At 39.3% G+C, this 272,463-nt stretch overlaps 10 protein-coding genes across 22 annotated transcripts; 4 read left to right on the top strand and 6 right to left on the bottom strand.

Annotated features, from left to right (window-relative positions):
• Nucleotides 1-5,317: 5,317 nt before the first annotated feature.
• Nucleotides 5,318-8,338, bottom strand: asb4 (ankyrin repeat and SOCS box containing 4). Its single transcript, XM_032581259.1, has 6 exons — nt 7,667-8,338; nt 7,191-7,490; nt 6,865-7,107; nt 6,517-6,764; nt 6,211-6,324; nt 5,318-6,102 (listed from the first exon to the last, which is right to left on the bottom strand). Exons 1-6 carry the CDS (start codon nt 7,974-7,976, stop codon nt 5,914-5,916), a joined length of 1,404 nt encoding a protein of 467 aa, XP_032437150.1. The 5' UTR covers nt 7,977-8,338; the 3' UTR covers nt 5,318-5,913.
• Nucleotides 8,339-9,175: 837 nt separating this feature from the next.
• ppp1r9a (protein phosphatase 1, regulatory subunit 9A) lies at nt 9,176-61,852 on the bottom strand. 6 transcript variants are annotated; one of them, XM_032581247.1, is made up of 20 exons: nt 61,355-61,852; nt 51,084-52,577; nt 35,614-35,746; nt 34,880-35,000; nt 30,850-30,954; nt 26,490-26,625; nt 23,659-23,808; nt 22,528-22,581; nt 21,661-21,890; nt 20,482-20,578; nt 19,321-19,456; nt 17,716-17,795; nt 17,022-17,112; nt 16,873-16,930; nt 16,402-16,450; nt 16,115-16,159; nt 14,319-14,441; nt 14,137-14,160; nt 13,625-13,807; nt 9,176-12,433 (listed from the first exon to the last, which is right to left on the bottom strand). In XM_032581247.1, exons 2-20 carry the CDS (start codon nt 52,473-52,475, stop codon nt 12,251-12,253), a joined length of 3,390 nt encoding a protein of 1,129 aa, XP_032437138.1. In that variant the 5' UTR covers nt 52,476-52,577; nt 61,355-61,852; the 3' UTR covers nt 9,176-12,250. The 6 variants fall into 6 exon arrangements, with proteins under 6 accessions (XP_032437138.1, XP_032437137.1, XP_032437141.1 ...); XM_032581246.1 differs by lacking the exon at nt 61,355-61,852 and adding an exon at nt 54,334-54,714; XM_032581250.1 differs by lacking the exon at nt 61,355-61,852 and adding an exon at nt 54,334-54,714 and having other exon boundaries at nt 23,659-23,805.
• sgce (sarcoglycan, epsilon) lies at nt 58,781-77,372 on the top strand. Of its 4 annotated transcripts, XM_032581254.1 has the most exons (13): nt 58,781-59,088; nt 60,974-61,084; nt 68,800-68,922; nt 70,890-71,047; nt 71,305-71,377; nt 72,503-72,701; nt 73,140-73,302; nt 74,057-74,271; nt 74,726-74,752; nt 75,145-75,333; nt 75,652-75,695; nt 76,386-76,423; nt 76,763-77,372. In XM_032581254.1, exons 1-13 carry the CDS (start codon nt 59,052-59,054, stop codon nt 76,811-76,813), a joined length of 1,428 nt encoding a protein of 475 aa, XP_032437145.1. In that variant the 5' UTR covers nt 58,781-59,051; the 3' UTR covers nt 76,814-77,372. The 4 variants fall into 4 exon arrangements, with proteins under 4 accessions (XP_032437145.1, XP_032437146.1, XP_032437147.1 ...); XM_032581255.1 differs by lacking the exon at nt 74,726-74,752; XM_032581256.1 differs by lacking the exon at nt 76,386-76,423.
• Nucleotides 77,373-77,425: 53 nt separating this feature from the next.
• casd1 (CAS1 domain sialic acid O acetyltransferase 1) lies at nt 77,426-92,457 on the bottom strand. The gene is made up of 18 exons (XM_032581253.1): nt 91,854-92,457; nt 90,642-90,738; nt 89,714-89,834; nt 89,219-89,263; nt 89,062-89,124; nt 88,006-88,050; nt 87,766-87,889; nt 86,092-86,306; nt 85,574-85,993; nt 84,587-84,676; nt 84,367-84,486; nt 84,104-84,260; nt 83,667-83,746; nt 83,426-83,527; nt 83,200-83,340; nt 83,044-83,121; nt 81,532-81,624; nt 77,426-79,617 (listed from the first exon to the last, which is right to left on the bottom strand). Exons 1-18 carry the CDS (start codon nt 92,089-92,091, stop codon nt 79,357-79,359), a joined length of 2,490 nt encoding a protein of 829 aa, XP_032437144.1. The 5' UTR covers nt 92,092-92,457; the 3' UTR covers nt 77,426-79,356.
• A 3,219-nt stretch (nt 92,458-95,676) lies between these two features.
• On the bottom strand, nt 95,677-114,719 carry col1a2 (collagen, type I, alpha 2). 2 transcript variants are annotated; one of them, XM_032580325.1, is made up of 50 exons: nt 114,514-114,719; nt 112,913-112,914; nt 111,711-111,746; nt 111,232-111,315; nt 110,713-110,769; nt 110,490-110,534; nt 110,267-110,320; nt 110,132-110,185; nt 109,961-110,014; nt 109,815-109,868; nt 109,346-109,399; nt 109,156-109,200; nt 108,957-109,055; nt 108,802-108,855; nt 108,458-108,556; nt 107,787-107,831; nt 107,261-107,359; nt 106,771-106,824; nt 106,585-106,692; nt 106,448-106,501; nt 106,264-106,362; nt 106,000-106,053; nt 105,806-105,904; nt 105,651-105,704; nt 105,495-105,548; nt 105,346-105,399; nt 104,861-104,914; nt 104,724-104,768; nt 104,549-104,647; nt 104,346-104,453; nt 104,195-104,248; nt 104,046-104,099; nt 103,012-103,065; nt 102,855-102,908; nt 102,625-102,732; nt 102,441-102,494; nt 102,036-102,089; nt 101,779-101,940; nt 101,538-101,645; nt 101,191-101,298; nt 99,499-99,552; nt 99,298-99,405; nt 99,155-99,208; nt 98,937-99,044; nt 98,793-98,846; nt 98,096-98,203; nt 97,719-97,962; nt 97,427-97,611; nt 97,093-97,335; nt 95,677-96,994 (listed from the first exon to the last, which is right to left on the bottom strand). In XM_032580325.1, exons 1-50 carry the CDS (start codon nt 114,581-114,583, stop codon nt 96,848-96,850), a joined length of 4,056 nt encoding a protein of 1,351 aa, XP_032436216.1. In that variant the 5' UTR covers nt 114,584-114,719; the 3' UTR covers nt 95,677-96,847. The 2 variants fall into 2 exon arrangements, with proteins under 2 accessions (XP_032436216.1, XP_032436217.1); XM_032580326.1 differs by lacking the exon at nt 104,549-104,647.
• A 38,534-nt stretch (nt 114,720-153,253) lies between these two features.
• Nucleotides 153,254-156,070, top strand: bet1 (Bet1 golgi vesicular membrane trafficking protein). Its single transcript, XM_032581111.1, has 4 exons — nt 153,254-153,436; nt 153,628-153,734; nt 153,827-153,883; nt 155,407-156,070. The coding sequence occupies exons 1-4, from the start codon at nt 153,418-153,420 to the stop codon at nt 155,560-155,562; spliced, it is 339 nt and encodes a 112-aa protein (XP_032437002.1). The 5' UTR covers nt 153,254-153,417; the 3' UTR covers nt 155,563-156,070.
• Nucleotides 155,961-173,659, bottom strand: LOC116731398 (probable acyl-CoA dehydrogenase 6). 2 transcript variants are annotated; one of them, XM_032581109.1, is made up of 9 exons: nt 173,421-173,659; nt 168,863-168,983; nt 162,367-162,496; nt 160,955-161,061; nt 159,964-160,131; nt 159,561-159,734; nt 158,235-158,396; nt 156,823-156,973; nt 155,961-156,469 (listed from the first exon to the last, which is right to left on the bottom strand). In XM_032581109.1, the coding sequence occupies exons 1-9, from the start codon at nt 173,619-173,621 to the stop codon at nt 156,379-156,381; spliced, it is 1,305 nt and encodes a 434-aa protein (XP_032437000.1). In that variant the 5' UTR covers nt 173,622-173,659; the 3' UTR covers nt 155,961-156,378. The 2 variants fall into 2 exon arrangements, with proteins under 2 accessions (XP_032437000.1, XP_032437001.1); XM_032581110.1 differs by lacking the exons at nt 155,961-156,469; nt 156,823-156,973 and adding an exon at nt 157,105-158,131.
• A 491-nt stretch (nt 173,660-174,150) lies between these two features.
• Nucleotides 174,151-175,096, bottom strand: gngt1 (guanine nucleotide binding protein (G protein), gamma transducing activity polypeptide 1). 2 transcript variants are annotated; one of them, XM_032581859.1, is made up of 3 exons: nt 175,001-175,096; nt 174,764-174,862; nt 174,151-174,622 (listed from the first exon to the last, which is right to left on the bottom strand). In XM_032581859.1, exons 2-3 carry the CDS (start codon nt 174,857-174,859, stop codon nt 174,497-174,499), a joined length of 222 nt encoding a protein of 73 aa, XP_032437750.1. In that variant the 5' UTR covers nt 174,860-174,862; nt 175,001-175,096; the 3' UTR covers nt 174,151-174,496. The 2 variants fall into 2 exon arrangements, with proteins under 2 accessions (XP_032437750.1, XP_032437751.1); XM_032581860.1 differs by having other exon boundaries at nt 174,978-175,038.
• Nucleotides 175,097-177,304: 2,208 nt separating this feature from the next.
• On the top strand, nt 177,305-179,697 carry tfpi2 (tissue factor pathway inhibitor 2). Of its 2 annotated transcripts, none has more exons than XM_032581857.1 (5): nt 177,305-177,457; nt 177,594-177,764; nt 178,171-178,350; nt 178,469-178,642; nt 179,024-179,697. In XM_032581857.1, the coding sequence occupies exons 1-5, from the start codon at nt 177,382-177,384 to the stop codon at nt 179,113-179,115; spliced, it is 693 nt and encodes a 230-aa protein (XP_032437748.1). In that variant the 5' UTR covers nt 177,305-177,381; the 3' UTR covers nt 179,116-179,697. The 2 variants fall into 2 exon arrangements, with proteins under 2 accessions (XP_032437748.1, XP_032437749.1); XM_032581858.1 differs by having other exon boundaries at nt 178,171-178,354.
• A 12,750-nt stretch (nt 179,698-192,447) lies between these two features.
• calcr (calcitonin receptor) lies at nt 192,448-262,500 on the top strand. The gene is made up of 22 exons (XM_032581575.1): nt 192,448-193,010; nt 225,880-225,947; nt 229,519-229,669; nt 230,901-231,008; nt 233,652-233,737; nt 233,846-233,981; nt 234,071-234,181; nt 234,268-234,380; nt 235,207-235,279; nt 235,382-235,492; nt 235,607-235,719; nt 239,278-239,443; nt 239,531-239,641; nt 239,712-239,824; nt 240,864-240,955; nt 242,459-242,585; nt 246,928-247,081; nt 247,999-248,059; nt 248,237-248,303; nt 248,398-248,616; nt 249,680-249,721; nt 258,688-262,500. Exons 2-22 carry the CDS (start codon nt 225,903-225,905, stop codon nt 258,907-258,909), a joined length of 2,421 nt encoding a protein of 806 aa, XP_032437466.1. The 5' UTR covers nt 192,448-193,010; nt 225,880-225,902; the 3' UTR covers nt 258,910-262,500.
• Nucleotides 262,501-272,463: the final 9,963 nt, after the last annotated feature.

Genomic DNA, 272,463 nt, shown 5'->3' with positions numbered 1-272,463 from the left:
CTTCAGAATGGTGATCCACTCTCTCAAATCTTAAGCACTTAACAGTTTTCTTTCAAGGTTTTCTGTGTGCTTGTTCAGTCCCACTTCTCTGTCTTTGCTGAAATCCCTTCCCACACCACGATGCTGCCACTACCACATTTCTACAGCATATAGATGGTTTGTTCACGGTTATGTGCAGTGTTAGTCTTCCTCAACACTTTTTTCTTATTGTTGCAGAAAGACCCAAAAAAATTCACACGTAATCATCTAAGATGCACTACACAATTTCCACATTATTAATTGCGAAAGAAATTATGAAAGTCATGTGTCATTTTTTCTCCCACCCTTAATTATGTACTACTTCGTGTTGTTCTAGTAGGCTATATGAAAACCGAATGAAATATATGCAAGTTTTGAATGAAAAAACTGTGGAACAAATTTAATGGGCATAAATAGTTTGGCATTGTCTGCAGTAATTTGTAGATTCATATATTTTATTTTAGTTCAATGACTTTTCAACTCCTAACTTTTTTTGGAAGCAAGTTGTTTATTAAAATAACACTTCTTAAAAGCTCAAAGGCCTTTGTTGAAATGTTTAATGATTTATAACAGGGAACTACCCTTGTGCCCTGTTAAGTAACACACTGTGAACCATTACTTTGTTATTTTTAACTGACGGGATCTCTCACTCACACACACACACACACACACACACTTCGTTGGTTCGACAACTACACCGTGTTCCAAATTATTATGCAAATTGGATTTAAGTGTCATAAAGATGAAATTTTTTGTTGTGCCATTAAATTTATAGAAGGTATAATGTGTCAGAGCTCTTTGAATCACAATAGTTAATTTCAGAGAGTTGGGTTGATTAGTTTGTCTGGTGAGCTCAATTAAAGGAAATCTACTTAAGAAGGATGTTCCACATTATTAAGCAGGCCACAGGTTTCAAGCAATATGGGAAAGAGAAAGTATCTCTGCTGACTAAAATCATCAGATAGTGTAGTGCCGTATGACAAGATATGAAAACATTAGATATTTAACGAAAACTGAAGTGTCATCGTACTGTGAAGAGATTTGTGGCTGATTCAGAACAAAGATGGGTTTGTACAGATAAAGACATAATGAAGGTTTCTGTTAGACAAATTCATCGGATTAAGAGAGCAGCAGTTAAAATGCCCTTACAAAGCAGCAAACAGTTATTTGAAGCTGCTGGTGCTTCTGGAACCTCAAGGTGGAGGATCCTCCAGAGGCTTGCGGTGCATGAACCTACTATTCGGCCACCGCTAACCAGAGATCACAAGCAGAAACGGTCGCAGTGGGCCCAGCCGTACATGAAGATTAATTTTCAAACAGACTTGTTCACTGGTGACTGTTGTGCAACCTTGGATGATCCAGATGGACGTAGTAGTGGATTGGTGGTGGGCCACCACGTCCTAACATGGCTTTGACGTCAACAAGGAGGTGGTGGAGTCATTTATTGAGCCGAAATCATGAGGAGAGAATCATTGGTCGGCCCCTTCAGAGTCCCTGAAGGTGTGAAAATGACCTCAGCAAAGTATATAGACTTTCTGACTGATCACTTTCTTTCATGGTTCAAAAAGAAGAGCCGTACCTTCCGTAGCAAAATCATCTTCATGCATGATAATGCACCATCTCATGCTGCAAGGAATACCACTGTGTCATTGGCTGCTGTGGGCATAGAAGGGGAGAAACTCATGGTGTGGTCACCATCCTCCTCTGACCTCAACCCTATTGAGAGCCTTTGGAGTTTCCTCAGGCAGAAGATCTGAGGGTGGAATGCAGTTCATATCAAAACAGCAGCTCTGGGAAGATATTCTGACATCCTGCAAAGAAATTCAAGCAGAAACTATCCAGAAACTCACAAGTTCAATGGATGCAAGAATTGTGCTGTGATATCAAAGAAGGATCCTATGTTAACATGTAACTGGGTCTGTTAAGATGTTTTTGATTGAAATAGCTTTTGAGTTTAGTACATGTGACCACTTAATGCTGCACATTCATAGAATGACCGTTTGCAGTTCTTTATAATCCATAAAATGTTTAGAAAGTCTGCTGTGCTTTTTAATTTAGAACAGTGCATTTTGAGTTTTTTAGTTTTGAAAAAAATCATGTTCTCATGGGGAGCTTTATTCAGTAAAATTTGATTTATACTGTAATAGTTCATGACTTGAAAATTATACTGACCATCATTTGCATTGACTATTTAAGAAAATCAGAGAAAATATCACTTGCAGAATAATTTGGAACACGGTGTAAGAGGAACGCTGTATTGATCTAAGTGATATGGCCTTACCCACTGAGATATCATGTTACTGGTCCCAATCATCTACCAGTCTGACTACATTTTGTTTAAAGCTTCAAGTATTACTATATTGGTTGTTTTATATTCAGTTTTTACAAGAATGACTTAAAGGCCAAGTGTTGCCACAAAGCTCAGTGTGTGATTCGACACAAAACGGACCAGTGACTGGAGTAAAAAAATACAACTCATTTTACCTCCCATTATGCCATTTTGTTAAATTGTTATTTTTGCAGCTTTCAAAATAGTTTTAATTTTTTCAACTTTGCCGCCACCGGACATCACACTGCCGTGTAACCTCCGTAGGGTTTGCATGAAACTACAACTCTGTTGTCACTTGAAAATAAAAATACAAAATTCAGCAATAAAAATGTTTCTGGTGTGTAAACAGCTCTGTCTGCCTCTGTAATGATTCTGCTAAACTGTTGTCTCCCTCCTCCTCCTTCTCTTCTCTCTTGTTTTTGGAAACTTTGGTCGGGTTGTCCGTCGCCATAGCAGACACAGTCCAGTGGCTTTTGATGGCCGGCTGCCAGTAGGCGCTGGGAACACACTGTTCAGCTCTGTCAGACAGTTTCATTAGCGTGCATGGTGATACTGTGTTGTGGTTTTGTCACCTTTTTTGTTTGTTCGTCTCCGTTTTTAGCATTCTCAATGCATATCACTGCACTACTAAAACTGGATCATTGCAAGATGTGCAAATAAAGGAGCTTTCAGCTGGAAGGTGACCATAAATCTCTTTGTTACGCATCTTCAACAGATAGATTCAGATGTTTGAATACACACTGGTGTGAAAAGATGATACAATTTAAAGAACAAAAGAATTGGTTTAAAACATTTCTTTGTTGTTTTGTATATTCACACACAAGGTTGAATGAAATACGCAAAAGATTTTAATCTATACAAACACTCCCTCTTAAGTCTGGTTAAAGGAAAGTTTCACTTTGACAATTTCAGGGAGCGTCTCGCTCAGTTCCAATGGAATATTTGACCAAATCAGTAATTTGTAATTTGATTTACACGAATTACCAAATCAGTAATTCGTGTAAATCAGTTGAGAGGGGGAGTTTGTTTTGTTTATGGAACGGACCCAGAAAAATGAAGTAGACGCCCCAATCGCGTCGAGCAACAGCTGGATAATTTTTTTCAGACTTGAGGTAAGGACGATTCCAGATTCTAAATGTGCATTTTGGATTACAATACTGCTGAAGAATTTAACAGGAAGTCCTCTTCTTCATAATTCTGCTTTGTACAATGCATCAGTTGTTCTGGCAGCAAAAACAAACAAACAAAAAATCCCAAACCCTCACCATGATGCTCCCACCACCATGCTTGACAGTTGCTACACTATTACACCTCAAAACACACTTCTCCACAAATAACTGTGTGTGAGTGTCTGTGTGTGGCTTCTCCACGTATAACTTGTTCTTTATCCCATCTGACCATGAAACCTTTCTCTGCTTATCCATGAGGGTAGCCGCAATTTGCAGCATTTTTTGAAGGTGTCAATTTTCTCCAAGCCAATGACCCTCAATGTACGTGACAGTTTTCCAGTACCGTTTACACGACGATTGTTTTAGCCTTGATTGTTTCTCTGAGAATGGGTCAGATTTGACATTAAAATCTTCAATAAATTCAAACCTAATTCTTTTATTTGTTTTTTTTTTCTTCTTTTGATCGTTAATTAAAACTGTTGTATAATCTTTCTATCCTAAGCTTCTGACTGCAACCGAATGACTCAATTTTTCCCTTATCATGTTTTAGAAGGAGTGTCTGTATGTGGCTTGGCAGTCATTGGTTTATTTTAAGTCTGACACTTTAGTCATGCAGACAATGTTCTCTGATCTGACACACACAGAGAACTACAAGAGACTTTTCTTTTGGATCTCTGCTTTGTTATGATCTTGGAGACCAAGTTCTTTTCCGCAAATTTAATGTTACATAATTTTATACCGTTAACATTTGTGCTACACTGTTACAAGCTGCAGCTGATTCACATACAGGAAGAGAGCATGTGAGTTCATGACATTTTCGTATTGACTCTGTAATGTATTTGCTTAATAGGCTGAGACATGTTTGCTCCCAGGCTGTCCTGATAGCAAAACCAAAAGAGCTGCGCTTCCAAGCTTGCAAAGTTGTCAAAGTTTCCGCCTGTGTTGGTTCTTTGATGCACAAACACATCAGCGCCGGATTAAGGTTTAAAATAGAAGTCAGAGACTCGCCTATCAGGCGTGACCTATGATCGGGTAGAAGGTCCTCAACAGTATAAACCTTGTTGGTGATAAATGACTTATGTAAAGCAGCGTTTGGTTCATCCATGCAACAAGAAATACTTATGTATTTCTGATAAATACTCCGATTAGCTTTGGAAAAGCAAGATAAAATATTAGGTGGTTAGAATAGTGAGTTTTTTTTGTGTGACTTATCTAAATATACCAGATTTTTAGCAGGATAAAACTGGTTCAAACCTGTTTTATCTGTGCTGCATGCACAGAGGTGAGTCGACTAGAGTGGGTGAAGGCCAATGATGTTTTTTTTTTTTAAGTAGGCTATAGAGGAATGTAATATGGAGTTAAACTGTTTTTGTTTTTTGTTTGAAACAAACACACACAGCTCACAAACTTCTCCCCATCCCTCTCTGATGTGCTTCTGCTCTGTTTCCCCAGGCCATGTAAGAACAAACCTACAGAAACTAAACTGTAAAAACAAAATCAGCTTTATATCTGTTTGATAGTTGTAAACCAAACTTTTAAGACATAAAAAATTGTCTTTTACCTGTTTACGCTAAATATGATCCATGGTTGCTGTGGGCTCTCCGCCATATAGAATTGTTGAGATTGTTTAGCTTTCTGCATGTTGTCTGACGGGATCTATGGAAGTGGTTTGTCGATGTTACTGGTAAAGCAGTAACCGGACCTGGGTGTTAATTAAACTAAACAAAGTTCAGTCAATCAAAGTTAGTAATTTAACCAAGGCCAGAAATTCTATTTTTACATAGGATCCAGCTGATTTGAATAGTTTTTTTTTCTTTAATCAACAAAATCATCATTGTGTTTACTTGCCTTATCTTTATCTGATATTAAAATATGTCTAACATGGAACAATTTTAGGTGTAGGTAACTGGAACATGTCTTGAAGAGGGAGGTTGAACAGACAAACTTTTTGTTGGTGAGAAAGCTGGGAACAAAAACAGGCCTGGGTCCCTGGCTGCATGCAGCCCGGTGGAAAAACAAACACTTATTGTGAAGTGATCAGTCAAGAGTGTTGTTCTGAAATAAGAATATCATGAGTTTGAGAGTGAGCATTGGGCCTAGCCAGTTGCTAGGTAGCGCTGGATCCTCTTCAGCGTGTTGCAGCACTTTCAGCCTGAAGCCACATTGGTCAACATTGCTGAGAAATAAGTGTGGAAACGAAATAACTGAAAATGAGTACAGACAAAACTAAAACAGGCCCTTTAAAGCAGGGAGGTGAAAGAATGGAAGAACGGGGATTGATTTCCTCATTGGTCATTACATCTATAAATACAGACAGAAACATTATCTGATTTAAACCTTCTTTCACTAAAATCATTGTCCCAGCAACATAGCTAAATATTATAAAAAGTCACTTCATCAGTAAAGTATGCCCTCAGGTTCTAACAATAAATATTTTTTCATAGTCGATGGCAGAGGTAATTGATCAACTCCTTGCTGACAAAACCCTCTCAGACTGGCTCTGACGGCACATCTGGTGAGATGAAGCAGGCTGCGTGGCGTGTTGGTGCAAACAGCAAACATCGAGTCATAGAAGCCTTTATGTCGCTGCCAAAACAAAGAAACCCAAAGTCAAAGAATCGCTTGTGACATTTAAGAAGGAAGCTGCACATGTGGCTTCTCCAGTCTCAGTGAACCAAAGAAAGACTGGTCTACCTCATAGCAGTCGTCGGGAATAGCTCCTCTCCACTTTCTTGTAGGTTTTAAATGTTCATAGGAGTTCACCAGAATTTCCACAACTTGGGGGTAGTCATAGCAGGACTGCAGTACCTGTCAAAAACATTACCCATCATCCATTGCCTTAAAATGTATTTTCACACTTTGTCATTCGAACTTCAACCCGTCTCTTTTTTGTGAACGGTGTGAAAAACATGTATTCCCTCCTTTCCACTTCACAACTTGTTGACATAAAATCATAAAACATAAAAATGAAAGGGACATGAATACTGCACACTTTGGTACCTTGTGGAACTGCGGAGGATAGATCCGAGCTGCGTTATAGTTCAGCAGAAGCTGAAAGCAGACCTCAGGAATGGCCATAGGCCTGACTCCTGTCACTTTGAGGACGTATTGAATGGGAGCACATCCATTGATGTCCATGGCTCGAACATCCGCTCCGGCCTCCAGCAGCATCTGCATCAGGACGTGATCGCAGTTCCAGGCTGCCATGTGGAGAGCTGTTTTATTATCCCCTTCCTTCAGGTTGGGATCTGCAACAGAAAGATAATGTTTTTAATAAGAAGAAAAGGGAAGAAAAAAAAAAAAGCTTTTCACACATTACAGCCTTGAAGTGGATCCAGAACCCTTCACCCGCTTGGTGGTCCAGCAGAAGGCGACAAACGAAATGATGATCTTGGCTGTAGACTTGCTCCTTGGAGTCCAAAGCCCAAAAGGCTGCAGTCATTAAGGGGGTCTCCTGGAGAGCGTTGAGGGTGTTCACGGAGGCCCTGTGGGTCAGAAGCAACGCCACCAGCTCTGGAACCCCAAATCTGGCGGCTGTGTGCAAAGGTGTGTCCTCCTCGTTGTTGTGGCTGGCTGTGTTGACCTTTGCACCTTCATAAGCAACGCTTATCAGTGAATGAACATTTTCATTTTCTCCTAGGCCAGTTCACACGCATGCATCCTCGCAGTTCTACCTTTGAGGATGAGCTGCCTGGCACACTCCACAGACTCCCTGGTGATGCAGTAGTGCAAAGGAGTGTGACCGCTCAGAGACAGGCTGTTGACCTTTGCCCCGTAAGCCAAGAGCAGGGCCACACAGTCGCTGTTGGAGACCTCGCAGGCCACATGCAGGGGCGTCTTCCCATTGGGCATACTGTTGATGGCCGCACCTTTCTGGAGGAGCACCAGCGCTGTTTCCACGACGTTGTACATCACACACACGTGGATACCCATCGCCCAGGATTTCTCCAGCTTGTAGCCTGGCAACCAGTATCCTGGAAAAAAAATCAGTAGAGCTTTTTTGAGTTATTAAAAAAGCTCATTTAAAATTTTAGTTACTATATTTACTTCAGTGATTTAATGTTTGTGGGCGTTTACCACCACCTAGTGGTTAAACTAATACATTACTATCATTATGGAGGGAAATAAGGAAAATGTCATTTTTACTTACCCTGTTTATAAGAGGCCAATAACATACTGGGATCTTCCACCTCCAGCACTGTGTCAATATCAAGCTTGCCAGTGTTCAGAATCTGCAGGACTTCCTCAGCATTGTTTTCCTGCAGGGCCTTCAGGAACTTCTCCTTTAGCTGTTTGACTGCCAGTTGTCTGGGGCTCAATTCCTCCATGCAATCCTGCAGAAAGTCACTCTGTCCTCCCAAGACTTCCTCGGAGTCTATTATTATCCACAAAGCATGTATGAGGTTGGATATGATCATACAGACAGTAGCGATAAGGGAATCAAGAAGCATGTCAACCATTAGAACCTAGCCATGGGAGTTGTTTGGGGAAGGAGGAGGGAAGCGAGCGGCAGCAGCCTGTCGTCACGAGGGAGAAAATAGTGACTCCTGAAGTGAGACATAAATAGAAAGCATAGAGATCGGTGCCTGCTCACCGTAGAACAGCTGTTCGGCTGAGATGTCTTGTCATTCAGTGGAAGGTCACATGGTATAAATAACCACCTTTCTGAGTGTTAAAGGCTCTGGGGAACTTTGATGATTTTTTTTTTTATTTTAACCAGATTATTTTCTGGGGAGATCTTATCTGCTAAAAGTATTTTACTGATATTTCAAGAATCAAAAGGCACCAAACTTGCACATCAATAATTTAGCAAAGAAAACTCGGCATTTTGTTTCTATCTGAGACCCAAACAGCACCCTCTAGCTATAGATCTGGAAATATCTTGAAAACAAAATGTTTTGAAATGTTCTCACACTTTATATAGCAATGTGTTTTTAGTACATTTATTCAATCAAAAGAAAAAGTTCTGAAAAAACAAAAACAGCAGAAAAATCAAATAAAAAACACAGCAGAAGGCAACAGCTATTTGCACCCCCAACAATTCCTGCCAAACAAAAGTAGCTTCTGTTGTTGTTTTGTTTGTTATACTTTATTTATTTTTTAAATTGATCAGTGTCCAGAAGCCTTTACCAAGTTATCTATGATTTCCTGTTTCATTAGGATATTAATGTAACGTGACACAGAAGGCAAATGTTCAAATTGTGAAAGATGACAGGACACACGGATAAAAGGTCACAAAAAAAAAAGGCCTCAAGAAAATGACTAAAATTTCCCATGTCTGCAGTTAGAAAAATTAGTAAAGGTAGAAAAAAGGTAGTACCGTGAAATACAAATCTCCCATCTCTGTTTATCTGAGCAGGGAGCTCTGGTAAACAAAACATATCCAGAGCTCCCTGTTAGAGCACTGCTGTAATTAATCGCATCTTGTGGTCACACCAAGTCTTTGCGTCATCCATTAATATTTTATACATCTCTGTTTGTGACATGTATTTTCTGCCCTATCATCAAATTTAAATGTGCAGAGGTTGTTTTTTTTAAAAACTGCAACACGTAAAAAAAACTGATGTTTAACAAATAGGTTATTTATGATTAATAAACCTGTTTATGTCCAAAGAAAATCAAAATAATTAAAGAGGAACAAAGAAATAACCAAGGCAAACTGTGGACAATGACCGCACATTTTATTTAGCGTGACAGGTTGCTACCCTTTCAAACTCTGCTGAATGCAAAAAAAAAAAACAACAACCAAAAGAGCAAGGCAAAGACAAAAGAGGAGTGGGGCAGCTTTGTAAGGGTAAAAAGCATGACTTACTGTCGATGGCAACGTTCTTTCACTCTCAATGCACATAAAAAGGACAAACACTTCCAGATCAATACTTGAACCATCTGCATTTCTTTGGCCTGCCAGGAACACCAGGGTCTCACCCATACATGGGATGAGTCCGCCCGGGCGAGCTCAATCAAACACATCAGAGAAGATGCACCGCGGAGTCCCGGTGGTGGCTCGGGGTCTCCTCAAGCTTCTGACGAACTGCGCAAACACACTGACACAATATAAAACGAGGCTTCTGCAGGATCCTTACACCATATTGCTTTTAGTGTTTAACTGTACATACAAAAGAAATGAGTCAAAGGAGTCCAGTTTGCTGCGTATTCACAGAGGGTTACAAAATATTTTGTAGGAATTATTTGTTAGCGGTAGCACTGGAGCAGCATTCTGGTTGCAAGAGAGGAAAACCACAAGCACAACAGGAAATTACTACTGTGTATCCTTCTCTCTTTGGATGAACTTCTCATTTTCCGTTTGAGTTTTAATGGGAGGATTCATACATGATTTGGAAAAAGGGTATATTCGTACAATTCTGGATAAATCATTATTAGCTGTTAATAAAACTCTTTATATTTATAAGTTAAGAAAACAACAGATATATACTTAGTAAAATATATGAATAGATAAATAATAGTGACTGGTGATGCTGCGACAATGCCTGTTCCTAATCTGTTAGCAGCAAGTCAATAAGGCTTCTTGAACAGAACGGGCTTACTCCAATCATGTGGCGCAAATCCTACAAAATGCTCCTTTGCAAACAAGAAACATACTTTTCATAATCTTAAATAACATTTTAAATAACTCCAAAGCAACCTAACAAGTATTGGTTATGGTTTCAGCTGAATCAAATACAGAATTGGATAAGACATTGTTGATAGAGATGCACCGAGAGATCGGCTTGCGACCGGAATCAGAACTTAATTGGTCACAAGGGATTTCCAACCAACTCAAAAATCCAATCTTTTTCCAATCGGGAAATTCACAGTATCTTGTGTTACCTTGTTACCAGGTTGTGATAACAACAATACACTTGTAGAATCGTTTTAAGACCATTATACATTGACTTGTACAAAGAAAATGTTACGTAAGTCAGCTTAACATACTTACCTAAAAGCTTATATTTAATTTATTGAAAAAAAAAAAGCTAAATTAAATAGAACTTTAGCAACTAAAGTTGATGTTTTTAGCTCTGACATGTAGCTACAGTCCTTAGACATCAATAATTTACTTACTGTTAGTTTCAAACTTAGTGGTGAGTTTTAGTCAACCACTGAAATATGTAGATTCAAGTCAAATCTAGCTAAATGTGGATTATTTTTAGATCCTGCAGAAATCCGTTTTTTTTCTACAGCAGGTCCTGGCATATCTAGAATTTGCTCATGCTGCAAGAGAATGAGAGAGAGCAAAACTTTCAGCATGTAACAGGAAGGGTAAATGTACCGCAAAGCTGCTTTATGTTATCCAATTGAGCTTTCACTCTATGTTATTAAATATTCTGAATTTGGAGATGTTTTGTTAATGAGTGTTTGTGTGTGGGGGTGTGTGTGCGTGTGTAAATCTCACAGTTAAGGTTAAAGTCTGCTATTTTTGTAATATGACACATGCTAGCTGTGTTAATCCTGATGCTTACTAATGGCATAAAACGTGAACTTTGTAACCATTTTATTTCTGTTTTAAAATAATAGAACAGCTCTTATGGTGGCTAACATTATCGAAGCTTTATCAAACATTTTAAAATGCGGTTACATTTTCAGATTTGAATACAGCTAAATTTGGCATTGATTGATCAAGCTTTAGAAAAACTGGACATCTGAAATTGGCCAACAAGTCTAATCGGTACATCTCTAATCAATGTGGATTTCCAGTGTCAGGCATGATGTTTGCATGTGAATTATCAAAAAGAACAACAAGAAAGAATATAAGAGAATTAGCTTAGCATTTGTTTCGACACGCACACAGAAGCAGGTAGAGCTCAGGAAGTATTCAACTACTCTAGCATGTCTAAAGGCAGCAGCGGGGTTTAACTTTATTACCGACTTACAAAAGGAGGTCAAAAGCAGGTTATTAGTGGAGTCGGAGCAACATTATGCATATGAGTAGGACGTTTCAGTAAATGAGCTTCTTGAGGATTAGATTAGGTTACAAATTCACTGCTTGCACAGTACCTGAAAATCACTTACAAACCCAGCCCGGTGAATACAGTACGTCTTTTATCAGTCAAGCTGCTTTTCGATATATAAAGTCAACATTTTCAGTGTTTGCACTTCCAGTGTTCTCCAACAGATCTTCTTCCCTCTCTGTTCTGGTTCCTTGGGTGGAAGAAATAAGCGTCATGGAGACACCCAGTGGGGGGAGATGAGGGATGTCCTTTTAAAATCTACCTCGCAGACCTGACCTGCTTCACAAAAACAGTAGATTCTGCTCATTTAGGTTTTCACAAGTCTATTAAAATGGCACGTTTAGACGTATCTGTATTTGTGTTTATCACTGTACATGAACATGTGTTTTGTCTATGATGATATGGGAGGAAGATAAGATGAACTTCATCACAGACTGACTCTGGATATGAATAAATAAAACCCAATTTACAGCTATAAACAGCAAAATAAATAGAACTTAATAACTCGTCAAAAAGGGTAAAATTACAGGATGGACAGAAGGTAAGGGAGAGAAAACTGGGAAAATGACGGACAGGATTCCACCAACCAAAAGCTAGTTTTAGTTTTGGTATGCCAGGGGAATAGGTCACTCAGCCCCTTCTGACGGTCAGCTGTGGAGCTCCAACTTTGAGAACTACAGAGCAGGCGTCCCGCTGGGTTTCTACGAGGGACCTGCTGACCTTCTGCTCCGCGAGATGCTACTCCGTGTGGCGCTACAGTTCAACAACAGGAGGTCGGGTTCTTTTCACTCCGTGGAGGTTTCTTTGCATGCATCTTTCTGCTGCTGCTCCAGCTCTTTCTTTCGTTTCTTCTCGCGTTGTTTCTCCGCTTTCTCCTGGTTGCGCCGGGCCTTCTCCATCAGAACTTTGAGGTCTTTGATCTTTTTCTTGATCAGGGAGCGGTCCTGGGAAGAAGTCACACCAAGAGTCTAAAAAAAAAAACAAACAAAAAAACACATTGGTTTAGCCTGCAATTGTCAGTTCTTTTAATACAGCTTAATCAAAACGTTATTTTTTTAAATTCTGTTTGTGGAGAAGTCCTGTTTATAAGTACCGAGAAGCTTCCAGGCACCCAACATGGGTATAAATATATCGTCTACCATAAACTATTTATTAGAGCACAGCGATCGAAAGAAATGTGGCATCAATAAAGTTTGGGCATAACTTTGTTACTGCTCTGGAGAGAATTAGTAGAGCTTATTTAAACTGGTTGGTTTCCAGGCATGGACCCAACATTTATGCATGGTTTATAAATTTTTATTAGTGTTAATTTTGGGGCTTTGGAGAGACTTTTCCAGAAACCTTTTAGCATTGTTCATCAATTTAAAAAAAAGAAAAAAGAAGAAAGTTATGTCGAAAAATTCAAATGTGTCTTCAAATGGGGGAGAGGAGCTTAAATATAGAGAGGTGGAAATGATAAAAGGGAACAAAAGAGCTAATTACAGGTGAGTGGATGCAGCTGGGGAAGGGGGAACATTAGGGGAAAACCTGAAACTAATATGAACAGTAAACAAAAAGAGGTGCCATTCTACGGAAATAAATCCAAAGCATAAACAATAAGAATAAATTAACGCGCACAAGGAATAAACTACTAAATGACAAAAAAAAAATGGAAATAACGAAATGATCAAAACAGAAACAGAAATGAAACTAAAATTCCAGATACAAATATGACACAGATTCCCCAACTTCTTCCATTTGAATTCAAATCAGAGGCTATATTTGAACACACTCCAACATTTTTCTCCAACAGAAAAATTATGCCAAACATACATTACAGATAGTTTAGGGACGAATATCAATTCCTCCAGAAATATGCCAAAAGTTTATTGATGGATACAATTATCTGCCTTGTAATGTGTTACATATTGACCAAAATATTTGTCAGGCTTCATGTGTGTCATGTTGACCCTTGTCCCTATTAGACAAATTTACAATAAATGCACCAAACCTGAATAATAATCCTACCCATAATGAGTGCATGTAAACTTCTTTCTGGAATCAAACTGCTTTGGGACTGAAATGGACATGAACTCATTTGATATTTTATTATTCTCATACTACTGATGCATTTACATTTCCTGTCAAAATTTTCTTTTAGGCCAGAAACACAAAGTCACCTTGAGTTCAGCACTATCCAGCTGCAGCAGCTGCTCCCCGTCTACGTTTTTGGCAGTGAATTCTGGGATATGGTGTTCTAAATTGAGGCCTGTGAGCCAGCGCGCCACTTGCTGCGAGGTCCAGTCCGTAATACTGCGGCTCTGCCACTGGTGCTGCTTCAAAGGCTGCGCTTCATCTAAAATCTTAACATTTCACACGATATAGAAGCACATTAGATGCAAAAAGATACATTTACCAAAATGGGTTTAAAAATGAGTCCAGATGACATAAGCAGCAGTTAAATTAACAGTGAACTGACTGACTAATTGTTGTCATGCTCTGTGAAACAATGGATTTTCCAAGTACAAGATTTCTTTAAAGTGGAAATCTGTCCGAAACATGCATAAACGGTCCTCGTTTTCCGACGACAGCAAAACACAAAACACAACACGCACGCACAAAAGAAGCAGTTCAAGCACAATATGGACACAATACACACATGAGCTCTACAGGCCGGCAGCTTTAGTCTCACCTCATCATCTATCATATCCAGACTCTGAACATTGCAGCAGCAGAAAAAAAAAAAAAAAAAGATGACTCGTATTGTTAACAGAGCAGAAATGAGTTAGCTTAAACTGCAAAAACAGTAGAATACAGTAGAAAATCTTCCTCCTAAGAGGAATAGAGTATTTTCCTAGTGTATTTTTCTTTTACCTCTTCCGAGGACAACACTGGGGTGTGTGAGCGCCCCGACACCCTGGTGGCGCTGAGCAGACCACTGATCTCCACCGAGCTGCTGCTGCTGCTGGCGCTCAGGTCGTCGCCAACGGTTGGCGCCTGTATAGTCAGAATTGCACTTAGTGAGTTTTGCAATGGGAGCCAACTGGCTTTGAGACAGAATTTAGCTGATTAACTGGAGTACTTTAGCTTTGCTGATGGTTCGGTGCAGTGCTATTGGTGTAAAGTAACTCGATGTATCGTTAGTGAGTGGATAGTCAAATCAAGGGTGAGCAGCTGGGTGTATTTCTTAAGTAAAGAGAGGAAATGAGGAGTGAGTAAATCAGTGCAATAACTGCATATCAGGTGATATACGATTGTCTTCTGATGAAAGGTTCTTAAATGAACTGAAAGAACAAATACATTCAGATTGTTGCATGTGTCGCCACAGTGCTCTGCTAAAATATTCACATCCCATTGAACTTTTGAACAGTTGGTCACATCACAACTGCAAATAAACCACAAAGTATATTTTATTTTGCTTTATAGACCATCACAAAATAGGGCATCATTTGCAAAGGAGAAGAAAAATAACTTCTTTGTTTGTTTATGCTTCTAAATATTCTATTTCATTGTCGTTGAATAGTTTATTTATGTAGGGATTTTTAACCATATGCATTACAAATACAAGCTGATGGCTGTGAGAGGCTGGAAAGGAGACAAGGTTTGCCTTCCTGCAGAAAAATGATCCCGATTGAATGGCCCAGTCAACGTCTAGACCTAAATCCAACTGAAAATGTATGGCAAGACTGTTTACAGACTTTCTTTATCCCACCTGACGCAGGTTGAACTTTTCTTCTTTTTTTTAAAGAACTGACAGAACATTCAGTCTCCAGAGCTGCAAAGCTGACAGAGACACGCCTCAAAAAGTGTATGTATAACACCCACACACAAAAAATGTGAACCAGTTCTTCTTTTCATTCCAATTCCTAGTTTAGCATTACTTTGTGTACATCTATAACACACAATTTATTTAAACAATATCGAGTTTGCCACCTGACTATTACAAAATGTGGAAAAGCTCAAGAACTATGGGTATTCGCAAGGCCCTGAAAATAAATATGAATATATGTTGGGTTTTTTTAGGAGAGAAAGCAAACTATTATAAAGAAAAATGACACATCATCATATCATCAGACAAAGCCTGAGAATTTTAATGGTTTTGTTCAATCCTGGGATTGATATTACTCCTGAACTGAGAGCAGATTTCAAAGTCTGTCATGATCAAATGTAATAAAATGATTTTGTCTTCAGCAGCTTAGAAGGATTATTTGAGCCCTGGCGGTGTTTGAGCTAAAAGTCAGACTAATCTCCCGGGCTAAGACTCTCAGCTCTGAAAGTTAAATCTTCACCTAAAAGCTTCTCATGTGCACATAAGTTCTGCTTTGATTTATCTTCTGATTTACACTCATCTTCAGATGAGCTCGTCCTCAGAGAGACAGAAAGAGAGAGAAAAGGACAGTGGTTGTTCAGGATCAAAAACGTAATCTCCTTCATTAATATTGTATTATTCAGATCCGATAGAAATCGTTTTGTTGCAAAGTCCCACATGCAAAAAAATAAAATAAAAATACAATGAGCAAAATCAGAGTTAATAACTGATTCCGTTTGTAGATAATGATTTGTTTAAGGTTATGCAATGATTCGTCTCTGATTTACCCCACAGAGAAACATCTTATTCCCCTTTTAAGTGGATAGGGATATAAATAACAAATCATGATCCTATACAATACCACATAATATGAGTAGGAGAAGAACTGGGGCCATGTAAGTGAGCTCTGTTTAACAGACATAAAACAGTGTATTAGTGCAAAAATAAAAAGATTTTTCACCAAACGTGTGCAGAGCTGCTGTAATTTTGGCTTACAAATATAGATTATGGTAGTTTTAGAAAAACTAAAGAGGCCTCTTTTTGTTAAATTAATAATATCACAAATAAAAATAGTTTTGTAATGTCCTTTTTGCACGGCTGCTTGAAAGCGATTCATCGTTTCCGTAGCACAGAGGAAAGCTCATTTACCTTATCCTTTGGTTTCGGCACACTGCCATCTGCTGACGGTTCTGTGGAACTGGAAGAGAAACAACAATACTAGATGGATTTACAGAAATATTAAACAGCTGCCACAAAGCAAATCGCCTCAGGGTTTGCATAAATTTCTTCATAAAAAGCTGTAGTTTTTACTCTGCTCAATCTGCTTTCTGTTTAATTTCCTGTTGTCTCTCAGCAGTTGTTTTTTATTTGCTAATTTCTTAGTTGCCATATACTGTATGTTCAACACGAGTCCTCATGAAGTTTCAGGTCTCTGCTGCTGATCAACACATCTCCTTGGTCGATGTTTTTCTCCCCAACTCTCTCCTGAACCAGATTTTCCATCTGCACTTTTTGCTTGCTTTGACTTTCCTAAAAACACTAACCTGATTTATTCTTTTGTTTTCTGCGATAATAAAGGATAATAGGAAAATTATGAAGCAGTCTTATTGTTTGTTTTACCCAGGGTCTGGAGCTTGTCTGTGTTCGTCCAGGCTTGACTCTCCAACTGACTGAGAACCTGCAAAAAATGTATATTGAAATGAGAAAAAAATCAAATATTGGGACACCCAAGAGAAGCATGCCAGTAGATGTACAGCAGATGTACCCACCATGTTGTGTTTTTCTGGGGGAACCGTCTTTCGAATCGCAGCGAACCGATCCAAAGCAACTACGTGCTGGACTACCAAGAGCCTCAGAAATCTGAAGACACACCAATAAAGACAGAAGTAGGTCACTTAAGAATAATGAAATAAGGCTAAATGGAGAAAATAGTGATGGTCGGTACAAAAAACACATGGAAAGAAAAGTGTAAATATGCACCATCTGATCCAAACAACTAGGGCTGCACACTAATCTGACAGAAGTCTCTTGACATACTTTCCCCCTCCCATGTCCAATTTCTTGTCCTCTCTTTTTTTTTCTCTATGTAGGCGCCTTTGCTTTTCTGTTTCTGCCAGTTTTCATCTCCACTTGTTCCCTTAATCTGGACTCCTTCCTGGTCTAGCTGAGTTAAGTGACAGCTTTAGCCACATGACTGGCCAGCATCCAGAAAAAATAAATAAATAAAAACCCTCACTGCTGATGTTATTATCCCGCTGGGCAGGACAGTAAGCTGCGACAGCATCAGACACTTCATTAAAGCAGCAAATTCATACACAGAAATTATTCTAATAAGAGACAACAGACACAGACGTGCAGCAATTCAGCAGAGAGAATTGCTGTGGATCATTTGGTGGATCAATTCTCTAGGCGCCGCTGGATAAAACTCTTGCGACGATGGTGAGGACAAATGCTTATACAAACCTGTCCCTCTTGGAAACTGATGCTGTCTCCGGGGCAGCCTGTCTTTATGCTGGGTGAGTGGGAGGATCCTTCGTCAACTTCTAGAGTAGCAACAAAAACAGAGTGAAAACAGTGATTTTCTTATGAAAGGCTTCTGCCCACCAGGTTGATGCATTATTGAAGCGGGAAACTTTCACGTCAGCTTAGTTAAGCTACAAAACCTTCATTGGAATTATTAACAAAGTTTCAAATAATTCTTTAGTCTACTGATCCCCTAAGTGCTAGCACACGTGCCAACAGAGACCGTCTTTTTCTTTTTGTCACATTTCGGCTCTATCCTCCTTTGTTTTAACACTGCAGAATGCTGCATGGTCCGTATCGGCTCAGATCCAATCGCTCTAACACCATCAGACGTGGCACTTCTTAGAGCCGACTCTGTTATGACAGATGTAACCACTGAAACAAAGCCAGCGGAGCTTAAAGAGACTCGAGGAGAACAAAGTCGGACAGATGTGCTTAAACGTGGATTACACCATAGTTTTGGTTGGCGGGAAGTTTTAAAGTGAGATTTAGGTCAGGGGTTGGACGTGTGTCCGCGTTTGGTATAAGGCCGGCACCAAATGCCCGCCGTGCGCCGTCTGAGTACCGAAGGCGGATATCTGGTCTGCTAAAACGTGCAACGTCGAGTTGATACACTGGAGTTACAGGGGATGTGTTACAGGATAACAGAAAAAAATTCACTTTCCATTTCACTGAGAAACAACTAACTAAGTGACATCACAGATATTCTGTCTTGCCTATTTTAAATTTACAGTCACAAATTGTGGCCAATAGTTTAAATGTGTCGTTGTCACATCAAAATATGCTTCTACTAGATTTAAGAGGATTTTAGTTCAGTAAAATATATTTTTCTTTTATCAACTGTTTTTTTTCCCCAACTGAACATAATATAAATTTTTTGGAGTGGCCTTATCTGTGGAGAAATGTGTCTCATTCTGCTAAAGACAAACTTCTTGGTTTAACGTAAAGAATTTAAAGTCTTCATTTGCCAGGAGCAGGAATTAGTTTGTGCTAAAGGTGGAAAAAGTTAGACAATAGTAATTGTCTAATTTTAGACAATTACTATTGTAATTGTCTAAAATTACAATAGAATTACATCAAAATAGAGAATAAACACGTTAGCCAAATGCTTTAGCTAACATGAAAACATAATAAGTTGGGGTAAAAAAAAAAGCAGGTTTACTGAACCCTGTAGCTGAATCTGTCAAATCAAACACAGACACATCCTAACAAACAATTGATAAAACTATGCATGTTCCAGATGACTCGTCAGAAATTTGATATCTTTTTTAAGCCAGCTAAACTCACGCTGAAGCTGCATTTTAAGGATGCAGGAACTTAAAAGTTATTTTAGATATCCCTGTCTAAAATGCATTCTAAAATCCTCCATTACTACGTACTGACAAAAACAGGAAGAAAGTCTCGCTCCTTCACAGCAGAACACTGTTCTGAGAACACTGGAGTAGCTTGAAATGCTTATGTTGTGCACTCAAAGACAGAAGTGGTGCACAGAGAGGGAAAAAAAGCAGTAAAATGTAGTGGAAACCAGTGCCCTCCCATAAAGACCTCTAGGTTGAGCTGCAGCCCCACTCGGGCTGTGCTGCTGAGCGCTGAGCCTCTCAGAACTGTTGCTGTTGTTGTTGTTGACCTGGATGCCGTTCTGCTTCATCAGCTGCATTAACTCAGACTCCAATGCTGCAATCTGTAGGAGAGAGGCACCGATCAATGTTAGTGATCTGCGGGCATTTACCAGTCAAAACAGCGTCCTTAGAGCTCCGAAATAAACGTTACTCGGGTTTTTATTGGTTTGAAATTGGTTGCAGAGGATAAGCTGAGCTCGCGCTTTATCTTAAACTCCTTTTTCTTCCAGAATTCCACATTACAAGACCTACATTTCACCCGTTCTTCTATTTTTAGTCAGATTTCCAAGAATTCACTAAGAAGTTCACTCTGGATATATTTTTGACATGTCTGTAAAGTGGTGAACGTGCAAAAAACACAAGAGGGAAGGATAAACAGACAGATAAAATAGATGAAAAAATAGTTGGGTGGCTGTGAGGACAGATAGACGGACAAACCAACAGAAAAAAAAAATGGTTTTATGGACGGACCTACAGACATGAATGGATGGACTGAACTTTTAGAAAGCGGGAGAGTAAAAATAGCCTGGAAACGCAAAGACTTTTCCACACTCAAGAGTTGAAAATAATTTAAATAAATTCCAGACTTTGTTTTCCCCCCCAGACTGCTTAGAAACACTGAACAGATTAACAGCTTTTGTTCTCGGCCTAATCCTCAATATTCATCATTTACAATGCGCCGCAGCAGGACAGTAGGGACATGGATTCAGTGTGCAGAGTAATGACAGGGGGCATTCAGGGTGACTGTCCATTCAGCCGTGGAGAAAATAAAAAAGACAGAAAACAAGGGCAGGAAAAGGGGAAACAACACACACATAATAGGAATAGCTGGAGTAGTTATGTATTTATTACTGTGATAAAATCGCATGGTGGGCAACCTGATCAGATATATTGATACAGAACCTTCCATCAGTTTTACACAAAACATTTTTAATACCCGCACAGTAACGATGAAAACGAACCGAGACTCATCGCTTGTTAATTATTTATGCACACAAACTTTCATACCGCACCGCTTTGTTCTATCGAAATTAAGACGTTTTCTGCGACAGAGATGAGAGAAGACGGATGAAGATAGTCCTGTTACCCTAACTTGCAGTCCCTGGATCTCAGCCAGGTGAGCTTTCTCAGCCTCCTCCAGCCGCCTCCTCTCTGCATCCTCCTTCTGGATGAACTCCACCTCTCTGAAAGTACAAGAAGCAAATGGCATAGCGCCCGGGAGCTGTGTATTAACAAGTGAAAACAGGAACTGTTTTTTTTTCTTTTTACACAAATTATGCTTTCAGAGCAACTAGCAATACAGCAAGGCATTATACAATCACACACAACAAACGAGGTGCGCCTCTCGAAGGGAAGAATGGCGTCTTTCTCCCCCTCTGCTTGCTTTGCCGTTGTTCTGACAAATCTGCGCCTCTGCTGTGCAGTGCTTTCTTCCACCACAGACGAGCACGGAGGGTTTTGTTTCATCAATTTGCTTCCATTTGGCCTGCAGGGGCCGAGCCAATTAGAGTCCATCAGGGTGGCTCTGAGCAGTAGAGGTTCTGATGGTACTGACTGAAAGAATTATGGAACAGAAGCACAGGAAGGTCTGAGTGCACTAGACTGCGAGCCCGAGTAGTCTAGGGCTCGCGGTTCTCACAGCAGAAATGGGATGCAACTAGAAATTCGCCGTGCACCTTTAAAGTCCGGAGGTACTCATTTTAAACTTACTATGTACTTAGATTTAGACACGTCTTTCCATTTTCTGGATTCTTCACATTTCCCATTTCAAAAACCGGCATGATTTCAGACTCCAATTTCAATTTGTTTGAGACAGTTTCGGATAACCGAGCACAAAAGAAACGTCCTTGAAAATGCTCGAACATTAAGTCAGGATTTCATTCCCCTTTGCTCCACAAAACATCAATTAATGCAACGCTTTTAGTACTTTAGTACATCTGAGCTCACTAAGACCAGTTGCATTTCAAAATTCATCAAAGGTTAAGCTTCTCAAAGACGATGGATGAATAAGGCGAAGCTGGAAATCTGTGCCTTTCGACTGCTTTAAAGGGATGAAACAACGTCCCATTAAGCTAATTTTTGTTTCTTTCCATAATGTAAACACTTTGAAAGATTTCAATACTTTAAGTACATTTAGACATGTCTGATTTACTCAAAATAAATAATTGTAAATAAAAAAAACTATATAAAATTCTCACTCGATGCAAAAAGATGCCGCAAACGGCTTGTTTTAAATCTAGAAACAGTTTCCTCAGTGTTCACTCACTTCTGCTGGAAGTCCTTAATGAGTTTCTTGGCCTTGTTGTATTTCTTCTCCAGAGCCTGGTACTGGGCCTGGGCCTCCTTCAGATGCTCGTTGACGGTGTGGCAGAGCGTCTGCGCCTCGATCCAGTAGCTCTCCAGCTTCAGCATCCTCTCCTTGTTCTCCTCAATGCTGGCCTTCAGCTGGCTCTTCTCCTTCTCCCAGCGCTGCTTCTCCTTCTCAACGGACGCCAACTGTTGGCGGGCAAAAACAGCATTATTTACATTATTTACTCAAAACAGTCTCTCTGTTGAAATGATTTTGCGAGGATAATGAAACAGTTGGTGACTTGAATAGGGGATATCAAAGTTCCTGCCACAGTAAAGACAGGTATGTTTATGAAAATGGTGGAAAATGCCATTTAAAATCTGCAGAATGTTACGAGAGGCGATACCAATGAGACAAAGTTGGAAGAAAATCTGACCTGAAAGCTCAAATAGCACCACTTTACTTTTAATGGTAAAATGGAGCATCGTTACACTTTAATAGGCTTTTCAGGCACCACTTTATTCGATCACTTCAGCTGCCAACTCATTAATTCAAGAATTACTGAAATCAATTTGCGTACATGCATGGGCTAAAGCCTTCAGTGGAGTAGCAAAAGCAGAAATAACGGCACACTTCAGCATTTAGGGAGAGAAGAGAATCCCAAATAACTACGTTGTGTTTCCGCAGTTTTACCAAAGGGATGTTTGGTAGCAATAAATAAAGAGATAATGTACGAAAAACAAAGTGTAGAATGAGAAAGACCTGCACAATAAACTGCATTTGTGTGTTTCTCACACCTCAGCGTCTTACTCCACGGAGCCCACAAACGTTTCGGTCTCCTACCTTGTTTTTGAGCTTCTGGATCTCGGCCTCTGTCACTGTGTGCTTGATCTGGAGCTGCAGAGAGTCCAAGCAGGGCAAAAGTGAGAAACGTCAGAGAGGAGAGAGATGGCGGTCAGATAATCAAATGCATGGCTGCGCAGGCTCTCTGCTGTCGATCCGGTTTGAGTGGCAGAGGCGGCCGACCCTGTCCTCCCAGCTCCCACTTTGACGTTTCATCCCAGAGGAAAGAACGGGGGGAGGAAAAAAAGCTGGTGAAACATTAAAAGCAGGGAGATCTTAAAATATAAATCTTTAACACATTGGATGGGCACAGAGTTGCATATTTGGGTGAAAGCAGAATTGGGAGTAATAATGGAGCATTTGTAAATCGTGGTGTAAAGTATGGCGCTGCAATAAAAATGTTGCAACTTAAGCTCAGCAGAAAAAGATTAAAGTAATTACCAATGCACTGCAGGAGTTGGGCAAAGATACAGTAAAGGGGTTCAAAAGAACAAGCGAAAAACCCTGAGAGCAGGTTTTTATTTTATTTCCTCTCGGTCCCCTCAGCAGCGCCTGCTGTGCAGTTGAAGCCATTTGTTAAACGTGTTATATAACCACTGTGGAACTTCACAAAGGGGAAAATGTGCCACAGCAGTGCAGTGATCAATCAATATTACCAGCCACTCAGCAGCCTAAAGAGTGCGAACGCGCTACCTGACAATAAATTAATGTTCCGTTTTATCGCCGTAGTTTTTTCAGATGAGCTTACATTTCGGAGGTAGCGCTAGTGTCTTTGGATCTCGGATAGAAAGTGTGCAGAGGAGCAACGTCGTTCTTTCCTGGGAGAGCCAACTAAACGTGCTCATTAGTAGCGATCATTGTATTCACACCTATAATCATTCATGAACCACCTGGAAATTTGAGAAGGTAAGCAGATTGCCTCTCTTGGCAAGAGCACAAAACTGCAGAGTAAAAAATAGGTGCTGGATAGCATCGTGTTATTAACTTTTGTGGCTTAATTGAATTTAATCTTCCGATAACCAATTCACTTTGGCTTAACATTTATCCACAAAGCAATAACAAGAATTAAAATTAATTGCTTCCTGTCACTTCTTCAAACATCTTCTTCAGAGATGTTTAAAGCGAGTTTACCTCTCTGAACTTCTGGTACAGCTTAGTGGCATCCAACTCTGAAGGAGACAAGATCTCTTCCGTTTCCGGCAGATCAAACACCTCTATGCTCTTCTCGCCACCCGCCGTTGTTCCCGTTTCCTCGTCATCGGTGGCATACTCCCCAGTCTGCTTTAGAAGAAATGAAAAGAAGAAGAAAAAAAATCTGTCAAATACTTTACACACAACAAACATAAATAGGACTAACCCCAATTCTCTCTTTGGCCCTTTGACAGAAGATTGATTGAGCTTTAAGCAAAGAACTTGTTGGAGAGCACACAGCATCCTGGTTTGCACGTTTAGTCTAAAATAGAAGCTAGCAACCTTTAAAGTTCAAAGAGTCTTTTTTGATTTCCATCGCATGAATGAAATTTGTGAAAAGTACAACTTAAGATGCTGAGTTTTGCCAATTATATTTATTATATGTATTCATAACCCTTGTTATCAATAAAAGACTGGAAAATTTAATATAAAACTAAATGGAAATTATTTGTTTTTTTTGAATATTAGGAACTTTCAAAGGAACTGTAAAGTGATGTTGACCTAAAATATGGGTACAATACTCTACCCCACTAAGCAAACCACTGAAATAGTAACATAGTTAAAGCTAAACAATGTGACCCATATTGTGACTCGACTTGATAGCTAAAAGAAGGAACATTGCTATGGACGGTTCTTGTCTATAAATAAGCAAGAATTCAATTCAGGTTGCAGGTTAAACCTGCCACTATCTACAAACTGCAATCTGCTTCAGACATAGAAATAAATGTAGCTAGTCTTTGAACTCCATAGGGCAGCACATCACATTACAGTGATGTGCCCAGAGTTTTTATTTTTTTTATTGAGGGCTAATGGAAAAGGGTTTTTCCTAAATCTACACTCAGCTCTGTTTCAGTTTCATACAAGCTACGCTTGCAATGCCTGTTACGTAACGGTTTAGCAGTGTGCTTTGGTGTAAAACAAAGAAGCTTGAAAAATAATGTGAAAGAATCATGAAATAACATTTCCTGAGTTAGCAGTGGTGATATGTTATTCTTGACACATACGGATGTCAGATTTTTATATTACATCAAGTGCAGAGATTCTAAGAAGGTAAAACTAGTGACGTCTGGAAGGGGCATGTTTTCAAATGGCTAAAATGCATCTCCGGATTTGACATTTATGTAAGCCATTACTGTGTTTCTTCATGTCCCTCTCAAAATACCCTGTAAATGAATGAACACTGGCATTGACTGTTGTGCATTAAACCTAAATTCAGTTTTTGGCTGATGACCAACAGAGACTAATCTTTCCAGTGATGTTACCCTAAATCTTAAAAAACCCTGACATAGTGCACTCTGTAGTGCACAGTTGGCTAAAATTTCCTTCTGATTGTCCTTCTCTTGTACAGGCACGGTTCGTGATCTCATTATATTGACCTACATTGCCTCCTCGTCTCTTTTCCTGCTCTTCCCTGCACCTATCCCCTCTATTCATATAAACAGAGCTCAGTCTGATTGGTTTGTGGCTACAGGGCCATCGTCCTACATTACATTCCCATATACCGCACTAACGATGGAATTAAACTCTGGACACTGATACTTTAAGTGAAGAAGGAGCTTTTCAACTGGTTCTGACTTTGATTGTTTTTGTTTAAGTAAATGTGACGTAAATATACAGTAAAAGGTACAATTTATTCTAACCTTTTAAAAACCTCTTAATTGTCACAAGGACACTGGTTTCGTCTTGAAATCATCAACTTATATGTTATTTGGGGATGATAGTTAAGAGGGTAAGTTATTCCTTAGCCAAAAGCTATCAAAAATACATAATGTACTGTTTGTAGTTTTATTTTGTATCACATAAAATTCCAATAAAACAAAATGAAGTTCATCATTTTACGACGAAGAAGCTTTACTGTGGATGCTTTCGCAAGGCACTGCATCTTTTCATGCCAGGAATGATTGAAATCTTTAATACAAATCTGAACTTCTTTTATTAAAAGCCATTGTTCATCAACATCATGAAATATCGAGAGGGGGAAATACATGTAAAGAGAGGTAATCTAGGTGCAAAAGTCTGACTCTGCACAGCTTGGTGAGCCTTCTGCTAATAGCCAAATTGATGAAGCTTTAATGACACTTGGCAGTCTTGTATTTATGTCTTGTTATAGTTACAGAAGTGCTGAATTCAGCATCAACAGCCTGAAAAGGAGATTCTTAAAGCAAAACCATTTTATATGCAACGATCACCAGGGAATGAAAGATTTCACACTGCATGGATAAAACACTACGCAGAAACACGACTAGACAACAGCCTTTCTTCTGCATGCATTTTACATTTGCACTGATCTTTGCTTCTTCCAGTGATCTATTTCATGCAGATGCAAAGTATAACTGTCTCTATTTAGCTCAAAACCAAAGATAACATGAGTTGCAATGCCAGGAGCTCAGTGTCTGGAGGATTAAAATGTGCTGTGACTACGCATCAGAACTAGAGGGAAATGCTGAGTGATGCAGCTCTCAGAGCATCCTCTTAGTCTGCATGGCTATGAGAGAGCATGTTTTTCAATGTTAGCATCAAAAGCCTACACTGTCAGTCAGTTTTATAGAGTTAATAAGCTGATACTTCAAGCCAGCTGTCACGGGAAAGAAGCTGATTAGCATAGAGTGACAACCAGAAGCCTCATTTTTCATTACACTGTCACTTGCATGAATTGTTGGGAGCGTGTGAACTTAAAATAAATGGCCTTTCAGGACCCAAACTAGGATTCCCAGTCCTGTGTGCATGTGATGCTAACATTACACCAATGGGGTAAGAATATGTGTAATTACCTCGTCGTCGTCTGCGTCGTAGTGGGCATACTGCTGCTCCAGGAGTTCTCTCTGCCTCCTCTCCTGCTCCAAGGTCTGCTGGATGAGCGTGGCCACCTCACTCTGCTGACCTGGGCGCTCTCGGCCAATCACAAAGCTGCATGGACAAGCATTGTTAAATAACATAATAGAATATGATACGATACAATATAATATGGAATGGGAGATATGGGCTTACGGTTTTACCAGAGTATTTTGTGATAATGTTGTGATAACGGTAAAAGTGACGATAAGAACTACTTAGTACTTCTCTTGTTGTTAAATGTATGGCAGTGACAACACGACACAGCAATCATAGCGCCGCAAAGTTAGACATTGCTCTTCAAAAATTTGCAACAGGCTTCTTTAGGACAACAATCACAAAATGCAGTTTGATTGGTATCACCAGAATGCCCACGGTAACTGTATTTAACCATATTTTCAAATTAATTAATATTTATTGATGTTTTCATTGACCATTCTGACAATATGGACAGTTTTGGAGGGTTAGATGTCATTACTTTTATTATTTATTGTGATAATAAAGCTAAATTTTCATATAAGAAAGAAATTTATCACAATAATTGATAAACGATACAATAAATACCCACCCATATAATATAATATAATATAATATAATATAATATAATATAATATAATATAATATAATATAATATAATATAATATAATATAATATAATATAATATAATGTTGGTTCTCTAAAAAGAACAAACAAGAAAATTATACATTTCAAAATAACCATACCATATACCTTGTGTGATGTCACGATAGGCAGGTGTGGATTATTGTTTTAGATTTTATCTTGATTATGTAAGAATTTAGAGCAAAAAATACAAGCAAAACAAAACGGAAAATGTGATCTTGAAATACTGTCATATAGGGGATAAATATTATCTAAGTTGAGTTTGATCTACCTCATCAGTAGCTGTAACTCAGCTCCTTTTAGCTAAACAAGGAAACACTAGAGATACATTCGACAATTTCTGATAGTGTTTCCCGTGAATATGTAAGGAGACGCGCATGTCGAGTGCCGGTGACCTGGATCGTGTTGTGTTTTTGTACAGGGAGGCAAGGCAACAACAGCAGTCAACGAGAGAGAAACAGAGGCCCAAAGCCGAATAGCAATGACAGCGATATTTGCTGACGTATCAGGGCAAGGCTAGGGGACTGGATGTGCATAATAATGTGCAAAGCCAGTCAGCACAGCAGGGCAGCCAGCTATTAGCCTGGAGGGATTTAAACCAAAGGAAGAAAAAAAAAAAAAACAGACTGTGCCTCTGTAGGGACACAAAAAATATCCTACTCAAATCTTCAATATGAAAAAGAGCGACCCTTCTAAAGTTTGGGTTTTGGCTCCCAGATTGTAGGAAGTCACATGTTCCTCAGCTTAAACCTTTTGATTCACCGCATGCGTTGTTTCTGCAAATCAGGCGAAAAATGTCATTATCTCCAATTTTCTTTCCTGTCCTTGCAGCTAACGTAATAGGCCAATAATTAAAGCAAATGTTGAAGACAGCAGGGTCCAAGTGTCCGTGTGCATGTGTGAGCGAGGTCCAATCTGTGCGCGTGAGAGAGGGAGAAAGGAAAGTGGATTCAAGATAGGACCCAATCAAGTGAATTCATTTCCCCCGAGCTTGTTCAGATATTTCTAAGGGCTGGTAGAGAGCAGAGAGGCACACTTGATCTACATGGGAAGGAACAACTGAAGGACAGGGCATGGAGAAGAAAGAGAAAAATCTACAGTGATTCAAAGGGCACTGGAACAGTGAGGTCCTTCATGGACAGCGAGGGGACGTCTGAGGAGTAGATGACCTGGAAACAGCCTCTCTCCACGTGCGAGTGGAGTTTGTCTCGGTTTGTAGCTGCCTCCTCCTGCTCTGACACAGCCAGACACGGTGCTGGATTAGCTGAACTGCACACACTGCCAGAAATGATTTATTTCTGCACTCCAATTAAAACAAGGATGGCTCTAACATAAAGAATATCATGGTGTTGGCTGAGGAGAAGATACTGTAGATGTGTTCCTTCAAATAAATGTCTAGCACTCCTTCAATATTATCCAAAATATAGTAAAATACGTCAACTTGGCAAAAATGTGTTTTTCCCAGGTTGACAATTAGGCCATGAGGTCTTTGTAATACTTAATAGAAACCTGTTTTGTTTTGTTTTTTCATTGAGCTAAATCTGGAAAAATAAATAAATACATACATAAAAAAATCAGGATTGAAAACAGTTTCAAAAAAACAAAACCAGAAAAAATTTCTTCCTCTGCAGCGTGCAGTTGTGCATTTTATTACAACCACTTTCTGTTAGAAATGCCACCTGTTTTGCAACCACATTTAAACTACGTTTTAGTTGTAATCAATGAAGCAAGGAGAGGCTCTGTCTAATACCTGGATGATTCGCTGCTAAAAATCTGGGTTACATTTAGCTAAAAAGGAAAATCTGGGACAGTTGGCCACGAAACCTCTGGTGATCAGACAACGTGAGGGAAGCATTACCGAGGAGGAGGAGTGAGTGAGTGAGATGTGATGGAGGAAGATTGAATATTGAGTGCGAGTGAGGAGGTGGCAGCAAGAGTCGAATCTGGTCAGAAATAACACAGGGGAGTGAGAGACAGAAATAACCTGCTCTAACTTGTCAACGTAACATCTACATTCTGGTTTTAAATATCACAATTTGCTGCTTGAGTGACGGAGGAACTCTGAGTTACAGTTTGAACATTTGCATGCTTTTTAGTTCTTCACTTATTAATCTCTTCATTTGTGTGGCCAGGGTAGATGGGCAGATGATAGATGTTAACCTTTTCAAGGCTGCATCACCGACACACACCCCCACACATCCTGCTGTGTGGAAAAACTCCACTGTCAATATTAGTTCAGCAAACAGCATCTGCTGGGACAGCAGTGTGTTGTGACACTAGTGGACATGTCTTCAGGTTTTCTATCAGGGCTGCATTTCCACAACATAATCCATCTTTTGACATTTCTGCCTTATTAGAACATAAATAGAGGTCAAAACCCGATCAATTTATTGGTTATTTAACCGCGACACAGACAGCTCTCCAGATGTTAGTGCATCTACAGTTTAAAGTGAGAAAAATCTTTGTATGAATCATAAAGCATACTAGAAGTCTTCAACTATGACCTGCAAAAACGGTGTGTCGGACTTTTCTTTGGACGTTTGAGTCAAAGAGACAAAAGAAATGAGAGGAGAGGAGGTTAGAAACCACAGTGAATGTTGAAAAAACACTAAGCAAACCAAAGGAGAATAAAAAACAAGAATCAGATGGAGGCTGGTATGGCAGACTGTTGCCAAGGACAGCTTGAGCTTTTCAAATCAAAGCCTTCCTGCCATGCTTTGAGTGTTGGGGTGTGTGGGGGTGTGTGTGTGTGTGTTTTTCACAGCGAGTATGGCGACTTGAGGGGCGGCTTTGTGATTTCTGCACCATGACAGCAGGGCTAAAGGAATTCAGAGCTGCAGCGTTCAGACGCCTGCTGGTCGAGGGCAATTTTAAAACATTTCAAATCTAAATGTGTCTTGTTGAATCAAAGCAGGCTGCCATTTTCTTTTATTAAACATGAAAATAGACTAGTCACAGATATATCATTAAGTGAAGTTTTCCCCTAGTCTCTTCATCACTGAATTTTGCTTGCACAACAACAAAAAGCGCTTTTTTAAGTTTCTGTTCACATTTTTCGGATAGATAGTAATTTTTATTTTTCAGATTTTTTTTATGCTTCTGAAAAACGCGTGTTTTCTAAGGTAGCTATGGTTGATTCAGGCTTTAAGGCATGTACCTAATGAGCAATGAGGCACACCATAAGATTTTGAATCAAGTCTGACCTCAGCCAATTTCTGAAATATAGTTAAAAACTGCCAGGAAAACAATCGGTTTGTGAAGTTTTAGCAATAAGATTGGCCAGATACTCAACCAGAAATATTCTATGATATTGCTCTCATTATGAAAAGTGCGTATTCTCTCTTTAACTTCCTACATGACATTTCACCAACAATCGATAAGGGTGTATGCAAGTTCATGAGCCCATTAGTATAACTTTGACAGTTTGGAAAAGAGAAAATGCACAACAAATTTAAATTTGGACTCCCTGTTAATGTTTATAAGAGCTCATTCTCCTATTTGTTTTAGGGGTATTCAGGCATTACATGAATTGATTTTTTTTGTTGTTTATATGTTGCATTTTTTCCCCCATAGTTAAAGCATGGATTGTATGTTGTATATGTTAAGTCTAAAATTTATGTTTTAGACTTAACATAAGTTCACAAGAACCAAATTTATTTGGAAGTGAGTTTTTCTTACCGAACGACTCCTGACGTGTTCCTCAGGACTGAAGCAGCAAAGCTTTGGGTCACACCCACCAGACTGGTCCCATCCACTTCCACAATCTGGTCATTCACCTTGATCCTGACAGGCACAAGCAGAGGCATCAGGCAACACCGGGCTACGATGAAATGAGCCTGAGAAGTTTACCGAATTTTCTCTCATTAATTTCATGTTCACTGACCCATGTCATACATGTTCAAATCATTTTATAAAGTGCAACACGGCTGCTTCAGAAAACGTTCACAAAGGGAACTTCTGATTCCTGCAAAATCAGGAGACGGAAAAGATGAGGCAAAAAAAGGGAAAAAAAAGCAAGCTACGGAGGATAACAAGGATGCAGAGGCCAGGCAGTCTTTCGCCTTGGGCTACATAGTACATAAAAAAATAAAAATTAAAGCTTACAAAATTCCTTGACCTGAAACTGAACTATAGATTTAAAAAAAAAAGAATCTAGTGCCAGGGAAGTTGCAAGGAAAGTCTTTTTAATGAATAGTCTTGGTAACTATTCAGTTTACTTGAAAGTATTTCTTTTTTGAAAACTATTATTAGAAATCCTCAGTGCCTGAAAGGTAGTGAACATAATTTTTTCTTATGCAACAAAGAAACTCTTACTGAATGGGTCCTCATTATCATATCAATCCGAGTGTGTTTTGTTTGTTTTATTAAATAGTTACTAAGGGCTTCTTGATTTGATTTCTTTTAATCTACCAACAGAAATGGAGGCAAACATTATATGTAATGCGATAATGTGTACTTTAACCAATTATGCCAATTGGTTAAAGTATTTCATAACATCATAAAGTCATGAAATATTAATTTTAGAGTAAAGCTGAGATGTCCTTTCAGACTAAAACACAGCAAACTCCTTTAAAGTTTTGCTGCAAGTTCATTCAACAATAATAATAAGATAAAAACAAGGAAATATTTTCTTTGGCATGTGTCCACTACTGTGGGTTTTCAGTTTCTCTCCAAGTCTGTCACATAAGTCCACCGAGAATACAGCAGCTAACGACAGGGATTTAGTATGACTGTGACAGCTACAGTGTCCAGCTGAGCCGTGTCATATGGAGGTAAAGAAACCCAAAGGTTCTGCAGGCAGACGTGTCTTTGAGAGGCTCAGACACTTTTATTCCCTTTCTTTTTACTTTCCTGTTCTAAAGAAATACCTCTGTGACTTTGTGCAGCTGAGGCTGCTTTGTATCGAACTGTCAAAAAAAATACAGCAGTAAAAAAAAAACATAAGACGGTAAATAAAGTGATAGTAAAAAATAATAATAAATAATAAATAATTATTCTGAGTTGAGGCACAATGCTAATTATCAGATAAATTGTGACGTCAGTCCCGTCCAATTAATGAGGCCAAACTACTGATATGCGCTGAATCTTACTGTGATTTAAACATGTGTATTCTAATGCAGTGCACAAAACACAACTTATCTTTTTTCCAGTCTCCTTCGAAATCACCTCGCCAGACTACACTGCTAATCAAAATAACATTTTCATTTTATGCAGATGTCGTCTGAAGGACGAACCTGTTAGATCAAAGTGAGGACCTCTTTTTCAGTTCGATTGTGACGGTTCTGGTTCTGAAAGCTGAGACATGCTCATTGTTGGATTCATCCTCCATTTTTCACTTTCCCCTGGTAGATTTAAGGAGGCAGCAGGAGTCAGAACCAGTCTGTAAAATCCCTTTCTTTACACTTCTGAGAAACTGAACAGGTCTTGAGCAATATTGCACCTCCTTTCCTGAGCGGTTCGGCACAGGTTGGTGCAATTTTGTCTGTTTCCACTATAAAAGTGGCCCTTATCACACCAATCCTGGGCCCCCTTCAGTTAGGGCAGTGGTAGGGTGTGATTAGGAGAGCTAGTGGCGTCACACAACACACTCCAATGATTGGGTGACAGAAAATCATCCCTGCTGGCAATAAGTGTCAAAGTTTGACCTTGAAATTTTTGATTTGAAGCTTGGCATCTCACCAAAAACAAGGGCCTTGTCGTGAATTGAAAATGGTGGTCGAGATGTTTTTGTTCAAGGAGTTTGCAAGAGCCACCACCACCCATCCATTGAGGTAAATCTATGGGCCAGTTACCAAACACAGACTACGAGAGAAAGTCAACAGAACTGATTGTTTTCCAAAGAACCTGCACAATTTGAGAATGCAGTATTTCACATAAGCAAATGTAGGTATTTTGATGAGCAATGGACAATGCAGCCACATTGGAAAAATAGGAGTAATCAAACAGAAAAACTCCCAACGGTTCCACATATTTTCAGTGAACATTAACGCAACGTTATCTCAATCGAATAAACAGTGGAGAACGGTTGATTTCACAGTCAAGTCAGAAGAAGGCTCCGATCTACAAGAACACAAAAATGCATTCGTGCACGAACACAGCCTTCCCGTTGTCTTTTCCACTTTTTCTTTCCATTTTTCTCCTTTCTCCGAGTCGCCTGAACTGTCATGTTAGGGTAAATCAAATTTTCCTCCCCGCCAAAAAAGCAGCTTCTCCTCTGCTCGGCTTCTCTCTCTGCTTGCTGCACTTTGAGCTAATCTCACTGTCGTGTTCTGGAAAACTGCAAGTGAGGCTGCTGCTTAAAGGGTTACATCAATCCCAGAACAAAACACGCCCACCACTAACACCTTCAGAGCGTCAGAATCCAGACGTCGGCGCGCTCCACGCTCTCGTGCAGCAGCGAGCGGTCCAGCCTATCGATGTTTTAATCGGTTTAGAGGGAACAGGAACCACATCAACACACTGATGGATGGAAGCTTGCGGTTTGTAGGCAGAAATCACAGCCTCCCTGCTGAGAGGCTGTCATATCCTGTATTCCTGGCTCAGTGCTTGCTCTCCACTGTTCACGCTCAGATGCACCATCCAGAGATAGAAAGAGAAACACACTGTGAAGATGGGAGAACGGGGATTCTGTTTAAAACTTATAAAGAGGAACTGTACGCCCTAATGCAATATCTCTGTCAAATGATATACCTACAGCACAAACACACCTACATCCCCGTATAAGAACCTTGTGTCTCAGTAGATCTAATCCGAACCCCTGCTGATAAATCTGACAAGGACAGAGCGCGACCGAGTGCACAGGAGAGAGAGACCGAGTGTGGAGGAGGGCTGGCAGAAACAACAACAAAAAAAACCCTCTTCAACAGCTGGGAGATTTTTTTTCTCCAAGAATTGGATCTTCAGTAGAGTCTTTGCTTGAGATTTGTCACGATTTGTTGGGTTGCAACCACAATATTTTGGACGCGTTATCTGGGATTTGTGTGATGGGGGAAAAATATGCTTCGTTTTTAAAATTTTTGTTTTCCGACCCCCTTTACTTCGACATCCATGAGTAAAATCACGGTGCCAGTAGAGAAATGCGATTGTCAAACAAAAAGCGACAAGGAGTCCAGCTTTAAGTTTCAGATGAGACCGCAACTGAACATCTCAGAAAACATGCAAAACTCTTGATGTACCAAAAAGAAAAGAAAAAAGAAAAACATTGCTGTTCAGCACATCCCACAACAAAACACAGTGGTGGCAGCATCATGCTGTTGAGATGTTTTATATTAGCAGGGAACAGAAAGCTGAATGGAGCTAAATGAAGGGAAATCAGAATAAACCTGTAAAAGGCTGCAAAAGACAAGAAACTGAGGTGGAGGACACTAAATGTAAAGCCAGAGCTACAATGGAATGATTTAGCTCACATATATGCCCTTTAGACTGGCCCAGTCAAAGTACAGACTTTTATCCAAATGAGAATATCTGCAAGACTTAAAACGGTGATACAAACTGTGATATTATGCAAAAAGTCTACAGACATGCAACACTGGTAGAAACAGGCCACAGCTGGAATTGTTTCTATGTGCCACTCTGTGCTTGTCTATCATAGAGTCTCAATAAATATATTGAAATTTGTGTTTGCAGTACGAACAAAATCTGAACATGTTGAAGGGGCATGAATACTTTAGCAATGCACCAAAGTTAGCAACATGAGCACAGCTCTCACCTGCTGTCTCTCTCGGCAGCTCCACCCTCGATGACGGTCTTCACGAAGATGCCCAGTTTCTCCAAGCCAGCATCAGCGCCGACACCCATCCCGATGATACTGATCCCAAGGCCGTCTTCATCTGGACACACGTGTTCATTTCGATATGCATTCATGTGGAATTCAGCAAAAAGTTTTCTTTTTTTTTCATCAACAGAATCAGCTTGGAACTAATCCGGAAAAATTTAGGAGGATATGTGGAAATATTGTCCAATGAAGGCATTTAAACATCAATAATTAATTGGTTAGGAGTCGAAAGAGACATTTACGTTCAAACGTCTTCACGGAAAATAAGAAATTGGCTGGATGAGAACTTCTTCCAACCCCCTTCTTTAATGAATTAGTTACAAGCTGTTCAGGTTGCATAACAGTTAGTCGATGGAGGAATCCTACCACGTTCTCAGTTTCTGGGCAATTATGATCTGCATCATGGGGAAATGCATCAGCAGAACAAGACAAGTGGAAAAAGAAGCTGGGGAGCCGGTGACGCATTCTTTATAAATGCATGCATGCAGGGGTATCCCTGTGCTTTTCTTGAACAACTAGGAATATTTCTAGTACACTATGTTAGCAACGTGAACATTGTTAATAATAGAAAGCATCCCGATGACAACCCGTGTGTGTGGGTGCTTCCGTCTCTCAGGTGTAATGAGTAACTGACAGACCGGTTTCCTCATTAAGACATTCTTTCCCACCTTTCTCCAGTTCCACGGGGAAGAGTTCCAGTTTCTCCACCCTCTTCTCCAGCTCGTACTCCGCCGAGGAGGCCACAGGATCCACTTCCTCGTTACGTCGGTCATAGTCCTCGTTGGAGTAGGTGTTGAACACCTATAGAAAAAAAGAAAGAAAGAACGGGAGCAGCAGATCATGGGTTAAATTTATGGCAATTTATACCGGTCACACAAATATGTATCGGTGCTTTTTTTGCATTTTTATATGTAACATGTGGAATATAAATATATATATGGTTGAGAATATCACAACAAATCTCTTCAGCTTGAACAATAAAACAATGCAACTGAAAGAGTTGCTACACATTTTTCATGTCAAAATGTCAGACTTTTCCAGACCAAAAATGACTGTTTAATAGACTTCTTAGCCAATTTTTAAACTGCAAAATAGCTTAAAAGACAAATGGATTGATCTCTGGAATTATGTTAATATTTATACACACTTTCCTAGACTTCACAGGAACCCTGTATTAAAGTTGTAATACTTCATCTTCTTAACACACTGAAACATTACAGCAACATTAACCAGCTACAAAAAAAACAAACAAAAAAAAAACAAGATAAAGTGTAGAGGAACATGGTAGGGCGATGGATCCCACTTGTCCTTCTCCCCCAGTCAGCTGTCACTTCACATCTCATCCTTCCTGCTTGTTGCGGAGCGCAGCTCACAGGAAGGATGAGATGCAGAGGGGGCAAAGCTGTGCACCGGCTGACTCGAGCGTGTCAGGGTGCTTTGCAGCAAGCTGACTCCTAATTCTGAAAATCGAAGTAAATGGCTGTGCAAATTGTTCGAGCAGACAGATAAACATGCCAGGCGATGTCATTGATCGTGTTCATGACGCGAATAGCAGCCTGCACCCAAACAAACTCCGGCCGCTTTTATTAAAATTGTTGCCAACCGCCCTACAGTGCCGTCTCCATGTAAACAAGGATTTTTCCAAAGAGCTAACCAACCGTTCACGGCTTCGTGACGTCAATCATTAAGAGTTGTTTAGAATGCTGCTGAGGGGATCAATAAGGCACCATGTTGCAGCACATGCATTGATTAGACCCGAAGGCCAAATTTTGACTTATCTACTTGGGATGTGTGAGGAAGGATGGAGTGCGAGCTCGGCAAAGCAGCCCAAGTGAGCGCCAGTTTTCTGAAACATTGACAAATAGCAGGGCTCGAGACATTATGTTTCCACATGTCTTTTCTTTAGCAGATCTATGGCTAATATTACTACAAAGCAAACACGCAACAAACTGCAACATCTTGTGCGTGCAGCCAGTGAGTAGAGTGGCTTGGCGTGCCGCTCCCAGCGTTGGTTTCTATTCTGTCCTTTGTGTGATCCAGAGTGAGCGACATCCTTGACCTCCCTGCCATCAATAATTCAATGGGATCAACAGCCCTGCATTCACAAACACTTCCATGCAAGCAAGATGCATGCATGTAAATGAAGTCTCACACGCAGTCACCAGCACAATCCAACACATAATACTAGGCCAAAAGAAGGTATCAAATGCACCTAAAAACAAGCAGAAAGTATTAAGTTTACATACAATCATAGCTGACATTAGAGAGATTAATTTATTTTGAAGTACTTGGAAAGGTCAAGAAAACATTTCCTTTTAACAGCTGTTAAGCAGGGTGAGGGCAGCATCGTGTGTAGGGTCTTTTTCATGACATGTGCCACTGGTGCATACTTTTAAAGCAACTCGTTACAAAATAAATAAGACAGTGAAGACAGAGGTTTACCTCCAACCTCTTCAACTTTACCTCTATATTGTTAAAACGTGCACAAAAAATGGGTAAAAACTAATCCAATCTGGAACTAGAATTGGTAAAGAAGACTAAGATTAGGCTTCTGGAAAGACAATGATTTCAACACTTTTGAAATATTCTGTACTTTCAAAATCAAGTCTCTGGAAGGAAACCAACAATTATGTCAAAAGAATGATCAAACATCCAGGCAGTGTCAGAGATGAAACTTGATTAAGGACATTTAACCAGTATTAGTGGGGTTTTCTGCACATATTTGAGTCTCTGTGTATAATATTGAACATATTTGGATTGTAGAAAATAAAAAAAATATTTAATCTTGTCCCAATTCTTGTTTTAAAGGGTTAAGGGTAGGAGATAGAATTTAAAGTCATTTGTTGTATAATCAATCCACTCTTTAAAACAATGTTAAAATACATTTTTTTTAAATCCCAATATGACATCCTTGCTAATGGTGGCTGTAAGCAAAACGCCCAGCAAGCAATTTGCACATATTTGCTTCTAACGGAGAGAAGTCACCATAAACAGGTGTCGCATCAGGTCTCAGTCCTCACCATAACCTTAAAATGAACATCGACACACACGCGGACACGCACACGCAAGCAGGCTGCTGACAAATGCTAACACCAGCACTTGTACTGTCATAGACATCCATCGCCGCTATAGGCAGTCAGGGCATTCCCTAATGGCCTCCCTAAGTCACTGTGTGCTGTCTGCAAACACATTACCATGTGGATAGCCCACTTGAGAGAGAAGAGGAGGTCATGAAGGAAGATAAGGACAGAGGAGGGTGGATCTGTGAGGGAAGGCAAGGAGAGATTAAGTGGTTTGGGGTGCAGCGATGGAGAAAAATGGGGAGAGGGGAAGGACAAAACATTCAGAAACAGATGTGGAGAAAAGGCTAAGGATGACGAAGAAAAGTGCTGATGACTCGGAGAGCGATAAGATAAATGAAACTGTACGCGCGAGGGAAATAAAGAATTGAAAAGTGGAAAGGGATTCGGACTGCGCCAACAAAGAGGAAGTATTTACCCACGAGACAACGACATCTGATAGTGTAACTAGCAGCACGTCTCCATCCTGCCGAACGCAGACCAATTTCCTAGAAATAGCCGACCCAGCATGGTCAGTGTGGTCAGTCGAGGCTGTAAAAATCACAACTTCAAAAATCTAAAACAGGATTTAAAACACTTCCTAAAAATACAAATCCACTGTCCATCTGTCCAGAAGCCACGACCGTAATACTAACATCCGGCCTCACAAGAATGAACAAGAACCTGCTGGTTGTTTTGAGGGACTGGAACTGCTTTGTTTTAAAGGACACTCTCTTCCTCACCTTGAGCTGGGCCAATTACCATACCGGTCTAACAGAACCACTGATGACCTCATTTACATTTGATTGAAAACAGACCATCTAGGAACCCATAAGAGCCAAGAATTGTTATCTGTAATAATAGTGTTGCACTTAACTGCATTAAAACTAGCTCGATAGATCGATAGATCAGTAGGCAGACAGATAGATAAAAGCTACTACCATAAATAAATATACTACAAACAGTAAAAACACATGCTCCACAATAAAATCAAAATACACATATAAACCCATAGTGCACATTCTCGGATATATACCAGCAAGTAAACACCATCGGTGAGACACCATTGACTAAAGTGTGACATAAAACTGTTTGGGTGTGTGTGTGTGTGCATATATTAGGATTTTGCATATTTAAGATACCATATAAGTTGGTTGTCTGTTACACAATGACACCCATCTATCAAAAGGAGCAAATTTAACAGGTCATGTATGATATCTGACCAGCAAATGAATCTAGCAAAAGAGTGCTTTTGGTTTAAAAAATACGGAAGTAACACTTTGACTTGGGAGATGCTTCAGTGTGACGGCACTTAACCTTGGCGGTATGAGGGGATGCTGCTGCCCGCTGCCTTTATTACCACAGGGAGGGGAGGAACAAGAGCCAGTCCAGACATGCAGTTGGCAACTTTTAGTCGGACAGCTGTGAGGCAGACTGTTCAGGTCTACTGCTTGCTTCTAATGGCTATACTTAAAAGGAGAAGCATTTTAAGTGTCGATAAATTACATGCATATATTAGTAAGTATAGGTAGTAAATATATCACACTCCCCATGTAATAACTTAATTTTTTTTTTTTTTTACATCATGCCCATATTTCAAAAACAAACACAAGGCAGCCCATCTTTACATGTGTTACTGGCCCAAAATCTGACAGGTTCACTAAGCACAATTTTACGCGTGTCACTGTTTTGGCAAGTATAATTAAACACTGGTATCTGTTATTAACCGAGTGAAATGATGACCACAAACATCTACACAGCTTCATTTACTTTCAGGCACAGCTGGGTGTTCCCTGGGAATACTCGACTGTAATCCAGTTTCTAGTGAAGAGGCTTTAGTCGACTAAACGCGCCGCTCTACCGCTGAACCGAAAAAGTCTCTTGGAGGGTTTACCACAACACAAAGTCATTTACATGTTAATGTATTCGTGTCCTCTTGCTGCAATCCTTCAAGCTTTGGAAGTGACTTTGTATCCAAACACTAACCCATTTTCAGAAGGTAATTATTTGTGCAGTATAGTTCTATTAGTTCTTGTTCAGCTTAGCTTTTATGACTACCCAGAGATTGACATATATTCCGTTGCAAAAGTCTTCATGCCCCTTTAGGTTTTCCACATTTTGCCACATTACAACCACAAACAACACAAAGTACTGATTATGAATTAAGTAGAAGGAACAGCTCAGATGGTTTTAAGAATATTTTATACATAATACATAAAAGTCTGAAAAGCGGAATTGATTCGACGTTAGCCTACTGGGCCAGTAATTTAAGATTACAGCTGTAAAATGATATGTCTCTACTTGTGTTGTATATCTAGTGGCTTTGTCCACTGAAGCTCATTCAGATTGTTTGTGGGAGAACAATAAACATCAATATTCGTCTCAGCTCAGCTTCTCAATTGAATTCAAGTCTGGACTTGCACTTGACCATTATAACTCTTGAATATGCTTCGATGTAAACCACTCCAGTTTAGTTCCGACTTTTAAAGCACCGATAAGGATTTTTTGATTGATTCTCCTACATTTAACTCCATCTTTCTTACCATCCAGTCTGCACAGGCTACCTAAAAAGGAATTCCCAAAATATGAAGCTGCCACCACACTTCACACATATCTGTTTAATTCCACTCCACGTTAAATCCCAAGGAAATCCAGGCGAGTTTGGGACAGAATTGTCACATTTAAGTGTGAATACCTTTGCAAGGAACTGCATGGTCAACTTACTTTTGCACAGGCCGATCTGACTTCTAAGTCAGCAGCTCAAAACACGGTAAGCCCCCTACACGTCATCATGTCACACTCTCACTGTAGGGTAATACAGAGTCACCTATTAATCCAACACACATGTTTTTTGGGGGGTTTTAAAGAGAGAACCAATCAATCTGGGGATATCCAGATTTTCACAAGACATGAAAATCTTTAACCAGAAAGGCTCAATCTGAAACTAGACCTGCAACCTTCTGGCTGTGAGGAAACTTCATATGTTTGTGGCTTAAGATGATCACCCTTACAGGGGACAAAGTACATCTTAATGTATGCTCATTTTTGTGTTTTGTATTTTAATTTATTGGAACTATAAAGTGAACTTCTTTTTGTATTACTATTATATTATTTTATTATTGTTCTTCATATCTTTATTCCAGAAATAAAACAATAAAAATCATATGTTACACTTTGCATCTCATTGGAAGAAAAACATTTTATTGAGAAATTTCCGCCTCCCCTTTCTATTTGACAAGGTTTACATTATTTTCATACACAACACATGGATCAACGCTCCCAACTCCAAAAATCCTCGAAAATCCACATGCTGTTTATAGCTGCAAAAAGCTTCAACTGCAAATATGGCAGCTGAGCTCAGCAGTTCCACTTGAACAGACCAGCTTGTTACTGGAGCTGCTGTGGCACGGCAGACGTCTAGAAAGCTACAATTTTAGCCCTGCACCTCTTTGTGTTCCTTTGCTTGAATACACATGTACAGTACCTAACAACAGTACTCATACAACTTGACATTTTTCACATTACAATGGAAAAATGCTTTCAAAGAAATGACACATACAAATCGGAAAAGCGTGTTTATGCTCTCAGGTCCTGCAGGTCAATCTTTTGGAGGACCAGCTTTGTTACGATTACAACTAGAAATCCTTTTGCGGTTCGTTCCTACTGGCTTTGCACATCAAAACACCAAAATTGTTGCCAAATCTTCACAGGAAGAAGCTGAATTCAGTCAGAGAACATCATTTTTTAAGAGTTACCACTCTCTGATGGAGTTAGGTCTGTCTGCTCTTCATGGTTTGATCTAACCTGTTCTACTGTAGCTCTGATTGTAGGCTTAATGTTGTTGTCCTCAGTCTCATTTTTTGCAGCCTTTAACAAATTTCTTCGAGGTTCCCTCTGGATAACCTGCGGCAAACTTCAAACAGAACTTCTGCTTATGATTTACTTCGCAAGGCTTGTTGCACTGGATTTTATTTAGAGCATCAGAGTAAAAGGGGGCTGAACACAAACGTGACACTTTTTCAGATTGAACGACAATACACAATTATGTGCCAATTTGTGTTGCTCTGTCACACACAATTACAATAAGAATAGGTGAAACGTTGAGGTTGAAATGTGACAAAATGGGAGAAATGGTCTCATGGCAACAGGTCTTTGTAAAAATAATAGGACTGCAACACACTTCAATTCCAAAATACACAATATTCCCAGTTCACAAAGCTTCCAACAGCAAAAATGTTGAATGCAGTTGCTCTTGAACAGACCGGCTTCTTTATTTTATCTCAAGGCTTCACAGTCTAGAAGAGATTGATTTTAGTCATGAGGCACCGGTTTATTGGTGCCTGTGGATGTTGCTGCAGCAGAATCCTGGGCAGCTTGATTTCAGAGAAGAGCCGCTCTACGTCTTTACACACATACAGGAAACTCCATTCTTGGAGGAGAGTATTTACATTTATGTAAATGTCATTAATAAAAGGGGAATTGTGAACCGTGCATGTCTTCTGAAGGAAATACAGTCTGATTCGAGTTTAAAATGCTGTTCTGATGGTTCAAAGTGCTACATTTTTCATTTTATTAACTATTTATACATGCTGAATCATGACAGAGGTCGAAGCTTTGCTGACGAGCATCTCTGCTCAGCCGTGAAGTGATGCGGCGGCAGGGTTCCTCTGATGGACGACGATGAGCCGGAGGATAAAGCTGTTCAGCAGAGAGAGAAACGGCAAGAGAAACAAATATGCAAAAGAGATAAGAGATGAGATGGAGAGAAGGTGGACTACGAATTAAAAAAAAAAAAACTGAGCAGCAGTAAATAAGGGGCAGGCAAAATCCAGAGGGACAGGCAGAGAAACAAAATGGCTCATTCGACTCATGAACTGGAGGAGCAGGAGACAGTGAGGCTATTGAAGAGTGAAACGAGCAATAAGAGAGAAAATAAAGAAAATGAAAAGAAAAAAAAATAACAGAGAGAGCGGCTCAGGACTGGATGAGGCCAGGAGTAATTTGCTCCAGGGTTGTCTGAGTCCCTGCCTAAGAAGACGCGGCATGGCGCCCGTTCCCTGCAAATAGCCTCTGATGGTATTAAACTGGGTCTTTGCTGTATTGGTGCCAAGGCTGTCGCCTTCCAGACAGTGGGACGCGGCCCGGGGCAACGGGAGGCAGGAAAACCCAGGAGAAATGGTGCTGCAGCACGAGCCCAACAAACGCTCACAGTGGATTAACTACTTCCCCGTTCCCCACAAACACACACACGCAAACAGGGTCCGTTCTGGTGCAACAGCTCAGCACATTTGCATTTCATTACCTCTACCTGTGACCACCCACACACACACGCACACACACCCAAGCTTGGGAGCTGACAGGTGCTGAAGAGAGTGTCTGGATTCTGAGGGAAGGAGGCATTTGCTGATGACGGCAATAACAGACAGAGATTGACAGCTATGAAGATGCTCAGATGGGAGGAGGAGAATGTGAGAAAAGAGAGAAACCGAGCGAAACGTCCCCTGCATTGGGACGAATGTGAGAACAGGGGAATTTAGAGTCCCATCAAGGTCAGCTCGTCTGTCATCTTGAGACACATCATTTCTCTATCTTCATCTGAAGATTTTTTTTTTTTACCACGTCAGATTGATTTTTATTCAGCGCAGATAGATTATTTATGTAAGTCGATGTTTTAAAATGAACAAAAAGTGCTGGCAGAAATGTAATTAAAACTCAATGTGTCTGATCTGTTTCATCAAAAAAAATGAGCAAAGGCTGTTTACTTTAATTGGTGCTTTTGTGACAGGCTTGTTTTTTTTTAATCTTATCTTATTTCTTTTTCTTTTATTTTACCTGAAAGCTGATTTCTAGCTATTGCACAATTCGACTCAGTGCCATGGTTCCCACTAACAACCAACCTACTAGCCAACGGCAAGCGAGATACATGAACTGTCCTAAATCAAATGGTCAAAAGGAAATATATATGTTGGGATAAGAAGTAAAATAATATTTAAGTTGCAGCAGAGGACCACTTCTTATTTTTTCTTGCAAGAGTATTCACACACCCCATGAACTCTTTAACGTTTTCTCAAGCTTCAACAACAAACGTCTGTGTGTTTATGTGATAACCTCACACCGCATAGTTCAAGTGGAAGAAAAAGGATACAAGGTTTTCAAAATTAGACAGGAGTTGACATCTGAAAAGTGTGGCAAACATTTTTTTTAATCGGGATCTCCCGGTGATCCTTTAACGAAGATTGGAAAAAAAGTAATCTGGTGTTGAAAGAGAGGTGTGGAGGAAATCTAACAATGCACATTGCCCTAAAAAAATGCACCTCCGGTATGAAACGTGGCAAATGGCATCATCATGCTGTGGGGATCTTCTTCTTCCAGCGGGGACAGGGAAATTCAATACAGCCGATGGAAAGACGGATTAAGCGAAATAGAGGACAATCCTGGATGGAATCGTGTTAGAGGGTTCTGAAGACTTGAGACTGGGTCAGAGGTTTCGTACAGTCAAAGCTACATGGGAATGGCTTAGATCCCAGGATAGTCATGGATTAGAACGGAGCAGTGAAAGTCCATAAAACTGAGAATCTGCCAAGAATTAAAATCACTCAGTTCGGTCTGACTGAGCCATTTTTTTGCCAGAAAATGGGAATTTCTTTCCCATTTTAGTAGGAATAGGAAAGAAAGTTTGGCCTTTTATATGCAATGTAGCACTGCCTAGTAGAGGTCGACCCCAAAAAGCTTAATAACTTTGTCTGATTGAAACTATTCTACAAATATTTGTATGTTTTAGTGAATTCTTTTTTATTATTATTATTCAATTCTCTTTATATCCAAGGAAAACCTGTTGAATTCTAACAAAATCTTAAATTATTTTATTTTTGATTCACTGTTAAAAATGACAGAACAGCAGAAGCCTAGTGTGCTTTTTTTTATATTATTCACCATACGTAGGACCACTAGGTATTTGGGTAGGTGGGCACTGGAAGATTGGTCATGTCAGAGGCTGCTGTACAACACCTGACCAGCCACAAAAAGCACAAGGTCCATCTCGTCTTTCCTGGATGATTAAAAATGTATGCCCCGTGGAGGATCGGGTGGCCCCGAAACAAGAAAACAAAAACACAACTGCATTAAAATTAGAGTGAGGGGGCGTGCTGTGGTGGCACAGGGGGTTAGCACGCCCCACGTTTGGAGGCCTTAGTCCTCGACGCGGACGTCGCGGGTTCGACTCCCGGTCCCGACGACCTTTGCCGCATGTCTTCCCCCCTCTCCTCACCCTACCTTCCTGTCTGCCTACTGTGGAAAAAATACGAGCCACTAGCGCCGCAAAAACTCTTCGGAGAAAAAAAATAAAATAAAATTAGAGTGAGCAGGATACATGTACAAACACAGTCATTAATATCTGAGTCAAAAGTTGCATCCATCAGAGAAAAAATAAAGGAAAAATAAAAATGCTTCAGAGCTGTAGCTCTTCCTTTTCCTGCATCTGAAAGCAGGATCGTTATAGAAAAAAACCCCAATATCTAATAGATTGTTTTTAATAAACCTTTCATCACCGCTGAGTTTTACTGCTGGATAATAAAATACTTTTCAGCCAAAGATTTTTCAATTTTTCACATAGGCAACTTTATAGCACTGTAAAAACAGTATTACTTTAAATTAATAGAAAATAACTAAGACATAAGACACCAATTACTGTAAATGTGCAGGACATCGACATTAAAATGAATTTAGCGATAAGAGTCCAGCACTTATTAAAGCAGACCAATGATCCAATGAAGGTGATGATTAATACTAATAAAAACATTCACAACATTAACAACTGCACAATATTTTCTGTTACAGTCTTATAGAGTATATTATTATTATTATTATTATTATTATTATTATTATTATTATATACTAATAAAATAACTTTTTTGTGTGAACCTTTACACATGTAAAGGTTGTTTCTATTCTATTCAGGTCAAAATGTTATGGTTAATTGGTTACTCTAAAGTGCCCAGGGGTGTGTGTATTTGTATGCATGGGTGCTTGTTTTGTGTGTGTATGTACTGCCCTGCAATAGACTGGTGACCTACCCAGATTGTACATTGCCTGTCACCTAAAGACTAGTGGAGACAGACCCCAGACCCAGAGGGAAAACATGCAGACTTGCTGACAGAACTGACTGATAGGTTCTGGCTCACAGGCTCCACAAACACTGCAACCAGCTAAGGGTCCATTGATTTTGTTTCCTCCAGAAGATATTTCAAAATATTTCATAGTTTGTAATCCACGTCGTGTGTAATTCCATATATCTGCATCCAGAAATGCAGGCTGTCCTAAAGTGGAGTAATCCCGTCCACCAGAAAACAAAGTTGGAGGCCAGAGTTGCTGGCCACAGCTCATCTAATCTGAGTTGGCCTTTATATGACTGTATTAAGTCACGCTCCACATAAGGATGCTTTGGAGTCCCACATGATCGCACATCAAAAAAAATAAAAAAATAAAAAATCTGTAGAATGAACTGTTGTACACAAGCGCAAAAGGAAGAACAGACACTGGTTCAGCCAGGGGGCTTCTCTGCCACGTCCTGAACCGAAGGCACATAAAAGAGTTTCCAAATCCTCTAGAGAAATAACCGCCTCTTAATGCCTGACAAGTCTGTGGAGTGGGACTGAGTGAATGTGAGCTGGGATTGTGTCTGTTGTGTTGGCATGAGCGACTCTCTTTCATCCTTTACCAAATACAGTCGTTATAACTTTTTGTGTTTCCCTCATGGTCCTGTTACACCCAAAGAGAAGTGGAAAACAATAGATAGATGAATAAATATGGATAGTCAACAAAACCCTTTTATGCCTCAAATCCATTTGGCAGAACAAACACCCGTCTGCATTCAGGAAACCTTTGCTACGTAGGGGTGACGGTTAAATATCACTTTGATCACGGCTCTGACCTCAGATCCATCCGACTCAGGATTGCAGTGACGATGCAGCAGCAGAAACTAATGGACGTCGGCCTCTGTGTGCATGATCATTGACATCAGAGTGGAGCGGGGCGATTACAGAGCCACTTCAGCGGCCATTTAGCTGCTGCTCCACTCATCACATCTATTTAATGCTATTAAGATGCTGCAGTATCGCAACTAATGAAACCACAGTGGCTCTACAGGCACAAAACAGTTATGAAAAACGTGAAAGCCACTCGTGCAGAAGGAGAGAACCCAACAGTTGATTGACACAGCAGAGAGGCAGAGACCCAAGATGTCCGTCTGATGTACAGCAAAAGACAAGAGGCAAGGCAGCAACAAGTGACGGTTGCAGCTTTTAGGTTATAGACACAACCGAGGTCGGGAAATTCAAACTGGAAGAGATGTGCGTGATAAATTCAGATCACACATTAGGTTCTCTGCATCGGATAAGCTGAACACAACGCGCCCTGACAACAGCACATCAAATGTGTGATAGAGGACCAAATCGACTTTAATGCCCGCGCTTTAATCTGTTGGCCACACACTGAACAAGTGAACGGATGTCGGGGATAAACCCTGCAGTTTCAATTAGTATGAGACCTGACTCGTCTCCGTTGGTTGGTGCCGCTTGGTATGGCAGACAACCGCTGCGTCTGCTGGCTCAAAGCGGTCACTTCTTAGTGGGTCAGCGAGGACGTTAAAAGCTGTGATTTACGTCCAACAAAGCAGCTCAGCGAGCCTGTATTTACAGAGAACGAGGCCAACTTTGACCCAGATGGTGCAAATAGTCTGATGTTTAGCAGATATGGTATTTGTCATGTTCAAAGTGACGTGTCTGTCAAGAGCTCAGAAAATCTGATGTTGAAGCAGCTGGACAGAATTTGCCCCCGTGGAGAGTTAAGTCAAAGGAACATCTGTGGTATTTTATTTTAGGCCAAGTTTGGGCAAGAAGGCTGTTTGGAAACTATTTTCGGATGCTGATTGGGGAAAGGTTCCACATTTAGATGAAACTGCGAAGACTCCTTGAATCCACTGTAATTGTCATGCCCAGCCACTGTGTGGCACTGTGATCTTATTATGGTGTGGAAACACACATGAGCTTTTGACCCTTAGCTTTGACCTAATTTAAGAAAACAGTAGCCCGTCTTCGTCTTCAATGTACCAAGATCTCATGTGACACATACAATGTATTTTTATCAGAAGATGTGTTAATCACAGACAGCACAATGCTATCCGCCACTGTTTTTGTTGTTCTCTGCCCATGAATGCAGGTCAGCTTTCTGCATTCGTGTTCCCGAAATGTTTCACCATAAGACCTGGTTTGAGAAAGTGCCGCCGTTGGAGACTATGATAACTGGAGATATGTAAACAAGCAGCTGGACCGCAACAAAAAAAAAAAACCATTGTTGTTTCACTAATGAACAGCACTGTGTAAATGGAGGGGTTAGAGCGAATAAATTCAGTTTCTGCTTAAACAGTGTTGCCAGACTCAAGAAGACAAAAAAAAACTGTACTACAGAAAATCTTCTTCTTGATAGCAGATCATCTTAGAAAAAAGAAAACAAAGTAGGCGTTCTCAAATGTGATCACCTTCTTCCTACACCTAACTTAAAAGCTTTGTGATTAATTGAGTTTCCAATAATTTAATCATTTTACAAAGGAGGAGAAATACATTGCCTAAGTACTAAGACTTGATCAGAATTGTGTAACAGAATTTCGAAACCATCTACAGTCTCTACCCACTGGGGTCAAGCTGGACTCGTGCTGGGGGCTGAGAAAATAGCTTTGTGTCTTTCACCATAAAGATGAACAAAAGACAGAACCCTGTTTGTTCCTCATGTGCTGAGAGCAGAGGGGGAGTGTAATGAAGAGGTGGGAGGGGTGCATGTCTAATTGGTGGTGAGTTTACGTGTGGGGATGGGGCAGCAACCCTATTGAATATTCAATATGATGAATGAGCGTCAGGGCTTTTCATAGAAAACAGAAGCCTTGAAACGCAACACCACAACAAAAAACTGCACGCTAAATGGGGCAACAAGAGCTGTAGTATTCAGATTCACTGTGTTAATACTCTCCCAAAAAGGCACAGTCTGGATGTTTTTCTGACATCTTGGAAAAAAATCAAGCAAATAAACAACAAAAACTGAAGACAAACGTGAAATCAAACGGGCATTTCACATCAGGTGAAAAGCATCGCAATTCACAACTCAGCATTTTGATAGAGGTTTGAGCTGCCGTAAACTTTAGAAACTTGCTGTAATGTGCAAGTGTTGGAGGTGAGAGTGAAAACCACAGAGACATTGAAAGAGCTGTCTGAGGCCTTCGGAAGCAGCTTCTGAGCCTGGAAAATTATTTAAAAAGGTCTCAAATGAATCTGATATTAATCATTACACTGCACAAAAAAATAGTCTACGTGTGGAAGATGCTCAAAACAACTTACCCATGAAGGCATGTTCACCCTGATAGCAGACTGCTAAATGTAGCATCAAAAATGTCATTATATTGTCAACAAGAGGTGCATACCTGAGCTATCAGAAAGAGACTGCTCACATTTAACTTTCATGGATGGAGAAAACCGTTACTCTCCAAGAAAAATGTGAAGGCAGGACTTTAGCCGAAGGGGACAAAAGTCAAAGCTTCTCTAAAGTCAGACAGATGAATAAGATAAACATCTCACAGCTGAAAGTGACAAACTTTCCTTAAATTGATATCAAAGAAAGGTTACTGGCTACAAGAAGTGTCTCACAAAAGATTTTTTTTTTTTAACCAAGGGAGGTCCACTAGCTATTAGGGTACACCCCTGAACCAGTTATCGTAATAGACACATTTTTGTAAACTTTTATGAACAATGAGTAAAACAATGGGCCTGTTTGGTCTTTGCATGCAATGAAAGTTAATATTAATTAATATGGGAACTTTTCTTTTAGAAAAACCAAATATTTAATGAGGTATTCTAACTTTCTTAATTAATGTACAAGCATTTTTATAATATAGATACATGTATTTAAGATGGTTTTATAAGTGATGTACAGAAATATTCAATATTATTTTATTTATAAAACAGCAAAACATTAGTACTAGGCAACATTGACTCTAAACCTGTTTTTCTCTGTGTTTTTCTAAAGGAGAAGAAAAACAGGGCAAAATGACACACTTTGTAGAGAAAGCTCAGGGTAATTAGTTAGCCAACGTGAAGGCTTTTGCCTCAGCATAACTGGGCTAATTGTTCTGCTTCAATACTATGTGTTAAAAGGGTTTGGTGACAACCACCCTGGTCGTTTGTTACAGCTCCACTACAATAACCTACATTTCTCAAGATTCTGCTTCACATCATAAGCAGTATCTCACCCCATTGCCAAGCACCGGTTGAAAGTCTCAGGCAGAGAAACTAGATTTCACAAACAGACCGCATAACCAAAAATAGAGAAGAAAAGGGCATGTTGTTTGCTCCTACAAATGTTAAGCTGAGTACTTGGAGGACAAAAGCGGGCAAATATTTTGCATAATCTTCCAAATCCATCTCTTCAAACACTTGCTGCATTATGTGAAGTGGAGCGTTAAATACAGTATTGAAATAAAGTAAAAGACAGACGGAACAAACACCACTGCCGTGTAATTACCACCTTTCCAAAGCTAGTGTAAACCTCTACCAAATACTTGTATTAAAGGGCCCCCAAACGCCCTTTAATGCCAAAATGCAGAAAAATGTTTACATGGATGCAAACAATATCATGATGAATTTGCCATTTGAATAAATGAAACAAAACACTGCAGGAGAAAACACAAACACAGTGTCTTGTGTTATAATTGCGTGGGAGTTGAACCAGCATGACTAACACATGCACAGATGTGCTCATAAACACGTCAAAGTCCCCGAGAGCAATGTTTCATCTGCCACCATATTAGCACGTAAGATATTAAACTACACAAAAATGTAAGAAAGGAACACAATGAAGAACTTGCAATAATTCACTGTGGTTTAGGTTTCAAGCTGAAATAATAGATTATTTTTTTAAAAACTCTTGAATGGAGTATATTGTTGTTTTATTCCACTATTTGTTTGTCTACTGTATAGTCTACTGTTTGTGGGTGTAATTGAGCTTTAAACAACATTTTTAAACTACATCCAGCTTACTGTGATGGGAGACGTGCTGAAGCAAATCTTCCTCTTTGGTGGGATGTCCTCCTTGTTTTCTTCAGGCAGACCAGGGATCTCCGTCACATCGGAGCCTGGGTCGTAGACAATATCCTCGTCATCACCATACAGGTCATCATCGGGATCGGTGCAGCTTTCCCCCCATCCCTGGTAACAGGCGTCCCCATCTGCGTTGAAAATCACCCTCTCATTTCCTGTATATTCCTCCTCCGGTACTTCAATTTGGTCCTTGGGTGGTTCAGGGGATGTTTCCTGCTTCAAAGCATCCACGTCATCTTTGCTTTCTCCAGTTTGCGGGGTTGTGGAGGGCAGCAGCTCATGCGTAACATCTTCAAAAATTTTATTAGTAATCACAGTACTATGTGTAAATTTTGAGGCTTTGATGACTTCTTGGTCCTCAATAAATGTCAGTGAGTCTGAGGGGTTTTCTTCTTCTTCACAAGAGCCATTAACTTGGCTTCCATTGGTGGTGGCATTGTACAAATTTTGCCTGTCTCTTCTAGAAGCTTCCCCGGTTTTGTCCTGGATCTCTTTATCTCGTGAACTCTCTTTTTTGGCTTCAGAAGTATCTGCTCCAGGACTGGGGCTCAGGAAGTCCTCAGTGGATGAAGACGCAGGAAACTTGCCCCCGATTTTGTTCCGGTAGTTTCCGCGGATTGGAGATTGTCGTGACTCATCCTCGCTGAGATCTCCTCCTTGGCGGTAGGATCCATCAGGTGAGTAGAGGGCTCGCCTACTTCCTCCTCTATTGGACCCCCCTTGATTGTGTTGGTCAGCATTTTCAAAAACAGCACTGAGCTGACTAACGGTTGGCGATGATGCCTCGGTTCTGGAGCACAGAGAGTCCAGAGAGTCTGTGCTGCCTCTGTTGGACCTCGCTCCTCTCCAGTCGTCAAGGTGTTCATGAGAGCCCCTCTTATCGCGTCCGTAGGGAAAGACTGGTGATTGGGATTGGTCACGTGACTGTTGTTCAAATAGTTTCCTGGTTTCGGAAAACTTTGCCCCTGCACCCCCAATCCTCTCAGCAGATGAAGAATGTTGAAGTTTGATGACTGATCCATCAGTTTTGTTGATGAAGTTGGTGGGCTTCACTAGTTTTTGCGGCGAGGATTCATCCCGACCCCTGGCTTTACTGGTTGTATTTTCTGAGCCCATCTGCATAAACATGTCCTTAATGCGACTGACGTGAGCGCCATACTGGCGACCCCTCGGTTGTTTCACCCGCTCGGGGTCTTTGGGCTTCGAGTCCCCATCAATCCGAGGCTGGTCAAAGGCCCTCTTAAGTGCCTGAAACTCAGCCCGGTAGGCATTACGGTGGGGGGAGGCACTGCGGAGGCTGGTCCTCTCCCCCGAAGCCTCCGTCTTCAGCATGATGATGTCTTTGGGTTTAGAGGCAATGTCAGCATTGCTGTGACCTCATTAAGAGTCCAAAGTCTGGTTGGGCTTACTCCAGTGCTTTAAGCCTAGTCACACCTGCAGAGAGGAAAAGAGATGTAAGTAGACTGGATTTATATTCTGATCTTAACAACAGTCAATGCAGAACTTCTTTATTCTACCCACAGTGTCTTCTCAGAGATAAACACACATCAGTAAAAGCACCAGAGGCAACTTTGGGATGAAGAGTCCTGCCTGAGGATGTTGAATGAAAAAGCAGGTATTGTATCTTTCTGTGTACTGCCCAACTCACTCTTCCTCCTGACACTTCATGATGTACTTCCAGACACATAAACAATCATACGTAGCTAACTTTTAACTTTGTTAACAATTACAGATAAAATCTAGAACATATACATTATGTTATCAATTACATATTTACATACTCTTCAAAGGACAAGTAGAACAAATACACTGCTTGATGTTATTGTATGCAAAGTATAAGCAAGCATAAGAATACCACAGATTCATGGTATATATAAAATGTTTTTAAAAATTTACATGAGCGCACTGATAAGAAACCCTCATTCCTGCTTCCTGTAGCATAATGAATATTACAGGTTAAATAGTGTTGTCTATTAAATTTATTGATTCTTATTTTTTACCAGAAAAAAAAAAAAACTAAAATTTTTTTAAAATAATTAAGTAAAACATGCATTAGCCTTGTTTCAGCAATAACAATAACAGCAATATGTGGGGGAAGGTCAACATCGGTGCTTGTAATTTAAAAGCTTTAACTGCAGGAATGTTTTGACGTACAATTTTGTGAGGTTTTACCTCGATTACACTGTTAGTGTCTTTAGGTCACACCCTTTGATATTTACAAATCTATACTTCATGTTAAGAATCATGCCTTTGTGTTCAAAGCTGTACAAAATATACTTGTTTTAGTTTCTAATTTTTTCTTTTCATTTGATAACCGCCTCTATTAAGAACAGTAACACTTTTATCTTCTCAAGCCATCACATGCCTTATGTTTTTTGTTTGCTTGTTTGTTTGTTGTTTTTTTTCCAAAATGTCAGCCATCACTCACTGACTGCATAATCTTCACTATGAGCTTTAATGTTTTTGCTGCAGACATGTGGCACTTTTGGCAATATTTCTTTGCTTCCAGACGCCGTAATACTGGAGTAAAGCAGACAAATATTCCATATCTACAGCCATTAATATTTAATCTGGTTCGGAAATGTATACCACACTGTGAGAGGTGAAACATCAGGAAATACTGAAATAAAAAAAAAAGAACACAGGAGCAACCATCCGGTACATGAAAAATCCATTAACCCACAGCCTGAATGGTATAGATGTAAGAGTAACAGAAGCGGGGACTGAAATCTACATGTCCTGGTCCACTATTCATTATTCACCAAGCTGGACTCTTACGGGCCACTTCTGTGGATTTCTTAAGCAATATATTGATTGGCTTGATCTCCAGCACCACCGTGGAGGGGGAAAAGAAGATCATAATGTTGTTTGGGAGGAGGAAAAAAAAGTGAGGCTTTAGCACTGACTCGGTTGAATCAGACAAACAAGCGCACATCAGCCACACCGCGCAGAACATGACAGCTCAGGCTGGCCCCCCATCCCTCCTCCCCGGAGCCCTTTAACGTGCATTTACTTACATTTATCTACCTTTGGTACCTTTCTGAAAACAGGCGGAACACATGCGCTCAAATGTTCTCGGTGTTTTCAAGACGGCGAAGTTATAACTGTTCGCCACAAAACCACTGCGATCTGGCTCCACTGCAAGGAAGAAGAAGAAGAAAAAAAACAAACAAACAAAAAAAAGACTTACATTCAACGCTCCAGCTTCGTTGGGCTCCTAACAGGCACGAAACGTAATCCAGAGGGCAAATGCGGGGGGAAATGTGGATGCTCTCGCTGGAAAAGCTTCCCAAAAATAACATTTCTCTCCCACGCTCGTAAGTGGTCCAGGACGGAATCGCCACTACAGAAACCGCTTAGACACACTGAAGCCGCTTCAACGCCATTGCAGGCAGTGGGTGATGCTGCCAGTTGCACAATAGGGGTGTCGGGGCAATTTGGCAGCCCGTCTCACTGAGAGCTTGCTCTCTCGCAGCATTCGCCGGAGGGCAGCGTCCGATCCACATCCACGTCGCGTCCAAGCGCACGAACTCGCCGCGCCGATGAAGAGCGGCGTGGAAATAGAAAGCGTCATGTGACAGGTGCTCAAACCTAAACTGCGGCAATGGTTCGGTCCGATAATCTGGGGGGCGGGAGGGGGTTCAGTGAGCCTGCAGTCTGGCATAAATACCAACACACAGCGACTGTAACATCGCTGGAGGATGAGTGCTCGGTAGACGCTCTGGGTGGCGTGGGGTCAAGGACCACACTGATGCTGGTGGTCCATATGAGAGGGTTCCCAAACGGCGGTGCCGGGGCCAGGAAGTGGTGCCGGGGAAGTTTACAGCTGTTATGTCATGCTGCAGTTCAACTGCCAGAACTTTAAATTTAAACTTAAAGGGATAGTTTGGATTTTATTATTATTATTATTATTATTATTATTATTATTATTATTATGTGGGTTCTAAGGGGTTGTGTTAAGTAGTCAGGGTCTTACCTGCAGTACATTACAGTGTATGTTTTTGATAGTTCAAAGAAACACAAAAGTTTAATCGTCAACCAGACTGGATCAGTTTTTCTGCCATGTTGAAATGAGCACAATTTGTTTCGCAAAACAAACTCACATTGCGAGGGTAAAAGGACAAAACGTGCGATATGAAAAATGACCGTTGTGTTCAACGTTATCCCAGCAAACACGAGTGTGTATTTTTTTTTCGTCGTGAGGCATTTCCGTCCCAAAGAAGGGCATATTTTGTTTAAGTCAGACTGAATGTGATCAGTCCCGCTTGTTCTCGTTACTAAAAGTAAAATTCCAGCAGAATTTTACTTTTCAAAATCACCAAAGATTTTGAACTTTGGTGATTTGGAAATGCTCTGAACTGTGTGAGTCATTTGACAGATGTAACAAACACAAGTGCTGCACTAATAGCTGATTCAGCGATCTGAATCAGCCGTAGAAAGTTTTAGCAGGGGTGATAATGCTTGAAAATAGAACGGTGGAAAAAGACATTTCTGGGCCGCAGTGTCTAGCATCAGGCAGGGGCAGACACCCCTAAAGGGTTGCTATGACTGACATAAATAAATGAATGAATGTTCTTGTGTTGTATGCCAAGGTGTGTTTAATTTATTGAAGAGATCCTAGGCATAACCTTACTCTGAAACTATCCCTGGTCTGATTTGTCATTAGCTTGAATCTTCAGTCAAAACATCTTTCTCTTTATCCAGATTTAGATAACTGCAGAACCCACATAAGGTTATTAGTTGCAAAATAACAACTTTGCAGGAACTTACTTCAAATACTCAAAACTGTTGCACATTCACATCATAGTTTCTTCCACTACAACGTCATGTTTTAGAGACAAACGTTCAGTTTTAAAAAATACCTTCGCAGCTCTTAATTTGCTCCTTCAACAGCCACATATTAATAAACTCATAAAATATCAAATTGTTTTTGTTTTAACTAGTCTTTTAAATAACTGACTCTAAACTCTAAGATTTAAAAGAGGCGTGTTTTGAGTTGAGATAATCATAAATTCTGCATTTTTAGGATTTAAAAGTACGTTTTATTGACATCAGTCAACAATTAAAGTCCAATAGCTAACAAGCTGCTTTTTTGTTTATGCCCGTGAAATTTTCATATATTTTTGGGTCACTAACTGTAAAATGAAACCGTACACGCCCACTGTGACATGATTACATATAGTTAGAGTTTAGTCCTGAACTAACAACTAACATCTGCCTATGTGTGCCTTGATTGTATTGGAAATGACTAGACAGTTCAAATTTGTTTGGGATAAAAACTAAATATAAAGTAATCTCCGACATTAATTCACTCAAATCTCATTATTTCACTAGGTCTGGATTTCTTAGCTCTAACAAGCAATGTTTAAGAATTTAGTTTCCAAATAATTTAGGAATATGAATATTGTTTTTCCTCATTCATGCTTAGCGGGATCTATGCAAGTCAGACCTTCCAGCTGGTTGGGTCACACAGCAGTTCACAGACACACCACCTAACGCAGAAAATCATGTGATTAATCACGAGGAAACAGGGAAGCATTGTCAACACTGAAATGTGTGATTACTTTTACAGACGGTCCAGATTTACTTCAGTGATTCTGCTGTGATAAAATAGAGACCACGGTTAATTTCACATGTACAGAAAATCTAACAACGTAACAAGTGCTTATCACTGATTTTAGGTTTTACTCTAAACAATTTAGACAATTAGATATTTTCCGTTAACAGTGCCGGTCTGTCACATTGGATACAAATTTAAAAAAACAAAAAAAACATTGACGTTATGTTTTATGTTTTTGAAATAGCTTTCACCGTTTAAATTCAATCCAGTTCGGCTTGTTTATACAGCATCAAATCACAGCAAATGTCATCACAAGTTACTTTGTGAAAAGCAACCACATAATTCAGTCCCATTATGCAAAGCCCATTACATTTATTGGCTTCATTTAGGTGAGAAACACAACTGTAATCCAGCTGTAATATTTATAGGAAGTAAGACAGTACACACAGTTAATCACAGAAATAGTTCATTCAGTTTCTTTCTCTAGAAGAGTGAAGCAGTTAAAGAAAGAATGCCAGGATCCAGTGCATCATCTCTAGAATGAGAACATGAACTTAACAGCAACACTTCAGATGTTGTTCTAGAAAAGTATGACAACAATACAGAATGCCAGCCAAGGGGGAAAAAAACAGAAAATAAGGTTAATAGGAGAAACAATGTCAGATAATAAAAAAATTGAGAGTAATAGGAAAGTGTAGTAGAGTTAGGAGAAGTATGTCCTCCACCAGCCTAAGCCTATAACAGAAACACAGAGAAAGCTCAGGATAATTTAACCCACTTGCCTGCACATAGGCTGAGAGCTGGTTCCACTTCAGAGGATCCTGATCAGTTAAAGATCTGTCTCTCATTATACTTTTAGACCATTAAACCTGCAGTATGAGAGGGAAGTGCTCTGTTGGGAACAGATGGATAATCAGATTTCTGATATATGTAGCATCTTGGATCAGGCAGAGACTTTTTGACAATAAAGAATTATATAAAAAATATAAATAACCCAGCATTAGATTAGTTTTTCTACATCACTCTTGGACAGGATAGGTTTATTTTGGAAGTATTTTGGATCTGAAATTAGAACCAAATTTCTATTATAAAATTTTAATGACACATCCTCATCAAATATGAGACCAAGGGGTTTTTTTCTGCTTTATTACCAAAGGACAATATAATGCCATCCTGTGTAAGTGACAGACTAAATAGTTTCTTTTTCAAAGATCAAGATCCTAAGATGACAACTTCTATCCAGTCTGAATTTAAAAGCACAAAATGTAAAATCATCCAGATTTTTATCTTTTCAAGACCTGCCTCTAGTGTCTAGACTAACTGACTTGAGTCATTGGGATTAACAGACAGCATAATAAGCACAGCAGTGTAAATTTATCCCATTGATAGATAGAAAGATATAGTAGATAAATTTTTCCCCTATGTGTAGGGAAGTTGAATTTATACATTAAAATCCCAAATCAGGCTTTTTTCCAGCACAAACATGGGGTAGGCTCACTCCCCTTGATCTGGTGGCTGTGTAACGCCTCCTTTACAAATACAATGATTCTTGTGATGCATTCATACTTGTCTAAACACCGGCTGTGTAAGATGTTGCTAAGCAACCTAAAAATAATCTTAAGGGGAAAGATGGGAGAAAACAGCGAATCACCGCAGAGCATTCGCTGCGAAAGCCAAGGATTTAGTATCAAATAAGAATTTATCAAACAGAAGATGTTTATCACTGCTTTCAAAGAGCAGTCTTAGAGGTGACTGACAACAGGGGAGCATGTGGGGTAAATTAAGGGTCCCAAAGCACATTAGGAAACCATGACTGGGATCCAGCACGGCCCAAAACACGACCATCTGTCTGCTAAGGCGGCCGCTGCAGGAGGCTGGGACAGATTGAAGCAGACTTTCAAAACAACCTTTTGCCCTCAGCTGTGCTCGGGGGGGTCAAGCTGTGCGGAGGTGTTGGAGACTGGCTGGCTCTGCCTTCAAATGACCTTTTGTGAATTTGGAGGAAAAACTCAGTGCATTTAAAAGTGAGGGCGTGTCTCACGAGATGTGCAGGCATATGCAACAGCAGCTCAAACTGAAACTCCTCCTAAGGGTCTTTTAAGTAAAGGCGTGGCGTTTCTTTTTGCTATGCACAACACGTTGTTAGTCCACTACTAACGCGACAACCATCTATTTCCATCCAGATGTTCAGCCAATAAGAAGCGGCGCTGATTCCAGCGAAGGAAGGAGGCGGAGGGAGGAATGCTGCAGGATGCACATTATCATGGCTGTCAAACCTCAGTGACGACAGGATAAAAAAAACCCCAAGCATATCTTTCCATGCGAGGTTGACGTGGAGGATTGACACCATGCTCGCTGCAGCTGCCACGGTGTTGCTCGGAACGGGTAGGTGTCGATTTAACCCGACAATCATGTGTCGTTCACGTTTCGTCGTCGATGCTAGTTAGCTGGCTAGTTAGCCCGCTCCTGTTTTAGCTGCTTCGGTCATTTTTTCCATAAAGGCTGACTGAGGAGGAGACGTGGAAAAATGGCTACCAGCTGACAGCTAGACCGTTAAAGCAGGGCTCTTATGCATCACAACACAAACAGAACCAGAAAATATGAAGTAATATGCAGGACATTTTTATGAAGTCGATAATAATGCTGTTACATCGTTTCAGTCGCTTAACCAATAATTCTAAATGTTCATGTTTTTGATTAATAGTAGTTCAGCTCCTCGAGTTATACTTACAGGTGCATCTCAGTAAATTATCAGACGAGAGTTATTTAGTTTTTCTATTAAAATATGAAACTCACATGACGTATGTTGACACATTCGTTTTTTATTTTGGCTTACGGCTCATTAACACCGAATATTGGGTAGAATATTGGCAAACAAAAATGGCTTTTCTTATGGCCATTGAAGTTCTACGAAATCACGGGGAAAGTTGCTTGCGGATAGTAATTGACACCGTCCACAAGCCATAAAAGGTAATTGCTAATGGTGGCTGCTCACAGAGTGCTTAGCATTTTGATGGAAAGTTAAGTGGAAGGAAAAAATATGTTGGATACAGGTGTTTAAACAAGAATAATCAAAGTCTTGAGAGGAAGGTGAGAGACAAAAGACAGGCAATATAAAGCCAATATAATACCATGTGTACATTGAATCCATATATGAGGTTAATGTCTTATGCTGAAATTAAATTAGAACCAGTATTTTCTGAGATGCACCTGGCTTAAAATTAGTCATGACCGCTTGTACTTTTTATACTGGTACTGCTTAGGTGAATACAAAGATTTTCCAGTACCACAATTTTGACAGGAAAAAAGAAACAGGCACAATAAAGAAATATGTAAACATATACAGTATGTTGACTGGCACTGATTAGTTGAATCATATGGTTTAAATATGTGTCCAAGAGGTGAAAGTTTCTTGTTCAAAGTTGCAAAATGCATATAAAGGTGCTAAAATGTGCAATTTTGAATGGAAAAGTGAATGGTTTCCCACCACCTTTGACCTCAAAATTCAATATGGGTGCTTATACTTAACGAAAGCGGCATAAAAAACGGGGTTTTTTTTCTGATTGTCTGTGCTCCAGTAGGTCTTTCACACATATTTTTAGTGAGTATGTTACAGTTCTAAGTACAAAATGCAGGTAAATCCATTGTTATTAACTTGTATTGCTAATAGAAGTTAGCCTGGTGAGCGTCTGTTCCCCTTTTACTTCCGTCCAGTCGTATAATATAGAAACCAATACATAAAAAGTTAATCAATTCTTGCAAAAGCAGCGAGATCTCAGATCAAAACCACAGTGGATAAACATAAAGGAAAATTTAATGTAAAGGCTGTCAAGCAGAAGGTCTAATTCAAAGAGGATTACTGTTTGCGAGAGTCTAAGGCACAGATTGTAAACATTGGCTGTGTCTGTGTTGACTTATAATAGTGCTGTAACAATAAAACCATTGTTCTACATGAAAACAGTGTTCAGATGCAAACTGCAGCAATTTAATAGCTTCGTGCTGCTTTTCTGGAGGGACTTTTTCATTTTGTGCGCGATTTACATTATAAGTACAGAAAAACGTAAATGTATCCGCAGTTAAGCCGGGCTCATTCCAACCATAACATAAGCAGGGGAAACGATAACAAAACACTAAATTTAGGATTTCTTGCGAAACTGCTTTTTCTTCTTGTATCTTACAAGCTGTTATGTGTAGGTGGGAGGAACATTATTCCAGAATCTGCTGAGAAAAGCCCCATTGTTTTATACGTGCTTCTATTTTATTGATCCAGTAGCTTACATTGTGCATGCCCAAGAAGTGACACTCAGAGAGTTTCATGAAGGAAATGTCCATTCGGAGCAGGCCGCGGCTTTGCTGCAAAGACGAACCTTGTACAAAGACGGTGAGTGGGTTTGTGCGGTGGTGCACTTCACTTGAGCCGCTGTCTCATCCCTCCCTGTCATAACACAGTGACAAGTTCAGCCGGCTCCCCTAATAGCTGCATCATTGTTTTTACCTTCCTGCTTCTTCTTACACGCAACCTTTGTCCTTTTTAAACGTTGTCCTTGCTAGAAATTTCATTCTAATTGTGATTAAAAATATTTATACCTACATTTACTCGTTGCTTTAAATAATCTAAAACGAATAATTTTAGAAAAAAATCTGTTTTTACCTTCTTTTTTTTTTAGCGCTCTAGAGGACTGGTCTTTTTGCTTCGTGTCCACTGTTGTCCACAGCCCTGTCCTTCTGCTTGTTGCGAAAGCAGCAAGTTTCACTTCCATGGGTGACTTCAGAATAACAAGTTCAAACTGGTCGTCAGGGGCATGCCAGGGCGTCAGTCGCAAACAGTGGCAATCCTTGTTGGTTCTGCTTTCTTGCTAAGCACCAAAGAAGCACATGAACTCCTCCTGATTCTGCAGACGTGTGCGTATGAGGCTCATTTCAGCAGGACAGAAGGACAGGCGCGCTTTTCCTTGGCTCTACCTCAGCCCTCAGCTAGTTAGAGAGCTCTGCTGGCTAAAACCGTCATGGAAGCTCAGAGTTCCTGAGAGGCATGCTGTGAGCTGGTGCAAGGTTGGCTAAGAAATGCATTAAATCTGGTTACCTATTTCCACCACTCTCGAGGTCTGTAAGTGATCTACCAGGTTATATTACTGTCAAATACGCCTTTTTTTTTTAACCTTCTGTTCAAATTTTTTGAACATTTTTCATTATTATTTTTGGGGACAGAGTTTTTTGGAATCTGTGCGATATTAAAAGTAATGTCCAACTTGTTCTTTCTGTCATTTTTTTTTTCTTCCCAGAATTGAAGCCAGCAGGTACAGATTTCAGCGTACAGTTTAGCATTAACCTTTAATTGGTGATGTATTATACACCTGGGTGACGCGCTGAGATTCATCATCTCGAGAACGCTTGGCAGGCTCAGCCCAGCCACAAATAAGCAGATTGAGCGCTATTAGCAGATCCCCAGTGAGGCTAAAGTCACTGATCTTTATTTATGCTGGCTTAAGAAAGGAGGTGAAACACAATCCAAAGGAGACAATACGTGTATTTTCTCCTTAGTCATTCCTGTATAGTGAAAGATTTATGTTTGGTTATCTTTTAATCCTATTGAGAGGTGATATGGGTTTGCTAAATTTTCACTTATGTTCTCTGCCTTTCACAAATGTTTACACCACATCCATCCAGCCTCCAGGAGCATAGCCAGTACTCTTTCTGGAGTGTCGGAAAGAGGTTCCTTGTATGTTGGGAGAGTTGCCGTGGCCCACATGGTCAGGTAATAGAAATAAATCGCGCCCATTCAGACTGGATTCTTACTTAGGAACCGGTCTGATGAAATTAAATGAGGTTTTGTTTTTGGTCTTCAGCTAACCCAGATCCTGCTGGCCTGGGCGCAATAGCTGCAGCCAGATGAGCTATTGTGTGGATTAGTCATGCTCAGGTGATTGCTTCAAAAGAGATGTGGTGGACAGAACCTCAGGTTTAGATTTAGAGGCCGCTAAACGCTATTGATTGTACCAAGCTGTGACTGCGCCCCTCGGGACCCCAGACATATGGCTGGGTCAGCGTCTGTGTTGCTGTGATTTTGAATTGTAAATGTCCCATTCTGTGTTCATCAATGTTTTTTTTTTTTTTGGCTCAGTACTATTTTCATAGAGACAGATCAAAATGGACAGCGGCCTTCTAAGTCAGTGGGATACTTGGTAAAAATGAATTTTGATAAAATCCTTTAAAAAAAGGAATTAAAAAAAGCTGAGTACATTTACTAATTGAGGGGACGGGGGGATAGCCCACGTCAACAAATAATTGCTTTTACAAATTAGCAGTGCCTGAATTACTCAGAGTAATTCTGTGACAATTCACACAAATGATGCTGTGGGTCTTATTTGACTTCCAGCCTCTATGGGACTGTAGGGGGATTATGAACAGTTTAAAAAAAAATATATATAATATTTAATATATTCTGCCAGGAAATTGAAAACATGTCATGTCTGGCTGTTTCAGCAGAATAATGACCAATAAATAAATAAATATGGCTAACTCAAAAGAGAAATGATTCACCAGACACTGAATCAACCTTCATCACCACTTTCGGTCTAAAAAGCTAAGCTAAGCTAGTCTAAAAAGGTGTGAGCTGAAGAAAAAAATCAATTAAAAATGAGAAAATTTTTCATTGTGAGATGATGCTGTTGCAATAAGACATACATTTGTGTAAAGATTCTAACACATCATTAGCATTATGATACTTGTTAAGAGTATCATAAAGGTTACCCTGTTTGCTTGCTTTTTGTGTGTGAAAATTAATTCCTAATCAAAAAGCGGCATCTCGGTTCAAAGGCAGAACAATGACTGTTGCTACCAGGGCCGTGCAGAGACCTATGGAGGGGCAGAGATGGAAAGAAAAATCTGCAGAGACATCATTCAACTTCTCAGCGGCAATGACGATGTGGTTAAAGAACTGCTGTTCAAGATGATCAAAAGTGACAACCCGATAGTTATTTACAAACTTATACAGTGTTTTAGAAGCACCCTGGCAACTCCTAGAAAAATTCATTTTCAGAAAGACTATCTCAGAAATGCTTGGAAATGGATTCAACATGCTGTCTGCTGTGGAGACGATTCGGACATTGTTCAGACTCAAGAACCCTTTTACAGTGGACCAGACGTAGAGAAAACCTCAGAGTCAGGACCGGCCTCTGAGTCAGTTCCGACCTCAGAGTCAGGACCGGCATCAGAGTCAGGACCGGCATCAGAGTCAGGACCGACCGCCGAGTCTGGACCGGCCTCAGAGTCGGGACCTGCCTCCGAGTCCGGACCTGCCTCCGAGTCCGGACCTGCCTCCGAGTCGGGACCGGCCTCAGAGTCAGGACCGGCTTCCAATTCAGGACAAAACTCCGAGTCAGGACCTGCCCCTGAGTCGGGACCTGCCTCCGAGTCAGGACCTGCCTCAGAGTCAGGACCGACCTCTGAGTCAGGACCGACCTCTGAGTCAGGACCGAGCTCTGAGTCAGGACCGGCCTCAGAGTCAGGACCGACTTCTGAGTCTGGACCGACCTCAGAGTCTGGACCTGCCTCAGAGTCAGGACCTGCCCTCGAGTCAGGACCTGCCCTCGAGTCAGGACCGACCTCCGAGTCAGGACCGGCCTCAGAGTCAGGACCGTCCTCTGAGTCAGGACCTGCCTCAGTGTCAGGACCGGCCTCAGAGTCAGGACCTGCCTCAGAGTCACTACCGAGCTCTGAGTCAGGACCGACTTCTGAGTCAGGACCGACCGCCGTGTCTGGACCGACCTCAGAGTCTGGACCTGCCTCTGAGTCAGGACTGAGTTCTGAGTTAGGACCGGCCTCAGAGTCAGGACCGACTTCTGAGTCAGGACCGACCGCCGAGTCCGGACCTGCCTCCGAGTCCGGACCTGCCTCCGAGTCCGGACCTGCCTCCGAGTCCGGACCTGCCTCCGAGTCGGGACCGGCCTCAGAGTCAGGACCGGCTTCCGATTCAGGACAAAACTCCGAGTCAGGACCTGCCCCTGAGTCGGGACCTGCCTCCGAGTTGGGACCAGCCTCTGAGTCAGGACCTGCCTCTGACTCGTGACCATCCTCTTGAGTCGAGACCTGTATCTGAGTCCCTCTGTGTCGGGAACACATCTGACAAGGACCCGACAGAGACACAAGTGACACTAAATACACAAGAGTTAATCAGGGAACGAGACACACCTGGGAACAATCAAATTGAGGACAGGACAGGACAGCACAGCCACTCAAAGACACAGAAACACAACATAAACACATATAGAACTCAAATCACGACAGTACCACCCCCCTCAAGGGCGGCTACCAGACGCCCAAAACAAATCTGAAACGAAAAACACAACAAGGGTGGGAGGAGGGGCGCTGGACGGGGGGGCAGAATCCAAAAATCAACACAAAACCACCCAACAGAGTGGGCGGAGGCAAGAGTCCAAACACAAAACCAGAAAGCAACCCAACAGTGTGGGCGGCGATGCAGGAGGCGGGCCGTCGTAGGAGGCGGGCCGTCGTAGGAGGTCCGGCGGCGCTGAAGGCGGGACCCATGGAGGAGATCCGGCGGCCGTTGGCTGCGCTGAGGCCGGTCTCTCGGGAGGCGGTGGAGAGGAGTCCCTGGTGCCGCCCGGAGGCGATGGCGAGGAGTCTCTGGTGCCGTACGGAAGCTGCGGAGAGGACTCTCTGGTGCCGTACGGAGACGGCGGTGAGGCGTCCCTGGTGCCGCCCGGAGGCGACGGCGAGGAGTCTCTGGTGCCATACGGAAGCTGCGGAGAGGAGTCTCTGGTGCCGTACGGAGGTGGCGGTGAGGAGTCCCTGATGCCAGATGGAGGCAGCGGAGCGGAGTCTCTGGTGCCGCCCGGAGACGGCAGCGATTAGTCTCTGGTGCCGCCCGGAGGCAGCGGAGCGGAGTCTCTGGTGCCGCCTGGAGGCGGCGGCGAGGAGTGTCTGGTGCCGGATGGAGGCGACAGAGAGGACTCTTTGGTGCCGCCCGGAGGCGGCGGCGAGGAGTCTCTGGTGCCGCCCAGAGGTGGCGAGTAGTCCCTTGTGCCGCCCGGAGGCAGCGGAGAGGAGTCTCTGGTTTCCGCCTGGAGGCGGCAAGGAGTCTCTGGTGCTGCCCCGATGCGGCAGCCGGCGAGGAGTCTCTGGTGCTGCCGGGAGACGGCGGCGATTAGTCTCTGGTGCCACCCGGAGGCGGCGGCGAGGAGTCTCTGGTGCCGCCCAGAGGTGGCGAGGAGTCCCTAGTGCTGCCCGGAGGCGGCGGCAAGGAGTCTCTGGTGCCGGGCCGTCGTAGGAGGTCCGGCGGCGCTGAAGGCGGGACCCACGGAGGAGATCCGGTGGCCGTTCGCTGCGCTGAGGCCGGTCGCTGGGAGGCGGTGGAGAGGAGTCCCTGGTGCCACCCGGAGGCGACGGCGAGGAGTCTCTGGTGCCGTACGGAAGCTGCGGAGAGGACTCTCTGGTGCCGTACGGAGGCGGCGGCGAGGAGTCTCTGGTGCCGCCCAGAGGTGGCAAGGAGTCCCTAGTGCTGCCCGGAGGCGGCGGCAAGGAGTCTCTGGTGCCGCCCGGAGGCGGGGACTAGGGAGGAGCAACCACAGGCGAGGATTCGGGAGGAGCTCTAGGGGAAGACTCAGAGGGATCACTGGGACTTCTAGGGGATGACGAGGGAACATGGGGACCACGAGGGGGAAGAAACTCTTGAGAAACACTGAGAACACTAGAACGAGATGAGGCAACACTGGGGGGAAACAAAGGATCACTAGAGGGCGACGAAGGAACACTGGGAGCACTAGGGAACTCGGAGGAAGCACTAGGAGACGACAAAGGAACACAGGGACCACTAGGGGACGAGGGAACACTAGGTGGCGACAAAGGGTCACTAGGGAGCGACAAAGGGTCACTGGGGGCACTAGGAAGCTCGAAGAGGATCCAAAGGATTGTTTCCTCTGATCTATCTATCTATATAGATATACTGTATATATATCTACAGATGTGTAGATATCTATCTATCTATCTATCTATCTATCTATCTATCTATCTATCTATCTATCTATCTATCTATCTATCTATCTAGATATATGGTGAACAATTTACATAAATTGTAAATTGTTCTTAAAAGCCATACATATATAAATAAATATATAAGTCTATATAAATCTACCTATCTAGATAGACAGATTTATATAGATTTATATATTCATATATATATATATATATATAAATCTATCTATCTAGATAGATAGATTTATATATACAATACAGACCAAAAGTTTGGACACACTTTCTCATTGAATTCAATGAGAAGGTGTGTCCAAACTTTTGGTCTGAACTGTATATTTATTTATTTATGTATATATATATATATATATATATATATATATATATATATATATATATATATATATATATATATATGGCTTTTAAGAACAATTTACAATTTATGTAAATTGTTCACAATATATCTAGATAGATAGATAGAGATCTATAGATCTGTCTATAGATAGATACATAGATTTATATATACACACACACACATATCTATCTATCTATCTATCTATCTATCTATCTATCTATATATATATATATATAGATATATATATATATATATATATATATATATATATATATATATATCTATATATATATATATAGATATATTTCCAGCCCAGATCCTGTCAGCAGCGGCTTTAACCTGCCTGGTAGAAACGTTAAGGAGAAGCAGAGCGAACAGTCAGTAGGTGGTACCACCCGGTACCAGATGGTACCGGGGCTTTGAGCTGCGTTGCGACTCGCGGTGACAGGCGGTACCGTGTCTTATATCAGGATGTCTGATATAAAGACAGATATTCTTTATATCTGTCGGTGGACTGACTCAAGCTGCCTGTAGCGAACCGGTCTTTTAGCAGAATGATGAAGTTAAAGTCAGAAGTTTCTCTGCAGCTGAAACATTTCTGTGTTTAGGGCTGAGGCGAGTTTTGTCCCGCTATTGCAAGGACAATTATAAAAATATAAATAGAAACAGTTTTTCTAACGTCATCATCAGACCTACGTTTTTTCTCACAAACCAGTGTATGAAAAAATATTCTTGCCCATAATTTGATAGTTAGAGGACACAGATCCGCCCCCTCCTCCTCACCATGGACCCAGAGTCTGAACAACATGGATGCTCTGAGAGTCATTATTAGACTGAGGGCAGCCAGACTAGTTTATTTTTACTAAATTATTACATTTAGCTAAATATTATTGCTGAGGGGCATAAACAGGCCATCTGACATACAGATTAAAAATAAAAAAATTTTAAAAAATCTGTTTTGAAAAAAACCCCAAAAACTCAAAAAGGGCACTAGGGCATCAAGGATAAAAAGGGCAGGCCCTGAACCCCCCTTTGCCCCCCTCCCTCTGCACGTGCCTGGTTGCTACACTGATCACTTCAAAATGCAAGTTGTGGTTTGAATCTACAAAAGGATTTCTTAAATAAGAGCCTAAAAAAATTAAATATGCAGCATTTCGCCAGTGGGAATTAACAAGGAGCTTTCTGAGCTTTTTTCCAGCTGTGTAGTGCATCTTGAATTTGTCTGTCTGGAAGCTAGAGAAGCTCAAATCTGGTTTGTGGCCCCTAACCTTCACTTTACAGCACATTTCTCCGGTCCCCCAGCTCCTTCCTCATCCTCCTCCTCTTCTTAGCTCTCCACTCAGTCTCCCATGGTGATTAAAAATTGAGTTTCCACTTGCTGTGGTACAGAGGAGAAGAAAAAAAAGTGAGATTATGAAAATCATGCGGCAAAAGGTTAAAAGGTTGAGCCAAAAGGAAGGCTGCTGAGGAGAAAAACAACAATTAGCATACTCAGAAATCCTTCAAATGTAATACTTTTTTTTAATGTGCTGACTAATAAGTAGTTTTTTTATTTTATTTTGTGGGTCTAATCTCAAACCATAAAATGATCCAGTGCATTCTGGATGGATTCTTATTGCTTCTTTTTAGTAGTTTTCTTCACTTACTTTCCTTTTCTATAAATTCCCTAGTATGCATGCAGAGAAGAAGCGTTAACAAGATGCTCGGCTAAGAGGAACTAACCTCCATGTTCTTTGAAATGTGTTTTTCAGTCGTCACCATCTTGTCAAGATCCCACGCAGACCGTAATGTCTATCCATCAGCTGGAGTGTTGTTTGTCCACGTGCTGGAGAGAGAGCACTTCAAAGGAGAGTTTCCTCCTTACCCCAAATCAGGTACAACACAAACATTCACAACCTAGAGATGCACCAAAAATATCAGCCAGTGATGAGAATCTGTTGATTTTCATCTTGATCGGAACAAACGGTTGTGAACACAGTAATCAGACAGCACACTGATAGAGAAAAAAGAGGGGGAAATATGATGCAAAAGCACCGAAGGTTGGGAATTGAACCCCAAACTGTGTAGAGCACAGTTTGGGGTTCCAGATCAATGAACACAGCAGCAACACTCTTTGATGTAGATGCTGTTACTAAGCGAAGAAGACTCAAGGTTTGCCATTTTATCTGCATCTTTAATATGATACCAAAACTAAAATATGAGCTCCTTATTTTGTGGTTGCTTTAATACAGGCATGTCCAAAGTCCGGCCCGGGGGCCAATCATGGCCCGCGGTCAGATTTCATACGGCCCGCAGCTTCAGTCTTATAATGTATTATTTATGGCCCGCCTGCACTGTCAAACAGAATAAATAAATCATAAAACTTGAAACTGTAATTCCTCCTTTCACCAAATGGTGGCAGTACCACTTTAATACTATCAGTCTGCCTTCGTGCAGCGAACCCCTCTCCACTCATTTCTGCCATGGCCACTGCAAAGAAAACAAGTTAACAGTGAGGGCCGCCGCTTTCAAGAGAGATGGGAATTACAATACTTCTTCACTGAAAATCAAGGCAATTGTGCTTGTCTAATTTGTGAGACGGTTGCCTTGTTTAAGGATTTCAACGTAAAGAGACACTACCAGACTAAACATGCTAACGCATACAACAAGCTAACAGGGAGTGACCGTGCTGAAAAAGTGAAGCAGCTCCAAGCTGCACTGGCATCACAACAGCAATTCTTCACGCAGGCCTGAGTCAAAAGAAAATACCACCAAAGCAAGCTACGAAGTGGCCATGTTAATAGCTAAACATGGCAAACCTTTTACTGAAGATACTTTTATCAAAGACTGTGTTATGAAAATGGTGGAGAACATTTGCCCTGAGAAGAAGCAAGAATTTGCGAATGTTTGCCTGGCACGTAACAGTGTGGCACGGAGAGTTGAGGACATGAAATTGAGTATTTTGAACGATAACATCTGTCACTATCAACAGTGAAGAGCCAAAAGAACATTTATGCACTTGGATTTATGGCACTTATTTTTATTAAACTCTTGAGTAAGATTTGGTTATTACTGTTGATGTTATGAACCTGTAGATGTGACAAACTATTACTTTCTGAAAGATATTGTAAATGACAAGAGCAAAATTAACTTGTTTTAAGATTTAATAATAACAGACAACTTTGCATTACTTATAACTCCTGTTTAAAATGTTCTTGAGGCAAAGATATTTTTAAACTCATGTAAATTTAAGGTATTTCATACAGTTTGTTCAATGTTATCTGACTCTCCAGATATGAAAGAATTGCAGAATTTGTGTTTTTAGAGTTGTTCTCATCTGCCTGAGTGGCTTATATTTGGTTTTTTTGTCATTTGAAAGATAAAGATAATTGTGACAATGAAAATAGTTTTATAACAGAGTGTATTTGCATGAAACTTTTGTAGTTAAAAAATGTCCGAACAAACTATTGGCCCCCGGGCATCTTCACTTGATCAAATCTGGCCCTCTTTGCAAAAAGTTTGGACACCCCTGCTTTAATATATTAGCGAAACCTTGTTTTGTAGCGACTACTTGCTCAGACAAACGTGATTCCAACAACCTCTAATGACAGATGGGGTCGAAAAGAGAATCACGAGTACTGTTTTTATTTCTTTTTGTATTCCAATTGGTACATCAGCTGATTACAGCTCAAATGTTTGGGTTTTTATCTGTGCGTCCAGTTTCACTAGAGAGGGATTCTCTGCTGGCTTCAGCCACGTGTCTGCTATTCGTCTGGTCGGTCTAAATGCTCATTATGGAATTGGCTCTGACCCAAAGCAAATCCCAGCAGCAGCAGTCATCATTAAACAGACTTCTTCCCAGGTGATGCCAGCAATGATCCGATCACCTTCAACACCAACCTGAAGGGCTTCCCCGACAGACCCGGCTGGCTGCGCTACATCCAGAGGACTCCTCACGGCGACGGCGTGCTCTATGGTTCCCCCACTGCAGAGCACGTTGGCAAGCCTACTGTGATAGAGGTGAGTGACTCAGAGTTCCTCTAACACTACGCGTGCCGTTTTCAGACCTGAATTCTTTTATGTGTTTTCTGATCTGTCTTGTCGGCCCATAAGCTAACGTTGAATTTCCATTCCCAAAAGGCTTACCGTGTCGAGCACAGCTCATGTACGTCTCTATACGGCGCCTTACATCCTGCATCGAGCTCAGCTCCGTCCTGGGAGCTCCAGCCATCTAAGCTACACTGATCTGGGCTTAAACTTTCACCTCTGTGTTGCAGATTACCGCCTATAACAGACGCACGTTTGAGACGGCGCGGCACAACCTGGTCATCAACATCATGGCAACAGAAGGTAAGAGGCGCCACTATGAATGATTAGAGCTAGTAGAGGTGAAACTTAAAAGTTTTGCTAATTAATTAATGGCACATTTGTTATTATAAAACGGGATGAAAAAGAAGGCCTTTGAATATTTTCATTGCCTACAGATATCAAATCTCTCTTTAAAGAATAGGAATCTTATTTTATTTTTTGTTTTAATAATCGGAGAGCAAAAGGTGCTTCTGAGAGGATTTTTTCCCTTCTTTTCAGAATTTGAACCATAAAAAGCTAAATCTATGCCACTCGAGAAGTTCTGTGTAGAACATATTTATAGACAAAGAAGTTTTTGTTTTTTTTTATCTTAGATGCAAAATGTGTATATATTTTTGAACAGTTTTGGCTTAATTACTTTTCTGAGGTTGTTGTTCTTTCAACAAATAGCTGTTTTTAGAGTCTGTATATTCCAGCTAATGATTAAATGATTACTGGTTGGCGATTATTTCAATCGATTAATCGTGATTAATTGTTTCAGCTCTCTTGGTCTGACAGTTACATTTCTGGGACTAACTGTTCTGTTATTGCTTATTGTCCAGAAACTTGTTTTACTTATGCAGGTAGTACAACATATTTTTCTGCTCTGCTGGATCTTCTAATTTGCCTGAAATGATGCAATAACTTCCAGCAATGATGGTTGTCCCATTTTTTTTAGTAATAATTTTAATAGGAAATACAAATGACTTGCAAAGATCATTTTATAACTGAATGGTTTTCAATCCAAAAGTCTACAAAAGTGATGCTATTTGCTTCTTACTGTGCAGCTCATTATGCAAAGGAATAATAACGTTCGGTTTCAAGCGAAATGCGGTCCATTGGAAGGCAGTAGATGCTCCTCTGGGAGCACATCTGTGTGTTTCCCGGCTTGTTGACCGGCCGCTACGCATGCATTAAATTGTAAACCAATGAAGGGGGTTACATTCAGCAGCTGTTTGCTGCCTTGGTGTGACATCACTCTTTGTGCAGCGTGATGTCATCTGCCATCTGGCGCCAGAAGGAGTCCAAAACCTGAAAACTCACCAGGAGCTCCAGGGTCTAATCTGCATCGCCGGCATTTCATTGAGCCCGCCTCTTGCTTGTCCTCCTCCCTGTGTTTGTGTTCAGAATTCCCGCTGCCTTACCAGGCTGAGTTTTACATCAAAAACATGAACGTGGAGGAGATGCTGGCCAGCGAGGTGCTGGGAGACTTTCTGGGCGCCGTGAAGAACGTGTGGCAGCCCGAGCGGCTCAACGCTATCAACATCACGTCGGCGCTGGACCGCGGCGGCCGGGTGCCCCTGCCTATCAACAACCTAAAGGAAGGGTGAGGATCTGGACTTGGATTTGCATCATTAACTTTGAGATGCACTCCATGTCTACGAGGTTTAATTCTTCAGAAGATACTTTTCCCCAGCAGCCTCTTATCCTGTCTAAGCCAACAAATTCTCAGCCCACTCGCTCCTCTTTGACATTTTATTTAATTGGGGCTTTGAGGATCGCTCAGTTCCCTGTGAATCAGATAAAAACACCTCACCATCTGCACTGTCAAGACACTCAGCTTGTTAAGTTGGGAGGGAAGCCCACATGACCTGCTGTGAGCTGTACATCAAAGATTGATGCTAATGTGTCGGAAGATGAAAGCATGTAGGAGAAAACTCAGAGGAGCAGGAGTGCTTTATTACAAGCCTCCTTATAAACATAGGAAATAAGTCTTGTCTTCTCGTTTCTTCCCTTCTCCTTTCTTCTCTCATCCCCTCCTCAGTGTGTATGTGATGGTCGGCGCTGACGTTCCCTTCTCGTCGTGCCTGCGGGAGGTGGAGAACCCACATAACCAGCTGCGCTGCAGCCAGGAGATGGAGCCTGTCATCAGCTGTGACAAGAAATTCAGAGCTCAGTTTCACATCGACTGGTGTAAGATCTCCCTGGTGAGGACACACCGGCGTTAATCTGCCATGACACCAAAATGCTACCTAACAAAACGATAACAGGCTGCAAAAACACAAAATCCTACTAAATATTTTTGGCTTAGTTTCTAGTGCAAGTATGTTATTACACTTGAAATAAGACAAAACTAACTTACAAGTAATTTTTCAGCAGGATATAGGACTTAATGTTTTAAGTCAATGATTACTTAATATTGATAAAAAGTACTAATTATAAATGGAACAAGGCATTTTCCCCTATTATAAGTAAACAAGTACTTTTTCATCAATATTAAGGAATTAATGGCTTGCAACAAGCTCTTATTTCTTGCTTAAAAGTTACTTGTAAGTTTGTTTTATTGTTGTTTAAAATATAAGAAGATATTTTTACTAGAAACTAGATCAAAAATACTTGGCAGGATTTTGTGTTTTTGCAGTGTTTTGGCACCTGCCACATCCTTGGTAAGAATGTGTTACCAGAGATGTGGGGACTGGTTGTTTGTCATGTTTAATTTTTTTTTTCCCCCACTCAAATATATATATATATATATATATATATATATATATATATATATATATATATATATATATATATATATATACACACACTCAAATTAAAAAGTTTGATTTTTCAAAATGCTGTTTGAATAACAGAAAAATATATGATCAGACATTCCAGTATCTGTGGAAACCGCTGTAATTCATCACATCAGCCACACTGTATCAACTAAAACTTACCGCCGAGTTTCTGTTCTAGGTCGATATCAACAAAGTGGTTCCAGTGTACGTTTCCCGCCCAGATCCGGGCACAGGAATCCTGCCCGAGTTCGGAGAGTACAACCCCCCGTCGGAGTCTCTGAGGAGCCCAGACTACTTCTTCGACTTCCTGGTGACGCTGGCCGTTCCGTCCGCCGTGGCCCTCGTCCTCTTCTTCATCCTCGGCTACACAATGTGCTGCAGGCGGGAGGGGGTGTAAGTGTGCACGGCCTTGCATTTGTTTTTGCACTAACACCGTCCCAAAGACGTCCAACAAAAAGTCGCGATCGGGTTTCTGAAAAATCCTAGAGTCAAATGAGAAATGGGAATGAAGGGTCCAGATAGGGGCAGGTTGATTAGACAAAAAATCAAATCTTGACTGAAAGCTGCAGCTTGTCATTACCATCTGGTATTGTGGTCCATTTATATTAAGTTTCTCATTACTTTACGTGATTTTTGTTGTTGTTGCTTCTCAATCCATTAAAAGTCATTTATTCGTGTTGTTCCATCATTTACAGGCTGGAAGAGAAGCGCCCCCTTTGTCCACTCAGTGTTCCACTCCATTTCCACTTCCACTCTGACTTAATGCAACACTTCATTCACTTGTGTCTAGATGTTGCTTCAACTATTAATATTAGTATTTAATTCATCCATTTTGTTTTGTTTCTAGGGAAAAAAGAAACATGCAAACACCAGCGTAAGTGTTTTATCTCTCCTGTGTTTTTTTTTCCTTTATGTTTTTGGGCTGTTTCTGTTCCCTCTCTTTAGTTATTGTTTTATTTCTGTTGTCACTTATGGCTGTTCATTTCCATTCATATGCTCATCTGTGTGTTGCCATCCATTCATTTAATGGGCTGCTGAAAATTAATGACCCGCTGTAGGGAGTTAGGGGTTGTAAGACTTCAATAATTCAACACGAGTAATTTTGTCAAACAAAATAAAATCCTCCTCTGCATTCTCCAGATTAGGGTGGGCGTTCTGTTTATTTTGTGCATGAACACAAATGAAGTGCAGGATGAGAAAACTTTCACCATGCCATACATAAAGTAACACACTGCAACAAATATTCACCGCTACTCTGTTCTCCAGCATCCAGCTGGTTCACCACAGCTCCATCCAGAAGTCCACCAAGGAGCTGCGGGGGATGTCCAAGAACCGTGAGATCTCCTGGCCTCTGTCCACCCTGCCCGTCTTCAACCCGGTCAGCGGGGAGGTGGTGCCCCCCATTCACCCCGACAACTACGAGACCACCAGCATGCCCCTCATGCAGACACAGGCGTGAGTGAAGGGATGTGCTTGGAGTCGTGCTTGTTCAGTCACTACACAGACGTCAAGTTTATAGGAGTCATACTAAAGCATTGCATATTTTTACATGCTTAGATGTATTGTTGGGCAATTTTATGCGATTGTCAAGCACAAAGTCCTTTTCTTTCCAATTCATAATTATGCACTACTTAAATTTGTCTTTGTAATCTGACAAAAAGAGAAAAGGCTGTGATGCATTTTGTAGACAATAATAGTATAAAATGTGAAAAAAAAAACATAATTACCGGAAAAAATTGCACGATTTACCCTATTGTCTGTTTTTGTCTTCAGGAATCTGCAGAATCAGATTACAATACCACAGCAGAGGCCATCAGGTTAGTATGCTCATAGGCGTCATAAAATGCAGTCTGTTACTCAGACAGACATAACAGCAAACTACACACGGCTCATTCTGCGTGCAACTGCATGTTTGTTGTGCTGTTTGAGCTTCCCTAATCACACCATGTCAAAACTCGTCAACCTTATTTGAAAATGTAACAGAAATGACAACACTCTACCAGACACTTTACAAATAACTAATGTCCTAAATTGAGGGTTTTACCAAACATCTCTAGCAAAAGTGGCACTTTTTGAATGTACTTATATCGAGTGAGACATCAAATGTTTAAGGTGTAAAAAGTAGCTAAAAATAAAATGAGGAAAACTGAAACAGTAAAAGATTTATCTGAATTCTGATAAATTCAGAATGATCAATCTAAGTCTAAGCATTCAAATTTAATCTTACACACACACTGCCACAGTGTTTCTCTTTAGCAGCAAATAAAAGCCACTTCATTTGATTTCCTTTAGATTATTTAAATAATCACGTTATATCTGCTTCCTAGATACGTCTGGGTCAGTGGATGTACTTAGAACATTTCCTAAACAAAGAAACAAAACGCATTTTGAAGAAGAATCCTCAGTTTGTCACCCTTATGATGACAGTGTGTGAGCGCCCTCTAGTGAGCATGACAATCAGCTGCATGATGCACTAACCAACTGCTCTCTGTTTACTGCTAACAAAGGAGATAATTATGTCATGTCAACATTTCGAAGACTGGAGGTAGGTGCAATTATGTTGAGATGATTGTGTCATTTTAATAGTTTTCCTTGGATTGTACAGGATTTTTTTTTTCACCTAGTAATGGGCCAGTATGAAATTGTCATGGTATGATAACCTGATATATTACCGGTAAGACTTTGCACAAAATGTACCAAATTTTATAGTCGTAGATAGTTTACCTATAATGCAGAATTGAGCTGTTCTTCTCTTTAGAGAAGTGGAACAGTATGCTTCAATTAAGAGAAAATGTATACTTTTTCTGACATTTCACTGAACGGATTTAAAATTACAGAAATGTGAATTTTAGCATTAACAACATTTTTCTGATATCTATCCCAGGTAAATGGTATCCCTGAGGAAAGGAAGGTGGCTGAAGCCCTTAACCTATGACCAGAACCGCCAGTGTAGAAACTGCCTTCAATCTGTCTGGGGTTTTTTTTGTGTGTGTGTGTTTTCTAACATTTGTGCCAAACTAGGGCTGCATGATATTAACAAGTCATGTATCTGCCATATTATTGCCGAATACTGCAACAATGATGTCAGTGGCGATTAATGCATCTCTTTTTCCACTCATGATGCTTCCAACTGTGTAACCTTTAGCATCTTAGGCACGACCCTCTATGTCAGGTGTCGATGTCTACTTCAGCGACACTCCATCCAACAGATGAGTGGGTTGCTGGCATGCAAAGTGTTAATTCATGACACATGGGCATTGTGAGAACATCGCACACAATATTTGAACTATTTTGCATTCCCGGTTATCAACCTGCATGTCTCACATGGAAGGTTTCAGTCACATATCATTCCTGGTTGGTGAGAATCTGTAACAGAGGAGTAGCAGATCCATAAGACGTGTATATGTTAAACATATGGACCTCAGAGAAAATGGAGTTTGTAATGTGTCAATTTTATGTAATGTATAAGTTGGTAATAAATTCTTTATAAAATATTTTGTGGTTTTGACCAATACACATGTCCAAAAAAAAAAAAAGAAAAACAAACCCCAAAACGTTTTTTTTTTTAATCAAGGGATTTTTTTTTTTAAAACAATGTACAACAGAATAAAGGCATTTATAAATATGAAGACAATTCCACACATTGTCAGACACCACAAACAAACATGTAAATATTTGACTAGGCCCTAAAAACGGGTGTAATATTTGTTGCTTTTACGTGATCACACAGATCAATTAAGGCATGAAACAACTGCCAAATGTACTGCTTTGCTGTTGATCAATAAAAGAGGTCAGCAAACTTTATACATATATCAAAGGAAAATGATAGCAGGTAAATACCATATTATTGATAATTATACAAGGTTCTGATTATTAGTAGAAATTTTGAGGTCAACTTGGCTCTGTTTCACTTTGAGAGTGTGAACAGCCTCAAAAGCTGCAGATTGTAACAAAAACAGAAATGTGTCCCCTAATTTTCCTGGGAAAAAAACCCCCAAAACAAACATAAATACAAAATGATTGACACGCAATGTTTTACTACCCAATGGTAGATGCAATTAAACACCAAGTTTAATATAACCGTTTTCTTTAAGCAAAAAAAAAGAAATAAATATGCCAAACAAGAATGTACTAAAATCTGGGTTTCATCTTAAAGATGAAAGTGGGAAATAAAAAGCAGGTTCAAAATAAAAGTGCTTCCTCTCAAATGAGTAGAAACAGGCAAAGAACCAATTATCCACCTGGCAACAGACATATTAAACAATATTTTCATCTATGCGGCATAAAAGTATCCTTTTAGGTCTGTCAGTGCATTACAAAGTGGTTATAATGCCGAAGTGGCCCTGATTTCAAGTGCTTAAACAACACACTTGAATATGTGCTGTTTACAGAACCGTCTGGAGTTAAAAAAAGAGAAAAATATCAAAAAGCCTTCACCTAATTATTAAAAAAAAAAAAAAAATCTTTTTTTGGGGGGGAGGGTCAGTCTGAGGAAGGACGTTTGTTTCTTCTATAGTAGAACAATATGTGCAATATTGTGCATTTTCCACCACAGCTAGTATGAGGCATGTTTTAAAGAACAGGAGATGAACAGCTGTACAAAATAAATCTGTTGTATCATACAAATATACATATATTTACACAGCATGTGGTGCTAATAGGACACAACTATTTGACTGAAAGGCTCAACCTTGTCTACAAGGGTATTTTGGGTACAAAATTCTTAATGCGATACTTCACAAACAGCAGTTATGGACGCAAAGTACAAAACAAAGCCAAAACTGTATAAAATATAAGCTTAATTTAAGTCATTAAATACTGTACATGTCACATGTCATTTCTGAGCTACAGCAGGTGACAGCGACTTTCTGCAAACACAATAATCTCAAACATTGCTTTAAATGAAAAAAAAAAAAAAAAAGTCCCTAAAATTTTAACAATTGCACTGAAATTTTTTTTTTACTATACACTCGGCAGGTTTGTTATCAGTCCACATTGATCCACTTCGTTCCTTGTGTAAATATCTCACACCAGCAATATAGAAGGTCAATGACAAGACGTTATGCAGATCAGCTTATTTGGAAAAGAAAAGAGAAAAAGTTCCAAATATGCTGGTGGTCCTACTGCCACGTGGACGGAGAGATCCTCGGAGAAACGAGGAACAAACTTCATATCAAACAAGTTTGGCTAAGCAGAAGAAGTGCTGCGAAGTTCACAGCAAGCATGAGGTCCTGAGCCCAGAGAAAGTGGTTTTGGGTCTCCAAGTCTAACATGAAGGTTATGTAAACATTTCAGTGTTTCTGTCCTTTTAAATATTTCTCTTGCCGAGACTTCTCATTTTACAGCAGCCAATAACAACGTTACCGAGTCTCATCTGGCCACCAGCAGCACGAAAGAAAAAAATTCAGTTTGATTTTTATCTGCCACTTCAGTCATAGCAGGCCCCCAGACTGTAACCCAGTCCTCTCAAAGTATCCTTTAAGTTCCAGGTGTGAGGAGCTGGGACATCAGAACAAATAAACTCAGGACCCCCATAGCTCCCAGTCTCTTCAGCAGGGCCATGCTGTCTTTGGGGATCACCACCTGAGCCAGGTCGTTGGTGATGACAGAAACCTCATGAGCTACACAAACGAAGATGAAGGTGCTCACCAAGATGTTGAGCGAAGGGTTGCCCGGGATCAGGACCAGGATTCCCTTGGTGTCTGCCGCAAGCCAGATGTGGTACTGACATATGAACAGCTGGGGGCGACAAAGTCAAAGCACATATTTTCAGGTCCATCTTAAGATTTACAACATGTTCATAACCAGTGCAGACTAGGGGTTGAACGACTACATATTTTTTAAGGTCGACTACATCATGATAATAGTCGAGTCGATGTCGACTAGTCGCGGTGACGTCATAGTGACGTAAGCGCAAAAACCCTTCACAACTACTTGGAGGCTTTATTAGCTATTTTCACGGCAAATATGAAAATATTTGCCCCCCCCCCCCCCCACACACACACACACACACACACTCTCCCCTTCTCCTGCTTTTACTAAGTCTATTATGGAGATTCTTCGTGAGCAGCGGGGAAAAGTTTGTTGCACAAAGTCGGGTCTGACTTTTTTTTTTCTAAACACCTGCTGATGGTGATGATCTCTGGATAGTTACTATAGGAGTCAAATTATCACACTGACTACATGGAGCTTTTGGAACATCACAAGCCAAACTTGTTATGAACGGATCCTGTTTGGTTACAGCTGAATTCAACGAAACCACCTGCTTCTCCTCCGCCCGATGCGCGGCAGGAAGCTCTGCTGACTCAGCAGATTGAACGATTTAAGATATTTTCTAGTCAACGTCAACATGATAAAAGTCGAGTCGATGTCGAGTTGACTAGTCGTTGTGACGTCATAGCAACGCAAGACGCAAAGCTTTGGAGTAACCTACAGGCTTTATTACCCGTTTTCACGGAAAAATACGGCATTTACACAGAACAGCAACAAGTGAAACAACAAAACATCGGGATAGTTTATGATAAATAATAAGTTGCTGGGAAACCAACATTCAAAAGGAAACGCACATCTTTTAGATGGCATGTAAAAACAATAAAAAGAGGTGGCACGGGGGCGGGGGGGGTAAATAAAGTTTACTCGCTGTCAATATTCTCTTCGCTAAGAGTTGTTGGGGTTTTTTCTTGGTTGACATGTAGGAAAACAAGGGCATCAACATGAGCCGGATGAAGGCTTGCCCGCTTTCTCGTAATGGTATTCCCAGCGAGAGAGAAAATCCTCTCGCTGGGAGTGCTGGTTGCAGCTGCAACTCCATCTCCTTTTAAAAACACTGTAAAACCACAAATATGCATCCATCTACATATCATTTAAACTAATGTATTAACTTATTTTTCTTGTGTCTTGTGACGTATACTGTGCTGTCAGATCAGCACAGGCTGTCACCACAGGCAATCACATGACTGCGACTAGTCGACATGAAATGTAAAAACTCGCGAGACGTCCTAGAGTCGACTAGTCGACTAGTCGACTAATTGGTTCAACCTCTAGTGCAGACCCTTTAAGTCCAACTCAATTAGTTAAGATCTGTATTTTTTTTTTTTTTTTTTTTACAAAGTTGACAAAGGAACTCAAATTTGAATAGCGCTGAACATTTTAAATTCAACAAGTGAAACATTCAGTTTTGTTAGACACAGAGGGACATATTAAGCATTTCAGTTCATTTTATTCAGCTTATGACATTACTAATGAAAACCCAAAAATATATATTTTTTGGAAAGTAAAATTTATGCAAGAAAATAAAAAATAGTTCAAATCCAGAAATGGACTATACTGGTCATGTTATCTACTATTGTTCTGTATGAATATAAGAAATAAACACTGGATGTTATTTTTTTTCTCTTTAATATGACAATCAGAAACTTGCAGTTTGCAATAGTGGTAACCCAAATAAAATTAAAAATATTTGAAATATATCACTGCACCTTATAAGTCTATACAAGATACACTTATATTTAACTACTGCAGTTATTTACATCTTACTGAATTGAGACTCACCTAAAGATTGCCATCACTTACTGTTTTAATGGACTATTTACAATGTATTATGCAACTCTGAATTATTACATGTACCTGCCTGTGCAGACAGGACCATCTTACCTCCAGGGAGATCTTTCCGAACCATGAAAAGAACGAGCTGTAAACAGAGCGAGCGTAACCAGGAATGTTCCTGATAAGAATGAAGGCCAAAATCTGTTAACACACAAAATGGAAACATTTCTAAGTCAAGCCAGGAAAACACCGGTGTGTTGTTTATGAAACTTCAAGTTTTGGAAGTAGGTATTAGGTAGAGTAAAAACATTCAGCATGGGCATAAATGGAATTTATTACATTCATTATTTCAACTGTAAGTCAACATTTGAATACATTAAAAAAAAAGTTCTCCTAATGGTGCTGGCCTGGGAGTTACTTGGTGCAAAATCAAAACAACTGTCTTCAGTCGATAAGGTCAAGGCATGATAACTGCTGAATGATTAAGATTGTTTGGCTTCTAGTAGTTTCTCCTTGCCAGCAAGAAATGATCTGATTGATAGAAGAAAGTTCAAAGAAATCATTGAGGGTTCTAAAAAAGGAAACTTCAAAATAATCAGCTTGGAGAAAGTGTCTTGCTTTGGTATGGAGATAAGACTACCAAGGCTCAAGGGTGCCATGACATTGACCTGCAGCACTGGTGTACAAGCTGTTTCAAAGTGAAAAATGGTGTCATTTATAGTGGATTAAGAGGATCTTGACCCAAAAAAACCCCCTTGCTCCAAAACGGCTCGATTGAAAAGTGCAGCTGCCCCCGTGGAGAAGCCCATGTTGCTGGAGGAAACATTTATGTCCAGGCAAGACGAGAACTGAACCAACTGGTATTACAGAATTGACAAGAAGTGTTTGTGAGGAATCAAAATGAGGCTTTTACACCTGACCTCTACTGCACCAAGCATGGTGGTGGTGATATTATGTTATGGGTCTGTTTAGCTGCTACATAACCGGTTTGGGCAAACATCAGGTTTTTAGGGAGGCTTTTCCAATGTGCTAGATTGACTCCATATCCCAGTCTGTTCCCAGTGTGTCTTAGAGCAAACTTGAGCATCAAATTCATAGCTTTAAAAATACATTTGATCACTCTATCCTGAAATAATTATGTTCAAACATAAGTTATCGCATTACAAAGTTATGACTGTCATATTGTGTAAAGACCTGAAAGCCATTTTGAAAGGAATGAGATCCAGCTGGTAGCTATTTGTAGATCTATGTCTACATTTGTTTTAGGCAACTCTTTTATCTTGAAAAACAGACAACTCCCCATACAACTGAAATTATCTCATCATTTTGTATTTTGAAAGGGAACACAAAGCTACCGGCAAGTATGTGAGCAGGTTTGCTGTGGCTCGCCTGAACAGGGAATGCTAAATGAGTTTATAACAGTTAGCAAGACAACTCCTGCCAAGTCACATAACCCTATGTACACAGATGCATTAATCACACGCCAGAAAAGTTAATCTGATGCTTTTAACATCAGCTTAAGACGTTTTTTCTTATAGGGAACAAGGTTGCCATGTTGAGTTGATACCTCTGCAACAAGTAACTTAAGAAAATTCCAAATGTAACAATGTAAGACTGTACCTGGACCACAGAGATGTAAGGGTGCATCTCATTGCACTCCGTTTTGGTTTTGCAGTTGCTCGCCCATATTGAGTATGTCTTGAAAATGAGGAAGAGGGGTTAGGCACATTTCTGCAACATAGGTCGACTGAGAAACAAAATGTGAAGAGGTCTTACTATGAAGGAAACCACCGAGAAGAAAAGGAGCAAGTTGGAAATCTTTGCAGGGAAAAGAGCTTCTCCTTTGCCCTCAGACAACACCTGACGCTTCTGCAGCACCAGGTAGATGAAGGCAAACACCATGCCATGAATCACAGCCTGCGTGCCAACAAGTTGAAGCCGTCTCAGATTACAGTAAAACTGAAACTGGTTAAAAGTACGCTGGTCGCCACATTTGACTTACAAATCGGTCCAGCTGCCATCTGAACCACCACTCATGGACACTTCCGTTCAGCTCAAACAGCTTAGAGACGGGCCACACTGAGAACACGCTCATGAACAGACTCTGGAGGCAAGATTTGAGATGAAGATCAAACTAAAAGTGCTGCACATCATGCCAAAATACAGAAGACTTGTACCAATTTGTAACTAGAAAATACCACTAGTTATAGTGAGATTAAGTAAAGCTGAGTAAATGAACCCACCTGTGAGAAGGAAAAGAAGCAGATAATCAGCAACAGGCCCAGTAACTTGGCCAGAATGCCAAGATGCCAGATACCACTACCTGTCCAGACAACATGATTTCTTTAAAAAGACACTCCTCATCTCTAAAACTACACACAATGCAATATTTGTACTGTTAACCAAAAGCAAATAGTTTTGGTGAAATGTTTACATGCACTCGTTTTGGGCAATATTGTCATTACTTTTAGGTCTAAAGAAAATCATTTCAACCTTGCTCACGCAAACTGAAGTTGAAAAATGGTCCAAACCCTACTTTGAAATCCCAAAATGAATAACAGTCATGCCGATTACGGGCATATGTAAACTTTTCACTCAAAACTCGTAATTTTTAAAATTATAAAATAAAGTATACAAAGTTGGTGGTGAAATTAATAATAATCTCATATTTGACACCTACTGTTAGTCCTCTTTTGAAGGATCTGAGGCCAAATGGCCATTGTGGCGTAGATGAGAACAAACCAGAATGTGACCAAGGGGACAAAGTAGTAGAACTGGTATGGTCTGTCCATTACAATGCAAAGTACCACCACAAGGAAGTTTAGCCGGAACAACACCTGTAAGCATACACATAAAAAGAAAAAACACTCATAAGCACACACATGTCATTCAAGTTGGGGATTCCTAAAAAAAAGGTTAAAGAAGAACTGAGTGTAATCTTACCTGACACACTCTATAAAGTCCAAAGTCTCCTTTGAGCCAGAAAAAGGAAAAGTGTCCATAGCCAGTCTGAAACAGGTATGCTGCTACCAATACACGCACATGCATGTACACAGGAACAAACTGTAGTACAAGACAAACATTTTTGTTATTTATTAGACATCCGCATCAGACTCAAAGAACAGCTGCCGATGCATGTAAAGGGAACACATTTGGGACTCACAGCACTTGCTCCAGAAACATGGTAGATAAGAATAACCAACTGCATCCAGCCTTTCCATTCGTCCGTTTGCTCTCGGTTGAGCAACTTGGCCTGTAATCCAAAGAAAAAAAGATGATTAAACAAACAAAAAAAAATTGATCTTTCAGTCAGATATGACACTCAACTTGAATGAAAAGTGCTGAATCATCACAATCCTGAATGGGTGCATTTTTTTTAAGCCAGTGAGGCAACAGCAGACGGCTGCAGAGCAAGTTTACATTTCAACTAACGAGATTCGTAATCAGTACAAAAATATCAAACTGAAAACGGAGCAGTCTTTGGTAAAGTTTGACCCATTTACTCATTTAAACCACATCCATGTGGCTGTTCTAGGCTCCCCTTCAACATAGGTCTGAAAGGCCGTTTAGGCTCGTAAACATCCTATATAGATTTGTGGGCTTTTTCTTTTTAATTATAAAAACTCTAAAGCACAAACATTTTTCTATGCTAGATTTTTTCCCCCCCCCCCAGAGTTTTCCGGACTGTGGGAACCGTGTTTACGTATTTCAAAGAGTTAAGACAAGAAACCTCTACAGTGAACACTGCAAACACAAAATCTTACCAAGTATTTTTGGTCTAGTCTCTATTGCAAATATCTTGGTACACTTGAAATAAGACAAAAACTAACTTGCAAGCAACTTTTCAGTATAACATAGGAGCTTGTTTTGGGTCAATTTATTAATATTGATGAAAAAGTACTAGCTATAAGTGAAATATAGTGGCTGGGGAACAAGACATTTTCCCTCATATTATATGCCAATATGTCTTGTGGCACATTATTTCACCTATAATTAGTACTTTTTTTTCTCCATCGATATTAAGAAATTATTGATTCAAGACAAGCTCCGAAAAGTTACTTGTTAGTACACTTGAAATAAGATAAAACTAAGATATCTGCACTATAAATACTTAAAAATGGGTGTTTTTTGCAGTAACGCATCTCCTCACCTCCTTGGTGTTCTCACTGTAAAACACTCCCAGCACAAATATGTAGATGAGAGGGATGAAGAACGCCGAGTGCGTGTAGAACTTCTGCTCCTTCATGAACACATCAGCTCGGTCGCACAGGTAGAAGTACAACATTATGACGCCCATCCTGCAGAGAGCCTGGAAAGGAGCCTTTGGTCCGAGGGGCGCGGCCGCAGTGGCAGGCTTCTTCTCCTCGAGGCTCTCCACGTCGGGAGTGGCATGCCGGCGATGGCGGTTGCAGCCGAGGACGTGGAGGACCACGAAGACGACGGCTGCTCCCAGGAAGAAACAAGCTGACAGTTTCTGGATGAGGTTTGGCGGGGAAATGGGCTGGCAGCAGGAGCCGTCGATGGGCCTCAGCAGCTTGTTGCAAAGGGAGTTCATGAGGACCATGGCTCCCTGGAGGGATGATTTCACGCGTCAAAAAAAACACTAACAGGAGAAATACTAAAAAATCTCATTAAAAATAAACCCCCCCAAAAAAATGCCCTGCCTACCACATTCCTGGTGCCCTCTGGTAGGTGTAAACCATCGTCTGAGTTTATGATCGTTTCCAGAGCAGCCTCACGGGCCGCCGCCAGCAGCTTGACCCGAGACCTCCCGCTGTACTTGCTGCTGTTGAGCACCTCCATCGCCGCTTGATTGTACAGGTCAAGCTGTTGGTTGGTGATCATCTTCCTGTTCTCACTCAACGTGTCCTCGTACACCGGATCTGCAAAACAGAACAGCATGGCAGTACGTCACATGGTACACATTTGACTACTGACCACTTTCTGTTGTAAAACTGATCAAGTTGATAAGAAATATTGGGGCTCCCACCATTTTAAGTGACAGATCCCTGCTCCTCTTGCATTAGAACAGTATGGCTTTGTGGACATCACTCAATGCATAGCAATGGCGTCCGCAGGTAAACGTCACTAGCTGTAGCGGCTAGTAGACGTCGTCCAATCCAGTAATATCGATGGTCACTCTACTCCCCAACTGTCCTCTCTTGTCTCTGTTTTTGAGCACTTGATAAAATCAGGTGCTCAAAAACAGCACCTGATTTTGTAGTTGCCTGTACAACTACAACATAGTTGCCTGATATTGTAGGCAACTACTGTATATTGTAGTTGTCTACAATGATACAGGCAACTACATCATTGTGATCATTCTTTACAGAAAATATTAGTGAATTTTGTAACTTTTCAACTGTAGGCAAGAACTGAGCAAACATACAGGCTCATTCCATAAATTGGAATATGACTGAAAAGTTAATTTTTTAGTAATTCCGTTACCAAGTGAAAGACATTATATAGATTAATAAGACAACTAATGTTTTAACATCTTTATATCCTTTAGTATGTTTAATTGCTGCTAAAAGGTTTTTACTTTAAAAAGGTACTATTAATTTGACAAGCCTCATCAGGACGTACATCCTCATTTATTGAATAAGAATGTATGGCATTCAAATTTAAAGAAAGCCTTCCAATAGCATAACTGTGGGCACAACAACGCCCTCCTCTTGCCCACAACGCATCCCCACCAACTTGCAACACAAAGTTACACCCTTGGCAACACGTCAAAACTCTGCTGGCCAATTCAGAGACTTAGAAACACTTTCACTGTTGAACTCTCGGCTGATATAGGACTTTATGACCAAGAACATAAAAGTTAGGTAGAGTTACATTAATTCAAACAGGAATAACCAGCTCTCAGTTTTTAAGTTTTCACTCTAAAGTAAAAACCATGCTTTTACATTAGAGTTGTTTGTACTACTTTCTTCCTCTTTTTGAATAGCTACAGGAATACGCAAATTCTGGAAGGGAAATGAGGTATTGAGGAAAATGTCATTTAATCACAACTGATATAGTGCATATTGTTTGTTGGTTTGTCAAAAAATTCAACAGCAATTTCCAGGAACAATACTGATAGTCTAGTTCCTAGTTTTCCTATCTATGTGGTTTCAAATGATAGTGATGGTCAATGTAGAAAGCAAAGGACAAAACAGAAACACTAATAGTGTTCAGATGTTTACACCCACTTAAAGTACGGTAATCTCATTTTACAAGAATGCACATGAGATTTATTGCTGCAGCGAAGCCATCAGGCAGTAATAGTGACCAGGCTGACTGACGTAAAAGTTAATCATCATGTTTCCAAGCGGGTAATCTGCTTGGAGCGGAGCTCACCTTGCAGGACCCAGTAGATCTCCGCATGCTCAGCCAGTTTATCCAGATGCACAGCAATTGCTGTCAGATTTGCTTTGTACTGCTGCAGGGTTTCGCTGCTGCCACTGTGCAACTTGATGGACCACTGTGATAAGTGACAAAACAAGTGAGATGTAGACAGACGGTATTTGGCCAACACCTCGCTGCTCTATGCACTACTTGATCTGCAAATATTGACAGGCATTCTTTTAGACATCTTACAGTTGCCGCTCCGAGGATAACAACATCAGGTTTCGCAGCGGTCTCCTGCAACACAAAGGTTAAGAGTAGTGACAGACTTACATGAGAGGAAGACAACCTCATTTGTTTTCATATTAAGTCAACAATAAAAAGGAAATGTGAAGGTTTCATACATTGTTTTAATTGGGAGTTTTTCCTTGACAAAAAGCCAGAAATTGTTTCAGACATTTGCATTTAGCTCCACTGAATCAATATGGAGAACCACCAGTTGCTGCAATCATATCTGCAAACATTTACCAACTCCGCAGAGAGACTTTTGCCAAGTGTTTGTTGCAAAATGACTCAATTTCAGATGCAATGATGCATGACTGCAAGAAACAGTTATCAAGTCTTGCCAAAGATGTATGTTTTAGACCTGGACTGTGACTGAATTTACAGTGTCAAGTGTTTGTTCCTGTAATATCTTTTCCTCCACCATATACTTAGCTCCATCCATCTTCCTATCAATTCTAAACAGCTTCCTGGCCCCCAATAAAAAAATAAAGATTTTCCACTGTAAGCCCTGACTCTACCTTGTTTCACCGTGTGGATTGGCTTTTCAGGATAATATGCAGTATAACTTTACTGCTAGACAGGATTTTAGACACTGGAAAAAAGGTTTCATTATGCTCTCATCTTAGCGACTTTTTCTTGTTTTCCGGCTTGTCAGTTCAGGAGAACGGCCATGTCTTTGTAGTATTTAGAAAACAAACAAAAAGAAAAACTCATCCATGAGACATCCAAAGCTTGCAATACTGCTTCATAACTTAACACTGTTTTAAACATTTCAACAACTTCCTCCTTGACCAGCCTGCTGTGCTCATGACACGAAAATACAGACGTAAAGATTGAGTAATATCTACAGTCAGATATGACACAGCATGGTGTTGCGTGACATATGAAGAGGATCGAGGAAAATCTGCCCCAAGCAATCAAGACAGAGACAAAGTGATCTGCTTTGAGGATAGAAAATGGATCTATCATAAAATCGTTCAATTGGTGCTGAAAAATAGAACTTGATGCTGTGTCAGTGCTCACATGCGTCCATGACACCACGCGGTCCTTCATCGAGTTATTTGCCTCTGGATACCAAAGGAAGTTCTAGAAATAAAAACAAGAAAAGAAGTTGTTTTGTTTTTTTTATCAAAGGTTCTTCTTAACAGGAAAGATAACAGCGACTCTATAGAAAGCTCACCACATTAAGAGAGGACTTCTCATCTTGAAAGAAGATGTCCTCATGCTGCAGGCGTTACATGCAAGCAGACAAAGAGAGGGTCTGTTGGAAAATGACCTCTCCTTTCTCACTCTCCTCTCACCAGCTTGCTTCAGCTCAGAATAAAACTAGTCTGTCACTCTGCTGCACATATCAGGAGTTTGAGTCATTTACCAAAAATAGAACAAGCACAGTAATTTATCAACATTTAGGCTAAAACAGATCATAGAAATCTCGTTTTCAAGCAAGCAGGAAGGCTTTAAGTTTCTAGCAGAAACGGCTCAACTTCGTAGGGTATGGGAAAACAATCCTTTTATCTTTCAGGAAGAGTCTGAGATCTAATTATAGGGCTTTAGAGCTAAACAACCAACATATATTTGCCGAGGGGGATTCAGGTAGAATGTATCCTGTTAAACCGGAATGGAAAGATTTCTAATAGCCCCCGAGCGTGAAACATGCCATGTCTAGCGATTATACCTTGTTTCCATCTTCTGTCCTCTCAGGTTCGATAATTTTGACAAAGGAGTAAAATAGCTGCCTGATTCGTGAGTCACCGGCAAAGACCACCCGTTTCTTGGAAAGGCATGTTTTGGCTTCACTGCAAGACAAAAACATCGGTGAGGAACGTGTAAATCAGAAGTATAAATGTGAAAACCTCTTAGTAGCAACTGGATGTTACCAAATTAGCAGTAAGTGGCAACACTGTGTGAATATTTTAAGAACGTCAGTTCAATTTAAAAGATTAAATCAGAGCTAATATTTTGCTTTGACAATCAGGAGTGACTGAACGTCCGGGTTTATGTAAAGAATCTCCATCAAAGTCTGATCTATGCAACATGTTTCAACCAGAAAAAATTGAGGTAATGTGGAAATTATAGTCTTATCAGCTTAAAAGCCATAAAAAAAAAAAATTAATAATGATGAGCAAAAAGCCAAATTATGGTAGCGGCTGTAATCCTAATGAGAAATAAGGTAGTGGTAGTATCATCCTCATATTTTCAGCATTCAGGCCTAAACATCATGCACTCATATCAAAGAAATCTGAAGGAAACTAAAGAGAATGTGGTGCAAAACATTTAGTCAATTTCATTTAAAAAGTTGAAGTCAAAGTTTTTTTTGTTTTGGTTTCACAAGGATAAAAATCTGATTTAAAACAAATAGATCATATTCGCAGTTGCTTGAAATATTTCATTCACTTGCATGTTGATTCCAATTATGTCGGAACATTTTACTTTATGTTTCATTCATCTTTGCATATTGTGCAAACCTTTGAGGTAGGAACGACGCAAACATTTCCATTTAATTCTCTAAATGTTAACTATTGCCCATCCATCCTTGCAGACAAACAAACACACCTACAGCTTGCTTTCAAACACACAGAGGAACAGCTATTCGTATGACTCACATGCTTTTGTATTTGTGCATCATACAGCCATAAGGCTGCCATACATTCTCCCCCAAGTAGCGTCCTTTGGACAGCAGCCATTCACATGAGTCTCCACCTAGAGACACACACACAGAATCTAAGTGTGAACAGCAAATAACTCACTTTTCACTGATGTGCAAACAGTACTGTGTCATTTCATTCAGCACAGGACAATACAATACACAGCTCAGGTTGGGTGGCTTTGTACAAAACAAAGCCGTGAGCAATTTGGCTTGAGTGTAATTCGCTCTGGCTATTCATTTATGTGCAAAATGAATGCAGCTGCAACTGACCCCGTCTGCTGAAACTGACAAAACATGAAAGACTGACAGAAGCTGGTGACTGACAGGCTTTACTGTCACCACCTATTCAAAGCAGCTGCTTAGCGTATAAGTCTCTTTAGACTGGTAGCAGGACACAAATATTAAAAAGGATTTTTTACACTATGACTACACTCTATAGTTTTACACTTCCCCACGACCCATTACGTAATTCAAATACATTTTAGAGGCTGTGTCGCGGTTCAAAAATCTATATTTAAAAAAAAGAAGAAGAAAAAAGCTTAGCTAAAGACAATGGTTAAAAAAACACTACACTTTGTCGTTTCAGATTTTTTTAAATAGTCACTTAACTAACAAAATTAAATAATAATAATTGTTTACTATTCTTATTCCTCTTATTATTATTATTATTATTAATATTCAGAAAAAGAAATGCACCTTTAGAATTCTACATTTGTAATGACAATATTTAAGGGTTATTTCTCAAGTTTTCTCTGCGTTTTACAAGACTTTGCCCGACACTAAGCCAACAAGAAAAACACGAAAGCTACGAGTAACTAGTTTACTGGTTCTATTTATCCGGCGTTTGCTTCATGAACATTTCAATCTTACGAATGTTAAAGCAGGTTTTGACACAAGTCAGTAGAGTTACAGCATGCTAGCTTCATATTTAGCTAGCACGTTTAACTAGCATCCACGCTTCCGCTGCGAGCCTTGCCTGGTTTAGTTTCAACATTACATGCATTTTATGCCATTTCCAATGTTTTTACCCACCCCCCCATGAAACTAACACTGCGCTGTACCAGCGAGCCGAAGCGCCCCCAGACCCAAACAGTGAGCTAGCTGCTGTTAGCATGTGTCAAGTGTGGGGAGCATCAACAGTCAGTTCAAATAGCGGCGCTCCACTTACCTCCGTAATGCCGCAAAGCCGTGTGGAACAAGAGCAGCAAAAGCACCGCCGCCAGTGATATCAATTTAGCATTCTTGATTGTAAAATATTGATTTATTTCGCGTTTGCCCCGGCTATAGGCCAGGACCGCCATCTTTGCTCCTCCATGACAACAGGCAGCTGTGTAGTCCAGCAGCGGCGGCGCAACACCACCTGTCCGCTTCGGCTCAAGCAGCACTGCCTCCTCTTCGGTCTCCATCACCGCCTCAGCAGAGTCGCTGCGAGTGTTCAGGATGGCTGTTTATATTCCTAATGATTTAACTTTTTCCCAAGCTTATGTAAAACCGTGCCCCCTTTCAGTCTTGAAAACAAGAAAAGTTTTCAAGTGCCTCGAGTGCAATTTTTAAACCTCCCGTGTTTCCAGTAAATATAGCGCGCCTTCTCCTTTTGGGGACAGTGGCATTTAAAAATACTGTGAATCTTTCTTAGCGTTCGAGCTGGATAGACCGGATTGTCCTGAACAATGTGCAGAGTCTTGCATACCTTCTGTCTTTAGGTTTCAAAAATATAGGGATTGGAGCTAGTAAAGTCTAGGGCTAAACATTGTTGTTGTCATTAATAGTACTAGAAAGGATTGTTCGAGTTTTTGAAAATGCTGTGTTGGGCGGAGCATACCTTTTTGTCTGTTATAAACCACGTACAATCTACTGGGCAAAGTCCAATACTAAAACCTTGAGCGGTGAAGTCTGGGTAAATTTGCCTCGCAAAGGTTTCTGTACCCCTTCAGCCTTACATTTTGATGATTCAGAATCACAAACTTTACTGTGTTTTATATAAGTTTCATACAATAATCCAACTCAAAGTAGTCGGTAATTCTGAAACGGAAGAAAAATTATACAAAGTGCTAAAATGTTATTTTTTAATAATTTGAGTAATAGTCAGGTAATGTCAAGTAAATTAATAACCATCTTTCAGTGCAATTGCAGCTGCAAGTGTTTTGGATTATGTCTAGAGGCTGATATTTTTGTCCATTCTGTTTCTTTCTTTATGCCAATGTTCAATGAGCAGCAAATAAGTGGAAAGCACGAAAATCACGTTGACAGATTCTGTGACCTGGGTCTCCTCCAGAGTTACCATGGGACTCTTGGCTGCTCCCATGGATGCTCTATCTGCTCGCCCTACAGCCCAGCTTCTCTGCTAGGACTCCACTACTTGAATATTTCCTCTGAGTGCTTCATACTTTAAAGTGGGTGACTGTATGACTTTTCTGTCAGTCTGTAGTTCTTTGATAAGTTACTTGTTTTCCTCACATGTTAAATTATAGCACACAGTCTGAGGTTTTACCAGTGAAACACTATTAACATTATGGTTGGATGAGAACAGAAGAACACACCTCAGTATTTTACAAGTTCTGTGTGCTGTAACCACCTTAACCAAACACATTGATGACGATCATGTGATTTTAATAGGACAAACATTGACTCTGTTTTTCCAGCTGGTTCGCTCACACACCTTCACTCCTGGAGGAAGGGCTAAAAACCAATGTGAAAAGATGGGTGTGGGCCATTTGGCCATTTTGCTGCTCATTTGGCCAAACAGACCTCTACTTGGCTCTTTATCGATTTAGCTCATCGTGGCAGATGTTCTCAAACAAGGCGGTGTTTGCCACAAATTGTCCCAAGCTTTATCTGGTTCATTTTTACACAAAATCCAAACCTCAGCACGGTTACCAATGCATTACATATGCTTACAAGCCAGAGCAGTGAAACCAAACAGATTAGATGAACAAAATTTCTGTCAACAAGGGAGGATAGGGTCTTTAAAATAAGAATTTACAAAAAGTGTCTTAAAGATATTTTTTATTAAGCACATTAGTGTGGATGTATTTATACATTAAACAAACAAACAGCACTCAAATCTTGTTAAAGTGTAATGTTTTACCTTCTGTATCCACGATCAGTGTGTAAACTCCTGACCACTATGTCCATATGCAATAAAACCATTGGTCATCTGGTGAAAATACTGTACTAAGATCATACAAAGATCTTAACAAAGATCTTTGTATAGATCTCTACTAAGATCCATATTAAGGTAAAGTTTAGAGAAGCTAAACTAATTACATTGTATCGTTGCTCAGGATATAGTAAGGAAAAAGCAAACTAGTACTATTAGATTGAAAAATAATTGGCCTGTTTCTTTTTTTTCTGAGGCAATGTTAAAAAAGCCAGAAAATCTGGAAAACGACTGCACCCATATGCCTGCAAAAAACCCCAGAAAATACTGGTCTGACCACATAGTCATACTCTAAAGAAAAAAGGCTAAGGTTGTACAAACCCTTGACAAAATCAACACTAATCCCCACTCATGGTCGGCAGCACAACGCACAATACAAGTGTCACTGTGCAATCTGCCCTACAGGAATAGCATTCCAATGGTTACTTTGTACAGGTGTGGCTGACTTTTTTATGGATATAGACTGCCATAGAAACTGTGATATGTTCTAAATTCATTGGGGTGTGCCATCCATTTTGATGAAGATACAAGGGTCAATTTAGTTGTGCATAAAATTGCACAAACTAGTTTCGCAAGCTGCCTAAATATTTTGCATATACCAACAAAACATAAAATCTAAAACATCCAATTTCTGTATGAAAAGGTTTTGCAATGTATAACAATTGAAAGGTTTTAGTGAGGTTTTCACTAAAACTCATCCATCCTCAGCTTTATGTCTCTCTTAAATATCTTTTTATTGTAATTGTTAAAAAAATTCATTCATATTTTGACTTTGTTCTAAGCCATTACCCAAATTGAAATACACAAACTCCTTTTTGTTGTACCCACACATTCTCTTTGCACCTTGTATTGCACCCATTAAACGGCCTTTTCTGTAAACACTTCTAGGATATTGCTTTTAAGTAAATTGGACATAATTATTGTAACTTTGGATTTGATCAAACCGGCAAGTTTTAACACGTTGTAACATTAAATACAGTTAATTTGTGATTTCTCATTTTTGTGGTATGTGTAAGGGTCGTAGATTTTTGAATAGGTGTTACCCCAGACCTCCACACACTGAGTAATACATAACACTTTCAAGTGAATTATATAGAATATTCATTAATCTATGATCTGAATTTTCCCCAAAGCTGTAGCACTATTTTCATTTTTGCATGTCTTCCTTGAATTTTCAAGCAGATTCTGCGGTACCATTGCACCCAGATATTTGTTGTCATATGTTCCCTTCAGTGTTTGTATTATCAATAATTGTCTGTGTTTTTGCATCAACTGCTATTTTTTACATTTCTAAATATAAATTAGCTTTTATTCCGACTTATTGACACTTATAAATCTAATGCTAGTTATGTTAAAATTAAGTGCTCAACGTGTTTCTTTTTGGCAGCTCTTGCAGTGTAAGAAACATTTATACCTCACTGCCATCTTGTGGTTATAATTGGTATTGCAGCTGTCTACATATAGCAGTGACGTGAGTTGCAGCTTTTACAAATCCGTCGCGCCCTTCTTTCAAGGCATTTCCCCGCCTATTTCCTGTACCGTTTGTGGTACTGAAGTCTATCACAGCAGCATTGGCACCACTAATAAGTCTCCAAAGGGTCTTTAAATACCTGTCCCCAGTGCTTCTAAGTCAAGTAAACAACTAAAATGTCTGCAGTGCTGGGTCATATAAAGAAGCTAACGTCTATAGTCATGCATCAATACAGTTTAAGCCTTGATCCAAACTCAGAGGTTTATTTGGATGCAAAAGCTGTTTTATGCAAGAAAAAAAGCTACATTGGAGAATGCATATTTACAAGAAAATGCACATTAGAAATCACACAATGACATGGAGAGTGTAAACAGAAGTTTACTATACATTAAAGTTGGATGTTCTGATGAGAGGCAACATAAAGGGGGATGTGACTCATGATAGTGTTCTGCTTCCACAATAGGAAGATGTTTAAGTCAGTGCTGATACATAAATCGTCAGCACAACTAAGACCAGATGAAATTATATATATATAAAAGAAACTAAAAAATAAAAAATAATAATAATACATTACAGTGACACACCTTCAATGATGTCATTAAAACATAAAAGTCACTGCATGGTTTGTGGGTTTTGGAACATTGGACATGCTTTATTTCAGAACTTTTCACAATTTATTTAAACATCTCACATATACAAAATAGGTACAATAGACTTTGTGGTGTCATTGTTTGAGAGAGAGAGAGAAAGGCCGCCTGAAAACCATTTGGGACTGGAGGAAAAGTGTGCTGTCAATGTGAACACTGCGAGTGGAACTGGGGCAGTACAAAAGAAAAGCCTGAAAAAACTTTGAAGGACAAGAAAAGTCAGAAAATTAAAAAAAAAACAGAAAACAGACATTAGACATAAGAGTTTAGGAACATTCCACCTGCTTAAAGTGGGGGAGTATCAGCGGGATTGATGTTAGACTCCTCATAGGTCAATACAAAGTAATACAGTAAAAAGTGGTTCGTTCCACAGCTGCATTTTAGCACCATAGGTCTCTGCTTCAAGTAACTGAGCACCTTCCAAGCAGGACAAAGCTTGAAGCATTAGAAGTCTTAACATCTCGGTTGTGGACTCAGGTTTTTGTCAATACTATTTTCTTTGAGTACAGGCATGAGGTAGTTCAAACCTTTTTTGTTCTTGGAAATTGTGGTTTTAAACCTCTTCTTTGGAAGATATACAAAGACCACAAAAAGTGATGCATACTTTCAGCATTTTTATTACACTTCTTTTATTTTTTACAAAAAAAGATGCCATGATGTTCCACAACAAGGTGTTATCCCGCGTCCCTTTGGGTTTGGCTGTATTAATTTGCATTGCACAAAATCTCCTTTCAGTCCGTTCGGTCCTCTCCGATAGTTGCCCATCTTAAGCAAGTGGATGTGCAGAGAAGTCAGCATTCAGTACAAAAAAAAAACAGAGAAGGGCAGAGATTTCTTTTTTTTGTTCTTTCTCTCTTTTTGGTGTTAATTTATCATGAGTCTATTTATTTGAAACAGACTGGGCCAATGTCCAAACCAAACTCCTGATCAGGTCCACCAATGTCCAAAGGTGCAATGTCGAGGATGGGGAGGCGAGTTGGTTTATTTGTTCTGTACTCAATCACTGTCTTGCTCCACTCACCAGTGTGTGTCTGCAAAAGGAGAAGGAAAACAAAATGGAAATTAGACATTGAAAAACGGTGGAGTTCAATGTCTACAAAGAGCCTAAAAAAGCAAAAACTGTACTTACAGTGCAGCCATCCTCCAGCACGGAGAAGGTGAAGCGGCTGTTGCCCTCGGCCCTGAGCTCCACGTCGTTGGAGCCCTGGAGCACAACGGCCTTCTTCAGGTTGCCGCTCTCACCATCCATGTAGGCAACGCTGTTCTTGCAGTGGTAGGTGATGTTCTGGCTAGCCTGGTTGGAAAGCAGGCGCATGAAAGCCAGCTGCGTGGCCATGCTCTGTGGGCTGAGGGTCTCGTCGTTGTAGGTAAACTGCAGGACAGAACCAAGCAGAAAAGTTAGGATTTCAAAGGACTGCCAAATTCAGGGTAGGCATTCTTATTTGACTGCGTCCCCCTCGCACCTCGGTACCGCCGTTGATGGTCTCTCCGAACCACACGTGCTTCCTGTTGTCTGTGCTTCTGTACCAGTTCTTGCGTGCAATGCTCTCTGGGTGGGCATAGATGCAGGTCTCGCGGGTGGTAAAGTCGCAGAAGACCTTGATGGCATCATTGATGCAGCCCTGGTTGGGGTCAATCCAGTAGAATCCTGAGGAGGAGAAGGCATGGGGTATCAGTCGAATGTTTTGGGTTTGGAGGAGGGTGGAAAGCTAATATAAATGCATCATACTAAATCAGAGCCTATAAGCTGCTTACCGCTGCTCCAGTCGGGGTGACTGAGCTTGATGTCGCGGCAGGTGCGGGCAGGGTTCTTTCTGGATCCCTCGGGGGTAAGCAGGTTGTCAATCTGAGTGTTGAGAGACTTGATGGTGGCATCGACTTCGTAGTCCTTGGCTCTGAGAGCTGGCTGATCAGCTCTGTATTCATCGTATCCGGAGACGTCATATCCACCACCAGATGGGCCAGGAGGTCCGGGCAGACCAGGAGATCCAGCAGGGCCCTACAATGGATATGACAGTTGATCAATAAGCTGCAAACCTATCTGAATCTTCTACTTTAGACATAGAACACAAATTGTAGCACACAAATCTGTCTAAAATACTGATACATAGGTGAAGGAAAGTCAAACTTACAACTGGTCCAACATATCCAGGAGGTCCACGGGAACCAGGAGGACCCATAGGACCATGTGTGCCAGCTCTACCATCTTTACCAGGGGGTCCATTGGGTCCAGAAGGTCCCTAAAGAAGAGATAATTGTTTACAGCCATTTAAAATAATGTACAGCTAACAATTACAGCATGCATGGAACTTGGAGCCCCAGTGTCAAAGAAGTCTTTTCATTTCTTTTTTTCTTCATTTCTTCTTTTTTCTTTTTTGCAATGTTGTGTGAAAGAAATCTGCTAATGTGAAAAAATGCTGCATTTGATTTATCAAGAAAGTCAGAGCTAAAGCCCTGGGAGTGAAGTCAATACCCCAGATAAGCTCCTTCAAGTTGCAAGCCAGAAAATCTGTAGTAGTTGCTGCTTGTTGTGATGCTAAGCTCAAGCAGCAGCAACACTAATAGCAACATTTTTTTTCTAAAGCACCATGATTGCAAATAGAGGTTGTCCTGCATTAACATGGGGGGCTCTTTGAGACTTTCCCTCTAAGAGTTTCAAGGAGATTATTGCTGCATTTATGAATGGGAAGTTAAAAAATCCACTTTTAATTAAAACACACCACTATGTTGGACAACTTTGAACTACGTTTTGTGTAAGACAGTGGCTTCACACTTATGATCACCTCAAGAACAAATAAAGAATAGTCTCTAATTCAGGATTAAACTCACTCTGGGTCCAGCATGTCCAAGGGCTCCAGCAGGACCGCTCTCACCAGGAGGTCCCTGTGGGAAAAGGAAAGTCCCAAATCATACACATTCTGTATGCGCTCCATCTTCCAAAATTAACACCAGAGTCAATAAAATGATACTCACAGAAGGTCCGGGCATTCCCTGGAGACCAGGATGTCCACGAAGACCCTTCATGCCTCTGTCTCCCTTCTCTCCAGCAACTCCCTTCTCACCACGGGGTCCAGAAGGTCCCTACAACACACAGATATCAGCCTTTATTTCAGTCGTCACACAAGGTCATAGAAATGTGTTGAAGTCATGTTTCATGGAACCAAATTGTGTGGCATATTTATTGTACTTACTGGAGCGCCTCTGGCTCCAGCAGGTCCAGCGGGTCCAGAAGGACCTGATGGGCCCTAGGGACACATCAACAAATATATGAATGAGACAAGCTGATATATTTAAAGGTAAACAATTTGAATAGACAAGGAAGAACAATAATTACAGCCTCTCCACGGTTTCCAGGTCTACCAGCAGCTCCAGTTGGTCCGGCAGGTCCGGGAGCACCAGCAAGTCCCAAGGCACCAGGAGATCCAGGCTCACCACGATCTCCCTAAGCATGTCAAACAAGAGAACAGGCAGCTCAGAGCGTAGTGTGCTTTTCTCCTGAAAACAATCATGTTTAAATGTACCCTCAGGACGTTACCTTGAATCCAGAGGCACCGGGACGACCAGGGGGTCCATCGTTACCGGGGCTACCCTGTTTCGCACAAAGAGTGGGTATAAAGGCAAAAAACATTCATTAACAAACTTTGTGAAATATACATATGAGATGCTAAAGCAAGTGATGTTGTCCTTAACTCTTCTTGATTAGCTCCAGTTTCTCTGTGTATACAGTTATAGTGGTCTACTTTACAATAATGAAACCCACTACTAATGTAATTATTTCTGTTTTTCATGTTAGAAAAGGGAATTAAATCAGTATATCCAATATATTGATTCGGTATATACAGAGACAAAACATGCAATAGCATCATTTGAAGGAAGCTTTAAGTTGATCATCTCCTTAATTTTGACCATAGGCAGGTAGGCTTACTATCTGCATTTCGGACATAATTTATACTTGTTAAGTCATGGACTAATGAAGAAAAGTAGCATCTAGGTCAATATATAAACCATTTCTTTCTACAACTATTTTGTGAATAAGTATGCCAATTCAATAAATGATGTATTAACTTGAAATTTATTGAAGCATTGAGAGTTTTATCCACTTTTCTTCATCTTACAGTAGCAGTAATATGACTGTCTCAAACCTTGAAGTAAACTTCAAGGTTTGACTTTTAAAAGCAGAAATTTACCTTCTAAAATTTCTCATTCAGAATATTCCTGCTGGTGTGAAGAAACTGCAGCAGTTACACATTTAAGCACAAACCGCAATAAACGTTACCAAAGATGCTATCTGTCATTAGCTCAGCCAATCAAATAGCCTACATTAAAAATTATTTTTTTTACAGATGACCCACATTTGGCAAGTAGGGTTGTAAATATTTTTCTACAATTCTGAAATCTTTTTAACTATTTTCTATCTTTAAATAACATAACTCTTGTGCTTTTAGATTGTATTCATTCTTTTTAAAAATCATAGTTAGACACAAATTCTCATCGCTAAAATGTGCTCATAATCTGATTTATCTGGGAGAAGCAAAACAAGGTTTTATCTGCCTATGAGACAGGAATGCATACAGAGAATAAGGACAAGGAAATAGCCTAGCAACATATCCAGGCTAACCATGCAGCTTTGTTGAAGTTGTCAGAAAATGGGAAAACATTTCACCTACCCCTTAAGGAGGTGAACTAGTCAGTCTACTGCTTCTAAAAGTGGATTCATACTTAATTATTGACGAAGAAATCAATCTGCCTCATAGTACACACGAAAAATTATAATGATGAGTTGAATGTTGCGGCTTCCATTGATAATCTGGGCTTGAACTATTGTGAATGATGGACTTCTTAAACTTTTGTCTGCATTGTCTTGTTAGTTGATCAAATAATGTAGTTTTTATTAAAAATATGAATACATGTCATCAGGTAAAGCAAAAATGGTGCTGTGTGGAACCTGGAAATTATAGGATGCTCCCTTATACCAGTGACTTTCCATACTTTTTTCCATTTGGTTTGGTTACAGTTACTTGACTTTCTGTTTCATTTAGGCTAGTTGTGTTGCTTGTTCTGTGCAAAATGAGTCTGCATTGGTTGAGAAATAAGTTGATAGGGTTTAAATATATTTCAAAATAACTACCCTAGGAGCTATCAGCAATTTCTTTTAAGCAATCATTCCTTTCAACATTTTGAACAAGAACTAACTAGCTAACTGGCTAAATTTCTGACTAAGTATTACCTCGCGTCCAGCCTCTCCTTGAGGTCCGGTCATACCAGGCATGCCAATGTTACCAGGGGGACCACGGGCTCCAGATGGACCAGCGGGTCCAGGTCTACCAGGCTCTCCCTGGAATATTATAAAACAAAAAATGAGACATGGACCAAAACACATGTTGAAGCAGATAGGATGCTAATTATCAGTTGAAGTATATTCCAGTTTATCACTGGGGCTGTTTAAAGATCCGTGATCCTTTGTTTGAACAGTTTTATCACATTTTTGTGCTACTGAGATATAACGTGATTGATAAGATGGCTTTTTACCCTGTCCTTAGGCAGGGGGGTGTTTAGGTACTAACTTGCACTTACCACAGCACCAGCACCACCAGGTGTACCACGATCTCCTCTAGCACCAGGCAGACCAACGAATCCTGTAATTCCCAGAGGGCCAGTGGGTCCAGGAGCACCAGGAAGTCCCTGACGATATGCACAAACACTCATGATTAATCACCATAACAATTTGAGGTGATGTGTAGGGACATTTCATTAAATTCTCATCATTTTTTTCTTCCCTCTCCATATTTCTTTTATGTGATTTTGTAGTACTTACAGCGGGGCCAGACTCTCCCGAGGGTCCCTTCTCTCCAGGAGGACCAGGTGGTCCAACCATTCCCTGCTCACCAGAAGGACCAGCAGGGCCAGAGTCACCACGGAGACCACGAGGTCCGTCTTTACCAGAGTTACCGGAGGGGCCAGGAGGTCCCACAATACCCTGGGGAAAAAGGAGAGAGGAGTACATTGTGTAATGTGTGGCTTATTTGTGTGTGTGTTTGGTTTTATGGAGAATTGCACAATGAAAGTACTCACAGCAGGGCCAGGAGCACCAACTCTGCCAGCAGCACCAGGCAAACCAGTCAGACCCTGAACAAAAACACATACAGAGGTTAGACACAGAGGTCCTATAGGTGTGCGTGTGCTTTTTAAATAAAAAAAAAACTGAACCAAACACAAGGAATTAATACAATATATCTTATCCAGTAAGAGTCTTTAAGCTTTATGTGTATTTTTTTGAAGAAGAGTGTGATATTTATAAAAGCTAAACGTGTGTTATATCCCTGAATTTAGCAGATATCGATGCTGTATCACAATTATTATTTGGAATAAGGAGGTACGCCACTAAACTGAACTGAAAAGCGATGATAGAAAGCATGTGTGTGGCAGGTGGATATACAACATATGGTACTGCATTTGAGCTTTTAATCGAGTACTCACTGGAGGGCCAGTTTCTCCACGAGCGCCAGGAGGTCCAGCAGAGCCAGCGGGGCCCTAGATAGCAAAAAAAAAAAAAAAAAAGAAGAAAAATCTCTTCATCTCTTCAAATCTCGCCAAAACCTATGACACTATTTGAACTGCAATCGTAACAAGAGTGAGAAAGCGAGATTGTGAGTGTGCTTACAGCAGGTCCAGACTGTCCAGCGGGTCCAGCAGGGCCAGCGGATCCAGACTCTCCCTTTCCCCCGGCAGGTCCACGCTCTCCTCTGGCTCCGGCCTGACCATCAAGACCCTGTGGGAGAACCAAAGGATGTAAACGTCCGGACAAGCTTTTGTGCTTGTTAAGCAAATCTTCAGTATATGCGTTAACCCAAATCTCTTTGTAATTTTAACCTATTAAAGAATCAGGCTTACAGGGGGTCCAGCAAATCCGGGGGCTCCGGCAGGTCCAACCTCTCCACGCTCACCCTGTAGATAAGAAGAACTTCGTCAAAAAAGGCTCCCTAAGACCTTGTTTTATGATGACATATGATGTAGTTAAGGTATGTAAATAATAGGAAATCTATCTTACAGAGGGTCCACGAGGTCCAGCAGGGCCAGAGGGTCCAAAGGAACCAACCTCACCCTAGAAGAGACAAAAGACAGGATAAGAATTACTCTAACGCTTAATCAACTACAACATATGCATTAGACTCAATGCCTTTTAATGTGGCCGTCTGAACTCTACAGGGCCACATAAATAGAGTCTTCAAGATAACAGGTGTGTGCTTAAATATTATTTTAATCAATAAAGTCAAAGCACTTTTTATCCATATTCTGCCAAATAACATTAATGTGAAAAGAAAAAGTATTATCGAATGCAGACACAGCTTTTGTATTAATATTTTTAAAGCCTATTAATGGATTTTAGCAGTATATTTGGTCAAAACTGGCCCTCTGGGAATATTCCTGATCTTGATGTGGCCCAAAGTGAAAATGAGTCTGACAGTCCTGAATTATACAATCTTTTTATATGAATAGATACCAAGCAGAAAATATGTTCCTTGCATATGTTCTGTAATATATATAAATGCTGTATGAGAATATTAAAATATCCACGTTGGTTTTTTTTTAATTAACAAAATGGATTAAAAATAATTACAGAAATGGAAGAAGAAAAAAAATATGTATGGACGTTGTTTTATTGAATCATATCCACTGCCATCTTTTGCTAGGTTAGCAGCTGGAATGTTGCTGCAGTTTATAAAACAGCCACCAGATGGCAGCAGTGCGACTGTTGCTTTAAATATAGCAATTTGCTACAGGTTTAATTTGGATTTTACCGCAGAGAAAAGCAAAAGATTTGAAAACGAAGTACAGGTTTGTTCAGAATTCATATTTTTACACTTCTGTAATCCCAACGGCTTCTCCTGATAGCTTATTGTTGCAAAGCTTTGGTTTAAGAAGTCTACCTTGAGTGTTGGCAGGTACGTGTTGGCAGGAGTCATTCATAGCTTACATTTATTTTTGTTGATATTTGTTTGTTTGGCAGGAATAGTCCTGCGCTGGTGACATTTGCCAAGATTTGTCAGTTATCTATTTCTCACAACTAATACACCAACTGACCTTATCACCGTTGGCTCCAGTGGGTCCAGGAGGGCCAGGAGGTCCAGCAGGGCCCTGGTAGGAGATTAAAGGGGATAGTCAATAAGGGGTACAGGCTCCAATATTTTGTTTTTAGGTGTATCTCAAAAGAACAGGAGAGTTTAACCTACACGAGAGCCATCTCTGCCAGAATTTCCATCAGGGCCTCTGTGTCCGGTCTCTCCCTGAGAATGAAAGCAGTAGTTAGACGGGCTGTAACTTTCAAACAGAATATAGTAAAATATGTGGATGTGGTAGATTTTTTTTCTCTCTTAAATTTACCTTCTCTCCCTTGCCTCCTGGACCACCAGCTACACCACGCTCACCGGGGATGCCAGCAGATCCTTGATGTCCGGCAGCCCCAGCAGCTCCAGCAGCTCCTGGCTCTCCCTAGCAGCAGAAAAGGAAAAAAATCTGTTTATCTTCCTTACATTTTTTTTTAAATCATAATAGGTTTTTGACAATTTTTTCTTCCTTTGGATTACCTTGCCACCATCAGGTCCAGGGGCTCCAGCTGGTCCACGGGGTCCAATTGGTCCCTGAGCTCCAGAAGCGCCAGCAGCACCTGGGTTACCACGCTCTCCCTGCAGAGTATAGACGCTTATTTAATTTCTGATCTCCTGGTTCTTGTACATGCACGTGAAAGCAAAGTGACCTCACCTTGCCACCAGCTGGTCCAGCGGCTCCCTGCTCTCCTGGGATACCCTAGAGCACCACATCGTTTTGGTTAGATTTGGTTAGACTGCACCAATATTTGTGTTTCATCCGCGAAACTTGTTTTGAGTTCATTTACTTACTCTTTCTCCAGACTTGCCAGCCTCACCGACAGATCCAGCAGGTCCAGGCAGACCCTACAAACACCAAGTGTTAACACAAGATCCAACAGCGTCAAACAAGAAAATAGTAAATTGAGTATAATTTAAAAACAAAACAAAAAACAATACAGAAATTAATATCAAAGTTCTCTTTACTGTCAAATTATTACCTAAAACTCAAACCCTCAGAATATTTCTCACTAACCAGACAAAAATGGTGATGTTGCCCTCAGTGTAAACAACGTGAAAATGCTAAAGGTTAACTTGCTAAATCTGGATGGAACTTATAGATTATTGAAGCTATGTATTTCTCAGTTAAATTAAGATCAGGGCAGGCCAGTCTTAAGTGGCCGTGAAGAAAGATGTCCATAAACATTCAATGCTAAGACGATATGTAGCCATCAGAAATGCTTTTATCTCCTTGTATTGCCTCCATTTTGGTAATCAGAGAAGGGAAATGTTCAAACCTGGAAGCCAGGAGCTCCAGCTGGTCCCTGCTCTCCCTTCTCACCAGCACCGCCCTACATCAAGGAGAAAACATTCTTGAAAATGGATGCTAAAATCATATTTTACAAGAACGGATATTACAGTAAGCCTTTTATGCAGAGACACTTACAGCAGCTCCCATGGGGCCAGTGGCTCCGTTGTTGCCGTCAGGTCCAGGGGGTCCCTGATAACAGAGATAGCAACTAAGCATACAGCAACACTGAACAACTGAAACAGAAATTATGCAAATGTTTATGCTTTCATAACATTATATTCTCTGACATACTCTCAGACCAGTGGGGCCACTAGGTCCCTTCTCTCCAGGTTTGCCCGGCTCTCCCTGAGGGAAAACAGGATTTATAGGTAAGACAGAGCTGAAACAAACGCGTACAATTTGAACTGCTCTTTTTTTTCTTCAGGTCCTGCATAATGCCGACTCACAGAGGGCCCTTTGGGTCCAGGGAAACCAATGTTTCCGGGCTGGCCTCTAGGTCCAGTTGGGCCGGGAGGTCCAGAACGGCCATCTTGTCCAGCAGGACCCTGGAAGACGAAGAAGTGTCACCTCAATCCATTGGAGAAACAGTCATGAGACCAGCAGCAACTCTCTAGAGAGAGTAGAACTAAGGTTTACTCACAGAAGGTCCCTCCTTTCCTGGGGGTCCAGAGCTTCCAGGGCTTCCTGGGAGACCCTTTAGAAAACAAACATGGAGAAGTTATGAAGAGTCCACATTTTCAGGGGGACCGCAGAAGCGAATTAGCTTTTGCTATAATCTGGTACAGTGCATCGGTTGATGACATTTATGTTTGAGTTGTGCATTGTCCCTTTATAAATCAAGTTCATTGTCACTCTAGGATGGTCTATTCTTCCTCTACATGAAGAAATGATTAAAACCACTCACTCTGAGACCGGCAGGGCCAGGCTCGCCAGCACGACCGGCATCTCCAGGGGGTCCACGAGGTCCAGCAGCACCAGAAGCACCACGGGCACCAGGCATACCCTGTTGTGGTCAAAAAGTGGTCAAAACTAGAAATAGTAGCTCACTGAATGGACAGATGTTTGAGGGTCTTTCGCGTAATGCTCACAATTGGGCCAGTTCTTCCATCGGAACCAGGCAGACCACGGCTTCCGGGAGCACCCTGAGGGTGACACATGGCTATCAGCTACTGAAGCTAGGTCAGAGGTCAAACATTACCATAACAGGTAATGGTAGGACACTTACTCTAGCACCACGGCTGCCAGCAGGCCCATTAGCACCAATCTCACCAGTGGGTCCTCTCTTGCCCTCCTCACCTTGAGTTCCAGGAGGTCCCTGAGGGCCAGCGTTACCCTGAGGGAGGCAGTAATGAAGTTTAGCGTCTTGAACAGATTTGCTTTGCATTTTGAATAAATCATCTTTTAAACTTACAGGCTCTCCTTTGCCACCAGTGTCTCCCTTGACACCCTGAGGACCAGGATCACCCTAAAACATACAGAGAAATAGAAATGCAATTCAACCAAAGATAAATTATATATGTTATAAGTGTTTTCTTAACATTTACCAGTAAAGCATCATTTGTGATTAGTGTGCATTGCTAAACAGTAGCATTGTGTCTGCATTTGGACCTGCAAAGCAAAAGGCTTTCTTTTGTAAAGCTTGTGCAGTACAAGCACTGCTTCTACTCCATTATTATTGTAGTAGTGCATACGGAAAGTGCTATAAACGTGTATTAATATATATACCTATATTAATAAAAAAAGTTAAGAGATAACATGTTGGAACTTGAGACCAGTTGAAATAAGAAGTCAGAATCAGCGAAGGCTGAGATGTGCGAGGCTGATGTATGGATGTTATGAAGGAACAGTTGATCCAGTGGATTAACTCTTTTAAAACTCTTTCCAGAGAGTTTTATACTCACAGAAAGTCCTCTTGGTCCAGCAGCACCCTGAGGTCCCTGAGGTCCAGGTCCTCCTCTTGGTCCGGGGAAACCAGGAGCTCCACCAGAACCGGGGGTTCCCTTTACAGTAGGAAGGATGACAGGTCAGCATTGGCGTTTGATAAATCTTTCAGAGCCAGAGTTCAACATAATGCCCTCTGTTGGTTTTGACGTCCAACTGATCATCAACAGGAATACAAAAACGGTTGAGTTTGTGAGTGTCAGGTGTTACGAAGCGAGATTATTTTTTAATGCATCCAACTTATTGAGTATACATAGACAGAAGCTGACAGGTATGCAACTAAAATCTCAGATAGGGTGCAGTCCAGCTCAACAACTAAAGGAAGTACACACTTTTCTTTTAGGGACTGTATAGACTGAGTGTATTTGGTGTATAAACCTTTCTACATTCTTAAGGTAGGCGTGAGAACCTACTGCGAAATGATTTACATGTATGCAAATCATAGGACACACCAAAAACGGATTCAGTAAGAGAGTGGATACTCACAGCAGCTCCCTTGGCTCCATTCAGACCATTAGCACCAGGGTTGCCCTATGGGAAAAGTAGAGAAAAATTAATTTCATTTAATTATTTATGTTTATATAGCCCCAAATTACAACTAATCTAACTTATCGAAAGGCAATTTACAAGCAATTTCAGTTAAAATACAGCTCTATAGAATGCAATGAGTTTCAAATTTAATTCTAGTACAATGTGGTCATGCAGTTGATTTCAGTCTAATTACATACAGTGCTATGAAAACCTAATTAGTACATGAAGATTATCTAAAAAGTCTAATTAATCTTTATGATGTTTGAATATTTTCAAATGAAATGTTTACACAAGTGCCTGAATCCCCTAACAGTACAATATAATTACATAACATAGATACACTATTCCTCTCTCGGTTTTAAAAATTATATTAAATATTATTTCTATATATCAAGTGAATCATAAAAATCAGTACACAGAAGTACATGTTAGAACATGTACATGCCAAAACAAGAATTTTTTTTTTTTTTAAATATAATAGAAGTTACCCCTTATTTTCAAAGAGAAACTACAAAACAAGCCTCTTTCCCGTGTTCAGTAGTATATCAAGGACTTAGAGTCATCTCCCAGACAAAAAATAGTTTTAAAAATATGCCAGTTGACTATTTCTTGTTTTTTTTACTTACAGGGGGACCAATTGGGCCAACAACACCGTTGGATCCGGGCTCTCCTCTAGATCCCTGAGGTCCAGATGGGCCAGTGCCTCCAGCGGCTCCAAGTTCTCCCTGTTAATGACAACATTTGAATTATTTTTCATTTATTGGTGATAGAGAGAAGAATTAAATGTTATTTGAAGAAGTGTGTGTTCAAAAATGTATATATTGCTGGAAATATACAATATTTGTGCTTTTCATTTGGAGATTTAGTAAAAAAAAAAAAAGACTGCAAGGTATATGTGTGACTATGTTGTTTTCTAACTTTTTTGTGACAAGATTTTTGGCTGTTTAACAGGAAGTGACAAGACATGCACCTTGGGTCCAGGACCGCCTGGGAAGCCTGGGGGGCCAGCAGCACCCAAAGGACCCTGGATAAAAGAGGAAGAACAATCATGGTGTAAGGAGTTTTCTGACATCCACAGTGTCTCTCGTTTGTTCCTTTGATTGGAAATAAAGAGGATTTACTCACAGCTGGGCCAGAAGGTCCAACATTGCCATCAGAACCACGAGAACCAGCAGGACCAGCAGGGCCGGGGCGACCTCTCTCACCGGGCTGACCACGTTGTCCCTGAAGACCGAACATCCAACAGAGTTAGTCAAGACCACAGCTGATGGAAACACTTACAGGAATATAAGATGAAGAATATTTAGTTTTATTGTGAACTTACAGCCAGTCCAGAACTTCCAGGAGATCCAGAGGCACCAGACTCACCCTATGGGAGAGTTAGGAAAAAACAAATTCCCATTATATATGTAATTATATGCTAACATATGAAGTAGATAAGCACAAATAAAGAGACAGGCTTAAAATAAAGACAGAAAGTGAGAAAGTGATCTATGTGTTGAATGGTACCGTACCTTGGCGCCAGCAGAACCGGGTTCTCCCTTACGTCCATCAATACCAGTGTAACCCTATAACACAGAAGAGTAGAGATGATTAAAGCAGTTACTAAGAGGACAAACTTAAGGTCAACACTTAAGAAAAAAAAATCTAATATAGTAGGTGTTATTTTTTAAGGATCTGTTATAGGAAAGTCCTCAAAGGGAGATGGAGTGAAGTGAAAATGTGTCTTTATTTCTCTGTCCCAATGGCCAAAGTTCAAGTGAAGACTTAACTCAATTAATTTTAACAGGAGGCCTTCACTAGGCGTCAATATGAAAGGCACCACTATTAAAATTTAAATGTTCAAATTATCCAGGAATTTTTGGGGGGTAAAAAGAGAAGGGTCAGATAATGAATGATGAGCCACAATAAATTTCTATTCCAAGTTCAAGTTCCGGCAAACAGGCCGAGGGTGAAAAGGTTAAAAGAAGGTAAATCACTCACTCTGTGTCCCTTCATCCCTGGAAGTCCAGGAGTTCCTGGGAATCCACGAGCACCCTACAATTCCAAAGCAAAGAAGGTTAGGAAGGAATAAAGATGCTGAATCTCAATTTAAGTCACAACTCCGTGTCCCGGTAAGAACCACTTACCTGAGGGCCGGCGGCACCTCTGTCTCCGGGCTTGCCAGGTCTGCCATTGTTTCCCTATAAATCAATAGAAGAGAACTCACCATTAGCTGCTTATGGATAAAAAAAAAAAACAACTGCCGAAGCTACTCAAATTAAATCGAAAGAAGTGGTGAAAAAAGGTCACAAACATACATCTTCTCCAGATTTGCCAGGTGGTCCAGGGGGTCCACGGGCTCCAACAGGGCCCTGGAAAACAGAAATCAAGCATTAAATACTTAAAGATTGCAATGGCAACTCAAGCTAGAAGATTTGAGGGAGTACACTTACGTCGTTTCCAGGCTGTCCGGGTTCACCAGCGTGTCCAGTCTGTCCTTGAGATCCCTGTTGAATAACACACACATCACTAAGAATTGATGTAAGAACATTTCTGCTTTGCCTCTCTGGGCTCTTTCAACGATGTGTCTTTTTAATTGTCTTTTCGGATTATTAAAGTCTTTATGGATTTGAATAGATTTTGAATTTCAAGGTAAATTTTGAACTATGTCCTTACCTGGGGTCCAGGCATTCCAGGGGAACCTCTGGGTCCCATCAGTCCCTGATAAGAAGAAATATGAAATTATTAATTTCAAGTCACTCTGTGATGGATTTATTCTGAAAGCAATGCAGATAAATTGTGCTTATCTGGATTGCTTTTAGATATTTATACAAATTAATATTTGGCGTTATTGATTTGAGACAAAATAGGACTTATTGAGGTAGAGTAGGAAACTTACTGGGGGTCCGGGTCCAGGATCGGGGGCTTTCGAACCATCATATTGAGCAGCAAAGTTCTGTTGAGTAGGTAAAAAACAGAACCATAATTAATTCAATTTAATTCATGAGTAAACCTTATGATGCTACTGCCAGGGTTAACATTGGCCTCACCAGGGCCACAGTAATTTCAGTCTTTACATAAAAGACAATCTAATATTATAAAGAAATTCTCTGACAAAATAATAATACTAGTTTTTACCTAAAATATTACTGACTAAGACATTTTTTAGTGTCTGTAAACCTACTTTACATTCCAGTTGCCCACCAGTGACCTAATTTGGCAGCATGCATGTCTTGTCTTAGAAAAGTTCAAAAGGGCAAAGGTCAGGAGTCAATGACTAAAATCATACATGCGTCTGTCATACAACTCAAATGAAGACACGATTTTGTGACATCAACGTTTCTTGAGACGATTTTCGAAGATACATGAAAGTTTTTCGAAAAACTGCGTATTTCTTGAGTGTAAAAGGGAGACGTACTCCTCCGAGTCCAGGGGGGCCTGGAGGGCCAGCGGGGCCAGGCAGTCCGGGTTTGCCATCTCTTCCATTAGGGCCAGGAAAACCCTGGAGAAAAGAAGACAATCCGAGTGATGACGTGTTACGGATTTAACAAACAAAGCATGTTTGCCAAAACTATTACAAAATTACATGCTGCAAATTTGTTGTAAAAAAAAACAAATGATTGTCATTGTGAAATATTTTCAGTGACTGTAACGTAGCAAAACACGCCTGACACAAGCAAAAACCCGAAATTTTTGTCCTGTAAACCTTTATATTAAAATTCCCATCAAGGGGATCATATGCACGATAAACAAAGGGGAGTAGCAAACTGGGGCTGATAGGTCAGACAGCACCAAGAAACTTCACCAATCACTCTTCATAAAGAACGCGCACATCAAATAATGCATATATGAATTCACTTGGCAGATCAAAGTTAGCAGAGTTTTAATTCAGCTTACCCTGTCACCTCGAGGTCCTTTGTCTCCTCTGGGACCCTGGAGCGCAGAAATCACTTGGTTAGACCACAACACAGATTAGACAGCTTTAAGATGCAAGTATTCCTATCAGGAATCAAGTAGAAGACTTAGGCCTCATTGCATGAGTGAGAGCTATATTGTCAAAACGCTAAACATGCACTGAACAATCTGATTCATTAGTTGGGGGTAGACACAAGCTAAAGGCCATCTTAAATGATCTTACTGGAAATGGCAAATCTATATTCCAGTCAACCTTGTGCTTTGTGGGTCTAACATTCCAAGTTCTAGGCCAATAGATCCATCCTATACCATGCAGTTATCTAAACACAATCTTGTATATAATGGAAATAAATACATGTATTGATATTTCAGCATGCTGTTGTCTTACTTTGTGGGAACCTGTGATTATTATCAGTCAATGAAAGACAAACTCTGAATACTGCTTTCAAAAATATCAGAATAAGATAAGGCCTCAACAGTGTAATGCGTATATAATATAAGTGTTCAACATAGTGCACAACAAAGTTGAGCTCAATCATTTCTTGAGAATAAAGAAACAATTCACATTATTTCTTGCTCTAAAGGCAAGTAATATTCTTAAATGCTACCAAAACCACGCAGTGTACACCTTAAGATGCTACTGCTGCTAAAGCTCCAACTGCCAAACCTCAGGCTAGGCCATCTCCATCAAAGCAGAGTGTGTCAGACAGAAATTGCTTTTTCTTTCTATTCTCCAGCTCACAGGCCTGAGATCAGACCTTGGTCTTTGCATCTATCTGAAACGAGAGGCAAATATAGACTCCAAACTGACTCAAAGTCAGCTAGTCGTGAAAAACCTCCCTTTGGCCCCTTCTCTGCTGTCCTCAGAAAGGATCCTTTGTGCCAGGCTCTCATGGGTGCCTCTGCACCACGGTTTTAGCTTTCACTGACACGATCTAGAGCCAATAGGACCCTTACTAACGATGGACAGGAAGAAAGAGAAACTGCTGAGAGAAACAGCTCAGCTCAGTCTAAAAGAAATCCTCTTGCCATGACTGAGACAGCTCACACTGGTCAGCAGTAGCTGACAGTGGCTTTTTCCTGACGTGTTTCAAGGGTTTCGGAAGACATGACAAGGTGGACTAGATGAGGTAAAGATATGTTTTAGATATGTTGTTATGATGGTAGCATGCATGCATACTAACCGCTGTGGCATTGTAGAGATGATGATGCGGGCGAGGAGGGAGGAAAAGGAGAGGGCAGGGGGAGAAAAGGGAATACTCTGTTAGAAAATTTCATAATGTACAGAGCAAACAATCTTGATGTATTCATCCTTATTTTAATTAGATAATACATTATCTATTAAAAAAACATGATGTACTGATTGAAGATATTAAAATAAAGACATACTGGTTATATTTTGTGCCTGGTGAAACATAAAACCTGGCTTTCTGTGTTGCCTGAACGTAGTAGGATTGCTTTTCCTTCACTCATGCCCTCCTTGACATTTAAAGAATATAAAGTATATAATAAAACAAGCAAGTCTCCTCTCAAATTATGTGCGGCCTAACACGTCTCAGCTCAGACAAAACTAGGAGCTGCAGGCTCAACAAACTCAGTGATTCACTGTAACCACTCTGAGATGTTTTAACCGTGTAATGGAAGTTCATCTCTGGGAACCTGCAGCATTCCAGATATTAAAGCTGCAAATTGCTAACAGGTCCGAACTAGCAGGGTATGCCTTCGGGACTAGAATATTTTTGCCTGCCACTGAAAACAAGGCCAAATGTAGGTAATTTCCAATGACATCTGTAACTTCCAGTATACTGCAATGTGCTTTGATTCTGTTGCTGAGCTCCTTGAAAAAGACAAAGTTGGTATTTAGTTTGTCTTGATGACAGTTTGCTTCTCTTGTTTATTCTCTGAAGCAGGTGAGCACCAGTTCCTCTCTGGATGGCTTTGGGATCAGGTGGTCATGGCCGGGATTGGAGCTGCTGGACCTCCCTGTGAACTCTGGCATGTCATGTCCACATTGATCCAGCAGGTGGCATACTAGAGCGTTAATGTGAGACTGGTCGCCTCATATTCCTTTCAGCCTGAAAGGGTCACACCTCAAACTAAAGTTAAGTGAATTGTTTGAGGTATTTTCTTTGAAGTTTTCTGTTATTTGGGGGTTGTTTTTAGCCTTAAAAACAGGAACTTTAAAGAGAGAGAGACAACTTTTTAAAAAAAATTAAAGGCGAAATTTTTTTTATTTTAATTTTCTATTAATTTAGTACTATTTCTATATATCCTATTTCTTACTAGGCAAATTGTTGCTTGTTGATTTAATTCAAAAGAATGCCTAAATTCGTGCCAAATTGGTACTAGCCTCCATGGCCACCAGGGGGAGACACTGCAACGTGAAACGCAAAGCTGCCTTTCTTGGCTGTGTGGATGGAACAATGTGTCCAACGCCCCACAAAAGCTTTCCATCCAACTTTTCTAAAGGATAGTGCCAATGTTAATTCAACATGCATTAAACGATGGGGGGAGACTTGTTATGAAGGTCTCACCCACATAAATATTTTTCTTACTTATCCCTTAAAAAAGAGACAAAAACAAAAGAAAACTAATCACATAATAATTGTATCCTTTGATAAAGTGAAGAATCCTCTGCATGAGCTCAGTCCGGTTGAGTTCAGGTTGACCATCATCATGTAGGTCCCAAACAAAAGCCAAGCGAAAACATCCTCAAGAAGTAGGGACCCAAAGGGGGAAAAAGTATAGATCCATCACAGAGAAAGAGTAGACAATCAAAACTTACATTGGCATGATGTTAGATATAACGTTACTGCAAGCAGCAACAGAATCCGAGTATCCACAAAGCTGAGCATGTCTAAGCAGACATGCAGACTCCTTGTGCCGCAGAGCCCCTGTCTTTAAACCACCTTTAAGCAGGCATACAGTTGTGGTGACACGAATAACTCCAAACTTAGCAGATGCCTGCTGCCGTGATGCTAGAATAATAAAGATCTATCAGGCCTATTTATACGGCAGGAGGGTCCCTGGTCTGCGTGTCAAAAGTCGGCCCGTCAGCCAATGGGAGAGGAGAAACCCAATCTGACTCCCATCCCTCTGCAGCTTGGAGGCAGTCATGTGGTCCGGCATCTCCCTGCCTTTTTCCTCTCCACCAGCAACAGTTTGGCAGAGGCTCTGGCGATGATGACGAGTGCAACGTTTTAATTAGATCCATTCTTTTTGAGGACGTGGACAGCGTCGAGGTTTATAAGGCAGATGAAGGCCTAACTCGAGTCTTTTTACAGAGCGTCGGTGCAGATCAGGTCAGCACGCAGGGCGATGGGCGTCTGGCCCTGCGCGCTGATACTTTTGTGCGTATAATGCGCACAAGAAGATGAGCGCCAGTGGGGATATTTTGCCACCGAGAAGATCTGAGTTCACCTCTACTCGGATTTTTGCAACTTATGTTTCTGCGTTAAATAATTTTGGACTGGACGTTTGCGTCAAAGCTTTGCGCGCGGATTTGGCGAATCTCTCATTTTTCGCGTTGATTTGATTGAAATTAAAGCTTCACTTCTCCCCCACATTAACACATTATGCAGAATTCATCCACTAAGCATTTTTAATAAAGTCCCTATGTACAAGCTTTAACTTTGACTGTTTCAGAGGATAGTCAGAACCACAGCAGCGTTCTCTCTGGGAAAACTCCACCGGAGGAATGCAGTGTTTCACGCACAATACTAGGGAAACCTTCAGACTGTCAAAAAGGCAGGTGTGAGAGAAGATCTAACTTTCCGCCTCCCTTTGCTCTCTCTCTCTCTCTCTCTTTGTGCAGCTCTTACCTGCCCACATGACCAGACATGTCATCTGCTCCACCACAACTCCAACAATATTCATCCAGGGCCACATCCAGCATTTTATCACATAGACACAACTCATTCCATCCCATAGACTAATGCTTATTTATATATTTATGAGAATAAACACCCTTTCCTTAGATGATGAATGATTTGGGTGCTCTTTTGGTACTGTGGTGTTGTTTATGCAGCCCTAAAATGTAGAAACAACTCGTGATTGTGATCTTTTTTTTCTTTTTTTTTACATCCCCTCCTCCTCCTTACAAAGAGCCTTTTGCTGACTAAAACTTACCTGCAACTTTTGCACCCACGGAAAGTCATTGAGGGGCACCAATCTACAAGATTTCCACCCAAATCTCATACCCGAGTCAATCCTGAGAGATACAACAGAGTAAAAAAAGAAGAGGAGGAGCGATTGAGATGAAATGTGATTTAAAGATGGCAGTGCTCCCACTGGCTGCAGAGCTACTCTGAAGCCCTGAAGTGGGTGGAAGAGACCAGACAGGCAGCGCAAGGAATTAAAGATGGCTGAAAAGCTCCACATCATCAGCCTTAAGAGCTCTTTACCGTGTGATTACAGTCGGAAAATGCTGCTTCACTGTAACTTTCAAATAATCACGGGAGGCTATTTGCTCTTAAAATTGTTTTAAGTAGCAATGTGTAAAAATATGTAGATATGGACACAGAATTTGATTTAGTCGAGTTTTGACATGCAACCTCCCACCAGAAATGATAAACTTTTCAATCTTAAGATGTTCAGCTCTTCACCACGGCTGTCTTTCACAGTGCTGCAAGCTGAGCCTGCATGCAGATCGCTAAGGACTCACTGTTTAAACTCCACCCTCGCTCACTTTAATCTCTCTGTGTGTCCCATAATTCAGCTTCACTACAACATGTTAAAATCAATAAGTTTGAGAACTTTCCACCATACATGGAGTGTTAACATCAATTGCAGTTTCATCCCTGAGATAAAAAAAAATGTCCGATGTTATCTTGTTATCTTTGGGAAGATACAATATTAGGTAGTCACTTTTGAAAATGAGCCACATTTCCACAGATAAAAGATGATTATATAATAAATATTACCTGTGTTTTCTGCTTAGGTATTCATATTTGTTTTCCACATTGACAAGAAAGTTTAAGTAAATCGTGATAATTATCACATCACTACTACAGACGTTTATGTGTTTTATTAGCAATAGAGTAATGCAAAGTAATGCATTATTGGATTTCAAAATGCTTTGCTATTAATGATCTGAAAGCTGTATCCATTTGTACGCACTCGTCTAGCCAAACCTCCTTCCATCGCTGTTACACTTGGAGACAAGCAACGTCTAACCATTCTTTGCAAGTAGCTCAACACCAGTTGAATTGAAGAGACAGTAACTGCCAACATCATTTTGAAGTCAAAGAAGTCAACTGGAATTAAGTTACTTTGTTCTAAAACACTTCCATTTAAAAAGTGGCTGAAAAGTGGTCCCAGTCTTACCTTGTTTGCAGTTTCAATCCTTTTCATCCAGGATTGCCCTGCACTTAGCTCCATCCTTCAACTGTTCAACCTCCCTGTCCAGAAGGAAAAGGTCTCCCACAGCATGATTCAGCCACCACCTTGTTTCACTGTGAAGATGCTGCTATAAATTTGCTTTCCGCCATTCATGACATTTTACATTTAGATCAGAAAGTCAGGAAGAGGTCAAGAAATGTATTTAAGTCTGATTGGACCAGAGTTCTTTCTTGGTCATGTTGATGCTTTTTGTGCACCAACAAAGAGCCTCCTCAGATTATCTGTAGTTATTCTGAGCTTAAAGCACACAAATGAACTCTATTTACTAATTAGATGTCTTTAGAAGATTTTATTTGGTGAATGTCGGTTATGAAAGGGGGCGGAGGCAAATTCAAACCCCTCTGTTCAGTTTCTTTTGTGAAAGTTTTAATAATAAATTAATTATTCACGGGAGTCTGAAAGAGCAGAAACTGTTCTCTTTCTTCCACTGGGTTCAAAAACTCATGTTTTTGTTTACAACTGAAGCAGGAAAAGAAAAATGGACGAAAGCAAAGAAAAAACATTATGTAGAGGAGGAAAGATAACTTTAAAGAAATGCACAGTGTTTACATTGTGAGATAAAAAGCTCTCATACAGAGGTAGGCCCTAATTAAACAGGGCATTGCATGTGCACATAGTGGCAGACATGCAGGGGCGGATGAGGTTTTTAAATTACAGCCTATGTTCCAAACGCTTCTTTCAATTCAGGCTGCTCCATGAAAACCTTAAATCGACTTTCTTTATAGGAAAGAAAATGCAACACTCTGTTTTAGAAAGTGGCTTTGATAAAGGGAAACTGGAATTTATTCTGGTATTTCTTGTTTAAAATAAGCCATTTTTCACATTCTTTCACGAGTTTACATTGAAGCCCCATTTACCCCATAGCTTGTATATTGCCGAGGTGAAACTTAAAATAACATTGACTCGTTACCTAAAAATAATCTGGATTGAAAAGAGAAGAAAATCTAAAAGGTTGAGACAAACTTTGAGAGGCAAAATTTGGGCTTGTTGTAAGGAGACAAATACTTATTTTAAACTTTTATGATATGTTTTTTTATTCTATAGTTTTATCTCCTCACCTAAAAAAGTAAACTATTGTAAACATTTGAGGCTGCTCTCTCTGTTAATTACCTTCACTGCATTATCTTTCAGGCAGTCTCCTGGCTGCCCTAGATTTGGGTCCTTCACAGCATGGGACGTGACAAGATAGTGATGAAGAATGACAGTTATCGTTAAATCTCCAGACTTGGTTTATGTCTGATGATCTCAATGGCATCTTAAATATTGTTCAGGTGTTTTAAGGTTAAATTCTATAAAACTAATGTGGCCCATTTGAATATTTTAGTTTGAGTTATTTTGCTGGCTAAAATCAGCAAAAACAGGGATGGGGATTTTCGTCTATCTGACTGCTGGATTCTAATGTTATGAAGAGACAAAATATATCTTTCTGCTTCCGATGAAGGTACTGAAAAATGTAAAATTTTCTTAAGTGTGCTAATATTATCTTTCAGTTACCAGGATGTAATCGTATCTACAGATGACATTTATTTAGGAAATTTGTTTTAGTGTACATGTTTTTTTTTTTTTTTAAACACCATTAGTACGTCAAACTGATTCTGTTGGAAATGTAACTTTTCATTTTGATCTTATTCATGTTGTGCAGCAACTTTCTTCTCTGCTCTATATAAGACTCCAGGCACTCTTAATGTGGAAAACACAGGCTGAGTTAAAGAATTTGGATAACTGGTTGGCTAGACAGGCCTGAGCGCATATCTGCATGCTGAGGCCTTTGGTGACGTTCACCCTGCTGTCTGCACAACACTGGAAGAAATGAAGGGGAATCAGTTAAAAACAGCCTTGGATTTTAGGAAGCAGTCATTCAGCCTAAGTACCTGAAATTATACAACATCTTGGCCAAGATTGTGACGTGTAAATGTCTGCATGCTACTTCCTTGATAGGATTTTCTTGTAGGCAGGGAGTGGATGGCGAGAGGTGTGTAAATATGTATCAGTGAAGACAAGCTGGACTTTTGAAACCCCATGAATCTGACTGAATTACTTTTCACATGAAAGGCACATTTTTAAAAGTCTGGATTTTGCGAACTGAAGACATGGGAAGAAGCAAAATCCTCTCTCAAAAATAGGAAAGGAAGAGGACAAAAATCAGAGCAAGGCACCTCCCTTAAAGGGAAACAGCTCCTTGGTAGATTTGCTTCTATGTCTAAATGACTCACAGTCTGGTCAGCAAACGCATAATAAACGTGACAGAAATATCCCCACACAATGTCACCAGAGTCCACGGCAGGCAGTTAATTGCTAGATAGAGCTGGGCCGTGGTTTGAGAAAGAAGGAAAAAAATCCAGTGAGACTGGGAAACGAGTGAACGTTCGTATGTGTAGTGTTTCTTCTGTCTGAAACTGTATGAACGTGTAAGAGCGATACTCATAGCACAGGGCAATTCTTGCAGGCTGTCTTAAGAACACAAATCCAATTTTGTAAAAATATTAGCCCCAGGTGACAAAATAAGTTTGGACTGCGGAAATCTTTCTTAACTTTCCCTTTAAAATTTGTGTAATGGACTTTGTTGTAGCTTTAAGCAAAAGGTAAAGCATGTGTTAGCTAGCCAGAAGTTAGCTAACCTTTGTTAGCTAACGCAAAGTTTCTCTGATCAGCCACTTGTCCGGCTTCACAGTTGGCTGTAGAACAACAAAGCATTTTCACAAAGAACTTTCACTTGAACATGAACTGTAGGTCTGTGTTTGCATCTGATTCATTCAGTGAAGTTGTTCGCAGTGGTTAGAGGATCCAGAAATTTTACTGAACTATGAATAATGACACTTCCTAATAGTACTGCTCAAGTAAAAGTGCAAAGAGGTAAACCTACTTTGTACTTTTATTGTGGAAGATGCCCAACAGCTCCTGTGGCAGGTTGAACTTCAGCAGATTTACCTCTCATCCGTATGCAGACTCTTCCTTGTCCTGGATCAAACCAATACAGTGGTGTCATCTACAAACTTCAGGAGTTTTACAGACTGGTCTGCTTAGGTACAGGTAATTTTTTATATATATACATGTGTAGTTAGAATAAAATACATTGAAGTTTGTGGTTGAAATGCTATGTCATTTCACCAACTTTTAAAAATTGTGCCTTCCTATTACAAGAATCGTGATTCTACATATTTAACCTTTTATGTTGATTAATATGTGAGAATGCGACACCATACTAGTTCTAATGGTTGCCAACATTTAAACAAAATGTCAAAGGGGAATTACAGATGCTTATTTAGATTGTGTTACAATGTAAATATGTTCAGATGTGACGGGAGGAAACCAACAAGCATCCTTGATCATGTTCTGTGAGTTTACTGTGGTCTGGTTCTTCAGGAGTTAAAGCTGAGCTCTGTTACGGTGAGAGGGGAGAAGACTGAAATCGTTTCCACATTACAGCACATATGAAATGAGTTCAGCTGTCTGAACAACCTCTCTCTCTCTCTCTCTTTCTCTCTCTCTCACTGGTTGTTTTGGGGTAAGTTCAACACAGCTGTATATCATTACACATCTGGAGGGGAAAAGCACAGGATGACACACAAGAGTGAGAGGAGACAATAGACTTCGCCCATAACCAAAATAAAACATACATGCTCCTTTTAATTCACCAAGACATACAGCAAAGCAAACGACGGATTGTAAAAGTGCGGCAAATAAGGGAATAAAATACGTTAATAAGTAGGCTACAGCTGTGAGTTTTATGGCTCCTCCTATTACTTTGCTCCCTTAGCTCCACCTCTTGCAGATTACTCTGGTTTCTGCTCTTTTATTTTAGTTTAATGGATGTTGAGAGGTGGAGCTTCCAAGAGAGGAAAAAACCTTTTTTTATTTTTGTTTTTCAGTATGAAGAATGTTTTTTCCATTTAGTTCTAGCTCTACGTACCACAGTATTACAGTCTCTATGATGCTAGCCAGCTCTAATAGACACCAAGAAATGAGTTTGAAATCTTTTATGTCTAAGTTATCTTGCTTTCTGATTCTGTCCCAATAGCGACAGAGAAAAGCAGAGGGGTTCCTGCAGGAAGAATGATGGATGACTCCTATGAGCTGCAGAATAGAGGTCAAAGTTAGAGGGGAGGGGATACAAACTTTCTGTGAGCTCTTAAAGATTAGCATATGACAGCCCCTTCATGCCAGACTTCATGTTTACCTTCTTCAAAAGAATGGGAGGTATTTAAATAAATGCTGACAAGGAAACAAACGTCTTTCCCATCTTTCACAGGTTTCCCATAGTTTCTTCTGAGTCAACATCTCAATGGCTGCTACGTCTTCTAAAATCTATGAGTTTCAACAATGACTAAGACAACTGATTGGAAAAATGTCTTCTAAGAAAGGTTTTGGATAAAAATATGCTTCAGTGTTAATGCTGTGCTTGAGATATGTGGGTTTTTTGTCAAGGAGGATCTCAGCGCCTGGTTTCACTTTATGGCTGCTGCAGCTGGTCTGACATCAAGGAAGTAAAATGACTCCTCCAGACCTGAAGGACCTCACAGATGGGAGAAAAGAAAACAGCTAGACCAAGGGGCAGAAGCGGGGTGGTGGAGGTTTCCACCTATGTCACGCTGCTGTATGACTAACTTATTACAATTCATTATATTTTTTGCATAAATGATTTCTGTTTCTTAGGTTTTTAACCAAAGCAGGCCCCACCTATGCAGAAGGAGGCAGAACATGGGAAGTCAACACTGAAATTTGGTCAGTTTGAAACTTGAGCCCTTGAGGCAGCCCTCAAACAAATGATGTGCAATTTAAACCTAAATCCGAACTATGACCTGCAGCTAGACAACCAGGCCAGGCCTCTTCCTTTGAAACCCATTCCCAGTTATGGTGAACTGGTGCTGAGATTTTTTTTTATAGAAACTGAAGCAAAGAATAAATGTATTTTTGTTCGTTAAGCATGTAAAGATTAAGCAAGATTTTTGTTCTTTTTTCCAAACTTAAAAGTTCACATGCATTAGGATTACTGTGCATTTAAACAATTTGTGAAAGCCCCAGATGATGATGGCATGACCATGTTAGCTGCTGAAAGATTAATCAAAAAAATGGTTGGTTTGAAGCACAGCTTTGGATTAAGTGTTCACTTCAAACACTATTTCCTTGTGTTACATCAAACGGGAAGATAATTGTGGTCATCCACAGATGGTTCATCCTTGGGTGCAATTTCCAGAAGATTGAAGGTGCCACAATTATTTGTTTGAACAGCTTTAAACCACACAGGGATGTCCTGTTGTCAAACAGTTCAAAAAGAAGACAGGTCCTGTGTTGAAGATCTAACCTCAAAAACAGAGGCTGATTCTGTACCAAAAAAGGTTGAAGGGCCACTGAGCAAGGAAGAAGTCATTGTTTCAAGACAAACATACAAAAGCTTGATTGTATTTTATGAATTAACACCAAAGATATATCCAGTGGTCCAATGAAAGTAAAACAAAGTCTTTGGTTAGATTGCAACCCTAAGAGCAGCATCCCAACTGTGATGTACAGTACAGACCAAAAGTTTGGACACAACTATGTGTCCAAACTTTTGGTCTGTACTGTATATGTTGCAGAATCATGTTGTGTGGGTGCGTTGGTGTAAGAAGGACTGGCGCATTTCACAAAATGCATGGCACCGTGAACAAAGAACATTATGTGGAAATTTGAAGCAACATCTTAAAATACCAGCCTGAAAAACCCCCAAAAAGCACTTACCACCAAATGAATTACTTGTTGTTGGAGGGACAGTTCCTTTTACACACAGTCCAGACTGATTCGACACACAGACCAGGTCAATCTGTGTGTCTTTTTCGAATATTTTATTTTGTTTGATGAGGGAACAAATGCAGCAGTGCTATATTTTATGTAGCATGTAGCTCAGATTTGGAAATCTTCTCTTTTGTCTGCACTTGATTGCTCTGTCTGGGAGCGCCGTTATCTTTTTCATTTCAGTCTGCAGCAGTGTCATTTTTTCCACCCGCAAACCTATGAAAGGGGGTTGGGAGGCAGCTGCAAGGGAAAGCCTCAGCTGAAAGAAACAGACACTGTCACAGCCGAAGGAAGACCAATGCGAGATAAAGCCATTGTCAGCAGACTCGCTTTGGTATATCTAAGGTATCTTGAGTGTTACAATAATAAAATTAATATCAAACGAAGCATAAATACTTTTTTTTTTTTACTTGGTCTTTTCCTTTCTGTGATTAATGAAAATAAAAGTTTTTCTCTATCCCTAAAGGTTGCTCAGATTATATTCCACTTTCTTCACATCAAAATCTACTTCACCAAATCTCCTGTTCTTCCTCCTGTTTCTCTGAGCAGTTCTTCTTTTCAATTTGTCTTTTCCTTTCTGCCTGCACTGCAGTTTGTCTGCATCCAAATGTTAGGGTTGCTGTCCAGAGAAAACACATGCAGAGATCCCAAAAAGGGACATTTAAGCTCATTCGTGAAGCAGTCACGTCCTGTGACACTTCCTAAAAGCTTTATTTCTGAGCTTAAACTAAATGAAATGAGTTTTTTTTGTTGCTGTTTTGTTATTGGAGTGTTAATGTATGACTGAGTACCTGGTTCAAAATATCTGCTTTGTCTTTAACCAACACTGAAATGAAATAACGACAGCATTGTTCTCCAACCAAACACCTACTGTACACTTATATTCTGGTAAGTGATAAGGATGCTTACATACATAACAATACTTGAATGCAAAATTACACACAAAGTAGATCTCAAACATTCAAAATTTAATAAATTTAGTGCATATCTTAGGTTTTCTATGGGACCTCTGCCCCGGGGCTGAGATGGTGGTGAGACTTGGGTATGTGCTTTGGATCGTCAAACTTCTCTAAGACAAAGTGATTTCTTATTTTCATACATATACCGTATTTTTTAAAAACTTTCTTGTATAAGTTTTCCATGTCTTTGAAAAAGGAACCATTTACACAGCATCCAACATTGAGCTAAGGAGATTTTTTTTATTTACCTCTCTTACCATCCTCCTTAAAAACATGGTGGCAAAATAAACATGAATATTGGGAAAAGACGCAATTCAGATATTTGTGTTGAAGATGGAGATGACAATATCGATTACAATTAACCAACAGTTTTCTCAAACTTTTCTATCCGTTTTGTCATCAACTTGTAATATTTAGACCCTAAAATTTATATTATGTGTGGGCATCAGTGAGAATCCATCCCACAGATCAAATATTAGAGTGTAAGCATGAAGTTGTTGCCTTTGAAATGTGCCAAAATTTGTATCCAAGCAGTTCCTTTTAATTGCAGTGTTGCACATTCTGGTCTTGAGATTCAAACTGAGATTTGTTTCAAATTATCCAGAGAATGTCTTTTACATTTTGAAGAGCAAAACTTGCCTCTGTGTCACATCATATCGATAGCCCAGCAAAAGTCACTTACTTGAAGCTCTGACAGTCAGATCAACTTAAAAGGTAAAGCATAAATATTCCTCTTTTTCTTAGAAAAATATAACTTTTAGAGGTAGCAATAATTGTGACTTAACTAAAGCCAGTTATTTTTGAACGTGTAGCTTTCTCTCCACTGATGTTCTGAGGTTATCTGTTGATTTTTTCCCCCCTAAATTTATCACCATGCAACCGCAATAAAGGATGAATTAATTTTTATTCTGTTTAGACAACTCTACCTCGGGGGTAACAAATGTGTCCACGTCTGCATAAGCACATCCATTACCACAACAAATGGTTTTCAATTATAAGATTAATGGTTATTTCAAACCTTCAACTTCTAATTAGGAGGATATAATCTGTAACAGATGAGTGTTCTTGGGTAGCAATAAGATTTAGAGCAATGGGATTAGGTACTTAATTAGCAGTGTCAAGTACACTAATAGGTAAATGTACAGTTTACTGGAGGAAAACCCCAGGTGAGTTCCTGTTGAGCAACAATAACCACATGCATGTAGTTTGTTTGGGAGTTAGTGTGTTAATAAGAGTCCTAAAAGCTACTCAGGCCGGAGGGTGGCGTGTGGTTGGAGCTGCTGCTGTGTGGAGAAGGCCGGGACCAGATACTGGTAATCCAAGGATCCAAAAAAATATATATGTACATATATATATATATTTTGTTATAATTTAGTAATTGTTACTGGAGATAGTAATTTCCCAGTGTAATAATAACAGCAATGTTAAATAAATGCAACTTGCTGACAGAATATTTTTTCTCAGAGTTAGTTCCCTCATGAGCTTGTAGCTCAGCGTGAAGTGCTTTATGTTTCCTGCATAGTCCATGAAAACCAACGATATGCGTTGCCGTGGTAGGAAGGTTTCATCTTTGCACAAATCCTTGATCAAATTTCTGTGCCCCCACGTCACACATAGATGTGTAAATTTGTGCTTTTGTGCATGTGAAAGACAATCACCATTTGTTTATAGGTTCCCAACATTTCTGAGAAAAAAAAAACGGTCTCATTGAGCACCTGGAACAGATTACATCCCGGTGGAGCCATGTGGTAGGCACGAGTCTTAAAGTGGCAGGGGCTGCCGTTCCCACATTACACTCATTAGTAAAGTCTGCACCCCCTACCAACCTGGTCGCTTTTCGGCGACCCCATGATATCATCCCACACTGGGTGAGAAGGCTGACAAAAATGTGTTTTTTCTATTACATGAAAGTTTTTAAGTGTAGCTACTGCAACCAAAAACAGTTAATTTCGACTGCAAACATGTACTTTAAAAGTAAAGCTATTTAATTCACAGCATCGCTTGGGTTGGTCTTGCAGTTTGCATGAATAAAACTAATCTTCAGAGTGTTACTAATGTAATTTTTAAAATATTTCTCTTCTAAATCCCCCATAAGTAAGGTTTGTCTTGTGTTTGAAGGCCAGTTAGTAGCAAGCGCTACCCTCATCTGCTTCCTGCATTTAGAGGTCTGGCTGGTGATGGAAGAAATTCCTACAGAGAATTACAGATGCTTGTATTATTTTTTTCCAGCTTCTTTTGTCTGGCCCCTCCCACTCTCCCACTGGCTTCTCAGGGCTTTAACGGAAAATCACCATCATGGCTTTTGCTAGCCTGTTTTTCTGCCGAGACTTCGACGAAGCACAGTGCAGAAGTTGGATGATCCCAGAACAGTAATTTTATCCTGAAGCTCTTAGAGAGAAGCTTTACATGTAACCAACTTTTGTTTGTGATGACGTACAAGGCGTGTGCCAGACGTCGGTTTCGACCGTGTGAGTCAGAAGCTGCTGGGGGACTGCAAAGTAAGAAAGTGATGGAAATCAGGTCGCGATTCAGCTCAGAGAGGGGGTGGGTAAGTCAGAGAGGTTGAAAAAAGAAGGGGTAGAAAGAGAAGGGAGGAGGTAGAGGAGGCAGCCCATGACATAGCTAAAGCATTAGTACATGCCTGTTGGCTGACGTCCACTGAGAGATTTCTGTGTCTGGTTACTGCCTCTGCTTTCCTTCAGATCACTTCTCTGATTCCTCCTCTTCGTGTTGCATTGTCAGCCAACCTTTACTGCAACTTACCTTAGCATCTTTTCATTTTGAGACCAGTTTCATTACTGATCTCTAATGTTTTGCTTCACTGAACTTTGTGGTTGTCTTTGTTCTCAGTTCACAATGACAAACAGGTGGGACAAGAAAGTTTTCTCTGTAATGTTTGAATCAGATTTAAAGAGGAGCACACATTTTGTTTTTGCTTGTATGATTCAAGGCTCAGAGATAAATGACATGAGGAAGAAAATGAACTAACGCAATGTCAGAAACAGAGAAAAACTTCAATACCCAATCAGAAAACTTGTTTTGACATTATCAATTTATTCCTGCGTGTGCAACTAATAAATTCAAAATCATTTGAAAATCCCTTGAGGGGGTGCTGTAGTGGTGCAGGGGCAAAGCACGACCCACGTATTGAGGCTTTAGTCCTCGTGGCGGTGGTCGCAGGTTCGATTCCCGGCCTGGAGACATTTGCCGCATGTCTTCCCTCTCTCTCAATACCCTATTTCTTGTCAAAATACTTTCAAATAAAGGCCACTTGAGCCAACAAAACCTTTAAAAAAAAAAAAAAAATCCCGTGAGAGCCCGTACGGCTCCGTAACAGGGTCGGTGCTGTTTATATTACACATCAGTTACACTCGTAATGCAAAGGTGGAGGCTAAAGATGTTTTATTGAGAGCAAAAAATTTAGAGTTGGGTTTGAATTTCAAGTGTTGGTGTTGCTCTACTTTGTCAACCTGTGGTGTACATGACCTGTTTCAAAGAAGATAGCAGATAAAGGGTAGAGGAAATATGTGCTGATTCAACTTTGCAGGGTCCTTGGGTTTATATCTGACGTTTATCCTTTTTTTTTATCAAATAAAAAAAAGTGTAATAAAATGGCTGAATAGACTGTTATTCAGGAACATTATGCATTTATCAGAGATCTTTGCTCCCAAGAGGCAAATTATAAAGAGATTTTAGGTTGTTCAAGGCTTTCTGCACAGAACCGTCATGCTAACTGGTAAATGACCAGCTAGCGTGGTAAAGCGCTTGTATAGTGCTTTATCAAGTTCAGACAACCACAAAGAGCTTCACACAATATTCAGTCATTCAGTTTGGAGAAAATCCTGAATAAATGCTTTCACTAACTTTGGACTGAATTTAGTGCTACTTTGTCTCCACGTCACACTTAAATTAATTCAAATCAACAGGAAAAATAAATTATCAAAAATAACAATGATTGTGATCAAAACGCCTTTCTGTTCTTCACTTCACGTGACCCGATTTAAGAACATTATAACACATCTGACTTCCACGAATGTTATGTTCACTTGTCTTCCCCATTTTTAACACTTACTCATGGAAATATTAAAAATGAATGTGCCTCTGTGTCACATCATGGACACATTCCCGGAGTTAATTTGAGCAAAGAAATGTAAGTCTAATTTTGTAAAAATAGTAAGAAGTTTTTTAAAAGTGTGAGTTTTTCCTCCTTTGACTAGATGTACTCATATTAAAGGCTGGATGTTTGTACATTGTTTTCAGTTAAATAAGGATACTCCCATAAAAAAGTAATTTAATATAAGAATTTTTACATATTTATACTGGGGTTTCCAGTATTTTTGCTATTATTGCTTTATAATGTCTGATAGCTCTCCAGTACAAACAAGAGAACCCCTCGTTTGACTATGAGATTAAAAATCTTTTTGATGGTGGTATTTTCAAAGACATAAATTATAATTGTCAGATTGCCTAAACACTGATTTTTAATTCTTTTGGAGTTTTATTTCCTTCAGAAACGCACACTTAGCTCCAGTTTGGCATTTTAGTGAGTTAGCTTTGCAATGTCAGTATTACAAAGTTTCATCAAATTTAAGCCCTAAAGTTATCCCAACACACAACAAGGAACCATTTCGGCACAGCTTGGAAGAAATATTTGCTGCAGCTTCCAGATGGTGACCAAAAAAATGCAAATGATCACAGAGTGCTGCAGGTGAATCATATTTCCCAGTGTCTGATTATGCTAAATCAGGCTTCATCCTGCACCTGTGGCAAATCACCAAAACAATTTTGTTGAGCAGTTTGGTCAATGTGCTACAATAGTGATGGTTCCACATTATTAAAGCACTTCTTTTTTCAGGGTTTATTCACCTGTAATCTGACTCACCAACACTTTCATATGTGACTTAAGTGGGTTCTAACTTTCACAACCAAGAATGAAGTTCAATTAAAACATTTTCAGAATAAACTTCAAATTCAGCACTTTGTATAGTAAAAATATTCAGAACTTGTCTGTCTGTCTGGATTCCTACTATCTTTCCTCGCAGCACAAACACACATATAGGTTTTTTTCTCTTTGCTTCAGGGAGTGTCTGCTCTTGTTGCTGCTCAGTTTGTTGACCAGACGATCTCTTGCAGCCAGTCGTAATGCTGAGGCGGAGTCTGGCTTTTTTTCATTCTTGCTTTTTGTCTTTTTCTTTTCTTTTTTTTCACCCTCCCTGCTGGACTCAAAAACTTTATGACGACCCAAAAATTCTTCCACGTGTCCTCTGCAGGAACTGGAGGATGGAGGAGGGAAGAAAGAAAGGAAGAAGCAAGTCTGTTTTTTTTTTAATTCAAGCTCTTGTGCCTAAATTTAACCCCCTTTTTTCCCTGGGAGGTTAAAATCAAAACCAAACTTCTCATTTTGATTTTCATTTCTAGAAATTATAACCTAACATGTTGTTTGTCTTTCACTTTGCTTTCATTTGTGTCTGAACACTCAAATGAAGAGAAAGAGAACCAGGCAAAGCAGAAAATAAACATCATTTTTTTCTCCAGCTTTCAATAATTTAGTAATCATTTATATTCCACTTCAGAGCAGTGTACATTTTTTAAAGAATAAAGTGAATAAACATTCACTTTACCAAGTTCTGTCTTCACTAGCCCAAGGCCTAGAATACATGTAGTATCATTAACGTATCAACGGAATTATGAAAAAATAAATAAATTAAGAAATTGCTCAGTTGTTTTCATACTTTTCAACAGATAAAAAATCTGAAAGTTGTGTTGCGCTCAGTCCCCTTTGATTTAAAACTCCTAAATAAAATCCTTTGTAATCACCTGGCCTCAGATGTCACGTCAATCCCAGCATTTAAGCAAAACACTCCAAATTAACAGCAACACGTCATCTCCACTGTAAATATATTAGTGGCTTCCTCATGCTGAGGGACATTTTTGTCTTCAGCAGGGCCAGGACAGCTGATTGCGCCTCTAGTACAAGATCAAGATACATGTATTAAAAAGATGGTTTATTGTAAACTGTTGGACGGTGTAATTTAATATTTGCACCCTATTTTAAGGACATGGAGCTGCATTGAGGAAGTCCCCACTTTGAGCTTCAAGGGTAAGATTGAAAACAGAAGACTGAATTAACCTCTGAAAACGAGCCCCTTTCCCCCCTTTTGATTCAGTGAAGCACTGCCTGTCTGTAATCACAAATCTCCCGAGGCTCTGATTTAGTCTGTTCTTGTTGTCACTTTGAAGCTGTCGCGGTTTTAAACAGAAGAGAAGAACCCCAGAAAGGATGGCACTGTCCAATAAATTGTGAAATACAGTCAACACATTTACACTGAGGGGTGGTCCGTAGACGTTCAGTCTGTCGAGGAGCTTCATAAGAACTGCAGAAATTAAGAAACCATTTGAAACTGCAGAGGCATTCATTATCAGAACCTTCAAGCTAAACTAAGCTCAGTTTTCTTGTTTTCACACAAGAATATCTGCTCACATACCTACTAATACACACACACACTCACAGGTGAGCATGTCTGCCCCTCAGGTGGTCATGTTACTGTGTTTTCTCAGTCTGTGTCAGACAGGGAGACCACAGGGAGCAGGACTCAGTGGTGTTTCCTCTCACTGCTCCCATGAGGTTGGTTCTGCTAATGCACACGCTCTGATTCGCACATGTACACATACAAACTCACCCCTTTCGGCTGCGGGGGAGGAGTTCGCACCCCCGAGACTGTTATTGCAGTAGTGAGGCCGAAGAATTGTAAAATATTTGCAAGTATTTCTGAAACAATACCAATCAAATTTCAAAATAGCAAACATTTTCATTTTTGATTCTTTTTTCAACTCATTATTGATTTTGTTAGAGTTGTGTTTTTTTTTTTTTTGGACATTGGATTTAGTTAGATCCATACTGTGTCTTACCGTGCTTACGGTATTGGTAAAAATCATGAAAGTTCTGGAAAGTAACCTCTACAATCCATTTAGCATTTGGGAAGTTACAGAAAGCAACAACTGAGTTCCAGGAAATACCAGATAAGTTCTGGGAAAGTAATAAGTAATATAAGTTACATAAAAGTCCCAATAAAGTGTCTGATAAGTTTTAGAAAATACCTATTAAGTGCTAAAAAAATACACAGCAACTTTTGGGAAAGTGGTCAGTTAGTCCCAGATAAGCACCTGGCAAGATTTTGGTACTCTTCAAAAAAATAACCACGTAGTTCATTAAAGGTTTCATCAAAGTAGCCGGTGAGCTCTGGAAAGTACTTTGTAAATTCTAGAAAGTGATCTTTAAGTACTAGAACTGTCATGGTACTCACTAGCTACTTAGGGCTAGTGAACTTCCTGGAAAAGTACGAGGTAAGTTCAGAAAAAATGTAATCGGTAAGTTCTGGAAAAGCTGCAGAAAAGACCTGGTGGGTTTGGCAGAGTAACCTCTAAGCTTCATGAAAGTTTCAGCTGTGTTATGTTGTGCTGTAGAAATGCAGAGTTAAAATCAATCATTTTGTTTTCCTTTCGACTTTCAAATAGAAATCCTGAAAAAAATAAACAAGAGAACGAAAGAAGGTAGAGCAAATATTCACAAACACAATTTCTTTCTGATTCTCGTATTTTAAGAGCTTATGTTTCAGATTTGTATTTTATACCGGTTAAAAACCTTAAAGAGGACTTGGACTACTGGTTGCATTGCAGTCTGCTGCCTGCAGCCTCAGAGATCTGGACTTTTTCCAACATGTCTGGAATCCAACAGGATCTTCTCTTCTTCTTTCCTCTTCCAGGTCTTTTGATCACGCCCTTTGTGGCAATAATTACTTCTGAACTTTGAAAAGAAGCACATGCATTTCCTGTTGAATGCCAAATGGGTCAATATGTATTACAAATGTTGTTGGATGACAAATCTAAAGACACACAACAGTAACTTTGATTATATTCTAGGATGCATCTTTTTTCAGAGTGGGGTTGTAGAAAAAATTTTCTTAAGGTTCCTTTAAGAGAAAGAAAAACTGCGTTACAAAAGCATGCAACTAGCTTAAAATTCACATGGAGATTTTTTTAGTATTAACAATATCATGCACATTGATCTTTCTTTTTTTCTTTTTTGTTTAGGTGACGTGGCTGACTCAGACTTTCTGCTACTTTTGGCGTTTACCCTCGTCTAAAAGGGGACGGGAGAAAAAAATCATAATGACAAGCCCTCGCGGCCAGAGAGAGCAGAGAGCTGGCAGCTTTAACTCGTATTTCCCTGCCTCTGCCCGTCTATGATGGAGACAGGTCTGTGTTTAGGGCGGGGCATCTCCCCTTTAGAATAACATGGAATTAACCTCAAAGTCGGCAATTCAAAGTCTCCATTTTGTCATCTTCATCCCGTCTTACTCTGTAAACTGTCTGCTTCCTTTATAATCTTTATGTCTTTTTGTCTCCTTTCTTCATCTTCACCCTGATTTCTTCTTATTAATTGTTTCGTTAAAGACCCATTGTAATGTCTAAAAGTCACAAATGTCATATTTAGGTCATGAAAAAACAAGTCTTTCTTTTTCTGGATTCTCAGACCTATTCTCATTTAGTTTTTTCTTCCCGGCCAGATGTGTTTCTTCTCTGGATCTCCCCTTATGCCGGCCCCCGTGATTCATTTTCCACAGACACTTAAAAGGTCCAAACGTCTCCCTTCCCCCCCTCCTTTCTATTTTTCCCTCTCTCTTTCCACCCGGTTTCTTGTGCTGAGGCTCCTACTGCTGGATTGTCTCAGCCTGCAGTTTGGTCAGGAAGAGTGGAACAAAACACTTAGAAGGCATGAAGCCGGTGTCGGATCCTGCGTAGCCAAAGAGCTGGTGGATCATTACTGTCTGTCTCTGCTCATCTGGGGGTCAAAGGGTGGGAGGTGGGAACAACCTTCTCAGGTGGATCTTGGGTACTGGTGGAAGAGATGACAACCCACCTTCAGGCAGAGGAAAAGACAGGTGGCTTCTCTTGTGGACTCCGTTACTTTCACTGAAGGGAGGGGAGATGAGGAGGAGACAAAGAAACCTGCATTTACAGCCACTCCTCATCCTCCTCCCTCGTTGAACCTTTTGCTTTGCCGCCGCCATATTCTCACCCTTCCCTGTGCCTCGTCTTCCAGTGCTAACATCACTACCAGTTTTTTCTGAGTCATTTTCCCATTTTCTCACTGGATTCTGATTGGCTTACCAGTTCGCATCGTCGTCTGGGTGGTGAAGCACTAACGTTTGCCATTCTTATTAAGATATATTAATAACATTGTTTACAACTGTGTTAATTTGTTCTTGCTAAAACAACTAGAGAGTTTGTTTAAATAAAATACTTTTACGCTTGCAAAGATATTTATTAAGTTGTCACACAGAGCTGTTAGAGTTCAACATTTTTTGCTAACTGTTTAGTTAAATCATCCTAACGTTGTATATTTTAACATGGACCTATTCCCAACTATCCAAAAAAAGTAAAGCAAAAGCAGCAGAGCAACTTCTGTGATTCTCCAACCTGCCATGAAATTTTGGAACAACTTCAAATAAATTTTGTAGCATTACACTGCATGTAGCTTTACACTACATGTAGCTTTACACTACATGTAGCTTTACACTACATGTAGACATCAATCTATTGGTCAATGTTGACCAATGTTTCATAACATTGGTCAATGTTGTCAAACACTGACCAATAGAAGACATGGATGAAATAATAGCATTGCTTGATCTCATACTACACCATGCAAGTTCTCTGTCTGTGCTGATGAAAATTCACTCTCCTAGACATGTTAAGTGTTTGAAGTGGCTCCTACAGCAGGGCTGTCCAACCTACTTTCTTATTAATTGTGCTAATAATTATCCAACCAACTGGGGGCGGTGGTACATTGTAAATAGAACATTGTACTTTCGGTTAAAGATGGCTTGGATGTATGGATAGAAAACCACAAACTGAACAGCAAAACCTATCTTTTTGTGTCCTGATGTAAAAGCATGCTGTAAATGTTTCATCCTTCAACTCAATACACATGAATTATACAAAAAAAAAAATTTTTTGTACAAAAAAATTGTATAAAAAAAGACCCATGAAAATGTTTGAACATTATTGAATAATGTTCAGTGTTAAGAGAAAAACTTTGAAATCACAATTCAAATCTGAAACTTGAAGCTCACAGACATGTTTTTACTCTGGATTTCTTTATCCGTTAAGCAACAATGCGCCACGGATAAAACAAAAGCTTAGCTATGTTACAAATGCGCAAAGAACAAAGATTTCAGTGGTTCATAGAATCAAAGCTGTAGATCCGACGTCTGCTCTGTAAAAAAGTGTGCGTGGGAGCCACTTATACCTGCTTGTTACCGACACATTGCCCATGATTGCACGTTGAGTGAATCCCCCCTTATTTCCAAGGCAATAATGAGAAAAATGAAAGGTGGGCCTGGGAGAAGTGCAGCCTACAATTATGTGCTGTCTGCTCTGCAGTTCAGATGCGAAAAATACGGAGTTCATTTTGTTGAAATGTGTGGCAATATCACCACATAATTTACATAACACTTAAAATTTTTTTTGAATCCTTCACCTTAAGCATGTACTATTTTATCCCTGCTGGCCTTTTAAATCCACCGTGTGAGTTTTCTGCTTGACATAAGGTCAGTATGGATTAAGAACAAGAAGAATAACTCCTAAGCAAGTCGTAGAACAAAGGTCAAGCTGCTTAATTCAAGCTGTTCTCCACTGTTTTGCTGGGTTTGATGTGTATAGCAATTTTCTCTGACCTTAAACAGGGCTCTGATTTATTCAAGTCAAACAGTCTTTATTCGGAGGTAAACAGGATGCTCACTTTTAAAAGGACAACCACATTATTGTGATTCAGGTCTGCAGGGAGGAAAGAAATATAGAGGAGGACTTTGGAGACACATTATGTACAAGCATTCAATAAGAGACGAGGTCTGTGTTTGTTTGAGGATTTATTTACTTGAAATGCATGTTATTAGAGTTTATTTGGACAGTGAAATTTACATTAAAAGACTGATAATTATCGCACCCGATTCAGCGCAAACACCAGTTAGAGGTTTAAAAGTTAATGAGTGTTTAGTTGCAGCACCTTCATGAAGAGCGGCACAGGGATCATCCTCAAATGAACCCAGCCTCCCATCAGAGGAAACCTCCTGCCACGTTGTCTCTAGCTAGCGTTCAGCCCCCCTTCTCGTCTCTGTCAAACTCTTTGACTCGTCCTTATTCCCTCGCTCTGCTTTTCCCACTTTTCCTTTCAATTCCTTACTTGAGATTTTCTTACTTCTTTCTGTCTTTTTTCTTTCTTTTCTTTCTTGCTTTCCTTCTTCATTTTCTCTCGTAGTGTGATGTGGTTGCAGCACTGAAGAAGGGAGGTTCAGTGCAGTCAGCTTGCTTCCTGCGCTCCCTAAATGCCACCTTGCTGACCACACAGCGGTGCGTAAAGAGCTCAGAGTTGGTTCAGCTGCTCTTCTGAGGGCCTTTTACACTGAGCTCAGGTCTCTCATTTTATCTAAACTCTGAGACAGAGACACAGCCCTGCAAGTATCGTGGCGTTTTGACAAACGAATCTTGATAACGATGAGTTAAGTCACGTCCAGTTTGCACATGAACAGTCTTGATTGCTTAATGCAAGGAAATTGTTATTATTATTAGTTGGGAAATTCAAAAGTCCCTTTTCTGCTTATTGTTTTAGTCTATGTCCTGTCCTGGCAACTCGTACAAACAGCAAGGTGGGAATGGATCCTGAGCAGTGTCACTGGCAGGTTAGCTCCACAAAAGAGAGAGAAAATGGGGAAATTCCCCTTGTTGCACAGTTGACTTTATTAAAGCATAAACCTTTATCTGGTTTAGGCAGAAAATTAGAGAGGCCGCAACAACAATAAAGAGGCAAATACGATGAGGATAGAGAGGCACAAACTAAAGGTTTGGGTTGGTGAGGAAGGGAAGTGGTGAGTCGGGGAGAGGTGACAACAGTGACAAATCAGTAGAATAAAATGGACTTAGCTCTTTGCAAAAATATTGTTGAGAATTTGACTCCTGTCACTACAAAGTCAAGGTGGTGTGTGCTTACCATTAATCCCTGGTGTTGCATATTTAACACACAACAAAGACAGTATTGGAATAACTTGGCTGCCCTCTAGAGTAATGCTTATGTAATGCTAATGCCTAACATAGATATTTTCATGCTACATACCTGAATGTATTATATGTGCTACATCGAAATGAACTATCAGTTTAACAGCAGACAGACAACTAATCTTTTTATATAACTGCAAAAAAAAAAAAAATCTGTGGTAAGACATTAGTGACTTCTGAACAACACCGGACCTGTTTACTAAAATTCTAATGCTTTATTGTTTTGAGCAGATGACATAAATGATCCAGTTTGTTTTTCATTTGCAATCTCCTATAAGATCTTTGTATAAGCAAAGGTGTGAATGCATGAAACTATTCAATGTCTTGTCATTACATCCGGAACCACATTAAAGACTGTCCAGATGCAGATCGGGTTGTTTCTGGAGTGACTCTGATTTCATGGTTTCTTTGAGGTTCTGACTTCCAGGTTCTGATTTTTAACCTGTTTTATTTTCTTGTACTTTTATCACAATACCATGTAAAAAAGTGAAAACATTCTATAAGTTCATTGATAAAGGCGAACGTTTTGAATCAGGCAAGAAGGTGAAGGGATTGCAATTTTGTTTGAAAATTAAATTAAAATTTGAACCAATTTTAAACAAAAAAAAACTTAAAACAAAAAGTGCTGCAAAGAACTTGTTGATTGATGCATTCAAGTTGAAAAGTGTGGGAATTCTTAATCTTTGATTTGGTCAGTAGATTAGTTCATGTAGAAGATTGTTCTGTAGAAATATTAAAGTTCAGACAGTATGATGCAAATATTAGATTTAAATAAATGCTCCTTTGTGATTAAACAAATATCAAACTTAACTAGTATTACAACATGAATCTCCTGAAAAGTGTACCTTACAATTTGCAAGACAAAAGAAACTAAATTTGACTTTTAGATATGGCTGACATCTCAGCACAATGAAATGGACAAATTACACAAAGTTTTCCTCTGTTTTTGAGATGAAAACGTAAATTTTACTGTTTGATTGAAAAGTGAACATAGAAATGAGTGCATTCATAAAAACAATAAGACCAAACTAAATGAATGATTTAATATATCACATATATGTCCTTTAGGATCGAACTCCATGTGTTCCACTTTATGTCAGGAAACAAAACCAACATATTTGTTTCAAATTTCAAATTTTTGTCGTATGAACATTTAAAAGCTTTCTTAACCTCTGTGTTTTCTGCCATGCTTGCTCAGTCACAACACTTCTACCACCACACATCTACCCTTCTTCCTGCGTGCAGACTGTCCTTAACAATGTATTGCAGAAGTAACACTTTCAGCCTTTTTAATGCAACGTATGTTCCAGTCTTAAATAGTCGTACAAATGCAGCATTTCAGCAGAACCTCCTCTGGCTACAAAGAGAAAAACGTGATGGGTCAAAACACCTCCCACAGACCTTTTTCCAGCGCCCGCCCCGACCATCTGCTGAGAAGAGCAGAGGAAAACAGCTAACGGTTTCTCACTAAATAAGCGCAAGAACACAGTCGAAAGAAAACTGAGAAAAACACAAGGTGCTCAACTTACTGTAAAATAAAAAAATATATATTTTGGATTAGTCATTTTAAATACTATCCTACAGAAGTGTATTAAAAGGAATATGAATTATCACATATTTGATGTGAGAGAAGAGCTATTCACTGCTATTCTCCCAATGTTTCCATCCAAATATACTGTCCATTCTTTTACTTTTTTTGGTTTTCACTTGAGACCAGGTCTAGTTTGCTCTGTTGCTGCTCTCTCATGTGTGAGAGAGCAGCAACCTCTTCTGGTTAAACTGCTCAGCGAGCAACTCCGAAGAGGAGGGACGTCCTCTTTTCAACTCCAGTTTCCAGTCTTGTTTTTTTGCAGTAGTGAGACTCTCAAAGATCCTGCTATCAGGGGTCTTAACATGTTGTGGAATTAATGCTTTTTACTCAACATTACACTCATTTTGTTTTTCATTTTTCCAAGAAATGTACAGTATATCCTCAGTCAGGAACAGTTAAGCCAAACTTTTGCTGAAAACTTTTAAGATAACTGCGATGTCCAGCAGGGGGAGCCACTGCACCACAGGGTGCGAGGAGCAGCAAATGCCCCAGTAAAAGCTGGTTTCGAAAAGCTTATTACATCAAATAAATGTGCATCTCAACTAATTTGGTAGTTTTGCTTTAAGCACGCAGTGCATTTATTCAGAGTGACTTCTCACGGCCAGACAGAAATTAAGTACCTTTAGCATCTTAGCAAAGTCTGTTTTAGTTAATGTGTTTCCTAAACAGGAAAAATTGCTTTAATTTGACTTAAATTAAATGAACCCACTTATGTCATTAGCAGGATCCACTTGCATGCTGCATTTTTTTAATTTTTTTTTATTTTGCAATGCATAATACATTGAAAGCTCTCACACAGAGCAGCTCACTTAATCTTGTCTCGGAGGTTTTTAGATCCAATGTCCTCTTGGGCAGTATTATCTCCCCCTTTACCCCCAAAGGATACAATTACAGCCTGCTGCCAAGCAAATTGATGATGTCGTCCTTGCATCTAACTTCATTGTTTAGAATTTGAAGCATTCATTCATGCTTCTTGCGTATTCCTGGCTCTGCTTTGAGTTGCTCAGGGGACAACCTAAATCGAACAAGTCTTAAAAACCTCCTTTGCTAAAGAAACATTTCTCCCTCTGTGGTTCACTGGTGTGTTGACAGGTATCTGTTCTCTTTTTCCTGTATTTATCAGATTAATGGACAATGTTTGCTTCTAGTGCCCATTTAACATCCTTTCCAAATACTCCTCTAATGGCATCAAGGGCTCTTAAAAGCACTCAATTTGATAAATACAAGTTTTCCAGGTCCCGGTGACTGCAAAGTTTTTCCTCCTGAAAACAAAAACAAAAACTGATTTGATTCTATTCTGTATTTTGTTTGAGTCAGTCACATGTGCTGGGTTTGATCCAGCTTTGGAGTTCTTGAATATTCCTGAATCGTGAACTCTGACCTTAACAGAGCCGAGGGTGACCGTTGGTTACTTCCTGGATGAGGTGTTCTTGTGTTAATTTTGGTACACTGGCTAAAACTGGGGTATAGTGTTCACCACTACTCCATGTCTTCTCTGTTTGTGGGTATTGACACTCGTAGTGCTATGGCAGAATCTCAAAACCTTGAAAATAGTTTTGTATCCTTTTCCAGGCTAATAGGGATCAATGTGTTTGTTTCTCATCTGTTATTGGTTTTATTTATCTCTAGATATGAGATGTTTTGGCCTATTTAATGTCATATTATATAGTTGATAGCAAAGATCACACTGGTATGGCAACAAACAGCCAAGTAGTGAAACTGAACCAATCACTTTACTGGTTAATCGCAGTTAATGTTTTACCATTAGTTGGTTTATCTTCTCCCTTCTACTCCCACTCTGTAGGAGCCACCAAAGACCTTAAAGTTCTTCATAGCATTTTCAAAACCAAATCTGCCAAGGCTAATATCATAGTGTCATTTAGAAAGATTTCACGCATCTGCTTCAGAAAACAGCTTTATACAGTATATTACACTCTACTTAATGTTTCTTTGTGAACCAGATGTTATAGGGTTAGGATCTGTTTATGGAGGAATAACTGAATGCAGGGTAGGGTACATTCTCTATAGGGTGCTAATAAATGTTGCTTTGTGAAATGTGCTCTCTCCTTTTATTTCTCATTAGGAACCTTGCAGCAGCATTTTGAGCTCACTGAATTGGAAACTAACAAATGTACTGAACAGTGAGCTAAGCTGAGCGCATAACTAATAAACCAACACAATGTTTTTTTGTTTTTAACCGTAGTTGAATTTGGTTTCTATTATTCATGGACCATGTGAGAAAAAGAGCCTCTATGCCTTTATCATACTTGGCTATGCACAAAGCAGAGGCATCTCCATAAATATAAAGGGGCGTTTGAATGGTGGTCTCTGATTATCTTCAGGTGTCGAGACCATAGCATGATTTTCTGGAAAGTGTGAGTTATGCCTTACAGATGAAACATGCAACATGATGGTGTTTTCAGCTTACATTATTTTTTTGTAAGTATATTCACTTTTGCAAAAAAAGTTATTTAAAAAAAGTTATCCATAATCAGATGGGTTATAATCATTCATACCTTGACTCGTCTTACTGAAGGTCTCAATCTTTTTCTTAGAACACTGCACGTCTTTTCTTCTCCTCTGCAGCGTGACATGACACTGATTAACTCATAATTGCATTTTCACCATAGCAATACATGAGCGGCTTCTCTAAAAGCGCTTTACTGTCTCTAATAGCTTTTTCCATTAACAGTTACAACATTCGTCTGCCGTTTTTTTTTTGTTTTTTTTTCTCCAGCAAACTCCCAGAATCTTTCTAATCTCCTTTTGGCTCTGAAAACATGACTAAGCGCAAGAGCAAAGGCATTTCCTTTAGTGATGCTGATATACAAAAGATGTCACATGTGATTTGATGTTACATCCTTCTCAAAACCAAGCCCAGCCATGTCAGATAATCCCATTTTCATTCATTTCTCTTGAACTGATCCTCCCCTGAGTAGTTTTAACATTTAATGCGATGTTTTCTTCTCCCTGCTCCGCTCGGCTGTGTTTACTAGAGGTCCTGTTGAGTCGCTTGAGAGTCACAGAGAGTCTCGGTGAGGAGAAAAAAAAAAAAAAGGAAAGCTTGATCTGCATAGATTAGAATTGTAAATCGCTTCAGATGCTCACGACAGAGCAGCCATCCATAAAGATGAGTTTTTTTTAAGTGTCAGAGCTACGCAGTGAAGCTCCTGGGAGGAGACATGCACAGATCAGCAGACCGAAAGCAGATGGACCACTAGGACACGTAGATAATTATTCATGAGGTAATTGGCTTCGTAACCTGAACTATGCCCTTCTGGAGAACTTAAGTGTTTTTTAGGACTCTAAAGATTTGATTTAAAGTGCTGGATAATGGTCAGATTGGATTGTATAATTTCAAGCAGCGACACAGCAGGCCACCACTTCTTGCTGACACTTTATCCGAATTTAGAATCATTCAACACAGAAATCCATTTCTAGTGGTCCTTCATACCCTAATTAATTTTTTTTGAAAACTCGTTGCGCGACCTTTTTGCGGGAGAGGCATAATATACGAGAAGTAATAATTAGCGCCACAAATGAGAATTGAATGTGAATTTTCCCTTTTGTTGATTTCAGTAACTCAATTCATAAAATGAATCAAAATTATGTAGCTTAATTACACAAAGACTGGTGTTTTCAAGCCTTTAGGTATGTTAATTATGATGATTTTCCGCTTACAAGTAATGAAAACATGACATTGCCTCAGACCAACAAAATAAAACATTTTTAATACAAAAATAAAACAATTTGTTTACAGCACCACTAGCATAAAGTTACATGGTGCTTATGTCTCTCCATCTAATTCTGCCCTGAGTAACTGCACTGATTCCAACAATTGAAAAAGAAGCAGAAAAACAGCTAATCATGTCTTTGGATTAGTGTTCAAATGAAACTGCTCCATTTAACAGCTTTAAAAAAAAAAGTTTTATAGCGCAGCTTTTCTTGAGTTACTCTAAATATTCTTACAGATGATTTTCTGAAGAGCAAAAAAAGAGGTTCAAAACTACAGATGACATTAATAATTTAACTGAAAAGATCAGAGTGGATTTGTTAAGTCTCATACTGAGGAAAAGTTACAATACTGACTGAAGTCCAAAAGAGACGTGTGTATCTATCTTTGGGTTTTTCTTTTATCTAGGTAAGCAGTGAGAGCTCTCCAATCTGCATACATAACATTTCTCGAGACGGGCAGAAGAAAGCGAATGTAAAGTTACAAAGGACAAAAAAAAACATCAAGCATAATGATAAAAGATGATGGTCCTTAGCTAAAACAGCAGATCAGAAAAATGTCCTTCCTGGCCTTTGTAAAAGCCTTCCAACACAGTGAGTGGGTGTCATACAAGTGAATTTGAGATCTTCTTATCTTTTTATTCATTCTCCCAGATCCACTTTAAAAACCTCCCTGGAGAATTTTTTGCAAGAAAATGAAAGAGACTTTTCTCTGCCAGTGAAGGTTTTAAATAGGACTGATTCTGCCTTAAACATCCCGTGAAGTGAATTTGTTTTTAACAGTGCTAAGATATAATATGTTAACATTAAAACATGACTGAAACGGCTCTCGTCATCGTTGTTAGATGACGTTGTGTGACAACAACCCCAACATTGAACTGAATGGAGGGTAGAGCCTGTAACTCATATGACTTTTCCCCATTAGTGACCCTAACTCTGCTATTAATGTGGCTGTTCTGACTACAGTGTTATAAGCCTCATGTGTTTCTAACCAGTCTTTAGATAACATCTTAAAAAACGAGAGACAATGTCTGTTTGTCTTCAGTTTAAACCGTTTGGGTTGTCATGTCTTGGATTACTGAGAAACCAGATATTTGAGGCTTTTGAATTGGGTATTTCACAATGTTCTTTTATTCAGGATTTGTCTCCAGAATTGTTGGTTTTGATTCTGGACTGGACTTTGTATTCCTGATCCTCTATCCCAAGTGTGTGACTTTAATTCAGGACTTAGTCATCTGATCTAAACTTTACGAAACAGTTGGAACTCAAGTAAACTAACACAGAATGGACTTAGAGACTTTCTAAAGGAAATGGTAAAAAAAAAGATCTGTTTTTATTTGTCTGTCCAGTATTTTAAAAGGTCCTGGTTCTTCATAGTTTTCTTTATGGGCTGTGAGTCATACCAGGAGTTGTGGAAACATAATTTGCATGATAAAAAAGAAAAAAAAGTTAATTATACAGAACTGAGCAAAAAGTCAAAAAAAAAAAAAAAATTGGTCAAATTAAACCAAAAATATTGTGCTGACTTCTACATGTATTATTGTACATTCCTGTCAGGACTTTGTGTTTGTTTTCTAATTATACTAACACACCAGAAAGAGCCTGACTCTGTCAATCACTTTGATTATGCCAATCAGTCTGAATAGACAGACTATTAGATCAAAAGGCGTCCCACTAAGACTAAATGTTCCCTGAGACGCAGATGGTTGCTCTCTCTCCCAGAGAGACAGAGGAGTGTTCTTGTTCACTAAACTAGGTGGCACTGTTGATCTGCTTCCAACTTTTACACTGATGTTCGGAAAAGAAAGGCTTGCATCAATCATCTTTCAGATTTAATGGATCTGAATAACAAGAACAAAATGCCAACAATGCCAGACTGATAAAGATGTTAATATGGAAACATTGTTGAAGCTCTAATAGGGCTACAAAATGTATATCATCCCATTTTCACAGTAAACAATAAACAACAAAAAGAAATATCCTGTACAGTACTGCTTAATAAAAGTTGTGCTATAATCAGGGTTCACTTATACCATTTGCAGCTCTGCTTCTTTCTATATGAAAGCCCTGGTAAATGTCAGTTATTCGCTCCCATTTACTGTGGAAAATACATCAGAAATTTGACTTGTGTGGGTCTTTATAATATGATTGTGATCCATACAGTCAAACTTTACTTTCCAAGACTGAAAAGTGGGTCAGGACGGCATATAGAATAATAAAAGCTGAACTGGAGTTGACTGCTCATCTCACATGAGTTTGTGCCTTTGTTGAGCAAAATTGTATTTTTAAAAGAAGATGGATTGCAGTGTCATATTCCCATGTCTGAGAAACTTCAGAAAACTCTGGCAAGAAGAAAAGCTGCAGCTTTGTTTTGGTAAAGACATAAAATGCAGAAAAAGCTGGTGTGTATTCAGGCAGAATAAAAAAAGTATGTGTATTGTTTTTTTTTGTTTGTGCTAAGGTGCACTGACTGCCCAACAGACAGATCCATCATGTGGATCTTGGGGGGTTTCAGTGGTGCTTATCTCCAACAGACATTGGGGCCAGAGGTGGGATTCACTCTGGACAGGAAAGCGAGACTGGACAACAAAGTCACACAGGACAAACAACCACACACAAAGTATCAACAAATATTCCAACCAGAATAACGCAAAGAGTTTGTTGAAGGAAAGGGGTAAGATCGCCTGCATTGTAAAGCAGGAAAGCAAGAGCAATGTTCAGGGACGTATTCTGGTATCTGGAGCAGAATCTCACTCCACTGAAAGAAGAAAACCTAGAATATTTCAGAATGAAATAGTGAAACAACCCTCCGTGTGTCCACGAAATTGTCTTTTTTTTATGTCACACAGAAAGTGTCTGACACTGCACCGCTTCAGTGGGAATTCAATCTCCAAATATCACCCAAGATCTGTCCTGGCTGGACAAGAATACAGACAACGCTTTATTCACAATGAGTATTCAACACACACACGCGCACACACACGCACACACACACAACAAGGCAGAATGTTTGACATTACACCGTCCCTCAGGGTGTCATTGTAACACAAGTCATCATACAAGTCAGCAAACTATGAATTACTCATCAAAGCTCATCATGTGCCATCCTCCTTGAGAGGACGGCACATATGGGCCCATGTGACACCAAATTATAGTGAGAAACAGTCATGAGCTGCAGTGAAATCAGAGGACAAATGTGCAGTGGACCGAATCTTTATTTTAAATGCCACAGCGGTGCTTAACATGGCGACCCAGTTTATTCAAGCATTTCGATTGAAATTCACATCAAACTTGTTCTTGTTTACTCCTTTTTGCTAGAATCAATAACGGGTTCCCCTCATGGCGGCTAATGGAGCTGTCAGGCCTGTTAAATCTGAAAATAATTGAGCTGGGTATCAAATTTCAAAGTGCGAGGCTCCAAACAAAATGAGAACAGAGCGAAAACCAGCTTGCACTTGAAAATGCTCCAGTCTGACTACCTTGATATGAACGTATCCTGGTTGACTGCAGGAATTCAAAGAGGCGACAGACATGTTTTTATGTGTGTGATCAAAGGCAGCATGTTCAATCCGCTCCCAGTTGGTTTATGACTCACTCAGCCAAATTGCGTCTTCCTGACTTGCGAACGTTTCTCCTTCAAGTGGTGACACAGTAATGCCTAATTAGGCCAAGTTACTGTTACTGCACGGAGTTTTTCATTCAAATGAGACTATGGCAATGAAAGATCATGTCAAAACATTTTTAAAATGACTTATGACCTGATGCAGCTGAAAATAACCTCAAAATTAGCCACCACATTCAAACTCTAATACTGACTCCAACTCCAAGTTGGAGTCAGTATTAGAGTTGCAATCATTAAAAGTCCCTCTGATGAGTCTTAAGCAATGTTCAGCTCTTGTAGCAGGCTTTCCCTAATATTTTCTTAGCCACATATCACAGAAAAGCCAAAGTCTGTCAAGAGTTTACAAAGCAACAGAGCAATCTGATTGTCGAAAGGCATCAGTCAGGAGAAGGGCACCAAAGAATATCGAAGGAATATTCTCCATGATGAAGTGGAGAGAACAAGGTTCAACAGTGAGATTACCAAAAACTGGATACCCCTCTGAAACTGATAGAGAGATGAGAAGAAAACTGGTGAGGAAATCCGTTAAGATTCCTACAGCAACATTAATGGAGCTGCAGGAATTTCAAGTTGTGAAGTGCATTTGAGAGCAGTCTCCTACATTCTCCCTATGCATACATAGGAAGTTTTAGCAAGACAGGATCCTTTTCAATGACTGTAGTCCAACTGTAAGATGACGGAGAAGACAAGATGAAAAGGACCTAATTACACAAAGGTGTCATCAATTACTATGCCATTATGTCGCTAAAAGTACTCAACAAGAATTAGAGAAAGTATGGGACAACAATTATGCTGAAAAAAAGAACTGGGAATTTCTCCTAAAAATGAAAAGGCAAGACCTTAACTGCTCAAGGTCGCTGCCAAGAAGCTGACAAATATGGGATTCTATTGGTGCCAACAGGAGTTTTTCAACAAGTGCCGGTTGTGTTTTATATGCGACAACAACCTGCAGCAGAATTATTTTCTTTAAAAGACAATGTCCAGGCCTGACTAAAATCTCTAAAACGTTAATGTAAGAACATCACACCATCTTGTGGTTATGTGCTAAATGACAAGAAAGGTTTCTGTAAACAACAAAAAGAATCGTGTCACCAAAATGATTTGGAAAAATTTATGTTTTTCAAAAAAAATTTATGTTTATTTCTAACAATTAAGATATTGTGATTGAAGTTGTTTGGTTCACGTTTTGAGTTTTGTGTAAAATGAATGTATTTTATTTCATCACAGAGAACTATTTTTTGTTGTAAGTTATCGCGGATTTGCGTGAATATAAAACACTGCGAGACTTGAATACACTTAGAACGAACAGAAGCCTGGAACCGAGCTACGTGCAGCAGCCTCAAGACTTCTGTAGCTGTAAAGGTATTTTGTAATTATGTTTGTACTATTTTGTAAACTCCTCAGTTACGGTGTTTTAATTATTTCAAATTTTAATTTAGAGTGGACAACACAAGGAGTATCTGTTAAGGACCTTCGAAGTGGCAGGTGGACATGAGGTAACTTTTTGTTAAAGCACGTGCTACCTGTCACTCTGTAAAATATCTAAAGCTTTGTATTTTATTTTTTATAGTTTTCACGGCATTCGATAAACAGCCCGTCTAAAGGAAGCCGTGCCAGTGTCGTTACTTCGGAGTTACAAGAATCATATTAATTGCCAAATTCCCCCATAACTCCTTCTCTTCGGTTGGCCTTGGCTGCTCCCTGTGGCTGTGCAAACACAATGTGAGAACCAACAGCCAGAGCAAACTAATTGATATTACCGATGGCACACTGTGGCCGCGCAGCCGTGAGTTACATATTGTGCTTCATGCCGCAGCTCCAAATGAAATACGTGGTTTCGGCAGAAGAAGCAGACACGGTCTGTGTGTGACACATGGAGTTGTATGTTCTGCTGGCACCGCTTATTGAAGTCATAGCTTATGAACTTGTTGCTTCTGAGTGAGAAACAAAAATAGCTGGTTGGAGGATTACACATGCCTGACGTCAAAAACAAAGGAGTTAGGTAGACAAATTTGGTTCAAGGCTTCAAGAAAATACAAGGAAATGGAAATCTAATTATTTACTGCCCTTGAGAAGTACAAATCTCTCAGCACACGCTGATATAATAAGCAAAACATGCATTTGTCATCTGTGTTCTCCAAATTATGTTCTTATTCTTGAGCTTTTTTTTAAATCTACCACAATTTAGGTAGGTAGGTGTTGGGCTTTTTGAGCCGTTTAATAACACTCCTGAGTCTCAGAGCATCTGTCCCTCTGTGTTTGGAGCACCCAACCACATTCCTCCTTGGACATGAATTTTGTTATGTCTGGAAAAGTTTGAATCTGGCTGCATTTCCATGAAGAACGTAACATATGCAAACACGCCGAGGCAAATATTTGCTTGACTGAAGGAAATAACAGGCTACATTGCTAAGGAATAATAATAATTGAAAAAAACTTTTCCACTAGACCAATGAAGTGGTCATAGGATTATAATCAGATTATAAACGGAGGGAATAATCTTATAATAATACAATTACTACAAGTCCCTGAATGGATTTAGACTTTAAAAAAAAAAGTACTGTGAACATTTTCTGCCAAACTGATTTTTTTTATTATTTCACTCATCACATATACAGTGCACCGAATTAATGCAAACTGCAATTTTCAAATGATAAGTTCATTTTTTTTCAGAGAAGAGAAAAACAACCAAACAAATAAACACCCAGGTTTTGAAGAAGCTAAACAACCCAAGACCATCCCACTAACATCACCGTGTTTCAATATTGGTTTGATATCCTTCAACCTGAAATGCTGGTGTTGGTTTTACATCATCTTCCAAAACATCCCACTTTTGGTACATCAGTCCACATATTATTTTTCCAAAAGTTCTAGGGATCATGTGATCTTTGGGTAAAATTTAGATGTACTTTCTATTGTTTGCACAGAGACAATTTTGCAGAAGATGTTTCTTTTTTAAATCTTTAAGTCTACTTCATGTTGTCAAACTGTTTAAGCGATTTATTGATTTTGCAGGTCAGCGAATAACTAACCCAGAGTGTGGCAAAAATGAACCCGTCACAGGTAATTTATGATTTAATAATGAGAAAAGCTACATTTTCTCATAGGGACAGGATGGATAGCTTTTTACCCTTAGCAAATCTAGGAATGAGTTGAAATCTACTTTTTGATTTGTTCAGGTTGACCTGTTAATAAAAACGTGTGATAATCTGAAACATTCAATGTGCGACTGAATCCTAATCAAGCAACGAACAAAAAGACATCATCATCTGCTGCAGCATCAAAGAATGTCTTTGTCATGCAATTATTAGACCTGAAATGCCAATGGGAAAAGATCAACTCTCAGTCAGTGACATTAACATTTACAGGGTTGGCCTGGCTGTTGCTGTTGATTGAAATAAAATGCTTCCCTTCACTAACATGGAACAGAAGTGCTTTGTAATTAGAGGCACTTCCAATGGCATTTATTGATTAAAAGGTCACCAAGAAGGGCAGAAAATGAAACTGAATCATAATTAGGCACTAGGTTGGGGTTTACGACTCTAATTCGGCAGTAAATGGTACTTGAAAATATCAAGTCTGATCTTCAGGCTTTACTTCAACAAGAAAAAGAGGAGGAAGTCACTTCAGTGTTTGATGGATTTCTCTTACTTTTTTGAAAATTCACTGGGTTCTCGAAATTGCAGCTATAAACACACTGTCAAGTACGAACGCCAGGACACACATCAGACAGGTGTATAATAGCAGGGGTACAAAGGCGACAACTTACTTTAGTGAGAGTTATAGTCTTTTTCATCAGGAGAGACGGATATTCCCTAAAGCAATTCAGCCAAGTGGGAGAACCATAAAGCTATAATGGAGGCTTTCAGATCATTGACTTTGAGAAAGCGCCTGACCTTCATCTTTCTACTGAGACTTAATCTGTTAATATTCAGTTTTTACTTTTCTGTAACAGCGGGATCAGAAGGTGTGATCAAATTCACATGATTATAAAGATTTTTTTTCCAAAAGCTGTAAATTAATTTAAAGAAATAATTTAAAAATATTAATGTAAGTAGGCATACATGAAGATTACTAGGGACACTTTCTCTTTCTACATACTGTATATGTATTGCATCATAAAAACCAAGATTCTGTGTTTTGCATGTGAGTGAACGTGCCAATATAGGCTTTTTTCATCTATTTAACTATTGAACATGAATAATTCATAATTGCAATTGTTTCTTCAAAATTAAATATCTTACAAGAGAATCAATAGCAAAGGCATTTGCTACTGTCTGTTTGTATCTTAAATAAATACATGTAAACAGGTAAACAAACACCACATTTTCCCCCCAATAGTGATAGCAATATAGTTTGATTAGTAGGTATAAGTTTGCTTAAATAAACCTTCACATAAATTTGTGAACGCATACTTGCATTGTTATTGTCATCTGCGCCTTTGTCAGTATAAAAATACCATTGAGCAGAGCCACGAATGCGGGTCAAGCACATATAGAAGCCACTGGGACTGTTCGAAACACCAAGCTTTCAAGAAATGCTCCGTGAATATGGAGGTGGAGCTGTATGGTGACAAAGTTGTCAGCATTGTTGCCTTGCAAAATTAAAGTCCTTGGTTTAAATTTTTTGCATGGAGTTTCCATGTTCTCCTCATGCAGGAGGAGAAAAAGTCCACAAATATGCATGCTAGGTTAATTAGTTTCTCTAAAATGCCTCTAGGTATAAATGTGATGTTGAACAGTCTAAAGCGTATCACGCCTGTCACTCAGTTATTGCTGGTGATAGACACCAGCAGAAATTTTCTATTTCAACTTAGGTACTTCTGAGAGCTTTTTCTTCCTACAGGTCTGCAGCTTTGCATGTTTTATTCATACAAAGATTCAGCATTTAAAATGGTAAACTAAGCTCTCTTCTACAAGGGTTATCTTTATGAAAAGGTGGCAAAAGTTTGATTAAAAAAAAGTGTGTGATTCAATTACATTCAGACACAACACTACCAGTATTAATATATATAATATACATCTTACAGTTTTCCATTTTATAATAATTTGCTGTTGATTCCAACTCTGCGGAAACAAAACCAGAGATAGTAAGTTTCGCAGTCCACTAGTTTCATATTGAAGCAGTCTATTGCAGATCAGTAAAAAGAACAGAATGTAGTTTTTCCAGATGTATCTTGTTTTGATCTATTATTCAGATAATTATGTAATTTAAGTAGCTCTTATTTATGCCTTGTATTCATTCCCCAACCTCTTCAAGTATCACAATAGTTTTAGTCACATTACATTAAATTTCATCATGCACTTAATAAAAATTTTTAATTTTCATTTGATTCCTGCTTTACAAGCCAGACAGCGACTGAGGCTAAAGTGTCATCAGAGGCCCTTTTCGATTTTTTTATCCAGAGGAAGTAAAACTGCATCAATAGTAGTTTATCTCCTACTTGGCGTGTTTTTCCTTCGTTTAATTTGTCATCTGACTCATTCATTGCTGCAATCTCTGGAGGAATCGAGCTAATCAGGGTCGGTAAAAATGTTGTTAAGCATCAGCCTGGATTTAGCAGAGATTTAACAGAGCTGCTGTTTTCTGTTAATTGTGGTTCTGTCTCTACCAGTAGCACACAAACCTTATTGATCTCTTGCAGTGATGCACTTCTTATTGAGAAGATGCAGGAGTTTATTTAAAACCCTTTCATGCATGAATTATGATCCTTTGTGTCAGTATTTTTTTTTTTCCAATTATTTTTATTTTCTTAAGGCATAAAAAAAGGTAGGAAAAAAAATGTTGTAAAAAATCTTTTATTTATTTTTTTTTTTAGGTGATCAATTGTAATTTTCTCCAAATACAAAGTTGTTATTTGAAAAATACATCAGTAGTATTGTTCTTTAGGGGTTATCCGATGTCACAATATTTATTTTACCTGCAAGAGTCGTCTACAGTAGAAGGAGGGACCGGGTCGGTTGGCATGCTTTTTTGTCTGTCGGCCATATTGGATTTAACAAAAATTATTTCTTGCATTTGCAGCTGATGGCCAGTAGGTAGTTGATGGTGTATTTTATGATGCATTAGTGTCCATTTCATTGGTCTGTGTGCATTTCTAACATAAAAATCTACAAAAAGCACAAGAAAATGGCTTTTAGATAGCTGTCCACTGTAGTGACCACTATGCAAAATTATGCGAACTGTAGTTGGTACATAGCAAGTTCAACTGAGACACTTATCTCGGTGAACAGTGTATTCTATTTTTATTCAGCAAAGTAATAGGAGGTACTGATATTAGCCTAATTTGTTGGTGTGGATCTGCAGGGAATGTGTGAATGTAAAACCTAACAACACATATATTGTAAATGAACAGAAAGTTAGAGGCGATGGAGACTGTATGTGAAGGGTTCTGGGCTTATGAAGGTATGGGCTGGTACGGCGATCATGGCCTCACCGACTAGTCTGGATTTGCATATATTTTGCACAAGGATAAATACCGAGTTTTAAACATCTGAGTGCTTTTCTCCAGTCTGAATGCCCTTTCGTTAAATAAAATCCCCTTGGATCCATAAAGCACACCAAGACGGCCGCGCACATTTCAGTCAACATCATCTGTACCTTCAACCCTCATGTCAAGGCTACATATACAGTAAAGCTTTTCATTCAGATATAAAGAGATGGGAAATGGGGCACTGAAATGTGATACAGTAGATAAGTTCTAAATGTGTATTTATTTAAGATATCAGTCTGTGATAAATTAACGCCGTAAAAGTCATTTTAATCTTTCAAATCAGATTAGAGGCCCTGTGCAGCATTGGCTTAAAGCTGGGTGACGGATCACGTATGAGGGGATAAAGGAAGCCAATCATGGCTAAAAAGCACCTACAGGATTTTGGGAAGTGTTGAGAAAATCTTTTCCATCCAATGCGGCAGACGGATATATCAGTGTGCCCTGGAACTGAACCCAAAAAGAACATCCGTCTGCATTTTATGGTGATTACCTTTCAAAATGTTCAAAGGAAACAATCCGCCTGCATAGGAAAGGATCATATAGAAATCTTCTTCTTATAATCACATCATCTACTGCCAAAGGGAGATTAACCCTCAGATGTTTCCCACATTGGGATCTACGCTGTTAAAAATACATTTTATTTTCTGTTAATTTGCCTTTCGCCAAGCAATTTTTACAGCTTACCAGAGGATGCACACTACATTTATTATTTTAAAACCCCTTTACATACAAACACAACAAAGAGTACAATCAGTGTTAAATCAGAATAATATCAAAACGTAGGGATGACTAAACTAATGGGAAATCAAAATGTTCAGACTCCGTGTCATGGCACAAATGGAATAAAAATCAAATAAAATGTCTGCAAAAGGAAAATATTATTGGCAAGTATTACACAAATTGGACAGCACAATGCATTGTTCACTGTTGCTGAGTAAGATGATTAACTCTTAATTCCTATTTTAAAAAGGTTGGGCGTTCAGAATACATATGAAAGAAAGTCAATAAAGATGGATGATGATGACTTTTTGTTTTAAGAAGGTAGTTTGTCTTTGTTTGTGGTATTGACACCTTGTCATTCAGACAACTACTCTGATTTGTATGAAATTTGAAATGAATATTATGGATTTTGGAGCAGAATAACAAAGACATATTTATGTTTAGTTATTTTTTTATGTTTCTTAATGATCTCTTTGAGGTATTCACAGTTTTGAAATTAAATTACATACAGGTGCACTCACTAAACAAATAACTTCTGAGGGAACTTAGTTATTTTATTTAGTAGTATCAGAGAAAAGGGGACTAAAAGCAAAGGCATTCTATAATTATCAGGTTTCGCCAAATGCTTCAAGAACTGTTCATCTTTTTCCTCCACTTCACAGTTATGCATCTACATACACTTTGTGTTGATCTGTCACAAAGAGTTCAGATATAATGCAATGGCAACGCAACAAAAACTGAAATAGCTGAAGGGGTGTGAAGACTTTTGGAAGGCACTGTAACGTGTTCCCACAGAGCAGTAGATATACCTGGATTTGAAGCAAGAATCACCACACTCTGATGCTCTTAACTTGTTTTCTTTTTTCTTTTTGGAAATTCAAGAAACCAGCAAAAGTCCACTTTCCTCCTACATAAGCACTTTGGATTGTCATGTCTGAATGACCTCTACAATGTAATGCTTTACACTCACTTTTCACACACAAACACAACGATTAAGAGTATTTGTGAACTTAGACTTTTTTGGTAAACAATACAGCATGCTATTATTATTATTATTATTGCGCAGGGGTAGTAACCACAGCATTTCATGTTTCTGCGAAAAGCCCCTTTTCTTTGGAAAATTCGCCCTCGTCGGCCACCGTATGATGTCGTGGCGTTTATTACGGAGGCAAGTCGGCATCACAACTATCAGGCTACGGTTTAGTTTCGCTTCCAACCATATTTAGCCTCCACCATTTTCATCCACACCTCAAATTCATTTCGGAAATTATTAATTTCAGTGGGTCGAGATGAGGCGCGCCGGACTGGGTAGGAAAAAACAACAATTATACCTGACGGTTTATGAGTTCACGTTTAGCATGTTTGCTAATTAGCTAACGTGTTTACCATCTGAGAGAATCCTACTGTCGTGAACTCTTGTTTTAGGTTTTTGTTTTTCACCTAACGGGAGCACAAGGCTAATGATAAACCTTATTGATGGCATTTATTTTCCCCTGCAGGTGAAGGAAGCTCTGGACAGTATGTAGCCAGCGGCTACAGTGTGCATGAGGAGGAAAATGAGCATCTTCAGGAGGGACTGAGGAACAAAGTCAAAGCCCTGGCGAGTGTAAGTGTGTACTGACACAAATCAGAACCTAAAATGATTAGTAGAATTACTATTTAATTGTTCACATGTTGCCAATATTACTGTCTTAACAGCTGTCAATTGAAATCGGAAACGAAGTGAAGAACCAGAATAAAATGTTGGACGAAATGGTGAGTTTCACTTGGTCATTTTGTTTACGCTTCCTCTACATATAAAAGCCAGCAAGTATTTTCTCCCGTTTCCAAGATAAATGGTAAAAAAAAATAAATAAACACCTTCTCTTCCTGTATTTTAATTTTAAAGCACAGTAAACTGGGTTTAGCTTCAGACTGGCATCTGGGAGTTGACCAGGCTTTTTTTTTTTTTTTTTTTGCAGGTTTTTGCTTATTCAATATTCAATTTCTGAAAAAGCTGAAGGGGTGTGAAGACTACAAAACCTTGATCCATCCCTCCTATTGAAATAGCAGCTCTGTTTCAAAACATCTATTTCTTGCAAATGTATTGGAAACAGTGGGACATGTGCAACTCGAATTCCGATTAAATAAACAGTAGACTCCCAAAAGGAGCCAATTTGGCTTTAATATCATAGTACAGATATGATACTATATCTGTAGTATGATACAGATATAGTATCATATATATATATATGTTTTATATCTGTGTTTTTTACAGATATAAAACCTTTGAATGATATTTTGCTTTAGGAGACTTTAATACTGTTGACTTTAGACCTCACAGCTGCTTTTGATGTTATTCACTGTATTTTAATCTCAAGCAGTGCAACATGACGTGCACAGTGTATTTTGAATACATTGCCCTAACAATATCATTAAGTAAAATGTTATTTTATAATGCAGTACTTGTCAGGAGTACATACTTCACATGCTGAAGCAATAGTCAGCATGTTGGATGGAGATAAGGTGTGAAAATGTCAATGCTGATGTCATAATCACAATATGCCAATAACATATTGCCACTGCATGTTTTGTACCAGAACAATTTAGGTCTTTACCTTTACAAAAGTCCATCTCTTTACCTCTCAGCAAACATACACCTTTGTGGAGTTCTCCAAGGCTCCACTCTTGGGCCAATTTTGTTCTCTGATTTTGTGGACTACATTGTAAGAAAATATACAATCTTCTGTCATAGCTGCATAGCTATGAAAGCAGTCATACAGTCTTATCTTATAGACAAGACCCAGATGTATTTACAATGAAGTGGAATCATTCACTTTTAAAAACAGTTTCACTTATGTAACCATTAAGACTTGAGGTCTTTAAATGTTCCCAGTTTCAGGGAGGAAAAATGTATGTAATTATATTTGGACCCAGTGATAATTTCAACAAACCTCATACATTGAATCTCTGTTGAGAAAAAGACCATTATACTAAAAATCAAGACTTGAGTCTGACTTTTAATTCTGAATAGATTTAAACTAAGCTTTTGTCAAAGATGGAACAATATGTTTCAAAGATTTCAAAAGGTTGGTCCATACGTTGTATGCCAGCTTTATTGTAACCGTTTTTGTTCACTGCCTCTCTGTTTGTTACTGCATTGATTTAAAATGTTACTACTTTTATGGTGTTATGTATTAAAATTTTATATCCCTATAAGGTAAAAATTGCAGTAAATATCTGTTTCTGTTGCGCTTTCGTTTGATTCCAACTTTTATCCCCTTTGTTCCCCTCTTCAGGACTCGGACTTTGACTCGACGGGCGGGTTGCTCGGCGCCACCATCGGTCGAGTCAAGCAGCTGTCCAGAGGCAGCCAGACCAAGCTGCTGTGCTACATGCTGCTCTTCTGCCTCTTTGTCTTCTTTGTTCTCTACTGGTTTATCAAGTTGAGATGATAAGAGCTTCCGCTTGGACTTGGACCTTTGGTTCCACATCGTTTAGTTCCTGTCTGATGCATTTCTAAACTAGACCGACCCAATGGTGATAATGCAGAGGCAAGGAGTAAAAATACACGATTCGATGATATGTGCTCAGTGTCTGAGCCGCGAAAGAACGCAATTCTAACTGGGAAAAGTACAAACCGGTTCATTTATGTGAAAAAGACTTAATGATAAATGAGCTGAAATATTTTGTACTCCTCAAGCCATGCTAGTATTCGTCTATGACTCAGAACTGCCTACTCTACAGGTAATGACACTGTTATGAACAAAAATGCAATTAGGGGAAAGATGATTTCATAGCAAACGGCACATGTTAGAAGTAATTTCTGATTGTAAAGAACACCTCGAAGACGCAATTTGAAAGAGTTTATGTTAAAGAATCAGGAGATTTATGAGAGCAATATCTTTGCTTCAGATTACATGTAAAAATGTTACTGTAAATAAACACATTTTATGTTCTGAACATTTCCGTGTGCTCCATTATCACATAATGGTTGTCATGGCGATCTGCATGAATTTATCAATGTGTAAAAATGCAAGTTTTATACATGTTTATTAGCTTTTTTCTACAAAAATAAGGCAAATCTTTACAGTTAGTTAAAATTACAAAGGAAAACTTGAGCGCTTAATTGTCTGATGAGAACGAGCAGACAAAAGTAAGTCTCCACTGCTAAAATTGCAAATATGTCAGAATTGCACTTCAGTGTTTAATGATTTAGCAACACATTCAGGACGGATGCGAAGTCGGTCCGAGAGAAACCGTCGATGAGATCACTTCCTGGGCAGCGTGTCCATGTATTTGCAAATGATTCCCAGCATGACCTCATCAGCTCCTGCACCAATCGACATTAACCTGGAATCCCTGCACAAAATAAGACATAAATAAGCATAAAACATGTTTTTTTTGGCAATTATTTACGTTTCTAGGAATGCCGGTTTATGCATCCCTGAAAGTTAGGATGCTATAAAATATCTAATCATTACAAATCATTAAGCCTTAAGAAGTACGTGGTGATGGCAAGCATCATTAAAACCCTAGCACACATCTTTAGCAGTGAATGCACGCAGCGGATTAAATTAATACTCGTCGCTTCGCCAGAGTAGAACTTGCAGATGTCTCGTTCGAGTTCCTTCTGCTCAGTTTATTAAGACGTATCTAAACAGGTAAAGTAAACAGAGAACCGAAGGAGAAATAAGCACAGATGTGTTGCTAACCTGTAAAATCTGCTGACTGGCACATCACTGGTGAAGCCCATCCCGCCCCAGTACTGCAGACAGCTGTCGCTCAGTTCTCTCGCAAGGCGGCCGCCCTTTAACTTGGCCATAGAAGCCAGCTTGGTCACATCATTACCTTTAATGTACATTGCTGAAAAAGATATTTTTTAAAAAAGTTTTTAAATCAAAGACAAATGTGTGGAAGAGTATAAAATTGAAGGAGATGTTAAACAAATATGCTTCAGAGTCAACAGTGATTGGCTCTGACTCTTGATTTTTTTCCCCCTCATTCAAGCTTTTTTTCCTGAGCGACAGACTGATGCTTTTATCGTAAGAAGCCCGGAAAAGGCTGAGTGAGCTGCGTTCTTTCCTCTTTCACTATTTGGTTGGTTGGGTGTATAATTATCCAACTTGTGCCAAACAGGTGCAGAGGCTTTGACTGACGGAGAGCAGGTTGTAAACTGGTACCACTGTGATACATTCATTCTAAGCTTCAGACCACTGGTAGGCAAAGACAGTGGCTTAGTCCTGGACTCCTGCCTGACAGGTGTCTGAGCCACAGAGGTAAATATGTGACAGGTGCCACATATTCATAAAAATACTGCAAGAATTCTGAGGAAAGAGCGCCATACTGCCGGTGTGTCCTGATTCTGAGCGTACTGGGTGTAGATATGAAGAAGTGGCCGATTCTGTCTTTGATGTAATAAAAAAACAAAACCAGGCTAACAGCTCTTTTCCTGGATAAAAGAAAACATTTCTGAAACGAGTCCATGTCTGACAGCAGTTCACGTACCGTAATAGATTTACTCTTCTTTTTTTTTTAACAAAAGATCAAGAAATGAAAATTGTTTTTGTGTTCTTCTAATAAAACATCGATTTTCTTCAGAGTAGGTAAGATATTGAAATAAGACCAGTTTGATGAATTAAATGTTATGAATTATTTCTGTGCCATCATTTCAAACTAACATCAACCTGTGATGAACCTGTGGCACACCTGCATCATCTTTGACGATGTGGTCGATGAGCGTACACTGTTAGTGACTACTTTTTAATAAGGTGGAGACACAACCACACCTCCTTGATGAAACACCTCTGCATAAGATGCTTCTGTGCGTCAGACCTCCTCTTCCTCATCTAAACCTACCATCTGTCACATTCTTCATGTTTGGACTGATTAGCACTGACCGTATATGAAAAGAAGGAAAGAGAAAGAGAGAAGAGGACAAGGTGACTGGTTGTTTTTCTTCCCGGATTCAGTTTTACTGCAGAACATGTCAGCATTTTCTTTTCTTTACTGCCTGAACCAGGCCTAAGAGAGAATAGAGGTGTTAGGATGTAACTCACACCCTCGAGCGAACAATGACCTTTTCTTTTTTTTTCTTCTTTTCCCCAGCTTCATAAAGTGACTGTACCTGTAGCGCGGTACAGGAGGGAGCGGAGCAACTCGACTTCCGTCTGAAGCTCGGCCAGCCTGAAGTGAACTGCCTGGTGATAGAGGACGGGCTGCTGGAAGACCTTCCTCTGCCGTGTGTAATTGATGGTTTCCTGAATGACGCTGTCCATTGTGGTGACAACTGGAGAAAATCGAGAGAAAAAAAAAGAAAGGTGATGTCAAATTGTTTTTGGTTTCCTCATCGTTGAGTGTCACATTCATTTCAGGCTTTTAATTACTTATTACTTTTAATTACTAATTACTTAGAGTTATTGAACTCTCCCTTTTTCACAGTGAAATGATTATGCAACTAGCAACTCCTGGGACTTTTAAAGCAAGCACTTGGCGCACAAGGTTTAATTTTCCAAACATTTACACTATTTTCTGGTTGAATGTACCTTAGCAACTCACAGAGAACCAAGATAATGTTGTTTTGATACAATTTTCAAGTAATATATTGATAATGGCACAATAATGCAAATACACCGGCTCAAAAATCAATAAGCTTACATTTTTTTAAAGAAAATTTCACACTACAACTGGAAGATATTCTAAATATCCAAAATAAAACACAACTAAAGTAAAAAAGGGGAAACACATATACAACTGAGACCATAAATAAAATGGATTATTAAGTCTAAAAACAAAATCGCCATTGAAAAAATAATCATCGGAATGAAAATGATCAAGTTCATTTTACTTATCCTTTGAAGAATTGATTGTTTATTGCGACAGGCTTAAATATTAGTGAGTTTTTGTAGAAAATGGAGCACTTTGTAGGTTAGAAAAAATTTTAATTAAAATCTAACTTACATGATTCAAGTTTTTAACACTTAGATTTTGACACTTAGATTGTATCTTTTGTTTTAAGTGCGCCCTAAAAAGAAAATGGTTGAAACTAAATATTACAAATATATGAAGACGTTGATGATGGGGAAATTGAAACTTTTCTGCTGATATACTGATTTGCAGCACTGCGAGTTGAGCAAGTTGTCAGACAGACGGCTGTGCAACCATCCTTTTCACTAAAGGCATTCTGGTTTGCTTCATTTCGAAAAAGCTTCTTAAAAATCCTGCCGGGAAAACACTGAGTCAGACTTCTTTCACAAAATCAAACTATTTTAAGAACGATTAGGAGCTTAAACTGCGTGACCCGAACTCCCTTTTTTTTGAAACCCTAATTAAACCCCCCCCCCAAAAAACAAAGAAGACGACGGAATGAAGGGGAAAAACAAGAGAAACAGAAAGCTAGGGAAAGATGAAATGTTTTGATTGGCTTTTACTCGGGAAAGAACGCTTCACTCACTATTGGCCACGGCCCAGAGCCTTTCTTCCTGGAACTGAAGCATCTGATAAGTAAAGCCCATGCCTTCCTGGCCGATGACGTTCTTGCAGGGTACGTGGACATCATCGAAGAAAACTTCGGCTGTGTCCGATGACCACATGCCGATTTTATTAATCTTCCGGGCAACGTGTACTCCTTTTGGGGGAGAACACAAGAAATACAGGAAATTCATATGTGCTCAAAACAAATATTACGAAATAATTACTGCCAGTTAAGAAAACAATGGCGAAAAATGAACCAAATTTAAAGTTTAAGGTTTGGTTCTTAACATATATCATCTTCAAACTACATTAATCACCTGTACAAGGTGTTTAGTGTTGCAAAATTTATAAAACCAACATGAATATGACATCTTTGACTCTACCTGGCAGGTTCATGGGTAAACAGATGAGAGATTTGTTCTTGTGTGGGGGTCCATTGCTGGTGTTGGCGAGGAGACACATCCAGTCAGCCTGTGTACCACTGGTTGTCCACATCTTTCCTCCATTTATCACATATTCATCCCCTTTTCTCACTGCCTTGGTCTTAATACCTGCATTAAAAGAGCAGTTGAGTGTGGCTAAAGGGTCAAAGAAATCGAAATTTGGGAATTTTGCTTAGTCTAAGGAGAGGTGAGGACAGTGTGAACAATAACCCTAACTACAGTAAACCAAAGAAGGAATTAAAGATGATGAATTCTAAAGATATCTTGATTCGATACTAAATATCTGCTCAGAGTAAAAATACTTTTTAGAAGCACTGAAAGAGGGACTGTACTGGCAGCTGCAGTTTACGGCCTGTGTGTCGTGTGACTTGCTCTGCATGTTGTGCTCCCTAGACAGGTGTGTGGTGGTAAACAGGTCAAACAGTGAACAGGAGAACAACCTTTCTGTCAATTTTGTCTACCCATAGTGATACTGGAACCGCATTGAAATATGTTACAAGCTGAATTATCAAGGAGTCATATCAAAACAGAAAGTAAGCATGCTAATATTAGCCTAGCACTTAAGCTAACTGCCTCACATGAAGGGAATCAACAGCAGGAGCAAGACTTGATTTAAACACTGTAGCTGTGTATTGAATAAAAGGTAAATAAAATACCTTTTATTTATTTTAAAGGTTCTCAAAACCCAACACCTGGTGATTAGTAACACCAACTTACTTTGCGAACCACTGGACTATATATTACTAATGATATGTATGTTGTTAATTTTACTACACTTTAAAGCTATTTAATTTTTCAAGAATATATATAACATTGATTTAGTCGAAGTATTACACTAGGAATCGGTGTTGCCAAATGCTTATTTTTAGCCGTCACTCGAAATGGTGTTTTCGAACATGTTCTGATCATTTTCATTCCTTTGAATACGTACTTGAGACGTCGGAGCCAGCTCCAACCTCACTCACACCAAGACAGGCCACTTTGTCCCCCATAATGGAGGGAAGCAGGAACTCCTTCTTCAGCTCGTCTGAACCAAACCTGTGCAGTCACAAACAAATACAGAGACGCATAGGAAACCTACACAACCTGGTAGAATTGCATGAGTATACTACATTGAATGATGACCAGACAAGTGGTAAAAAAAAAACAACTGTCAAACTGTGTTGTGTAAATGTGGTAAGACACATCCACAATTACAAGACTGCCAACATAGTTTGAAACAATTACTTTTCCAGGGGGACAGAAAGGAGGTCTCCTGAGGAACCGCTCACCCCGACTGAGCAGCTCTCTTCATATATAAACCTTGTTTCAGGCGTAGGTTTCTTCTATGTCTTAATTAAGCTCCTGAGACTCTAATTGTATGTTCCCCCAAATTCTGTTTTGTGTCAACAGCAGCTGCTTCTCGGCAGGGACACTTCACATAGCAAGTCTAACTGGTTGGCAGATAGATGCCGCATCCGGCTCGTCTCAGACACAACACTATGGTCAGTGATGGGTAAAATATGAAACATTTCAGAAGAAATCCCCTGCAACCTGGCTATTTGCATAGATGTGAATATTTCCACAAAACAAACACACACATGACAAAAGATCTATGATCTATGATCTTTTGTCATGGAAGCAAATCCAGAACCCAGGGAACCCAGTTGGAACTTCCCCTGACCATGATGTTCCACCGATCCCCAAAATGTACTTCAGACAAAACTGTTAGTGTGTAATGAGAAGAGGACACACGTCACCTCAGAAGGATGAGTCATTGTTCAAATTACAATGAAAATTTTACTACACTGCAATCGGCTGTCTATGTCTCTTTATACAAATAAAAATACAGCTCTGGAAAAAACTTAAGAGGCCGCTTAAAATGATCAGTTTCTCTAATTTTACTTTTTATAGGTATATGGTTGAGTAAAATGAACATTGTTCTTTTATTCTATGAACTACTGACAACATGTCTCTGAAATTCCAAGCAAAGATTTTGTATTTATTTGCAAAAAATGGGAAATGGTCAAAATAAAATAAAAAAGATGCAGAGCTTTCAGACCTCAAATGATACAAAGAAAACAAGTTCATATTCATTTAGAAACAACGATGCTAATGTTTTAACTTCGGGAGAGTTCAGAAATCAACATTTGGTGGAAAAACCACAATGTTTTCAAATGGGGTTCAGTGCAGTGGGTGTTAATTTTTTCCAGAGCTGGATAAACCTTCTGAAACACAACTTATTGGAAAAACATTTTGTGAAAGGTTGGGAGGAAAAAAGCAAGAACAGTTTTTGGGACACATTTGACTGATTGCAATGTCATTTCAAAATAATAATTTCAACAGATATTATTAGAGGGTTACCTGGCCAGAGCTGGAGTAGCCATGTCACTTTGCACGCCAATGGCCATGGGAATGCCTCCGCAGCGAATGCTGCCGAGCTCCTCTGCTACGGCAACACTATAGCTGAAGTCCAATCCCAAGCCTCCGTATTCTGCACAAGAGAAGAAAACAAACAAACTGAGTATTTCTGGCTCATCATAATATGCATTATTGCTGCTTTTTTTCTTTATTTATGAAAACTGAACAGGTGTAGAACCTTACCATTAAGAAAAACAAATCAGAAAGAGCTGCCTGCTTTGGAATAATATCCCAATCATCTTTTTCAAACACTTCAAAGTTGAAATCACATTCCCGACTTTAATCTTTGCTGTGTTTTCTGTGATAAAACCATCACACACAAAACACACTCAGGTCTCTGTACATAATCATTGTGAAGTGAGCTGTTACGGCAGTAACATGCACTCAGATTAATAACAGGATGTTATCCTTAATTGTGTTCTCTGTAATTACGTGTAAAAAGCAACACACTGTAGATAAGGGTCACTGTAATTTTTCTCTCATTCCATCTCTTCTACTTGGTATACGAAACCTGATTTGATCCATTAGACGATATATTTGCAGCAAAATCCAAACTCACCCCCTCAAAATCTGTTGTCTACTTCTGTTTTGACAGTGGAGAGATATTTACCAAGACCTCAGGTCCTTAATGGAGTTGAGCATTGCTTTTTAAACCCAAATTTGTCATTTTAAACCCATCTCTTTACTTTTTCCTTTGTTTGCCCTTCATCATCTGTTGCCACACTTACTGTGAAATAAAGTTATTTGTCTGGAGGATATTGATGAAGCAGTCCAAACAGCAGAAGGTGTTGCCTAAAAAGTTCAGTTTCCATGGTAACGAAATGTTGCGCTGGCCAAGAGGTGTTGGTAGTTTGCTTTACTTTACATTTTAAACACTCACCACAACATCAGTCCTTCTTAAACTAGAAAATAGCCTCAAATTTCATGATGGATTTCTCTTAACCTGGTGCAGTAAATCTTCTGAAAATCCATATTTAAAACTAAAAAACTAAATATATGAAGATAAACACGTGTTCAAAGAGAGATAAGAAGGTATACTTTATTAATATTGGAGGAGGATAAAACAATTGTCAAGAGAACTGTGATTTAATGATCGCAAGGTTGAGATTACAGCAAGTTTCTTCACGGGTCGGTCTTCCTAAAAAAAGTTTAAAAAATCAATTGTCCAACTGCAATTGTCCAATTGCTGCTCACATTCTCGGTAAATCCAATAAGATAAAGAACATCACTCCATTTTTAATGTCCTTCCACTGACTCTCTGTAGCTCAAATAACAGACTTTAAAATAGTTCTGTTAGTTTCTAAATCACTGAACTGCTTCGCACCAAAATACATTAAAGATCTGCTGTTGTTGAAACAACCTTCCAGATCTCTCAGGTCTTCTGGTTCTGGTCTGCTCTGCATCCCCAGAGCCAGAACCAAACATGGAGAAGCAGCATTCACTTGCTCCACTAATCTGGAACAAACTTCCAGAAAACTGCAAAACAGCTGAAACACCGAGAGCCTTTAAATCATGGCTAAAACCCCAGCTGTGTAGAGTCGCCATAATAACTTTGATCAATAATACATTTGATGTGCGGCTCAAGAAGGAGAAGGGAGAGAAACTTTGGGAAAAATGGGATCATTTTATTGCCAAAGGTGTGTAACAGATAATGTTTGTGACTCCACATCACTCGGACAGACACCTGGGAGTTTTCCTTGTTGCTTACCTTTAGTGACTTTAAACAGTGAAATGTCTGTAACATTGTAATGTCCATCAGTGCGAATACATGCTACCTGCCCTAGCCCTCATGTTCGATTGTATGTAATTGTATGTTTAAAAATGGAATAAAAATAAAGTAAAATAAAATACATTTGATGTATATTTGCTGAATGATGGCAATTGATCAAATGTAATGTTTACTGCTGTTTCATTTATTTTTTTTTACTGTACTGTATTTATAATAGAAAGCACTCTCAACTGCTTTTGTTGCTGAAATGTGTTATACAAATAAACCACCTTTGACCTAACAGAACACTCTGATAAGCTGCCAATACGATTGGGATTGTCACTTTTTCTGTTTGGCCTACTTTTCCACTGATGGCTCCATGAGAGCGCTGCATAAATGCACCGCTGAGATGAAGCAGCCTATTTGATAATGGGCAAGTTTTATCTCTCTAGCAGCCTTTGAGTTTGAGCAGCGCCGACTGTCTGCAGTGAAGACGATAGATGACTTTTTAAATACTTCGCTGTCAATTTCATCAGTGGAAAAAGTCTCTAAAAATAAAATCACTTCAGCTTTCAGTCTGAGTAGATATAAAACTCAAACATGGTTTTGTTCCCAGCTGAACACAGAAATTTCACCTTCCGTAGAAAGTGAAAATAATGATTTTGTGCCTGGTCAAGCAAATGAGAGTCGACCATTACTCATTCTGGACAGATAACCTTCATGTGGTTGGAAGTAACAAGGTTTCACTTAGTTCTTTACTGACTACATATAAACGACAAAAGCAAGGGCTTACCGAATATAATTTAAAGGAAACTCACTACTCTGATTACCTGTCAGACTGGTAATAAGAAAAAGAGAAAGAGCAATCCTGTGGACCACTAAGGAGAGAGAATAAAAGCAATACAGCCAAACAACTGGAGACACAAAGAAGTGGAGATAAAGTGGGATAAGTAAACAGGGGAGAGCTGGGTGTAGCCAAAACTAAGAGGAAACAGTTGCAGCTGCGCGGTGATAGGTCTCTGAGCACTGGAAGCCCTGCAGCGGCTGATGTGAGCAAAGGTGGCACTAGGTTTACCCTGCTTTAAACAAAACAGCAGGCTGTCTGGTTCAGCCAGCGAGCAAAAGCAAAACAAACAGAGCTCTGTTGCACATGTCGACCCAAAACACATATGTCTCTCTGGAAAAGCAGCTGTTCCTCACCATAGGTTTATATAGGGTGGTGCTCCATATAAGACAGAAGGAAGTCAACTGTAGTGATAAGGACAATATATAAAGGTGTTTTTTTAAAATTTATTTTGGCTGGTAATGATCAGACATTAGAAACATGAGTATATATAGCTAATTGAACTGTCATACTTTGAAAGTTAAATATATATATATATATATATATTTTTTTTTTTGTTAACCTTGAATAAAAATATAAAAGATTTTTGCACACATTTTGATGCGAGCCCACAAATTGCACATGTAGATTTGGGAATTTTTGTAGATTATTTTGATTTTTGCAAAACTCAAATCTCAATTAGAGGTTCTTCATTTAAACATTTGCATTTTAAAAAAATCTCAACGTGAAAATGCGGAAGCTGCCAGGGCGTATCTGTCAAATAGAGGACATGGCCATTTCCATGCTATAATCTGCAGATTTCCTCGTTCTCAAAGCAGAGGAAAACAGGCAGAGAGCCGAGGGTCATCTTTGGCTTCTCCCTCAACGTGGGGAGCGTAAGAAAAACTTCCTGTCCTGCGTGTTTTGACCAGTAGTGTTGAGTGGAAAGCTAGGTACAAGCTTCATCACTGAGGCACACTGGAAGGCTCCCAACATTATAAACAGATGCCAAAAAAGATAAGATTATGAAAACATGATTGAGCAAATAAGCCACATTTTTTAAAATCTTTTTTTCCCCCAATTTGTTCCATCTTTTTAAAGTGTCCATCACCTACTGTGAGGTTTCGCAAGTCGGTGAGTAAGATCTCTCCGTCTCATTTGAGGAGTTCTTTATAATTTCAACTTTGTACATAATGATTTGCAAATTCAATACTCTGTGAAGCTCAAACATTTAAAGAAATCACAGAAGTATGAGCTTGGCATGTAATTTGATTGGTCCACAGCATTGCATTGTTCCAAAAACAGATTAACCTTTTAAAGTAAGACTTGTTACCAGAATTATATTCTCAATGGTAGTGATATTTTATGGGACAAAACCATAAAATAACACCAAATAGTACTTGTACAATAACTTTTGTCCATTATATATGTTTTTCTAATCTTTTTCCTAATCAAGAAAATATGTACTGTTCTCCATGATTTGTTTGTTTCTGCTTATTGAACTAGTTTCAATAGAAAATTGTGGGTTGTTTTTGTATGGTGGCCAATGGGACCAACTGCAAGAAGCAGAGGCGGGTTAATAAATCAGTCTACAGACAGATTAGGGCTGATATTTGGTTTTTTTGTACTATTGTTATATCCGCCTTTGGCCTTGCCTGAGTAGATCAAGCTGACAACCAATGAGGAACATCTATTGGTGTGAAGGTAGACACCATCAGGGAAGAGCCATTATATGCTCTTTTAATATGTCATGACATTAATAGAACAATAAAAAACTTTCTGGGCTTTTGTGGATGAAAAGACTTTGAAAAAATGTTGTTTTAACTGGAAGCTTTTTCTGCATGTTTAGAATATTCCTAAAGTTAATAATCAAATTTTAATTTTCAAGATATTGGATCAATCTGAGTGAGTTAATGTAAAAGTCTTTTGACTAGTTTGTATAAGTCCAGTTCATTTACCATTTATTGAACAAACATGCTTTTGAACAGAGTAAGTCATGCGCTTTTGTGATTCTACTCCATGAATCACTTCTCTATTACACCAGTTCATAAATTCCTACTCCCACTCAATTAATCCGCCTTTCAAAATCAATTAATTCAGTGTAGCATTCCGTAAATGTGCTTGATTGGTCATCAGCATTGCACTGAGCAGCAATAATAAACACCATGTTACTCAAACTGTAGGCTTCTTTTAATAGCTATATTCCAATCTTCATCCTGAGGAACTATGAAACTTTACTGAGTAAAAATGGTCTAAAAACAACAAAAATTTCAATGTTCTGTTTTAAAGGATTATCCTGAACTTAATTTTTACACTAACATATTGACAGTGATATGGTACATCTCTCCTATAGTCTACCACTGGGCAGATCCTCCTTTCTAATCTTCTCAACTAATGCCTAATGCTCCTGCGCTCAGCACATTTTAATTCCTTCGTCCTCCCTCCTCTCCGACCTACAGACTCTCCATGCTATCTTCTCTTCAGAACTCACTATCCAACACTGTCCATGAGATACTTTGTTCTTTTCTGCATCAAAGGCCGTGACTTATGCTGCCATCCTCTCCCAGACATAAGGATAAGAAAAAGGTGAAAGTTATTATGAGACATCAGTCTGTTACGGCAGGAACAAAAAAAAAACAAAAAAACACTGAAACAAGTCTGCTTATAGTTAGCCACACATTCAGAAGTTTTGATTTATCTAAATCATAAGCAGTGGTCTTCTACTGTCTTAATCCCATTCTCTCCTCCATCTAAGACATAACCACACTGCATACACAAGTGGAAATGGTTTATAAAGCATGCAGAAGCAGGTGTTTTAAATTGTGACAGAGACATTTAGATAAAAACTGAATCCAGGGGGTGCCATGTTGGCGCAGGGGCAAAGCACGACCCACGTATTGAGGCCTTAGTCCTCGTGGCGGTGGTCGCAGGTTCGATTCCCGGCCTGGCGACATTTGCCGCATGTCGTCCCCCTCTCTCATTACCCTTTTTCCTGTCAAACTACTTTCAAATAAAGGCCACTAGAGCCAACAAAACCTTTTTTAAAAACTGAATCCAACTCTTCTGAATCAAGGACCTGCATGTAAATTATAATCTTTGACTGATGAGTTTTCCGATCTGTCTTTTTGGGCTCAAGATGTTATCATTCAAAGCAACGTCTGAGCTTTGACCAGGATTTTCCAGGCTTCCGACATGTTACGGATTTATCAAGGGAGGTTTTGAAACAGAGTCACAAACAGAATCTGTACAGAGCATTTATCATGTCGACTGAGGCATAGATGATTAATCTGGTTTCGTGTTTGTAGAGCTCTCCAAATTAAATTCACAGGGATACAAATGGACTGAGTTCTGTGCCAAAGATTCCTTTTACATACTTGACAAGAAATAGATGGGATTTTTTTTTTACTAATCATTCTTTTTTTTTTTTTTTTTTTTAATAAAGGTTCAGCATCCTGTCTAGCTCTGTGAAATATGGTCAAGAATAGCAGTTATCCTAAAAAAAAATGGTTGTCTTCAACAGCTACGATGTTGAGTGCTCCAGGTCCCAACCCAGCATTAAAAGCTTGTACTTAGACCTTTCAATGATATTAAAACCCATATTTATCAAACAACTGCAATTTCCATTCACATTCCAAAAAAAATTAAAATAAAAATTTTGTAAATAGGTTTTTTATCATGCTCCATGATAAGAAAAATTCCTATTATTTTGGTGGTTTTGAAATCATGATTATTGGTCTTCATTACTTAACGTCTCCTGTTACTAACTTCTTGATCTAGAGCTGTTTTCCTTTGACACTTCAATAAAAAAATATCCTACACTCATAAAGACATTTTTGATATATTAGCATCAAAACAAGTATTTATTTTAGAACTCTAAATACTCAGTGTTACTACTACTGCCAACTTACCAACTGGTTTGTTCACTCCAAGAAAGCCTGCATTTCCCAGTATCTTGAAGACTTTGTGGGCTGGAAAAGTCCCTTCTGCTTCCCACTGATCCACATAAGGGTTAATCTCCTGGTCGATGAGCTGCAGCACAAATAACAATCCAGAAGAATAATCTTGGACATGTGTTTCACTCTGTGTTACATTAAGCATTAAGTCTGACCAGTTTTTCCAAGTAACTAGAGTGCTATTTGTACGTAATTTGCAGGATCTTTCTGCATAAAAATGTTTTATGTCATCCATGTAGCTAAAAGTGATTGACGCTCCACAGAAAATACCACAAGAAAAACATGCATCGTTATTTTTAATCAAGCTTTCTGTGTGGCATATTTCTGTTCTCAAACACTAACAGAGACAAGTTGCTGCATATCAGCAAAAGCTGCCTGCAGAAATGGTTCTGTGGGAGTCTTCAACCATAAACAAGTACTGGGAAAATGGGGATGTCATGGCATTTGAAAATGGCGACGTTGAAGGCTAATATCTGTACTTTAGTGCTGATTGTGTCTGAGGCCAATCATTTTCTTGACGTTCAGCAGATCTGAATTCACCCAGTTACAGTAAAAAACATTTTAATGTGTTTTTCACAGAATTGTTATATGTAGAAGGGGCAATTGTAATCTTAACAATTCAGCTCAGTACGCACAGTTAAGAATTTATATTGAAAATTACATTAGTCAAATTCCATCTGCATGAACAGTGAATCTGCTGAAACCACAAAGCATAGGTTGCAGCTTTTAGAAACATAAAGAAGCAACTAAAAGAATCAAGGAGCAACTATCCTTTTAGCCTTACGAGCTGACGAGTGTTTTATTTTAACAAATAAAATGCTAAAATAAAATGTAAAAAAATATTTGATGTGATAACACTTTTTTTTTTTTTTGTTACCCCTCCAGGGGGTCTTTTTGTGGGCTCTAGTGTTCCTTATATGGCAGTAGACTGACAGGAATGGGGAAGGAGAGGGGGGAAGACATGCGGCAAATGTCGTCGGGTCCGGGATTCGAACCCGCGACGGCCGCGTCGAGGACTCAAGGCCTCCAAATACGGGTCGCGCTAACCGCTACGCCACCACGGCACGCCCAACACTTTTTTTTTTTACATTTTATTTGAGCAAAAATAAAGGTTCTAGTTAATCTGGATGGGTAATAAATAACTATTTGAAAATAAAGAACACTATAGGTAATAACACTGGTATGTAGAAACTGGCCTGAATACCAATATTATGCTATATTAATATTTTCCAAAATTATGGCTTCAAAACAGGAAAAATATTTGTTTGTACCATAATTAAATGCTACAGACGTGCAAGAATAACAAGAGTATTTCATAAGGAAAAATCATTTTAAAAATTGCCTTATGCCGCACATTGTGGGTCAACTAGCTGAAAGAAGGTTCCTATACTTTCTCTGGCTAAAAAGAAATATAAATTAGGCTGTTTGGAAATATTTACAGCAGAAAAAAATGCAGATAGTTACAGTATGGTACCCAAAGGAGGAACACCCATCACAATTATAAAGATAGAACTGTTTCTGGCAAAGCAGGGGACTGTAGGCTTGGTACTTGAGCGGATGACAAAAAAAAAATCATTTACAAAAAAGAGAAACATAAAACTTTCTTTTTGTTAAAGAAAATAACTTATAAAAATCAAACTAATTCTTTACCCTGTAAGCTAGCTAACCCACTAGAATCCGAAATTGTAAAAAATAAACCAAATAACTTTATTTCCATGTTTTAATAAATCCTTATCAACACCTCCAGACAGCAGTCAGCATTTTTGTCAAAACTGCAAAATGTGCCTACAGTCATTTATTACTGCCAAAACATACAGATGCCAAACCAGCAAATCACAGTGAGACCACAAGAAAAGAACAAATTGTGAGGGAATATTAAAAAAAAAAACAAAAAGAAAAACACAGGTAACCCCCTCGTTTAACTTGCACTCCATGTTCAAAGTTCAGATCCTGAGGAGGAAAAGGGAGGAACGGCTAGCTGCTGGAAATCCAAACAGAAAGGTCATCAGGGAGTAATCCTAGATGTCCTTTCCTAATGTCCTCAAAAAAGTCATTTTGCTCATTTCGTGCTACATAGCTGGGAGATTTCACATGAGTGAGCTGTCTCTTAGTAATATGTGGTCAGCAACGTGGCATTGCGAAGCATTTCAGCATGCTGTTTGGAAAGTCGATGCTTTTCACTGGACAAAATATTCTGGATATGACGAAATTAGGCAAGATTTTCCCATTAAAAAATATTTTTACAGTACGGCTGGACATTTAGGGATTTTGGAGGATATGTGTAAGATATCCTAATTAGCATAGCAAGAACATACTTATGACAAAATAATTTAGAAGTAATCTGAAACACTTATTTTATGTATTTTTTTAAAACACATTCAATCTTAAATATATTTATATACCACATATATTAATATAGTCAAATATGGTTTAATCAATCATTATGTTATTATTAATTACCGTACTAAGAATGGATTGGCATGCAATGATGACTGTCACAAAATTCTACGATGAGACCTAAATGCTTTCATTCAAAACAAAACCAATAAATATACTTTCTTCTGTTAAAAAATTAGCAATTTTTATATCATTTTGGTTTCAAACCCTTGAAAACAAAGTAGTTTCCAAGGGCTTAATGAGCAGGATATATATTTTTATATATATATTATTTGTACTTAGCCTACCGCCGGCTGTTTTACAGTGTAGGTTAGTTTTAAAACTCTGCTGCCCTAATTAGAGTGATAAATGGTGAACTTATTGATAAGCTGCAGGAAATTTTTAGCTGCATCCAAGCAAAGCAACACATGACTAAGTGCTTCCGAATAATGTCAGGGGGATTTGTTGTTCATTTTTCATCACAGCAGCTGCTTTGTTAAGAATCCCAGCTCTGCCCAGTTCCTGGACATGTTCAGGGCTATGAAAGCTCATGGTTTAATGTTTATGTCAGATTTACTGGCACTCTGACTGTAACCTTCAGCATTGACCGGGGATTTCCTACAACAATAATTGTAAGTAATTTATAAACGCACTACTCTATAGTAACTTTTTTAAATAAAGCATTCTTACTCAAAGTCCCCTTCCTGCATTGCCATCATATTGTTCTGGATTTCCTTTGTCCCATTTACATACTTCCCAGTATTCCCAGTGCTAGATTATTTTCAGCCTTCTGGAATTCTTTAATAAAAGAAAGAGGAAGAATGAACCTTTATTGTCTGACTAATAAAGCTTCAGTCAGACAAAAAAACTCCCCTTGACTTTATGCCAGATTTCTGCTTCCTTCCCCCTGGGTCTCCTGTTGCTATTATTGAAGTCCATTTCCATTTTTTGTCTGGTAAAATAAATCTAAAAAGACTCACGTTGATTACTAGTTGTCGACCTATTTCTTTAGAAAAATAATTAGCAATAATAATGTGTCAGAAAGTATAGGCGCATCTTGAACAATTATAAAAGTCACAAAAGGCTGATTTAATATGCAGAATTAAATTACACTGAACTGTGTGTGGCTCTATTCCTGTTTGGATTCCTAATAAATATAAAAAATCATGACTAACTGTTGAACTAAAATAAACTTATTAAGCTGAGCTCCTATTAGTGGATAAAATGTATAGATGGAAAGCCTAATTTGCAGGCAATATGATCAGATTAAAGAAATTCACTTTATTTTATGACATCCATTCTTGACATGAAACCTTTTATCAAAGACATCCCGTCCTTATCTGAAAAAGTTGGATACGGAAAAACACCAAAACATCATCCGACTGGGCCTCAAACCTTTACTTTATAAAAACAAAAGTCTCTTTGCATCCAAACTACTTAGCCTGCCTTTTAAATTGTAATTAAAATGTCAATTCAAGTTAGCATATAAGGCAAATAGCCAAGTGTAGGAGTAACCACACAGATGTGCCAAATATAAATAAATATTCTGTTTGGCGTGTCATATTTGACGCCCTCAACATTCAGACCTCAACCATTCCCATGATTGCCTGCATGTTTCATGTCATGTTCTGGAAATATAAAGATATAGGATTAAACATGCAGGAGTTAGAGGACAGGTAGATATATGTTGTATAAGACAGCAGCAGCAACGTAGCTGAAACCAAGACGAGGGTCATGAGAAGCGGCTGTCAGACTGCAACCGTGTTTGTTGAACTGTGCAGCCTCCGTGTTGCTCCTTCCTCAACTCAGAAATATGCACACGTACTTGTTCAACTACCTTCAGACAGCAATGAGACAATATTTAGCCGAGGGAGCCTTGTATCTCTGCAGTGAAGGACAGTGAGGCTGCAAATATGAACACAATCAAGCAATGGAGGAATCAAAACAAGCTAACTTTGACCTCTCACCTAGTTTTTAGCTTTAGCTTTCTTTGCTTTTAACACTTTTTGTGTTGAACAAGTTGATTAAATACTTAACGGTCGCATCCAAAGTAGTCACACTATTATGTCAGCGTTGACTTGCTACCTGCCCTTTAGGTTAACTGTGATAAAATTGGGATATTAGCAAACCTGCGTACCTTCCTGAGGGCCTCCTTCAACGCAAAGTGCTCTTGTGTGTAGATTAAATGGTCATCCGCGATCTCTGCGGGCTTGGGCGATACGGACTGAGAGGACACATGCTTGGAAAGCAAGCGAGCACCTGAAAAAGAGGCGAATTTGTACAAATTGCGGCTGCAGATCAGCATCTTTACGCGCAGAGCTCCTTCACGTAGCGCCATCACTGTTGACGTTCAGCAATTTGCGCATGCGCAAACTGGTTTGTGTGTACAAAACAGTTAGTGGGAAACAGTGAAAGAGTTCAGTGAACAAAAAAGTACTTGTAATCTATCTTTGTGCCGAAATTCATAACTTAAGGAAATATTCATATTCATATATATATACATAGAAAACTGATTTTTTTTTAAAAATTGTCTATCTATCTATCTATCTATCTATCTATCTATCTATCTATCTATCTATCTATCTATCTATCTAATAAATCACAGAATACTGTAATTTATGTGTCCTTAAATTTGAACTTTAAAAAAATTATGCACTACAGAAAAAAATACAAAAGTTAGTTATGTTTTTACTGTCCAGGAATAATATAATCATTAGCTAAACAATGAAATATTCATTTCTTGTAATGTATATTTGCAAAAAGTTAATGTATGTAATGTCCACGATGCTGATGGCGTTATGACAAATCTGTTACACATCTCCTACTGTTGAACTTGCAAAACCCCAAAGGTAATCACAGAGACAGTCTGAGTTATCAACATGCACGTTTAATGACAGTTGCTTCAGTGCATGAAACAACACACAGACCCATTTACTCAGACTATATACATCACATGAGAGGGAAGCATTGTTGTTGGAATTCATGCAGAACAAAATCTCTTATTTATTGCATCTGTTCAAAGGGTGAAATTGTAAGGCTACAAATCTGCCCCCCAAAAATGGTGAATTCATTTACAGGGCAGCTCGTGCAGTTGTATAACGCCTGTCTTTACTGTGTCCTTCTAGTCTTCTCAGTCTGCAAATCCACTTTACGAGGGGAGGGAGAATGTCCTTGGGAACTAATCTGAGATAGGAAAAGCTCCTCAGGTCCATTTCAGCAGATGACACAGCCACCTTTCTCCTTGAAGGGGTTCTTCTCCTCTGAAATGCCTTTGACGAGGGTGTCCTCCTCCACTCCAGCCTGAATGTACTCCTTGATTTCCTCACAGCATTTAGATGTCTAAAATAATCAGACAGGTATGTGGAAATGTGAGTTTAGGATATTTTCCCTAGTAAATCAATTGCAAACTTGTTTGTTTAGATTAAAATCATCATCATGCAGAAATTATAAGTAGAAATGATAGGGGTAAGAAAAACCTACCAACCACCTCTCAAGCTTTACTTCAATTTTGAGTTGGTTTACTTCCATCAGAGCCTTATCCTTGTCCGTCAGGTCATCCACATTTATGACTGGCATTCTCTGTAAAAAAAAAAAACCCAAAAAGTTCAGTCAACGTGATGCTCACTCAACATGACAAACACGAGATCTTGGCTTGAGGATTCTCAGTAACATTTCAACTATAGCACAAGTCTACCTGTAGAAAAAGAGGGTGCTCACCAATGCTCACAGGAAGCGGTCCTTCACCACCAAAATCCTACTGAAGAATCCCTCTCCTCTCCCTCAATCTGGGTTATAAAGTAATCCGCACCGACATTTCTAATCTGCTAATCTGATTAAAACAAGGGCCCACTGAATGATCATGTCCGTTATAATGGAACAGCATCAAAGAAGGAGCGGATTCCTCACAGGTGTTTGTTTGACCAGTATTGACTTGGAAGCATTTTAATCTGTAAACTGTTTATTACAGACTGAATCAAAATTTGAGCTTGTTTGACCAAAGGTTCCTCAGAGTCAGATATATGGGGTAGTGGGTGGTGTTTATGTATTAGGTCATTTTGATAAGACGGCTAATCTGTATTTAGCCTTTACCTGTCAAGGTGGAGACGCATCATTGGTCTGAACATGACGGCATGGCACTTTTTCATGTCACATCTAGCAACAGCTAGAGTATATCAAGAAATTTGTGTCAAATTAATGGTATAAGTAAGGCCAGAAAAAATAGGTTATTCATTTATCCATTCTCTTCCACTTGTTCAATACGGGGTCATAGGTGTTACATCTCATTATTCTCCAGCTCATTCTGGGGTTCTCAAGGTGTTTCCAGGTTCAGGAAGGATTTTCTGAGTCTGTCCCCAAGTTGTTCTCCTAATGGAACATGCCAATACAAAACTCAGACAGCAAATGCCAAGAAGACATCCTGATCAGATGCCGAAACCACCACATCTGATTTGGTTTGAGTGGAGGACCTGTTCTTCAGATGGTAAAGCTACTCATTTTATCTCTAAGGTTCAGTTCAACCATGCCATGGAGAAGGTTTGCTTCAGTCATTTGTATCTGGGATCTGGTATTGATCCATATCTCATGACCACAGTTAAGGCTTTGATTGTAGACGTAGTGGGAAATTACATCTTCTCGTTTATTCTATCTTTTTTCTTTACTATTCCAGACCAAATATGAGGCCCAAATATCTCCGACAGGGGGTTGAAAGCCTTCTTCAGTTTCACAAGACATATGTGAACCAGAAAACCAGACCCCCATGATACCAAAGGCAACTCTGCAAGGGTGAAGTTCTGGTCAACAGTTGGATGGCCTTGAAAAAAAAGAGCCACTCTTGTTTTCCTGTTACATCAACAGTTTGTCGCCTTTCCAGCATCCTAAAATGTACTTTTCCAGGGAAGTGTTGGGACCACATCCCTGTTTTGTCACTTTATGGGTGTTGACCTATAGTCCTCTCTGAGATATTACACAGACCCATCATCAACCATGACTTTCTCATAAGGTGTGGCTTCTTCAGCATTCTTGGTCAATCTCATCCAATTAATGCAATCTTCTTCTAGGAAAGTTATCAGCAACTTTATTGATCTCTCATGGTGATGACCTCACCTTCCCCTTAGTCATCTACCTTTTCCCTTGAGGACACAGTAAACTGAACTTCCATCAGCAATATCACAGGCTGGTCAGTTTGCCCTAGTACTGTTTCATACCTTTGCAGTTTTGTTGGTTTTGTTTTGACAACATACGACTTAAAGTAGTCTCCTACATTCTCCTCATAATTTGTTGTAATGAAATGTAATAAATATCAACAGGAGGTCTCTGAGAGTTGACAGGGCTACATAGTTTTCATTCAAAAATGACATACAAGTAAGTTTTGAGCACCTAATGGTTGTTTATCTCAGGATATGTACAAATAATTTCCCTTTTGCTTTGTCAAAACATGAGCACAAAATTACTTGTTAATGGGTTCGAAATGGATTTAGGGGGGAAATGAGGTTTGAGGTGACAGTAGCAGCAAATTGATCAGATTTGACAAGTTATTATTAATGTTGACTTTGAATGGTAATAAATAGAGTTGTGTATAACTAGAGTTTAATTAGTAAAGCAAGACATAATGGTTCCTTGAACGAATGGTTGAAGGTGGCTGCAGGTGACAAGCAAATGACCATAGGTCAGGCAAGGGTTTGGGTGAAAAATGGCGGCTCAAGCAGGTGCATACCTTGACTTCTCAGAATATAATACATTTTTTTATTTGCTAATAAATATTTCTTATTATCTTATTACCAAGCTTATTATCATCATCAGCGTCCTTAGACAAAACCTTTTAGAACCTACTCAGAGATATTTATTTTTTCTCAGTTCGGTTAAATACAGAGTTAGTCACAACTTTAACCCCACTCTTCGCAAATATTGCGACGCAAAACGTCTCTTATGTCACAAATTTATTAATCACGGATTTCGCCTGTATTGAAATGAGTCACAACATCCTCGACCCCGCCCTTAAATTCCGCCCCCCCAGGGGAAGCTCTTCGTGGCTATAAAGCCTGAACTGAGTGGGGTGGTCGGCACTGATAGAGGGCAAAAGACTAATAACTGCTCGCACAATGGAGTTTGCCTTGCTCGCGTTTTTTACGTTATTTGCATCATTTTCCAGCAGTCTGGCGTTGTCGCGAAGTAAAGGTAACATATTTACCCTGAAAGTTGAAGTTTTAAAACGATGTCTGTCACGGGACTTATGTTAAAGCGAACGTTTCCGTCTTTTTATTTTATTTGTTGCATATTGGCGCAATAATAACTTCATCTTGTTTTGTTCTAGGCGCATGTCTGCTTCAAGTGGAAAATGGTCCCTGCAGAGGAGAAATCGAGCGCTATTACTACAACACCGTTACCCAGAAGTGCGAGATATTTTATTATGGGGGTTGCCAGGGAAATGCCAACAACTTCAATAGTTATCAGGAATGCCAAAAGGCATGCTTCAGAATTCCAAGTAAGATCTCTTCTCATTGTAAGACCAACAGCGTAATTTCAAACTGTTAAAATTTATGAAAAAACTATTGTGTATGAACAGCTTCTCTCAAAATCACAATTTACATCTCCAGTCTTCAATATGTCTTCAGATTTTAATGTGAAAGAACCTCATAAAGTTAAGAACCCCCCCATGTGTAGTTCTTGGTTTTATCCAGATACCCCTGAATAAATTACAGCACGACCAAATGCCTTCGAAAGTCACTTTTGATTGTGATTGCATTTTCTATAACTTTCCATAAGTGAAACCTGCAGAGATCCTCACATTACTCTTTTAGTAAGTTATCTGATATACTTGTGTAGCCTATATATTCTGTGATTTAAATTCTAAACAACTCTTTTTTTCTTTTCCTTACTCTTCCTTACAGAGATTCCTCAAATCTGCAGGTTTCCCAAAGAGGCGGGTCATTGTCGTGGCCTCTTTCCCCGCTATTTCTTCAACATGACCACTATGCAGTGTGAGTCCTTTTACTACGGGGGATGTGGTGGAAACACCAATCGCTTTAATGACCTCCCCTCTTGCCTGGAGTACTGCAGTCCCAAAAAAAGTTAGTAAGATTTCATAGATTAAATAAAAAAAAAAATATATATATATATATATAATGGAACGCAGACTACAATTGGCAGCCAACTCAATTATGTTGTGTGTGTGTGTGTGTTTCACAGCTATTCCTGTGCTCTGTCTGGACCCTCTGGACAAAGGGAAGTGTTCGGCCTCTATAACGCGGTACTACTACAACACGGCCACCAAGATGTGCGAGGAGTTTGTCTACTCGGGCTGCGGAGGAAGCAGCAACAACTTTGTGTCACGGCAGAGCTGTGTGGACGTGTGTGTTCAAGGTGTGAAGGGGTGAATTAGTGTCGCGTGTGCTGGAAGTTTCACCAGCCACAGTTCAACTTAAAGCATTTATCAGAGCAGCGCCTCTCAGACCTATGCTCTGGTTTGAAATGAGTCAGAGGGAAGAAGAGTAAAAGTCAGCTCAGATGATTTAACTATCAGTAGGGTTTAAAAATGCTCAGTATCTGAAAACATTCTCTCCTTGACCTGCAAAATCAAATCCTAAAGCCAATTGTTATCATATGACCTAGAGAACACCAGACAAAATCTATCTCTGAGAGGTCCTGTTTTTCTAGTTTGGAGTTTTAGAAAGTCAGCTATCACCAGACATGTGAGCTACACTAACAAGAACCTGGAAATTTTCTTCTTTTTTTTTATTTCAGGACCAAAAAAACGCTCAAGTCATGGGAAACTTCGGCGCTTGAAGCAAAATAGAAACAATCGCATCCAGCTGTTCCAGGTCGAAAAAGCCTGATGTCACTCAGGAGTTCACATTTGGACAAGTCCTCAACTTGTTTGAGGTAGCATAATGACACGTCGTATATTTTCATATAGAACGACTCTTCAAATGCTGTGTGTACATTTTTTAAAATTTCTATGTGATTTTAAACACAAGTTTTCAATCATACTGTGCCAGCCGGAGGCATAAGTGAACTGAGCTGCTGCATAAGACCTTCAGACTAGCGGTCATCTCTGTTTTAATTGTCAATGTATATTTGTTGGTGGAAAATATACAAGTTTGCCACTGATGTCTGTTTCCTGAGCCACATTTGATGTGTTATGCAAACTAATCACAAGCTATGCAGATAACAATATGCTTCTTTTCCTGACTGTGAAGGAGTAAAAGAATCTCGTCTCCACGATTTATTTACTGCTATTTATTTGGTAAATAATATCACCTGGAAATCAAACTCTTCTTGGACTGGCTCTGATGATAGTGCACCACTGTTCCTAATTATGTATTTTGTTACATTATATATGAAAACTGAATGCTATGTATGTAAAGACATTTTTATGATTTATTTTATATATAAAATGTACAGATTATGTTGAAGAATTCTGCTTTCTTTTGGACTTTTATCGATTCTGCTGTTTTAAGCATAGTATTCTACTTATTTGGTGCACGAATAATTAACAAACTCAAAGCGTGGGAATTCAAGATTAATGATCATGTTCTGTCATGCAGTGCTGCTGGCATGTAAACATAAAGAGTGTCTTTTTTGAGTTGGCGGGGGAAAAAAAAGACAAACAGGCTTAGCTGGTTTTTGCTCTTCCTCTCAGTCACTTTCACTTTTACCTCCTTCACTAATGCCCCTGTCTCCCTTCCTTATCAGGTAATACTTTGCAATGCACTCGAGCCCATCTCTGCCTGCTTATGCATGGCCTTGAATCAGGAAGGAAGCAATCATAAGACCGTAAACTCTGCTGCTGTGGCACGGTCATTAGAACGCCTTTGAATATTCAGACGACAGGAAGCTGCAGGTTTTCAAAGTGTACCTAATGAGCTTTTAGAAAAGAATCCTTAGCAATTATAATGCAATCACAGAATTTAAAAAAACAAAACAAAGAAAAAGTAAAAAAGCCCCAGAGCCCAATGCGCCTACAGCAGCAAATTCAAATGCACAAATATTCAGAAACACAAATTTTGAATTTTTAAAGTTGTTTTTGGTCTGCAGCACTTCACTTTTTTCAGATGGGCGCTTCAAAGTGTAATCAAAAACTTTTAGCAAGGATGTAAATATGGAACTGCATTTTGTTCCATCTCAGAATAAAAAGCAATAAGCACCATTTGATTTTTCTGATTATAAATATTTATGGCAGAACGCTCAAGAAACTCCTCAACTGCTCGACTATTAGTAGCAAAGAAACGCTAGTGTGTCTGTCTGAGCTTGGAATAACGAAAGCTAAATCATCTGTTAGACAGTATTATAAGAGAGGCAGACTTTACAATAGTGCGTAAACATCTTCTCAAAGGTGATGTAATCTTAAAACCATCAATGTTGTTCAGGGAAACTTTTTGTTGTTGTTTTTCAGTCAGCAAACATCAACCTGAAATCAACAAATGTTAAAAATCAGCCTTGAAACTGTTAATTACACTGCAACCATAATGAATCACACTTCATCTATTGATCATACGCCAGCTATTGTTTGTTTTACAACGCCTGTCTTTGTAAAGGATTCTAATGACCTCATAAATCATCAGCATAGACTCAGTAGTTAACTTTTAATCAGAACAAATTGCTATCTTTGCCCATCAGTGGGAAATAATGTCACAACCCTATTAAAACATTTGCAGTAGGTAGGGGAATCGGTCTGGTCTGGGTATGTCATTATCTTATGGGCATTAGACAAATTCATTATCCTGACCTATTCATTGATTTTTAACGGTTATCTACCCTTGAAAATACATGCCTTTTATTTTGTACTGTCGTGGAAATTTTCCTTTAACAAAGAGTGAGGCAAAACTGTTTCAAGAACCAGAGAAAGAATATATTCTTAATTGGCATTTATTCGAAGGCTTTACAGCGTTCGAAGTCTCTGCTCACTGAACGCAGTCAGGAGCAAGAGCCTCGAGCAGAACACAGCTTACAGTTTTATAGTGAGAGGTTCATTCCAATCGCATAGTTTGATAATCTACGTACTTGGTTACAGAACAAACAGCAGACAGCAAGCAGACGTCTTCTTTCACTAGGAGCCATGAGAGATAAAACAACCCAATGACTGCACTGTAATGTTAAGGCTAATGACTTCATCAAATGCTAAGGCCAGAGAAACTCCTTCAGAAGTCTTTTTCATGAGCTCATGCATCACACAAGAATCATAATACTGCTACGCATAGATTCAGCTATTTATCATAGTAACCTTAAATTTTCCCACCACAGTACACGCAGATTATGCTGAAGAGTTTGTAACTCTCCTTTGTTAAGCTCTGATATTACGTTTCAATTCAAGATGCTTCAAGACACTTCAGAAAACAACGGGAGTGAACGTGGGCTGGGGTAAACCTCTAACATGCCCCCTGGTGGTAGATTTATAAACTAAACTAAAATAACTAAAATAAAGTGCAATGGTACTTAACAAGTCTGTTTTGGGGTGCAAATATACATAAAGTATATTTTTTGATTAATCATTTTAATCAGTGCATTGATTCAGACATATAGAGATGTAAATAATCATGTTTTTCATGCATTTATCACAGTACAAGGATTTCTTAAACTAATGCTCTATCTTAAAAGTTTATTTTAAAAAGTGTTGAAAACTGATAGCAGTGTTGAACATGTCAGCATTTTCATCAGTTTAAATCTAATGGGGCTGCTGACATAAAATTCACACCTCATGTCATTTACAACCAGAGTAATGCCATCACAAAAGAAAATCAAAACAAATTACTTTGTAATTGAAGCGTCAATGTGGTTGAAGAAATTAAATGACGTAGAGAAATACAATTGAACACCCTTTCAAAAATGTAGTAAATATTTTGTGTAAAAGCCTGTTTTTGATGTTTCATGTATAGAAGAACTGAGCAGGTGCATTGTTTAGCCATGAATTTGACTCATTCTTCCATAAAAACTGTCTTTAAGTCTTAGAGGTTCTGGTAGAACCTTGTTATTCATTCTGATATTCTGTTTTTCTCCCTCCACACATTTTCTGGCCGGCAGTTTTATTTTTCTCCTCTGGAACAATTTAATAATTTACTTGGGACAATTATATGCCATATTTTACGTCATCCGGTATTGTTCCATATTGAAAAACATTAAGGTAATTTAAAAAATATGTTTTTCTATGTTATAAAATTGAGTGAGAATGAAGCATAAGTTAAGAAACGTTCAGGAACTGCATTTCAACATAATGGATGTAGACAGCATCATATTAAAAACTGATAAAACCCTGCTTTTGCATCTCATCACCTGCTTTTGCAGGGTTTTATCAGGGGTGCAAGCTCTTGTACAGGATATGAGTCAAAATGTTAATGTTTATCTGAAATAGCTCTCAGTGGGTGGAGCGTTTCTGTTTTGTTTTGCTAGTTCACTATCAATAGGTTACACATTTAGGGAGGAGGAGTTTCATTAAAATTCCTTTTAAAACCATTGGACTCAGAGTGTTAGGGTTAAAGGCCTCCTGGTTGCCCCTTTGAACGAGGCCCACCTGTAGGTTTAAGGTGATGTTCATGTGTTTGTTACAGTTTGGCCAATTTCTTTTAATTTCAAACAATAGATCAAACAGAGCTCTGTGGATGCTGAAAGCTTGAGATATTGTTTTTTTTTTTTTTAAACCCTGCATTAGACTTCTCTGTAACCTTATCTCTGCTCAATTGTTTTACCTTCAGGATGCTGACAGATTTTCTCAAACAAAACTCTCAGAAAACAGAATTTATCCTCAGATTAAATTGTACTCTAGGGCAGGGGAAAGCAACCCACAATGTTGAAAGAGCCATATTTTACCAAAAAAAAAAAAAACCTTAAAAAAAACAAAAAACAAAAACAAATCTGTCTGGAGCCGCAAAAAATTAAAAGCCTTATATAGGGCTTATAATGAAGGCAAAACAGGCTTTAAATGTTTATATTAGCCTATTATCAAAATGACAAGATGACTAAGTGTATATATTGTGTAAATATATTTTTATTTTAACCTCACAGAAACAAAACGTTTGAGGTTTTTGTTTTCGGTCAGCAGTGAGGGTTCTATTTTTATTAACAAAAAAAAAAAAAAAAGACCCACATGCAAGCAAGTGAAGAGCCGCAATTTCTTTGCCATCAGTTTGGTCTGTTTAAAACGTAGACAAAACATGTCAGCAGGCCCGACATGGCATCAGAGTTTCCCTGACATCCATCACCCTCTGCCACGAAGTGGAATGTCTCTGACCTGCTCCCCTCCTCACAGGCTGAGGACTGATGGGTCTGATGATGAGGATTCGGGCTGTTCCTTACTGTCCATCTGGCCTTCAAATATACGAACCTGCCGCATGCTTAAACATATCAGACATATACATCTGAGATGCTTTCAAACTGAAAACAAGCCGAATCCCAGGGAAAATACCAGCACAGAAAAAAGATGGGAGAGGGCTGGGTATGTCCATGCATGGGAATGAGGCTTACCTTGTCCTCATGTTATTGAATTTGTCCATCCGTGGGTGGTCAGAGGTACAGCAATTAATTTCTGTGGTGAACTCTGCATGACAAACCCTGGTTTTTGTTAAAGGAGAGGCTCTGACCTACCTTAGAAGTTAAAGATTATCTTAATGGATATGAATGATTGTCCGCAGGACATTAATGTAACTACCGGGCTTTTGTTGTCTGAGAATAGCGTCTCTTTTGCAGCAGATGAGTCACGGCCGAAAATAAATCCACCTCTTCCTCTCCGCTGCAAATGTGCCACAATCGGTTCTCATCAAGGTTCGGAAGATTAAAAATGATTTCAGCAGAACGAACAAATACAGATGCCTCTTTTTTTTTTGTTCTCCCCTCGAGTCAGGTTTTGTTATATTTTTTGTCATTATCCAGCACAGTTGAGCAGTGCTAAAATGAACTAAATAAAAATGAGATCTCAATCTGGGCAGGTGCCTCTTCTTCCTCTTCGCCTGTGTGCTTCAATTACCAGCTTCCCACAGGTCAAAGTCTTTAAATTGAGCTGTGCTGCAGTTATCTGCAGACTCAGCAGCTCAACATAGTGGCACAATTGAATTTTGTGGTTAATAATGTATTGCTTTAACATCTATTGGATTATTGAGAGATGACCTGGTGGCTGCTCAGGGAGGAGGGTCACAGAGCTCAAGAGAGGACCTTAGATATGCAAGCTTTGTTAAGCTCTTCTTTTTGTCTCTTCCTTTCATTTCAGCTGATCTTTTTTTTTCTTCTAAAAATTAGCAAAGAATTAAAGGGTATAATCATCAACAATTATAAACGGCAGGAAGTTGATGGTTTGTAAATTAGACCTTCAAAAGATCACATTTCACTCACACCATCAAAGGCAGCATGACAGATAATGTACAAAACCTACAAAACAATGTGAAACAGAGAAGAATTATCAACAAAGACCATGGACTGCGTTCTGAGTCAGAGTTGCGAGCAATCCGACAACTGAGATGTTCACTAAAACGTAGGAGGAAATGTGGTCAGCAGCAGGTTGCCATCTTAAGACAAACACAAGCTGGAACATTCAGACTGCAAACACAATGGCCAGGCATGGACAAGTTCTTTTTTCCCTGTGTACTGTAAATGATGGAAAGAGATGAGGGCTGAACTGCAGTTCAAGTGGAAAAAGCACAGTCTGAAAGAAAGAAGCGCTCCAGCTACGGTACATTGATTTTGAAGGACAGCTTCAGATTTCTTTTCAAATCCAAGTCAAAACAGTGAGTTATGGCTCCCTTTTCATATCTTTTCATGTTGTCAACACAAATTTTATGTATTTCCTTGTATTTTAGTGAAATAGACTAAAACAAATATGTGCTATCCAAGGAGACCAACTATGACAGATGTATGCAAGACCTATGTTTACTCTGGAGGAGCTATGGAGGTCCACAACTCAGGTGGAAAAACAACTACTGGTCATACACTTCACAAATATATTCTTCACTGAAGACTGGCTAGAGGAAAGCCTTTATTGAAAGAATGCCAAAAAAAACATGTTTGGAGTTTGCTGAAAGGTATTTAAGGATACAAGAGACACAGAGAAGAAATGGCTCTGGTCAACATTTAACTGTGGAACATGGTGGTGGCAGCATCATGTTACAGGGATGGTTTTCTTCAGCAGGGAGAGACGGTGGTCGGAGTTTGTGTGAAGATGGATGGAGAATAATTCAGGCCAATCTTAGAAGAAAGTCCATTAAAGTAAAAAGATTTGAGGCTGGTGCGGAATTTCAGCTTTCAACAGGAGAGTAATCTCCATGCTCCATTGTGACTGAGCCTGAGGTGTTTTGCACATGGAAATAGGCAAAATATTTGTTTTCAGTAGTTGTTGTTGTATTGCAGTGAACGTTTGTATTCCAAAGTAAGATTTTAAAGGGCGTTTTATAAGTACACAAATGTAAGTGGGCTTATAAAGGTGGATTCCATAAATTTGCTGATGACATTTAAATGGGGGTAGGGGGGATTGCACACAAAAAAGGCTAAAGCTAAGCATGAAAATTTAAAGCTGCAGAGAGAGGCTCCAGCCCTATAAGCCAGTGTAAAATCCCTATCTCCCCATTTTAATCTTTAAGGATCAGGGTCTTAATCTATTTATTTATTAGTTCTTAAGCAAACGCCAAAAGTGGCTCACAAGAAATAACATTCTCCTAAAACATCTCACTTATGACTACTTACTAACACTGCGATGATTAGTCAGATTATTAAAATCAATTAAAATGTAAGACTTATAGCGTGTGCTGTTGGACTTTTATCCAGCAGGGGTCACTAGAAACAAGCTGCCCATCTAACACCCCTTTAAATGTTTTGAACATCTTTTGCCTTTTGTCTGTGTGGTATTTCACCTGTAGAGTTGCTAAATTAAAATTGTTAAACTAAATCAAGCAGATGAAGGCACATAAAGAGGAGGATTTATTCATTTTATTAATCTATTTATAATTTATTTGCATTTTTTTTTAGAGAAGCTGTTTTTTATTTGTCCGAACTTTAGAATCTCCACCTTATCATTCGTGGGCTGTTAGTTGTGCATCACTGGCCAGCCATAAGCAGCTGGTTTTCCAGTTTTTTTGCTCACTTTTTAACACCATCTCATTGCTAACACAGAAAAACCAATGAACACCTGTGGTTTTACAGCTTTAATTCAGCAGCACACTCATCCTTCAACTCTTGAATTATCAATTCAGTTTCTGTTTGCTGCCTCTCCAGAGAGACAATTGGTACTTGTCACATTAAGTGTTTCAGTATAATTACATTTGTGCGCATGCTGAGCGTAAGGCATATGAATAGTCATTAGATATATTCTTTAAACATCAACAGCAATTTTGGTATCTTTAATTTGTTGTTTCAAAAATATTGTCCTAAAGCTCAAACAATAACAAGATGGGATTATATCATCTGCAGAGAAATTCTGGGGTTTTTTGTCCAAATCTTAAGATTTACAGCCAGACAGAAGAATTTAAGTCAAATATTGATGAATAAAGCATTACAGTAGGTGTAAGAAACACATTGTCAACTCAAAAAAAACAAAAAAAAACTGCCTTGTTTTGTGAGCTGCCTATTTATAGAGCTTGTCCAAAAAGGAACGTCGAGGACTGTCAATACAAGCGGAGCTAATCCAACCTGTCTAGAGATAAATCCTGCTTTAATCATATATAAAAAAAGAAATTAATTAAAAACCAAATCTCTAGATGGCTCATTTAGGCGATGATGTTGTAGCACACTGAGTGGATCAAATGTGTTTCCTTTTTTCCTTTTTTTATGTTGTGCATAATAATCAGACTCACTCCCCCACAGTGTTAAATGTGCAACTCTCTCAGTCTTTGCAGCTTGCTCTGCTGTTTTTCTCATGTGTTTCCAGGACACAGTCACACACAAATTCCCTCATGAAGAAAGTGATGCAGTGACGCTAGCATAACATTAAACTGCAAACATCCATCGCCTTCGCAAAAGTGATATATGAGCGACACATTTTTTTTTTTTCCACATTTTCTCACTTTACAACCCACAATCCTCAGTGTATCTTATAGGTGTTTTGTGAAACAGAGCAACATGAAGTAGCACCTAGCTGTGAAACGGAAGTTGAATGATTCACGATTTACAACATTTTTGACTAATGAAAATCAGAAAAGTGTGGAGTGCACTTTTGCTCGGCTTCCTCTTGTCAATATTTTGTAGCTCTAGCTGCTGTAGCCCATCAAGCTGCAAGTGTTGTGGAGTATTTATCAGCTTTCTATAGTTTTAAACATGGAAATTTCACAAAAAAAAACACGCTTCTTTGCAAACCAGATGAAGAGTTTCTGGAATGTCTTGCTTCAGATTCTCATATGGAATTATGTCTGGACTTTGACTAGGTCATTCCAATACATGAATTCACTTAGATTTGAACCGTTTCATTGTAGTTGTATGGTTAGGGCTGCTGTCCTGCTAGAAAGCAAACCTCACTGTCACATCTTTTGCAACCTCAAACCGTTTTTCACCCACATCAAAGAAAGTTATTAAGATTAGCTGAACAGACACAGAAGCAAAACAAAATGTGTGCAAATATTATAATCAAAGTCCACTGCAGTCCGTCAAGTGTTCATAGTGCAGAGAGCCTTTTCATTAATATGGTTAATAAATAAGAAAGACAAAACTGAATTGCTCTATACGGAGAAAAAAAATCCAAGCTTAAAATAAATGTCTTTCATTACATTACTGGTGATAATAATAAGAAAAATACTGCTAATGTTAGTAATAAAAATAGTAATAATGATAGGGGATGCACAGTGGTGCAGTTGGTCTTTCTGCATGGAGTTTGCATGTTCTCCCTGTGCATGCGTGGGTTCTCTCCGGGTACTCCGGCTTCCTCCCACAGTCCCAAAAAACGTGACTGTCAGGTTAATTGGTCTCTCTAAATTCTCCCTAGGTGTGAGTGTGTGTGTGCATGGTTGTCTGTCCTGTCTGTCTCTTCGTTGCCCTGCGACCTGTCCAGGGTGACCCTGCCTCTCGGAACGTTATCTGGAGATAGGCACCAGCAGCCCTCCCCACCCCATTAGGGACAAGGGTGTTAGAAAATGGATGGATGGATGATGATAATAGGAGCAATACGCAAATGCTACTACTACTAATAATAATAATAGTATTTATTACTAATAAATAAAGACAAGCAAAATGTGCAGGTATACTTTTGAAAGCCAGTGTCATTCTGCCATCAAATCCACATCCTTTATTCTTTCATTAAAAGCTGCATATATAGACTTACTTGAAGTTTATATATGCAGCCATTTCTTCTCCAGTGTTGGAAACTACTTTGCTATCAATCTTAAAGCATTAAGCTGACGATCCAGGCAATCTTTAGGGGTTTTGAAGATACCTATACATTTCAGTATTTCTTCTTTCCCACAAAACCATCTCTTTTAAGCCCAATTTCTCCATTTCATTCATCCTCCACTGTCCATCACCACCAGAACTGACCATAATGAGGGGATTCTCTGAAAGTAAGCTGCCTTGTCATGGCTGTGTCCTCTGACTGAAGTACAAATATCAACTTAGGATGCATAACAGAGAGAAAAAAGGACTGCTGCTGGAAGTGATGCTTTTTAACACTATGGTGTCTCAGTGGCTTTTTGCTGCAAGCTGTGAAGGAGAGAAAGAGGGAGTATGACATAAAAGGCAAATGACCTACTCACGAAGAAATAAAAATGAAACGCTTCCTTTTGTTCCCGTTTTATCTCTACAGCATAGTTAAGAATCTAATGGGCTGATTCCAGGGCACATTTAAAATGCATTGCATTCCCATCCCCATCTAAAAGGTTCACGCAGAGTCGTACAGAATGCAGCTGACAAAGGGAAATGGTTTTTCGGGACTGGAAGATTGCTAACATTCCCAAGTAGATTGTGTTTGTCCACTCCTGTTCTTCTCCCGGATGGATGTTCTGTCCGTTGCAATGTCTTAAGCGCAGCGCTGCTTGTTTGACGATTGCACGGCTTTAGAAATGACAAGCTCATCATGCCTCTCACTGTTTTTAATGTGTAATAAATATGCAGCAACATGTTCTGCGCCGCCTTGTCTCCGTGTGCGCGAACGTGTCCCTGCGTACGCATACGTGGGCAACACACAGAGAGATGAATGTCAAATGCGTGATGGCAGGAAGTGCAGGGAAACAGCTGCTTGTGTTGTAATTAGCAGCCATACGGGGAGGGAGACGCAGAACAAGGAGATAGCAAAAATGAAAAGACTTCCTCTATTTTAAGGAACTCCCTGCGGAGTTGGCTTCACAGATATTTTTCTATTTTATATATCAGCGCTCGTCCAGATGCCAAGTCGATACCAAACATCAAAAGATGGTGGCTGTAGCAGAGCAAGCAACTCCTGATCTGGGGTTTGACCACAAAACTGTGTTCTGAAATGTAATCTCTCAGGAAAATCATTTGGATGGGGCGGATGTTGGAGTGATGCAAGAAGTTTTGCGGCCCAATTCTACTAACAGACCAAAGGGTCAGTTAGACACAAGACCAAAAGCACAAAATCAAAATCAAAACTGAAGAAATTTCAAACAGTGACAATGAGAAAGAGGTATTTGTTTTTACCAGTGTGGACGAATTAACCAACGCAATTAGATGTAGCGTTTCAAATATTTATTTCTCAATTTCCATCCATCCTATAGAGAATTGGCTCTATTTGGAGCTTTCAGGTGAGCTCTTCACCTGATCTCTTCGATTTCAATTTCATGCGCTCCTTAAATATCCAAGGAGGAACACACTACTGTACATGAACTACATAAAAAGGGAGGCAAATTTATAACATACGATAAAAAACCCATAAAGTAAGCTTAAAGTTATACAATAACCAATTTGAGGTTAAGAGAAAAAAAGAAAACAGTTTATTTAATATCATATGCGTACAAATGAATATAGTAACAAGGTGCTGTCAGAAAGAAGCTTTCCTTCTGTCTGCTGTAAAAATCCAGCCCAGAGGGTCATTCCTGCCCGCTGCAGTAACCTTTTGCAATGCAAGTGTTATTATTTGACTCTTTGTTATTTTATTTATTTAGCCAGCTTTTGTTCCTTTTTGAAATAAAGTGGGCCATTTTAATTGGCCAGACACCAGTTTATCAACATCATAACAACTCTGGAGAGAAGCCAAACCAAAATCCCTGTTATCAAGCCAACCAGAAACATACTTCTACTGACCGTGGTCGGCTGTGTTCGCTTTCTATTCGGAAATTTTGCTTCTTAATTCAAACCAGCAAAATGACAGGTGTGGTGATGCAGGGCAGGGGTTCTGTTTTGGAAACCACACGGTTTCATCTTTACCATGCAAACAATGGAATCCTCTTTGAAAATGAGAGCAGAAGACGGACAAATGGAAAGGGGTGCTGACCGCAGTAGTGATGACACTCAATTTGTTCAAAACTGAATTTAGCATTCTGTCTGTTACCGACGATTACCTATATCGCCGTAATATATTATGACAGAAAAACGAGATCCTGGATTGGAACTGCTAGAAAGAACATTTTCTTTCATTTTTGGGAGCTTGAAGTATAGCAATCGCTCCTCTGTAACTAAACATGTGGTTGGCCATCTGATCAAGATTCTCCTTTTGGAGGTTTTCCAGGCACGCTCTGAGGAAGGAAACCTTGGGGCAAACCCAGAGCTTGCTGGAGGGACGATATATATGTGCTTTCTGGCTTGAGCAAATATGTGCTTTTTAGAGATACCCTCTGTCAACACTCTATCATGTCAACATGAAACACCAGATTTTTAGCAGTGCTCATTAGGAGGTCTCATGTCCTTTGATTGTGCTAAAACAGAATATTGGAGCGGCATTACTGGCAACTTGGAAACATTTATTAATGCATGTGCACTAAGGGGTTTTTATGATATAAAGCACTTTGAACAGTAAACTGATGGTAAAAACCCATAATTCAGATCTACATGGATTTGAATCCTTAATGATGATCAAGCCACTAATCTATTTGGATTGACAGGCTGTTCTTCAGTAAATTTTATAGAAAAAGGTTTTCTATGTGCTGAATAAAGTTATTAGCTTGAACTGAACCAAATGTCATATTCCGGGTTATTTGGACTCTTTGCTTTCGTTATTTCCCTGTTCTGATTTCTTATTTTCCTTATACGGCACAATTCTTTTCTCTTCTGTGGTGCACCCACAATTTAACTTTAATTTACAATTCAGTGAAAATAAACTCTATTCTATTCCATTTCAAATTTTCTTTTCTCCATTCTTTTCTCCATTGAGTTTCAAAACAAGACTCTGGCTGGACCACTCAAAAACATTAATTGTACTGTCAGTCCATAAGCGAGAGATGCTTTGATCGAGTAAAATATTACTTTGGAACTAAGTCTCCCATATGTATGGATGACTCTTGGTTTTCATTGTGTGTAAAGCTGTGCTGTGAAAATAATCTGGAACTCTACCGATATTGGTTGCACAAACATGGGGCAAATTGCTGAAGGAAGAGTGGTGCAGTGTATTTCTCTTTTCCTTCCTTTTTTTCTCAGGTCAAAAGTTGCCACCAGCAGATAATATGGCTACCCAAATTGTAATTTATTTGAAAAACATTTCACTGAACCTCGAGCAGCTTGAATGTGTTTTTCCACTCTTCTTCCAGACTCTGGGAATTTGATAAAAAACAAACAAACAAAAAAAAACTTAGGTCTTTGGAACACTGAATTTTTGCCTCTTTGGTTAAGTAAGACATTGACAGAGAGAATGTGGAACTTACAGTCCATGTCCTGGATAAAATTGTACGTGGTCTCAAATGTCCCTCAGTTTCAAGTCTTGAATGGTGTTCGCTTCAAAACCTTTTCGAGGTAGTAATCTGTTTTGCATGTGCACCTTTTCCTTCCTCTAAACTTTCCATGCACATGCTTTGGATCTTGCACAGGCTTACCCCTTTGAAAAAATGCTGATATTTTTTGTTGGATAGCAGGCTTCTCCACGACTGCGTGAGTCATAACATTGCCATAACGCAGCAATTATGTTTTAAAACTAGTAGTAATTCTTGTTTTGTTTTTTTTATTAAAAACTGAACAGCAAAATTAACACAATTCCACGCTTGAAATAGATCAATCTGTCTAATTAATCTATATAATGTGCAAGTTCCACTTATTGAATTAATTTGTGGCGCTAAATTAGAAATATTCCAGTTTACTGAGACGCACCTGTATTTCACTCTCGGCACCCATAGACCAAACGCAGACTGCAATCTTGACTTTTTCTTTTTTTCTGTCGCTCCAGTGTTTGTTTTAATAGGCTACCGGTGTCCAAAGGAGTGTCCAATCCGCGCGCACAGCCGCTGCGAGCCGAGGCTTCTCCTCGCTGCATGTCTCAAACTGCACGCAGACACACAGGCAGAGAGGTAAGACGAGGAGGAGCTCCAGCTCCGCAGGACCGACCGCGTAAACGGAAGGCTGCTCATGCGCTTGGATTATACCGGGCAGTGAACTGTCACCGCTCATAACAGCGCCAGCACGGCTTTCCTCGCTGCCCTCTGCAGCTCATTAACTCGTCTTCTAATAGTAAATCAATCAATAAATAAGTCTGGATATTTGCGCAAAAACTACAACAGTAGCGGCGTTTATGTGATTTTTCTAGTTTTTTTTTTAAAATTTGTTTTTTCTTACCCTGGATAAAATTATATAAAAGTATTTTTCTTTCACCTGCACTGCTTGAACTGTCGGAAGAAGAAGGTCTTCTCCTTTCGCATCTGTAAGTCTCTCCCTGGAACTACATCATCTACAATCTGTAAGTCGTCACAATGAATGTTTTCTTCTCTTAACTTTTTTTTTTTTTTTTTTGCTTTATTTACTTTTTGTTTTGGAAACTTAAATATATATTTATGAGTTAGAATTGAGTTTAATAACTCAAAAGCTACATTTCCCATTTTTGTGCACAAGGAGATGCCTGGAGGGATTTAAATTATATTGAAGCTGCTGATGCAAAACGATCTGCTTAGACATTTCCCTCGTATTTATGCTGTAGCTGGATGAATAACAACTGCTTGCATGTCTTGCAAAGTGGAAAAAAAATATTCTTGAGCATATAATATGTCTCTTACAGTTATTTTATACAACAACATCATTAATTAAGCTATTATAACCAGTCTCTTCTGAAGGAATGCTGATTGACTTGGTCCTTAATTGAGGGTAATGTTTAGAAATACCATACTCTGATTCTCCTTTAGTAAATCGTTGCTCACTTGGGAGAAATTTCCAACAGGAACTGTGGTCAAAAGCCTTTGTAGGATATTCTAATTGTGTCTTTTCTGCTCAAAGTCAGAGAAAAGTGAACACGGTGATTCCTTTATGTGTCAGGCAAAAAATGCACACATGCGAGAAACGTGCAGTTCTTATACGCTGCACTCCTGGATCCTCTGGGTCAAATGATGAGAACCAAGATGAAGCACCTACACAGTGATTAAAGGTTAATGTATGCGACCTTTCTTTGCTTGTTTTTATTAGAAACAACAGGATAAAGAACAATTCTTTCTTATTTGCACTCAGAGTGCGATATTCATGATCTACAGTCAGTCAAATCGACCTTCTCTACTTCTGTGTGCAGTTTTTTTTTTTTAAAAAACCACGCTTCATGGCTCCAGCGCCATATCGATCAACTTAGCAAAGTCACAGAAAATGGGGGGAAAAATAGGCATGCCTTCATTGACCCACCGCCCACAATACGGAAACAAAACGAGACAAATTCTTCCCGCCTCATTTCAGTCTCCAGATGGAGCAAGGAATAGTGTTTTAAATTCAGGAAGATGTCTGCCAATATATTAGGGAGATGCCTTTGGGTTTCATACAGCTGTAGTGCAACAGCCTGTGCTATCGGGTTTTATTAGAGGCTTGATCAGCATCAGAGAGCAGAAAATGCTGAACTCTGATATACGCACGAGCTGTGCAACACAGAGGACGACGGGAATAGCAGCAAACACACAATCAGCCTGTCGGAGAAGGAACAGGGGAAAGAGAGAGAGAGACAGAGGGACAGCCATAAGTGAAGATCTTTACAGACAGGCATGCTCAGATATGTAAGGTGCCCTGCGGTGAACTGGACTTGGCTGGCTGCGTGTTTGTCTGCTTTCTGGTGGCTCAGAGATAACTCTGTCATCCATCAAGCTGTGAGCGAGCGTTCCGCCTCGGTGTGGGTCGACCTGTCTGCAAGATCGCAAATGGGTGGGCGCAGAGGAGATGGGAGTCCAGAGAGCTGCATGAAGGAAAAGACGTAACTCACTGGAGCTAGTGGGAGATAGCGGGTAATAGTTTTATTACTAAACTTCAATAAGAAACAGCGCTTCAAAATGATAATTCAGGATTTTTTAAGGGAAGCTCTGTTCAAAGGTTACAAACAAGTTGCTTGTTACAGAAATTCATATTATTTAGTTGAGAATCTTGAAGCTTATGGCCAATCAAGGAGGTTTTACACTAAAGTAGATTTCCACCATCTTAAAGCAACTCCAATCTCAAAAAGTACTGCAGTGTTCATAAACACTATGAACATTTAAACCATCATGACATTTCCATCACATTGGGTATTTGCACCAAAGCGGATGATTATTTATACAGGAAATGAAGGTTGGAGGCAATGTGCAGCTAATAATTCTCCGGTCTGAAACATTTACTGAGAACAGAGGAAGTAAGGTGTTTGTAGTTATAGTATCTGCCCGTTGTAAAGTGAAGAGGTGTAAATAGCTAAAACTTTTATTATTATTATTATTATTTTTGCACCATCTTGTTTTTCTTTTCTCTGACCAGAACAGCTTTCCTCATTCCATGCTCAGTAGGTGTTTCACACAGGAAGGTTCACCACCTCCTACCTTTATTTCCAATGTAAATAAGAATTGACTTCTATATAAATAAGGCAGACGGTTGACGGTTCATAAAATGCATTCACGTAAATCTCTGCTAGTGCAACCTTTGTTCTTGGCCTCTATCAGACTAGCTGTTAGCTTCAGCACACCTGAACTAATCTGGATGAAAAACATTAGGAGATGTACTGTATGTGCTGAAAGTAGGACATCACCTTCTTGCAACCTTTCCACAAAAATCCCGAACTATCCTTTCAAAGCTTTATTCACACGGCAATTACGTTGTCCTGCAGTGCCTATTTTTGGACAACGGCCCCTCTGTGATTATGTGGCATGCAGATCAATGCCCATGAGAAAACACCACTTGCACACTCCCGAAAAGACTCAACTCAGCGTGCTGCACAAACCGAACTTCTGTGTTCTTCCTTGCCTCTCTACATACGCACAAAGTAATCTAATTGACTCCTGTCGCTCAGGGAAGCTTAGCTGACCTGCACTGGTGTTGATAGTTCTTGGTTTTAATAAGGCTAGTGGTTCATGTTTTATTCATAGATACACGCAATAACTCTGCTTGTCTGAGCCTCGTAATCATCGATGATGAACAAGACAACCTTTAATTAACCGTGCAGGGCAGTTGACACATCTCACACTGCCTTACACCTCCTTGGTAAGACAAATCACGAAAAGATCATTTGAATTAGTGTGAGTATAGCCACGATTTAACAATGTGGGTAAAGCAGAAGCAGCCAGTTGGATTATATATCCTATCAGTAACTCCGGATTCTAATAATTTCCACCTTTCTCCACTCCCATTCGTGTTTTAGATTCTGAACTATAATCAAATACAGTCCACACCAAAGAAAAACAAAGAGTGAAAATAGCCATTCTACTTAGCATCCAACCCTAAAGCCATGAATCAACTACCCACTTCAGCATCATTAGCCACCAGCAGAGTAAGGCTAGTTTTTCTCACATAGATTACACGTTGCATTTATTCACCAAAGGAGGATCAAAAAACAATTTTTTTCTGTCATTGTGTATGCTTTCCTCCAGGCTTCACTGTCCTGGAGGCTGAGCCGTATCCCTCATACCACTGATTAAGTGTCTTAGTTTATTATGCACATCCCAATAAAAGGACAGTTACTGAACACCTTAGAGCACTGAATAAGTTCTTCCTGCCTATCTAATTGCAATGTATTGCTCCGTATTCCTTTTCTGTCCATTTTATTCCAAAAGACGCTAAACCTGACTAAACAAAACTAAAATTAGATATTCCCAGTGGTTGGAAGAAACTGAAAGGTCACCCAACCTTCTTTTTGTTAGCAAGCCATACATCAGGCTACAACAGATCCAACACTGGGGTTTAACCTTTTCGGTTATGAAGTCATTGTGCCAGAGGTCTTTGAATCAATAATAGAGCTACATTTATGCTGCTAATGATGTATCATTTGGCAGCCAATGGCTGCGTGTGTGTGAGGAGATGCTTTTAGAGATACCCAAGGCAATATAACTCAAAGTACTGAGAATCTGGACTGGTAGAAGGATAAGGGTGAGTTTAAGCAATTGTCCACGTTGTTCTGCAAACTCAGTCAAACTCCCTTTAAGATAGTACGCTACGTATCAAACCAAACACTATGTCCAGCTTTTGGCTTTGTTTTGCTGTTTTTCTGTAAACTGTTCTTTAATCGGAATGATATGAACCCTCCCAAAAGCAAATTTAGTACACAGGTGCACTAGTTACATAACATAAGGCACAAAGCAGCTGTTCAGGCAATTGTTCCTCTGGGGATGTATTTTTCTTGTCGATTTCCCCATCATTCCAGCGGGAAGAAGCAAGAGCACCATGTCATTTCAGAAACAGCGTTTGTTTAGCCTGGTGAGTTCAGACTGCACACAGTGCCGCCTTACTGACAAAGAGGGCAACTGTTTAACAAGAAGAAAGCTCGACAGATTCATGCCAGTCAAAGAATGAAGACTGTCCCATGACTGGTCATCATGACCCTTTGCTTCAGTTTTGCCAATAGTTTCCATGAAGGCCAGATGGATTATCAAAGTCAGCAGACTGCAACAAGTACGGCTGCAAAACATTTAAGTGGGATTTGACTCAAGTCACTTAGCTCCCATGCTTGTCCCTCTCATGATTTCATCGACTCAAATAAACATGAATGAGAATTAGTTGTTTATTTCTCAGGAGACTTTCTTTTCTGAAAAAAAAAGTACTTTTGTCAAGTACTACAGTGGAAATTCATACTTTATTACCCAGCGTTGTATTTATTGTTAGCGTTCATTTATTAGCGTCAAGTGAAAGAGCTGGATAATATCTTTAAATGCTGCAGTGCAGCGAAAGCAGCAGCTCTCTTGTTTGTGCGGTATGAGTCAGATAATAACTTTATTCATGCATTCATTCAGGGTCTTGTGCATGGCTCTCCAAGCCAAAACGAGAATCTGCTGTCGTAAAATCTAATTTCACAGTCATCTGTTTCAGTTATCTACGCCCCGTTAAGCTGTTTGCCAAGCGCAGGTGGCTGGATTTAGCGGCGGAGGAGCTTGCATCATTTGAATATGAGGCTGGAACTCAGAGAAGAGGAGCCCATGAAATTAACGAGTGGAGAATGTAATTATCCCAGCATCACTGTTCATGTAATACAAGCGAAGCCGTGCGTTCCATGCTGTGACACATCCACTCTAAAGCAGTGCTGAATCCACTGCACTTCAGATATTGAGCAGCTGAAGTAGTATCAATAGGTGGTGCTAGAATAGAGCGTGTAGCTGAAGCCTCGGTAAACAGAGGCCTGGGCAGGCAGATTGAGGAGCAGAGAACGTATCTGGGTAAAAGACAGACACACTTGCAGAATGATTTCCCATAGTTCAATGTTATCATTAACATGTCTCTGTGTCTCCTCCAACTTATTATGCCTTCTTCTCCAATAATACCTGAATTCAATTGGCAGCAAAGCTACTTGGGACGCTGCAGCTGCGCAGCTGGCAGCAAAACGTGCTTCTCCACTGGCCGGATTTATTGAATGTTCCCAATCTGAAATCATGAAGATTTATTAGCCACGTCGGCGGGTGTGCACTTTCACGTCACCTTTCAATTATTTTATTGTACACAAGTCGACACGCATATTTACTGCAAGGTAAAAGCAAATCAAAACAAACAAAAAAAAAAAAAATCATATTAAAGGATTGAAGACCTAAAGCGCTATTTGTCAATTTTAAAAGAAAGCCTTCCCTGGGGCATAGTGTGACTAAAAGATGGTGCAGGAGCTCATTATTGAGTAGCCGAGAGTCTGAGCAAGCAATTCAATTAAGCATCCTTTTAGCAGTAAATTTTAGTCCTCTGTTCTAGTTCCTAATTTGATTTTCATATTTCGTGCAGTGTAGCAAAAATTGTTGACCCTTCTAAGACCCACCAAATTGTCTGTTTTATCTTAGGCAGGCTGAGTATTTAGGTTCTTTCTCCTGCAAAATGAACCTCTGTGTCAATTGTTCTTGCAGCCTCTTAATAGGTTCTCCTCCAGGATTGTCTTGTATTTGGCTCCATCTATCTTACCATCAACTGTGAACAGCTTATCTGTCCCTGCTTAAGTTAAGAATCCCCACAGCATGACTCTTCCAACACTATGTTTCACCATGAGGATATTATATTCAAGGGGATGCGCGGTTATAGTGTTATTTTGCAAGTGGGGGGAAGAAAAAAAGCTACATTTTGGTTTCATCTGACCACAGCAACCTGTTCCACATGTTCGCTTTGACTGCCATATGAGTTGTGAAAAACTGGTCTTATTGCTCTATTTAGACATCGGGTTTCTTATACTTGTCTGTTATTTTTGTCCCACTTGCTTTGCATGCTGGCTTAGGCGGACGATTATGTCTAGGAAGGTTTTTGGTTGTTCAACGCTTGTGATATAAAGCTAACACTCATAAAATCAAATCAAAATATATTAAAGTCTGCAGTTTTAACAGAAAAAATGTTAAATGTTCAAAGAACATTAATACTTGTTATTTTCATTTCCTTTTCTCTTTTCTTTTAATTGCTTTGAGAGATACCCGTCTTTCCTTTTATTGGATGTCTGTCTGTCCTCTTTTTCCTCTAAATTTTCTCACTTTCTGATTTTTGTCTTCATTTGAACCTTTGTGGCAGCCACCTGTCATGCAGTCATGGATGGGCATAACCTGAGGTTACCGACACACATGAAAAGTTTCCTTTTGAACTCAAAGGACATTTTATCCATTTCATTGGAACAAGTTACAGAGTTTTCAACCAGAATAAAAATAAATAAATCCATTGCATTTTTTTATTTCCTGTATTTCTAATCAAGGCAAATATCCAGGTGGATGTTTTGGGCCTTTGTTTGGACTCAGTTTAAATTCTTTTGACCCAGCCTCCAAATTCAGTGCTAAATTCAGTCTGTACATACACCTGAAATTAGTCCAGAACCAGCAACAGATGAAGAAATGAACGATGAATGATCGGTCTCTACTCTTGTTACCTTTTATCTCATTCGCCACAGTTGAGCTCATTCACTTCTCATCAAGTTCTCTGCAGCAGCAACACGTCCTCCTGTTCACAACACTCTCCCATCCCATATAAAAGAAGTTGTCTTCAAGTCAGTCATCAAATTATAATCCCACATCCAAACAGGGGTTCTCCTCTCTCATTGAGATTGTCTTGATGACCTGAACCATCTGAAACAAAGGATGGTTCACAAAGTCCCACAGGCTGTCCCACTTACACTTCTCTATTGTTGCCCCAACTTGCTGACTCCATATCTCACGGTGTCCAGAACTCCCCGTTCCTGTCCATTTGAAGAACATTGAACTGACCCTGCTGCTGATGAGGTGTCCTGTTGAAGAGGCTGCTCAGTAGAGACTCCATCTTGCTGCAGGACACTGCTGGATGTCCCTCCTTCCCGGTGCTTTTTCACTGCTTTCGTCTGTGTTAACTGGGTGACATATTCACAACATTGGCACAAACCTTTTTCCCCCACATCCAACATGGCGACGACAAAAAGCACCATCTCTTTCCCAAAAAGCACGTTATTTGGGATAAAACCAGTACTGGCATGGACACTGCTACAGTATGCCATCATCACATATGGCAGCCACAAATCCAAGTTTAGCTGGTTATCCTCTACAAACAAAGACAACATTTGGGCAATTTAACAAATGCAGTTAAATCGTCCCATCAAACCATCTGACTGTGGATGGGATGGGGATTTTCTTGTTTTATGGAAGTTTAAGAGCTGGGATGTATTCCTTAATAAAACTGACTTAAACAACCTCTCTTGATCTAAATGAGTGCTATAGTACCAGACCTACAAACCTATTCCTCTACCGGAACCTTTGGTAGTTTATGTGCCTCTTGATTGGGTAAAAGACATGCCTCAATCCGTTTGGAAAAATAACAATATTGAGCCCAAAACATCAAATGCTATGCTCTCATATTGTCTGTCGACCACAGATGTTTGGAGGGGCCACCAGTAGAGGACAAACTTTGATTTAGGAATCAAAGTTTGAATCAGAGAGCCACTGTATTTTCCAAATTTTGCAGAAGGTCAATCTCAACTGCTAATTGGATTCCAGAAGAATCCAGAGTTTTAGGTTTTGCAGCACAGAGACTAATCTGAAAGTCACCTGTTGAAAAATGACTGAGAAACTGATCTCTGCTCAACATGTCCTAAACCTGCTCACTCATAGAAGGGGATGCTGTAGCCAACCGTATTTCATGCTTCGCTATGAAAGGGTTTCAAATATATTGCCATTGCTTTCTTTAACTGGGAATAATTATTTCTGGCTTCAGAAGAGATTCCATTATAGACATCTTGTGCATGACAAATGGGACAAAAATCTCTTGACAGACTCGTCCCATCCATTAATCCTGACTGCCAATTCAAACTGCTCCATCCAATCAGACTAGCCTTTGCATTTGGCTGCATTTAACTTCAACATAAGCTATATTGTCATGTTTTATGCAGCTAATGAACAGTATCACCTGAAAAATGTCTTGTGTCAATAGACTATACAGATATACTGTAGGTCTTGACACAATGGGGTGAAAGTTCAATCCAATACAACTTTAATCTTGAGGCAGAGAACACTGCGGTAATTTAAATGCATAAATAATGAATGAATTTCATAGCAGTGTGATGTCACTATTACTTTTACGTAGAAGCCATATAAAGGGTGTCACGTGTTTGCAACCACACTGACAATCTCTCTTTAATTTTCATAACTAATAACACAAAAGAAATAAAACTTTTTGTTGGTAAGCTTTAGAGGGGCTGATAGCTTAAACCAAGCTAGCAGCTCAATTATCAAGTTCAAACATTTTTTTGTCAATTTATAATTGCATAGATAGATAGGGCAAGTTCACTCTGCGATTTTTCTTTTTTTCTTCGTACAAGTCAAGAGCTGGCTGCTAACAGATAAAGAGACCCCACATTATTAGAGAAAATGGTAGGAAGCACAAAGCTGGAAAAAAAGCTTTGACAGTCATTGTGAACAAAAGATTTTTTAGATGATAAACGATTCGGAAATCATTTCAGGGCTCAAAGAAATGTCTAGCAAGAGGATTAGTGGCACATCAGCTGCATTGAAGTCTCCCCGACCTCCATGTGGCTTGAAGGAACAGCCCAATATAGTTTGGGGTAATTAATGGATTGGCAGCGTATTTCCCTCTCCTCCAAGGACAGGCCGTGTGCTTTATTGGAGGCTGCTAATTCTGACTTATTACAATAGCTCTCCACTATTAAACCATGAACGATTTCCTTTTACTGTTCAGCTTTTTTTTTGTTTTCATTTTGGCTCCCACTCTTTATGACTCACAGGGTCTGCCGGAACAGAGTTTAATCATCCCTATTAACGAGTTCAGTGATTGATCTGTGGTGTCGAGGGAGAGCTATTATGTAAACTCAGGTGGCTGTTTTTTTCCTACCCCCACCTCTAAAATAAGGTTATTTTCATCTTTGTCAAAATCTGATGGCACAGTTTCAAGTTGAATACAACCTTGTTTGTGGTCAAAAGCAGGGAGCTAATTGAGTTCATTTATGGGATTTGTAATCATTCAAGGGGAAATTGCAAACAATAAATACATTTTAAAAACCCAGCCAAACAAACAAAAAAAGAATGACTAGATTGTGATTTTTCTTTTCTTAGATTCACTTGTGAAATTTATGATTCTGAATGTGGAGTGTTTTCTGTTGCAGTCTTTTGTTCTCATCGTAGGATTGAAAGAGTTTGGTAGGGTCTACATATAGTCTCTAAGGATATGCGAGGGCTTTAAGAAGGAGGTTTCACAGGATTTTTTTGCAAAGGGAAATTTATGCTCCAGCATCAGCAAGACAGCATTGGCAGCACATCCGATCTCAGGTTGCTTAATCTGGTGAAGAATTAATTACTACATTCCAGGGAAATTAAATATAAAAATAGCATTTGGCTAATGGCACGAAAGAATTTTCCCCCAAATTGGCTCAAGTTCAAGCATTTTAAAGATTTTTGCTTGTTGTTTGTTTTCCAAGTTTCATGATATGTTTTTATATTTAGATCTTCACAATTGTCTCAATCTGAGGGTATTCTGATGCCAAAATAAATTATTAAAACAGATTTGAAAGAGCCCAAGTATTTTGATTTTGAGTTGGAGTTAATCAGAGATACCAGATGCAAAACACAAATCTTCAATGGCTGACACATTACGTTATTGCTTTATTTTTTTTGTTAGCTATAATGATGCACTTGTTGAAGAATAATTCCAGTGATAAGCCCTCCATAGGTTGCAGTTATAAGGGGAAAAATCAGTGATATTTGGAATTTGTTGTGGCTAGTGACGAGGTTCTTATTAATACAAAATAATAGTATATTTCTGCATATTTTACATTCAAACAAAAGAACATGCTCCTGTTCATGTAATAAAAACCTTTAAGGTGGGCAAATGAAGCAGTTCTTCCAGAAAGTTTGATATTTTGTGAGAGCAGTAGCTACTGTATATCGGACATTAGGCCTGGCTTGACGCTATAAACCTCAGTGTTTCCATATGAATATAGCCTATGTTTTATTTAATTTTTAGACATTGACCTCAGAGTGCAAATCAAATGCATTGTACTTCTGCTCTTTCAGTTGACTCCTGAAGACTGAATATTGATTTTGCTTTAGAGCTTTTCAATTTGCACCATGATATGTGTTGTTTAGAGACCCTCTGGTTGCAAATCTTTAATCATCATGCGCCTCTGTAGCTTTTTCCTATTGTCTGTGCTGTATCGATTTGCATGACCACTGCTTGTGTTAATCTAATTTGTAATGCAATGTTTGCTCATTTTCCCTTCCCTGCTTTCTCTTATTGGTCCATTTATTAGTTTACATTTTATGTGTTTCTATTTTTAGCTCCTGGTCACGATATTAAAGAACTGTTTGAGCACTTGTGCTGCCTGGCAGCTATTCTTCTTGCTACGGCACATATTTCTGATAGCACTTGTACTTCTCTCTTGGCCCGTTTCCCTCAGTCTGTTTACAGCTTGTTAGAAGCCAAACATGGCCTGCCCCCTGACCCAGTGGGGCGTATAAGATTTTCTCTCTTGCCTGGAAGGAGAACCATTGTTAAAACCTTTCAAGTGAAGCTCAGTGGCAGAAATACTCAATTAATTGCTTTTCTCATATGTGTCAGCTTGGATCTGCTTTCACTATAAGTATACATGGAAGTAGAAGTTTGGTTGAAAAAAAAAAAAAAGATGATATTTGAGATTTATGCACGTGGAAAAATGTTAAAATTTTATTTGTCTTATGCTGTTTTTGTTTGATCTTATTTGTTCATAATAAGTATAACTATATGGGGTGAGAATCTTCCCCACCCATTTTTTATTGCTTATGTAGTTTACGTGTTCGTATGCTCATGCCAGCTGCCCTTATTTGCGGAGTTTTTCTCTGCAGGAGCTTTGCATTGACTGATAAAATTATGAATGTTCTTTAGAAAAATAAACTGAACGTGAAAAAGAGGAGACAAATATGAGAGATGTAGTGCCATGGTGGAATTATCAGGATTTCGGTTTTGTTAGTATCTTTTTTTTTTGTGAAACTGAAAGGGAAATGGGAATTTTGAAGACTTATGATGTGCAGATGGAGCAGTGGAATAGAGAGTGCTGCTTAGTCAGTCACATAGATAACAGGCCTGGACTCAGCCCATCTGTCACCATCTTTCGTCTCTCTGAACCGGCTCTAGAGATCCTGATTCTGTTTCCGTGCCAGTTGCTCCTGCACATGTAAAATATTGTCCTAAGCGGCAACATAACAGTAGAAAAGATTTACCAAAGCAGGACCAGGAGATAAATATTTTGTTTTTTTTCTTTGTTTGCTCAGAAATTAAAATAACCACTCTACAAAAAGAAAATGCATTTTTTGTTGAGATAAACTCTTCTTCAAGTGCCTTGCAAAAGCATTCCTTTCTCTTAATTTTTCACATTTTGTTTTCTTACACTTTGATGTGCTTTTAATGAGAGTTTACATTCTGACCAATACAACTAATACACAGTTGCTAAGTGGAAAGAAATTGATACAAGCTCTTTACTTTTTTCAAAAAATAAAAATTGGGAAAGTCTGGCATTAATTTGTACTTAGCATTTTATACACCTATATTTCTCTGCAATTAACACATTTAGCTGCAAAAATCTTTCCCTTGACTTTGATTCTAGTGGAAAAAAAAAACTTTCCCACAGCATGATTTTGCCACCACAAATTGATTCTCATGGATGTCAGAAAAAAGGGCTAATTACAAATATGTGTATACTGTACTTTTGCAGTGCTCCTCTCCCTATGACTTATTTTTCGTGAAACAATCTGTGCTTATTATATAAAGAAATTGCAATGCAATATCATTCAGAGCACATAAAATACAAAATATTTACAATCACAAAGTTACCAAAAACTAGATTCTAACTAATACAGTAATACAGTCAAAGACAATCTCAAAAAAATGTAACACATCTATGCAGTCAATCAGATTTCAAAACAGATAGAAACAATAACACGTGAAATTTTAAAACTCTTTATCGTTCTATATTAGTAATTGACAGGATTAGTAATAATGGAATGTCTGTCTCATTCCACTGCTTCATATGGCTATTGATGTTTGTTTATTAGCAATAATAATGTAAAACTCGGTTACAGTTACAATAGAACAAAAAACCATTGTGTAAAGTGTATGCTAACTATGTATCTTCAAATACTCAGAGGGTCCTAATAAAATTGTATTTATTTATTTCTCTTGTGTGTGTGTGTGTGTGGTTTTTTTGTAGAATCTGCTCTTTAACACTTTATAATCTTGGATAATTTACTGAAACACATTCAGATTTTACAGCATTTTCTGCCGTCACTCATCTTCTCACCTGTCCAGAAAACCAATGTTTTCCAGAAAACCTTCTCCTCTTAAAAATGTATTCCATAAATTTCTGTTGCCATAAAAATGTTTGTAAAAGACCCTTAACAATCAATCACATAGCTAATTAAATTTTGTAAACATATTTTTTTATGATAAAATGCTATAGCTAAAAAATGTAAAGAATTCCTCAGGAAGACAATTTTGGCACTTTACTAATCTAATGAATACACATTCAGTTTTATTTTATTTACAATGAAAATTCTAGAGATTAACTTGCATGGAGGAAACACAGCATTTTATGTTGAAACCCAATCCCCATAGTGCTAATGGTTTACTATGAGGCCGACTGTAATAGTGGTAGTGCACAGCATCAGGCCCATCAATGCACATTCATCCACTGATTAGTTAATAGTGGCTGCAATTTTCAGTGTACTTTGCTGGCCATATACTCTTCCTGGGCTGAAAATTGTTGCCCATCAGCATGACACAGATAATGGTATCTAACATGGGATATGAGAGGAAATGGGCGACAGAGACACTCACCTCTGTGAATGTATGCAAGGTTCGGTGTGTGTCGGGGCATGTGTGTGTCCGTTAAATGAGGAAAGGTGGCTGTGGCTGCACGCATTCCCTGTGTATGGTACAAAACAAGAATTTCAGCCTCAGACCTAACCCGTTAAAATTTTCTTTTCCACTTACTGAATTATAAATTACCGAGTCCAAGTGTTTCCTGCTTGTTCTGATGTGATCTGTAAGAATATGACATGACAAGATTGTTTTAAAGTCCTAACATCCATCACTTTGATGACACAGTGCTTGCATCTCAAAGCATTTGTCAAGTGTTTGATAGTGTAGAGACTTTAAAAAAAATGCCCTGAAGGCATTTAGATCATAAGGGATAGCTGATCGAAATGCCTTGCAAAATAATGTCTTCCACATTTTCTTACTCAACAACCACAACCTTACCCTATTTTATTGGGATTTTTTATGATAGACCAAAAAAACAAATCAGTGCACACTTGTGAAAATAAAATTAAATATGATTTGTAGCACATTTAGCAAACTAAAATTTGAAAGGCATAGAATGGATTTGTCTTTGTTGAAATAAATTTAACCTCTTTGTCTTTTGAAAACAGCTGTGAGCTCAGTCAGATTGGATGGACTTGTCTGTGAACATTGGTTTTCAAGTTTTGCCTCCAATTCTCAATCAGATTTGACTCAGTCTGGACTTTGACTGGGCCAGTATGAAACACAAATATGCTTAAATCTAAGCCATCTAAAAGTTCTGTTAGAAAATACATAACTTTTTACAGATTAATACAAAATGCAGTTTTCAAAATGATGACTATCTCTCAAGCATGAAAGCCAACGTGGCTGCATGTGAAAATTAATTGCTCCTTTGTACTAATCTGTGATCAAGAGAGATACTTTGTGGCAGCAGCTGCCACAAACGCTGCCACCTGGTGTTTGTGATAACTGACAGTGATTGCTTTTACATCACTGTAAATACGGTGCTCTCTGGTGTTATTTATGCTCAGCATTGGTTTCGGCTTTGAAACTCTTCCAAGAATGCTGCACCAGTCTCTGATCCTGTTCACTCCTGTGAAAAAGTAGAAGATGGACTTGAGGATTATGGACTGATGCTCTGGCTCTTTTTAGTCTGTGAAGGAAGTGGAAGCACTGCTGAGCTTTTCCGACTGGTGATGAGGTGCGTTTGTCCCTGCTACAGGCTCCTTGTGTCTTTGCTGTCAATGAGTGACATGGTGGGTTTTCTTTCTGCAGTACTGCCTCTTTGCTAGTCTGATACCTCAGGACAGGTTGGCTCTTGCAGATCTCAGACCAGACTCATCGCCTGCTCTGAGAGTAACCTGTAGATCTTCCCCCATCAGCCAGGGTTTCTGGTTGACCTGTGCTGTGATGGTATTTGTGTCTGTGACATCATCAGTGTATTTATTAATGTTGGCAGTAGCAGTGTCTGAGGATTGTTAATGTTAATCTGGTAATTGGAGGTGGCTGTCAACTTAAACATGACCCAGTCAGTGATTTTGAAATCTTATTTGACATCTCTTTATATACGTCATGCTCTCAGACTGGTTCTCTTTAGCTGATTTCTATATTTTAAGAGCCTGACAGTCATCAAACGTGAGAGTTATTAGAAAAACTGAACTCAACAATTTGGTAAAACCTTAATTCGTGATTTACTCAAGAAGAGTAAGTAGCGCTGAATTAGATCTGATAGATTTTTTTCTCTTTATAAATACATTCAATCCCTGGAAAACTCTGTTTTTATTAACTGAAGGTTACCTGATATTATAATTACATCAGTTAAGTGAGACAAGAATAGAAAAAAATGTTTAAGGGACAGAAATGTTTTCCTCAGCTATATATTATGTTCTCTGCTATACATTTAGGACTATTGTACTGCTTAAACATGTATTATTTTCCTTTAAGTTCCCTTTTACTCACTATTTATATAGTAATAAACAAGTAAAAAATAAGTCATGGTTTTCTGCCGTTTCTGGTAAATTTACCTTTGGACAGAAGTGTGTGTAGACAAACTAGAGGAACACAGGAGGATATTATTAGAACTTTAATGACTTTGTCTTTGTGCAAATACTGCGCCCTTTAATGAAAACATTTGGAAAGGATAAGATAAGCGGGCCCGGCTGCCTGCACATGAAACGCATTTGATTTCTGCTGTAATCGTCTCTCTGAACTGCAGCTGAAAAATCCCTGCTCTTCTCAAGCCGTCTTAATGTGGTGTTACTGGCAGGGCATGACCAATAGGGTGCTGAGGAACTTATCCCCTATTTGACATCACATTTAACCAGCAGCCACTGGGGAATTAGCCTTACAAATGATGTGGGAAAATAGTAAAGCACTAGACAAAATGAGGCTTACATTAGAGGACGGTCCACCGTTAACCACCGTAGAGTCAATGAACCTCAGAAAAGATTGCAAGATATGTTATTGTGTAAATACAACCAGCACTTCTCAGGTTGTGGCAACCTGTTTTGAGTAAATGCTGACAGAAACTGATACCTGATAAAGTGTTGAAGCTTGCAAATGGACATGTCTGTGCAACGTTTCCATCCTCTCTGATGAAATTTGATGGCTTTTTTTTCTTCAGGGACAATAAAAATCATCTCGTTTCTGTTAATGACTTGGAAACCGCAGCGTGGGTTTGGTCCCATTCCAGGTAATTCTGCGCAGGCAGCAGCTCTTAAGTCTGGCATCCTCTGCTGCTTTCTATCAAGGTCATTCTTTTTTGCTAAACATCCAAACTTCCAGCTTTGTTTCCTAAACTTTTTGAAGCATTTTTTTTTCTCCCTCAGCATATGCCGGCGAAATGGTTGTAATTATCGTCGGCATCCACATTGAGTGGAACAGCTGCCTGGAGTCAGTGAAGCAGTCGGGTTTGTTCTTGTGAGGCTGCTCTGTTTGTGCTGAACAATAATACAAGTCAAGGGAGATTAGTTTGAAAACCCACATAGATATTCAGCTGATTATTTTTTCTTAGCGTGAGAAACCCAAATTGACTGTCTGCTTGGTTTTGTGAAAATTATGGTGTCGGCTTGGATGATTTTAAATTTCATTTTTTTATGTCTCTAATGTAATCAGTGGCCCCCACAGCACACAGTTTCAGCATTCGGCCCTCTAACGTAGGCGTCTATCAGCATCTCATATCCTGAGTTGGTGAAATTTGTTCTTTGCCACACTAAAGTTCTTTGAATCCATCTGATTGGGAGGATTTCTCTTGTTCAGAAGTCCTCTTCAGTGTGACCCTGCAGATGTAGGTCTGGGGTCTGGCAAGGCCGAAAGTTGAACTTTGTTCTGGAGAAGTCGTTATTTTGTTGATTTTGATGTACGCTCGGACTTCCAGTAGTGCTGCGAGTGCACAGTCTTCCCTCTGTAAATGAGAACTACTTTTCAATCCTCTCATTAGGCCGAACATAGGTGTGAAATTAATTTTTAAAATGAGGGGAAAAATAAAAACATATCTCTTAATCTCAATTTGTCTATCAGAAACTTGAAAGTGTACACTGTCGTGATTTCACCCGCCATGTTACTACCACCATCATGTTTCCCTGTGATTATCATTTTGTTTTGGCGATTTGCTGTGTTGGGTCTGTGTGCCAAACGTGCAAAGAACAAAGATGATGGAAAAGCAGGTTTTAAAAAATAAATGGATGTAGAGTACGAGTCCAAATAAAAGGCTTTGGAGAGTAAAAAATACATCTCCTATAACAGTTTACAATGAGTATGTTATAAATATCTAATAAATTGTTATGTATACGAAGCTGTCTATAACAGTGATGTGAAAGCATTTCTTTATAAATAAGTGTCTGCACGTCACACTATTTTAAGACTGATTGAGTCTTTTGTAGAGCATATTTTTGTTTTTCCTGCTCATGTGAGTTTTAACTCATTCGTAATACGTGTAATAGGTTTTGAAGCTTTCAGAGCTATTCATGTTGAACATTCGCACTTACACTCCTACAGACAGAAAGGCATATAAACAAGGCCATTCTACATATGAAGAATGCACAATAGCATAGAATGGTGCATTGTTTCTTTAAACACTGTGGATTAGAGAGCAAGAAAAACTGCAATCCCTCTTTTGTCTTACTTCAGTCATATGGATTCAGCAAGACCAGTTTATTGTTACTCTGTACTTCAGACACAAAGATTGCCATTAGCTGTTTTCTGTCCACATCTTAACCTGAATGCACGCTCACAGGTTGCACATTTCCTCCTTTGAGAAACTGTTTTAAATGTTAATCCATTTCATTGTGAATGGGTTCCCTGCTGAAATGAAATGTCACTAATGTTAAGGTTGCACAGTATCGGTTTTATGTCTGGAGAAGCTGCGCTTGCACGATTGCTTTCTAGCAAAAATATGCATCCATATCGTCTTAATATAATCCTATTAAGAGAGCGAGATTGTAAAGAAGTCTGAGGCAGAAAACTGAGGCCTTTTCCTATTTATTAAATGTGTCTGCCTGTGCATTGCTGTCAGTGTTTTGAACTCTTTTTGGATCATGCAGGGTTAGCAAAGCCCCTCAGCTGAAATTACCGTGCTGTTTCTCTATTGTGTTTTGGCCGCGGCTGCTATAACAGCGATATTTCTGTCAACCTCCTCTTTTTTTCCCTCCCACCCAGCTGGATTGTTTTTCTTTTTTGCAATGTTTGCGCCACTCTACCAGTGTACATCCCAGAGCTGTTAGTTGTTCCAATAAGCACCTATCATTTTCCATCTAAATAAGCCCTTACTGTCTGGTGCACTTTAAACTGTCTTGTTGGAGTTTATGATTGAAAAATAGGGTTCGGTGGATGTCCGCCCGCTGGGCTCCCGATCTCATCCTCGGAGATCAATTCTCTGTTTGATTGGTGGGGTTATCTTGTATGGTTGATTTGTAGCACCTCTTCTCTGCTAACGGTTCTCCAAGCTGATCTTTGCAGCTGTATTGTGCCTTTTTGCTCAGAGTACTTCCACCTCACACTTCCATTTTCTTTCTTTTTCATTTTGCAATGCCTCTCGAAGTGGTGGGTAAAAAATTATTTTTAACTTGTACAAATCATGGTGAAGCAGGCAAAGCAAAGCTTCTAATGCCTGTGTGAGAAAAGGGAATGTCAACCAGAATTCATCAAAACCTCCAGGGAAGTGATAGATGGAGGATTGTTATTTTCTTTGGAAATTTGCAAGACTATCAATCTACTTGTGTGTGGTAGATTTTAAGCTACAGCCACCAAACAGTTTTTTTTGAGCTGATAAAAATTACAATCTGTGGGACTGCGCATTCAGAATCCAGTAGTTCACTGTAAATTAAGTTTTATGCAAATATGCAATTCTTGTGTTTAGAGCAATGTCTTGCATTTTGTTTATTTTAATGAAAATGAGAGCAATTAACTGCCTGCAGAATCTCCTTGTAAGTGGAGAGTTTCCCTGCTTCGAAATAACTAAGAAAGAGGTGTCCGCCTGACGCGTCTGGCAGGGCAAGAAGAGCATCAATCAAAGAAGCAGCCAAGCGGCCATCAGTAGCTCTGTGGAGGAGCAGAAGGCATCCAGATTTTATGTGGGCGAATCTGTCAACACTTCGCACTCCACAAATCTGGAGCGGGAAGAAGAAAGCCATTGTTAAAAGAAAGTCATTAGACTTCCTGTTAACAGTTTGCTTCAAGCCATGTGTGGAGGTCGCAGCAAACATTTAGATAAATGTGCTCTGGTGAGACCAAAATTGAACTTGGCCTTCAAGCAAAGCACAGTGGGTGGGGCAAAATCAGTACTTCACACTATGCCAATGTTGAAACATGGTGGCGGAAGAGTCATGCAAGAGGGATGTTGTTGTTTTATGTAGCATGGGCGGGGAAGCTGTTCAGAGCTCAGAGGGTAGATGATTGGAGCTTAATATAGGGAGAAAACCTGTTAGAAGCTGGAAAAACATAAAACAACACTGAGAGTTAGAAATGTTATATTTATGTCCAAGTCCAAACCTAAATTCAACTAAGAATGGCTGATAACACCTTCCCGGTACTTAAGCAAATTTTCAAGGAAAAAATGAGCAATAATTTCAGTTTCTGACTGTACAAAGCTGATAAAATAGATTTCTGTGATTGCTGCAAAAAGTTGTTTCTACGAAGTACTGATGAAGATTTTAGTTATAATAGTTTTTATAACCATACATCACTTTCATTCCACTTCACTGCTATTGCTTTGTGTTAGTCTATCCCACAAACCAATGTTTTAATACACTGAGAAGTGTGGTTGTTGTGGCGCTGGACAAGCTCTTTATCAAAGTACCTGTACGTCTTCATTTGCAATTGGGGACCCATAAATCAAGCTGTAAAAAGGACTTCTTGTTATTCTGTGCAGAATTTCTTAAAAAATTTAGCGGCGACTAATAAGAGGTGTCAATGGAAGTGATGACAGTTTCATTAATGTTCACTATTGACCACTTTTACCAAAATTATTTGGTCAGAGGCACATAAAACAGAGGCGATTAATATCCAAAAGGCAGCAATAAACAGCAGACAGTAATACTGATTGTGGAATATTTTTTTACCCCTCCAGGGGGTCTTTTTGTGGGCTCTAGTGTCCCTTATATGATAGTGGGCTGACAGGAATCGGGGAAGGAGAGGGGGGAAGACATGCGGCAAATGTCGTCGGGTCCAGGAGTCGAACCCGCGATGGCCGCGTCGAGGACTCAAGGCCTCCAAATACGGGTCGCGCTAACCACTACACCAACATGGCACGCCCAGATTGTGGAATATTTTAGCAAGAACAAAACAGTCACAGTGCACTAACCTTCACATTTGGTTCTGCAGAGTGAGAATCTATAGGAAACCTCATTGTCCCTGATAAACAGAGAGTTCGAGGTCAGGTTGGGGCTGCCCTCCAATCAACTGCATCCGCCAGCTGGACATCTGGTCAGGAAATATTAACATTGTGTTCTTCAGCCTGGTCAGATAACAAGTAACCTGCCTTTTAGATTAAACCTAATATCGGGTTATATTTTCTTCTCCATCTCAGAATGATATTTAATTTTTTTTTAACCTTTCACGTTAAGGCACAAAAACTCAGAAAATCTGAATAATCTGATGGTACCACTTCTTCAATATTTTCATTTCTTTGACCGTGTGTTTGAGATAAAATGAATTTTCCTCGCTGTGTCACTAAACCCAACGCTGGCGTAGGTCATCTGGCATTTGCCGCCTGTCCTCTACGGTTTCATTTTAGGAAATGAGACATACAAAAGTCTCACCAGGTTGGGTGACAGACGAGATGCGCAGTCGGTGAAAGTTGAGAGGAAATGAAAGAGGTGAGGAAAGGAGAGGGTGCCAAATGAAAAGTCTCTTATCCCTGAAAAATACCTTCTATTTACTCCCAGATGTCGATAACCACCTGAGTCTGCTCATTCTACTTCTGACAGACTCTTGGTATAAAGTTCTGGTTAATTGTATCAGGGCGTAAACAGAAAAATAGAAGAAAGATGTCACCGCCACAGAGGGACCAGCTCATTTCTCCGAGCAAAGCTCGCCTTCATAAACAAAGTCTCTTGTTTACTGCTATCCTTGGGGTAGATTATTAATCAGTGACTAATCTGACATGTTTGAAAGCTCCGCAAACACATTTGAGTTGCATTTTTTCTTATTGGAAATGACAACATCTTGTGCAGCAATGTGAAATCAAGATACATTCTAGCAAAAGTGAAGATAATGTGATCAGGAGCTCTGTATTGACTTGCAATCATATTGATACCACCGAAGTGTTTCAAATGTTGCCCCATTGCAACTGCAATATGCATTTTTTAAAATCAGAATTGTAAGTGAAAGACCAACACAAACTTTTATCAGTACTCAGGTTTTTGTTTTGAACAACTGATTTCATTTTGCTGCTCTTCTGTGAAGATCAGATTTGTGGAGAAAGTTGTCAGTGGATCTCTGCAGCTCCTCCAAAGTGACCACAAGCTCCTTCGCTCCTTCTCTTCACAAAGTTCTCTTTGCCCGGTTAGCTTCAATAGAAAACCATGCTTTGTGTGCCATCTGCAGTTGTGTCTCACTCTTTCAATTTTCAGATTAGAAAAAGTAAATCTTGCTTTTATAAACTCCTGCTGGAGATTTCTCTACAACTAATGCAGTTGTCTTTTTCTATGGTCTTCATAACGCCGTTTACTCACTAATGTTCTCCATGAAACCTTTGAGACCTTCACAGAACAGCTGTATAAAAGGCAGATGCTGCACATATTCAACAAGAATTCGTTGTCCCCCCCTGGGTTTCAAGACCAAGATGGCATTATTCTGTTCTTGCAACGCTTGTTCGGCCGTTCTTGCAGTTTGTCTTAGACCCAAAGTCGGGACAGAACTGTTTTTATGTGTGGTGAAATTCAGAAATGTAAATTCAATGTGAAAAAGTTCAAGGGGTCGGACACTTTTCCAAAGCTGTGGAAACTTCTCTTATTTGTGCAGCTTCCCCCCTGGGGTAGAGAGTTTGCGGGACAATTCAGGATCACATAGATGTGCTTCACAAGTCACTGAACCAAAAAAGCCAGGCCTTTGTCAGCAGGAACCCTTGAGACACACAGATTTTAGAGTAAATTAATAACCTGCATGCAAATTAGTTGGAGTTATGTAACCTCTAATCATCATCAGTGTTGCTCTTTTGTTTGCTCGAGTGTCTGCATGACTAACAATGTTTCACTTCTGATTACTACATTCTTTTGTAATGTTGTTTTTATAGGAAGAGTTGTAGCTGTTTTGCTTTTTTTGTCAAATTAGAGTGTTGGTGTTTTGCCCTGAAATTACAATAGTGTAGCTACAGTCGTAATTGGTTTAAATTAACACAAGCATTTCTCCGCTGTCAAAGCCCCTCTTGGTTGTTGTTAAGCCCTGACCTTCTTCCTCATTGATCTGGTGGTATTAAGTAGATTCCCCACGTAAAATAACCTGCACATAAACAAAGGTTGCACTTTTCTTTTGTTTTTTTGTCCATAGCAGGAACACAGCACACAATCTGACAAAAAAGAATTTTGGAAGACCTTGCAAATACACATATTTTCACTTTGAAATGCTGACTCCAACATGTTTAAGATGCATGGCACTCCCAATGCTGCTCACCACAGCTGTCCTCCAGTGCTTAAGTTGTTGGGGCTGCGGAGTGATTCAGAAGGGCTACAATTTGTTCCATGTTGTCACATATAAGCCCAGGGAAGGAAATGGTTAGATGGCTCCTTTCAGTCTGCTTGGCCAACACTGAATAACTCCAAATATTACATGATATATGCTTTTAGTGCTAGGAAGACGTTTAATGCCAGGTGGGAGAAAAGTAGAAGGGAGGGAACATGCCTTAGAGCAGACAAGTGGGCAGTGGATTAAATTTATGTGCCGGAAAATCTGCTGAATAATCCAAACATACAGTCGATTTAGCCCATTTTGATCTAATTTGGGTTCATAAAGGTTTCTTATAGTGTACTTTTCACTCATTCTAAGCAGTTTGAGTTTTTTTTTTTTTTTTGCGCAATATGATGACATTGGCCAAAATATTAGAGCTTCATGATATTTCCACAAAATGTCAAAGGAAAATATATGACATGATGGAATAGTTTTTATAGAAAATGTAATAGAAAAAGTTTGTTTTTTTTAAAGCTGCTGAAATATAACATATTGATCATTACAGATACAATATTGCCAACCATAACCATTCAAGTGCATAATGTTCAGAAAGTTACACATGTATAACAAGTTGATATTAATTGATCAATTTGTCAGGCTATCTGCTGAGAAAACCAATCAGACATCAACGGCTTTAAAAACATGACAAGTATTTCCAATCAACTGTCTTAAAATATTATTAATCTACTTCAGGCAGCCGGCAAACAGCTAAAGGAATGTCTGGTCGCTCCACTTTCTTTATCATCGTATTAAAATGATTTAAACTGGAAATGTACAGATCAGGCTTTTCCTGGCTGATCTCAGCTTCTGCTTTTCCCATTTAGACTCCAATCTGCCAATTTCAATGTATGTTCTTTACATCATTTAATGCTAAAACTGAATTGTCCAGTATTGACAATCCTGCCCTGTTTCCTGTCCTTTGCTGACAGGAGTGGCACATGGTGTGACTTTCTGCTGCTGCAGCTCATCCGCTTCACCGTTTTATTTGTTGGGCGTTCAGAGATAGCACTTTACATGATCGCACCTGATTGCAACAAGTAGTTATTTGAGGTTTCTGAACCAATCTGCCCATTCTTGCCCAAACATAGAGATCAACACGACTTATTTACTTTCTCTTTTTCTGACTTTTCTCTGTAAAGCCCAGAGATAGCTGTCCACGAGAATCCTTGTAGATCAGCAGTTTCTGAAGCACTCAGACCAGCATGGCTGGCACCAGTACAACAACGCATTGGACATCACTTAAATTCCCATCTCTTCCCGATTCTGACGCTAGGGGTGAAATCGCTGTCATTATCTTAATGCCTAAATGTACAGGGATGCTGCTATTTAATTTGCATATGTCATTGAACTGGTCTACCTAATAAAGTGGCCAGTTAATGCTTACATCTATTTCATCTGCACAATTACACACCCGAAATTATTCTAAGGTCAAGTGGGGGTTTAATGTCTTACCCAAGGACTCTTCTACATGCGGTGGGGCTGAGGATCAAACCACCAATCCTCCAAATGCAAAATAGCCACTTTCCACTGAACCACAGTCGCCGCGTTGGAAAGACACCCGAAAGGGGCTTTTAGTTTTGCAGTCTATGTTTCCATTATTAATCTGCCTTCATAATCCCGCCTCCCCATCCTGCATGCTCATTTAATTTCCTTCTGGCCTAGCAAGGGAAGTGTGTGGGATCATGTCAGGGCATTAGAGATTGAGAATAAATCAACTGCTTTACTTATAGCTTGGGAGACTCTGCTTAATAGAAGAAGTATCATTATGAACATCTGGCTCACCAGAGCACTTAAGGTTCCCATGCGTTATTACTGGGAAGACCTTGCACCAGTAAATAAAATATTAATTTGATAATAACAAATACAACTTTTTTTTTGCAAGCAATTACAAATCGCAAACTCTTGAAGATAGATGAGATTATGTGGAAAACGACAGTCTAATCAGTTCAGACAGTGCGCTGGCTGTTTGTGTATTCAGTTGCATCTTAATTTGTTTACTCATTATGAAGATGAGTTTCACTGTCACAACCTGTTTGGTCTCACACCCATTAAATTTCTCCACATTCTTTGGTTGTCTGGCAGGCAGACAAAGGCGACTGCTCAGTCTTCCCTCGCTGCAACACGAGACCGTCATTGGTAATGACGTCTCCTCATCAGGACGCAATCTGCCAAAGGAATTAAGACGGTTTGGCTATAAAGAGTCTATGTGTTCAAAAGGAGTGACTCTGCAGACATCACACATGTTACTCAAGACAATTAGGGAATCACATTTCTGCAACATTTTCAGTAATCAAAAGATGTGTTGCTTGTAATTATCTGAATGAGCGCAGTTTCATGCTTCTAACTTTATTTTTTTTACAACACATAACAAAAAATAAATAAATAAATAAAAATAATAATAATAATAAAACAGACACCCAACCCAATGCGTTAAATCACAGCAGTTGTGAAAATGTTGACATTTTGGGTGGAGCCGTCATAAAGATAAAAATATATATTTCACTTGCTTTCACATGTCTTATCAGTTTCTGCTGGTTCAGTGGAGAAACCTTAGGAGGCTTTTATGAAAACCTCGTAAAGTTTCTAATCTGAATAGAACAAACTGTGGAGCCACATGTTGTGTGAGGGCATTTAGAAGAAAAGCCCATTTAAAAAACACCAATGTTACAATGACTGCTGACTGGTGTTCATCTACACCCAAGATCACAGGAATGTGATTTTTCATATTCCAACTGGAGTTGACAGAAAAGGGGATCTTTGACTAGGCCTCCTTGCACAACCCCACTGGACTACTTGGGACAAATTACATAATGCCAAGGACAATGTACTATATATTGTGGAGACTTCCCTTATTTAGCACCAGAATCAAATGGGTAAATTGCCAAACCTCTGCAGAACTTGGAGACATGCTGAGAAAGCAATTACACTGATAGAATCAACACCAATGTTCTCAGCACCTATAGAAGACAAACAAGCCCTCAGATGAGTATGATGAGTATCATAGGTCCTCCATCATACTTAATAGGGGCAGGACATATTGATCCTTTATTACGCATCAAACACACCCGATGTGTGTGCTGCCCTAAAGGTGTTCATGAATCTAATCTGACCAAAGCAACCAACTGCAGATGAAATCTCAGTAGCTTTTTACAAACTCAACACTTTCCTTGTGTTTGTTCTTTTTTTTTTTGCTGACATGCCTTCTAAAATAATATCTAGAAAGCCCCTTCAATGAAAGTGACTTCACTATCCCGTTACTCTGTGTAGTTGACTAAAAGTGAGCTTTTTTTAACCAACCTTACCATCATCTGTGGTGGCAAGATTGCTTTTGAACAGATACATTTTCAAGAGTGACGTTATGCTGCTGTAATAAAAACACATTTCATTTATAGGTCTCAATGTCAGTAGGTGAGGCAAATGATTATATTTCTACTGTCAGTAAAAAAAAACTGAGGAGTATCTTAAACATGTTGGAGTTTAATATTCCCTTTTGGAAAGTGAGGAATTATTCCATATGGAGAAGAAGAAGGTTATTCTTGTTTTTGTGATTAAACATGATTAGCAATAAATTTACAAAAATATGAAAGTCAAAACTAACATAAAAATCTTATTGAAGGTTATCCCAGGTTAATGAAATATAATTCCAGGTATGAATTATAGAAAGGGAAAACCACATTTCATTCTATGCTTTTGGGTTATTCTGTGTAGGACATATCACAAAGAGGGAACCCGGAAAGAAGGGCTGAAGACAATATGTGGCAGCAAGGACCTATTTAAAGGATGTGCTCACTGCTCGGTCTGCTGGAATCTTCCAACAGAGTCTCAGAAGGAAGACAAGCATAGAAAATGCTGCTGAAAATAAGAAGGAAAAAGTAAGTTTACTGTGCAGAAACGCAGAGCTTTTAGACGGGCAGATTGTAGAAAACGGGAGGGAATGCAGGGAGAAGAGGGAGCAGGAGTGAAGACAGGAGGGAGTGGATGAGGGAGATGCAGAAAAATGAGGTGAGGGGGGAAATAGATTATAGTAGTAAAAGATATATGGAGGTAAAAATAGACCAGAGAGGAAATGAGAATGCAGAGAAAAGCTAGGTTTGGTTGAAGAGAAGCAGAGAGAAAACAACCCAAGCTTGTTCTCTTTTACCTTAATTGGAAAGAACAGTATTTGGTATTCTTATGCTGCAGATAAAAGCGAGAGCAAGTCGAGATGCAGATCTTTTGCTGCTTTCTTCGTTTATCTGTTACCCCTCAACCTTCAAACAAACACGGTCTCTTGGAAAAGTGATTCACAGCAACCCACAAGCTTAGCGTGTGATTATCCAGCTGGATTTTGCACAAACAGAGAAGAAAACTCATCACAGCACCTTACCTAGCAGTGACAAATAGGTTGAAAATATGTACTTGCCCCATTTAATCAATGCCGACTAGGCAATTAGCAGATTAATGACAAAATCAGGGCATTTGTCTTGGATAGTTGGAAATTTGTTTATCAGTGGGGTGTGAAGTGCATAGAACAAAATCTACAAGCTAGGAGAAAAGAAAGCGAAAAGCTCATTTTAAACACGTGGTAATCGTCATAATTTTTGAGTACTTTTTGCCTCAGATTACTTTGTTATTAGGGAAAAAAATACTTTATACTTATTGACCCACTAAAGTGATTTTTTTATAGATAAAACACAAGATTTTATACCTTGATTTTTACAAAAAACACAATTCAACCTGTTATCTGCTCTCCAGTTAGTCACAAAATATCTAATCCTGTGGGATCAGCAGGGGTTTCATCACCATCGCCTGGAGCTCACCACCAACCCAGAAGAATAATCCGTCGGACAGACTTCTCCTGAACTTGACTTGTATACAAATTGAGTGAGTGGAGGAAAACATTACGCTTTAGGAGATTTACCTACCTACATTACTGACTTAGATTTGTCATGCAATACAACCAAATAAAATGTTTGCCAAACCTTTTTGGTTCAGATTTTGTTACTTTAAGAAGAATTAAATATTGAATAAGTATGTTGCATATTTGCCTTGCTTTTCAATAGAATGGGAAGATGGCAGCACCATTTATTAATTTACTATTAATTGAAACATTATACTTAGATGCTTAGATGATAGACGTGTTTGATTCATACCTATGAATCAAGGCTGATTCATACCTAGGCTATTTTTTAATATGACTTTAAAATATTTAATTTTAAGATCACATAAGATTTTATTTAAAAATAAATTTTAGATAACATTTTCTCTTTTGATTTTCAAAAGTCTTTTTTGTTTTCACAGTAAGAAATTGTAATTGATTACAGTTGATAATCTGCAAACATTTGAGATTAAATTAATTTGGCCTGTAGTAATTCAAAAAAAATTGCTTAAATAATATAATTCCATTTGAGAAATTTACAAATAAGATAATTGGGAAGCAATGGCTCGCACCAGTACCTATATGCCTTGTTTTAAATAATTCTTAGCAATACTCTATTGACTTTGTTTCTTGATCATGTAATTTGAAGAATAGTGCAAATGTGTTTCTATTCAGGAGAAATTTATGTACCAGCTTTCTGTGGTTACGATCTGAAATGTGTCCATTGGTCAAGCTAATCCTCCTGATCTGGGATTGGTAATGCTACTCATTTGTGGCTGCAGATCTAATGCCTTTTGTGGCTGCTGAGCCAGAGCTTGTATGTGTTGAATCAGTGGGAAATCCACAGAAAATCTGATTTAGCCGGCACCTCCTCCATCACTGATGTAATGTCAGCACAAATGTATTATGTCTCTGGCGCATGTGACCACGACCTAAACGACAGACAGGCAGTCCTGTCTGACATTACCAGACTGATGAATTAATGGCAGATGAAAGAAAAACGAAAAGACAAAGTCAAAAGCTGAAACTCAAAACTTAAATACAAAAGTCTTATAAAGTAGTTTATGGTAGTTATCGGCGACCTTAAGGTATTTTAAACAAAGCATCATGTCCAAAAATAATTATAAATACTTTGTTTTGTTGGATGCAGACATCCATGTAATATTTACAAGGTAAACAAAAATTCCATTCATTAAATAAACTTGCCCACAACGATATAAAAACTATGATTATATTCAATAAATTAGGGTATTTCTGAAAACGTTGTTTCATTTAGGATCTCAATATTATTGAGAATAACTGCAGCAATTCTGATGTTTACTTTAGTTGACTATTGCAGTATGCTTCAAATATTTGTTGTTAATATTAACATAAAAGTGATGGGTAACTCAAAACTCTGGTAGCCAATCCATGGTTGTCTCTGAAAAAACTTTTACTGCCTTTTGTCATATTATCAAAATTATCTCCAAACAGTTTCAGTCATGGATGACCTTGAGAGAGAGCAGAGATTATTATACAATGACAGATTTCAATTTCTTATGACAAAAATGCTTCAAAACTCCATTTTAGCTTAAGGTTTTGCATTTTATGCTGAAAGCTAAACTGTCAAGATTTTATTTCAATGACCCACAATATCTATTTAGTTAGTCAGCAATCAAACAGGAATTTCAAAGTGGCATGGAGTCTAAGCAGTAATTAATTTTAAAGCAGACTTTTACAAATCCCTGTAGTAAACAATTAACCTTCCCCTCTTCAGTAGCTTTTAGTGCTGAATGTTAGTTTACTTTACTCTATGGCCTTACTTATGTTGTTTTTGCTCATCATCTCTGTGGAATGGGTTGGGTGTGGAGTGTGTGTGTGTGTAGGGGGTGTATTTTAGATATTATACACCCATAAACAGCCGTATGGCCTGTGTTAGAGGTCACATGTGGAGCTACTGTGTGAAGCTTGTTCTGAACTTGTTCTAGGTGAGAAGCAGATTCTTTAGTAAAGAACATGAACTTGTGCTGAAATGTTGAAATGTTATGTGCTTCTTAATTTTTTAGATAAAGACACTAATCCCTGATAAAGACATTCAGGACCTTGAAAACTTGCACGTTTGTAACCGCAGAATGCAAAAATAAAGCTTAATAACACAATTAAACCATGCATGCATGGCAAACTGGATAAAGATTATTAAAATATTTTAAAATATATTCATATTTTATTTTAAAAGTGAGTAGAATATAAATTATTTTGATCTATGTTGAATGAAATCCAGACTTTATAAGGTTTTGTTTTATAAAAAACATGACCTCAAAACTAACCACATAGGCCATGACTGTTACTTACTGCTGCACCCCTAATTATTAATAATAAAAGACATAAACTTTGAATTCAGATGCACCAGTCTGAATTTTGCGGCAGATCTTTAATGTCAAGAAGTCTGATTCAAGGAGAGTATGGAACAAGCATTTAAAATATTTATTTCTAGCCTTCCCGCTTTAATAATATTTTTACATCACCACTGGACAATATGGAGCTCACCTTTTGTGTCAGTAAAAGGGATTTTCAGAGATGACTCTAAGCTGCACTTCAGTACAAATGTGTGTGTGAACACTGTTTGTGCTATCTGGAGGTACAGAGCAATTATTTTCCGTGACTATTTAAAGCTTACCAACCTTGGTTTGTATTTATCTCCCCAAAAAATTATGCTTCAAATTTAACTAAAGGCCCCCTTCAAATTTAGCCTAAACAAGAGTAATGCTTGTATCACTCATCTCGTCAACCTCTGCCACCTTTGAACCACATTCGGATGCAAGCACACGGTCGATTGTGGTCATAACAACTTTTCAATTGTCAACACAAAATTTCCCACTGTTGAGTTAAAGGCCACTGTTGTTGTCTTACGTCTGAACAACACAAATTCGGAGGGGGATTGACGTCCATGTTATACGTAGTAATCAGCGGCAACTTTAATAAAAATATCAAAGTGAGTTTTTCATTTGCAAACTAAGAACTAAATTTGTTCCAGTGAACAAAAAACAGATTTAATAGCAACCAATGTCGGAACCTGATAGAAGCTGACTTCACAATTCTGTCGCCACCAAAGCAAAGATCCGATGCCCTCAGTGTGGCAGCCTGAGCTCAGCCATTATAAATTTACCGTTTAGGTGCATGACACCTTTAGAAAATAAGTAATTGCTCAAAAGTATAGGAGACATAGTTTTTACTGTTGCCAAGTGCAGGATTTATCCCCCCCTTACAGGTACTCTTTGTGGTGGCTGTAATTGCAAACCATTATAACACTTAGCTCTGTAATTCAGCCGCATGATAATTTTCATCTTTCGGTGTGAGACCAAACTGAACAGAATTAGTCGCTCGCATTCAGTTACATGGACTTCATGGGTTTTGCAGTTTATCCTCCATGAGATGTAGAACATTTGTCTGTAAAGAGGCCAAGTAATTCACCTTACACAAAATCCTTTGCCCGCCTGCAGCTAAAAATTGACTAATGTGAATTGTTCAAGAATTTCAGAAAACCTTTTTCCCTGCAAGGAGATTGTTGATCCATTAATTTCCCTTGCCTTTAAATATAACAATATTTGTTCCCCTACAGGAAATTTACATAACTGCAGCAAAAAATAAGAAGAGTACACACAAAGCAGGGGAAATGACAAGACCAGAGGAATATTTAAATCCAATGATAGAGAACATCACTAGATATAAACAAGCATTTACTGCATTGAGTCCAAACAGGAAATTAACTTTAAAGGGTGACTGCACTCAGATAGAGGTAGCACTGATATCATTGCATACCATGATGGCTGCAACTGAAAAATGTGTGTTGTTGTGTGTGTCACTTGTTGATAGAAGTGACAGCTGCATGGAGGAAGGTGCTGCAATAATGCTTTTTGGTGCATTTAGTGTGAGTCTCAGTGAGCGATTGTCCAGGAGTGAGGATAGCTTAGGTAGTAGCATCTTACTGAATGCTTAATTTTAAAAAGATAAGCACTAAATATTCCTTATGTGTTATCTTTGTATATCAATGTCTCTCTATGACTCTCTGATCTTTTGTAACACACTGAATTACTTTTGGTCTTATGATTAAAGTTTTGTTTTGGCCTGAAGATGGTTGTGGTTTATGATTGCAGGCACTAAAATGATCATGAATATAAATCATGAGCAATTTCATAGTTCGAACGCTGAATAAAATGGGGGTCCCATTTCTATTGTCAAACTCTATCTCATTAAGTAGTTCTAGGTGTAAACATTGTCGTTCTTTCATCTGGCTTGGGAAGCTGGTAAAGAGAGGCAGCTAAAAACTATCTGAGAAAGTGAAAGGACACATTTCCCATCATGCACTAGGCCAAATAGAGCTCAGCCTGCAGCTGTTTGCATCTTATTAACTCTTGAGCACTTGTGTAACTCTATAAAAAGTCAAACACAAATGTAAGCACCATTAGTTGTGCTTGGAGCTCCATTAATTAACCTGAGTTCTGCGCAGCTCATACTCATGTAAACAAGCCTATTATGTGTCCCTCTCTGATTCATCACTAACACTAGTCCGTCACAGCCTGTCTGTTTAAAATTACTGTGCTGTAGATTAATAACTGTGTGCAATATTGGAATGGATAGAGATGAGTTTAAATCCATTGTTAAAACTTGATTGAGACTTCAATTGATTCAATTTTTTTTAAATTACACCAATGTATGTAATGCTAATTCTGCAAAATTTGAAAGTGTTTCTTGCCAAATTTTAGGAATCAATACCCAGGAATTAACAATTATGTAGGCCATCCTGATAAAGGATGTGAAGCTTCATAAAAGTCTCAAAAATAGTCATTAATCACTGGCAAAATTGTTTAAAAATACCTGCAGTTGTCTTCAGGGAGCTTTGGAGATTTGCTTGGGAGAATTTCACTTGTAATTTGATGCTGCTATGTTTAAAAGACATTTTTCAAAATATTTGACTTGTGTTTTTAGATGAAATTTGGAAAAACCTATCACTAATTGAAAGGATCTACTTTCCCAAAATGTCATTTTTTTAAAAAATATAGGATTTTTGAAAACTCATTTTATTTTCTTGAGACTGAGACATACAAAAAAAAAAAAAACAAAGAAAGAAAAAGAAAACTTTACATTTGATGCAATTTTTCCATCAACATGCTCAATTTTGCATTTTAAGAAAATGTCAAAAGAGACATAAGGAAAACACTGTAGCATTGAAAAAAACCTTGGCTGCAGATGAAAACCCTCAGCCTTGAATTCTTGGCACGTGCTGTACCAGCTTTATTTGTCATCTTAAAGCTAAGTAGCCTACCATCAGTGTGCCACTGCTGCCAAGAGAAATACTATCAATAACTCTGTGACTTGCGCACCCATGTCTGACTGCTGAAGTCTGCACGTCGAGTTGCTGTGACGGTGTTTGGAGCGAGTAGGCAATCCTTAGAGTTCAGATGCTGGAGTGCGGGGTTTCCAGCAGGTTCTCTGTAAGCCAAAGTGAAAGTCCTGAGGTGAATTCTCAGCCCACATGCCTTTGCTGTTCTGCAGAAGCAGAGGCTCTGCACACAATTAATGGGTCCTAACTATATTTGTCTGACTCCCCCTCTGTTTTTCTTCATTATTTTATAACCATAATTGACTTACTTGACGCTATCTTTTCCATGTATGGATTGACATGTCACATGTATGTGTGTGTGTCTGCTTTTTAGATACATACAGAGAAGTGTTACATTTTTAAAACTGCATTCGTTCTGCTGCAGTGTTTTCCATTTATGACTGGGTCTGTGGATGTTTTCTCTCAAGAGGCTTATTTCCTGATCTGAAGTAAAATCAAAATAACAAAACATTGTTTTTTTCTCAGTCATCTCATTGTAGATAAATTATTTCTCTAATAGGTTTGACGTGTTGCTCTTCTCTGTTCTTTCTCCAGAGACTTACCTGTGTGTGGAAGATATGAGGTGTGCAGGCTCCTGGTGGATTGTTTGGTCTCTTCTGGTGGTAAGCTTTCATTTGGCTTTCATTATTTAACTTTGCAAAGTCCTCAAAGCCCTTCCTATTTTATATCCCGTGCACATGTGCAGAGCGTTCAGTTTCTATTAAAGGGAGATGTAATATGTCTTGGTCGGATGGTTTCATTTATCAGCAAGAATCTCAATATCTCATGATTGCTTTCCACTAACCGTTATGATTTGGGCTATTTAATTAGCTCAGCTTGGCTGGAGAAACTAAAAGATGAATGACTCAGGAGTGCATTTGTTGCTTTTGTGTGAGTAGTGCCTGGGCGCACAGGTTCTGATATCGACACAGAAATAAAAAAAAGAAATTCCCATGCTGCGATTGTGGTGTTGCAGTGCATTCATTTGTTTTCATGTTGTGGACAGAAATTACATTTTGAAACTCTTAATTGCAGCCAAATCATCCTTAAAATAGTACTCCACAGTTACCAGAGAGAAGGCACAAGTAAGGTATTATTAGTGCTTTAATTAAATGCTCACCTATGTTTTGTAAAATATATTGGAATAAATGTTGTTGCATCAGATTATTTACTTCAAAATGACTACAAAAGTAAAGTAGCATAATTTATTTAGTAAATATAACTTACACAATAATTAATTTAATAGTTAAAGATTTTCATAGTTATCTTATTAGTAGTCATTTGAGGATTTAAAACATCTTCATCATTTGACTGCATGCACCAATGTTTTTATGAAAATGCACTAGTCTATAAGGTGTAGCATAAACTAATTTATTTCCAATACCTTATTGTTATCAGGATGGTCAATTTCCACCTGTTTTTATTCTAAATAAGTCACATACAGAAATTCACCAATTGCAGTTTTCTGAACAAATAAGTATGTCTATAATCTCTTAATTTTTACAGTCAGCATCCTCTTTTTATTTATTTTTCAAAATTAGAAGTAAAATGAAGCATTCATGTTTTGAAAGATTCAGTGTTTTGTGTTGAAAAGTCGAGTTCAGGTTTAAGCTGTAGAGCAGTTTAGATTTTGAACCAGATGATAAAATCCCTGTTCATAAAAATAAAAAAAAAAGACCCTCATTACTTCACACAATAAAATTTATTCAGAGAATAAATGTGCAAAAAAGTGGGGGTATAAATTACTGTCTTTTTCACTTTTCCTTAATACAGAATATACTCCCTGCGGACCATTCCTGCCAATTTGCCCCCACTTTTTCAAAACTGACCACATACAAATGAATTTAGCTAAACTGAAAACTTGCATGTGTGTTCATAATATCTAGTGAAATTAAATCAGGAAGTTGAAGATGATACTGTTGTTTAAAAGAAAAAAAAAACCCCAGCAACTCAACAGATAAGTTGAGCCCAAAATTGTCCAAATCCCTGGAAGAGTTAGGTTTAAATTGATCTTCTAATTTGACAAGCATATTTGTTTTAACTTGTTGTAATATTAATAATTTTGAGTGGCCCAGTCAGACCGATAGTTGGAGTCTGATAGAGAATCTGTGGAGGGAGGTAAAAATGTCATTGATGGTAAGAAGGCCTGCAAGCTTTGGAACGCATTGTCAAAATGATAACAAATGGTTTGATTGCTGCCATACAAATAAAGATGTTTCCAGTGATTACTGAGAAAGGTATATGTTATTCTTGATATATAATTTTTTTGTTGCAATGTAAATAGATAAGTCGTGTCTTCATTTAGCTCAAGGCTTTTTTCTTGAATAAATCTTCAGATCTATCAGCTCAACCTTCACCGCCGCTATGGGGCTGAGTCATAACATGTTCTCTTTGAGAAATGGCATTAATTAGCTTAATGGACTCTTTTCTAATCATCAGTAAAACATCCCAGCATGACACACTGCAGAACTACAAATCATGTAGGGACGACTTTGCTGTGCTTTGTCATTAAAAATGGAACTTGATGGAAGTAGTGCAAACAAACGTCATGGATGTCCTGATGCAGGTTACGCAATAAGAAATCGAAGCTGTTGTTTTAACAATTACAGCTGGCAGCAAGTGAAAACCCAAAGTTTAGTTTCTCAGAAATTAAAAAAAAAAAAGAACAACAGCTTTGTACTAGAAATTACGTGTTGTGTTACGGCTTAACCATTAATAGGGAAGACTGCTGAATTCACAGATGTTCAGCTGGCAGACACTCACGCCCTCCACAGGGAGGATTAGCCACAAAAGGTCAATAATAAAGATAAACCTGTTCACAGAGTGCGTTATCCAAGCAGATTAATAGAAAGTTGAGTGGAAGAAATAACCCTGGCCGGGAGAACTTTAAAGGAAAACCCATTTAAGGATTTGGAGCAGATTTATTGGGTCTGGATTGCAGCTAGAGGCAGTGTTTCAGTGTTCAAGCTGTTGGAAAGCAATTATGAGATATTGACATTCTTGCTGATAAATTAATAATCATCAAAACTAACAGGAAGAAACAATAAATAATATGTAACTCTATGAACTTTCTTTTCAAACTTAACAATGGAAATACATTGCTTTTCAGTTATTATTTAAATTTTGTTTAATTGCTTTTTAAATGCACCTATCTCTCTCTCTATAAATTTAATCTCACTGTTTTAATTAACAACGTGTTTCAACATCAGACGCAACATTGGAACATTCCAGGTGCTTCACTTCTGATCGAATGTAAATGTTACTGTGGATTGTCATTTTACGTTGTTTTAAATGCTGTTTTTATTTAATTCAGGAGGAATAAGATGCTGTAATGAAGGAAGAAATGCCTGACATGAGTTTTTTTTAAAAGAGAAAGAAGATTTTTATTTTTTTTTTCTGAGATATTGGTGGTGGCCTGGTGGTCGTATGTATGACGTCATTTACTTCAATGCTTGGAGTGACATCATATGTACGGCTGCTAAACTGCTACATGGGACATCCTGTTTTTGATGGTACTTTTACCCTTTTTTTTGTCTTTTGCGAGCTTTTTTTGTATCAAGAGAGGTAAGGACGTCACTTGGCTCCTTTGAAAAGAGTTGGGTTAAAGAAGCTCCTCAGTTGCGATAAAAGCTGGACATGATAGTGGCAAAGTATTTAAATTTGTCAAATAATTCATGAAATGCAAATGCATAAGCCTGGCTCTCGGAGAGGCTTAGATTTCGCCCCCAGAAAAGTGAGATTAAGATAAGTCACACCAATATAAGTTCTTTATCCTTCAACGAGCAGCACGATCGAATCAGCATTTCATACAGCACCCTTTCATTTTACATCTACCTCCAAATACAAACAATAGGGCAAAGATATGATTCATTTGGAGAGAAAAAAAATCAGCTGCTTAACTTCTTTTGTGTGATCCGAAACACATTTTAATGAGTCACACACTTGGAGAGAGACCAGAATTTTAAACCAGAGAAATTGTGATCGGAACAGCTTTCAAGGAACTTTCCAGATGCCTTCCTCCATTTAAAATGCCATCATTGGTAAAGACGTGCATCTTTATTCAAGCTTGTTTTTCTGCAAAGTGAAACATTTGAAGACCTCGCTGCTGCTGAAGATGATTTTTACACTTTATTGTGTTCCTGGCTGTGGAGGGAATGTAAATGAGAACATATCTGATTTCTTTTTCTCCTACAGCTCAGGGAGGCAGCAGACGCTGGAACAATCGCAGACACATCACTCAGTCCTGGACTGAGCACCGAGATGGGACAGAGTGAGAAGGCGCTGAGCCAAGGTCAACACAGATGTGTCGAGCCGTCCAAAAGAGATGCCCAAGAAAACAGAACTGGTGAGAGGCAAACATCAAACCACTCAGAGACTGTGACAGATAAATGGTGGTTTGCAAATGCATTCATACCCCTTGAATTTTTATTCAGATTTTGTCACAAACTACTAGAATTTCACCAACCGGCTTTGAACAGCTCAAACTGCGTTTTTTTTAAATGTTCTTCCCTGCATAATTCCTTAAGCTTAATAAGATTGACTAGCATGTCTGTGAACACAATTTTCAAGTCTTGCCACAGATTCAGAATCGGATTTAGGTCCCGCATGCGTACACTGAATCATTCTTAAGATAAACCGTAACGTTTTTGTTGCGATCCAGCCATTCATTTGCACAACACCAGCGACCTGAGTAGCTCACACCGGCATCTTTTCAAACCAGGTCTCAGAGTGAAACGTTTCTGTAACAAACCCCCGGGGGTGTTACTCTGCAGATAACAAAAACAGTGGTGGATAGCATTGGGCTGTGTTGTGCTACTTAACCTGTTCAGCTTAGCACAATTTCTGATAAAGAATATGTGTTACATGAGCAGTTTGTTCATAGGTGACAGAGATGGGTTGCTATTTACAATCAGGTAGAAGCTAAGGGTCAAAAGCGCATGTACATTTGACAACATGAAAAAAATTACAGTGCCATATAGTGGCCTGGCAGAACAACTACAGCTCACTCAAGGTGTCTTGGAGGTGCCGTCTAAATGTGGAACTTCCCTCCCCCATCAACACCCAAAAATACCAGCAGTTTTCAGGCAGTGGTCTCATGCAAATGTAACCTTAGATTCTGACTTTGAGTTTTGGTGTTTAGACTTGTCAGGGTTTTTGTGCCACACTTTTTCCATTTTCAAATGCTGGCTTGAACAGCACGTTTCTAGATGTCCTACGCTTTGGGATATTGTTTTACAGCCACATCCTACTTGATGATGCTGATCTTCACGATGTTACTGATGTTCTTTGACAAACCCATTTTCCTTCTGTTTCACAGCTGAGCATTACCACTTGCATAAAATCCAAGAAAATACACAGACGTTTTTGGTTTTGATGAAAAAAAAAAGTTTGAATTGAAATACTTTTGCAAAGGTGAGAGCATAACATTTTTTAAAGAAGGTTGGTGGTGATGGCAGTGGTTAAGCACAAATGATCTGAGTCCTTTTAGGTTGGAAAGGTTCTGTGGATTGTATCATACTTTGGGGAAAAACTCAGGCAGTGTATGTGTTTATAATTATACTTATTTGGCTCTTAAGGTCTGTTCTGCGCTCCAATGTGGGATGGGTTTTTGTGCTGGAATGAGACACCGGCTGGGGAATCGGTAACTCTACAGTGTCCAGATCGCCCTGACCTCGGTCCAACCGGTAAGTTTTCTGCTTTTCTCACTAGAGTAGAGCAACCAGCTGGAAACTGGTCCCTGTTGAACTATATATGTATTTTTACACACCAATGCAGTGTGTGCGTGTGCGTGTCCATAACGATGAAATCCTCCAGCACTTCATCTACTCTTGAAACCCTGATGTTTTCTGATTTAAGTCAGATTTAGAGTTTATAATTCGAGCATAGCTCCTTAACTTCTTTCAATGTCCTGTTTTCTCATAATGCTAATTCTATCAGGTCTCATTTTACAGCTACTTACTTTCACATTCCATGATGTTAGATTCATTAATCTCGTGTTACATTCTAACATGTCAAATTCTAAGATAAAAATGCTTCTGCTTAGGGCTTTCAAACCCCTTCCTCTTACACCAGCAGGGATTTTTCAGTTGTCTGGTTTTGGGTCATCTTGGAAGTTTATTCAATAAAGTTACCTGCTCTGTATCGATCATAAAAGCAGCTGCAGCAACATGTAATTTGTTTAGTGACTCACCATGCCCTTGAGTAAAAAACAATATTAATGAATTGACCTTTCCATAAGTTTCAGGGATGTTTGTGCATTTAGCAGACGGGGGCACCGGGTTGGTGCTAGAGTAGCAGGTGTTTTCTGAAGAGTTGTTTTATTGTAAAATGTCTTATAGTGTATCTTACAGGTGCTAACGGACAATCCCTTTGCGAGAGCGTTCAAGTAGATGGCAGCTATTTTATTGAGCACTTTGCTGGCTGACAGTGACTTGACTTTGATAGCAGCGACTAGGGATAGTCAGTGGAGCTCAACGACGTGAGAGATGATACTTAACATCACCTCTCTTATGTACTTGCATGCAAAGGATTAAGAGCTACAATTTACAGTTTTATTTCTGAGTGAACTTTGTGCAGCCTTTGTTTGCAAATCGTCTCCTAAATTTCTGAACAAACCTGTCCAGTCAGTTCTCACCAAAAGCAAAAATGAAATAAATACAGCCTTTTCTCTGGTTGGTGGTAGTAGAATAAATTGCTCTATAGTGTCAATATACCCTGCTTGTTTATACACCCTGGAAAGACATATTTTTGGATAACCTTAGTTTGATTTCAGTGTTCAGCCTTTTTTTTTCTTGTTTTAGCTGATATTTAAGACATAAGAAGTGGTTGAATAATTTATTAAGGCTTGGTAGGAGGCACAGTCATATAATTGAAAACATTCATATCTTGTGGTCATAGCCTGTGCCTACGTTAAAAACATTTTCACAATTATTGGCGTCCTTGTTCAAGAGTTGGAAAAAACCTTGAAGTAATAGACTGCAGGAGTACAATCTCAAACTGAAAATATTAATTTGAAAAGATTTAATCATTAATTGAAAACATTGCTGTTAATAACTTTTTGCAAATTTGACTTTTTTTGTGCAAATTTCAACATTTACCAATTTGAAAGCATACAATGTTGTTTAACCATTCCTTTTTAAATCTTTCAAAAAATCCTCCATTCTCTTTCAACTCAGTCTATGGGGTTTTCTATATGATTTAGATCTGTAATGACAATTATTTTATGGCTAGTGAATCATCTCTGTGTTGATTTGACCATATGTTTTGGATTATTATCACACGAGACAGGTCGGCTGCTTCTCGCAGAAGTTCTAGCTGAGTTCAAGCATAAAAACGTAACAAATGCTTCTTTGTGTTTCCTTTTCCCAACACACCATTTAAATGACAGCCGGTACAAGAGATGTGCACATCAGATAAAAGGTAAATCATTATCAGATCAGTCAGGGTGGATAAATGCGGGCATTTATTTGAGCCGAAATAGACTGTGGACTTCGATTATGTAAGAAAGGTTAATGCTTGATTTGCAGGACTGCTGGTTTTCACAGAATGTGAAATTTTTACATTGTGGATAATTCGAGGCTCAGTAATGTCTAGCTGAAGAGATCCAGAGTCGGGTCATGTCATGATTTAGGAGATGCAACATGACAAAGAGAGGGGAGGTGAGGTAGAGGACAGAGAGATGAATGAGGAGTAGGTGGAGGGGAAAAAACAGGAGAGGAAAAAAGGCAGGAAAACTGGAGCCGGAGAGATGGATGGGGAGAGAGAATATGAATGAGGGAGCCGACTGGTTGTTTTTGTACGAGTTGGCTCATGAGGGATCCTACTAGAAATATCTGTGACTCTAAGAGTCCCCATATGGACCATTGGGAAGCTTGTACTCCCGATATATTGCCGGGAGGGGATTTTATTTCGCGAGCAGTTGATGAGCTGTCACCTAGGACTAAGCTGTTGTTTCTGCCTCTGTCAGGAATAATGTGATCTCATTCTTGCAGCCTCATCACGGATCTCTTGTACATGTCTTTTTTCTTTTTCTTTTTTTTAATTTAAATTTGACATTTGAGAATTTGCCAAAAAATTACTCCAAAGGTGGAAAACATTCTGTTTGATGCTGCGTGCCAAGGTGAATTAATCATAGTTTTTCTAGTACTGGCAAGATTCGCCGTGTCAGGATTATGCCAATATGCTACTGATGAAAAATAACAGAGCGAGGCATCCAAAGCATACACTCTCTACTAAATCTCTCACTGAAATAGAAAAGAAAAATAAATCAATTGGGAAAGTTACTGGTTGATTACACTGTGTGCCACTTCTTTTCTACTTCTCTGCAGAAAAAATGACCAAATATTGTGACAAATCAGGCAACTGGGTCCAAACAGGTTCTGCTTGTGGACCACCTTTAAAGAGCAAAATAGAGGTAACTGTTTATTGGATAGAAGCAATAGAAAGATGAGACAGCTTGTGCAACTTTTCATGTAAACAAAGCAGCTGCTTGTCATTTTTTATTTTTTTTTGCTTCCAAAAGGAAATTAGTTTTTTAAAGGATGCGGCAGGAGAGCCAACCACAGAAGCCATGTGGGTCAGAACAGAAAAAATTATTCTTGAAAACGAAAACAAATGCCTAGAGAAAATGAAGAACGCGCCACCTTATAATAAATCAGGTACTGACACGGTTTATTATTATTTTTTAATCCTACATCTACAAGAGGTTTAAATATGCTTTCATTATGTTTGTGATGTGGTGTGGCAGGCTTGCACTGCAGTAGGAACTGGGATGGCTGGCTGTGCTGGGACGATACTCCAGCAGGAAGCTACGCATCCCAGAACTGTCCTGATTACTTCGTAAACTTTGACCGCACAGGTGAGAAGCAACACTCAAGAGGTTTTATTTTTTACGTTAAAAAAAATTATGAATTAATTAATTAATTAATTACACCTGCTTTACAGAACAGGCAAAAAAGTACTGTGGAGCAGATGGAGAGTGGTTTCGTCATCCAGCGAGCAATAAAATTTGGACCAATTACACACTCTGTGTGACAACCGATGACAAGAGGCCAGCGGTAATGTCTATTTATAAGAGATGCACTGATCACTGATTTTGTGGCCAGTTTTCATTTTTGGTTGTGCTTTTGATTTTTCTTTAAGAGATGGACGTGAAAAAATTGTTCAAAATGAGTTTTTTTCAACCTTCTTGTCATGAACAATCATTATTTGTTTCCTGTGCAAACAGCAGGGGCAACATCAATACCAGTTATAGTTCAGCATTCCCTATAAATTCATTTTTAAAATAAAAACAATAATTATAGGGTTGACCATTTAAAATTAGCTTCCTCTAGCATCTTATTAAGGAAAATAATAAGATGCTAGATTTATGGTTACCATTACAAATAAGCACTGTGTATGCCTACAGATTATACATCTTTTCTGTAAGCATTGCATTTCCAAAAAGCTTCAAATGTTTCTAAATCCATAATTTTGAATTGCAGACATATGTTGGACAGCTCAAACAAGAAACCTGCAACTTTGTACCTTCCTGTTATCTGCTGTGAGCCTGGCTTTCCTTTGCTTTCTTCAGTGAATTTTAGAACTATCTCAACACGTAGCTGAAAATATTTCCTTTTAGATAAGCTCTTATAAACGCCTCACTGATTCTACAAATAATTAACCTGAAGTCTTTTTACATTCACTGGTCAGAGAAATGTACTCTCTTAGAGTCTCCAACCGCCTGGTCGTCAGCTAAACTGGAAACAGGCTGATTTTTATCAATGGATGATGTCACAGTGCATCTCTTGAATTTATCGCACAAGATATTTTAGTGAAAGTCAGCCTTATTCGTACACAAAGTAAGTCAGTCTTTATTTATTTAAGTCTGTATTTTCTCCACAGAAACTCAAAGTAGAAGAAAATGAACAGAAATGTCTGCAAAAAATTAAACAAGACCCAGCACTCAACAAAACAGGTACATTTTAATGTGGTCTTTATGGGTAAAGCTTCACGTTTGACAATATCAACGGGTGTCCCTTCGAAACAGCTATTTAATGCTGTTGTGGGTTTGTTCAAGTGCCATACTGCAGTCGTAACTGGGACGGCTGGCTGTGCTGGGACGATACACCGGCAGGTACCCTTGCCTCTCAGAGCTGCCCTGATTATTTTTCTGACCTCAACCCCACAGGTAAAAGAAATCAATTTCACTCTCCTACTAATCTGCTCATATCTGCTCATGTATTCTAAAGCTAGAAACCACATAAGTGTTCTGCATAATAATAAAGTGTATCCTATTTCCTAGCAATGGCTACAAAGTACTGCGCAGAAGATGGGCAGTGGTTTCGCCATCCAGCGAGCAGCACAACTTGGACTAATTATACACTGTGTGTTGATGACAACCCGGAGATATTGAGGGTAATTTCCTCTTTTTAATATTAAAGTGACTTTCCTCACAGACAAGATCAAGTAAAAATAAATAAACTGAACCGCCACCAAAGCATGTATCATCAAAACAATGCAGGTAAACGTTACCCAGAGACATTGCCGTTATTGCACCTACTTTTATCCCATTTTTATTATTCATTGAGCTTTAAATGTTCAGAATGCTAGACTTTACAAGTTATTCTCACCTAAAGAAACATCTGATCAGATAGTTAATGTATAAAGTTTGACTAGTTAAAAGGAAAACTATTACCCAAGGTATTTGGAATTAACTTAATAATTTTGTATAGCTTTTAAAAAGTCTGCTAGCTAGGCATTTTGCTACAAAATAAAGCGTCTTCAGATGTAAGCATAAAACCTGCACTGCATCTTGTCAATGTTACCTGGCCTTAAATGGTGTTGTGATAGTTAAAAAATGATGTTAAAAAACTGCTATGTTGTTGTAAAACCACCTCGCCTTAGGTGCTTGTATTTTACCATTTATTTCTAAAGGATTATCAGATTCACTGCATGACTTCTGTAAAGCTTTAATAAATGTGAGAATGTTTGCATAGGGAGATGCTAGCAGTGGTGACAGGCTAAAGCTATCCTAGCTAGCTTTTCTCTGTTTTGATAATATTCTGACTGATATTTGGTCAGAAACTACTATGCTTTGAACATTGTCAATACTTGGTTTGGTCCCTGATTTCCAGGGACAGTCCAGGGACCTGTCCTCGGCTAAAGTCGTCCCCGGATTGTCCTTTATTGTAGCAGGTCGTGTGTCGACTGTTACCATGGTAACTGGGGGTAGAAATCTCGAGTGAGCATGCTGCGCCGCAACAACAACTGTTACGGTAGCTGCTTGCGCTGCTGTTATCATAGTAGAGTAAAAAGAAGAGCAGAGTGGGATGCCTTTTAAAAAGAAGACAACAAAGGTAGAAGAGGACCACCGACTGGGAGCTCAGCTATTCTGTCATCTGGTACGTGTGAATCGACTTATTTTATTTGGGCTGGGCCGATCCTTGCCATCATTAAGCTTTAGTTCAAAGTAAAAAAAAACAAAAACTAACCAACAAACAAAATCAAGTTTTTTATTAACAAACAGAACAACAAAAAGCGAGATGAGCACAGAGATCAGCATGAGTCAGCGAGTGAAGGAGATTTCCTAACAGGATGACTAAAATAAAGCAAAATGTTTTTGGAATTTGCTGGTGTTCTTTATATTTTCAAAGTTAGGCATGAGTTTGGACAAATGTAGGTTCCTCACAAAACTGAACGAATCAGTCACAGGGAACCTGAAATAAGAACTGCATGGACTGTGAGATCATTTCTGTCTGTCATCAGCTTCTGCCTCCAAATGAAAATAGTTATTTTACAGGATTTTTGGCGTTTCATCAGCTGAGGAAACTGTGTTAATATTTATATTGTATTAGGGCGATCCCAGTTTCTCATCTAAAAATAACCAAATTCAAAAGTAAAAAAAAAATAATCGAATTCCCTTTATTTAACTAAACTTATTGTTTATGTCACACATTCTAATGTTTGGGGATATTATGACATTATGTCTGTAGTAAAATAGTGACTGATAAAAGAGGAGACAGGTGGAAAATAGAAAGACTGAGAAGAAATGATGAATGAGAGCAGAAGAAAATGGGAAAACTGATAGAAGAGTTGAAGTGAGAAGGAAAGTAGATTTATGGAAGGAGGGAAAAGGGGAAGTTGTTTGGATGACTAGACAAAACAAGCTGAAGATTAAATAAAAAGTTAAAAAAAGATGCATCTAATTTCTTGTATGTTAAATGTTTTATTTTACTATTACCTGCGCACTTTCAGTTTTGCCTGTAATCCTTTCTGCTCCTATTTTATCCAGACCTGATCACCATGACTGATGGCTCTTCAGACAGAGGAGGCCTTGCAGAACCAGAGATGAGATCATGATAGCAGACTTCACTCACCTCACAAACACACTACATCCTTAACCACCACCTCCATATCTATTACTGCTCTGCTCTGTTTCTACTACTATTACCACTACAATTAACTATTAAGAAAACAACTGTGGATTAACAAGCTCTTGCTGTTACACTTGATTATTGTTGCTTAAATATGAATAAATATGTAAACTGTAACTGTCCCAGTTTTTTCATTTCATTTTCATACATTTAATTCCTCTTTATGGCCAATCTGTGTCTCGAAGGGAGTCAGTGGAATTGTGTGAGCCTGCTACTTTACTTGTTCTGACTTGCATAAACTATAAAGTATCTCCCAATTTGTCATGCATGGCCACCACTGAGCTCTCGATAACTAATGTGTTCATAGAATCATCCATTTCCACTCGTTCCATTTATTATTGATGTAAAAAGGTCTTGCAATGCATCCAAGCAGTCTTATGTCACATTTTTAGAAAGGAGCATCATTTGATGAAGCCTAGACTTCTTAGTTAGGAGGGACAGATTTAAAAGGGGAAGATTCATTTCGAAATCGCATTTCACCAACAGTTTTCCTGTGACCAAGCATATGGGTGAAAAGAAAAAACAAAAACCCTCTGCTGATTTTTGCCTTTCCTTTTCTCACCATTGAATGTCTTGTTTGCGTGCTAAATGAGAATCCGAAGTTAGGAAGTGGAGCAGCTTTTGTTGCCAAAGAAACGCCTCTTGAAAGAAGCATCAAAGTGACACAGATCTGAGTGCACTCCTCAATAAGACGTTTCAGGGCAAAACCAGCGTGAACTGAGGATTTGAGGCATGTAGATCTGTTTAAATTAGACAGCTTTCTAACTAGGCATTTTCACTCACAATTCTATGATAATTATATTCAACTGAATTCATACAGAGTCACATAAATTTGGTTCTGCCACAGAAGGAAGATTTTCTAAATAATTATTTCGATCAGGACACTCAGCTTAACCTGTAGCAGATTTGGATTGGATTGTGAAGCTTGACAAGTCTAAATATTGTTATATTTAGTTGTTTTTTTTACATCACTCAAACTGCATTTGTTCAGTTTAGAACAATGCGGCTCAAGTGTGACTTGTTCAGGCCTATCAGATTAGATTTAGAGCTATAGATTATCACACCTTCAAGATTTCCTAACAAACAAACAAACTGGAGAATAGTCCTTTCATTTAGAGGCAAACTCATGTTATCATTAACTCCTTTCAGATTTTCTTAGTGTTTGTAAAATGCAACAAAAACATCCAAATCTCTGTTGACTGGACTCCCAGTTAAATAAGAAAAAGAACATTAATTTGGCGAGCAACCATCAGAACTTTATGTATTTTTTTTATTTCACTATTTGGAGAAGCAGTGGGCAGTGAGCCATATTACCCTTTTTAAAAGCTGCCATTGGTTACAAGTTACGTACCAAAACCTTGGTATGCCTGCACAATTGTAACTACCTACTACTTCTTTTACTATAGTATCATTTTGGGAAATAATTTGCACAATGAAATTGTATTCTTTTAACTTTACATACTTTGTTGTTTAATTCGGTTGACATATCATCTAGCTTTCCTTGTGATATGTTAATGATGTAAACTTTACTCAAATTTAGGCAACTGCACAGTTCTCCCGAAACACTGAGGTGGATCTCATCAGTGAAGCCACAGAGAGTCCAGAGGTCCAACAAAAGAATCGGGAAATTGTGCGGAGAAAAATCCTTGACAACCAGTACAAATGTTTTGAGAAAATTAACAGAGATCCACCTTACAACAAATCAGGTAGGGGAACAGCCACTGAAATGCAGTTGAGTCTTTTTTTCTGGTTCTTCTGTGAATCTGAGAGTTATTGTTCGGTCGTTGCAACAGGTTTGTACTGCAGTCGGAACTGGGACGGCTGGCTGTGCTGGGAAGATACTCCAGCTGGAACTTACACATTCCAAAACTGCCCCAACTATTTTGATGACTTCGACCCCACAGGTACGGCCCGAGACAGGAGTCTGTTTTTAAAGATCTGCCGATTTGATCAAATTGATTTATTTGCTTTCAGAGAAGGCAACAAAGTATTGTGGGGAGGACGGGCAATGGTTTCGCCACCCGGATACCAACAGGACATGGTCAAACTACACACTCTGCAATGAAAACACTAAGGCAAAACTAAAGGTGATTTATGAGATCTCACTATTTTAAATCTACTGCATGGAGGCAGCAGTGGGAATTCATTTTTTTGTGCTCTGAAGCCTCTGGTAATTTTGAGTGTGGGTAGGTGGGAAGAAATAACATTTTTATGGCATACATAGTTGCTAAGATGCATTGCTGAGTTAAACTGACATTACACTATTACAGCAATGTTTATTGGAGAACAAAGATTAAAATACAAATTGGTTAAATGCTCCTGATTACCTGTTTGCGTTCAGCTGTCTCCTTATCTCATAGACAGGACAGTTAGTTGCGGCAGGTTTTGTTTATCCAGTCAAGCAAACTTTATATTTATTGGAACAAAGCAATCAAATTTTTCACAGCTTTCTGTCCCTTGGGTTGTAAAGACAGAAGCTCCCGGCTAGAAGCCAAGTCTTTCTTTTTCTTTTTTTAAATGTTTTTTTTTATCAGGAGCAGCACCTGGCTGCAGTGTCAGACTATAAACAGCACATCTCTTATAAAACTGGACAGAGATGTCACGTACTGTACATTTCCAGCTGTGTTGTCCATAACAATAGGTTTAGTGGGGTTTTTTTTCCAAACATGCACATTTGGAGACTAAGCTCAAACCGGCACAGGATTCTTATACATTTTAAATAAAAGATATAAAATCAGCCTTTAATGATTGAGGAAAAAAAGTTAATTTCACTAATTGTTGGCCAGAAAACAGGTTTGAAAATGGTTACAGAATAAGTAGGACAACATAAGTTACAGATGATTGTACACAGGAGGCAAGTCGGTGCAGCTGAAACACATTAAGGTGAGCCAGATAATCAGGACATCAGGAGACATGGAAAAACAGGCAGTAAAGAATCGGTTTAACTTATTTAGGCTTTTTAATCATTATGAGGGAGTAAACTGGCAATTCTGTAAAATTGATCAAAAGCAAATGTTACAGTGCAGCTTTCCAATGAAGGATGCAGCATTATAAAGTGATTATTACTTCATTTTTATCTCCAGCCTTTGTCTTATCTAACATAATGCCTGTGTTTTGTCCTTACAGTCGGCTTACATCCTGTTTTACATGGCTATTGTGGGCCATGCTTTATCCATAGCCTCCCTGCTTATCTCTCTGGCCATCTTCTTCTACTTCAGGTAATTGATTCAATTCAATATTGTGTTCCCATCCTGCATATATGAATCAATTAGGTTTAATTACCCATAGTTCTGCCCCCTAAAGGTCAATCATTTTCATCATCAAAAGTGGATCCGACAGACACACAAGGGCTACACAGGTGGTGTTGTTACTTTGTCAGCAAGAGGAATATTCTGGTTTCTGTAGTCAGCATAATCATCTCTGAGCTTCTGACCAAAGCAGCAGAGTAATGGGAATTTAAATGCTCACCGCAGAGCCATACGCAGAATGTTTTGCAGTGTTGCTCGTTTTTGATTATGATTAAGATAACTGTTTCAGTAGCATCTTTTTTGTTTTTTTATTCAGTGAAACATTTTGTATTATGTAAATGCTTTAGATTTGTATAGGGTGTTAGCACTGCTGCTGCTGCTTAAAATTAAAATGGGATCATCAGCCTGGAATTGGTTGATTTCCTCATGCAGTACATTTAATTAATGTTCGTGTATAAATCTGCTGCTGTAAAGGAGTCAGGATGTCTGCTGAATGCATTGGTGGATTGCCTCTTATTTGAAACATATGCACCTGAGTGCATTCCTCATTACAAATGTTCACAGAGATGAACTGCTTTTTTTTTTTTCCCCCAAAGGGGAAACGTCCCGCAATTAATTTAGATTCTGCCTAAACCCATATTCGTTATAGTTCAGAATAACAAACCAGGTTTCTGGAAGAGATACAAAAAGTTACAGAAAGTAGGTGCAGGGCCATTTTTGCCTGCACTTTATTTTAATAGGGAATTATCTGAATTAATGTAAATGTAGAATATACAAACTGGAGAAAAGTAGAGCAAAAGAAAATCTTAAGTTTTTTACTATAAAATTATTACTTTTTTTGCAATGATGAGGTGTCTCACATAAGATGATTAGCTCCAACAGTTCATGCGTAGCATAAATCAGTAAACCTAATTTATGGTAGGTGCTTAATTCCAAAACTCAAAAAGTCACCAACAAATATCAAAATCCTTAAAGACAACTTTTCTTTTAACACAAGACTGTACGTATTTTTGCCAAAGCCCTTCAAATCCAGAAGTCTTCATCTCTTATTATAAGATCCAGATGTTTAGTCTTCGATGTGGTATCTGATGGTGTGTCACTACACTGCTCACTTATTTACAACTCTTAAGTCATGGCTGCCAGATTTCTCAGATAAAAGTAATCAGGTTGACTGTAGAGACAACAGCTTAGTTGGGAATGTGATCCAAACACTTCAGGACAGGTGACAGTCTGGAGAGAAGCGTAAAAAAATAAAAAGTAGCTTCACTTCAGTTACTTCTATTCACAGCTGAAAACTTACATGACACAGTTCAATATATTTTTCAATTAAAGCAATACATGTGTTTTCTAATTAAGTAAAACCTGTCATCCTGTTTGATATTGATGTGTGTGTGTGTATGTGTTTTTTTCATCACAATAGCAACTTCAGGTAGGTCTGCATATTGATGTCCAACATTTTATTGCATCTCACAGGAGTTTGAGCTGTCAAAGAATCACCCTCCACAAGAACCTGTTCTGCTCCTATGTGCTGAACTCTGCCCTCACCATCATCTACCTTGTCACTGTGGTCAACAATCCCAAAGTGGTGGCCAGCAACCCGGTGAGTCGCCTTAAATCAGAATCTACTTGTTGTGCTATCAAACATTCCCATATCCTGTCATATTCAATCAATTAAAATGAGATTCATTTCTCAAATCAAAAGTATCTTTTGAGAATAAGTTTATTTTCATTAAGCCCACATATCTGTCTTTTGTTTTATTTTTTAATACCTAACAGAAATAAAGGCTTGACACACGTGCGTGTGCGTGTGTGTGTGTGTGTAGTTTGTCTTTATAATGCTTTTTACTTAGTAAATTGTCTCTGAATTAGAATAACTTTTAAATAATATTTGTTGAATATGACTGAAAATGGACAACCAATACATAATTACAGCCATATTGCCTCCCTTAATGAGCCAAAAATTTTACACGTGGTCAGACAGAAAATACACTTGTGTGTAATGCTGCATTTTAATTAAAACATATTTTAATAAGACATCAGATATTTGTCAAGCTAATTAAAATGAGTGTTAATCATGTTTTCCTTGAAGAGATGTACAGATTTATTTCCAAAAATGTACTTATTTAATAAACCAGGTGACTGGCTGTTCTTCTGAGTGCTATCGTTGGTAGCCATAATGCTAGGTGTCTGTCATTTTAACATGATGCATTATTGGAACACAGACATTTATAGAGTTTACTTGCTTAGCATCATCTTGTGTGTCTGATTTGCAGCAAGAGGGACTGGTGCACATTACAGAATAGATGGAATTATAAGTATATGGAAATATTAAAGCAACATCTCAACACATGGACCAGATAGGACTTTGACCACATAAAAAAAAGCTTGCATGACATGGGGATTGTTGTAAAACAACGAACAAGCAATGATACTTTACTCGTAATGAGCTAAGACCAGGAAAGTTTATTGTCAAGACTTGACAGCAGAGAAACATAAGCTACCTAGACCAAGAATAAAACTTAGGTAAACGTAGAAAACATTTAGCTCACCCTTGATAAAAAAAAAAAAAAATCTATTCTTTCACATGTTCTGGGCCAACATTGACCATAGGTTTAGTTATAAAGTGGCTCAGAGACAAGAAAGTCAATGTTTTGTAGGAGTCATCGCAAAGGCCAGATCTCAATCCCATGAACAAATTGTGGTCAGAGCAAGACAGTCTACAAACTGACCAGTTCTGACCTAAAACAGGAAAAGTTCAGTCAAATTTCATCTAAGTTAGTGTGGAAAAAATGTGTGTTTTTATACAGTGAGTGAAAACATCTGGTCTGAAAAAAATCAGTTTGAAAGATGAATAAATTTAAATCTACATAGCTGTATTAAAAAAAAAATATATATATATATATATATATATATATATATATATATATATTCTAAAATTAAATGTTTAAAAAATGCTTTTACGAATGACGTCCGTTCAGCTACTACATACCTTACTGAAAGAGGACAGCATTTGAAATGAAATCGCTTGCACTTTCCTGAAGTAAAACATTATTATACCAGGCGAAATGAAATATAAACCTATGACGCATAACAGTATTGATATATTTATTGTGCCAAGCTAGCAAGTTAAATGTAGTCTCTCCTCAGCTACACACCAACGAGCGTTAGGTTTCTACATTCCATTCTTTTCTACTCTTGGAGTTTTGCAGCTTCACTGAAAGCTGATGTGAAGTGTGTGGAACTCCGAGGTCTGCTTAGGCAGAGGTAATAAATCTGTCATGTAGGAATGTCTCGCTATCAGGGTTGAACATAAATTTTCTGTTCGTCCTTGGAAATCAAAACAACGGAAGCCCCAGTAGCCAAATGCCCACTGCGCCTGCCTCTCAAAAGGTTTTGCAGAATTTTCTCCAAATATGAAAAAAGAATTATATCATCTTCGCTTTTGTTTTGACCCAAATAAAACTGCATACAATCAATATTCTCCAGGTTAATGAAACCTGATGAGATGTGTCCTAGAACCCTTGGTTAAGACTTTAAAAAGGAGGAAAAACGTGCCTCAACAATGTGGATGTGAACATTTAGCTAAAGTGGTTCAAAAAAGTAGTTCAGACGATCAAAGCGCTTCTCAAAGAGATGGGAATGCAGAATTTGGCTCACGTTCCTCCCCAATCCCATCTAAAGCATCTCTCTCCTGAAACAAAACAACAATTAGAAACACTGGAGACTGCAGAGGCTGCAGCTGGAACTGAGTAGTTTTCTGAATATGCTGCTGCTCGACTTCTGCAAATCTCCGCAACACATAAGCTTCATAAATGGATCCAAGAAGCAGAAAACACTGACAAACTTCGTCGTCAATGTTTCCTCACATTGATAATGATAGGTGCTGCATGTGGTGGCTCCCCTTTTCAAATCCCTCGCTGTCGAAATTAGTGAAAAAGTGGTTTTTGTTGAATCTGTTACTCTCCCATGTAGCGTGGTCAAGTTTTGCCACTGCATGTCAAAAACGAAATTAGTCACTGCTGCTGTGCTTCTGAAAAACACGCAGAAAGAGAAATCAGGAGTAGCAACGGCTTGGAGTCAAATGCGCCTGTTGGGAAACATTTTGAAATTAATCGCTGCCACTGTGAGATGAATGAGCCTGCTTTTGGAGGTTGTGATTTAGGAACAGTAGATTCTAGGAAAGATTTGCTCTTACAAAGAAAACATGCGTTTTCTATTTTCTGTGGTGTGGTGCTACAAAGTCTGGTTTGGCCTGCAAGCATTGTAGAGGATCTCAGCCTCAAAGCTTCTGTCGAACCCGGGAGGAGATTGAACACAAAGGAGAGCTAGATAATTTATTGCCGGGTCTTTTACAACCAGAACCTTTCAGACCTTGGTATACAGTGCTCCTATAAAACGTTTGGAGTTTTAACACTATGATGCAGATATGATGATGAGTCAAGCCCTTGTCTGTTTTGGGGAAACATTTTAAAAGAAAAGAGTGGAATTTACTTATTCAGTTTTTTTTATTGAATGAAGTACAGTACAATAAGCAATTGTATTACGCTAAACTAGCTTGACAACTTGACAAATTAAACACTTATATGGTGGGTGCCTAGGACAGAGCTTTGTGGCACCTCTGAGTTTAATGCTGAGTTTAATGATGCACTTTGAAACCACATCAGTTTTAGGAAGATACTTACGTCAGCTATGAAAATTCTGTCAAATGTGTCAATGAAATGAAAATGCCAATTCATTTGAAACTACTTAAAAGTACTCGCTTGCTGAGACCTCAAATCACCGACTAGCGTTAGCTAAAATATGATTGCGTTTATTTCTTTTTCAAGGGCTCTTTGCTTTGTTATAGAAGACTTTCCATGATGAAAAGTTTTGTAAGATAGTAGATTTTCTGCAGCGTTTTGCCCAAAAAAACAACCAAGTTACATTTCCTGGTGACTCAAATGTGCCTTTCGGCGTGAGTGACAGTGAGCATGGTTGTTTATTTTGTGTGTCGGCCATGACATGGGCTGGCAAGCTGTCCTGCATGCACGCCGCCTCTCGGCTGAGATCAGCTCCAGTCCCCACACAACCCTGAGCAGGATTAAGTGATTTCAGAAAATGAGTGAGTGAGGAAGATTTTCAGCACATTCAGTCATTTTGCTCTTTTTTACAGTCGATAGAAGAACTACGACTTGTAGCACATCCACAAGTGTGTCGATAATTATAACATTAGCAGGCTGTGGTTTGATGAGATTGACATGATAATAATATATCATTAAAGTCATCACTTCTTAATGTAATGACTTAATCAAGGAACAGAAACCATAATGAGATGTGCTGTCATTTTTGTTGCATTGCAGCAGCGGTTTCGTAAGTAGTATATAACCACGTAGTTCTCCATAAGCTACTTATATCAATTATTTTTGTATCGTTCAACAAACACAATCACAGATGCCTCTGACTTTAGAGCAAAATTCACCATTTTCAACTCAACTCACCTCCAAAGGGGGTAAATGAATAAATGTCTTTTCAGCCCGGGAAGCATAATGCCTCCTAATGATTGTCTGCCAAAAGCAATGAAACATCCCATTAGTTCATTTCTTTTTTCTTTTTTTTTTTGATGTCATGCTGAGATGATGTTAGGAGTGCTCAAACTGAATCCTTTTTATACAGATCCTGCAAAATACATCTATACAAATCTGCAAAAATATTAATTTCTCCAAGACTTCACACTTTGTCAGAGTAAATGAAATGTGTTTTAGGTTCAAAATACGAAAATCTGCAAAAATAAAAAATAAAATTGAAAATTTTCCTCCTTCTTCACAATTAAACTTTTCTTTGTGCTGGTCTACCTGGGAAAATCTCAATAAAATACCATGTGAAAATGCAAAGTAGGTGGGAGTATTTGTGAAAGCAAAAGTACAACAAATAATCAATTATTGTATTTTATCCCCTCCCTGCAGGTTAGCTGCAAGGTTCTGCACTTCTTCCACATGTACATGTTGGGCTGCAACTATTTCTGGATGCTCTGTGAGGGGATTTACCTGCACACACTCATCGTGGTAGCTGTGTTTGCAGAGGAGCAGCACCTGCACTGGTACTACCTACTGGGCTGGGGTGAGTTGGCGTGTGGGTGTGTGTGTGTGTGTGCGTACAAAGTGCATTGTTGTGTCATCAAGGCTGACAGAAAACTGTCATAAGGCTGTTTCATAAAAACGCACAGGATTTAGAATTATAACTGCAGTTTCTGGTTTTTGACACAGAATGTCAGATTGTGGACAGGCTAACAGCTTTATAAGTTAATTTGACTTAAGTTGTTTTTTCCCCCCTTTTTTGAACCAGTGTGTCCAACAATTGTCACCATTTTAAATATTCAAGTCCTTTAGGCCACGTTTTCTGAGAAGTGTGCATAATGCCTTATTAAAGTGTCCATACCCTTTGACCTTTCTCATATTTTGTCTTGTCGCAACTACAAACTGCAGTGTATTTTACTTTGTAGACTTGACATAAATGAGTCCAATACCAATAACCACTAACTATTTGTTTCTACTTCACAATGATGAGCTACATTTACAGACTTACAATAGGACACATTAAAGTTTGTGGTTTCAGTGCAACAAAAGGTGAACAAATTAAAGGGATTTGCATACGGCATGATTTTGTGCATGTGGCTAAAGAAACACATGCACAGCTCCATCTGCAGTTGATCTGTTGCAGAATGCGGTTGGTGTGTGAAAATAAACGGCACGAGGATTTTAGTGTTTGTGTCCAGAAAAGAAGTTTAAAAAAAAAAAACTGAGCCTAGTCTCCTTTGGAAGAATTTCAAATTAGACTGAAATGTCACTGAAAATACTCCATGTGGCTTTTCATTTGTTACCAATGAAACAAAATTAGGATTGGAAGATGTATCTAAGCAAATGTTTCAGAGATATTTTATAAAGCAACACCATATATTCTAAAGAAGCTTAGCACAGCTAAGGGATGCATGATGATGAATGAACGCTGCCTCATATGGTTGTCTTTTCCCCTTCCAGGCTTTCCTCTGGTGCCTGTGTCCATCCACGCCGTAGCGAGGAAAAAGTATTTTGATGACAAGTGAGTAATGTTCCATAAAACTTGTGCAAATAAACAGAGAGGTTTACACATGTGTAGCGTCGGGCGCGACGGAGTGAGAGCGTGCCGGCCTGTACACATATGTGTTTTCATAATGTGTGTGTTCGTGTGTATCTTGGGCAGCGAACAGTTCTGACTGAGATGTTTTTCTCGCTGTAGCTGTTGGATGAGCGTTGAGACCCATCTGCTCTACGCAGTACACGGACCCATAGTGGCAGCCCTTCTTGTAAGTCTGCTGCTTCCACTTAAACCTTCGTCGTTATTCACAGCTTTTGACGCAGAGTGACATTTGTTTGAACACAAAATCGTCGTTGTCTTAGGTTAACCTCTTCTTCCTGCTGAATATCATAAGAGTGCTGGTGACGAAGTTGCGAGACACTCACCGAGCAGAGTCCAACATGTACATGAAGGCGGTGAGAGCCACCCTGATCCTGGTGCCCCTGCTCGGAATTCAGTTTGTCATATTTCCTTGGCGGCCGGAGAACCGTCTGGCCGGTGAGGTCTACGAGTATGTCATGCACATACTCATGCATTATCAGGTAGGTGCCGAGATACGGCATTAATCTAACTCAAAGTGCCAGATAAAGTAGTCTTATCAACCCAGAGTTAAAGGAGCAGACTATTACAAATGATGATAGTGCTGCTGTAATGCATTGTGAGTGGACGCCATTTCAGGCAGGTCATATAAATATTATGGTAGCAATGAGGGGAATATATTTAAAGCAGTGCAGTTTGCTTGTTATATTAAAATAACACTTTTTAAAAAAAAATGGAACCCAAACCTCAGTATGCATTCAGAGTAAAACTCTCCCCTCTTGTTGTTGACATTTTGAATAGAAAAGGTTTTGGCTCACTTTTCAGATAGTACTTGTGTTGCTCCTGTTGGGGTCAGACACACTTGTGTCAAACAGGTTTGAGGTTCTTACAGGATTTATATAAATTCCTGGGGGGTTTTGTTCATTATGTGTTTTTAGCTTCTCTAAGCACATTTCTCAACATTTTTGAATCTCCCTATATGGATGAATTGAATTGAATATATATTTCTGGATATAAATTGCATCTAATGTGTCATCAGATAATCTTTGTGGTGAAACAGTGCTGTGTAAATAAACCAAATTTAATAATTGTTGTTACTATGACCTGGTAGCTCAGACTTTGATAGCTTACTATAAGACTGTCTCTGAAGGGGGTCTTTACTAAACTGGTTCCAGTGCGGTTATAGTTTAACTGAGAGCTGTGCATAGTTACCATAAATGAGAGATCTGCATAGAATTAGTGGCCTGTTGTCAAGCTAGTTCTCTGGTTGTTTTAACCTAAATGAGTTGTTTAATTTAACCAGTTAGCAACTAGCTTAGCCTTCTGACTCTGGTCAAATACTGGCAGATTTCAAATAAACTTGAAAATGTCCATTTTTACACATATCCTCTTCGGGAACAAAAAATTAATTTAACAGTAGAGAGTGACATTGCTGTCCAGCAGCTTGTAGTTCATGACTCGATCCTTAGTGGGTCCTTTTAGTCCTGAACATGCTAACCAAATCTTATTGATCATAGATAGATGGATGGATGGAAATTAATGATTTTTTTTTTTTGTTTTTTTAAGGGTTTGCTGGTGGCAACAATATTCTGCTTCTTCAATGGGGAGGTAAGGAGCACTCCCAATTTTACACAAACTGTATTAAAAAGACTTGTATGTAAATACCGGTGCTTTTCCCATGATTTTCATCTAAAAATAGAGATGGATGTCAGGGAAAGTTCAGGAGGAGAACCCTTTCTAGAGATAGAAAGGCAGATTTGGATACAAAAGGAAAGTCTCCATGCACAGGAAGGAAAAACAAAAATACACTAGCTATATTTACAATTGCGGGGAGATGAAACAGTGTATAAATACCAAGAGAAACAGGGGAAAATTGTCAAGGAAAAAAGTTTTAATGAACAACAAAAAAGAAACACAGTTATTACTGTTGATAAACTAATATACCCTCTTGTATTATCCTTATTATAATGTTGTCACGTTGTTTTAATGTTATTTTGAGAGTGAGAGAACATGGGCTAGTATTCTGACAATCTTTTGGTTTAGCATCCAGCAGCTGTCTATATATACTATATTCACCTATACTTATGAGAATGATCTATGAAAATACTTTATTTAGTTCAAGAAATTTAGACAAAAATCTGTGATTAAATCTTAGCATAGTCATGCAAGAATTAATTTATAATTAAATTCAACAGGCTTAGCAGGCATCCTAACTTTACTTAAAAAACACACACGCACCCACCCACCCCCCCCACACACACAGACTCCCATTACCATAGTAAAAATAATGGACAATGCCCCTTCAGTTTTCACACTAACAATTTCCAAACATCCAATTATCTTTCACATGAACAAGAGCCATGTGTCACAGTAGGGCACTGAAACAGTGAGGGAGGGGCAACATCAGAGTCAGAGTATTCCTTATTGCTGGAGAAAACTCACCCCTCTTTGGGTGAGTTGTCCATGTCTCTTTAACAAAGATCTTCAAGCTGTAAAAAAATAATGTCTGTAGTTCTAAAAATTCAACTTTTTAAAGTCTAGGTGTATCTATATGGTTAGAAGATAAATTAGTTATCGGTTAACCTCATTTTAGACTGTTCCTTTATAATTCTTGTAATCCCGTTCCATGTTTGACATGACTGTCCTGAATGGGGCAGTTGCCCTTTTGTAAAGGTCAGCATCCACCTGTTCTCCTGAGACCTGCTCAGCCTGTCAGGATCTGTGTTTTTCTGTGTTTATTTAGAGTTTTCTGTGTCCTTAGTCTCTTCGTTGTCCTGTCCTCCCCTTGATTGTTCCCAGGTGTGTCTCGTTTCTGTGATTACCCTCCAGTGTATTTAACTCCACCTGTGTTCCTTGTTCCTCTTCGGGTCCTCGTCAATGTTACGTCAATGTCTAGTCCGTTCGTCGTCGGTGTGTCTCTGTGCAAGCTGCCGTGTTACTGGACTTATTTATTATTAAATCATCATAATTCATCTAACCTGGGTCCGCTGCATCTGCCTCACCACTCTCACCACCCGCACTTCATGACAGTAGGACCCGACCATACCGAACGGTGAGAATGCAGCATATGGCCCAGCACGACCAGGAGGCATGGTTCCAGCAGCAGTTGGAGTTGGCTCAGCGGGATCTCTACAAGGACGTAGAGATCCTGCCATCTCCGCTGCTGCTGGAAGAGATGGGACTGGTGTCGGACTACACCCTGGCGATTAGCCAACGCCAGATGCTACCAGTCCCCACCCCAAAGCCCTCCGGATTCGGCCCCCGCCGTTACTCACGCCGGGGGAGACAGCGACGTGAGCCGCCGGCAGACCCGGCCCCTCGTCGCTTTCCGGAGCCGCCACCTCCACGGTCAGCCCGGAGACAGCGACGTGAGCCGCCGGTGGACCCGGCCCCTCGTCGCCTTCCGGAGCTGTCACCTCCGCAGCCGTTTCCAAGGCTTCGCTGCGGCTCGCCCCCGCGGCCGTTTCCAAGGCTTCGCTGCGGCTCGCCCCCGCGGCCGGTTCCAAGGCTTCGCTGCGGCTCGCCCCCGCGGCCGGTTCCCAGGCTTCGCTGCGGCTCGCCCCCGCGGCCGGTTCCAAGGCTTCGCTGCGGCTCGCCCCCGCGGCCGGTTCCCAGGCTTCGCTGCGGCTCGCCCCCGCGGCCGGTTCCCAGGCTTCGCTGCGGCTCGCCCCCGCGGCCGGTTCCCAGGCTCCGCTCCGGCTCGCCCCCGCAGCCGGCCCCGAGGCTCCGCTCCGGCTCACCTCCAGCCGGCGCACCCGAGGCCGAATCAGCCGGCGTTCCAGCCGGCGCACCCGAGGCCGAATCAGCCGGCGTTCCAGCCGGCGCACCCGAGGCCGAATCAGCCGGCGTTCCAGCCGGCGCACCTTCCGAGACTCCCAGTGTTCCTTCTGAGACCCAGACCCCCAGCGTTCCTTCCGAGACTCTCTGCGTTCCGACTCAGACTCTCTGCGTTCCTCCTGAGACCCTGACCTCCAGCGTTCCTCCTGAGACCCTGACCTCCAGCGTTCCTCCTGAGACCCTGACCTCCAGCGTTCCTCCTGAGACCCTGACCTCCAGCGTTCCTCCTGAGACCCTGACCTCCAGCGTTCCTCCTGAGACCCTGACCCCCTGCGTTCCACCCGAGACCGAGACTCCCTGCGTTCCACCCGAGACCGAGACTCCCTGCGTTCCACCCGAGACCGAGACTCCCTGCGTTCCACCCGAGACCGAGACTCCCTGCGTTCCACCCGAGACCGAGACTCCCTGCGTTCCACCCGAGACCGAGACCCCCTGCGTTCCTCCTGAGACCCTGACCTCCTGCGTTCCTCCTGAGACCCTGACCTCCTGCGTTCCTCCTGAGACCCTGACCTCCTGCGTTCCTCCTGAGACCCTGACCTCCTGCGTTCCTCCTGAGACCCTGACCTCCAGCGTTCCACCCGAGACCGAGACTCCCGGCGTTCCACCCGAGACCGAGACTCCCTGCGTTCCGACCGAGACCCCCAGCGTTCCGACCGAGACCCCCTGTGCTCCACCAGAGACCCTGCCTCGGGGGGCTCGTCGTCGCCGTCTGTGGGCGGCCCCCGGGACTCATCGCCACCTCCAGCGCCGCGGACGGCCGCCGGACCGCCTCCGTGGTTCCCGCCTCCAGCGCCGCGGACGGCCGCCGGACCGCCTCCGGGGTTCCCGCCCCCAGCGCCGCGGACGGCCGCCGGACCGCCTCCGTGGTTCCCGCCTCCAGCGCCGCGGACGGCCGCCGGACCGCCTCCGTGGTTCCCGCCTCCAGCGCCGCGGACGGCCGCCGGACCGCCTCCGTGGTTCCCGCCGCCGCGGACGACCGCCGGACCACCTCCGTGGTTCCTGCCTCCTTTGCCTCCGCCCACCCTGTGGGTAGTTTTTTGTTTGTTTATGGACTCTTGGCCCTTCTTGTGTTTCCGCCCACCCTTGTTGTGTTGTTTTTTTTGGGGCGTCTGGTAGCCGCCCTTGAGGGGGGGGTACTGTCAGGATCTGTGTTTTTCTGTGTTTATTTAGAGTTTTCTGTGTCCTTAGTCTCTTCGTTGTCCTGTCCTCCCCTTGATTGTTCCCAGGTGTGTCTCGTTTCTGTGATTACCCTCCAGTGTATTTAACTCCACCTGTGTTCCTTGTTCCTCTTCGGGTCCTCGTCAATGTTACGTCAATGTCTAGTCCGTTCGTCGTCGGTGTGTCTCTGTGCAAGCTGCCGTGTTACTGGACTTATTTATTATTAAATCATCATAATTCATCTAACCTGGGTCCGCTGCATCTGCCTCACCACTCTCACCACCCGCACTTCATGACACAGCCACAAAGCTGCTCACTGCTTGAGGCATTATTTTGGGACATCTGGCATCATCAGCTAAGACATGTTTGGATTTTATTTTTAGGTTGTATCTCTTCTACATATATCTGCTCTTGACAGCATGTCAAGAGCAGATATATCCACGTGAAACATGGACACTAAATACAAGGTCAAAGTTTTGTTTGTACTAGATTTTAAATTCATTTTGGTGCTTGTCCCTTAAAAACGCAATCTGAAGGCGGTTAATGCGGAAAGGTCACATCAAGTGACGAGTCAAACTAGGCATATAATGACTGTTTGGGATGCCGAGCTTAACTGGAAATTAACTTTCCTTTCACATCCCCATGTCAGCCTTTTTAAATCTGTCGGCAGCTGAGAGACAAACAGCCTTAGCTGGATTCAAACACTTCCCCCAACCAGTGATTTAGATCTCTTATGAACATTTGCTTACGAGGTTAATGAGCTTGTGGAGACTTCTTGGCTCTCCAGCTTGAATGAGTGAAAGACGCTTTTGAGCTCCATGTGTTCAAGAAGCTCGAATTGAAGGTTTTTATCACCTTGTTCTGGTGCATTGCAGCTTAAACTGCGTACAAAGAGCAGACAGTTAAACTCAACCATCTGTGTAAGATTTTGGCGGAGCAAAACGGTGTAATTTGAAAACTTGCTTTTCAGTAAGATGTTGATGTACAAGCAGCTCGCTAAAGAATTTGCACCTCGGAAAAATTGTTTTCATCTTTTCATGGAATAGTCAGTAACTTCAATGATTTTATTTTTTTTTTCACAAAACAGAGCAGTATTTAATTGTGATGTAGGAGAAAAAAATGGATGTTTCATTTTCCTATCTGTTTCATGCAGAAGCACTTTTGAAATAAATTATTATTATTACAGGTATTAAACATACTTTACATTAAATATGCATTTCTGTATTAAAAAGCGTTTTTTTACTGGTCTGATGTAATGTTCTATTATTAAGCATGTTTCCATTAGCTGCATGTGAAAAACCATCATAATTAACAGTCTGTGTGTAATTAATGTAATCCATGCTGTTTCATTTAATGAATTAAGATACTAAAATAAACAAACTTTTAAATTCTAATTGATCAAATATAAATATTGGCATATTGTTGGCATATAGTCATGCTCAACAAATGTTCTGATTTCTGTTAGTTAAACAAAAAGTTCCTGTTTTGTTCTGTTTCACAACGATGCTGTGAATTTTGTGGTTGTAAGATGACAAAATATGAAAAAGTTCATGGGGAAGGAACAGCTCAGCAAAGTAATGTAAGCTGAGGTCGGCCGTTTCTGTGTATATTTTGTGGAGTAAAAACCTAGTCCTGTTGACAGTCCGTCCCTCAGTTAGACGATGACATATTGTTTTATGAACTCAAGCTCCAGGCTTGAGTTCATAAAAAGAAAGGCCAAAACAGTCGAACACACAACAAGCAGATGTTGGCACAAATGACAAAAATCATCCTACTGTGGAGTTAGGGTTTCTGCCTTTATTTTGTAAAACAGGTCAGCTATTAACTCCTACACGAGCAGCCAGGAGAACCATCCGAAACTATGTAAACGATTCTCTGAATGAAAACAATGTGTGGTGCATGTGTTTAAAGGGCAAGCGCACAACCTGTCACAGGGGAACGAGCGAGGTTTGTTTTCCTTCACCCACATAATGACCAATTCATGGTCCCTTAATCAGGACAAGGGTTTCAGGGGCTGGGCTCAATTCACTTTTTTTGATTTCAAGGCCAAACCGCACAGACCTGCCTTGTTCCATCAATGGCTCCATTGTGACGCGAAGGCAGCAAGACAAACAGCTTCCAAGTTGTGTTTGTGTCATCAACCAAGATGTCCTACATGGAAGCTTTAAGCCTCAGCTGCTCTTTTGTCTCATTACGACAAAAGCAGCTTCATTAATATCATTACATCGCTCTGCAATAATGTACTACCCACAGGACTCACACCAGTATTAGTGTGCTGCTCTGAACAAACTGGTTTACACTGAGCTTTTGGTGTGATCGCACTCCAGTATGGAGTCTAATTAGTGTGAACATGTCCTCACAAGACATGACATGAGCATGAATGACATATCTGCACAGATGTCTTTCATTAAGCAGGTTTTTATAAAGAGACTTATCTTTTCCACTGTAACAGTGCAGCCCTGCGGGCTTTGCCAGTGAGAACTGATAAGTGCTCCTCCAAGTTGATGTGTGATACTTTTGAAGCAAAATAACATTGTTCTGGTAGAAAAAATATACCAAGAACTGTAAAAAAAAATACTATAGTACAGTAGCAGAAAACATCATTACTCATAAAAAGAGCCATATTTCTTTCACTCCATAACACTATAATTATAATACTGGTACAGAGCAAATAATATTAAATGAATGTATGTTTATTTTTTTTTAAACTTTTGATTGGCTGTCTTAAAGGTTGAAAAAGTCAGTAATTCATGAGGTAATTATGTACACCCAGGAAAAAACCCCCAACATTTTCACTAAATGATTTTGTGAAGTGGTTTCAAAGATAAGACCTGCCTTTCATTTGCCTTAATTAAAAGAAATCACGAGGCAATCATCTACATCACATTAACATGACAATGTGCATTTACTGAACTATCATTCATTCTGCCTTTGCTGCCTCTCACTTCACATCTTCTCACCAACTCGTCTCTGCAATCATCTCTACTTCCAACTCAGAGGTGTAATGTTCGTCTCACTTTCTCACCGCTGCCCCTACAAACTGCCTCTCATTACTGCAGCACAGACCCTGTCAGCAAGTAGCAAACAGTCTAAAAGAAGCCTTCAACAAAAGCGTGGAAGAAAGAGTGAATATTCACAGCAAATTGTTATATAAACTTGAAATAACTAAAAGTATCACTTGGATTGCTAAACTTTAAATATAAGAATTTACCTTCTCCAGATGCTTTTTTAAAATTTTGCTACCACTTGTTGAACGCAGCCAGATTTTCTCTGCAGAGACATCTACTGTTTAAAAGGAGAAGAACTACAGTAAGCACAGTGGACCTGAAACAGCGGGTCAACTCTGTTCATGTCGAAGCCAGAATGCCGAGGCTATTACATAAGTGTTTATAAAATGAATCGCTGATTCCTTTTATCTAGAATTTCAATTTAAAAGCAAAGTTTCCGCCATGCCTGTCTAGAGGCTAAAATCTGTGTTACTGCAAATGCTTTAAAGTAAGGATCACTGGACTGTGAGTCACGGATGTAGCCTGAAAATTTCTTTCATTTTAAGGCTAATGGTCACTTCATCCTCTCTGCCTCTGTCACTTTGCAAAAATCTGTTTAGGTCAAGCCACCCAGTTTTGTCATCTCTTTTAAATCCTCCGGGGTCTGCGTGGCGCTCTCTAAGGCTCAGATTTGTTTCAGCCCAAACTGAATCCTGAATCCTCACCTCACACAAACCGTGTGTACAGTCTGACCCAATTTCCTGTTCTCTGTAACAGGGAAGGATTGGGCAGCAAACACCACTAAGTGGAAATAAGGAATGTTGGTAAAATATTTTATTTTTTCTCAATTTTGGCCATATGCTTTATGACTCAGAAATGTCATTCTTAACTTTCCTTTCTGACACAGTGAGATATTGTTATTGCAGTTTTGCAGAGAGCCTTTGACCTTGATGTAAGTCACCATTTCTCTCTCTCTCGCTCACCATTGCACCTTCTGCATCCTCTGCTGATGTTCATATTTAATTTGTGAGGAAAGGCAACTTAAATCTGATGCAAAACAGTAGACATTGTTAACACCTGAAGTGAACAATGGCTGAGTGGGCTTGCCATTAGTGCTGTTTGCTTTGTGAATGAGATGCTGAGACAGAGCAAATAGTAGGTGAAAAAAGTTGAGTCCGTAATATTTTTTAATGCGTCAGAAGCTGCTCAGTGCACTAATTAGGTTGAAATAACTTGTCGCCTCCTTAAGTATTTTAATGGCTGCAGCAATTTTCCAACAAACTACATCATAGTGAATCCACAAGAATCATTCCCTGTCTTTGTCAGTCCATCTACGTAGCAAAGCCTCTGACACTTGTCAGCCACCATCCCTGCTGAATTTTGTATTTGCAAGATAATTATGTTTCTTTATATAACAGCGTGACTGACGAAAGACAAAAGAGAGCGGTTTTCAGGGATTACTTCCAGTAAGTCATCAGGGTAGTAATGGATTTTGAGATGCTACAAAATAGATTTGATTCATTTGCTTATTAAAGTGTTTTCTGTGTCAGATGCTCACAGTAAGACTCCGTTAATGAACTAATTTTTCAAGTTCCTCTCTGACACCGAAATGGCTGCAAAACATGTCGATGTGGAAAGATCTACACTCTGTTATTTTATCCGACTAAAAAATGTTAGGCAAAAATCTGGAAGCTCTTTTGCTCATACCTTCTAGATTGTATTTGTTATAGGAACAAATTTGTTATGCCACTAATGGTAAAAATGCCTGGATTAAAGATTGCACTCCTACTGTTATAAGCTGATTTGTCCCCAAGCAAAACCTAGTCACAAGTCCTTTCAACAGGACAGACACCCTAAAGATCCATCTGAAGCTACAAAGAAATAGTTTACAGCTCAGCATAATTATGAATTAAAATGGCCCAGTCAAAACCCTGTTATAAATCCAAACGAGAATCTACATAAAGTCTTAAAAATTACTGTTACCAGAACCTATGCATCCAATCTGGTGAACATTAACTGTTATGTGAATTCTTATGACAATTTTCAGTGTGTAGATGTGCAGAAAGAGTAGAAACATTCAATAGAATTACAGATCAAAATGCAGCTAAAGTTATTTATCTTTTTAAGCTTTGACTCAGGGTAGTTGAACACAAATGCACACTGTGCTTTTTTAGATTCTTACTAGCCAGAAAAATATCTAGAAAACATTTATTCGTTCCCTTCCCCTTCAGAATCACACAATCTGTTAGTCTCATAAAACCCCAACAAAATACATTGAAGTCTGTGGTTGTAACGTGACAAAAGTGTAAAAACGTGGTCCGAATATGTTTGCAAGGCTCTGCATCAGTTACGATCAGTGTCAGTTTGATTAATATTCTCACATAATGTTGGTTATGTGGTGTCTGCCCTCTAACCCCACACTGAAACCACATGATGTAAATCTAAATGTCTGGTGGAGTCATTAGTAGAGCAGACGGGAGGAATGAAATGAAAGATGTTGAATTTGAGACAAATGTTTTCTTTTTTTTTTTTATTCTAATAAGACCTGTGCATTTTTTACATTTTTTGTGTGTCTGTTTCTGTATACTTCAGGTGCAGGCAGCTCTGAAGAGACAGTGGATGCAGTACAAAACCCAGTGGGGTCAGCGACGGAAGGACCACTGCTCAATGCGCTCTACGTCCTACACGGCCACCTCCATCACCGAGGTGCCGGCCTTCATGTACCACCACGAGTGCAACGCCGAGCATCTGAACGGCTGCCACACAAAGGACTCGGAGCTGGTGGCTTTGAAATCAGGAGACACGTACGCTTAGACTACTCTTTAATCGGAGCGTAACGGCAGACACACACCAAGTCAGAAAAAAGAAAACGATTCTGTTCTAGCAGCCTCATCTCAGCGAATAAATCTCAGAGGCTAATTTGTCCGGCACGGGGTGAATATACGGGTCTGAGACAGAGCGCTCACCAGGAGAGAAGATTAGCTACGAGACTGAAGCATTTTATTTACACTTTATTCTTACGTTGCTGCTGCAGCTCCTTTTTTTTTTTTTTTGAGAACATTGATGTCGAGAACTTGCGGCACGAGGGGAGAGCTGTTCATGATGTCTGCTGACTTTCTAAAGCTGCTATTCTGTGTGTGGGTCGGCTCACAGAGACAGAGAGGAAATCAAATTACTGCAACTGTGGTGCTTTCTGTTCTTGATGACAGTACTAAATGTGACACTTAAGTGGGTAGCAGTTCTAACTCTTTATGACTTTGACAAACAACATTGGAGTGGTGAAAACCATCACTATGATTATTATTATTACTATCAAGCTGAGGACCACATCATTCCTATACCAAAGGGTACTGTTTGTTCACCACAGCTATGAAGACAGAAGCAGAGGTTAAACACCCCTCACACACATTAAGTTAATATGACATGGAAGAGGTAACATTTCTAGACCCTATTTTATGCTTACAGTTCTGGAATTATTATGTACATATATGTATGTTAAATTTGTTTCCTTTGACAAAAGTTGTTTCACTGTTTTAAAATGACTTTATGCTTCAGTTTCTGGTTGCGTTTTACTTGTTAATTCCTAACTCTGTGCTACCTGTGTGTCCCGTGATGCTGCATTCCTGACGGCTTTGTTGTTTCGAAGTTGCTGTATCTGTGCCGATGCCGAATATCACAGGGCTGAGAGGTAAAATGCATATTGTAGACAGAAAAATAAAATACAAAAAAAAAGAGAACGATATAAAGGGTTTATCAGTCACAGGAGCTCCTTTTGCTGAGCTAATTGGAGTGCGGCATCAGCTTTGCCCGGAGTCCTGATAAAAGTTTTATCGTCACTCCTTCTCGAACCTCTCTGCGGTTCGTCCTCGGCCATCGTAGCAGTGCATTTCTCTGGCCTCTGTGCGTACATGTAGGGATTCATTTCATAACCTTCTGTGTGACTGACCAGGGGTGACAAAAAAGATTCAATATGGGCGCAAATCTGAGTGTTACACCGAAGAGAACCAACTTTTACACGAGGGCACAAACACAATTTATTAACTTATTCTTTCCTTGTTTTCTCTACTCTCTTAATTTAAACGGTTTTGGCTAATTGTTCTAATCATTGTGAACATTAATGTTTTAATTTTGGGCTTTCGATGATTCATTTGAGCCACTTTTGTGTCAGGATGAAATGATTCAGCAGCAATGGCTTCTAAAAATAGGACTTGTGTGCACAAGTTTGGATTTATTGGCGATTTGCTCTCACCCACAGAGGGCCAGAATTACACCAGAAGGCTCAAACGAATGCACACCCCCCCAAAAATATTTGCTTAAATGCCCCTATGCAAGTTACCCATGGCTATTCTTAATCACAGTGAACAAAGTGGTTCTGTTGCATCATTAAAAACCCCAAATTAAATCATTACGTATGCGTACCTCTGACTGGAAATGTATCAACAAAAACTTTTGTTAAAATTATGTCGTTCTCATGAAGTTACTTATAATCCTTAAAGTAGCGCTTAAAGATCAAAGCTACAGACACATTTAAACACAGGCAGAAAAAACTATTTATGTTTATCAGTAATACAGTCAACAGCCAACATTTCCAGCTGCTTTTGTAATCATAAATTCTTCTGGCTCTCAAATAGAAACTTGCTGCTTTATATTAGCATCACCTGCTTGAGCGCTTCAGGTTAAAATCAATTATTTTCTAGAAATAGCCGATAAGGCTGCTGCTCCTCTTTATATTCTTTTAAAAAAAAAATACACACTGTAAGGCAGGTTTGTGTTTTCAAAAAAATGTCTGTATCCAATGTGTAGAATTGCTCCCAAAGTTAGCCTACAGCTAAATTTGAAAAGTAAATCACTTTTTATCATTCGTCTGCCAGTCCAGAGCTGGAATCTTAACCCTCTCATTCTGACGGTGCCTCACACTTTGACTGCTGGACCCAAACTCGGCAAATATGCTTCTAAGTACCTCTTCAGCCATTGTATTACTGAATTTGGTGCATGTTTTGCCTGTTTCCGTCTTACACCTCACATTAAGTGCTGGACCGCCTCGGCAGGAAAGGTAAGTAGGCCTTTCCTGCATCTTGGGTCTTAATGATATGGTTGACGCCGGTTTCTATTGCTATTCTGCTATGTGCCTGTTGTTGGATCTGGCATGAGCAGCACCTCAAACTATTCCTCAATCCAGCCTTATATGACTATTGGTAGTAATGATCAATACCAGCCAATCAGTCTGCATGTGATACATGCTTAACCTTTCAAGATGGTTCCTCTTTGTCCTTCTCTTGCACCTTCGATTCCTGTCTCCAGAGACATTCACTTAGCAGTCCTCAAAGAGGGTGGTCACCTTCCTGATGTCCTCCAAGACCTTTGCTGAGTTATTCAGCATGATGGTTTTGATGCTCAAAGGGTGAAGGGTTAGGTTTAGGTTTTCTCTTATAGTTCAGTCTCAGGGTGGTTCACTTATAATGAAACCCCCATAAGGAACTTATGGCCTGCTCAGTTGTCTTTTCAACTATCTGTTTATTAGTTTCACTGCCTAGCGGCATCTCCATGGTCTCCACCTTTAAAGGCAGGTCATACACCTCTTTCAGCAGCTATTCACTTTGACACCTTGACGAACTCTTCTTTAGACCGCCTCTAGCTGTTTGAAAAACACAAATCACGACAGCAATGTGACCCCTCATTAATAGAAATCAACTCATTAAACCTTAGAAGACACTCAGCAGCATCAATGTAGAGTGGTAAGTATAAGACTTCTCCCATTCTAAAGGACAGAACAAAGGCCGCCACTTGTCCGAAAACTACTCCTTAATATTTAATATGACATCTTATACCAGAAGTATTTGGTCATTGGCCATCCCTTCACAACAAAGTGCTGTTCTCAATTTGGTTCTCTTCAAGCATCACTGCTATGTACTAAACTCCCATCTCTCTCTTGTATGTCAATGGCAAGAATTGACAAGCATGGACTCGCGGCAATTGCAACATAACACTGTCAGACCACAAAGCTGCCGAAGGATTTTTTTTTTCTTGCTTCATAATCAGAACTGCCTGATCATAGGTCAACTTCTTTGGATGGGTCTACGAGTGCTATTGGAAATGATGAAGAGAGTGATTTACATGGTCACTAAAAGTTGACAAAAATTTTAAATTTAAAACAATCTTCAAAAATCCCAGAGGGCTATTACGCAAGACCACATTAAATGAGTAAAAGAAAGCCAGGCTTCTTTGGAAATCATTAAAAAAAAATGTTAGTAATGTATGTCTATGAGTTTCTTTTTTTTTATCAGCCCTTTGCCAATAGGAAAAGAAGAGTGACAATCATTGATAGAATGGTTTTACAAAAAATGTCACATCCTAAAAATGTACATGTTCTATTTTATTATTAAACTCATCCTCCTCTTCACTGTATGGTTATGGTCTTTTATCTAGTTCATCCACGTTCAGCTCCAGTCACTAGCACCACCACCTTTGACTGTGTTGATGTTCTTCTGAAAAGGTTCCTGTTAGTTTTATGGCAGATGTAAAATGGAATTTAATTGGCCACGGGATATTTTGCAGAAGTCAGTTCGCTGAAACAGGACCCTCAAAGTCGGTCTCCTCCTTCCAAGCCTCCATCAACAATTCCCAGTAGATGACGCATTACCACATCTAACTCAATTCTTTATCTAGATGTCTTTCTTCATGACACATTTAAACTTACTTTGTTTTGGTGTGGCCCTTTCTAGTGAAAGTAATTTCTTGACTCTGCACTTTAGTTCAGTGTGTGATTTAAGAATCTGGGCAACAACATGTTTACAAAGGACCCAGTTTGGTTTGGATAGGTTTCCCTTAATGAAAATTATTTGAAACTTGTTTATTTAATCTACTTAGTATTTGATGATCTGAAAGTGTGATAAGCTCATTCACCATAATTATGATTCTAATTAAAAACAAATCTGCTGAAATTGGTATTGGCAGGTCAAAATATTCCATTAGTTCTGTATTGGTGCATTTCTTCCTTTAACACGTGTTAATATATGGAAAGTCAGTTAAAAATAAAACATGTAGCACTTCATTAATCCCTCATTAAAAGGTTTGTTAATTTCCTTTTGATCTCATTATTAAATAAAGCACAAACTTTGTTCCAGCACTCCTGCAACATGCTCTGTTTGCTTAGCTGCCTGTTTCCAGCCAACGCCATTCTTGTCAATATTTCAAGGCTGACAGATTTTGTATAATGAGTGAGCGGGGAAAACAAAGACAGCCCTACACCATGTGGTGTCCTGCTTTATAATCCCACGAGCTTGGCAGTGATTTACAGCCCCGGTTTTTATTCAGAAGGTTCTGCAGGAATCACACCAGCATCAAAATGTGTGCAACAGGACAAAATCGACTGATGCAGATCGTCCTGGAGATGAGATGGAGGCATGCTCACTATTTGATGGGGGAAAGAAAGCCATTATTTTACAAAGGAAAAGTTCCTTGGAATATTTTTCAGCTTTTATGCAACCACCTGCTCCATAGTTGATCATTTCAGGCTCTGCCGAATCCGGGACGGCGATGAGAAGAAGACATGCTGTCCTCATTGCGATGAATACAGTTCTCTCATCAGCTCAACAGCCGTTTCATCAAGAAGACTGAATGCCTGTATGTGCTCAGTGCAAATGTCTAAACTTACATGGAAAGTATAGCGAATACGATTAGAAACAGAAATATTATGCATTGACGGCGATGCACTGAAACACGTTGGTATGGATATTTCTTCGCTGAGATCAGTGAGAAAAAAAAAAGCAGCTGGAAGAGGAAGCTCTAAATCACGTCGAGAAGTTTCCATCTTGGGCTGAGAAGCTGACGATGTGGCATTTCAGAAGGCCTGCTGACAGCACCAATGTCACAGCACACTGGACCAAACCCAAATCGCTCCTCGCCTTGAGAGCTCAGAAATTGCCTGCGCAGGTGACAGTGTGTGCGGCTTTAAGCCAGCAGAGTGAAGGAGGACAGCGTTTCATGTCGAAATATTTGAATGTTTTCAGCGTTGTGGTCAAACGCAAATAATTGCAAGGCATCGCTGCTTGTTCCTTTGGATGACCAAATTCACCTAAAAGTCTACAAACAACGATCAAATACTGGTGTGTTAAAACAAAAATGTAAAACTGAAGTTCTAAACTGGGAGTATCATATAGGATGGTGGAACTATATGGATACACTGGTCGTGCCCTTTCACAGCACAATAAAGTTTTTTCTAGAATTTTTTATTTTTTCTCGCCTCTGCTGTGAAAATGAACCAAGCTCACAGTCACAGTCCAGTCATGCCGGGAGCCCCCAGAAACCAAAGGTCACTTAAATGTAACCACTTTTTTTTTTTTTTTTACGTTTGTTTGAAAAAGAAAAATACACAACGAGAAAACAATTGTGTCAGTAAAAGCTTACTGGCAACAGGTAAATAAAACAAATACTGTGTGGTGATGATGGTGTTAATGTAAAATAGCCTTTCTTTGTGTACTAATGCGCCTTAATGTGCCTACTTTTTCTGATACACCGATCAGTAATATGTGTCCAATTTTTGATTTTAGTGAAGTTTTTTCTAAAATAGAATAAATCAAATGTAGCACAACATATTATAGAAAGAGTTACAAAGGCAACATCACAAAGTGTTTTAGAGAGATTTTTTGTAATTGTGTTAAAACTGTTTTTTCTGTTTATTCCCCAGACATTACATACCCCTACCTTAATTCTGAGATTTCTAAAACCTCTGCCAAGCCACCATTTCTTATCCAGCATCTTGAAAGCTAAAATGGATGAAACAGCTTTGTGTTTAATCTGACTTCATTTTTAAACGCGTCCCTCATAAATTCCCCACTGAAGAGACTACAGTATGTGTTAGTGCTCAGGGTCCTGGTCTATCACCGTTTAGCGCCAAAAACGTTGGAAATCGCTCCGTTCCAGTCACCGGATGAGTTTGCATCGCACTTCTAAAAGTAAATGATTAAAGACTTAAATTCTTTCCTCTTTCACGCACATGTTCTTGATCTATTGGTCTGCGAAGTTAGACAGTCACTGCTTTCAGTGACATGGTGTCCTTGCAGTTTGGAAGCAAATCTGTTGATTTGAGGACCCAGAACCACTGTCACTAGGATTTATCCTATTTTCTATGTTACATACTTCTTTTCCACACATTTTCAAAATTACCACTTATCGTTCCCACCAGACTCTGTGGGGTTTTTTCTCCGGCGGTTTCACCTGACCTCTCTGTTCTCGACCTCCAACCCCTGCTGTTAACATGCCGCACGGCTGCCACCGTTCGTTTTGACAGACGATCTTTGTGGTTTCCGCCTTTGTTCCAGTGTTCGGCATGAACACATCAGTCCTTGCCTTTCTCTGAAGTGAATAAATGTTTAGATTTGCTTACACAAGTTTCAAGCTGTGCTTTCAGGACAACGAGAGCACAGTGGAGCGTCGAAAGTACATGTGTAATGGCACAGGCCTTTGGGAGACACATATATTCTGGGTGTATTAAAAGCGCCACTCTGTGCCTTCTTAAGCCTTATTGTTCCTTACTATTCGAAACATGTTTTTCTCCTCAGCTAAACATGATAGTTGAAAGCTGGATGTAACTGGGTATCCTGAGAGGGCAATGATCCCCAACACACAAACTAGCTGTGGAATAGCCTTGGTTAGCTTTGGTTGTACAATTATTTCACCAAGGAAAAATGAACCCTTCAAATAAATAATTAAGAGCTTGAAACCAATATGAGCTTCCACCTCAGGCCTGGCACTATATTTTGCACTCTCTGCTAAATTCATGCTCTTCTTTTTTTTCAGGAGGAACATTAAATGTTTTCAAAGTTTTATAGTTGATGATTGACAGATCATTCCAGGAAGCAACATCTAATTTTGAAACCGCTGTTTTCTCCCCGGCATGATGTGTTTACAGGATTGCTACAAGTTCTAAAAGGGCAACTCAATTTATTCGCAAAGCACAGAACAATCAAGATTTTTATTGGATTTCTAAATTCCACTTGATGGAGTTTGCCTTCTTGGGAAATGAGCGTCGCCCTGATGTCTTTGGAGAGGGAGCTGAGACTTGCTAATGAAATAACTCCTCCTTCAAGATAACAACGCAGCACTTAGAAATTATACTCTTAAATTAGCTCTGTGTTTTCAGATCCTGTGATGTATTATTCTGAGACAATGCTTGCCGTGTGATACTGTAATTATCTCTCGATTTAAGTCCCCGATATCGGGAGCCCAAGTCCCAAAGTCTTGTCCTGCAGCTGCTCGCTGATCCGCTCGCATGCATCCATCTTAGTATATTACTTTTCAGAAAGGGAGGCCGCGGGCATTATTGCGGCTATAATTTGTAGAGTTGCAGAAATGAGAAACACTGAAAGAGAGAGAGAGGAAAAGAAAGAAACAGAGCAGTCTGCACAAAGTATATTTGTGTACTGTTGCAGAGCTGAGGTGAGGGAGGTTCCGCTGATGCTCGCTCTCAAATTTGCCTCTGACTTCACCCAAAAACTGAGTCATGTTGCCTCCAAACACAGTTTGGAAGGAATCAGCGGGTATACGTTCTGTCACAGAAACAAAACAAAACAAACAAACAAAAAAACCAAAAAACATAATGCCGTGGAGCTAATGTCTCCTCCTGGCTCCATCCGATGTGATAAAGCAGTGATTTCCGCTTGCGTCTTGGCTGTCCTAAAGCTGGGGTGAGCCTGTCAGTGAGCCCGTGGCTCCCGATGCATCTTCAAAGATAGGCATCTCAGTTACATCTTTCTAATAGCACTTGTTCCCTCATTATGCACTGATGAGATTTGTGAGGCAAATCATTGCCAGGGCACTTGACAGAGAACATGTTATAGCGCTGCAAAGGTTCTTCAAATGAACTCTATTTTTTATTTATTTATTTATTTATTTTTGTCTGCTGATGTGTTATTTGCAGATAGAGTACCTTGTAAAAGTATTCACGCCCCATTCAACTGTTTCACATTTTGTCAAGTCACAAGAGTAGGCTTTAATAAAATTGCAATTTTATGTGAAATGTTACAAAAAAAAACAAAACAAAAAGAAAACGTGTTATTAATGAAAACGTGAAAAGTCTGGCATGCATTCTTGATCAGCCGCCCTCAGATTTTGCTGCAATTACAGCAGCAAGTATTTTTTTGTGGTATGTCGCATCTAAAAGTTGCAGGGATACATGGTGGTGTTGTGCAAAACTGTTTTCACTTTTTAGAAGATTTGCATGTTTCCAGCTGATGGATTAGAGAACAGCTGTATTAAACAGAGAGTAAATTACAAACAGATGAGCACAGTTTAGTCAAGTGATGACAGGTGAATAATTTAGGTCTATCTGAATAAATAGGGCTGAATGCATAAAGTACGCTGCACTATGCAGTGTTGTTGTTTTCATTGTATGTCAGTATTAATAATAGTCAAAAAGGTAATACTAGTTGAAGAGGTTTGCATAAGACTGACAAGACACTGTCATAAACATGACATAACACCTGTTCTGAGCATGAAGGAGCATTCATGAATGTTTACGGCTGTTGTCATGAAGTGTCGTTTGGTAAATCATGACACTTTTAATGCAAACTCGACTCTTTTACTTGATTTTTAATGAAAGTTGTAATGCAACCTTTCATAAAAATGTGATTATTTAACCAATAACGCTAAATAATGCACTTTAAATGCAACTTTTAATGCAAATTTGCATAGACATTCATGTAGGTTCATGACAGGTGTTATGTCATGTTTATGACAGTGTAATGCCAGTCTTATGCACACGCCTTCAAATAAAGTGTTACCGTAAAAAAAAAAACAACTTGTTAATTTTTACATCAAAGTAATTACTTATACTCAAATAATGCAACTCTGCTTCAAAGAATGAACTGTTTTTCATGTATCTTTGTGTTATTTCACACAATTGGACTTGTGTGTCATTGCACAAGTCAAATTGCTGACATCTCTAAGGGACTATTTCTCTCCACCTTCAAATTGTCTCAGTGATGTAGAATGTCTGGTCATTTTAAACATCCAGGATACACTCACATAAAAACACAAAAGTTTAGAATCTTTTAGGAGAAATAATAATAATAATAAAAAAAAGAACACAAGTAGAACCCTAAAAATAGATTTGTTGCCGACCTGGCGTGAAATACATTGTTGGCTTTAAGCTCCCCTCCCGCTGGGTTCATCCAGAAAGGTCATTTAGTCCTTCGGGCCACGTTGTCATCTAGATTCTGTCATATTACGGCTCAATGGAGATGCCTTCTACAACAGAATGAAAATGTTTCACAGGTCTTTATGCAGGTGTACGGGTAAAACCTCCAGGGTTCTTCCTTTTGGCCTGGCTGATCTCGCTCTACAAAACTAAAGTGTGAGTCACCTATTTCGACATCTACAGCATGGAAGTAAAGATTTACTCCTTAGTTGTAAATCTCTGACACAAAACCAGCCAAACAAACTGAAATGTTTAAAGTTAAGGGGCCGCAGAGCCTCATTAAATGCCATTTTCCAAGACTAGGCTACATTTTTGGGTTTTTCACGGTACTCAACGCGTTTTATGAGGCTTCCCAGCTCAGCAGGTACTGCACTAACTTATTTCTGTTTTATTGCGTCTGCAGAGCATGGTTACAGCAGCAAGTTTTACTGCTTTTACAAATGTCTGTAAATAGATGGCAGGTGATCGCTCTGCTCGTAAAGGTTGTATTTCACCTGTTAAATAAAGTCTCTTGACATTAAACGAATTTCACATGATGGTGTTTGAGTACATAATTTCTTTAATTAGTGGTAAAAATAAAGGCATGTTGGAAGCTGAAATTGATTCAAGCCGGGGGGGTTTAACTGAGTTTACATAGCTGGAAGTTAGAAACCTCCTGGCGTTTTCTGTACGATTTTCGAAAGAGCGTTCGTGTCAGGCATGTTTGTAAAAGTCTCATACAATAGATATGTGTGAAGTGGCTCTCTGACCAGAGTTCAACTGTGTCGAGGGGTAGCAAGAGTGTCTTGGGGGGGAAAAAAATAGAAATGATCTGAATAATGAATAGTCTGACTCGTCCACCCCACCATGACCCTCACAGAGTGAGGAATCCATCCATCCACTGTTGTGGGACAGTGGATGGATGGATGCTGTTATATTCGTGTTTGATAATGACCAGGCGTCTTGTGTTGCTCAGACATTTTTATTAAAGTCTCTTTTCATGGGTTTACTCACACAGGTTTCTCACAGGTGTGTCACAAAAGACTCTCTACTTCTGTCGTCCTATTCTTTACATTTATGCATTCACATAAACTCATGATTGCCACCTACTGGACATAAGCATAATTCATTCAATCATCACAGATGCTAGCTTCAAATTCCCTCTAGAAAAATAGTCTTTCAGTAAGATTTCTCATCAGGAGCTGGTGTTGTGATGCAGAACAACTTCATGAGGTTTTACATTTCTCAGTGTGGACTAAAAAAGAAGTCTTTTTTTGTTGTTTTCTTGTTTTGTTTTACATGTAACACTTGACAGCTCTGCAGTCCATGTTGACAGTACTATCATGTTTCTGCTTAACGTCTCTCTACTTGGAGAGTTCTGACTTATTCAGGTAAGACAGCCACAGTTCCTAACCTCTCCACACAACAAAACTGCAATAAAACACTGCTTTTAAATCATGATACAAAACAGACGTCCTGTAAAAGAAAGACACATTTGTATTTTACCAGCTTTTTATTTCAGTTCCTGTTATAAGAATTGGATTGAAACATTAACCCTATTTCAGGTCTTCTCAAGATGTTATCTGTCCCACAACTAATAACTGTGTTTTCTCGGCATTTATCTGAATGGGGTCTGAGTGAGTTGTACCACGTCAAAAAAAAAAACCACACACTCCGAGCACTTCGGTTATTCTGGAAGACAGTCCCGGTCTCATAAACAGTTGGCCGCAGCATGTCGCCCGGGGTTAGGAGGCGCAAACAGAAAATCATGTCGAGCACAAGAGGAGGAAATGTTTACCGTCAGTCAAATCTGTTGGAGGCCCACATGAGCCAATGTCATCCTATCAGGCTTTCAATCAAGCCCCAGCAAGGAACAGCCAGTGTCACTACACACCTCATTGCATCTGCTGATGTGGAAGATTAACGTCAGCGCCGACCACGCACGCACAAACTCAACCATGAATGGTTAGTGGCAAAGAGGAGATGCCAAGGCATTCGGATATTTCACTTCATTTTGGGTGAATTGTTTTTAAAATTGTTTGCACATTAGCAATGTGTTAACGGTGTGTAGAAAAATTCATAATAACTTGGTCAACAAAACATTTTTGAAATGTGTTTTGTTATTCTTTGGCCAAAGGGAAAAAAAAGTCACTATTTTTTTTATTTATTTATTTATTTTTTTGCAATTTACATCTAAAGATACAACGGAGTGCCACCTGCGCAAAACAGATATGTACTGCACTACTTTTCCACCAAGTCAATTGTGGGGATAATTAAAATATGGAAATAACACTGGCTCACATCCAAATGGGACTGCAACAGAGGATTTTTCCGAAGCAAGTTTGTTAGTCCTCTGTCTGCAGTTTCCTGAGGGAAATCCTTTAAAAACCCATCGGCTTAAAGTTAGGCAACAACGAGCTCATCCGACAGTCAGAGTATAATCCTGATTCCCAGGGTACACACCTAAATCCTCCTGATTAACAACATCAAGATCAAAATGGAGCAAATCCTGAATGTCAGATGAAAAAAGGGTATTTCAAAGGGATGACAGTTTTCTTCCTCTAAGTTTGAAGAAACCAGGAAAACAAAGGATGGAACAAGGAAAAAGTGACACCTTTTCAGAAAAAAAAAAAATTAAAGTTTACATATAGCAAGACGCTAGCAGAGATTTTTTCTGACTAATTAGTCCTCAACATGTGAAAATGTTGAGGATATTTGCCCAACACAACATGAAGCTGGTGAAAAATCAAACACGTTTAGAAATTGTAGAAATTAGAAATGTTTAGATTTTAAGAATAGAGTGAAGAAATAAATGACAAAGCAATTATATGTAAAATATAAAGTAAAAAAAAAAAAACCCGCTGTGGTGATTTAATTAAAAAAAAAAAAATCTCTGACATAAAACAATTATGTTTCATCCGGTAACTTGCAACATCCCCAGCTACGCTGATCAATTCCCATTCAGTTCTGAATCAATATGAATTCGATTCGATGGCTCACATGGATGATTTTAAGTATCTTGCCCCCGACGTTTATTTAAATCGAGCGGCTCGGTGAAACGGCATCCATCCACGCAGCAGATACCTTTTGCCTGATATGACTTCATCATTTGTAAGACCAGTGAGGAGATCAGAATGAGCAAACGGTTTTGAAATAAAGTATTTTGCATTGGGATTTAGGTTTCAATGTTTCACTACCTGTAGCACACATTTACATTAAAAAACTACTTCATCACACTTTGTGGCAAGAAGAAAAAACACATATTTAATGTTAACCTGCATAAATAAACAAGATTCTTACTTTGTGCTGGTTTCATGTTTAGGCATGAGATTGAGCTGGATCTCTTGCAGATGAAGTGCATAATTTCCAGGCTCAATAAATGTTTTGTTTTTTTTAATCCGTAATAGATTAATTAAAACCACTCCATGAAAATGAGGGCTGAACTGCTATTAAAATAAATGAAATGTTAATGCTAACCTCTGAAAACTAAGGTAGGAGGGCCCAGAGATTTGACACATTGTTATTCTCTTCATCATATTGCCTACACCATTATTAAACAGCAATACAGTACCTTTATATAACACGTTTGCATTACTGCCTCCATGACACGCTGTGTAATTGGCATCCAAAGGAAAGTTGTCACAGTTTGAGTTTCTCACAGGTCCTTCAGAACCTTCATTTTGCTTCCTTCTGACGCAGTAAATCTTCCCCGATCAGAAGGACATTTTGCTCCAAGTAATGAGAAACACTGAAGGTCGAGAGGAGCATTCTGGGTCTCATGATCACCATGTAATTTGAAAGAACTGCGTGTGAAATGTTGCTCAGTAAGTTAATCATGAGTGTGTGCTGTCAAAAGACAGACCTGCGCTAATTCCCCTCCTATATTGTAATACTTTTATATATATGTATATACAGTACAGACCAAAAGTTTGGACACAACTGTGTGTCCAAACTTTTGTTCTGTACTGTATATATATTAAACCACAATAGGAAAAATATACCATGTGACAAATGTTCCTTTTTGCAATTCCGCAACTGAACACAATGTATTTTCTACAATATGAACAATGGAACAAAAGTTAATCCTTAAAAAGGGGCTCTGTGTAAATGTGTAATTTATAGTTTTCATTACACAGTAAAACAGTAAAGCTGCTCAGTTATGCTGGAAACTAATAAAGAGAGACCAAAGCGAT

The sequence above is a fragment of the Xiphophorus hellerii genome, chromosome 13, assembly GCF_003331165.1.
Source record: "Xiphophorus hellerii strain 12219 chromosome 13, Xiphophorus_hellerii-4.1, whole genome shotgun sequence".
NCBI lineage: Eukaryota > Metazoa > Chordata > Actinopteri > Cyprinodontiformes > Poeciliidae > Xiphophorus > Xiphophorus hellerii.
Note: the sequence above shows the minus strand (reverse complement) of the source record. Positions and strands in the feature narration are given on the sequence as shown.

Excerpts from the sequence above, each read along its gene's own strand:
- asb4 (XM_032581259.1), bottom strand. The coding sequence starts at position 7,976 with ATGGTTGACATGCTTCTTGATTCCCTTATCGCTACTGTCTGTATGATC. Across the intron at positions 7,491-7,666 it reads ATTGGCCTCTTATAAACAGG|GATACTGGTTGCCAGGCTAC; the intron begins GTAAGTAAAAAT and ends TTTTTTTTCCAG. Across the intron at positions 6,325-6,516 it reads ATCCTCCGCAGTTCCACAAG|GTACTGCAGTCCTGCTATGA; the intron begins GTACCAAAGTGT and ends TGTTTTTGACAG.
- ppp1r9a (XM_032581247.1), bottom strand. The coding sequence starts at position 52,475 with ATGCTGAAGACGGAGGCTTCGGGGGAGAGGACCAGCCTCCGCAGTGCC. Across the intron at positions 21,891-22,527 it reads TCCAGAAGCTCAAAAACAAG|TTGGCGTCCGTTGAGAAGGA; the intron begins GTAGGAGACCGA and ends GCCCGCCAACAG. Across the intron at positions 16,451-16,872 it reads AGACAAGCTCCAGACCCTGG|TTCCACAGAACCGTCAGCAG; the intron begins GTAAAACAAACA and ends TTTCTCTTCCAG.
- sgce (XM_032581254.1), top strand. The coding sequence starts at position 59,052 with ATGCTCGCTGCAGCTGCCACGGTGTTGCTCGGAACGG. Across the intron at positions 61,085-68,799 it reads ACGAACCTTGTACAAAGACG|TCGTCACCATCTTGTCAAGA; the intron begins GTGAGTGGGTTT and ends TGTGTTTTTCAG. Across the intron at positions 71,048-71,304 it reads GCAAGCCTACTGTGATAGAG|ATTACCGCCTATAACAGACG; the intron begins GTGAGTGACTCA and ends TCTGTGTTGCAG.
- casd1 (XM_032581253.1), bottom strand. The coding sequence starts at position 92,091 with ATGGAGACCGAAGAGGAGGCAGTGCTGCTTGAGCCGAAGCGGACAGGT. Across the intron at positions 84,261-84,366 it reads GACTTTATAGAGTGTGTCAG|GTGTTGTTCCGGCTAAACTT; the intron begins GTAAGATTACAC and ends GTATGCTTACAG. Across the intron at positions 83,341-83,425 it reads GATGGCAGCTGGACCGATTT|GCTGTGATTCATGGCATGGT; the intron begins GTAAGTCAAATG and ends GTTGGCACGCAG.
- col1a2 (XM_032580325.1), bottom strand. The coding sequence starts at position 114,583 with ATGCTCAGCTTTGTGGATACTCGGATTCTGTTGCTGCTTGCAGTAACG. Across the intron at positions 108,557-108,801 it reads CAGGCGGTCCTGGACCCAAG|GGAGAACTTGGAGCCGCTGG; the intron begins GTGCATGTCTTG and ends TGTCATTAACAG. Across the intron at positions 101,299-101,537 it reads CTGGTGGTGCTGGTGCTGTG|GGAGAGCCTGGTAGACCTGG; the intron begins GTAAGTGCAAGT and ends ATAATATTCCAG.
- bet1 (XM_032581111.1), top strand. Across the intron at positions 153,735-153,826 it reads AAGTCAAAGCCCTGGCGAGT|CTGTCAATTGAAATCGGAAA; the intron begins GTAAGTGTGTAC and ends CTGTCTTAACAG. Across the intron at positions 153,884-155,406 it reads ATAAAATGTTGGACGAAATG|GACTCGGACTTTGACTCGAC; the intron begins GTGAGTTTCACT and ends TCCCCTCTTCAG.
- LOC116731398 (XM_032581109.1), bottom strand. The coding sequence starts at position 173,621 with ATGGCGCTACGTGAAGGAGCTCTGCGCGTAAAGATGCTGATCTGCAGC. Across the intron at positions 168,984-173,420 it reads TGAAGGAGGCCCTCAGGAAG|CTCATCGACCAGGAGATTAA; the intron begins GTACGCAGGTTT and ends TTTGTGCTGCAG. Across the intron at positions 159,735-159,963 it reads TTTACCCATGAACCTGCCAG|GAGTACACGTTGCCCGGAAG; the intron begins GTAGAGTCAAAG and ends CTCCCCCAAAAG.
- gngt1 (XM_032581859.1), bottom strand. The coding sequence starts at position 174,859 with ATGCCAGTCATAAATGTGGATGACCTGACGGACAAGGATAAGGCTCTG. Across the intron at positions 174,623-174,763 it reads TAAAGCTTGAGAGGTGGTTG|ACATCTAAATGCTGTGAGGA; the intron begins GTAGGTTTTTCT and ends TGATTATTTTAG.
- tfpi2 (XM_032581857.1), top strand. The coding sequence starts at position 177,382 with ATGGAGTTTGCCTTGCTCGCGTTTTTTACGTTATTTGCATCATTTTCC. Across the intron at positions 177,765-178,170 it reads GGCATGCTTCAGAATTCCAA|AGATTCCTCAAATCTGCAGG; the intron begins GTAAGATCTCTT and ends TCTTCCTTACAG. Across the intron at positions 178,643-179,023 it reads TGTGGACGTGTGTGTTCAAG|GACCAAAAAAACGCTCAAGT; the intron begins GTGTGAAGGGGT and ends TTTTTATTTCAG.
- calcr (XM_032581575.1), top strand. The coding sequence starts at position 225,903 with ATGAGGTGTGCAGGCTCCTGGTGGATTGTTTGGTCTCTTCTGGTG. Across the intron at positions 233,982-234,070 it reads GCCACCTTATAATAAATCAG|GCTTGCACTGCAGTAGGAAC; the intron begins GTACTGACACGG and ends GTGGTGTGGCAG. Across the intron at positions 239,444-239,530 it reads TCCACCTTACAACAAATCAG|GTTTGTACTGCAGTCGGAAC; the intron begins GTAGGGGAACAG and ends TCGTTGCAACAG.